The sequence below is a fragment of the Sciurus vulgaris genome, assembly GCF_902686455.1.
Source record: "Sciurus vulgaris genome assembly, chromosome: 16".
Lineage (NCBI taxonomy): Eukaryota > Metazoa > Chordata > Mammalia > Rodentia > Sciuridae > Sciurus > Sciurus vulgaris.
Genome location: NC_136477.1, coordinates 46,973,029 through 47,248,897, shown reverse-complemented (window position 1 = coordinate 47,248,897; position 275,869 = coordinate 46,973,029). Strand labels below are relative to the sequence as shown.

Sequence of the window (275,869 nt, the reverse complement as noted above, 5' to 3'; positions counted from 1 at the left end):
GGAGATACTCTTCAGAGCTGAGTCTACTGACTCTATCCTGGAAACAAGTGCCTCCTTAAATTTTGTGCCCAAGTGTCTCATTTGTTTTACTGTCTGCTCAGTCTGTAAAATGAGGAGATGGGCTTGATTATCATCTTTTCCAATGCTGACACTTTGCGTCCCACTCTTAAAACTTAGGCTAACATAGAACCTGTCAAATTAAGACTCATACAGTTATCAAGTTGTGTTTGGTCAAAGTTGTTATATTGTTCAGAAATGTTATTTCATAACATTTATGAAATGATGGAATATTATGAAATGTTATTTCATCCAGATGGAAAGTACACTCTTTTTCTGCAATAGGAGGGTGGATTTTTCCTTGCTCTGAAGTTCAGGAAAGTTGTAGGGACAATGCTCAGTCACTTCATATCTTAGTTTTATCAACAGTCCAATGGCCACTGGCTCCTGTAATTCTCTTGATTTTTATCTCAGGCTATTCAGATGTTGCCTGTACCATCTCTTGCCCCATGATGTGAAACTTTCTTGTGTGATCCAGAAATTTCCAAAACATGTGTGTCAACAGGGGAGGTGTGAAGGTATGTAAGTAGCTGCGCCCACTAGGAGTGACATTTACTTTATTTTAAATTTCAAAGAATGCAAGGAGGATTTGGATCAGTGGCATGTAGAATTGATTCTTACTGACTGGTGAGAGTTAATTGTTCAACTTTCAAGAATTTGGTGAGTGCCTGTGAAATGCAGTATCATTTAAAGTTCAAGTGATAAAACTACAATAAAATTATATTAAAAACAAGTGTAATAAATACTAAAATTATTCTGTTATTGTCATTTTCTTGAGGTTATTTACGTTTATTGCTTCTTTTTTATGCTATTATGTAATAAGTCTTTTTTTAATTCATATTTATTGTAAACAAATGGGATACATCTTGTTTCTCTGTTTGTACATGAGGTAGAGGCATACCGTTTTAGTAATCATACATTTACCTAGGGTAATAGTTTTTGATTCATTCTGTTATTTTTTTCTTCCCCCCACCCCTCCCACCCCTCTTATCCCTCTGTACAGTCCCTCCTTCCCCCATTCTTGCCCCCCTCCCATCCCCCATTATGTGTCATCATCCACTTATCAGTGAGATCATTTGTTGTTTATTGCTTCTAATAAGGATTTTGGTTTTTGTAGTACTGGGATCAGTAGTACTCCATGCTAGGCAAGCACTGTCACTGAGCCACATCCCTAGCCTAGTTTATTGTGTTGTATGATAGAAACTCTTTATAGTGATATGCTACCCACTTCCCTTTCCAACTCTGTATTCAGTGACGTGGCAATGTGAGTATTCACACTATGGACATGGTCAGGTTCTATGGTGCTTTTTCACTTAGTAATCCAATTGCTAAACATTTATCAGCTTATCTGTTGCTTGGATTAACAGAAAAGTTGGAAAATACGGTATTTGGGATTTTGTCCTTTTCCTTTATGAAGCAGTTCAGGCAGTGGAGAGAGCTCTGCCTTGACTAGTTCTAATAATTTGAGAAGATTTTCTCTGTCCTTCAATTTCCCCCATCTCTGAAGCAGGCAAAAACATAATATATTCCCCAGTTATTCTATAAGATTATTGTGAAAATATTTCATTTTTAGCTCTTAAAAATAGTTCTGTTCTTTATGAGTTTTGGTTTAATGAAAGGGCTTCAAAAAAGTGAATACTTCATATCAACCCAAGCCATTGTTACAATGAATCACACAGTCTCAAGAGGACAGTTAACAGATATGAAGACATGACGCTAGAAAATAAAAAGCGTAAGTTTTCCACTTTTGCTTTGTTCTTTGCCTCAGTGTCTGACTGGAGGAAAGGAGTGAGGGGATGGTATTCTTGTGCCTGTGTTTGGAACCTGTGACTCACGCGGAATCTTTGATACACTGAAGCAGCTTTTAAGGCGGCATGTTGTGGTTATCCTGGGATACCTGAGTGCCTAAATATACTCCTGGCTAAAGCTAAGGGTTATTAATAACTCAGGATTTTATGTCAAAATTATTCATTTGTAGGCATTTTTTTGCACTCAAAAATGTGTGAACAAAATGTAGAAGTATTAATTTAGCAGCTAATCCTGTGATTTAGTCATTGGAAATAAGTGATAGGGTGGCACTTATCTCCCCCAGGTCTCACACTTTATCTGCAGTTGTGAGCTGTGAGTTTGGGCTAGAGATAGACTATGTCTGTTTCTGAAGCCTGCCCACTTGTGGTCATTAGATACAACTTGGAGTGATCTGAACCCATCTGTGGACTACTGACCCTTGGGGAGGTGTAAACTTACGGCAAGAAGTCTGACCCCTTTTCAACCCCCAAACATCTGTTTGTAGAATAAAGAATAATTATTTAAAAAATTCATCCAGATATCATTATGAATCACATAGAATTCCACTTCAAAGTCTTACTGAATTCATAACATTTGGTGTCATCAGGGCCACCTCATGGCTGCAGAAACAGTGTTCTGGCTAAGGTCATCCAGCTGAGGGGGTTTACACAAGTTCTGAAAAACAGCCCCAACTCCACTCCCTGAGTCTATTTTAAGACTGAATTAGCCTTGAGAGGAAGTTGTACTATTTCTAATTGATCCATCTATAGAGTCCTCTTTACCTCAGTTTCATAAAGACTTGTAAGTAGTCGCTGGGACTCTGTACACATCAGGAATATTCTCAATCAACAGGTATTAACAAATAGCTACCAAAGTGCAGGTGTCCACGTGATTTTTGCTATCAGAAAAAAAAGAGAGATTTATATTTCAGAGTTGGAAAACCCTGGGCAAGATTTACCTGGGTTATTGACCTTTCTAATTCTCTTTTGAATATGTGTGTGTGTGTGTGTGTGTGTGTGTGTGTGTGTCTATATGTTGCTGGAGGGGTACAGAGATAGAATGTGGTTGCAAAACTCCCCACCCAATAGAATCAGAGTAGCTGGATTTTACCAGTTTCCATCTTTCCCAGATTCCACTGAAGGTTCTGCTAATATTAGGATTATTATGAGTCCATCCACAATCTACCAATTGACTTTTACAACAGAGCAAGATACCCCCAAACTTATGCTAAAACAATAAACTTTTACTATTTATCATGTTGTTGTTGTTGTTTTTAGTCAAATGGACTTGCACAAATTGGGGATGGTCTAGAATGACCTCATGTATCTGGTAGTTGGTTAAATGTTAGCTGGGACACTGCGGATCCTTGGACATATATTTTTCATCATCCAGCAGGTTAGCTTGGACTTACTCATGTGGTGATTGCTTCAAGGTTCCCAAGAGCAGCAAGAGAGCAAGCCCTGATGTGCAAGCAGTTTGAAACCTCTCCTTGTATTTTGTTTGCTAATATCCCACTAGAAAAGCAAGTAACAAGTCCAGCCCAGAGTCTGAGAGGGAGGATATGGTCAATGATCATGAATGAAATTGTGACCTTGGTTACAAATTACCATATTCACTGGTTTTAAAGACACTAGGGAACAAAATTCTACTTCTAGTTTCCATTAGGAAAAAAAAAAAACAAAACTGTTTTTCACTTTGCCTAACACTCTTGTTAAGTAATTTAAATTTTTTCTCATAGCTACATTAAAAAAAGTAAAAAGAGGGCTGGGGTTGTAGCTCAGTGGTGGAGCACTTGCCTGGCTTATATGAGGCACTGGGTTTGATCCTCAGCACCAATAAAATAAATAAATAAAATAAAGGTATTGCGTCAACTACAACTAAAAAAAAAGTCTTAAAAATGTAAAAAGAAATAGGTAAAATTAATTTTCTATAATGTTATTTTATTTAACCCAATACATCCAGTGTTATCATTTTAGCATGTAATCAATATAAAGAATTATGAGATATTTTTCTTTTTTTAAAAAAATACTAAGTGTCCCAAACCTGGCCTGTATTTCATATATAGGGCACATCTGGATTTGGATCAGCTACATTTTACATATGCAACAGCCATATGTGGCAAGTGACTCCCACACTGGACAGCTCAACTTGAGAATACAGACTCAACTGCATCCACTCTGAGGCTCAGGTAGGATAAGTAGCTTTCCCAGAGTCCTGTGGATGGTGAGTGGTTGAGACAGGAATAAACCCCAGGTAACTCTTCCCACTACGCCACATTGGCTGCATCAATAGGCATGGCTTTCTGAGTGGCAGGGAGGAAGCACTTGCATGGCACTCCTGCTTTTAAGATATAGACTATTCCCCTTTTCCTTTAGCCAACTGGTTTTATTGCCATGGACAATTGACCTTTTACCCTAATCCTCATTCCCAGTGTTCTCCACTCAAGCCAGTCTCCCTCCCCATCCTGCACACACACTCCCCATCCCCTGGGAAGAAGGGAATGCATTCCCATTCTCCTTGCACTTTGGGACTCCGTTCATCAACTTTCTGATACATATGTGATTTTCTTTCTTTTCAGATGGTGTTTTATCCCCAGGAAGGTTGTGAGGTTATCAGGAGCAAGAGCTATGTCGATGACTTCTTTCTTACTCTCCACACAGTTCTTTCTTGGTAGTGGGAGTTCAGTAAGTCAGTAACTCTTGTGAACTGACATCAGAGGAAGGACTGAGCTGCTCAAAAGGGAATCTAATGTCCCTAGGGACATGGCCTTAAAGGCACTCTCCTCCCCTGGAAGGGAGGAAAGACAGCTGGCTGACCATGTGACTCTGTGACAGGCAAAGGACAGCCTGGGACTTCAGAGGCCCTGAACAGATACTGCAAGGATGGGTACTTGTTAGTTGATTTGATCTCAAATCAAGGAGGATGACAGACTGCCCACCATACCCACAAAATTGATAAGCATAGCATTTTAAAAACATTAAGTAAATCCTGAGTATAAACTCAGTGACAGAATGAAAACCGATATTACTGATTGATGATTAAAAATAGCATTTAAAAGCTGCTCAGTTTCTAATGGATCTTCTCCAACATTATATCTGTTTTTCTATCTGAAAAGAATATATTTTCCAACTTCTGTGTTTCCCTGGTGAAAAAAAATAGCAATTAAAGATGATTTCACTTTAGATTGATCCTTTCCAACATTTTACGTATTTTTCCATTTGAAGAGAGTATATTTTTAAGGTTTCTTTTCCCACTCTGATGATACAATGGAGCAGTTTTGGTTCTTGAAGTTCTAATTTTTTTTCTCTTTCCATGCAATTAAACTGATTAGTATCCCATATGGAATGGAAACAATTGGTTTCACGTATGCTGGTGTACAGTTACCCACAGAACTGTAATTGTTTACATGTTTCTCATTTCCTTGTGGAAATCCTTAGACTTTGTTAGATAAAGATCTGGCAGAGTCCAACTTTGTGAATATTACAACCTTTGGTTATCAGAGACTTGGCTGTATCCTGTTCAGTGGCCTCTGGGATGAAGCTGTGTAGTCTACAATTTTGTGCAGAATGAACTTTGAAGAGCAACCCAGCATCCACTTCCTCTTGCCAGGAAATAGCAAGAGTTCCACCCCATGCAGACCTGAGGTTTAGAGATGTTGGCCCTGCCTCCAGCTGCAGTGCGGGCCTGATTGTCTGTAGGTAATCCTATTCCTTTGCCACAGAGATTAGTTTAGGAATTTAGACCTTAAATAATTAGTGAGTGACATTCCTCAGGCAACACGTTGTTTCAATAGTGAACATATGACTATTCTGGCCAATGAAATAAAATGAAAGTTTTTTTTTTTTTAAATGAGAATTTCATTTATTTCTGTCCAGATCTTATACTTTTTATTTATTTTTCTTCTCTTGCCGCTTTGGCTAGTTTTTTTCAGTACAAAAACAAATAGAGGGCTGGGGAGATAGCTCAGCTGGTAGAGTGCAAGCACAAGGCCCTGAGTTCAATCCCCAGTACAGCCAAAAAAAAAAAAAAAAAAAAAAAAAAAAAACAAACAAACAAACAAACAATTAGATATGTGTATCTATTTTATATATATATATATATTTGTATTCACATAAGGATATTGCTATAACTATCTGTGTATATATAAAACTGTGGATTCTAACCAGTACCCTATACCTCAGTATTCTTTCTAGCTTCTCCGTTTGCTAGTTTTATTTTTATTTTTTAATTTTTTTCATACATGTACATAGGGTTATAATGTCTGTCTCAATCTATCGTCCTTCCCATCCCTCCCCTCACTCCCCTCTGCATAATCCGAAGTTTCTTCATTCTTCCCTACTCACCTGCTCTATGGATCAAGCATCTGCTTATCAGAGAAAACTTTCAGCCTTTGGTTTGGGGGGATTGGCTTATTTTACTTAGCATGATATTCTCTAGTTCCATGCATGATATTCTCTAGTTCCACGTATTTAGCTGCAAATGCCATAATTTTGTTCTTCTTTAAGGCTGAGTAATATTCAAATGGAAGATTTTATAGGAGCTTCATGGTAAGAGAGTTCCTATTCTTAAATGTGATGTCACTAAATGGGAGACTATTAGTGTAGAGGAAAGGGATGGGGGTGGGCAAGGGAAGGTAATGGAGAATGAATTTGATCAAATCAGTTTATTAGCAGACATAAATATGCCACAATGAAACACATCATTCTGTATTTAATATACATCCAAACAAACAGCAAAAGAATATCTAACCTGAAAAAAAAAAATGATGTTACTGGATGAACTGGTCTCTCTACCTGTGGACATTGTAATGGCCAGATTGTGAGAACAGGAGATCAAGAAATGATGGAGAGTTGAAAGTTGATGGAATTGTACCTGGTGGTTACCCAGCATTTGGACATTTTCAGTTAAATGAACCAATAAGTCCCTTTTAGGCTGTGACACAGTTGAAATAGAACTTTCTGTTACTCAGAGCCAAAAGCATCATTACCAACATAGATAATTTTATCAAAGAAATGTGAAACATAAAATGGGAACTCCATTGTATGAAGTAAATAAGCATAAAAGTGTGGGTACATATAGAAAATAAAACACAAAGTCCTCCCTTGTTCTACCTACTCCAAATGAAAAAGTTCAGAGAGTCTGGCAAAGCTTGTAAAAGACAGAGTCAGAATTTCTGCAAGGCTTAAAAAAAAAAAAGCTGTACAAATTCCTCCAGAGAGGCTCTATGGGCAACCTGGTATCAGATCCTACTTCCACTTAATCTTTCTTTTTAAATATATTTTTGAGATGTCAATGGACATTTCTTTATTCATTTATTTTTTTATGTGGTACTGAGAATTGAACCCACTACCTCACACATGCTAGGCAAGTGCTCTACCACTGATTCACAACCCTAGCCCCCTCCACTTAATCTTAACAACTAAACCCAAGGCTGTCTCTTCTGCTATGGTTCCTATGAAATATTTGAATAAAGAAAGTTCTGTGGTGCCTTCTTGCTTTTCTACACAAGTTTCTGTCCTGATAACCTTGCCATTATTCTTTAAGTGGCTCAAGGTTCTTTATGAAGAAATGGTTAAGAAGTTGTCTTCCACTTGCCTGCACATGAATGTGGCACCCTGACCAAATAATGTAGTCAATTCTATCTGACCTCATTCTCTATCCCAGAGCAATTTGTCAAGATATTTTCCTAAATACAGAGTTCTACTGCCAAGAATTTTGGTGGCAGTTGTCAGGCAATCCAACTGCAGTTTCCTGGCTACAAATGAATGAACAAATGGATGGTCTTTCAACGGGTAGGTGACATCATAGTGTATGGATTCATTGCCACTCTCCTGAACAATCTGTTGCAATTCTTGTTTAAAAGCCTCTCAACTTCCTGAGGTTAAATTATTAGAATAGAATATTTTTAAAAACTTTTCTCAATATTCAGCAATGGGTATTTAATCATTGTTTATCATACAAGTATTATTGTGTACATTGTAAAACACTGGTAATATGGCCATAGCAGAGTTACACTTACCTACTTACTTAATTCTAAAGTTTCTTTTAATAAAATAACTCATAATTCTGTAAGGACAATAAACACGTAGGACTTCAGAAGAGAAAACTCTCACTGTAGCCTAGTGTATTTGAGAAGTTTTTAGTGGTGAATCCTTGTGGGTCTTGCAGGATTCAGGTAGGAGGGAGAAAGTAGAGAGGTCTTCTGGTCTAGAGGATGATGTGAATGTTTGTTTGGGGAGGGGAATGTACACAGCTTATTTCAGGGAACACTCAGTTCACAAGTCTGGCTGAGCAGAGGATAATGGGGAATCTTTTTTGAAAAGTAACAGAAAATCTTAAAACCTAAACTAAGACGTCTGTATTTTTTTCTTCTGTAGACATTTGGGAGTCTAGCAGCAAAAGGCAGGAGGGAGGGTTGAACCTGGTGCAGAGTACGTGGTCCCCGGGGACTGGTGCCCATTTCAGATTCTGAAGTTGCAGCCTCCAAATAGGTGGACAACACTACTGGAAAAATCAGGAAATTCAGAGATGGGAGTTGGAATTTGGAGGTGAGAAAAGAGATTTATTCCCAGAGAGACTGAGTTTGAGGTGACAGTAAGAAAATGGGATACCATGCTCAGGAAGTGTTATGGTTTAGATATGAGGTATCCTCCAAAAGCTTATGTGTGAAACAATGCAAGGAGGTTTAGAGGAGAAATGATTGGGTTATGAGGGCCTTAACCTAATGAGTGAATTAAACTCCTGACAGGGATTAACTGAGTGGTAACTGAAGGTGGGTAGGGCGTGGCTGAAGGAGGTAGTTCAGTGAGGGCGTGCCTTTGGGGGGTATGTTTTGAATCTGGCAAGTAGAGTCTTTCTCTACTTCTTGGTGGCAATGTTCTGGCCTGCTTTTCTCTGCCACGCTATTCCGCCCTGACGTTCGGCCTCACCTCTAGCCTAGAAGAATGGAGCTGGCTATCTGTGGATTGAGACTTCTGAAACTGTAAGCCCTAAAATAAACTTTTCCTTCTCTAATTCTTGACAGATCTTTTGGTCACAGCAACGAAAAAGCTGACTAAAACAGGAGACCGCTGGAAAAAAAGAATTGGAGGTGAGAAGAATAGTTAAGGCTGGAAATAAGGATCTTGGAGCTGTTGTCTCTGAAGGGCTCCTGAGAAGGATTTTTCTTCCTAATAAATGAGTCCTCCATGAGAAGGCCTATTTTGCTTTCATTCCCTTCCTTTCTGCTTGTGAGCTTGTCAGGGGACCATGGGCTTTTTTGGGGTGGAAGATAGCCATCTTAAGAGCTGTAGCAGACACACTGGTGATAAAGCATAAAAACTTTAAGAACTGGGATCATTTGTATCCTTGCGGATCTACCAAAAGAAGCTTGGAATTGCCTACCTCCAAACTTACATGTGTTTGTTAAATGCCTTTATGAACTCATTGGTGTTTTATTACTTGGGGCTGAAGATATCTTTACTGTTGTAATTATTAATGCCTGTGAGAATGGATGTGACCTGAGAGGAGTAATAAGATAAAGCCTGGAGATAGATTTAGGAGACAGGAGACTTTTGCTAATTAAACTTTAAGGTTTTTAACCTTAAAAACTACATAGAAAGCTTGTTTAAGTCATGATCTCCCTGCTTTCCCTCGGTATATACACAGGGCAACCTCCCTCCTGAATTACTCCTAGTGCATTTACAGAGAGCTGTGTTTCAAATGAAAGGTCAAAAAGGAGATCGGTTTCAGTTTGAAGCCACAGGAGGGTGGTTATTTCTCTATGTGATTTGTTCCCTGTTGCTAAAACACAGTCTGTTCAAATGAGGTTGTTTGCTAAGTGAGGCATCTCCTTCCTCTTTCTCCCTTGGATGAATTAAAGAGCAAGAAGAATCAGTCTGAGGATCCTTACTGTGACAGACTGAGGAGCTTTATTTATTCCCTGTGGATAGTGGCCTGCCACCAGTGAGACCACAGGCTGAAGTGAGGCAGCTGACTCATAGGGTAGGGAGAAAATGGCCTGGATCTTTGACAGAGGTAAGCAGTGTCTGATTCCTCTGGGGGGGTTGGGAGGTTATGGCAAAGAAAGCCATATCTATTCCACTAAGCAATTAATGCCACTGTTTTTCTTGAAAACACATTTTGTCTTAAGCCATTGAGGATAATTTAACCCCTATCTTGACAGGACATACTAATGACTGCTAATGGATACATTCTTTTAATAAATGAAGAGGCACAAGAAAATTGCCAGATATTAAATAGAGTCCCACATGTCTTATCTGAGTCTATAATGGCCCTATCAAGTGACCTAAGTGAAAGAAATGTGACTCTTCAGAGGTTAAAGGAGTCTATTTTTCCTTAGTGTGATCTAAATTCACTGCTAGGAAGAACAGTAATTCATTGGTCTATCCTAGAAACTGAATGAAGGGGGAGCATAGCTCAAATTAAATGATGCATTTCCTATTGATAGCAAAGAATATGAGACAGATACCTTTGTGCACTGTGAGTTTATGTAAATGGCTCCTTCCTGGGCAATGCAGCCTAAAAGCTCTGTGGAGTTTCTGACCTTTGGAATTTTCAGTCAAGAAAAGAGCCTGTGTAATTTGTCACTATTTTGTCAATTCATTTTTTTCCCAAACTGTCCAGGGTGCGTTTTTTGGCTTGTCTGTTAATTTTAAACACTATTCTAGAAAGTTTTTCTCAAAATTCAAGCAATTCCTAATACTCTACTCTCGGGATACTTCTTAAAATGTATAAAGAATTACAGTAAATCAATAAGAAAAAATAAAACAAGGAAAAGTGGACACAGAAAACAAAACAGAAACTCAAAGAAGAGGAAATAACCAATAATCAAATGTGAAGATGATCTGTATTGTAGTCTTCTCCAACTTGCTGTTTTTAATTCAACACTATCCTTCTAACATGTTTTTACATGTAGCAATGTTCATTTTCACTATTATGTTTCATTGTATGAGTATTCCACAATTTCTTCTCCCTATAATACATGTAACGTGAATCTATATTTGTAAACTCAAAAACAATTCAAAATTATAAAACAGATTTTGTAAAGATATTGACATACTTGATAGAGCTATCTTTAAACAACAAAGTAATGAAAGAAACTGTCCTCAAGTTAATACTTCCTTGAGTTGGGTGGGGTGCTGCACACCTGTAGTCCCAGTGACTCAGGAGGCTGAGGCAGGAGGATCATAAGTTTGAGGCCATTCTCTGCAATTTAGCAGGACCCTGTTTCAAAATAAAAAATAAACAAAAAGGGCTGGGGGTGTAACTCAGTGGTAAAGCACCACTGGGTTCAATCCCTAGAACCTCACCTAAATAATACTTCCTTAGGGGAAGGAGGAATATTGGGGATAGGATGAAAGATGCATCAGTTATTTATTGCTGCATAACAAACCAACCTAAAACTTGGTGGTTTAAAACACAGTCAGTAATTGCTTTAGATTCTCTGGGTCGAGCCTTCAAGCACAGCTCAGGGAGGGGTTGACTTGCCTGTCTTCCACACTGAACCATTTGCCTCTCTCAAGTCTGCATTCAGCTGGGCTGGCTGGAGTTAACCTCGCCCTCAAGCCTGCGTCCTTGGTGTTGTGTGTTGACTGGGGTGCCGCAGACTCTACACATCACTTCTTTCGCCACGTGGTTTCTCATTCTCTAGGTCTTCTTTTTTCCGTCCAACAGGATAGATGGAAGTTCTTTCCAAGGAGAAAGCTTCTATGTAATACTTGTGTAATCAAAACTCCAAGGCAATGAAAATATGTTATCCACCAAAGGTGTACTCTGTGGTCACATACTTTTGGGAAATGCCGCCCATGGCTCCTCTTGGAGATTCCCAGGGCAAAACAAACAAAATAAAACATATCCCACAAACAACAACAAAACCCACACACAAAACAAAAAGCTTAAAGTGTCTGAGAGATTTTGCAAGGAGCAAAGAATTTTTTTTTTGGTGAAAAGAGCTGTAGAAAAAAGGCAGAGATACTATCCCTCCTCTTTCCTCAGGGGTACATGAAGGGAGTATTGGGTTAGAGATGGCTGAAAGGCTTTGCCCTGCAAGAGAACATTCTCATCTGGTTTCTCCCCTTCCTGTCTCTATCAGGGTTATAGCATAACTGGTGGTGGCTCTGACCGCCAAGGCCTCTGGCCACCTGTGGTCTGTAGGTAGGAGCTGAAAGGCCAGTAGGTCAACAGTACCTCTCCTGGAATCAGGTTACTTAGGTTTCTGTCTCTTCTCTATACCCTGCTATTGACCTTGTCTTGAATCAGCTCACTTTCCTGACTCCTGTTTATCATTTGCCTTAACCTTTATGACCCACCCTGACTTCTCTGAACTTATGGACCTTTGGCTTGTCCTTGATGCTTGGTGACCATAAACTCTTTGGATTTTTTTTTTTCTTTCTTTCCTTTAATTTGAAAGTTAATCCATATTGTTTATTACAAACTCAATACCCAAAAGTAAAAGCTTCCCTTTATTCTAGTTTCACAGGCCCACTGTCAACAGTTAAGCAGTGCAGTTTCCTTCCAGATGATTTTCCATGTTTATATAAACACATGTGAGCTTGTATATTTGAAAAAGAATGGGTATCAACGTATCCATATGGTTCTGTAATCCCAGCAGCTTGGGAGGCTGAGGAAGGAGGATCGAGAGTTCAAAGCCAACCTTGGCAACTTAGCAGGATCCTAAGCAACTCAGTGAGATCTTGTCACTAAATAAAATACAAAATAGGGCTGGAGATGTGGCTCAGTGGTCAAGTGCCCCTGGGTTGAAAGAAAGAGAAGGAAGAAAGGAAGGAAGGCAGGCAACTGTGGGAGGTGGCCTCAAAAATGGCTCCCAGGGACCTCCACTACCTTGTGTCTGTGCCTTTCTGTAACCCCTTTCCTTTGGTAAGGATAGGACTCCAAATGTACCCTTCTGTACTCAGCTTTGGGATGCCTGGGCTGGGACCCTGCAAACCGAATTCCTGTGTTGTGGGGGGCTCCCTTGCTAGGCTCTGCTAAGAGTGAGCTTGAGAGGGAAGCTATAAGGCTGAAGGTGGCAGGCACTTGCTCCCAGAATCCTTCCTAGGACAGCTTCTGTTTCTAACTGTTCCTGTAAGCCTCACCCCAACAATACATATTCACAGCAGCAACTGAATTTAGTTTGCAGTTTCTTCAACACTCAAGAGAACAAGACTCATGTTGACCAGGGACACCAGCGCCAGCTGAGCAGCTTGCTCCTCAGAAGTTCTGGGCCCCAGTCATCAATGTCCTCCTCTGAATTTCCAAGTATTAATAATTCCAACGGCTTTCTTTTGTCCCCCAGTCCCAAAAAAGTGGAGGCTGCTTCCTGCAGATGCTACTTCCATGAGTCCTTAAAGGTCTAGTTTGCCCTTTTCAGGTAACCCATTCACAATTAGTTTTCCTAAATCCCCTTTTTAAAAAGCAAAATGCGGTGATCTGTCTCCCTATCATACCGCTCCAACCCAGCCAGACTCAATTCCAGCTTCCCGTGTTAACTATGTAGAGAGCGCTGCCGCCCTGCACCTGCACAGCCTTACAAAGTAAAGGCATCCTCCTGGGAAAGCCAAGCTGTGACATTCATGTCAACCTCCTTGATCAAGTTCACTATGTTTCAGATCCTTTAGGCCTTTGGGGCATCTTTATCATGTCCCTCCACCATGCCAGAGAATGGGGAACCCTCAATCTGACCTCTGTGCAAGCATTCATTCATGCCTGGAATGTTTTCATTCATGCCTGGAATGTTCTCCCCAGATAATCAGCTCAGTCCTTCACCTGATTTAGGTCTATGTGCAAATATCAGCTACCTGTGAACAATGGTCTTCTCTAGTGCCATACGTTACCTTTTTTTTCTCCATAGCTCTTATCATTGACCAGTTATTTACCATTATTTGTTGGCTGATTATATGTCTCTTCCCACCCAAGAGCAAGGACTTTGGTTTTGTTCATAGCCATCTGTACATCATGCCAGTGTTTAGCACACAGCATGAGTTCAATAAAATTTGCTCATTCATTCATTCAGAGTGCCAAGCCTTGTGCCAGACACTGATAGTGCCTTTGGAAAATTCCAAAATAGGACAAGTAGAAAAATAATTCTGCACAATGTGGTGTGTGCAGTTGAGCACTTATCAATTGATGTGAGTAACCTAGGCTTCCAGGGAAAAGCTTCAGAAAGCAGGTGCTAAGGGATTGGCCTTTAAGAAGAAGACCTGGCATGGGTGAACCATAGAGTGGTCTAGGAAGATAGGCAGGTGACGCCAGAGGTCTCTAGGACATCAGGGGTAAGAGGATAATGAAGCAGGGAGGTCAAGCATGCCCTGAGGTCCAGCACTGCCCCTTCTGGAAAACTTCCCTTCAGAACACCAGTTGGCATGAATGTACAAAGATTCATGTACACAGAGGATCATTCCCTTGTTATTTATAAGGCAAAAAATAAGAAGCAACATAAACATTGACCAGGAGGAAAAGAATGAATAAATAAAAGAACTTCCTTAATTTGGAATACTGCCATTGTTAGAAAGAGTTAAATTAGTCTATATATACAGACAGGGAACAAGGCACATGAAAGTCCACACTTGTATTTCTTGCTGTGACTTGCACCATAGTGGCACTAACCTTTTAGAAGTAGTGGTAGCTGTTTGGCACATGAATTGACACACTAAGAAAGCTCAGTTCATTATGTGTTGAGTCTTCTGTTCTAATCCAATTACACTTCATCACAAAGTCAATTTAAGGCTTACATAATGATACCCATAAGTATTATGGCTCTGTAGGGTAATGAGGCATCCATGTGGTAGAAAACTCACCAAAATGACTACAATTAGTATTACTTCTACACAACCAAATCTATTTAACTTTTCTGTTCCTATTCGTTTGTGTCACAAGTATCTCTCAACAGCTTCCACGTTCATAGCTTTCTCTGATGCCACCTACCACTTAATTATCACCCCATGTGCAAATTCTGACACTGACATAAACCAAGTTACAAAGATTCTAGTTAGCACCATGCAATAATTAGATGCCTCGCCTCTGCCTCCTTCTTCCCAGTATTTTCCATTTCTTCCTGCTCCCCACATGAAAATTCCTGAGTGGCAGGAGGCTGTGAGCTGAGTTCCTCAAGGGAAGTACTGATAGAAGGCCTGGTGAGAACAGTTCAAATTTGCTCACATTTCGGAGTGGTCTACTTAAATTATTAAAGCAGGTTGCCCCTAGATCTCCCCTGCCAGTTGTATTTTGCTTGGGGTAATTTTAGTAGGGAATGAAGTCTTTAAACTTTCAATAAAAACAAAAGAGTGTGCAAATGGAAGTAGGAGAACATATTAGTCTTGAATGAGTTTCAGTTATATTGACCTGTTGTCAGATTCTTTCTTGTTTAGATGGGGAATGAGGAAGAACTGGAGCCAGAAAAGGCAGGAAAGAGAAAAGAAGGCATTGGAGGTAGGGGTGGGTTGGGCAGGTGGAGGGAGAAATTGGTGAGCTAGAGACCTGACAAGGTATGGTTGCCAGAGAAAATACAGGAAGGACATCCAGTTAAATTTGAATGGCCATATTTAGTGAATAAAAATATAGGGCTTTCAGTTAAATCTGAATTGCAGATAAACAATGGAAAATGTTTCAATATCAGCGTATCTGATGTAATACATGAGATACACTGAAACTAAACATTATTGTGATTATCCTGCAATTCAAATTTGAGAGCCTTGTATTTTTATTTGCTAAATCTGGCAACCCTACCATAAAGTCAGTCTCTCACTTTTGTCCTATAACTTGTCGTTTATGAAGGTCACACTGCTATGGAGCCAAAGGGGCTTTGTGCCTTTCTGATGGCCATACTTCTGACATTCATTCTGCCCTCCCTTTCTGCCCTTTAACTCCTGTCCCCAAGCCTCGAAGCCCTTGTGCCACCAGCTGTAGAGGCAGCATGTTAAGGGAGAAGATGCTGCACATTCACCTGAGGTCCTGCTGCCCCTGTCTCAACATGTTGTGTCCCCATGGCCTTGGACCCACTCTAGCCTCTGGAGTGCTGACCATACAAGTCTCTAAGCACCCATGATCTGAGTGTGTAAATCCAGCATGATAGACAGTTTTTGAGACTAACAAGGGACTTCAGGTCTGGGTTTAAATGTGTGCAAAATGTTTCTTACTAAGCAGTTCATATTAAAAGGAAATTTAGTTTGATCCTTGTTGAGCAACCTGGGAAGGTAGTTAGAAATCTACCCCTGTACGGCTTCTTCCAAAATTTCTCTTTCAGATTTCACTGTATTATTTTTTTGGTTAACAAAGCAGATGAAAATACAAGAAATCTTCACTTTTTTTTTTATTGCAGAAGGGGAAAATAACTGCTGGCAAGGATGTGGAGAAAAGGGAACCCTTACACACTGTAAGTGGGAATTAGTATGGCCATTATGAAAAATAGTATGGAGATTCCTCAAAAAATTAAGAATAGAACTACCATATGATCCAGTGATCACTCTCCAGGGTATCTATCCAAAGGAAATGGAATCAATATGTCAAAGAGATATCTGCATTCCCATGTTTATTGCTGCACTACTCATAAGAGCTCAGAAACGACCTGAGTGTCCATCAACGGATGAGAGGATAAAGAACATGGGATACAAATACTATTCAGCTGTAAGAAGAATGAAATCCCATCATTTATGACAACATGGAGGGAACCGGAGATGGCTCTGTTCAAGAAGAAAGACAAGTACCACGTGATCCCTACTCAGATGTGGAATCTAAAAAACTTAATCTCATAGAAATTGAGAGTAGTTCAATGGCTCCCAGAGTCTGGGCAATAGGAAGGGGTGGGGAGAGGTTGATTTGTGGGTACTAAATTATGCAGTTGGATAGGAGATAGAGTTTCTGATATGCCCTTTGCATAGTAGGGTGACTATAACAATGACAACGTACTATAATTTCTAACAACTAGAAGAAAGGATTTTGAATGTTTTTGCCATAGAGAAATGATAAGTGTTTGAGGAGATAGATAAGTTTAACCTGACTTAAGTGTTACACAATGTATACATGTATTGAAACATCACATGGTACACCCATTAATCTATGCAATTTTTATCTTTTTATGTATTGGTTAAAAACAAATTTAATTAAAACAAAGGAAAACAAAATTTGAGTCTCCAAGGTTTCTAATAAACCAGGAAAAAACAGGTTCCATTAAATGCTAATCTTCCTCTAATTTGCTCTCCATCCTTCTATCTGATTGCAGTATGGGTGAAGCTGTTGCCTGGAACTGGGAGGAAGCTTTTTTCTTTCTTTCTTTTTTTTTTTTAGTTTTTTGCCAGTTGTCCAAACAATGGAAATTTCCTGGATTCTTTGCTGCATTTTCTCAAAGTTAATGGACATATGCTGACTATTTTTTTTTCAAAGTTATTTGTTACTAGGGGCAAAATGCAGTAAAAGAGAATAATGTTTTACCTTCTGTCTTTCTAATATAGGTTAAAAAAATCTTAAAGAAAGAATGATAACAAAAATGACTATGCTTGTCTTCATAAATTTGAACCCTGGTACTCATATTATAGATTCTAAGTCCCAAGAGGGATATTAAGATGGGGAGGATACAAGGAACAAGAGATAGAACCTGAGCTGGGGTCCGGCATTGTACCAAGTGGTTTCTGCTGCCAGGTTAAGTGCTTCCTCTACTTCCTTCTTCCCTTCTCCGCTCCAGCAGCCTGAGCTGCTCACTGCTCAAGTGGTTTCTTCCCCCTGTACATGTACCCTTCCTGACCATCTATCCCCATTCCATTCCCCTACCACTTCCTATCCTTTAACATTAAATGTGGGAAATCCCTCCTCCAGGAGGCAGTACCACTCCAGCCGTGTCAGGTATCCTGCTAGTGTGTTCCTAATAGTAATCTCTGCTGAGCTCCATCTTTGCATGAAGCAGAGGCTCAATGCCTCTTTTAGTCAGCTGTTTCACTGCTGTGACTAAAAGATCTGACCAGAACAATTTTAAAGGAGGGAACAATTTTATCTGAGGGCTCACAGTTTCAGAGGTCTCAATCCAGAGACAGCTGGCTCCATTCCTCAGGGTTCAAGGTGAGGCAGGGCATCATGACAGAAGAGTGTGGCAGAGGGAAGCAGCTCGCATCATCGGGGACCAGAGAGAGAGTCTCCATTCTCCAGATACAATATATACCCCACAGCTACACCCCAATTCCCACCTCCTCCAGCCACACCCCACCACTTGAATTATCCCATCAGGGATTAATTCACTGATTAAGACTTTTACAACACAATCATTTCTCCTCTTAACCTTCCTGCGTTGTCTCACATGTGAACTTTTGGGGGACATCTCATATCCAAACTATTGCAGTGTCCTCCAAGGTATCTCAACAACTTGAAGCCAGAGGCTGTGTCTAGTTCATCTTTGTCCACCTAGGTCTAATACAGGACCCAGTTCACACTGGGCAGATAGGTGCTCAATTGGTGGCTGGATAGACCATGACTTTGAAATGCTTGTTAATGAAATCTAGTACATTGGCTGGAGGTCTTTGAGTCAACCAAACCCACTAAGAGATCGTGACAATAGAAGCAAGCAGCTGTGCACTATTTTCAAGATATCTAGGTGCCCACCAATGACACACATTTATCCAGGATAAGAGTGCCTCTGACAAAAACGTCCACTCATTGTTTCTGGGCTGAAATTCTACCAACTTTTTCTCATGATCCCATTTTTTTCATGAGGAACAGAGATGTGATTATTTTTATTTTCTGCAGTACTGGGGATTGAACCCTGGGTGCTACGTCTGCATTCCTTTTTTTTTTTTTTTTAAAGCTTTTGAGACGGGGATCTTGCTAAGTTGTCTAGGCTGTCCTCAAACTTGAAATCCTCCTGCCTCAGCCTTTTGAGTTGCTGATATTACAGGCATGTGCTGCTACACTCAGACAGAAGATGTAATTATCTGTTAGAATATACTTGTCCTTTTTTTAAAATGTGCAAATCATCACACAGGTACATAATATGTGTTTTGTTTGTTTAATTTTTAGTTTTGGACGAGGAGGAGTAAGTAGAACTACAAGCTAAGTTGCACAGGATAAAAAACAATTTTTTTTTTTTTTTTGGTGGTAAAAAGGAGGCACCAGTTTTATGTCTTTACTCATTCATTTATTCAAATTTATTGAGCACCTATTACATGCCAGGTGCTTTTAGGAGCTCCAGAAATATCAGTGAAGAAGATGCAGATCCTGTCTTCCTGGAGCTTACCTTCTTTCAGGGAGAAAGTTAATAAACAAACCAATAAATACATACGCCAGTAATAGAAGATACTACTCAGAGAATGAGATTGGAGAGAAGGACTCCAGAGTGACTGGCAAAAGGGGAGGCCTTTTCTAGGACATGATACTTAAGTTGACACCCAAATGACAAAAATATGAGAAAAAGGGCACTTCAGGAAGAGGCAATCATGCAAATGTTCTCCCAGGCAGGAACAAGTGCAGCTTTTGTAATCACTTCTGGGCGTACTTGTGTTTTAAGTCTGTCTGCACTGGGTTAGGAGGGATAATGTCTATTTTATTTCCCAAAATATTCCTAGTGTCCTGCATAGTGCCTGTCTGGCACATGGTATGCGCTCAATATATGTTAATGAATAATGAGTGAACCTTTGCCTGGCGTCCTTCTTGCTTGGGGTCAGGGCAATTCCTGCAGGTGTGGACCCTGGGGCCTCATCTGTGGAGAAGGAGTGAGACCAAAGCTGGTCTCCGCATGAGTCTGACAGTGAGAGAGGATCAGGGACTCAAGGACTGGGTGAGTGAGCAGCATGCCTCAGCCACATTGCTCACACCCACTATATATTTTTTTAAATAGTGAAGATGGAAACCCAGAGCCTTGTGTATTATGTATGCCAGGCAAGCAGACAAGCACCCTTCCACTGGGTTAAATCCTTAGCCCCTCTTAGTCACCCCACCTAAGTCTTCATGTTAAGATTACTTATTTTATGTGCTTATGGGAATCTGAGATTGGATCATTCTTATCACTTAGCTGCACAATGTCTTCTGGGCAAAAGGAAGCTTCTAATTAAGGGTTCAAACCCCCCAGAAGCTATATGTCAAGCTACATATGTGGACCAATCTCAGGCTGCCTCCTGTGATATAAGGTGATAACAGCAAAGTGGCATCTGCTCTGGGACAGTTGGACTTTTTCCTCAAGCAAAACAATCACCACCATAACAACCAAAAAACAAACAAACAAACGAAAAAAAAAAAAAAAAAAAAAAAAACCAGAAAGAAACATGAAAGACTTGTTGTAGCTTTTGGTTCTAGCATATGGTGTTATTTGAAGGTCCATTTTCCATTTTCATCTTCTCTTTTGTGAGGTCCAGAGATACATAAGGTCCTTGAAGACTTTGGACCTACTTCCCTCTATGTTGAATATCTTAAGTTGTACCCACATTCAACATTAGTTATAATGTACTTTGTTCTTGCTCTAAAATATTTGTCTCAGTTAGCTAATGCTGTGTAACAAATCACCACAAAACTTTGCAGCTTAAAATAACAATGGATTATCTTTCTTGGGGTGGGTCTTCTTCTTTAAGCGGTGTTAACTGGGACAGGGGGTGTCTGCAGTAATCTGAAACCTTCACCAGGAGCTCAGCTGAGGTTGATATGTCTGGAATGCCTGAGTTTCTGGAGTCGGATGGATCTTGACTGTGAGTTTGTTAGGGTCTATCAGTTGGAGGCCTTGTTGCTTCTCTACATGGGCCTCTCTATGTGGGCCTCCCCATATGACTGCTTGGACTGCCTTACAACATGGTGGCTGAATTCCAGGGAAGTCTATTCCAAGAGTAGGCATTCTAAGAGGGAAGAAGCAAAAGCTGCCAGGTCAATTGACAGATAGTCCTGGAATTGGCATAGAATCACTTTCTCTACATTTTAGTAGTGAAAGACCAGCAAGCAGTCAGCATGGAAGAAAAGCACACAAGGGCATGACACTGGGAGATGCATTCATCTGGATCATCAAAACAATGGTCTATGACAATTTCAAGATAATTATTATTTTGGTACTTCAGCTAAGCAAAACATAGCATTACCATATGAGTCAGCAATCCCTCTTCTGGGTATATATCCAAAAGAATTGAAAGCAGGGACTTGAACAGATATGTGTACATCTACATTCATAGTAACATTATTTGCAATAGCAAAATGTAGAAACAACCTAAGTGCCCATCAATGGATGAATGTATAAACAAAATACATAGTCTTAGTCCATTGGGCTGGTATAAAAAATTAGCACAAACTGGGTGACTCATAAACAACAGAAATTTATTTCTCACTGTTCTGGAGGCTGGGAAATCCACGATTAAGGAACTGGCCAATTTAGCATCTAGTGAGGGTTCTCTTTGTGGAGAACTGTTTTTCTACTGTGTCTTCATGTGGTGGAAGGAATGAGCAATCTCCAGGAGGTGTCCTTTATAAGGCACTGATTCTTCTCATGGCCCTTATGACCTAATCACCTTCCTCCCTCCTACTGCTGTCACTTGAGTGTTAGAATTTCAACATATAAATTTGTGGGGTATATAAGTGCTCAAACCAGAGCAGTATGTGCATAAAATGAAATATTGCTCAGCCTTAAAAAAGGGCTAAAATTCTGACCTGTACTATAACATGAAAGAACCTTGAAGACATTATGCTAAGTGAAATAAGCCTGACACAAAAGGACAAGTATTGTATGATTCTATTTATGTGACTGTTTTAGTTAGCTGTTGGTTGCTGCGACCAGAGTACCCAATAAGAACAACTTAGAGGAGGAAGAGTTTATTTTGGGCTCACAGTTTTAGAGGTCTCAGTCTATGGTGGGCCAACTCTATTGCTCTGATCCTAAGATGAGACAGAATATCATGGCAGAAGGGCATGGTGGAGGAAAGCTGCTCAACTCACGGCAGCAAGGAAGCAGAGAGAGAGAGAGAGAGAGAGAGAGAGAGAGAGAGAGAGAGACTCTAGAGATTACTTCCTCCAGTCACACCCTACCTACCTAGGTTACTACCCAGTACAGTAGTCCTTTTGAATTATTAATCCATCAAATGGATGGATCAGGTTATGATTATCAAAATCTAATCATTTCACCTCTAACATTGCTGCATTGTGTCATTCATGAGATTTTGGGGGACACTTCATACCCAGACCATAAAAATGAGATACCTGGAATAGCCAAATTCATAAAGGTAAAGTAGAATTGTGGCTACCAGGGGCTGGAGAGAGAAGTGGAATGATAGTTACTGTGTAATGGGTATAGAGTTTTGACTGGGGAGGTGGATAGTGATTGTAATACAAAGCTGCTCTCCCCGCCCTTTCTGGTGCAGCCATTTTCCCCACCTCCCAACTACTGTCAGTCTGTGAACATCCTAGCTAGCTATTGGTTCATTAGTCAGCTTGCAAGTATCCTCCGTTATTGGTCCCCTGTTAGACCAGCGGGATTCTTAAAGATAGCTTCACTGCCATCTTTTCTCTCTTGCTTTTCTCTCCCCCTGACTTGCTTTCTTTCTCCTCCTTGTTTTCCACTCTCTCTAGCACGTGCCCTTTCTCTTTCTTTTCTCTTTTCCTCTCATTTTCTCTTTTACCCTGCAGGGAGACACTCTGTTTGCCTAATAAACTCCCTTATGTGATTTCCCGTGTCCGGCGTGGTTTTCGTGAGATTCCTTACAGTGATCATGGTTAAACAATAATTTGAATGTGCTTGATCCACTGATTTGTACACTTAAAATTGTTAAAATGGTAAATTTTCTTATGTATATTTGCCACAATAAATTTTTTTTGAGTTTTTTAAAAGTATTCCACTGAAGTTACTTTTTTGCAGCATTTGTTATACTGATAAGTATGGAAGAACTGAGTTGGGCTATATTTAACTCTTCATTATTGAAAATCCATGGACCAGAAGCATCAGCACCACTTGGAAGCATATTAGAAAGGTAGGCTTTCTGGCCTAACCCGTATCTACTGAATCAGAATCCATAGTCAAAAAAGTTCCCAGTGTATGCTTATTAATGTTTGAGAAATACCTAATTATTTGATATTATGCTATATTTTGTAGATATTTAATTAAGCACTTATTGATTTTGTGCAATTTTCTGATGTACATTTTGGGATCATTATCCATATATTTTTTAAAACCTTCAACAGTTTTCATAGATTTTTGAGATGCTCCTGGGTTCTAGGTACCACGTCAGGAGTGTTTCAGGGATGTATTTGGTAAATTTTGTACATAGTCACATCCCCTCTTGTCCTAATCCTGAACTCTGCCCTACACAATTAAAGTTCTTCAGATCCTCTCTCTGGTTGTCACAGGAGTTCTTCCCTGAAAGGTGGCTGCTAAGGCAACTCTTGGTTTTCAGAACTATAACCCGTAGCTGGGAGACCCTAGCTCTGAAAGCAAACCCAGGTCTCTCTCTAGGATACCACATTCTAGGTTGGTTCAAGGCCAGAGAGGCAAAATCAACCTTGTTACTCCAATCAGGTCAGCCTTGAAGCCTCCTCCCGGAGAAAGCTTCTCAGCCCCATTAAAAAACAAACAAACCAAAAAAACCAAGCAAACAGAGAACCCCACCGACAAATATTTACTGAAGAAGTTTAACATGCATGCAGAAAAGTGCACATACAAGTTTGCAACTCAATACATTGTCATATACTGACACTCATATAATCAACCCACAGACCAAGGAACAGAATATTACCAGCCACCCGGAAACCCTCTAGTCACTACTGCCCTATCTCCTCCAAGGTTAATGGTACTATTTGGACAAATACTATAGATAAGTTTTTACCAATTTTTGTTCTTTGTGTAAATGGAATGGCACAGTATGTTCTGTTTTGTGTCTAGGTTTTTTTTTTTTAAACTCAACTTCATAAGATTGCATTTATATGTAATTATAATTTGTATTCTTACTGTTGTATAGTGTTTTATCATGTGAATTCATCACAATTAAAGAAATTCATTATATCATTGATGAGCATTTGGGCATTTTCCAGTGTGGGGCTAAGCACATCACAGTACTTTTGTCAGTGGAAAGCACCTGCCACATTTCGGTGGGAATTACTTAGCAATGGAGCTGCTGGGTCATAAGCGAGGCCTATGCTTTGCTTTAGTGATACTGCCAAGCCATTTTCCAAACTGTTAGCCCCATTTTTAATTGAAGAGTGAACACTCCCATCTCCATTCTGTTCCTTCTTAAGAGTTGTGACAATCTCAAGCATGGCATTACTCTTCTGTGCAAGATTTACAAATTTCTACCAAAAGACCAGTGCTAACATTTAAAAATAAATAAATGCCTCCATGAAATCCTCAGCAGTGGCTGACTGATAAAAGCAAAGGATCCGGATGACAGCGATAATACCGAGATGCTAGGATGGTTTTCTTTGTCTCCGAGAGGGCTGGCTGGGGTGCCTTTTGCAAAAGCTGCTGCCAATCAGGCTTGCCTATCTTTGCAGGGCTAATTAACAGCACAAGCGAGGGGGGCAGGCGCCTGCACAGTGATGTGAATTGAGCCATCCCAGGGCTTATGACTAATTATAAATACAAAGCACTTAAAGACTGCAATACCCTCCTGCTCCCCCCACCAAAGAAACCTCTTCAGAATTCTAATACTGGCATGGTTGTGATTGCTAGTTAGGAGCAGGGGTGCCAGCAAAAACCTCCCACTACTGACTAAATCACACAAGCCCCCTACGTCATGCACCACCCTTCCAATCACACACTGAGGAAGGTTTTCTTTGTGTCATGCAGGATTTGGAGGGAGTGTGTCAATTCCATTTCCAGAGGCGCCCTGGGCCCTAGCATGATAAACCTGTTTTTCCCCTGCTCTCTCTAAGCATGGAGGAGCAGATTGGGGTAATCCAGGGCGCTGAAGGGGTGGGTGGGGTGGAGTTGTATATGCAAGCTTTGATCCCCACTAGCTACAAACCACAAACGCTACATAAGGTATGCAAATTAGGCCCCAGTTAATAGCCCTTATTAACATCTCCTGGAACCTTGCAATGAGAGATGCTCTGAATGTTTGCCAGAGAGGAAAGCAACCCTTGTGAACCTCATTGCAAAAGCATGTCTGGTCAGGCGAAAAACCCTGAGCTTGCTGGAAGGGAAGAATGAAGGTGAAACTGAAAGGCTGCTTTAGTGCCCTCAGGTCATCTGGAAAAGTGTCCACACAGTTCAGGTTTGAGGAGTGACTGGATGTGAGATGAGCAATCAGATAAGAACAAATTTCCTGCTTCCCCTTTCCTTGAGGCACTGCCTGATTTAGGCTCTCATGAGTTCTGAACGTACAGTCTCGGGACCTCCCAGTAGCCTCTGAGGGGAGACCAGGGCAACCGGAGCCCCTGAAAAACTGGAAGAAGGGGGCTAAGCTAAGGGGCTGAGAGAAAGGGAGAAGCAAAAAGCAAATTATTACTTAATAGAATAAAACCTTAAATGTATAAAATACAGAATTACATTGAAAGGCAACTATCAAACTATTTAAAATATAACATGGTATGAAATATCAAAATTCAATAGCTTCAAACATGTCAAAGTAATAATGACCACAGGCAATATGTTAAGACACCTGTAATAACTGTAATGTCATATTAAAAAATACTGGAATTTCCCTTAGTGAGTCACAGGTGCTGCTAACTTTGCGGCAGGATTAAACTACATTCATAATGGAAGGAAATGCAAAATTAATCTTAGCTACTGGTGAAAATAAAGATGTAACTTTTTCCCATTCAAGTTTACACATTTGCTCCCTTCTCAGTACAGACTCCCAGTTAAGAACCTATGAAGCAGTTTCCCTAATAATCTATCCTAAAGGAACTCACCGCTGTATGAAGATAGCAGAGATTATCACTATGCTAACCATCAGAAATAGAAGTCCAAACATATAGGCCCACTGATTTTGAGCTGTGTTTATCAATTGCCTTATAGGGAGCAGATTTATTACTTAGAAATGGGTAGTAAGGGACAAAAAGAAGCCTAGGATCCATTGTGAACTGGTGGCCAGTGGCTCAAGAAAGCTGCTCCAGGTCAATGGAGTCTTGACTGCATGTGTTTTTTTTTGTTTTTGGTTTTTTTTGCACAGCAGATGAGGGACCCTTCCACCACCCCGAGAAGGCAACCTTCCCTGGGTGTTATATCTCAGGGGTGATGTGACTTACTGGGAAATGCTTCAAAGGACATCTTGCTTCCAGGGGAGAGAGGAATAAAGTCTGGGCTGTTTCAGTCTGTTCCTCCTTATCTCAGGATATTACATTTCCAGTGCATTCTACAGTTATTCTGATAACTATAGGCAAGAAGTAGATGGGAAATATGGGGGTTGGGATCACAGACTGGGTTGGCCAAGCGTATCCTTTCTTTCATGGATCACATCTTCAGTGTTGCATCTAAAAAATCACCACCATATATATATAAGTCTATTTAGATTTTCTCCTACATTATTTTCCTAGGATTTTTATAATCTTTTGTTTACCTTATTGGCTCTTCTCCCAGGGGCCAGGAATTTGAACCCAGGTCCATGCACACACTGGGCAAGTGCTCTACAGGATGAGCTATTCGCCCACTAATTTTTTGCTTACCTTAAATCTATGATTCATTTCAAGTTAATTTTCATGAAGGGTGTAAGGTTCTCTTTCTCTTTCTTTTTTCATGTGGAAGTCTAGTTGTTCCTGTACTATTGATTGATTGTTTCCTCTCCATTGAATTGCCTTTGTTATTTTGTCAAAGATCAGTTGATTATATCTATGAGGGTCTATTCCTAGGCTCTATATTATATACCATTGATCCATTAATCTACTCTTTCATCAAACCCACATCATCTTATGTACTGTAGCTTTAAAATAAGTCATAAAGTTGGATAGTGTCAATCTTCTGGTTTTACAATCTTCAGTATTATATTGGCTATTCTATATTCGTATAACATTTAGAATAATTTTGTCTGTGACTATAAAATAGCTTGCTGGAGTTTTGATTGAGACTGCCTTGAATCGATAGATCGATTTGGGAAGGATCACTGTCTTAACAAACATTGATTCTTCCGATCCATGAACATGGAATTTCTCTCAATGTGTTTAGTTTTTCTTTGATTTATTTTATTAGAATTTTGTAATTTTCTTCATAAAGATCTTGCACATACTTTGTTGGGTTCGTACCTAAAGTTTTCATTTTGGGTGGTGCTCATGTAAATGTTATTGTGTTTCAAATTATGTTTCATGTGAGCTTGAGAAGAATGTATATTCTGATGTTGGAAAAAGTCCTCTATAGATGTTCATTATATCTAATTGATTGACTAGTGTTGTTGAGTTCAAATATTTCCTTACTGATTTTTCCTGTTGGACCTGTCCTTTGTAGTCTCCAACTGTAATAGTGAATTTATCTATTTTTCCTTGCACTTCAATCATTTTTGCCTTATGTTTTTTAATGCTTTGTTTTTAGGAAGATTTGTATCTTCTTGGAAAACTGAGTGTGTAATCATTGTGGGATGCCCCCTCTTTATTACTGATAACTTTCTTTGCTCTGACAAGTGTTCTGTCTGAAATATAGGTACTCCTGCTTTCTTTTGATTAATATCAGTAGAGTATATTTTTCTCCATCTATATGCTCTTATACTTAAACTTGGTTTCTTGTAAGAAACATATAGTTAGATCTTGTTTTTGATCTATTGTAATAATCTCTTTTAATCAGTGTAGTTATTATTATTTTTATTATTATTTTGTGGTGGTGGGGATTGAATCTAGGATCTTACACGTGCTAGGTAAGTGCTCTACCACTGAGCTATATCCCCTGTCCCTGGTGTAATTACCTTAACTAATACATGGGCTTAAGAATACTCTACTCATGATGAATGTTATAGCAGATAATGCAGGTCGGCTCAATGAACTCCATTCTAACTCTTTCGTAGTGAACAAGTTAATCTGTAGAAATCCAATGATATTTCCTTATTTCTAAGACATCCATGTTTTAGCTGAAGTTTCACAGGAGACTCAGGTTTTGCCAAGCAGATGTACTTGTGTGAAATTTGGGAAGTGGAAATGAGCATAGTGAGGTGGAGGTCATGTTCTTTTTACTTCTACTTTTTCTTCTGGCAAGTAGTAGAAAACCAATGTAAGTGGTTTAAACTAGGAGGAGTTTATTTTTCTCACACAGCAAGAAGTTTGGATGTAGGCAATTGCTGGGTTGGTTCAGGAGATTACCAATATCAGTATCAATCAGGAACAGTATCTGTGCAATTCTTTTGGACTTTCTTTAATGGTTACAAGATCATTCTGGCAGGTATAGCCATTAAATCTCTATTCAAGGCAAAAAGAAAAAAAATGAACAAAAAACAAAACAAAACAAAACAAAACAAAAAAACAAACCGAAAGTAGAAAAGGGGAAAGAGCAATACCAGCTAAGCCTACATCTTACCAGGAAGGTGAAAGCTTTCCTAGAAACCTTCACAATGAATTTACCTGTAGATTTCACTATCCAAAATTGGGTACATGGCCAACCTGAACAAAATTAGGATTCTATTGACAAGGAAAAAATGGGAAAAGGAGGGCTTACTGTATTGCATAGAATTCACAACCTCTGCCCTTAGGAGCTAATGATGGTTTGTAGAGAAAAAGTGTATTCATGAACCCTCAAATAATAATAATAATAATAATAATAATACATAAAAATAAAATAGAGTTAATAAAAGACAAGGCATTGACTTGAGACAGAGAGCAGAAATTTTAGAGGACATGAGGACTTTGGGGTTCAAATGTGGTCAATCCTCGTTTTAAGGAGAGCTGATGTGAAGAGCTGTGTGTTTCATTTGGACTCCATGAACAGACTCTTTCTTGCTTCCCTGTGTTTAGTTGATGTCACCTACTAGGGCAGAAGTGTGTCCTGAGTCAATGTCCAGATAACACCCCTTCTGCAGGATTGATGGGCAGGGAGTAGTGAACTCAACCTGGACCCAGAGTTATGAAAAATAACTGTGCAGCCACAGGTCTTTCATGCTTCCTTAGCCCCAAGGGAGACAAGATGAGAATGTTGTAAAGAGCCAAATTCAAGATACATATGTCTTCTTTTGGTAGAAGCCCAAACAGTTGTTTAAACTTTTGGTTCATTGTTCTTAAACCCTGTGACTTGACCTATTTATATTTGTTTTCTTTCTTTGGTATGCACTTGGGATTACTGACTATAATAGTTTTCTAGGGTTGTCTTAAAAAAGTACCATAAACTGGGTGCCTTAAACAATAGAAAATTATTATCTAAGATCAAGGCATCAGCAGGACTGATTCCTTCTGTGGGTTGTAAGGGAATCTGTTCGTTGCGTCTCTCCTAGCATCTGGTGGTTTGTTGGCAGTTTTTGGTGTTCCCTGGTTTGCAAATGCATGACCTAGCTCTCTGTCATCATGTTTTCATGGTGTTTCACCCTGTGTGTGTGTCCAAATTCCCCTTTTATGTAAAGCCACCAGTCATCTTAGATTATGGGCCCATCCTACTCTGGTATGATCTGGTCATAACTAATTAACAACTGCAAAGACCCTATTTATAAATACATTCACACTCAAAAGTTCTGGAGGTTAGGACTTCAGCCTATGAATTTTGCAAAGGATACAATTGAACCCATAACAGTGGTCCAGGGAGAAGGTACAGTAAGATGGTTCAGAGCTGAGACCAAGTAAAATTGCCTTGGTTTAAATTTGGACTGTACCCCTTACTTGCTCAGTGACTTTGAGCATCCTGTTTAACCCTTCCAAATTTTAGTTTCCTCTTCTATAACAGTCACCTCAGAGATTTATTGAGAGAATTAAATTTATTGAAGACTATAAATATAAAGCAAGTGAGAATAAATAATGATTCTTATTACTGTTCAGAGCTCTTTGGGACTCCCCCCCTTTGGCAGACTCTGAGTAGCTCTTTGGACTGGAATCCTCTCCCCATCATCAATGAAACTTGGAAATAGCTGTGTTTCTTGCCCTTGGTCTTCCCAGAATTGCCAGAGTGCTTCCATTCTCACAGTGAATTGACCACAGTGATGTACCTCATTTGCTGTAAGAGCCTCCTCAGGGAAAACCAGTGCATACCCAAAGATGGTCTTTCTGAATCAGGAAAACTCTCCCAATATCTAAGCTTCTGAATTTTCTCTGATACATGTTTGCTGGAAAAAATAAGCCAGTTCTCAAATTTTGGTGCTGCTTTTTGGTTAACTTTCACCTCAAGAGATTACAAATGTTCATTGTTTCTTTAGCATCTAACATTAACACAAACAAATGCTGTTTTCACACTGCCTTTCACTTTGTGACACACAAATACCAATTGCTTGCACAGCAAGTAGCTGGCTGCCTAAATACTTGGACAAAATTGATGATTAGGAGACTTAAAGGATTTACGAGAGAGACCGTCCCTTGAAGAATAGGAGTCAAAAAGGAGATCTGTAGGCACCAAGATGAAATATAGAGGGAGAGGATTTTAGGGAAAAGAAGGAAGTACACATTTATCAAATATCTACTTTGAGTTACCTGGCTTTTTATTTTTATTTTTTTAATTAGTTTTGACTGCCTATCTTCTCCCTTGTCTCAGAGGGCCCAGGTTTCATGCCAGCAGGGGGAGACATTCACATCTTTGTGAGGAGCATAGAAAGCCCAGTTCTGAGGGGGGAATCCCCCTTCTTTTCTGGAATTTTTGCAGGTCACTTTCCATCATCCATGATGATCCACTCTTCCTCAGGTCTGTGTTTTCCCTGCTTGGGCCTCCACTTTTCTTTCCTGTCCAGCTTCTGATAAAGGGGCCCTCACACCACCACACACTTTGACGAACCGTTTTGAACTTAGTTCTTTGGCTTCACTGGCCTCTCCCCTGCTGCAAACTCGGTCTCATGTGCAGTGATCAGTCCTCCACCCTGTTTCTGCTTTAAAAATGGAGTGGCTAGAAGCCCCATCAGGGAAGACCAGTCAGACATAGCTTTACAAACACTGTGTGTAGTCCTCAGAGATTTGGGCAATGCGCTCTAGAGAGGAGTTAATCATTGTCCAGATGGGAAGATGTTCTGGGATTTGGGGTCTTTGAACAAAGGTTATGATGTTTGCCTGAGCTGTTGTTGAGTTGGCATGTAATTCTGTGTGATGAGGTCATGTTGGGCTACGTCCATTGGTTTCATCTCTAGATGTACTTCAGCTAGATCCCACCAGGTGAGGGAAGAGGCTGAGTCAGACAACAAACCACTTTTTTGGACTCACTCCTATGCCATGAGTTCTTCTTGAAAGGGTTGGATCCTCTGCTTCTCTTGTAGCAGTAGTGCTGTGGGGGGAGGGGCTCATACATATACCGTTGAGTTATTACCACAATAATGCTATATAAAAAGCACCCCAAAATTCAGTGGCTTAAAAAATAATCTATATAGTCAAAGAAAAAGACACAAAACAAATTAAAAAATATTTTTGGTTGAATGAAAATGAAACAAAACAGAAACTTTTGTGAGGGGATGATAATAACCAAATTTTTAAATTGAAATTATAAACCCAGAACTGTTTTAGAGGTTGGCAATATATTAGTAAAAAAGCACAAGATTGGGCTGGGGAGATAGCTTAGTTGGTAGAGTGCTTGCCTCGAAAAAAAAAAAAAAAGCAAAAGATCTTTGTCTTACTGGAGTTAATATTCCAGTGGAGGTCATAAACAATAAATGTATTAAAAAATCTATATATTCTATATAAGCTAATAATCTATATAACCTATAAATTCATGGTTATATGGGTCAGCTACAACTTAACTGACCTAGCATTCTGTTCCAGTCTCTAGAATGCAGATTAAATTCAGGTCAGTTCCATGTTTTATTCTGGACTCCTGCTCCAGGGCAGCAGCTACTTGGAATATATTCTTCTCATGGTGGGTATTCAGAACACAAAATCACAGTCCAACCATACAAGAATATTTCAAACCTCTGTTCATGTCACATTGTCCAAACTAAAATTAGGAACTGAATGTACTCCATGGATGGATATGTCTATTATACGAGAATGACAGATTTGGACTAATAATTGAAAGTAACATGCACCTTGTGATAATGTTGGCATGAATCTCTTCAAATAATTTTTTTGTTTCTACTTGAGTTTTCCTAAGTAATCAAAGTAAGTGTCTAAGTCATTGGGAATTGAGGAATGAGGAGCAGGTATGGGAAGGGAAGTTAGAGTAGCACATTCAGTTTTTCAGGATTTGGGGTATCCACACCTCTGTGCAGACATTTTGCTCTGTGGGTTTATGCATTTGACAAAGAAATACAAAGAAGAACATGCCAGTTGCAAAACTGCTTCAGAGTTTATTCATTAACTTCTAAAAGTCCCTCAAATTCTGAAAGACAAATGCTTAAAGCATATAAAAGGAGTACATGGCATGTAATAGTTCTTTTCAATTTTTTTGGTTAGTGGTGTTTTGAAGGGAAAAGTTGGTATCATTAGCTAAGATGCTGCAAAACTATTAACTAGCAATTTTACTTACAGCTGGTAAGTTAATTTGACTAATTAACAAAGGTGGGTGGGGAAGAAATTGCTGGTTGTACCAATATTTGTTGGTACCATTGACTTCCTCTTTGTAGCCACTCGATAACAAAATTAGCACTATTCAAGGGTAGAGAAAGGGAGGGATGGGGCGAGTTTGTCTAACAGGTACAAAGACAGCTCAATAAGAGGAATATGCTGTGGTGTGTTACTTTTAAATATTTTGATTGGATCAGTATATACTATATATATGTATTAAAATATCACACTGTACCCCATAAATAATGTACAATTAGTATCTCAATTAAAAATTCATTCATTAGTTAAAAAACCTCTATGATCTATGACTTGTCTCTATTATAGGGAGGGGGTAGGGAGAACGCGTGAGTGTCAGAGACAACTAGAAAAAGATGTCCCTGTTTGTTTGTTTTGTTTTGTTTAATGGCGACTACATGTGGCCAGGGCTCCGAATACTCCTCTCCTGTCAGCACGCCAACTGCATCAGACCCTCCTTCTGCTTATCACACTAACAGCTCTGACGCTGCAGTTCACATGAGTAGCAGCATCGTCTAGAACCCTCAGCTCCTTAACCTTCCTCATCTATTGTCCAGGCCAAGGTAAATCACACACACTTCAGAACAGATCCTTAACCATAAATACTTAGTGATTTTCATTGTGCTAGCATACTTAACCTTACTCGGAGGTGCTGAGAATGCATCTCCAATCTTCTTTTATGACATAGATTCTTTTTTTTTTTTTTTAATGCTGACCATATCCTTTATTATTCATCCTTAATACAAGGTTAAGTTGTTTTTTATAATAGCTTTATTGAGATATAATTTACATAACTATAAAATTCACCCTTTTAAAGTATACCAGTGGGTGGCTTTTAGTATATTTGGAGTTGGGCAACCACTGTTACTATCTAATTTTAGAACATCTTCAACTTTCCCCAAAGAAATCTCATATCTATGAGCAGTAACTGTCCATTCCACCTCCTTCACCCTACCTGGCTATATAGATGCCCCTGACAACCACTAATCTACTTTTTACTTTTAAGAACTCTGAATAGTTCATTTAAATGGAATCCTATAATATGTGACCTTTTCTGATTGACTTCTTTCACTTAGCATAAGTTTTCAAGATTCAGCCATGTTGTAACTTGTATCAACATTTTATTCCTTTTTTATTAATTGCTAAATGACCTTCAACTGTATGGATAAAACACATTTTGTTTATCTATTCATCAGTTGACGGACATTTGGGTCCATGTTATGAACTTGCATGTACAAGTTTTTGTGCGAACATATGATTCCAATTCTCTTGATTATGTACCTAGGAATGGAATTTTTGGGTCATATAATAATGCTATGTTTAGATGTTAAGGAACTGCAAAACTTTTTGGAATGCATCAATTTGCATTCCACTAGCAATATATGAAGGTAAATTTTTTTCTAACATTTAATAAAATTTTATAGAAAACATTTTGTATCATTTACAACATGTAACATTTGAAACATAGAAAATTTTTCTTGCCAACACTTGTTATTGTCTGTCTTTAATTTTAAAAATCTTAATAGATATGAAATAGTATCTCATTGTGGGTTTACTTTGCATTTTCCTAATGACTAATGATGCGGTGTATCTTTTTATGTCCTTATGAGTGACTTGAATATCATTTTGGAGAAGGATCTATTGAAATCATCTACCCACTTTAAAATCCATTTTGAGTTAATTTTTATAAATGGTGTGAGGTAGGAATCCAAGTTCATTTTTTTTTTTTTGCATATCCAGTTGTTCCATCATCATTTGTTGTAAAAATAATTCTTTCCTCTCTGAGTTGTGTTGGCACCTTTGTAAAAGATCAATTAACATAATATGAGGATTTATTCTGGACTTTTAGTTCTCTTTCATTGATCTACATGTTCATCATTATGCCAGAACCACACTTTTAGGATTATTACTTTTTTTTTTTGAGACAGGGGCTCACTGTGTTGCCCAGGCTGGCCTTAAACAATCCTCCTGCCTTGGCCTTCCAGGTAGCTGAGACCACAGGTTCCCACCATAATAAGTTTTGAAATTGGGAAAATTGAGTCCTCTAACTCTGAGAAGGGAGCTTTTTCCAGGGAATTGTCAGATCAAATAGTGACAGTTCTCTAGGAATGGGGCTTTTGGGGAAACCCAAACTTGTTCCAACCCCTCTAGTGTCTACTAGGGTGCTGGTTTTCACAGCAATTATGGTTACAAGGCTGTTAGTTTTCAAAGTAGTTGGGGAGCTGGGGAGATGGGAATGGGACTAGATCAAGTTAAAATGCCACAGATCTCATGATTCTTGTCAAGATTCAGCCATTATTTTTTCTTGAATAATTGCTCCTTGGATTGTTAAAAGTTTTGGTTCATTTCCAGAGTTCTTAAAAAAGTCTATTTTGACACTTTTTGCCAGTGTTCTTGTTGCATTATGGAAGAACCCAACAGCGGTCCTTACTTTGCCATTTTAAAAGTGCTTGTCTTTTGTTATTTTTAAATAAATAAATATGGTAGATAAGAGCGAAGGACCAGGAAACTATAGGATACCTCCAGATCTAAATTATCATATCATCAGTGTTATGTATAACAGATAAACCTGTTGACCCAGAGTGTGCCTGATGTCAGAATCTACCTAGGTTTACATTTACTTAGTTGTAAGACATAAGCCAAAGCCAATCAAACAATCATTTCTGGAGCAGGTACTCTGATGAACCAACCGGTATACCATAAGGAATAACAAAGATGAGTGAAATTGTATTATTTAAGAGTCTCACTGTAGAAGTAAACACTAACCCAACTTGAACTTGTGTAGGCAAAAGGGGAACTTTCATAGGAAGGATCCTGGGGGGGTCTTATGTAATCAAAGTGGAGACTGGACAACCCATCTTTGGGTAGAATGGCTATAAAGCTGTGCGATAGTGTCAGAGTTCTTGGGGCTGAGGCTCAGAAACCCCCACAACCCTCTCTCTGTTTTCCTCTCATCTGTGTTCTCCCTCTGAAGCTTCGTTCCCTCTTACCACGGAGCAACCTTCTCCACCAGGCAGGACTGATAGCAGCAGCAGCAGCAGATTTCATCGTCAATCCTGAATCTTTAGTCTTCTATGATCTGCATGTTCTGCCATGTGACTTTGCTACTCCTCTCACCAACGTCTCATATGACTGAGAGCGTAGTCATGTGGCTTGATTTGGCCAATATGACAGAGCTCTGATTAAAAAGGGTGAAGGTTATAAGACTCTCCCCTACTTGTACGCTATTCAGTTAGCCTGCCCCTGTTTCATGGATGCAGATAGAAGACATGCCATTACTGTGTCAGGGACAAAGGACTTAATTACTCATGACCCAACAAACAGCACGAACTTCCTGTTTGTCTCAGTCCCTTTTGCTCACTCTCAGGTTCCATTGAGATGATTCAGAGGGACTCAGGTAGCTGCCACACATGCAGTAGGTATGTCAAGCTGAAGGACTTCAAGTTTAGGGAACTCAGATATTTTATAATGGAGAGGAAGCCTGCTTGACCTTTGTCCCAGAGGGAGACAATATTATCACTATGCTAACAGTAAACTTGCTTATTTATTTATTTTTGGTACTGGGGATTGAACTCAGGGGTACTTGGCCACTGAGCCACAGTCCCCAGTCCTATTTTGTATTTTATTTAGAGTCGGGGTCTTACTGAATTGCTTAGTGCCTTACTTTTGCTGAGGCTGGCTTTGAACTCTCCATCCTCTTGCCTCAGCCTCCTGAATCACTGGGATTATAGGTATGCATCACTGTGCCTGGTTTTGCTTATCTTTTGATATAGAGGGAGACATTATCTTTATTCTTTGAAGATGTAAGCAAATTTGACCTTTTATCTAGAGAATGATAATATTTCTAGTTATAGGGCTGGTTTTTTTTGTGGTGCTGGGGAATCGAACCCAGGGCCTTGTGATTGCAAGGCAAGCACTCTACCAACTGAGCTATCTCCCCAGCCCTGATTTTTTTTTTTTTTTTTTTTTTTTGTGATGCTGGGGATTAGAACCTAGGACCTTGTGCATGCAAGGCAAGCACTTTAGCAACTGAGCTATAGCCCCAGCCCCTAGGGCTGTTTGTTATATGAAGTTTGGAACATGTTTAGTCAATGGTTTGCTAGCAAGACATAAAGGAATGTAAAACCTTTGAAGAATCATCTAACAAGTTCTAAGCCTAGCTCTCAAGAGGTCTGCTTGCCTTCTTTTTCTTCTACCTTCCTGTAAAAGAGGAACATTCCATGGCCAGCACACTTATCCCAGAAGGAGGATAACAGACATATGCAAAACAATTTCCCAACTTTTAGCCTAGCCAAGAGCAATTGATTGATTCTCAAATGACTCCAAGTAGCATGAACTACATAAACAATTGCTCTTATATTCCTCTGAGACCTTGTGGTTGTTATGCAGTAATAGCTAACAATACAATGGCTTTCGATGGCAACTCAATTTTCCATCTTATGTTCTCACCACCCAAGAGGGGCTGGTACAAGCTGTGTGTGATTATGGCAAAGGGCTCTCATTGGTCCATCCATAATTATAAGTTAACAAGTTAGCCTGCCTCAGTTTCATGGCAGTAGGCCAATAAAGTGTGACCTCAAAGTCACAACAAAACGTAGACATTACTACCATCATCACGTAAGTGAATGAGGGACAATTCCTGGAGAAGGAAGGGATGGGGGCACATAGCACAGACATTCATGGACTGGGAAGGACAATGAGGCCCTACTTAAATACAGTGTAGCTATGTTCTAAGTATGTTTTACTTACGCCAGTTCAAGCATCCCTCTCTGTGTGTGTGTGAGTTTGCATGCGTGTGTGTGTGTGTGTGCGCGTGTGTCTGTGGCTATTGGAGGTCAGAATCTGCTATTAACTCAGTCAGCCTAAATTGCAAGTCACCTTCCAAAGATGAAGTCATTTGCCGCACTGAATATGATTCTAGTAATTTTTGAACAACTATTTCATACTATGCATATATTATATATTTATTTGTGCTTCTTTCTGTATAGGATATTATCATATTACCATATATACTGTACTTGGTGGGAAATTTAAGGAATTTTTAAGTGTAATTGGCTTGTCATTTTCTGTCCCTTCTTCATTAAGTTCCTTCTCCAAAAATAAATATGTCTCAGGTGGGAAAGAGGACCTGAGTGGGTAAACATTGTTTTTATCATCTGGTAGAATGGAAGTTATTAAAGTAGAAATTAAGTACAGTTTTGGAAAAATAAAGTGTTTTTAAAAATGCAGCTGAATTTGTGGATTACACTTAACACCTGTGAGTTTAGTCTTCTTTGTTAGTCTTTTATTACAGAAATAAAATGCAGTGGAGTGGTGGTACAAAGAAATTCTAAATAGTAGTGACAAAGAATAAACTACTGCTACATTGAATGACATGGATGAACCTTAGAAATATACTGTTGAATGAGAGAAAAAAAATTGTTGTAGAATTATTTACTATATGATTGCAATTTCATTAGATTTAATACCAGGAAAAATTAATCCAAAGTGTTAGAAATCAGGAGTTAGATAAGAAACAAATAGAGTTTAGGTTCCAGTTGGACACCTGAGATGGAATCTCATGTGCTGGATTTTTCTGCACCAGGTTGAGGCCCCACAGGAGACAATGATGGATCCATCAAATCAGACAGAGGAGAGTCTGTGTGCCACATTCCTGGAGACAGTCCAGAAATTCAGGGACGACGCGGGGATTTTTTTTCTTTCACACAGCAGAAGAAACTTGAGTAGATGTGTGTGATACATTGCCACTAAGCCTTCTGCACCGTTTAAAGTTGGGCAGGAGCAGAAAAAATATTCTGGCTCAAGTAGGAGAAGCCTAGATGCAGCAGAGAGGGCTGGTGGTCTTGAAGTGTGCTCTTTGTTTGCACAAGGATGGCCAGCACCGCCCTGCTCAGAGCAATAATGAAGGCTGTGTGGAAGTGGGGATGTCAGGGCAATGCCAGTACAGAACACAGGACCTAGGGAGGAATTCTGCCCCTCCCACTTCCCCCCTGATGCCTTGGCATCTACAGAACCTAGGGGGCTTCTGGAGCTCTGGGAAGGGGGAGATTATGCTTTCACACTTGAAAGCTATGGGAAAAAAAAAAAAAAAAAACCAGTAAAACAAAGAAGTACTCGTATCTGGGACCTGAGAATTGTTCCTACATTTTCCAATGTCTCGAATTTGATTTGGTGATGTATTTCATAAAACAGATGTGTCTTAATTTATTTTGTTTCTTAATGTAGGACAATGTCTCGTTTTCAATTTATTATTATTATAAACAGTGCCATGATAAGTATCTCTTATACAAGACTGTCTCTTATGCTTCTGTGACACTATTATTAGTATTATTATAATGTTAGTGTTATTATATACTATTATTCACCATATCCTTCTTATTCTCATTTTATCTTTGTCCCAATTGAGAATTCAGTGCTAGGAATTGAACCCAGGGTCTTGCACATGCTAGACAAGTGCTTATACCACTGAGCTCCCTCTCTATCCCCTGCATTATATAATTTTGAAAAGAGATGTGTATTTTTAGAGCAGTTTTAGGTTCACAGCAACATTGGACAGTAGCTACAGTTGTTTCCCATATACTCCCTGCCCCACATATGTATGGCTTCCCCCATGGTCGACATCCCCCACCAGAGTGGTACATTAATTAGGATTGATGAACCTACCTTGGTGCTTCCTTGTCACAGAATTCATAGTTGACATTAGGGTTCACTCTTGGTGAACAATCTATGGGTTTTGACGAATGAATGATGAGATGTACCCACCATGGCAATACAGAGTAATTCAATTCTTTCTCTTGTGGATCATGCCTTTCGTGTTCTACCTAAAAAGTCATTGCTATACCCAAGGTCATCTAAGTTTTCCCTTATGTTATCTATAAGGAGTTTTATAGTTTCAGGTTTTACATTTCAGTCTATGATCCATTTTGAGTCACCTTTTGTCAAGGGTATGAGGTCTGTATGAAGATTATTATTATTACTTTTGTATGTAAATGTCCAGTTGACCCGGCACTATTTGTTGAAAAGACTATCTTTTCTCTGTTGTATTGTCTTTGCTCCTTTTTCAAAGACCAGTTGACTCTATTTATGCAGGCATCATATACATTTTTAAAGAGGTGCTTCTCAAGATTTTCCTAAAACAATATAAAACACAAATACATATGTAAATAAACCACATTTATGAAACAACATTCAGAATGCTTAGTGAGTGTGACAGATGAGTTCACAAGTTAGGAAACTACCCAGACATTCTAAGGACCCATGAGGTACAGAAACCAAATCATGGGAAGTTTGAACATTCAGTGCCACCCATTTCTAAAACAGGGATAACAACACCTTCTTTATAGGATTGTTGGGAGGATTAAATGAACAGATTCAGGTGCAGCACTTTGTGCAATATTTGGCTTTTTGTAAATGCTCCATAAGTGTTGTTATCATTACTGTCATTGACAACAGATAAAAGAAAAAAAAAATCACTTCAGTGGCAAACAAGAATGTGGCAGACTAGTTAACAGAGAAGAGGGCACTGCTAGCCACCATGGAATTTTGTGGAGAAGCCAGTTCTTTATTTTATCCTTTCTTCAGAACTTTAAAAGTCTTAAAGAAATGATACAATTTTAGATACAGTAGTATATTTGGGATCAGGATCTCAATGAAAACATGAACTTGAAAATTTTTTATTTCTTCCATGGCTTGCCTCTGTGGTCTTCTCCTTCCTCTCCAGTAATGACAGGTTTTGTATCCTCCTTAGTCAGCCTAGAGGAACATGCCATCAACCATGGTTTTATATATGACAAGTTCAAATGCCTGGAGAGTGACCCAGCCCTTTTCCAAAGCCTAAAGTCAAAATTGCCTGGGGGATAAGATTGATTAGCCTAAATTGGATGGTGCCTTACTTGGAATTGATAGCTTGTAAGTAGACGAACAGAATAATGTAAAACTAGTAGTTCCTGTGAAATCCATGTAGCTTGGTCCTTCGAAAATGGGAAGGCAAGATCCAGAAAAGTAGAGACAGTGGTAGGACAGATGGCTGGTCCTCCCTGCCATGTTCGTAGAAAAAGATGGAGCAGGTTTCCCTGAACACACATCCAGGGAAGTATTTTTTTTTTTTTTTTCCGGTGGTGTTGGGGATTGAACCCAGGGTCTTGTGCTTGTGAGGCCAGCACCATACCAACTAAGCTATATCCCCAGCCCCACATCCAGGGATGTGAGAATTGATTACAACCTTGGCCTTTACTTCCTTTAGCTTATGGACACGCCTTCCTCTAAGCTCTTTTTTTCTCTTTACCTGATGGCAGTCTCCAGCCTAGACAAAATAAGTTTACTTAAAACTTCCAAGTGAAAGGTGCAGTCCCATTTTACAGAACCCTTAGGACCATCCTTTGGAATAGTTTGGTTCTTTGCAATTCTGAGAACAAGCACATGGAGGTGTCTTGAGTGAGGAACCAGCTCACAGAGATGATGAAGTGTATTTTAGAACCCAAGCTGCTGTCAAGGAACATATGGATTTTGTTATTTCTAGTTTTGCAGCTTACTCTCCATGGGTTTTGTCACATGAATCTCTGAGGGAGGGAGTGTTTTCCTGATTGACATCTCAGAAATACTTCTTTGTGACAAAGTTACAAATATTTCCAGATCTTACTGGGCATGGAGTTGGCTGAGCTGCTGGAGACAATCTGTTGGTGTCACTTGACACAGTGTGTGAGGTCAGGCAGGGGTGAACACCGTTGGCTGGACACAAAGGCGGAGCATTATGTGCTCTGTGGGGAGCCCATCAAGCCCAGCCAGCCCAGGACGGAGACTGACACATATGGGTCATTGCACGGAGCCTTTTCTCCCTCACAGAGCAAAGCAGGCCTGACATTTCCGGAAGAAAATGACACAGCAAGCATTTAGACAAAGGATGGGAAGCATTACCAAGGCTTTCTGGAAAGCCCTTTCTTCGTGGACTCATACCAATCATTATTTTACTCACCTTAGCTAATCTATGTCAACATTTTTTTTTGTTGTTGTTCCTTCAAAAAGTTGACGGTCATTTATTGAATTTTTACTGTGTGATAGGACCAGTAGGTGCCAAGATGGCCTGGACCAGCTTGTGAGAGTCGATTGTTCAACTTCCAGGAATTCTGCAAGACAGCTGTTAAACATGGTTATTATTAAAAACTTAAATTTTATTAACATGATTAAATTATGGAAAAGCAAAGGTAATAAAAACTCAAAACTCATTACATTCTAATTATTTGACTACATTTTACTGTTAATTATGCTCTCAAAGTTATTTGTATCTTCTGCATCTGTATGTTGGAAACACTATAAAATAAAACTTGTAACTGTTCATCTCTTTGACATATCAGTGGCATGAAATTGGCCATGGTGGAAGTATATACACCACAGAAATCAGCAGATGCTGCAAATGCAGGCCTGATTTGTTGTTCTGTTGATTGTTTAGACTTAAGACAATGAGGGAGAAAAGGTTAATAATGAGAATTAAACTTAAAAATGTTTCATGTCTGTAGCTGATATATTATGAATAGCACAAAAATTTGAGAAAATATTCTTTCCAGTATTTGAAACTATTTCTTGATTTCAGCAAAGAAGTGGTAGTTGTTCATACCATCGACCATTGAGTGAGGTTCTGACATATATTTTCATCTCATTTTTATCTTATTAATATAAGCAAAAATATCAAGGAACATCCATGTCATAGTGATACTCGTTTTGTCATTTGTAACCGTAAGTAGGCTGTGGACACAGGAGTTCAGCAAAATCAATGAAAGCATTTTGTGAGAATTAATTGGCTAAACAGAATTCAAGATAATGAGTATTACATGTCTCATTACTATTTGTCAATTGTGTGTTACACATCCTTTCTGTTACCAATTTCTGACCCCTAACTAGGTCCTATTTCCCTGTCAGAATCATGGAATAAATAAATGAGGCTTAGTCTGTATCAACAGCAAAGGAGACTGATTTTTTTTTTTTTTTTTTTTTTGGTACTGGGTATTGAACCCAGGGGTACTTTATCACTGAGCTATATTCCCAGCCCTATTTTGTATTTAACTTAGAGACAGGGTCTCACTGAGTTGCTTAGTGCCTTTCCATTGCTGGGGCTGACTTTGAACTCTCCATCCTCCTGCCTCAGCCTCCTGAGCTGCTGGGATCACAGGCCTGCGCCACCGTGTCTGGCAAGAATTTATTTTTGACTAAGAATGGGAGAAGTGGGAGGCAAACTCTGAAATTGAATTTTCTCAGAACAAAGGCTGAGAATTCTTTTATTTTTAAACATCTCTTTAAAAAAAATTTTAGTTTTAGATGGACACAATACCTTTATCTTATTTATTGATTATTTTCTGTGGTGCTGAGGATCGAACCTAGTGCCTTACACATACTAGGTAAGCTCTCTACCACTGAGCCACAACCACAGTCCAGGCTGAGAATTATTTTAAGGGTAAGGGGAGAATGGGACAATTTTAGATAATGAGTGGAATTATTAATCATGACTTTTCTGGGTAAGGGGTGGGCCCATCTCCCAGACTGGGAAACACCTTCCTTTAATCCTTCCATGGGCTTTTTCTAGTCCAGGTGGGAAGCACGATGGTTGACAGAATTTTACTAGGGCAATATATTTCAATGGGATGATAATAAGTCTTGGGATGAATGGTAGATCAACATGGCACCTTTTGTGGTTAAAACTGGTATTGTCCGATTCCATCTTGCATCCTGTCCAGGGCCCTGGGATGTCTGTGTGGCTGGTCAGGCAGGTATCTGGTCTGACACAGGATGCTGGTTGGCAAAAAGACTGTTTCTCTCAGGGGTTAATAGTGCATTTGTCTGGTGTCATTTTTATCAGTAAAATTTACATAAACCTATTATGTCTACTTACACATTTTGGGGACAGAGCCAGTTTTGATTATTAGCTATTGTTTCCTCTGCTATGAGTTTCATATCCTTCAAGACCCAATTCAGAGTTGAATCTGTCCCTTCCTTGGGGTCCTGTGTCACATAGTGCATTAGGTTTTGTGTAGTTGCCTATACTTCCTAGAACAAAGAGAATTGAAGGGCAGAAACCTTGAATAATTAAGATCTGAATATTTAGACCTGAGCTCAGTACTTGGGTACAGGAAAGGTATCCAAAAGGTACTGGTTGAAAGAAAAAGCAAGAGACTTGGGGATAGAGGGGAGAGAAAGACAAAGGTCAATGTCACATATATATAAAAAGGACAGTGGGGCATACTATAGATCACCTTTTACCATTCACATTTCCTTGGGGTTCCTAAAGGTCTTTATAAACTGCAGCAAGTTTTGATTGATCAAAATATAGACAATAAGAACCCTTGAAGTGGATTGCTTGGGAGTGATCAAGTGTTTAGAGGAAAAAGAAGTCATCAGCTAATCATATCCAGGTATTTGACTCATCTTGGGTGAATTCAGCTCAGTGGCTAAATCCTTCCAGACAGTGGTTTTTGCTTTTGTTTTTGTTTAAAATTAACTTTCTTTGAACGCTTCCTTGGATGTGGTAGGTACTGGATTTTTTTCCATGCATTGTGTGTAAGGGAAGTGACAATGGGACATCAAAAGTCCAGGAGAACTTACTCTCCTTGTCCTGCTGCATATCCTGGCTGCAGGCTCCTCCGCACACCCCTTTGGAGGGATCTGTATGCCAGCTCTCTTAGTAGAGAAGTATTTTCAGTCTTTAAATTCCCACCATTTTTGACTGACTGGCTGAGTTTCCTGTTCTGAGAATGCATAATCATCCATCTCCTCCAAGCCAGGGCAGGTTACCCCTGGCTAACCAGTCATTCCTTCAAAATGAGCAGTTGCCAACAAGCTTGGAAAGAAACAAATGGCCTTTTCCCTCACTACCTCCATCACATTACTCATGACCCCTGGGGAGGGTCAGCCTGAAACTGTCCAGATTCTAGCCATGGCCCAGTGCAGAGCAGACATGTCAAAGAGAACAGGAAAACTCATTTACATCCTCCTCCAACCTTTCCTCAAGTCTTAATCGTCATTTACTCAAAGATCCTACAATAGGCATACTAAATAGGGTGTGGATCATCATCTCTTCCCCGATCATACAGTGAACATTCTACTTTTGCCCTTGCCCCCTGCAAGTCTACTCTCAATTTGGAGGCCCAGAGGGGTCTTATAAAAGGCACATCAGAATAGGCCACTCCTTTGCAAAGGCTGCCCCTCCCGTCAGAGGGAAAGCCAAAGCCTTACAAAGGTTAAAGTTTCTGTGTGGATCGACCTGTATCCACCTTATGCATCTGATTTCCTACTAGTAATTTCTCACCCCACAATAACCTTGGTGTTCCTTGAGCTCACCAGACACCTCCCACCTCAAGATCTCATTACCTTCCTTGTTCTATGTGGCTGAGATGCTGTTCCCCCAGATGTCCACATGGCTCACTTCTCCTTCAAGTCTTGAGGCCAGCCTCACAGTCTCCATGAAGTTTATCTTAACATGTGACGCTATCTAGTACTGCAAATTGTCTCCTTTCTCTCTATTATTGTTCCTCCTCATCCTGCTCTATTATTCTCATAGAGTTTGTCATCTCCTAGCATAGCATATAATATACATATTTAATATGTTTATGTTTTATCCTCCCTTAGAAAGACTTCCAAGAGGACATAGAATTGTCTTTTTTGCCTATTTTGTTTGTGGATGTATCTCAAATGTCCAAAACATGCCACATAATAGGAGTTCAAGAAGTATTTTTGAATGACATGTGCCCCCTAAGATGCCTCTCAAATTTATAAGCACTGAGGCACCTGGGAGTGGAAATCAGTTTCCTCCATGCAGGAACCCACACCCATCAAGGAATCCTCATTTACTTTTCATCAACAGGGGGGTCTTAGGGGGAACTTCCATGGAGCTGAGTAGACAAATTCCCTTGGAATTTTCTTCATTTATTTTTTTCATCAAGGTCAAGACTGCCATGTGAAGCCTCTAAAATGTGTGTGTGTGTTTTTTTTTTTTTTTCAGATAAATACCTTTTCTTGAAAATGTCCTTAGATTTGAATGATTTTATGTTCACACATCCAATACTTGCAGAACAAATCTCAAGCAAGGAATTTTTTGTTGGTGGTAGCGGTTGTGGAGGTGGGGAGAGGGAGGGGTGGTTGAGGAGGAGGAATATAGAAACATTAGCTTAATCATGTGAGCTGCTCTATTAATACAGCCTGTGCCTCCTTTATGACAGGGAGCTCTGGGAAACCAAATAGAAACTTGCTTTGCTTTAAAGAGACAGACTTACTGAGTCATCACCTTTGAATCCCCTGTCACTTCTTACTTGACTGCAGATGATGTTATTTCTTAACTATCTAAAGGGGGTTATCACCAAGATTAGTCTCCTTTATCTTTATCACTAAATATCGAGGTAACCTGTTGTTATCTACTGCTCTGTAATGAATTACCCCCAAACTTAGTGTGTTAAAACAGCAACCATTTGCTTTACCCAAGGTTCAGCTGGGTGGTCTTCCTGTTCCACTGAGGTGGTTCATTTGGCTACATTCTGCTGGTGGCTAGGCTCTGCTGGAAGTTTGGTTTCACTCGTCTCTGGTGTCTTTCCCCTCCTCCCAAAGTCTCTTTCTCCAGAGACTTGGGCTTTCTTAAAGCACGGTGGTCTTAAGGCTCAGCATTGGAAGTTGCACAGCCGGACATTTCTACCATATTCTGTTGGTCAAACAGGACGCGGAGCTACCTTGTGCTCAAGGAGAGGGGATTCTCTCATTGGGAGGAGTGGCAAAGAATTTGTGACTACTTAATCCATTACATAACCAAATACAGGTCATCGGTCCCCACTTTTAGTTGTGCTTTTTCTCACCTCTCTGCTTAACAAAAGATATGAATAAAAGATATAAAAAAGATGTATTCAAGGAGCCTTGAGCATCCAAACTATGCATCTCCATTATTTATTAATACTCTCACCTTGGTCAAACAATCACTTTAGGAGTTTCTCTGCCTCCAACTCTCCCTGAACTGGAAGCTATTTCTGCTTGGAACAAATCTTGTCACAGAAGTTGCTCCCCAAATCTCAGGTCTCTATTACTGTGAATCCCTCACAGCCAAACTACCCCTGTTCGCATTGCATATGCTTCTCTTGGGGTCTTAGAGACTTGGAAGAGCTTTTTATTTATTTTCTTAAATATTTTTATAAGATGTAGGACATTTTTGAAAATGCTATAAATCATTGTGAACCCGAGAAGAAGAAAATCTGGTCCCCTTTTACTAACTTCCACTGACTGGATTTTGATGTTGGAATTGTTTTCCATAGTGATCCACTGTTGGATCTGCAAAGTCATACATTTGGGTAAACCAAGCAGCAATTCATTGTAAGATGGAAGTTGCACATCTGAGACTGATGTACAAAACTAGAGGGCATGTGCAGACGGAAGGAGATGGAAGTTGCACATCTGGGACAAGACTAGAGGGCATGCGCACCCACCACAGTTGTACCAGCACCCCTCCCTCAGTTCAAATCTGAGGCCACAGGTTGGAGCCTGTGAGACCAGTCAGACGAAAGGAAAAGAAACTTAACTTGTTTTATATTTGGATTGGCTCAGTATGCAAATACATTTGGAGGGTCAGTATCAGAACCCCCACTCAGAAACACTCTCCTGCTTCTTTCTTACCCTCTTCCAGTCCTTCTCCTTTTTGCTTATCTCATTGAAGATGAAAATTGCTTTAATGTCATTTCTTTTGCCTTCTCAAGTTTGGTTGAAACTATACATCTCTGTAGCTAGCCAGTCCTCTAAGATTGGCTTCTGATATTTAAACCCTAGTTTCTTTAATTCAGAGCAAACTAACTTCCTTCCTTCCCGTTTTTCCTTCTCCACTTCCTCCTCCTTGTTTTCTACCTTTGACTTCTTCTAAAGTCTCAAATAAGAGATTGCAATAAGAAATCACTTTGCTGTGAGTTAAAAATTCCATTTAGCAATCCAGTTGACTGACTTACACCAGGTTGTATCAAAATATTTTCCCAAATCAAAACATATATCACATTTTGTTCCCTGTAGAGAATTTATCCTCTGTTTTAGGCCTATGAAACATTTACTATGAGTGATCAACTATTAGTCCACAAGAAAAATTTTAATACATTCCAAAGACAAGAATCAGGCAGGCCATAATCTTGGACCAAAATACAGAGAAATTGAACATTAATGCCAAAACTTAAAAGAAGAAAAAAATCTCAACACACTCCTACACAGTTTTTCCATCCAAGAGAACTCAAAATGGCAATTGCATATTATTTAAAAACAACAATAATGGGAATATTACAGAAGTGAGAAGGCCAAGGTTGTGCACAAAAACAACTAGGGGTTTAAAAGTCTTTTATAATTCAATAAGAAAAAAAAGTGTAAATAAACTGTTCAATTAGAAGTTAAAAAGAGAGCCAAGAGAATATGAAAAGAAAAATAGGAGAAATTGATAATGATAAAGCAGAAAGTAGTGTTAGAAAAGAGTAAATCAATAAATTTGATAAACGAAAGGTTCTTTAAAACACTCTATAAAAATAAAATTTTTGGCAAAGCTAGTCAAGAAAAATAAAAGGAAAAAGAAGCAATTGGAATGAGGACAGGAATATAACCACAAGTAAAAAAGAGATTTATGGGTTTTATTATGCACGTTACTATGTTGAACTCTGTGAAATCTGGGGAAAATGAATGATTTTCTAATAAGACATAAAAGATCAAGATATATTAAAGAAAAAATAAATACATTCATAACCATAAAAGAAATTTTAAAAGTTGTTAATGCTCTCTCAAAGATAGATTTTACAAGCTAATTCCATTAGAACTTCATGGAGCACATAATTGCCATGTAATTTAGACTATTTTAGAGCACAGAAATAGATGGAGAATGTTTTGCTTAATTTTATCCAGCTATTATAATCTTGATATCTAAACCCACAGCAGAAATCTTTTACAATCTCAGATATAAACATAATTCTCAGAATTCTAAATAAAAGACTGAAAAATCAAATTCACTAGCACAACAAAAGAGCAATGTAATATAAGTGAAGTTCTCCTGAGAATGCAGGCAGAGTTTAATAATGAAAAAATTTCAAACGTGGGGGGAAATAAATCGGTACAGCTATTTGGGAGGATAATTTGGTGGAATCTATCAAATTTAGAAACACATCAAATTTTTGACTAAATTCCCTTTAGAATTATCTGAATGCTATTCTTTTTTATTTTTTGAGAGAGGGTCTCACTTTGTTGCCCAGGCTGGCCTCACATTCTCAATCCTTCCACCTCAGTAGCTATAGTTATCTATATTTAAAAAAAATAATATATATATATATATATATGCACAAGATGTTTGTACAAGAACGGTTATTGTATTAAACATTGTGTGTGTGTGTGTGTGTGTGTGTGTGTGAGAGAGAGAGAGAGAGAGAGAAAGAGAGAGAGAAACCTAAATATTCATCAGTAAGAAAATGACTAAATCACAGTGTTATATTAAAGAATACAAGGTGGTAGTTTAAAAAGAATGTGTTACTCTCAAAAACGGCATGGTATTGGCACCAAAATAGGTAGACCAATGGTACAGAATAGAAGACATAGAGACAAACCCACATAAGTACAGTTAATCTCATACTAGACAAAGGTGCCAAAAACTTACAATGGAGAAAAGATAGCCTCTTCAACAAACGGTGCTGGCAAAACTGGAAATCCATATGCAGCAAAATGAAACGAAACCCCTATCTCTCACCCTGCACAAAACTCAACTCAAAATGGATCAAGGACCTAGGAATTAGACCTGAGACCCTGCACCTAATAGAAGGAAAACTAGGTCCAAATCTCCATCATGTAGGCTTAGGATCAGATTTCCTTAACAAGACTCCCAGAGCACAAGAAATAAAAGCAAGAATCAATAAATGGGATAGTTTCAAACTAATAAGCTTTTTCTCAGCAAAGGAAACAATCAATAATGTGAAAAGAGAGCCTACAGAGTGGAAGAAAATCTTTTCCACATGCACTTCAGATAGAGCACTAATCTCCAAAATTTATAAAGAACTTAAAAAACCTTACACCAAAAGTACAAAGAATCCAATCAATAAATGGACCAAGGAACTGGAAAGACACTTCACAGAAGAAGATATACAGGTGATATATAGGAAAATGTGCTCATTATCTCTAGTAATTAGTGAGATGCAAATCAAAACTACCCTAAGATTTCATCTAACTCCAATTAGAATGACTATTATCAAGTGTTGGCGTGTATGTGGGGGAAAAGGCACACTCATATGTTGCTGGTGCAAATTGGTGCAGCCACTCTGGAAAGCAGTATGGAGATTCCTCAGTAAACTTGGAATGGGCCCACCATTTGACCCAGTTATCCCACTCCTTGCTTTATACACAGAGAACTTAAAATCAGCATACTAAAGTGATGCGGTCACATCAATGTTCATAGCTTCTCAATTCACAATAGTGAGATTGTGGAACCAACCTAGATGCCCTTCAATTGATGAATGGATAAAGAAACTGTGGTATATATACACAATGGAATATTACTCAGTCATAAAGAAGAATAAAATTCTGGCATTTGCAGGTAAATGGATGGAGTTGGAGAATATCATGCTAAGTGAAATAAGTCAAGCCCCCAAAAATCAATGTTTTCTCTGATAAGTGGATGATGATACATAACAGGGGGGTGGGGTGGTGGGGGGGCAAGAGAAGAATGGAGGAATTTTGGATGCTATAGAGGAAAATGGGGCAGGAAGGAAAGGTAGTAGACTGAAACAGACAGTGTTACCCTGTGTATATGTATGATTACACGAATGGTGTGAATCTACATCATGTACAACCATAGAAATGAAAAGTTGTGCCCCATTTGTGTACAATGAATCAAAATGCAGCCTGTAAAAAGAAAAAAGAAAAAGAATGTGTCACTCCTGTGTATGGAACAAAAATCTCTAATAAAGCAAAATAAAAACTCCATGTTGTAGAGTAAATTATATTATAGAATGATTCCATTAATTTTTTTAAAAAAATGATGTACAGGTGCTCTGTCTACAGAAGGTAATTAAGTAAACAAAGTAAAATAAAAACTCCATATTGTAGAGTAAATTATATTATATAATGATCCCATTAATGTCTAAAACAATAGATCTTTATATGTAAGTGGATGTACAGATGCTCTGTCTATAGAAGGTAACTGGAGAGGTGAGGACAGGGTCAATGGAGGTAATGTAGTGAGCACCAAAGAGATGGTACTGTTACCTTTTTTGTACAGTTCTGTATCACTTCACATTTTTACAATGAGGCTATACTCAATGCTGCTTTTACAACTAAATTAGAGAAGGATCAAATGAAGTATTTTATAATAATTCATCCCATCAAGAGACAAAAGAGAAAAAAAAAAACTTACTCTTGATGGTTTCCAGTAAAGCTTCTACCTTTTACTTATTCCTTTAAAAAAATATCTTAAGGAAGAGAAAAGAAACTGTTTAAGTAAATAGGATCAAGAATATCAAGAGGAAGATAATAATCAAACTTAACAGTGAAAGTTTAAAGCAATAAAGTCAGGTAGGAGACTTGGGAAGTCAATAATAGGATCATTATTTAACACTCTGAAAATTTCTGGCCAATTCAATTCAATAGGAACAGAAAAAGAACCCGGTATCTGAGAAAGAGTGAGAGAAGGAGAGGGGGGCATTGTTGAGAAGGAAAAGAAAATGATTGCCTTTTACAGGTGTGATACTCTCCATGGAAAACCCAAGGTGATCAACATTAAAAAATTACTTACATAGGTGTTCTGCCTGCCAGGCCTCTGCTAAGTGCTTCATAGGCATGATCTCATTCAATCCTCAAGTACCCTATGTAGGATATTTATCCTTGTTTCTATTTAACGGATAAGGAAAGTAAGTTCCTGAAAGGCTTAATAGGCAATGAGCGGTGAGGCGGTGGAGCCAGGATCCCAAGCCTTCTGGTTCTGGAGCCTGCTTGATATTCTCCAGCCCTGCTTCACAGGGTTTAAAAGCCAAAGGATATCTTTCCATAAGATGTCAACATATAATGAAGATATATATATATATATATATATATATTTTTTTTTTAAAGTATCTGATCCTTTCTTTTTATTTGAAGATGTATTTTTTTAAAGCAGTAGTGTTTATACATAGTATCAACAGCCAATTTGGAAATATCAGGGGAAAAAAATTCCATTCCATTCACTAGGGCAACTAGAATTACATATTATCATACTTTAAAAAATGGCCAGCACGACTCAGGCGTGTAAACCAGCTGGAGCGGCGGCGGCAGCCACAGGACCGCCGTGGCGCCCAGAACAGCAACCCGGAGGGAGGGCGAGGCGACGCTGAACCCGGTGACAGCGTGAGAGGTACTCAATTTTGACAAGTTTGCATCATGCGTGAATATAAGCTAGTCGTTCTTGGCTCAGGAGGGGTTGGAAAGTCTGCTCTGACTGTACAATTTGTTCAAGGAATTTTTGTTGAAAAATATGATCCTACAATAGAAGATTCTTATAGAAAGCAAGTTGAAGTAGATGCACAACAGTGTATGCTTGAAATCTTGGATACTGCAGGAACGGAACAATTTACAGCAATGAGGGATTTGAATATGAAAAATGGACAAGGCTTTGCTTTAGTTTATTCCATCACAGCACAGTCCACCTTTAATGATTTACAAGATCTGAGAGAACAAATTCTTCGAGTTAAAGACACTGATGATGTTCCCATGATTCTGGTTGGTAATAAGTGTGACTTGGAAGATGAAAGAGTTGTAGGAAAGGAACAAGGTCAAAATCTAGCAAGACAGTGGAACAACTGTGCATTCTTAGAATCTTCTGCAAAATCAAAAATAAATGTTAATGAGATCTTTTATGACCTAGTGAGGCAAATTAACAGAAAAACTCCAGTGCCTGGGAAGGCCCGCAAAAAGTCATCATGTCAGCTGCTTTAATATACTAAATGCATTGTAGCTCTGAGCCAGGTCTGAAGAACTGTTGCCCAATTCAACAGTGCCAGCATTCCAACTTTGTTAAACCTACCAACATCTTAAATGAACTTTCCTGTGGTGGTACCCTTTAAGAGGCGGATGAAAGCTACTATATCAGTTTGCACATTCTAATCACTTTTCAGTATCACAAGAGAGATTTTTACTTATATAATAGTCCTAGAGTATGCAGCTGGTAAAACCAGAGGTTACATCCAGTATTACTGCTAAGAGACATTCTTCATCCACCAATGTTGTATGAAAATGGTGTACTGTATACTTTAACACGCCCCATACTTTGTATTGGAGAGTACAATAATGTAAATCCTGAAAGCACCACTATTTTAGCATAATAAAAGAAAGTCCAAAGAGCTCCTATATAGACTACTCCAGATAACTTTGCTTCTTTGATACTTGTAGCTTATTGTAATTTTTTTTAAAATCCAAGGTCATTATCATTGTATTGTACAAATAAGCGCTTTGATTAACACAGCTATACAGTTTTTTAAATTTTTCAAAAACCTGTGGAGACAGTGATCTTGTCTTTAAAATATAGTCCTTTCAGTATGATGTCTTAGATTTAAAGACGTTGCCTTTAATATCTGTTGGGAAGGAAATGTACAGACTTTTCAAATCTCCTTATTATGTGTTTCCTTTTTTTGTTTACATAGGGAACAATGTTTGTAGTTGTGTGTACAGTGGGGGTCTACAACAAGAAGTGTATATTTTCAAACAATTTTTTAATGATTTAACAATTTTTGTAAATCATTTTCAGGCTTCTGCAGCTGTAGATTCTCACTGTGAATCCCTTGCTTGCTCATGCATAAGTGTATTTGCAATACCAAATATACAGGTTTAGTATTTTTGCCTGTTAGTGATTGTTTCACATGTGTAACGTTTTGGTTGAGATGTTAAATGGTGGACAAGTACTGTGGATGTGAATGTGGGAAGTAATTTTAATCATGTATAATTGGTCACAAGGCCTAATTTGCAGTAACTATTGCTGTTTTATTTAACAATGCCTTGTTGCTTTGTATGCATTAACGTTTGGTTGTAAAGATTGTGTGTCTATCCAACAGGGAGCCACAGTATTTAAATTGACCAACCTAATGTTACAACTACTTTGAGGTGGCCAAATGTAAACTAAAAGCCTTAATTAAAGTGGTGCAATTTTGTATAACTTAGCATCAGTAGTTCAATAAATTTGGATTGCCTGCAAAAAAAAAAAAAAGGCCAGTACAAGGAAAACTTCAAAACTTTATTGAGAGACAAACAAAAACTTGAATACATGGAGAGGCAAACTCATTCTAGCTTAGAAGTCAACATAGAAGTGATTTCAGTTATTCTCAAAACAATCCACGAAGATAATGGAAATTCCAAGCAAATTAGCATTTTGGTCAAAATTTGACCAAATTATTCTCTTAAGAAAAGTATCTAATTTCAAAAATTCATTATATTAAATGAATCAGAAGAGTGTCAATGTAAAACATTTCCCTTAAAACTAAACACCATTGTCACACACACACACACATACACAACCCTCGTCTTTGAGCATAAGAACAAGTGGCAGGTTGGCACATATTGGGTGATGAAAGCATACTACTAAATTTTTAGGAATTTTGCAATCTGGTTGATGAACACAGCCATTATTAAAAATCAAGTTATATTAAGTAATACTTAAGGTCATTTAAAAACTATAAGTAATACATTCTTAAAGCTCACCCTTTCCTAATTATTTTATTATATTTTGCTAATTGTGTGTGTTTTTAAGGTCATTCACATCTAATGTACCTGGAGGATGGAGGTGTTATACAAAGAGGTGCTGCTGGGTATCATCTCTTCCCAACTCTGAGATCAATGACGTCAGGTTAGTAGCTTGCAGTTGACCATGGTGGGAATATTTACAACATGGAAGCTGGCTGTTTGTCAGCTTTCTATTATTATAACAAATACCCGAGATAATCAACTTGTAAACAAAAGATTTATTTTGGTTCACAGTTTTGGAGTTTCAGCTCATGATCGGTTGGCCCCATTGTTTGGGCTTGTGGTGGCACATGATGGAAGGAACCTGTGGGAGAGCAAAATTCCTTACCTATGCATAGCTGGGAAGCAAAAGAGAAAGAGGAGGAGATCAGATCCCACAACCCCGCTTGACGTACCTCCAATGGTCTTCAGGTTCCTGCATCTTAAAGTTTCCACCAGCATGATGACACATAATGGGGGGTGGGAGGGGGGCAAGAATGGAGGAAGGAGGGACTGTATAGAGGGAAAAGAGAGGTGGGAGGGTGGGGGAAGGAAAAAATAACGGAATGAATCAAACAACATTACCCTATGTAAATGTATGATTACACAAATGGTATGCTGTTACGCCATGTACAAACAGAAACAACATGTATCCCATTTGTTTACAATAAAAATAAATACATTTAAAAAAATGATAAAAAAAAAGTTCCCACCAGCTTCTAGAAGCTGAAGGACCAAGCCTTTAACACATGGATCTTTGGGGGATATTCTAGATCCAAACTACAGCATTACAAATCAAGGTCTTTTCTTCTTTTCAGAGAGCTGGTTGTTAAACACTGAATGGTACATGACTGGTTAAAAACATGCCAGCCGGAATCGTATGAGTTTGTGTGTGCACACACACACCTGTGTGTACTTCTCAACAAAAGGGGGAGAAAATCAAATTACAGCTCTCTACTCAGAAGTAAGAATAAACAGGGATGAGGAGTACAATCTGTCTCACAATCAGCACTAGATGAAGCAAAAAGGATTTCCTTCTGGCAAAGCACTTAAAAGAGTTATCACACTTAAACATGTCATGAATTTTTCTTTTATAAATAGACAACATTTCAAATTTGCTGACCTTTTCCGTGATGGAAATGGTGTCAGTAAAATGCATCTAAAATATTTGGAAAAAGCAAACATGCTTGTCTTTTCAAGGCAAAGGTTATGTTGCAAAAAAGTGTGAGAGAGTAATGACCTTTCAAAATAAGCTTATGCTTTGGAGACAGTATGCTGAAAATGGGTAGCGGCAGTGTATTCAGAGTTCTGTGATTTTTGAGGCTAAAAATGACATAAGTGGACCACCTATTAGAACTATTAGATCTGCTTCCTTTAAAAATTTGGAAACAGAATATTCTAAACTTATAAAGATCTTCTAGAATAAACGACTGTGTTTACAATGTGAAAAGATGAAACTTTCCAATTATTTTACAGGCACAACTAATTGACATCCAAAATAATGGAAGTTGTTGGCTGAATCTCAACAAAGACCTCTGCATACTGGTGAAAGAGACTGAAAATGAATGTCACTATTTATTAGGCAGAGTCCACAGAGCACTTCTTACATGTGGTACTGGTGCATGTAAAGAGGCTCCCTTTTCAGTTATTTCAGAACCAATTACTAGAATAATCCAAATTTAGAACTCGAACTGCAAATGGCTATGAATGTCACAAAATGTTAAAGCAAGATTGTAAGAACAAACATATTTACCTTTGCTAAAGCACATTTTTCAGTGTGAGCAAAAAATATGATGTATTTTAATAATTAACATGATCATGCTTTTTGGGCTGGAGTTGTGGCTCAGTGGTAGAGCACTTGCCTAGCATGTGTGAAACACTGGGTTTGATCCTCAGTGCTGCATATAAATAAATAAATAAAATAAAGGTATTGTGTCCATCTACAACTAAAAAATATATAAAATGATCATATTTTATGTGTGTGTGTATATATATATATACACACAAATACAAATTTGTATATACACAAATACATATTCTTTTCCCCCCCCAATTCACAAGTGTGGAATTTTGGACTTGCAGTATCAGCATCTGCTGGGAGCTTGTTAGGGATGCAGACTCTCACTATGCACCACAGCCCTTGCCTCATTGCTTCAAGTTATATGGAGGAATCACCTGTATGGACCAACTTTAGCATAAGCATCATCAGGGGATGACAAAGCTACTTTGCTCTTCAGTGGGTGGGTAGGTGACAGGGTGGGGAGTCTTCAGGTTGAAGATTTGGAAGAAGAGAATAATACCTGACATTTTGAAGCATATTTCTGTTAAAACAGATTTGTCCAGGAGAAGATGGAGCCCTTCCTTCATGTAATTCCCAACCGTACCTTTATAATATCACTAAATAGCTATTTATAATAAGACTATTTATAATAAGACTATGCTATGGTTTGATATGGTTTAAGTGTGTCCCCCAAAGTTTCATATGATAAGAGTTTGGTCCTCAGGGTAGTGCTTTTGGGAGGTAGGACTTGTAAGAAATGGGGCACAGGGAGAGGACCTTAGATCATTGGGGTGCTGCTCTTGAGAGGGATGAAGGTACTTCTTTGGGGACACAGGTTAGATTTCATAAGGGAGCTGTTATAAAAACCTGATCCCCCCCACCCCCCAACCTGGCTTCCTGTTTTGAGATGTGATCTCTTCCAAAGCTGCCCTGGCTATTGCACTCTGCCATGAGTCTCCATGCTGTATGGACTTTCGGCCTCCGAAACTGAGTAAAAAACCCTCTTTATAAAGTTAACCTGTATTTTTTAATAATAATGACACATGAACCATTATAGTAGCTAACATACAACACCATGTGCCATGTATTATCCTAAATTCTCCTCATGGATTAATTCATTTAATCTTCCTGCAATGGTATGCAGTGGGCTTGCTATTATTCTCAGTTTACAGACAAGGGAGCTGAGGCACAGAGAAGTTATTTGCTCAAGATTACACTGCTAATAAGTAGCAAAACCAGGATTTGGACCCAGTCAGTCCAGAGCCCATGATTATGATTAGTCTACACTGCCTGTATAGAATATGTATAAATAAATGAATACCTACATATTAAGCACACATGTGCCAACATTTTTATTGCTGGGAACATGATCACAGAATTTGAGGGTGTCAGCTTAGGGGATAAGCTCAAATACTACTGTGACATTAAGAAGTTTTCCATTATCAAATACAACCAATTCTTCTGACCCTGTCTCTTGCTCTCCCCCTAGAAACCTGTGTTCTGAGTCCCACCATCTTGATCTAGCACCCTGGCAGCTCCCTGCATTCCTAACGCCTCCTCCATCCCTAACCCCTACCTGTCCATCCAAACTCACCTCAGGTGCTGCCTCCCCTCTTTCCTCTCACAAGAACATCCCAGGTATCCTGGGTCCATGCATTTTCTCTGGCACTTGTCACACAATTTTATAAGCATATGTTCATGTGTTTATCTACCACCCTTGAGGGCAGCGCTCTGTCTTCATTATTTTGAATATTCTAGTGCAGAGCCAGGCATAAAGCAGGGGTTTGCATGAATGAGTGATTAACAATGAACGAGAAAGCAACCGTTGCCCTAATTGTTCTATGATCTGTTATTTGTGTAACAGCCACCAGAGGGAGGAAGACGAACAGGGTCCACAGAACAGCATCCATCTAGAACTCTGGGTTGTGGATTTAAAAAATTATTTTAGGGCTGGAAGGAAAATTCAGTGGTCACACAGGCCACTGTTTTAGAAAATAATACATACTTCCAGGTAAGCACAGTGACATTTAAGGTTTAAAATTTTAAATATATTTTTTGATCCTTGACAGATTTCAAATCAGAAAACATGGATTCTGGATCCACCTCTAACTTTATTTAGCTTGTCTGATCTCAGACAAGACCTTTGGATTTTTGGAAGCTTACTTTCTAAGTCTGACAATTGGGTGATATGATTCATTCTGTCTACTACCACATTTTACCTACCAGGAGTGTTCTAAGACCCACAGGTCTCAAACATCCCCAAAAGGCATGCAAATGTCCAAAAAATGATGCAGCAACAAATAAAATAATGTTAAAATCAAGGGAAAAATAAAATAACTCCAATTTCCTTTGTTCAAAATCAGTTTTCTAAAATGTGCTTTGAAAGCCAAGGTATCCTTCTAGGTCAATGAGCATGGACTTGTTTGGAGAACATGGATGAGTTGAGATTTCAAGCTGAGGATTGTTCCATCTCATTCATTTGCTTCCTATTTGACCATTTTAGCTCTATTGCCAGGGGCCAGTTGATGTATCTGCATCTAACATCATCTATGCCCAGATGGTTCACATATAACACCACACATGTAGTATCTTTTCTTGTCAAAGGGCATATACACTGTCACAGCAAGTAAAACACAAATTCATATAAAAACTTTGAGTTTTTAGTCACATCACAATGTATTTTTTAAATCAACAAATATTGAAAAATACATTTAGGATAGAGTTGCATTATATGAGTCTATGCAAATTTGACTCTACAGGCTTGGCAAAAAACACAAAACAAAACAAAATTAAAAAAAAAACTCTCATGATTAATAAAACAAACATTAAACCCACAGTCATTTAACAGCATTAGCAATTTCATTCAATGAAGGCCTGCCCAGGCTATTCCTGGATTGATAAATATGACTGCTTTTCCTTTGTGGGTGTCAGATCCTACAAAGGTCTCTCAAAATATAGTGTATTTCCACATTTGTGAGTAATTTAAGGGATTTTAAAGGGAGATTTTTATATGGGCAATAGTTTCGTCTTATATTTTATCTTAGAACTCAACTCATCATGGAAGATGCTGCTTCAGGTATGGAAGGACTGTGAAACTTTTTGATACAAAATAGGCTCTAGTGGAAACCACTGAACTAGCCCAGAAAATGCTGAAACTCCTGGTGGCACCCCAGAGATTGAAGAGGAACCCACGCCTCTCACTTCAAGATAAGTGTTCTTTCAACCCACGACTGTGCAAGTTAACATTTCATGCTGAAGTATGTCCTTGACCCAGGACTTGGGGCAATCTGTGAGCTCCAAAACTGTGTGTATGCCTGGAGATACTCTTCCATTTTTTGGTACCCATGCCTGCCCAGCTTTGACCCATAAGTCTTTGTTTTCAGGGTCCTCCCTTGTTGTCATTTCCATTCTCTCTTGTTTTGCCTTTATATTGGAATTAGGATGTGAGCTGGCAGAGATTTCCAGACCAGTTTTGTATCTCCGACTGGGTAATCAGAGGCATGTGGGAAAATGTCCCAGAGGCTGGGCAGCCTTCAGAAAGCCACCAGCATTTGATTTCCTTCCTCCCTCTCTTCCTTGAAACGTCGAGGCCAGATGCTTCCTATTCCCCAGTGGTATCTCACCTTCTGACCTAGCTTTTGAGCTTCCTTTTCCTCTTGGGCGAGGCATGCTTTCTTGGCACTTCTGGCCTCTATTCTGTGAAGGCCCGAAGACACTCGTGTGGAGCGGGAGGGTCAATGCCTTGAGCAGGGTGCTGATGGGGGAGCATCTACAGCAGCTGGCAGGCCTGTGTGGGCACCAGAACTGACTACTCACTCACCCACTCACCTACTATACTGGCAGGGATTAAAGTGCTGCTCCAAGCTGGCTTCTCTCCCCCCTGGAGGGGAAAGAGATCTCTTTAGAGAGGGGGAGGCTCAGCATTGGGCTTCTACAACATTAGACTTCATATCCCAAAGGAGACTGGAAATTGGAAGATCAGGACTCCAAAGGCTTACCGAAAAAGAAATTCAGTTGAAAAACCAAAGAAGGTTGTATTAAAGATGGTAGAAGTTCCCTCTGGGCCCACAGCTGGGGATCTGAGCTGTGATGGGCATAATTATTTAAATCCCAAGGAGAACTTCCCAACAGTGACACTAGAACATGCTGTGAAGGAAGGCAGTGGGATCTACTCAGGAGGTCTTTAAAAAGAGGATGACTCCTCTCCACTCTGAAATTGTCTGGAGTGACATCTGAAGAAGAAGAAGAAGAAGAAGAAGGAGGAGGAGGAGGAGGAGGAGGAGGAGGAGGAGGAGGAGGAGGAGGAGAAGAAGAAGAAGAAGAAGAAGAAGAAGAAGAAAAGCTGAAAACATGACAACCACAAAGCTCTTTATTTACACTAACCCTTGATTTTAAGCTGTTTTAGATTTGTTGCCAGTCCCTGCATTCTTCAATTGCCTGCCCAGTGTCAAACACATATTGAAGAGGCTTTGCAACCTACTGGAAGGACTTTAATATTTGGCAGGGAATCCCAGGGAGATAAATTGCATAGAAAATTATGCCCACAACACCAATGGAGATTCCGTACTCACCCACAGGAGTTTTCCTACATTAAATAACCTCCATATATCTGTGTGAGGGGGTTTGTAACCTCTGTACCCTTTCCCCAGGCTCCTTCCTCACTTCCTCAGTTCCTTCTTCATCTAGTTCCTAAGACTTCCAGAAGACTGTCTTGGTGGGTCTTTAATCCCTTAGTATTGCTTTAATTTGGAAACCTGGAGGCAGGAAAGTGGGGTGGGAGAGGCAGCCTGGGAGGCAGCCAGGGAAGCCCTAACCTTGAGACCCCTCCTCGTCCCTCTCCCTTCTCCCAGTCACACCCTTAGACCCTTGTCCTCCACACTTGGCTATGTTTTCTGAACCAAAGAAAGGATGTGGGATCTGACAAGGGTGAGTGTACTTGTGGGCAAAACAGGATGCAGGATACTTGAGACTGGTTCTGTCCTAGGGAACTGGGAATCCTAATTATGAATCATACACTAAATCCCTGCCTTAGAAATCAAGTACACTCCAGTTGACTCTCTAGGCCTGGTCAGTGTGGCAAACGTTTTATACACAGATGAATTCATGGATAGGTGAGTCCATGCCAGGGATGACTTAGGGACAGCATTTTAAGAGCCACTGTAAGATGTTCGGCAGCCCCATTTGTCAGTGTGCCCACTATCCCAAACATATTAAAAGATTCTACCATCTCCTTGGGAAGTATATAAAGGTTGCAGAGGAGATATTATGTTCAAAGAACATTGCACTACAATATTGGTTGAATTATATTTATTCTATTTGAAAGATATGATTTTTTCAGACCTAAAACATTTCTTAAGGCATTCAGAAGCTTTTGACCTCAGACATTCTGCCTACAGGATCCAGTGGTTAAAGTGTCCTGGGCATCTGGAGTTAGGAAGTGGGTCCTAGTTGGAGGAAGTAGATAACTGGGGGGGAATGCATTTGAAGGGTTTAATTTGTTCCTGGTCCTGCCTCCTGTGTTTTTTCTGTCTGCTGCCTGTTCACCATGAGGTGAGCAACTTTGCTCTACCAACCGCTCCCCATCATGATGTTCTGCCTCACCTCAGGCCTAAGGCAATGGAGATGCCAGAATAGGGGCTGAAACTTCTCAAACTGAGCCAAAATAAATCTTCCCTCCTTAAAGTTGTTTTCCTCTCGTATTTTGTCACAGTGACAAAAGTTGATTAACATAAGGAACAAATGTCTTTATTGAGGGAATAAAGACATTTATTTTGTTTAGTTTTTAAGGAACTCTTATATTTATCAATGCTTCCCCATTGGTGGCTTTGTGATTTGGGCCCACTTTGGTCATTGGTGTTACAGTTCCCTAGTCACAAAGTCTCCCACCATGAAGGTTTCTAGGGTGCCACTATGGGGATGAGACTCTCAGTTTGTGAAGAATGGAGGGAAATGCTCAATTGAACTTTGATGATGGAGGTTAATTATGAGAATGTACAAGGAAAGTGGGAAGGTACAGAAAATAACCTCAGCAAATGCATCGTTATCTACTTCACAAACATTTATTGAGCACTGACTGTGTGCCAGACTGTGTTCTTGCATCTGTGGATTCTAGTGGTGACCAAGACAGACAAGGTCCCTGCTCACATGGAGCTTCCACACAAGTGAGGGTTGACAGAGAGTAAACAAAGGGCATCAATGAACAAGGAAATTTCAGATGTCTGGAAGTGCTATGAAGAAAATATCCAGTGGTGTGTTAAAGAGAAATAAGGAAGAAGGTATGAGGTTACCTTACAGGGCACAGTTCAGGAAGAGTTCTAAGGAGGTAGTATTGAAACCAAGTCTTGAGATCTGAAGGAGACAGCTGGGAGAAGGTAGAATCTTCCAGACACAGGGAACAGCTGGTATAATGTCCCTTCAGTGAAAACCTAGGCAAATTTCAGGAACACACACACACACACACACAAAAAAAAAAAACCAATGGGGCAGGAACAGAGGCAGCCAAGGTGAGGGCTGGGAGATGAAGTCAGACTCAGAAAACTGCAATAGACCAACAGTTGCTGTGGTACCCTAGACACTTTGTCCTCCCAGAATTTGGAGTCCATTTCTTCCCGTTCCTTTGACTCAGTCACCTTCAGGACTCAGTTGCTTTTTGCCTGAGCATCACTGTTGGCTTTATCATCTTTATTAGCATCTTTCTGCCTTTCCATCCCTCTCTCAGTTCATTTTGTATCAAAAATTCCTAAGAGTGAGGATCTGTGTGTTGGTTAACCAGTCTCAATAAGAAGTGGTCAATCAGGCAGAGTTTCACACTATACCTCCTCAGGGGCTGCTGGTCCCCCCTGGTCCAGCTTTTGCCTGGACTCTTGGTACAGCTGTGGTCTGGGTCTCATGACCTAGAACTTTGCAGTTTCTTTTGAAGGAAACCATAATGATTGCTTTCCTCAGGATCAGGTTGTGTGCTAGGCCAAAATTAAAGAGGCTGACAGAAATTTTACAGAAAGGAATTTGTGACCACTTACAGACAACAAGCCCAGTGGGCCTTTTGACAAACAGTTTAGTTCTTAGCTACTCACTGAACCGTCCCCAGGGACCACTGAGAAGTATCATCCAGACTCAAGCACTTATATGTTGGCCAATGCAGCCCCCATGACTGGCTTTGTTCTTTCTGTCATAGATGGTCACAATTATATCTCTCACCCCACATACTCTTATGCAATGTGTTCTTTCTATTTTTTCTCTGCTTTGAATCTGGACTGACTGTGTGAGTAGTTTTAACATATAGGATGTAGAAGAAGTACTTCATGTAAGAGAATAGTACTTCCGCCTTCACCTGTAGGAATAGCTCTTTTAGAACCCAACTCCCATGCTGTGAGGAAGCTCAATTAGCTTCCTAATGTGAGAGGCCCAAGTAGAGGAGAACCGAGACCTTCAGCCATAGCTGCAGCTGAGCTCCCAGGTGACAACCGGCAGCCACTGCCAGCCACATGAGCAAAGCCAGTTGGCACTTTCCAACCATCTCCATAAGCCCAGTCACATCAAGGATGCACTGGAACGCATAGTTAACCCATAGAATTATGTGAAATAGAAACCATTTTGTTCTAAGTTCCTATATTTTAGGGTGAGTTTATACAATAACAGTTAACCTTGTGAGGGGACAGTGCACAGATCATACCTAGTGAGTTACATTTGACCTTACAGAGCTTCAGAATCAGATGCAGATAGTTAAGGTTGTAGACCTACAAAAAAATGTAAAAAAACTTACTTGATAATCACTTCTCTTTGGAGAATCAAGAACCCCTTTACATGCTTGTGGCCAGCAGCTGAAGCCACTCTTGACCCTGTTTTGGTGGAGATTTAGGGGGAGACTACACAGACAGCAAGGAAAAAAAGAGCAAGGGCAGGAGTAGCTTCAAGTGCAGATGGAGAATACTAAGCCTTGACATTTTAATCTGAGGATTCAGAATTTGACACTTTCTTATAGGAGAAGGGAAGTTCATACAGAAGTTATTTTATTATTTAGGTGCTAATTCTTTGAATGGTGAAATGAGAAAATTCCTGTCCTCTCCCTCCTCTTCTTTCTCTTTTCTCTTTCACTTTCAGCTTCTCTTTCCTTAGTTCACACTGTTTCCTTATTTTAAAAAGAAGAAACAATAAAGATATCCTAACCCGTTATTGAACTCCAGCCTGAAATTTGTATTTGGTCTTTACCCAAAGTCAATATTTTGGGAGAAGTTTGAACTAAGTCATTCATGTGAACTTGGATTTCATGTATGAAAAATCCCCACAGTTTTTCACTTAAAAAGAAATAAAAAGCCTGAAAACTATGTATTGAAAAGCTATCAAATGTAGGAGGCTGTCACCAAAGGAGGATAAAATAACCACCAAAGGAGGAAATTCAAGTCAAAGGTGAACAAAGTAGCCAACACTTGTTAATGTGTTAAAGGCACATAGACCAGAGCTGGTGCAGGGTGTCTGAGGGTAAAAACTTACACCATGACAGCCCAGTCACTGAGCAGGGGCCTCTAATTATATGGCCCTCGTGTCTAGATGGATCCGGTCCCCACTGGCTGGTGACCTCATAACTGGTCCCCCTAATTTGAGTCTATACATTTTTAAATCACAAATCCCTTCAGGGCATCTTCCTGTTTATAAACTTTCCATGTCTTCCCATTATCTTGGGATAATGGACACTTCTCAACAGGTCTTAAGAGTTGACAGGCATGACCTGGCACCCATTCTCTCTCTGGCTCTATCTCTGGCCACACCCGAGCTCACACCCATTACCCCAGTCACAAAGGACTCCTTGGTGTCGCAAGAACTTTTGTTGCTCTCCAGACCAAGTCCTTGTACATGCTGTTCTTTCCTCTGGAACTGCACCTCACTCCCATCTCTTGTTTATCCACCAGCATCACCTCAGAGGTCACCTCTTCCAGGAAGGACAAGGGGTACATCCTCTGAATGCCCACAACATTTGGAGATTTTTCACGCTGTGTAATAGTCATCGGTTTACAAGTACACTTCCCTCACTAAACTGTGAGCTCCCTAAGGGCAGTTATCATTCTGTTTTTAATTTTTAATCCCTAAAACCAAACACACAGTGTCTGACTTATAATAGATGCTCAGTAAATCATTATATAAAAAAATTTAAAAATACTTCTACATTTCATCTATATTTTGTATCATGGAAAGAAGCCAGAAAAATGCAGGGTGGCAGGGTTTTCAGGATGAGGGCCCACAGAGCTGAGACCCTCAGACTCATAGAAAATTTGTAAGTCTATATTGGTCCTTTTTTTTGGTACTCGGGACTTAACCATTGAACCACATCCCCAGGCCTTTTTATTTTTTATTTCTGAGACAGGGTCTTACTAAGTTGCTTAGGGCCTTGTTAAGTTGCTAAGGCGGGCTTTAAACTTCTCCCTGCCTCAGCCTCCCAAGCTGCTGTGATTGCAGGCGAGCGCCACCATGCCTGACCCATGTCATAGTTTTGCCTGGGGTTAATCCATCCCTGTAATAGGTTCCCATGAGAACCTAAATCCACAGCAACTCAACATGACAGTGTTCTTGTTTGTAGAAGCCACCACAGTCTCTGTCACAGAGGTTTCAAATTTACTTATTTAATTAACAAAGATATTTTGAGCTCCAACTTTCCTCCAGGAGCTTAGAGTCGGGTGGGGAAGTGACAATGGGATTTGGTTTTGATTTGATGCTATTGTTGATGTTATAGGGTTTCTGGAAGTAAATGTTTCTTTTGGGGGAAGGCTGCCCCACTTATAGGGAACTCGGCCAAACAGTGTTCCCAAAAATGTTTTAGATTTTTTTCTGTGAAGAAAAACAATGCATAAAGCTCACCCAAGAGAGTAAATATGGATGACACCTCCCACTATGGGAACAAAACTTTAGTAAAAAAAAATTGACATGCTATCAAATAAGAAGATATAGGTTACAGACAGTTAAAACAGGAAATTCAAACTGCAGGCTTCCGACATACCTCAGTCAGGAAGTGGACTTTTCTCCCTACAGGCAGAGTCTGTCCCTAAAATCCTTGAGAATCATGGTCCAAATTCTTTGTATGAGAATAAAATGTCCTTGGGTGAGAGGTCTGGTTAGGGAATGGGCGATGGTAGGGACCCAGAATGGGCCCTGGCTTCTCTAGGTAAGCCTTCAAGTACACCAGCTCATGTTCAAGGCATGGGATTGATGCTGGGAAGGTTGCCAATATATAGGTGACACCAGTCAGTGAACCTCTGTCAGTGGACCACAGGAGTTTAGGATAACTATTACACAACAGAATTTGACTTAGAGGCATTAGGAGAGCAGATAAACTTCCCAAGAACTATCTCCTGAATGCCATTCACTTAGTCAATAGCCCAAATCTGAACTCTCCTCACTTCTTCATTTCTTCTGAAAGTTAAAATTCTAGAAATGCATTTAAAAGAGAAACTAGGGCTGGGGATATAGCCCAGTTGGTAGAGTGCTTGCCTTGCAAGCACAAGGCCCTGGGTTCAATCCCCAGCACTGAAAAAAAAAAAAAAAAAGGGGAAAAAAAAAAGAAACTAAAGGCAGCTCTTTTGTTTTTTTGTTTGTTTGTTTTTTTGAGCCACATCCGCAGTCCTATTTTGTATTTTTTATTTAGAGACAGGGCCTCACTGAGTTGCTTAGCACCTCAATTTTGCAGAGGCTGGCTTTAAACTTTTGATCCTCCTGTCTCAGCCTCCCGAACTGCTGGGATTATAGGCGTGCACCACTGCTCCTGGCGCTATTTGGTTTTTAATAATAATATTATTATAAATTGTGAGTTCCAATTCTTTCCCCTCTGTCCGCACCCTCTGCCATCTATATTTTCGGCATTTGTTTGTTCCTCCCAGACAAATCTTGTGCTTTGGCCAATGGAATATAGTAGAAATGATGGTATAGCAGACACGAGCCTAAGACTTGAGGGACAAGACCTGATTTTTCTTGCTGGTCTTATACCTCTGCCAATACCATGAAAAGAGCTTGTCCTAGGTTGTTACTGTTTCATAGCAACAGTGAACATACATGCAGCAGACATGAACTCCAAATCAACAAGGGACCAAGCCCAGCTGAATCTGCAGTGTGAAACAAAGCCACCTGGTTGGTGCCAGCCTAGATTAGCAAACTCAAAGCCAACCCTAAGATACACAAACAAGAATTAATAATTGTTGTTTAAGCCACTGAATTTCAGGTTGCTTTGTTACACAGCAACAACTGACTGGTAGGAGCCACCTTGTCAATACAAGGCAGCTGCTGGGTCCATATCTCTTGGACTCCTTCCTGTCTTCCTCATTTGGCTTCTTTGATTCATGACCATCTGTGTAGCTCTGTGATGAAGGTCCCAGTTTATAGGTCACACATGTGGTTGAGATCGAGAGACAGATTTGGGTTGCTGTTGGTCTTCATGTATTTCCGTTTGTCTTCCTGGATTCCTCTTTGTTGTTACAGTTTATAGTTTTTCTCACTATTTCCCACTTCATGTCCAGGTTTCCTTCCAAATTGTCAGGCCCGATGACCTAGAGCAAATTCAGGATTAACCCCCACCAAAGCAGAAGTGCCAGTCTTGCCCAGACAGCTTCGCCAGCTCTGCCAGCTCCCACCCACCATTACTCAAGGTCTAATTCCTGTAGCAAAACTGTGTTTTTCTCTATCTCTTTTCACCCATGCTTCTGTGATGGAACCCTGACTAATACAGTCTCTCCTTCATCACTTGTGAATTGGGAGATGAGGCTGGCACCATTGTTCAGTGTTCTTTAAAGTTTTATATTTACCATAATGCTAAGCATTTTGGCTCTCAACCACCCCCCTCCTTTCCCCACCATCTTCCCAGAACTTCTCTGTGGGGGACACTTTGAGCAACAAGGGAGAGAGTATTGACTGCTGAAATCATCACAGAAAAAATATCCAATTCCTGGTTTCAGAGCACCACTGGGTGGGGTTAGCCCTAGATTTGTCATCAGATTTTAAATTCAAAGCAGTAGGATTTCCCTAAAAATAAAAGGGGGAAAAATAATTCTATTTACTTCGATTGCTATTTTCATAATTTTTCCGGAACGAGTTGTTCAGGAGTGAAACGAATGCTACGAGGATGGATCCAAATGGAATACAGAATCATAATAAGAGAATGTGGTAACTCAGAAGAAAGGCAAGCCAGCACACTTGGAGATGGTATTGCAGCAGCAATGAAAACAAGCTCCATGTCCATGTCAGATAAACAATCGTAGTCACAGTTCTGGAAGCTTAGGAAATGACTCATCTTCAGGAATGAGCACTGAGTGAAGGCAATCGTTTACCTCAGCCCCTTGGTGCTTGACACAAACATTCTTTTTTTTGTTTTCCCCTGGTGACTTGGCCACTGGAAGAAGCTGTCGTAGCCATGTGCGCGGGCATTCCAGCTTCTCTTGCGTGGACATTCATCTTTCCTGACCTGTCATGCCTTGTCTTCTCTGCCCTCAGCTTCCTACTATCCTCAGGGATGGTCCTTCTCTGAAATCAATGGGTTTCCTCATACGTGGAAAGAAAATACTCCAGGCAGCCTCCCTGTGCAAGAAGGGCCTGTTGTTAGGGACTTTCGATCTCAGATGCCATGGCTGAACCCAGGAACAACAAAGAATAGACCAGCTCCAAACTCAGCCAACCAGCAAAAGAAGAAAGGAACTGAAAAAGAGTTCAGAGACCCTGACTGAAAGCAGGGGTAGAACCACAATTAGTGGGAGGATCCTGCAGACAGGAAGCCATAGCTGGGGTCAAGGTCACAGCAGGGCCAGGGTTGGAGGAGAAACTTGGATTGTAGATGAGGCAGTTCTGGAAGCGTGTCACCAGCAGGGCTCTGGCTGATGACACTATTGTCCTTTCTCCTCCACCTGAGGGTGTTTCATTAGAGGACCACCAGGAAGAAGTGTGGCAATGGAGGTGTGTCATCCAGAGAAATGCGTGTCCTTTTGTACCAGGATGTAGGGACAACAGTGCTTACAGTCGCATTATTCATAACAGTTCCAAACACAAAGTAACTGAAGTACCACAACCACAGAACACATCAGGGAATGGTGACGTATTTACAAGCCGGTTTGGATAGTGGAACACCGTACTTGTTTCCTGGGGCCAGAAATGGTGTGGCTTAAATGAACAGAAATTCATTCTTTCACAATTCAGAAGGCTAGAAGTATAAAGGCTAGGCACAGGCAGGGTCAAATCCTTGTGGTGCCTCTGAGAAGAATTTGTTCCATGCTTCCCTCCTCTCTGGGTGGCTTCCCGCTGCCCTTGGCAATCCTCCTCTCTAGCTGTTATCACTACGGTCTCTGCCCCCAACTTCACGTGGCCTTCTCTCCCTGTTCCTCTGTGTTTACGTGGCTTTCTTATCAGGACATTGGTCTTCAGATTTAGGGCTCACCCCGATCCAGCATGACCTCATCCCAACTTAACTGAATGCATGTGCAAACCTCCTGTTTCTAAACATTCAGAGGTTCTGGGTGTGAACTTTCTGGGGGTCAGGGGGACACTATCCAACCTGGTACAGTACCATATGACAGTGAAAATGAACGAACATCAGCTCCGTGCAACATCTTGGATGAAACTCACAAGCACAATGACTAGTGAAAGAAGGTAGGAGCACAAAAGTATGTAGTACGATATTACATTTTGAAGTTCAAAGGAAAAATGAAACATGGTGCTTAGAGACACATGCTGTGGTAATGATATTATCATGAACAGCAAGTAAATGATTTCTATAAAGTCAGGATAGTGGTTGCTTTCTGGAGGGAGACAGGGAAAGAGCATGAGAGGGGGTTTCTGGGATGCTGGAATGTTCTATTTCTTGAAATGGCTGGTGATGGCAAGAGTGCCATTTTTGATATTCCATTAAGCTATTTTATTTTATTTTTGTTTATTTGTTTTCACAATAGAACAAAGGGGTTTTAGGCAACCTGTAGATTCTGCCACCAGTTGTTAGGACTTGAGTGAGTTGTCTCTCTGGACCTGTTTTCTCATCTCTAAAATGAGGAGTTTGGACACGAGGATCTCCAGGTCCCTCCCAGGTTTACCAATCTGGGTGTATAACTCGTTTGATTCTGTGTGGTGGGGTGGTCCCCCAGCATGATGTTGACAAAGAAAGAAACCATTGAGGGAGGATCTACAGCATCATATATGGTCAGACTCTGAAAACAGAAGGACCTGGATTTGAGTCTCAACTCTGTTCTTTGAAGGATCACGGACAGATTCTTTTTGCATTCTAGGCTGTGGTTTCCTTAATGTACAAAATGGGTATAATAAAGAAGTTTCTGTACAGAATTGACGAGAAGATAAAAAGGGATGATGTATACAGAATGCCTAGAATCCAGTAAGCCACTGGTAAAGGGTATCTAGCTAACCTGGCAAAAGCCAAACACATCAGATGAATTCAACAAGTTGCTCTCCAATACCTCCTGTGTAGTCAAGAGTTTTCATGGAATACGATCTTTTTTAATCTTTGCTTCAACTCTGAAGTCACTTATCCTTCTGAGTTTCTTTTTGTGGATGAAAATACTGGGGCTAAGAGGGAGGGAATAAGTAATATGGTCAAAGTAGTTATTTAGGAAGATTCCTCTGGCAGTTTTGGGGGCAAATTAGAGAGGAAAGATTGAAGGGCCTGTGGTGGGGAAAAGTGTCAACCAAGGATGGTGATACTCCAGGCAAAACATGGGGAGAAGCAGGGCCTAAACTAGGGCAGAAGCCAGGGTGCAGCGGCACAAGGCAGGGTCACGCTGGTCTTGCTCACTAGTGTTGTTAAGTTTCCCTAAATGTCTGTGAAGTAATCGGATGATTGAATGCTGCCTTTGACAGAGACACTATGGATGGAAGATACGAAGTTTGGGGGAAAAGCCATTGATGATGAAGGGGTTCCCAGGTCAGTCTGTCATGGCGGGAAACAATTCAAGAGGCGAGGTGGATTCAGGGTTAGGTGTAGCCTGGTAGACAAGCTCACTGTGAACACTTTGTTGAATGGGAGATGTTAGTGGGGGCACTGTGTGCAGAGTCTGGCACTGTGTGGAGAGCGCTGGACTCAGGCCAGGTCTAGATGAAACACAGAGAACTTAAAGTCCAGTCATTGTCTTCGTGTCCCCTGGTGGGTTCCACTTCATTCCTCGCTGGAATCTTTATTGGTAGTGGGGGTGACTTTGAAATACAGTCAACCCTTTCTACACCTTCTTTCTATCTGGACTTGCACTTTTATCAGTGGGTCATTGCTAATGCTTGGTAAATGATGCATCTGGTTTATGACTACCCTGGAACTAACTTTATGAATAGGTCATCTAAATGGCACAACCCCGGATGCCTCAGTAACTAAAATCCAGCCACAAGTAATTGCAGCCTTGAGATCCAGCTTTTCTCCCTCTGTGCCTTTTAAGAAATGTAAATGTCCCAGAGAGGATAAAGAGCTTCATTGTCCAATCCTCTGGTAGTATTAACATCTTAGCTGTTTTCTTCTGTGGCAGGAGGGTGGAATACAGGGACAACCGAGCAGTAGAAGGTCATGAAGGGGACCAATTAACTGTTCAAAAAGGGCAGGGTAGGGTCACAAGGGATACATTTCATACACTTTAACATCTTGAATATTTTATTTCTCTCTCTCTCTCTCTTTTTCAGTATTGAGGATTCAATCCAAGGGCATTCTATCACTGGCTACATCTGCAGTTCTTTTTATTTTTTATTTTGAGACATGGTCTCACTAAATTGCCCTGTCTGTCCTCCAACTGGCAATCCTACTGCTTCAGACTCCCACATTGCTGGGATTACAGGTGTGTGCCATGGCACCTGGCTAACATCCTGGAAGTTTTCTTATTCAACATTCATCTTTCACCACTTCTCACATACTTGATTGACTGGAGGAAAAGCTTTATGATGTGCCAAGCATGGAGATGCTGTTTATAGTTATTAATTTGTGCAAGTATTGGAACAATCCATTTTATAGATGAGGAAACTGTGTCTCTGAGGGACCCATTGACCATGCAACTGGTGCGGAGCAGCAGAGCATGATGGAAAAACTTTCAGCTGTGGTGGGTTCAATTCCTTGCTTACCAGTTAGGTGACTGTAGGAGAGTTACTCAGCCTCTTGTGGCTTTTCTCATCCTCTTAGGGGTGGGTTGAAATTTAAATGGGAAGATGCATATGAATGGATCAGTGCTCTGTAAATCTCAGCTCTGATCATTAATCATGGCAGGCAGAGGAAGGCCCTGAGTATACAAAGACAACAAGATATCCCTTCCAACACACACACACACACACACACACACACACACACACACACACACACACACACACACAGGGGGAGAGAGAGAGAGAGAGAGAGAGAGAGAGAGAACAGGTTGTCCCTGATGAGCCCAAACCGGGAGTCTGGCTATTTGTGGAACTGGAGTTGAGACTTTGAGATGTCTATCCTTGAGTGAATATGCACAGGAATTTTCGATCTTTGGCTAAAGAAGGAAGGGGTGGGGGGAGGGGCTTGGAGATAGACTGGAGAAAGGCAGGGGTGATAGAAGTTGCAGAACCTGGACTAGCGCTAGGCCTTTTTACCCATTGCCTTGGAGGAGAAAGGCGCTGGTTAGGAGTATCTTACTCCTACCCTTCTCCCTACTGCTGGTCCAGCATCCCCGAAACAGCAAGAGCAATGTCCAGAGCCAAGATGCTTCCTTCCAGATGGCTGCCTGACCCTCCCAGCCCCCAGCTCCACCCTGGTGTGAAAGGACATGCTAGTTGGCACAATCAATAGCTCGTTCTTCGGAGGCAAAACAACCACCCCATTGATCAAGGAGGCTGATTTTCTGCCAAGCACTTGGAATGCTTCAAGGCACATTCTGGTCAATCCCAGCTAGATTTTGGGCCAATAGACCTGACTTGGTTCTTCCCTCCCAATTTATTTGGTTCTATAAATGTGAAGGGGATCAATTCCAAATCTGCGTACCCACATCTGGATGGGTTATCAGGTTGGACCAGCTGAAGGAATCCCACTTAAAGAGTTTCCTTTATGGCTAAAAGGAATTTGAATTAAGAAGTTGAGACAGAGCTCACGTGGCTGGCCAGCCCCAGTGCAGCCTCCATATTTCCCAAACATGTCACTTCTTACTTTATGCCCAGAATTTGTAAAGCTGGCTTTTGTGTTCAGACATTTTGGGGGAACTGCTTTTGTGTGTGTTCACCTCAGGGGACGGCTGTGGGGGGTGCTGACATTCCTCCTGATGAAAAGGCCCCTTGCTCCTGTCCCTGGAGACAGCACCTTTGTCCAGCTCTGGAAGGGGTGTGTTTGCCATCCTCCTTGGTGTGAAGTGCTGGGGTTACTTTTGTGTCACTTTATAGACATTGATAAGGAAGATTAATGGAAAAACTCTCCTACCAACCACCAGGAAATTATTTTTCCCTTTTTAGTTTGAAACCAAAGAGGAGCGTGTGCTGAGTGGCCTGAAGAGGAGAGGAGGTTCCTGTTCTCTGTGTTAGCTCAGATCCCCATGCTGTCCTTTTCCTAGGTAGGACTTTTTTTTTTTTTTTTAATCTCTAAGGGACTCTCATTTGACGACCTAAAATAGATCAAACCTGTCAGCAACTGACCTCTGTCCAGTGCCTATTCTGTGCAAGCCCTGGGTCAGTTGCTCTCTCGACCTAGCCCATCTGATTCATAGGACAACCCTGAAACAAAGATTCAACCTACCCCACTGAACAGAGAAGGCAGTGGAGGCCCAGGACACACAGTAGCTAACCAGTGTAGCCGAAATTTAGATCCAGGCCTATCTGCTGTGGGTTCTTTCTACCGTGCCACATGATACCACTCCTGATAGAGTGCTCAGGAGGCCATAATGCTTAGCCTGCATGAGAGAGTGAAGGAAGGAAGGAGCCAGTGAATGAAGCTGCCTCAGGTTCAGGTGAGTTGGTTATATCTTTACCACTCTTCCTTCTCCTGACGCCCTTTCCACACAGTGCCTCAGTTTCCTCACTGGCAGAACAAACATGAATATGCTGGCTCTTGCCTGTGACCTCAGTTGATGGGTCATGAGGAGCAAAGAGTGGGAATCAGCTAGGACAGTGAAACCACTCAGCTGTGACTTTGTGAACAATATCGACATCTCTGAACCTATACAAAGGCCAGAGCAAACCCTTTAAATGGGCATTTTTGTAATGATTAAATGATGTGTATTTTCTGAAGTCCCTAGTACTGAGAGGTATTTATTAACTGTTTTAGTTTTGGCTTATTTTAAAGTCTTTTATTCGGGGGGAAGAAGTAGAGGGGGAAGAAACCAGAGTATGGACATTTTGCTTGACTGAGCATTTATCTAGAAATTGGTCCACAACATTCGTGTGATTCTTAAAAAGGGTTCATGACCCCAAAACATTTAAGAACCACTATAGTTGAATTCAATTTTTGACCCATGGTTAAAAACCACTGAGCTAAGAATACATTAAGTGCCCACATGTTCCTGGAATCATGCCAGGGGCTATTCAAACAAACAGACTATGGGGAATCTGCCTTTTACAAGTTAAATTTTAAATATGGTCCAATTTGTAAGAGGTTGCCCTGGCAGAATTAGGTCATGTGACATGAGATGATTCAATGGCTGAGTTAGGTATATTTGTGGATAAATGATGCGGAAGGGACAAACTATTAAAGATTCACTAACATTGTTAAAGCAATAGATATTCACTTTTAAATTTTATTTCAACCTTTTCTCTCAAGAGAAATAGCTCATAGTCAACTATTACTGGGAACTCACTCTGTACCAGGTGGAGGTTGTTTGTTGATCCTATTTAATACTTTTGACACACTATGGGGAAGATATAGGTATTATCTCTATTTGACTTATAAAGAAGCTCTGATTCAGAGAAGTTAGATGACTTGCTTAAGGTCACACAGCTAGTAAATGGCAATCTTCAAAATCATGAGTTGTCCTGGGATTGATCTTGGAAAGTGTCCTTATTGCTTTGGCATCTTCTTCAACCAGAAGAATCAGAGTATCGGTTAAGATGTTTCTGGCTATACGTGACAGCAATGTCTTACCTGAGCTGCATCTTTACAACAAGGAAGATTATTTTGTCATATTAGAGATATCAAAGGTGTAAATGAATCAAAGGTGTAATGAAACTGTGCTCCATTTCTCTGTGATTCTCTTGGTCCTGTACAACCCTTGGGCTGGCATTAATTCAGGGTTGGGCAGAGTTTTCAGGCAGTTTCTCTTGGTTAGATCCAGATTTAGTGATGTCTGGAGGAAGAGTTGGGAATGGGTCCTTTTTGGGTCTTTTTCTCAGGAATAAGGAGATACTTCCAAGAGACTCAGGAAAATTCCCTTCCTCCTGTCCTAAAGGCAAGGACGTGGACATGACCATGCCTACACCAATAACTGCTAAGGGTCATGCCCTGTGGTTTGAAAGCATCCGTCCTGAACGCATGTGGTGGAAACTTAATCCTCAATGCTACTGCCTTGGGAGGTGGAGCTTCATGAGAGGTGATTAGGCCACAAGGGTGGAGCGAATCGATTGATATTGTTATCACAAGAGTAGGTTCACTACAGTGGGAGTGAGTTAATCGTAACAGGAGGAATTCAGTACCCTTTTACTCTCTCTTTCTGCTTCCACCCCACGATGCCTTCCGCCATGTTTCGACGCAGAAGAAATCCCTTGCCAGATGCTGATTCCTGAATCTTGGACTTCCCAGACTTCAGAATGGTAAGAAATAAACTTCTATTCATTATAAATGACCCAGTCGGTGGTATTCTGTTGCAACAGCACAAAAGAGATGAAGACAGGCTTGGAATTACTCTGATAATTTCCAAGTCAGGGTGGAAAGGATGTTGAAGGATCTTTGAAACGAGATTTTGGTGAGGGCCATGCTAGCTCCTTGACTTTTCCTGAATTGTGCCTCAGTTCTTTCATTTGTATGACAACTATAGTAGCGTCTGCCTCAAGGCTGTCCTGAGGATTGGATGAGATGATATTTGTCTAGATGATATTCATTGTTCTTTTGGAAAAATGTTACCTCGAGAAACCTGGATAGTTTGGCAAAATGGTTGAAGGAGATCTCGTCCAGTCCTCTTCTTGTGCAAAGATGGGCATGTGACCCAGGATAAGCCAGTTAGATCCTTTTTATGGAAATTTGGATTTTCAGTGGGGAGGAGGAATCCTCAAACAAACCAACAACCCAACAACGCATGAAAAGGGCTGACTGAAAACCACACCTTGGTCTCTTCTCTGAGCACTCCCAGGGCTGCCAGTGGGTTCTCCCAGTTCTGTGGGCTTCCCACTGTCCTTTTGACATAGATTGGACTCTCTAGAAACAGAGCCTGAGGTGGGGATTCTTGGCACATGGCTTATTGATGCCTTCCTAAGGAAGTGAGAGAAGCTGGACAGGGCAGGGGAATAGTTGAGGAAAGGTGTTGTCTCAGCTGGAGTCTGGCCTCAGCCTAGAAGGCTATGGGGTCTGAACTGCATCCCAGAGTAAGTTCTGCCTTCAGGCAAGGGGGTTGGCCTTTTTTTTTTTTGACTCCCTTATCAGTCCAATGGGAGGCAGAGGGTAATCTCCCAAGGGAGGAGCTCCCTTTGGCAGAGGGAGAAGGGGAGAGGTAGGTAGTGGATGAATGTGCCAATGGCGAAGTGGATCTGTGTGGAACAATGATAGCATCAATTATAATTCCCTACATCTCCCTTTCTACTTAATGAATCAGTGTTTTAGTCAGCTCTTTGGTTGCTGTCACTTAAAGGTCTGACCAGAACAATTGTAAGGGAGGGAAAGTTTATTAGAGGGCTCTCAGTTTCAGAGATCTCAGTTGGTAGACAGAAGGCTCTATTCCTCGGGTCTCAAGGTGAGGTAGAACATCATGGCAGAAGAGTGTGGCAGAGGGAAGCAGCTCACATGGTGGTCAGGAAGCAGAGAGAGAGACTCCATTCTCCAGATACAAAACATATACCCCATAGCCACACCCCCAATGAATCACTTCCTCCAGTCACACCCCATCTGCCTCCAGTTACCACTCAGTTGATCCCATCAGGGATTAATTCACCGATTGGGTTAAGGCTATAACCCAATCATTTCTCCTTTAAACCTTTTTGGTCTCACATGCGAACTTTTGGGGGACACTACATCTAAACCATAACTGCCAGAGTTGCTTCCTGTTGCTAGTTCCCTAGCTAATGTGTTTTGTAAAGTACTGGCAGTTATTACTATCATTACTGATACTATTACTGATATTATCTTTAGCCACTACTCTTAAAATCTGCTCAGAAGGTACATGACTTCTAAAGAGTGAGGGATGAAGAACCTGCTATAAATCTTAGATCATCAGTTCAGTATCAGGCCACTTTATTATTATCATCATCATTATTATTTGCAGTTCTGAGAGTTGAACCCAGGGCTTTGAACATACTAAGAAAGCACTCCACACTGAGTTACATCTTCAGCCCTTTTTATTTTTAATTTTGAGATAGGGTCTCACTAAGTTGTCCAGACTGGCCTAGAACTTGTCATCCTCCTGTTTTGGCCTCCCAAGTAGCTGGGATTATAGGTGTGTGCTACTGCATCCTGTGAGATCAAATTTTGAAAGAGAAAAATTACAGAGGAAGTATAAAACCCTTAGCGTTTCTCAAAATTCAAATGATTTTTAATAAGAAAGGAAAATGGGAGTGAGAAAGGAAGCTGAGGAATCTTGGGCTCTGAAACAATCATTCTCAGGCCCCCACCCATAAATAATTTAATTAAATGATAAAATCTACTCTTTTAAGTGGAGTGTTGATCTGTTTGAATTCTCATAGATATCCACCATGTTTCAGAAAGGACTGATTTATAAATATTCTTTTATTTGATGCATCAAGCCCATCATCTTTTTTGCAATTCCCAGAGTTTCCCTTACCAGCTATTGCTATTATTTCCTGTCTGTGTAAAGGCACTATCCTTTTTCATTAAAGAATACACTAGATGCCAGTCTCTCTGCTAAGCAAACCAAAGATACCCAGTTGAATCACTGTGTAAGTTTTGACAAACTTACAGAATAGAAAAGGAAATGTGAACATAAATATGCGTATATCGAAGAAGAACACAGCACACGTACTACCTAAAAGGGGGGCACACCCAAAGCCTAGGACTGGGGACATAGCTCTGTGGCAGAGAGATTGCCTGGCATGTGCAAGGTCCGCTGGGTTCAATCCCCAGTACTGCAAAAACCAACCAACAAACAAACCCAAAGCCTACAGGGATCAGTGGAGGTTTAGAGGGTGTTATGGTTTGGATGTGAGGTGTCCCCCAAAAGTTCACATGTGAGACAGTGCAAGAAGATTCAGAGGAGAAATGATAGGGTTGTAAGAATCTTAACCCAATCAGTGATTTAATTCCCTGATAGGGATTAGCTGAGTGGTAACTGAAGTGGTAGGGTATGGCTGGAGGAGGTGGGAACTGGGAAGTAGCTTTGAGTATATGTTGGTATCTGGCAAGTGCAGCCGCTCTCTGCTTCCTGATCACCATGTGAGCTGCTTCCCTCCTCTACACTCTTCTGCCAAGATGTGTAGCTTCACCTCAAGTCCCGAGGAATGGAGCCTGCTCTCTATGAACTGAGACCTCTGAAACTGTGAGCCCTTAAATAAACCTTTCCTCCTCTGCAGTTGTTCTATTCAGGTCTTTTAGTCACAGCAGTGAAATCGTTGACGAAAACAGAGGACTTCCTGAGAGGAGCTCGGTGAAGTCATGAAGCAATGGTTGCATGGCACTGTGCTTTGACAATGGATGGAGTTTAGACTTTCAGAGATGAGTCATTCGTGGTGGAGAGCACAGTGCGAGCTAAGCTATCAAAGCAGGGGATTGTGAATGTGTTTGGGAAACATCAAGTGGCTCGGCTCAGGAAGTAGCTTCTGAATGTAGATTGACAATCCTGAGATACCTAAAAGAGCGAAGTGCTCCTCTATTGTTGGTCCAGCTGAGTCGCCTTGTCTCTGTGATGGAGGCAACAGCAGAGGACACAAGGGTATGAAACCTCAGAGCAGTGGGAAGGTGGACGAGTCTTTAGGGTCTTTCCTAATGTGGTAATGAATTTGGTCTGTGGTGCAGGGGCAAAGTTGGGGTGCTTTTAACAGGAAGTCATATGATGACAAAACTGAGAGCTAGGGAAGGAAGGAATTGGAAACTAGTAAGCACAATCTGGTCCTGACAGACTCTCCCCTGGGCCATCTATGGGGTATCATAGCCCCAGCATCAAGGTCTAGGACAGAAGAGTAGCTACAGAATTTGAACCCATTAAGACTAATGAGAACTCTGTGGTATTGAGAACCACCTGAGATATTCCTTTCTCAACTACCCCAGTGAACCCAATCTTACCTGGATGGAGTATCCTGAGCTCTTTCTGTTTTCATTTGCTCCAACAGCAAACTTCACTATCAGAGAACTTGAGCAAGCTCTATCTATAGCCTCTCTGTATCTCAGTCTCTCACCTGTAACAGGACTTATAATACGTTTACCTCATAGACCATTTTTGAGGCTGAAATGTGCTAATACATAGAAGATGCTTAGCATAGCACAAGCCAATCTACCTATTTCTCGATCAGCTTCAAACTCAAGTGGGGGCAACTGCAAGCCAGATTGTCAAGAGCAGGGAGTCAGGGGGATGAGACCCATCTCCCAGGATGGAGTATCCTGGGGGTCATTGCAAACTGCAAGAACCACAGGCGAGCTTGACACCTGGTGCTGGAGAGCAGTGTCCTTTTCCCCAACAGAGGTCTGAGGTCACACTATTGACATCACATAGAAACTTCCATTTTGGATCCACAGATGCAATTAATACGTGCACAGGGAAGGGCAAAAATGTAAGTGTCTTGTCACTTCATAGGATTCTCAGGATCATCACATCCAAAGAGCTCTTATCTCAGCAGCATCAACCCTTCAACCATGTGAGAAAATGGGGCTGTTTTTCTTGAAACACTTTTTGAGAAAGAGAGAGAGAAAGAGAGAGAGAGAGAGAGAGAGAGAGAGAGAGAGAGAGAGAAAGAGAGAGAGAGAGAACTCCTTAGAGGAGAGATGATAAAACAATAAATGTGGAAGCATCTGAAGCAGAAAGGCTTTGGGCAGTAAAGGATCCAGGTTTCCACACAGTGTCCCTGGGGCTGCTGGGACCAGCAGAGAGGATATGAATGCGCTGTCAAAGGAGGTTTGTCTGAGCGACTACAGAGAGGAAAGTGCTGACATCACTAATGGAAAGTGAGAGAAAGCAAAAAGGGCACGCCCAGTCATGCTTTAAGATGACTGTCTTATTGACTGTGGCTGAAAGGATTGCTTGCAGCCCTGGAGCCTGGAATCACAGGACTTCAGAAATGCATGAACTTTGTTTTCCTGGGGGCTGGACTCTGACCTACTTCTTATGGTCCATTCTCCTCCTGAGATGTTTGCCTGCTTTTGAGCTGACATATTCCTTTCCAGAGCCCTCCAGGTAATGGTGCATACAGCACAAATGCTCACTAAATAAAAAGCATCTTCACTCTGCACATCTTCATTCAGGAATTGGTATTTGAACTTGATATCTCTCTTCTCTGGTACCACTCCATCTTCTCAAAGGAAAGGGCTTTAAGGAGGTCATACCTTTAGGTATGCTAATATATTTTGGATATGAGGTGTCCCTCCAAAGCTCCTGTGTTAATGCAGGAATATTCAGAGATGCAATGATTAGATTAGTAGAGCTGTAACCAAATTTGCCCATCTTAATTTGAATTGACTAACTGGGGGTAATTGTAGGTAGGTGGTACAGAGCTGAAGGAGGTGGGCCACTGGGAGCATGCTCTGGAAGGGTGCATCTTCTCTGTGGCCTCTCCCCTCTGCTTCCTGGTTGCCACGAGTGGCTGCCATAAACTCCTGCGCCACATCCTTCCACCACAATGTTTCTCCTCATCTTGGGCCCAAAGCAGTGGAGTTTGCTGACCATGGACTGAACCTCTGAAACTGTGAGCCCAAAATAAACTTTTCCTCCTCTAAGTTGTTCTTCTTGGGTATTTTGGTTTCAGCAATGCAAAGCTGACAAGTACATCTACAAAGTCTTGCTTTAAGCCAGTTGTCTTTGGCATAGTTGTCCCCTTTTCTCACTCTAACGGGTGTCCTTAGTTTGGGTTCTCTCTGAAGGAGACACAGAGATAAGGATTCAAGTACAAGCTGTTTATTTGGGAAGTGCAGGGAACACACTGCTAGAAGACCAGAGGAGTAAGATGAGGAGAAGAACACAGTTAATAAAGAGTATTGCTATTCAGCCACCCATAGAGTGGACAGCTGGAGCTAATTTAGGAGGATACTCTGGGAAATGATACAAAATGTGTGTCTCCAAATGCTCTCATAGAGGGCAGGACAAGGGAACTGGAGTGTTTGTACACCAACTCATGAATCAAAGAGCTATTCTTAAGGGCTATTAATTCCCTACTACTTCTAGTCCACTCCATAGGCAAAACAGCTTTTTGTGGTTCTGAGAGGGAAAAAACAAAATCCCTCAGGCACAGAAAATCAGATTCCACACTGGAAAGTCAACTCTGGTAAGTCTGAAGAATGCGAGTGGGTGCTGATGGCATCTGTGGCATTGCCACACCCATTACTACCCTTCCCTCCATTATTTAGTAGGCATTATGACATCTCCAAGCTCACCAGTAACTTCCTGTTCCTCAAATTCAATAAATGTTCTCTTCAAATTTCTCTGTGGCTTCTGTCTTTATTTTCTGTTGCTATAATAGAATACCTGTGGCTATATTCTTTGTGAAGAAAAGAGATTCATTTTGGATCATAGATCTAAAGGTCAGTCCCCCAAGAGTGAGAATGCACTCGTGAGAAAGGCATAAATCCATTCATGAGGGCTTCTCCTTCATGACACAAGCACCCCCACTGGGCTTCATCTCCACCATGATTGCAATCAAATTTCAACATGATCTTCAGAGGGGATAAACCATATTCAAACCATAGCAGCTTTCCTGGTTCTTTTAATTGCTGTTCAACCTCTCCCTCTTAACTCTGCTTTCCTGATACTGTTTTGTTTTTCCTTAATTCCTCAATGTACCTATTGTCTTTGACTAATTGTGTACAGTTTTCAAAGACTCCCTTCTCTTTAGAAGGTAACTTCAACAGTTACCTCCATTTAGATGACTCCGAATTAATAATATTCTCTCAAATTCACAAATGATTTTGATCTATACAAAGGGCCTTTCTCACTGGAGCTTTTTACCCTGGGTCTGGTGCTCTTTCTGCTACAGTTTGCCAGTCATGGTTTCTCTCTGGGAACCTGCTTCCACATTCTGATTGCCTGCTCAGTCAGTATCTCTTGATATATTCTTCCATGGTCTCAATGTGCTCAAAGCTTTTGTTGAGTTTTACTTTGAGGTTGAGCTATGCCAAATCCTCAGTTCGAGAAGTTTCTTTACCACAGAGAAGTCCTGTGCCTCCCACCTCCTGTGTAGGCTTGTTCAGTAGTGTCAGCCTGAGCAGCTTGCCCTCCCCTCTCTACCTAGTCTTACTGTTGCCACTGCATTTGCAAGTGACATGAGCCCCAGTTGACCACTGTTAGAGAAAATGATCAAATCAATGCAAAACTTGCAGGGAAGGCAGAGTCTACTGGGCTTCCAGGACTACTGGGACCAAGTTCTCCAAGGTCATCCGCATCCTTGCTTTTTCTCTAATCTCTGCTGCCTTTTCTCAGCCTGGTCTGCTCTTAGAGAAGGACCCATGACCATCTGCAGCTTCTCCCCATGTCTCATGAAGTAGGACTGGATCCTTTCTCTTAGTTCCAGTTTTTTAAAAACTAAATTCTACTTGTTTAGAATTGGATCCTATCCTCACTCCAGTGGCTGAGGCCTACAGGTCACTTAACATTTGCAGTCTCATCTAGAAATGAATCTCAAATGCTTAAAATGGGGAGGGGACAATTTCCCAAAGGAAGTGGGATATGTTTCCAGAAGAATAAGTGAGGAGTTCTGGTGATTCAAATAATTGCCATGCTTTTTACCTCCTTTGGAGATCCCAGTTCCTGTACGCAGCCTTTTCTGGTAGTCTAGCCCCTTATGTTCTTTTCTCCCTCTCGATGATCAAATTTTTCAAATGTGCTGCTTACCTGTCGTTTAGTCTCATGCTGCCTTACCGTGTCTGTTCTGTTATTTAAAGTAATTGCTACCATAATATTTTATTTAACTATTCACCTATTTAGATTATTCTCTCCTTAGCTTGGCCGTTCTTGGAATGTAGGGCTGTCTTCGATTACTTTTTTATCATGTGAGACACCCAAACATGAGATGTTGCCCAGACCAGGCTCAAAAACAGTTTGTCTGTTTGATTTGGTTCCCGCTGGTCTGTCCTCTGTGTTGAACACATCAACCTGGGAGGTCCTTGTGGAGAAAACATTGTGTTCTGAGAGTCAGGGGACCTGGCTTCTGATTCTCACATGAGCTGTAAGATGCTGGCCAAATAACAACTCTGTTTCATAGATTTTCCATCTGTGAAATGATGTCAATAAAATGTGCCCTAACTCTTAGGGTTGTTGTGAGCACACACTGGGAACCTTAAAAAACGTGCTGTATTAATATAAGTTACGTTTGTTTACACTGATATTTCAAAGCAAGAACTCAGATGTTGCTAATAAGGTATATTTTTCAGGTACAATTCTTGCTACCGAGTTTGCATTTACACAATCGTTTCCTTCCCTAGGTAAACCATTCAATTTGCTAGAAACATGAACCAGTGATTAAGTCAGCCATTTAATTAACTTATAAAAGCTTTGTGTAACTTTAAAGACAATCTAATAGTAAACTTTGGTTTCCAAATTTTCTATTAGGAAAACTCATTTCTTTGGTCCCATTTGGCATCAAAGTGCCAAACTGGCAAATTAAGACTTTCCTATGAGTGTGTGTGTGTGTGTGTGCGTGTGTGTGTGTGTGTGTCTTATTTTATACTTTGATAACTGTTTAAATAACTTTTTGTAATGATATAAATCATTCTCTTTAAACATCAATCTTTCTTTCCCTTATAGTTGAAGAATCCAGACTGTAGTTCTTTTCTCTTAAACTAGTTGCAGACAATTCAAATTTATTCATTATTTTGTGGATACCAGATAGACATAAAAGTTACTGGGTTGATGGAGTCAACAGAAATCAAGCAGGTCAAAGGGGTCTTAAGGAGTACCCAGTCAGATGGTAAACAACCCTTTATAATTATCCACAATTCTTCTTATAGCAATTCTTTTTTTTTTTTTTTTTTTTTTTTTTGACAGTGCTGGGGATCAAACCCAGGCCTTTGTGCTTGCAAGGCAAGTACTCTACCGACTGAGCTATCTCCCCAGCCCCTTCTTATAGCAATTCTTAAACAGTGAACTTCTCAGACAAAATAGTGTATGAATTGGGGTGGGCTAAATGCCATAACAAACAGCCCCAATTTTTTTTTTTTTTTTTTGCGGTATTGGGGATTGAACTCAGGGCCTTGTGCTTGCGAGGCAAGCACTCTACCAGCTGAGCTATCTCCCCAGCCCCACCCCCAATTTTTTAAAGATATTTTTATTAGTTGTTGATGAACCTTTATTTATTTATATGTGGTGCTGAGGATGGAACCCAGAGCCTCACACACGCTAGGCAAGTGCTCTGCCACTGAGCCACAACCCCAGCCCCCCCAAATTCTAATATCTTAACATAGTAAAAATTTATTTCTCACTTTCATGAAGTGTAATGTGTATGTGTGGCTGTCTTCCAAGTGGTGACACAAAGACCCAGGTTCATTCAATCCTATGATGTCACCATCTTTGACTCATGGCCTCCAAGGTCACCAGGAAAGGAAATGTTAGCGCAGACAAGGCACACTGGATTACCACCTGAACCTGGTAATGGTTCACAAATGACCTCTGCTCATTTCCTTTGGTCACATTGGTCCATCTAGTCACATGGACCAGCTTAGATGCTTGGAGGCTGCTTCCCAGCCTCAAGTATACTGGTCAAAAGGGATGCATATCTTAGGTAGACTACTAGCTGGCTCTGCCCCAAGTTGTACTATTTTTTACAGGTGACAAAATTGAGGGAGTTCAGGAACTTCCCTAAGGTCCCATAGTCAATGTGTCCAGAAACCAGATTTAAACCCTTTTGTTTGATCCATAGCTCACACCCTCACCACTCTGTAACCTAACTTCCTTGCCATGACCATGTGGCAGGCTCCGGGTCAGGGTTGGCCTTAAGTACATGATCTGCCCATTAAATGCCTTTTTCTTGCTTCTATCAGTCTGGAAAGCTGGTCCTGCTGCTGCCTTAACTTCCTAGGCCTGATTTTCTTCACAGCTCTTGGCTGCGACTTGAGGTCTTGCTAGTTTGCCACATCTCTCTCCTTCTCCAGATGCATTCATAGCACTGGATAAAGTTTCCATTTTTGTGGCATGGAAAATAAAGAAGTGGGATCAGAGTTTTCACAACTGCTATTTGAAGAGGATGGCAGGAATTTGCATATATAACTTCAGGCATCTTTGGCTATAAATAGTTATATTATTTTCATTTCCCTCAGATTAGTAAATGGTCAGTGTAAAAAGACAGACAGGGCTGTAAGCATTTTTGACTCCATGAGACTATTTGGGGTTGGATCGTGGAATCAATTCATTTCGTGAGCACAAATATGTGCATGACACTCCTCAGAAGCAACAGGACAAATATATATTAGACTTTTTACCTTGGAGTTTTGGATGAACCAAAGCAGAGAGTTGTGCTTGCATTTGCTCTGCCTGATGCAGATATATGGAACATCAGTGCCATCAACAAAACCCAGATTACATCAAGTTGTAGTCACTATGGCTGTATCACAAAAGACCTCTAAATTAAGTAACTAAAATAGCCATATGTTATGCCCCAGATCAATGGACCAGGAATTCAGATTGGGCACAGCAGGGGATAGTTTTTGTTTGTTTCCCAGTTTCTGGGGCCTCATTAGAAGCCTCAGTAGTGGAGGGGTGGGATCATCTGAATGTTTATTCGTTCACAAGTCTGGTGGTTTGTGATGGCTATTGATTGGGAGGCCTCAGTTTCTCCACATAGACCTCTCTGTGTCATCTTTTTTATGGGATAGTTGGGTCTTCTTACAAGTATGATGGCCCGCTATTATATATAATTACAATGTACCAATAAAAGAATATAATCTTGACTTCAGCTCTGCAAAGTAGGTCACGTTTTCTCCTTTATAGATGAGGAAACTGAGGCCTGGAGAAGTTAACTGAATTATTAAAAGATACAGAGCTAGCAAATGGTAAAGTCTAATTGCAAGACCAAGCCTGGCTGACTTCAAATCCCATACGCTTTCCCACAGATCCTATATGATTCCCGATAGGGATGACTCATTCCTTTAATGAAAGGAAAGCTTGGCAGAAGAAGACTGGAATGGTGGAGACGGGGTAAAGGGAAGTTCAGACACTTTGAATTAATGGTAATTTCCATGAAGGTGCTTGTTCTAATAATTTCCACCTTCCAGAATCCACACATCCTTGGAGCCCATCAAGTCAAGCGGATGTAATTTAAAACTTTCTCTGGTTTCCAAACAGCTGTAATACATTTACTTTGATTCTCCAGCATGTATAAAATATTACTCAAAGACCACAGGATTGCATAATGTTAAGGGACAATGAAATCCACCCTCCTTCAAGAGGGCCCAAGGAGAAACTCTGGCAAGACTTCACTAGAATGACCGAAGAGTTCATTGTCAAAATCAAGACTTTTTGATAGTGAAAAAAGGTGCTATTGATAATTATGCTGGAGGAGGGGTATACAGGGACTGTTCCATGTCTGGAGCTGGAGGATTGTTATATGGGTGTGGACCCATGCAAAAATCATTATGTTGTAATTTTAAAAGGTAGATACTTTACTGATGAATGTTATCCCTCAATTACAATCAACCTGAACACAAAATAATGGTAATTATGCCAGGACAACAGGCATAAACAAGTTCTATCTCAGGCAAATTGGTACATACAGTCACTCTGGTCATGACCAGTTTCCAAGCTGACTTCTGGGCAAGAGGGTGCTTCTGCTCAGAAATGATTGGTTTTCAAAATCAGGATTCCATAAATAAAAATTGCATCTTTGGGCCCTCTTCTATAGTACTCACACTCACATGATGCACCTAGAATCATGGTCACCCTCACGAACTTCCATCTACACACTCACATTCACACTATCTAAATTCACACACACACACACATACACACGTGTTTTCACACACTCAATTTACATCGACAAACTCACATTCACACAGTATACCCCCACATGCACATTGAAATTTCCACTCACTCATAATCACACTCACAAACACACATCCACGCACACAATGCATATTTACACACTCATATTCTCAATCACACACCTCCATTCACACTCACATGATGTACTCCTACACTCACAGGCATACTTACACTCGAGTCCACCTATATTTGCACTCAATGAACACATACACACTCCCATTTACATCTGTGCTCACTCTCACACATATTCACACAGCCACTGTACACACAAACACATTCAGGCAGACACACTCATACACACTCTTTCTTTAGTTCTCTTGGGAAGACTCAGAACCACAATGGGACCTATGAGAACTTTGTTCTCAGTCTTTCTGCATGGCTAGCTGTGTAGGGATCCTGTCTTGTTGCATTATTTTCTCTTATGCTGTGTGTGTGTGTGTGTGTGTGTGTGTGTGTGTGTGTGTTTATTCAACAGAACCTCAGGGCTTTTTGTCCCAAAATAAAAATGTTCAAATCATAGCACATATATTTATATTGCACATCAAATCTGCATAAACAACAATAGATATTTTTGCTAAGTCTCATAACACTGAAAACAAACAAAAATATAAACCTATAACCAATCCACAACTATGGGGTTCATAATTGTATACTTTGTGTTTTAAATAGGGCTCTGAAGTTGGTGGATTTTGTGTGTTGGGGGGTGAGGGGGTAGTGTTGGGGTTTGAACCCAGGGGTGCTCTACCCCTGAGTTATAGCCCCATTCCCTTCTTATTTTTTGTTTTGGGACAGGATTTTGCTAAGTCGCCCAGACTGCCCTCACACTTGTGATCCTCCTGCCGTAGTCTCCTCAGTTGCTGGGATTACAGGCATGTGCAACTGCACCCAGCTTCATTGGTAGTTTTGATATTGACTGTTTTACAATCCTCAAGCTCCAGGAAGCTGGGCCTTAGAGACATGGGTGTGTTTGGACCTTTTGTGTCACTGATGGTGTCACAGTGGCAACTGCCCTGCTGGAGGAAGGGGCAGCAGGGGTTGTGCATTGGGAGTGGAGGTGATGGGAGGGGCCTGGGGGAGGTGAAGTTCTGACCATGGTCGGCCTGATGGTGTGGCAGAAGTGGTACCAGTGGTGGTGATGGTGGACGCTGATGTTGGCTGAAGGTTATGGAAAACAACAACCCCCACGGAGAAAAGGAGGACAATGGGTCCCAGAGAGAGAAGGAAAAAAATGGGCTCTGGACTTTCCCAATTTCCCCATTCTACAACTGTTTCCCTCACTGCCCAACTGACACATTCTGCTGTGATGAAGTCTCACCCAACCCTAGAAAACTCAGACCCTTACTGTAACCAGTTGCCATTTTCTCTTGAAAACATGCCCCTCTGCTGCTTAATAAAACATCGCCGATTCGTTGAGGTCTGACTCTGTTTCTTTTACTTTCTCTTTCATGTGCTTTCTTTGGCCATGGTTGTTGGGGGTGGTGAGGTCCAATCAATTTTATTTCCCTCCTAGGAGATCCCTGGGATTCTTGTATAAATTGTGCACATTTTCCTTGGACTTTTACAAACCACAAAAGGAGCAGTCTCCCTGACTAAATAAAAAGTACAACCCAGCTTATATTCTCACAGCGAGGAGAGGCCCTAAACAGTGACTTGACAACTTCTTTTGCTAAGGAAGAGGGAGGGGTGGAAATCCTGGTGGGCTACCCTACTACCCAGTTTTTAATTAACCACAATAAATTGTGTATAGTTTCAATTATAAGTTTGAACATCACTTGTCAAAGCTGTACTTGTCCTAATGAAGTCCCTAGTAAGTAAATCTCCCCAGGTATTACAGAAAAGAATGGACCTGATGGGTAACTATGTAGTAAGGAGTCTGGTGCCTGGGTGGCAAGAAGTCTTTCTTCCAATCTCCTCTTGTACCCCCAGATTAACCCTAAATACGGGCCACCGTTCCTATAGCTTGGCTCTGACTCCATTTATTGATCGCTTACTATGAGCCAGGCATCATGCTAGGTGCTTCACATAAATTATCTCAATGTAATTTTTAACAATAATGGTGAGAGGAAGGCAGTATTATCTCCATTGCAAAGTCTCTTAGACTGAAGCTTCAGAGAGAGACAGTAACTTGCCTAAGATCACACAGCTTATAAGTGGGAAAGGCTGAATGCAAAGTACTGTACCTCATCTCATTGGTACAGTTCTCTTGTTCTCAGCAAGAAACACTGAACAAGGACATTTTTGGCCTAGCAATGGTAGATTTTATCTGTCCCAAAGCCCAGCATACCAGCAGGGGCTCCCTGTAAAAGACAAAAGACAGAAAGACAAGAAGCTACCACAGTTAATGTGAGTTATTAATGTCTTGTTAATGCCAACACTGAATTTCTGATCAGAAGAATATTTCTGTGACAGAAATCAAGCCATTTAGCAATCGCTCCCAGTAAAAAGATCTTTTTTTCCTTTTGATCCAGAAGTGTCCCTTCAGAATAATACTGGGAGAGGACTGGTTAAGAAGGGTCTATGTTTTTCTATGCATTTCTATTTTAAGACAATAAAAGAGCTTTCCATTTGCAACATGTTTTGTTAGAAGAACTCCCTTCTCAGAAGGAAGCCACAGGTCCTCCTCAGGGGGCTGTGAAAAGCAGGCGTCTGTCAAGCCTGATGGTTTGAAGCAAGGTCATGGGGGTGGAGCAGGTTGAGACAGATGATGGGACAGTTTTAGAAAGCTAGGACTCCGGGGGCTTTCCCCCACTTGTCCCACTTCAAGAGAGGGGAACAGGAAAGGCCATGGCACCTTTGAAGTGTCTAGTGTTAGGCTGACTCCAAAGTAAACCTGAGGACATTTGCAAATGAGGATGGGAACTGTGGGTGGGGGAAGCCGCAAAAGGAAATGGCTCTTGCAGATGCAGTGACGGGATCTGAGGGCCATGCTGAAAGGAACGATCATGCAGCAGACCAAGGAGTTGCCTCCAAACGCCACCACGTGCCTTTTGGTCCCACGAGCAAGTGGTAGTTATGACTCCCCTCCAGGCAAATGCCGGAGGCTGTAACAGTCCTGGCAGGGCTAGACAAACGCCTGCTCCCAGCCTGCCCTGGCAGCAGCGGTAGCGGATGGTGTATGAGGGGGAACACGGAGAGGAGAGGCACAGGGAGGGATTGGCTCTGGACCCCAGAGCCTCTGAGAGCAGATGGGCCACGAGGGACCGGGAGCTCCAAGGCCTGCTGCTGGGCTTCCTTGAGTCTCTCTGGCCAGTGAGCACTTGGCACCTCTTTGTCCCTCCCCAAGGAGAGGGAAGATGGTCAGGACAGAGTTCCAGGGGCCTGCTCAAGAAAGCCCTGTGGGCCCTAGGAGAACTGGGAAGGATTCAGGGAGCCAGAGAGGAGGAAGGGGCTGTTTCCTTAGTAACTCTTCTGTTGTGGCAACAGTAGACCGGCTCCCTGCCTTTAGGGTTCCCTGTGGAGCTGTGGTAAGCCTTTCCCAGTGTGCCAGCGGAAAGCTATGCTAATGATTTCTCTTTGCCAGAAATTTCCCCACGGGTCTCTCTTGAGCAGGCTAGGAAAGGGCAAGTTGGGCCCAAACTGATAATAGACAGCATGGGCACCAGAATGCAGGTGAACAAAAATACGGGAGAAGACTTGGAGTGATTTCAAAACACACGTGTGCGCGTGAACACACACACACACACACACACACACACACACGCATGCACACACACCCTTTTAATACTTTACTACACTTTATGGCAAAAAAATACTCAACCCTGCTGGATTTCATCCATACATCAGTCCTAGAATTATTCTGTCAATTATGGATTCATTCAGTAATTATTGATGGGGTACTTCCTACGTGCTGAGAACTTGCTTGATGCTAGGGATAGTATTAATCATAAAACCAATATTTATTGGGTACATTGTTATTCTCATTTCACAGACAGGGAAACTGAGGAACAGAGAGGTGTTATGACAATGAATGTGGTAGATCTGGTCCCTGTTCTGGTAAGGGAGATGCACATGAGGCAAACGATTCCACACTCCTCCCTTGCCTCCTTCTTACAACACTGAGAATTGAACCCAGGGCATCGCATGTGCTGGACAAGCACTGTACCACTGAGCTGCACCCCCAACCCTGTTCGCACAATTCTTTAATTATAATCGTGATGCATATTATAAAGGAGATGGGAGTGAGTTTGCCATAGTCTGGGGAAAAGATGTGAAAAGAGGCTGGGATTGGTAAGAGCAACCCCAAGCAATACTTTTAATGATTTCTGCTTTGAAGAACCTAAGACAAAGCTAGGACTGCATGAGGCAAGAGAGGCCCCAAAGGCTTGAAGTTTAGGGACCCCTCATGGATACCCTAGGTGCTTTTCTTCCTCTTGTCCTGGTCTTGCCCAAAGGAGATAGGATGCTACATGTCCACTTGGCTGTATTGAAGAGTAGCAGAGCATATGTTGGCAGTGTAGTAGGCTCTCCAAGCCCTCTTAAGACGTCTCCCACTTGAGACTTGAGATTGGCAGAACTGCATGTGGGAGGAAGGATCACATCTCAAAATAGGAACCCAGAAAGAGAGCAGGAGTTTCCCACTTCGACTTTCCTGTTCTGCCTGAGCTCCCAGCCTGCCCAGATTCAGGAAGTTTTCCCCACTGTTTTTCTCACATGCCAATCTTCTCAGGAAATGCCCTCACACCCAGAAGTGTATTTTACTAAATTCTCTAGGTATTCCTCGATTTAGTCAAGTTGGCACCCTAAATTAACCATCATAGGGGGATGGTGAGTAAGAAAAGAGAGGCTTCTGGTCTAATGGTCTTCATGAAGAAGAGGTTTGTTGGGTTGGAATGGGTGTCCAAGGACATGAGCAAGAGGTTTCTGAGGCAGTGATTTTATAGTGACAAAGGAGCATGACAGCAGGAGAGGGTGACCAGGGCACATTAGAGGACAAGAGAAATGAAATCAATGAGCAGAGGCACTAAGTATTGGACAAGTTATTTGCAAGAAGGATTACAAAGCCAGGGTGCAGGGAAAGATACAGGGTCAGGTGCGAGAAACTGCTTTGATTTAAGGGATCACTTAGAGGTTGTTAGGTAACAGGGAGCAGAGAGGGGCTGGAGTGGTCAAATTCAGAGGCATGAACTTCAAAGCAGCTGGAGGTTTGAAGGATGAAAAATGACTTGGAAGTGGTAATGGGGAGCAGGGTGTCCAACTGGGAGACAGCAGAAGAGTAGGCTGAGGGGTGGTGCTGCTTCAGGGAAGACCGAGGGTCCAGAGTTAGGACGAGAGGGTGAGCAAAAGCTCAGAGAAGATATCAGGGTTCCAGAAACTGTTGGTGAGGGCAGAATGTGAGCTCTCTGGGGCCTGGTGGGATGGATTGAAGACATAGAGGGGAGAAGTTTAGTTGGTGCAGGCACAGAGCAGAACAGGGAGGGTGGTCTAAGGGTGATAGTTGACCTGAGAGACTAATTCTTCTGATGGTCTGTGAAATGGAAGCAAAAATGTTCTGAGGGGTAAGGTTGGGGAAAAGTGTTAATAGCACAGCCAGTGATAATTGAATTTTTGAAATGATTTCTACTTATAATCCTTTGATTACAGATGCTGTTAGAAAATGGTGTCTCAAACTCACCCTGAGTTATAGCTTTCTTTCCTTCCTTCCTTCCTTCCTCCCTCCCTCCCTCCCCCCTCCCTCCTTCCTTCCTTCCTCCCTCCCTCCCTCCTTCCTTCCTTCCTCCCTCCCTCCCTCCCCCCTCCTTCCCTCCCTCCCTCCTTCCTTCCTATTCCTTCTTTCCTCTTCTTTCTTTCTTTCTATACTGGGGGTTGAACCCAGGGGCACTTAACCACTGAACCACATCCCCAGCCCTTTTTTATATTTTATTTAGAGACAGTGTCTCACTGAGTTGCTTAGGGCCTTCCTAAGTTGCTGAGACTGGCTTTGAACTCATGATCCTCCTGCCTCAGCCTCCTGAACTTCTGGGATTACAGGTGTGTGTCATCACGCCCAGTTTATAGCATTCTTGAAACTATTCAACTGTGCCCTTTTTGTGGACTTCGCCCAAATGTCATTTGGTGCCTTGGCCTTTTCCCCTCTGATGTCTCACCATCAGGATAAGTAGAATGAGCACCAAGTGCTAGATTTGCAGCTCTGTGCTGCTGCCTCATCCGGAGCACGATTGCCATTGCCCCTCCACATCCGCTAGAGACTTCAGTCTGGGTCTTCAGGTTGTGTTACTAATCAGAAGTAGAGTTGGAGATCCCAAGGAAGAGCTGGTGGAAATTCATCTGGTCAGAGGGGTCACAGCCAAGTTCCTCCACCATTCCCCCCACCCACATTCATTTTTCAAAACATTTTTCCTTAACAAAAAGAAGAGAAAACCTGGGAGGAATTTTACATTCTGGATCCCAAGCAAAATTTTATTAATTTTGTCTTTTGTTTCTAGACTTGGTACATTTATCTTGGAGGTAGGGAGTTTAAGGTAGCAGTAAAAGGATCTGTGTTGCAAGTCTGATGGGAAGAGACCAAAGTGAGATTTTCTAGGGCAGCTAATGTATGCTAAGACAGACAGCTGTGTGTGGGGCTAGGAATCCTTTCCAGCTTACTAACACAAGATAATGCATTGGGAGCTGCACATGTAGCTCAGTGGTAGAGTGCTTGCTTAGTTTGATCCCCAGTACTGAAAAAATTGCATTGGGAGGAAAACAGGCAATTCATAAAACCCTAGGTAACGATAAATATGCAAGAACCCAACAAACTAGACCCAGAAGGACCCAGACCCAGAGGCTCTACCAACAATTATTTATAAAGTGTCCTTAGGAAGGAGAATGCAGAGATGAATGCATGTTCCTTGTCCCTTCAGTCTTGAAGGGACACAGTTCCAGAATCCATCAGTTGTTAAAATGCCATCAGTCAGTGACCCCAGTGAATAGTTACACCTAGCATTTAGGACCTGTGTGTACGTGCTAGAGGCGAAGCTGGCCAAATTTATGACTCAGGTAGCCCGAGCCCTTGGTTTAATCATGCTTGATTTTCAGGGTGAAAATGTAAATTTATTTGCTAGAATAAGATCAAATGTTTCCAGGTCTGATATTCTGCAATTTCCACAACAAACTTTAAGTTTATGTGTGTGCAGGAGAGAAGATATGAGTGGAGGGAAACTCGTTCTAATAATTTCTTAATTTTCTATAGCAACTTGCTAGTTACAATGGTCTTTCATCCAGCTTATCCATTGGATTCTCACTGCAGTCCTAAGAAGTGATTTCATATCCTCTTTATGAATGAGAAGCTGAGATGCTGGGAGTAAATCTCTGCGGATTCAGGGCAAGGCCCGAGGTCTTCACTGACTTCCTCCCTATTAATAAAATGAAAAGTCAAGTAGAATGAATTCTTTAAAGACAGAAACCAAACCAAGTGTCTGGGGAAGCTCCACAAAAGGGTGTTATACAAACCAGTGAAGTTTAACCTCAGTTGTTTTATACAAGTGCCATTGCCAGTTGTTGGAGATTCTCACGTGTTGCTAGGAAGCAGGTAAACAACAGACTGTGGATCTGAGCTGAATGTTTACTGGATCCAAGAATATCCTTCATTTTCCAGATCGTTCTAAGGAGGGGTTAATTGCTAAATGCCCTATAGAACCAACTGACATCGGCTGAAATGGCTATTAAATCACTTGGCTGTTTTGCCAACTGTGTCCGGATCGCCTCTTCAGATGAACCGTGCAACTCTCTGCAGAGAGTCCTCAGGATTGTCTGCGATTCTCAGGATGAGAATGTAACCTGTCAGCACCTTCCTGCAGCATGCCCATTGCCAAGGGCATATCTCTGAGTGCTCTCAGCTGTCTGTTTGGCTTCCTCAGACAGTTCAACTGCTTGGCTACATAGTCCTTGCCATGGGCCATCCTGGGAACTGACCCATAGTGAACAAAGGTAAGTCTTGCTAGGGGTTGGAAGTAATTTAAATTAAAAGCTGCCCTGTGGGAAAACCCTATGCTTCCTCCCTGAAAGAAAGGCATCTTTTCAATTTGTGACCTCATTCTCAGGAATGACCTTACTCTTATCTTGATTCTCTTTGTTCCTCAGAGCCTGAGGGATTGGTGCAGCACCATATCTTCCTTCCAGGGATAGGAAGCAGGGGAGCACTATGCAGATGGCCCAGACAGATGGGTGGGGCTCGGAGGAGCTGGAGATTAGGACCTGAGGCTGGGGCTTATGGCGGGGCCTCATGGATGGAGGAAGGTCGGCAGAGGCAAGGGTGGTACTCAGATGCTGGGCTCACATCAATACTAGGCAGGGAGAGATAGGACTCTGCTGCAGTTCACTTGGCAGTCCTCACACTCACTGCTGACACTCTAGTTCCCATGGTGTTAAGATGGGTGGGCCTTGGCTGCAGAGGAGAGCTGACCTGAATTCCAGTAGCTTAGGGGAATCTCCATCTCCATCTCTATCTGGGTAAAGGCAGGGGCTGAGAAATTGAGAAGGCTAAAAGAGCTACCTTATTTCTCCAGGCATGCACAACATCATTGGAACAGCAGGATCTGCCCAGCCCAACTTTCCCAAAGACTGCAAGGGTGAAGTTGTCCCAGTGGGGACAATATAGGACAATGATGCAGGAGCAGGGAGGGAGGTCCCTTTGGTTATGCACATGGGGTGGAGAATTGAGGTTAGACAGGAACAACAAGTGCCAGTTATACCCACTGGCAGTCATCAACTCTAGGGCAAGAAAAATGTAACATAGAGCTGCATAAATAGAGTGCCCAGAGGGGGCAGATAGCATGAAGTCTCCTGGGATACATGGAGGAATGTGGTAACTGAATTTCCATGTCAATCTGTTCAACATGGGAAGGGTTTCAGAAGGTCAACATCCAGGTTCTAGCCACATTGGGCCACCTAGAAGCTTCTTTTCTCATCAGCAGCTCACAGCTCTCTGCTCTCCCTCTCCACTCTGATCAGGCTGGTTGGTGACCACACAGCACCTTGAACTTCCACCTGCAGACCTGCTTCTACCTCCACCTGCTGCAGCCTCCCTTTTCCTTACTCCATGTCCATGTCCATCTCCAGTGTGTCCCATTCTACAAGGCTCAGCTCAAGCCCCCATCTCCTCTTAGAATCTTTCTTTCTTGGTTTCATATCTGTAACTTATGGGTAAAAGTTCTTATGTATGTTATAGTGTTCTTGGGAGGGAAAATTGTATGAAAATGCTCATTACACACTAAAGGGTTTTAAAAATATGGGAAATTCATTATAATCACAACTAGAATATGTTCTGGTTTATATTATAGTAAAGAGTCCATATCACATATTATTTTATAACAGTGTTTCACTTACACTAGCATTATCTTCTCAATCAGATGGCAAACTCACTGAGGGCAGGACTCTATTCTGTTAGTAAGTGGTGTTGCTTCTATAGTTATCTTACAGAGTACAAGGTAAGTGAGATTTGTTGATGGACTGAATTCTCTCCTCTTTCAGAATAGCCCACTCCTGGATTGCCTCAAACCTGCTCTCTGTAAATAAATTTGGCCTTCAAAACTGCAATATCACTGAGTCTGCCATATATATACCACACCACATGTTCCTGGTTTCACAAGGTCTTTGCAAGTGACCTCTGGTCTTACATGTATAATGGAGAGAAGGGTGTATGCTTGTGTGTCCATGTGTACTTATTGTTCCTAAAATTTTGGCACCAGATAATTGCCTCCACTGAGAACCTATATTGCAGTGAACAGTTTGTAACATAACAAAGTATCTTTTTCTTCAAAATTATTTAAATGTCTTAAAAATTTTTTTTTGAGATGGGGTCTTGGCTGGTCTTGAACTTCTAGGCTTAAGACATCCCTCCTGCTTCAGTTTCCTGATAGCTGGAACCACAGGTGCACATCACCACACCTGGCTTAAGTGTCTTTTACACATTATTGAAATCATTGGTAGCCTTAAAGTGTTTAGTAACTTGCCTTAAGCTTAGAAGATAGAAAAAAAAAGATTGATACTATTTTTCAGGGATGAGAAAGAGAGATGTAGGTAAAACTAGGCCATAGTTGTTAGAAAATCTTTGGATTGTGAATAGTTATATTCTTCAGTAGTTTTTTGTTTCGATTTGTTTTTGTGGTGCTGGGGATGAACTCAAGGTTCACGTGCGTGCTAGGCAAACGCTCTACCATTGACACATACAAGCCCAAACTCCATATAATTATTTTTGATATTTCAATTATGAAACATCATACTTACATGACAAAAAATTTAACCAATTTTAGTGAAAAAAAATTTCCCTATATCAAAGTTGATTTGACTAAAACATGTAGAGGAATCAAAGTTTCAAAAGTATGATTTATCTACCGAAGTAGAAATATTCGTTAGTTCTCACAAAAGAGGTGAAAGACCTCTACAATGAGAACTACAGAACACTAAAGAAAGAAATTAAAGAAAACCTTAGAAGATGGAAAGATCTCCCATGTTCTTGGATAGGCCGAATTAATATTGTCAAAATGGCCATACTACCGAAAGTGCTATACAGATTCAATGCAATTCCAATTAAAATCCCAATGATGTACCTTACAGAAATAGAGCAAGCAATCATGAAATTCATCTGGAAGAATAAGAAACCCAGAATAGCTAAAGCAATCCTTAGCAGAAAGAGCAAAGCAGGGGGTATTGCAATACCAGATCTTCAAATATACTACAAAGCAATAGTAACAAAACCAGCATGGTATTGGTACCAAAATAGACAGGTAGATCAATGGTACAGAATAGAGGACACAGACACAAACCCAAATAAATACAACTTTCTAATACTAGACAAAGGTGCCAAAAATATGCAATGGAGAAAAGATAGCCTCTTCAACAAATGGTGCTGGGAGAATTGGAAATCTATATGCAACAGAATGAAACTAAACCCATATCTCTCACCCTGCACAAAACTCAACTCAAAATGGATTAAGGACCTTGGAATCAGACCAGAGACTCTGCAGATTATAGAAGAAAAAGTAGGTCCCGATCTTCAACATGTCGGCCTAGGATCAGACTTCCTCAACAGGACTCCCCTAGCACAAGAAATAAAAGCTAGAATCAATAACTGGGATAGATTCAAACTAAAAAGCTTTCTCTCAGCAAAGGAAACTATCAGCAATGCGAAGAAAGAGCCTACAGAGTGGGAGAATATCTTTGCCAATCATACTTCAGATAGAGCACTAATCTCCAGAATCTATAAAGAACTAAAAAAACTCTACACCAAGAAGGCAAATAATCCAGTTGACAAATGGGCTAAGGAAATGAACAGACACTTCACAGAAGAAGACGTACAAGCAATCAACAAACATGAAAAAATGTTCAACATCTCTAGTAATAAGAGAAATGCAAATCAAAACCACCCTAAGATTCCATCTCACCCCAATTAGAATTGCGATTATCAAAAATACAAGCAACAGGTGTTGGCTAGGATGTGGGGAGAAAGGTACACTCATCCATTGCTGGTGGGGCTGCAAATTAGTGCAGCCACTCTGGAAAGCAGTGTGGAGATTCCTTAGAAAACTTGGAATGGAACCACCATTTGACCCAGCTATCCCACTCCTTGGTCTATACCCAAAGGACTTAAAATCAGCATACTACAGAGATACAGCCACATCAATGTTCATAGCTGCTCAATTCACAATAGCCAGATTGTGGAACCAACCTAGATGTCCTTCAATTGATGAGTGGATAAAGAAACTGTGGTATATATACACAATGGAATATTACTCTGCCATAAAGAACGATAAAATTATGGCATTTGTAGGCAAATGGATGAAATTGGAGACCATTATGCTAAGTGAGATAAGCCAATCTCAAAAAACTAAAGACGAATGATCTCGTTGATAAGTGGATGATGACACGTAAGGGGGAGGGTGGGGGGGAGTTAGTGTTAGGGTTAGGGTTAGAGTTAGGGAGGGGGACAAGAATGGAGGAAGAAAGGACTGTTTAGAGGGAAAAGAAGGGTGGGAGGGGTGGGGGGAAGGGAAAAAAATAATAGAATGAATCAAACAACATTACCATATGTAAATTTATGATTATACAAATGGTATGCCTTTAACTCATGTACAAACAAACAACATGTATCCCATTTGTTTACAATAAAAAATAAAGAAATATTCGTTAGTGAATTGGTTGAGTTTTGAAGCCTCTAACTTCTCAAAATATGTTCTTTAAAGAATTTCATAATTAGTTGCAATTCGTGGCAACTTAAATTGCACATGAGAAGCAGCTATAAAGATTTCACAGTTTCACATTATGGATTCCTATGGCGACATGAAGAATAGGTTAAATATTGTTAACCTATTCTTAAATATGTTAAATAGGCCTGGTAAAACGTAAGGTGGAAAAGATGATCTAAAAATTTGGGGTTTTAGTTAGAAATGTTTGTGTCAGAATATAAGGCGTGTTTGTAAAGATGTTGATAATAACTGCTTTGAGTACATGATCAGTAGTGGAAAACACAGCTTTACATATTTAGTTGCAAGGGATCAAACACATCCTAAACCTGGAAATCCTCCTGTGCTCTTACACCTGGTCCTCATCTAATGCCACTGTAACTCAGCTTGACAGAGAATATGTTTGTCCAGATGGTCATGAAAAGTTCAAGAGCATTTACTTGTTGGCACATGAAATGATAGTGGCTATGGAGGGAAGCTGGTGACTTTGGCAAGGGGTGGTCCAGGGTGTCTTAGGGGAGAACTGGAGTTTCCTAGATGGTGATGGGGCACTGAGGGGGTGGGGTTAGTGACAACTCGTCAATTAATATAGAAGTATCTCAATATTTTACCAGTTGCTTCAGTTATATTGTTGTGAATAACAGCTCTGTCTGAAAGTGCTGTGTGCACCAGACCAGGTCAGGAGTTGTAGATTTTCTTGTTCACCATGTGGAAATTCTAAGATCATCCTGGAAGCTTCGACAAACAACTTAGGTTCAGTTAGTAAGATGCATCCACAGTCAAACCGAGAGATGTAAAAAGCAAAGATTCTGGAGAATTGATCTGGACGGCAACAGCAAGACCTGCCCGTTTCCCCAAGCACAGTGGTGGCATCTAGTAGCAGAGGTGGCAGCTGTGTTGAGTATCCAGCTTAAAGATGAAGGAACTAAGGTCCAGAGAGGTTAAACCACATGCCAAAGCTCCCATGACATAGTGGTAGAGATGGACTATCTCACTCTGCCATGACATTAAGTGGACTTTCTGGAAGCACCCAGTCTCCAAGTTCCAGTCTCCTTTAGAGAACTGGAGATGTATAATTCACATAGAGGCCAAAGGATGCTATTGAAGCCAAATTTTATTAATAACAAGATGCAGTCTTAGCACAGTGAGTTTCAGATTGTGGTTGGAGTCAGGTAAGACTGTATTGCATCTAAAAAGAAAGGTCATACAAGGTACATGAAGATCAGACCTGGGGACCATAAATTCAAGCCTGTCTATAGAAGATGCTACTTAATTTGTCTGGATTTGGATTAGATGTGGGCAGCCAAACATCTGGAGAGATTTAGGGCTCAGGGCCAAGAGTTCAATCTCCGCTCGACTATAAGCAGCTCATTGCTCTGCCGTCTCTGCTTCATGGGCTGGATGTCTGTCCTCTTGGAACTGTGTGGGAGGAGTTGGACTGTGAGTTGGCTTCTGGCTTCTCATTAAACCATTTAGGGGAATGAACTGCAGGACAGATCACCAAACTTCTGAAGCACAGCTTAACTACCATCCAGTGTCTGGGTTGAGTAGGAGGCATCTCGGCTGGGGTGTCCTGGGACAGTGTTGGCTGATGACCTAGCCATAGGCATGCCCTTCTCACATCCCAGGCATGTGAGCAAAGTTGCTTCCTGTCTGAGAGGTAGAGAATTCATGGGCAAGCTGAGATGAAAATGTCTGCAACCTTAGACCCTGCCTCTGTCTGTGGGTAAATTTACAGACAAGATAAGTCACCAGGGATTGGGACATTCAGGGGATCTCTTCTCAAAGAACTCAAGGCTCAAACACTCAAGCAGTGTTTGTAAAATGTTAAGTTTTGTTCTAGACGACAGGGAGAAGATTGACAATTTGAAGGTTACCTACTTAACTTTCTGCCGAGAAAAAAATTCATCTACTTTGAAGATGGCCAGGATTGGGATAGAGGCAAAGAAGAGCTTCAGGCCTTGATTTCCGTCACTGTGAAGGATTCCCTTACAGAAGGGACTTAGGACACTGACTATTCCCCAGGCTGAAAACCCACCCGGACTGCTTACAACCAAAAGAGGAAACTTTAGATGAAAGCAAATTTTCTCATTCTCCTAGGAATGCTGCTGTCCTTAACAGTCACCTCTTTCTAGGCTCATGTTAAACTTTTTAAATGAAATTTTCATGTACTTATTTTTTTTTTTAATTGAAGCAAAGCACACACAGAAGAGTGCACATATCCTAAGTTTACAACTTGGTAAAATTTCACAAACTAAATGCACCCACCTATTGGGCCCCAGACTAAGAAACAGAATATGGTCAGCATCTCAGAAGCCCCACTTGGTCCTCCTCTTGCTCACTGCTGTTCTGACATCTACCACTATAGGATAACTTAACCTATTTTTAAAATTTTTTTCATTATAATAAATTATGATTTTATTATTTTATTTCCATTTTTATGGCATTATTAAAGTTTCTTTTACAAAGGAAATAAATGTCATCATATGGTGTTGTAATTTTTTTATTTTTACAGGCTGCATTTTGATTCATTGTTTACAAATGGGGTACGACTTTTCATTTCTATGGTTGTACACAATGTATTTTTCACACCATTCATGAAATCATGCATGTACATAGGGTAATGACGTTTGTCTCAGTCCACTATCTTTCCTTCCCCCACTCTCCCAACCCCCTTTTCCCCTTACACAATCCAAAGTTCCTCCATTCTTCTCTTACACTGCCCCCCCCCCCCCCGCCACCCACCCCATCAAGTATCATCATCTACTTATCAGTCGACCTTTCATTTTTGGGATTGACTTATTTCACTTAGCATGATATTCTCCAACTCCATCCATTTACATGCAAATGACATAAATTTATTTTTCTTTATGACTGAATAATATTCCATTGAATGTTTCTTTATCCATTCATCAATTGAAGTGCATCTTGGTTGGTTCCACAATCTAGCTATTGTGAATTGAGCAGCTATAAACATTGACGTGACTGCATCACTGTAGTATGCTGATTTTAAGGCCAAGAAGTGAGATAACTGGGTCAAATGATGGGTCTATTCCAAGTTTTCTGAGGAATCTCCATACTACTTTCCAGAGTGGCTGCAGTGATTTGCAACTCCACCAGTAATGTATGAATGTACCTTTTCCCCACAACCATGCCAACCTTGATAATAGCCATTCTAATAGGAGTTAGATGAAATCTTAGGGTAGTTTTGATTTACATTTCACTAATTACTAGATGATGAGCACATTTTCATATATTTGTTGATCATCTGTATATCTTCTTTTGTGAAGTGTCTGCCAAGATCCTTGGCCCATTTATTGATTGATTTTTTGTATTTTTGGTGTAAAGTTTTTTAAGTTCTTTATAAATTTTGGAGATTAGTGCTCTATCTGAAGTGCATGTGGAAAAGATTTTCTTTCACTCTGTAGGCTCTCTTTTCACATTATTGTTTCCTTTGCTGAGAAAAAGCTTTTCAGTTTGAATCCATCCTACTTATTGATTCTTGCTTTCATTTCTTGTACTCTGGGAGTCTTGTTAAGGAAGTCTGATACTAAGCCAATGTGATGAAGATTTGGACCTATTTTTTCTTCTATTTGGTGCAGGGTCTCAGGTCTAATTCCTAGGTCCTTGATCCATTTTGAGGTGAGTTTTGTACAGGGTGAGAGATAAGAGTTTAATTTTATTTTGCTGCATATGTATTTCCAGTTTTGCCAGCACCATTTGTTGAAGAGGCTATCTTTTCTCCATCATATATATTTGGACCTTTGTCTAGTATGAGATAACTGTACTTATGTGGGTATGTCTCTGCGTCTTCTATTCTGTACCATTGGTCTACCTGTCTATTTTGGTGCCAATACCATGCTGTTTTTGTTACTATTGCTCTACAGTAGAACTTAAGGTCTGGTATTATGATACCTCTTGCTTTGCTCTTCCTGCTCAGAATTTCTTTGACTATTCTGGGCCTTTTATTCTTCCAGATGAATTTCATGATTGCTTTCTTTATTTATATGAGGAATGTCATTGGGATTTTAATTGGAATTGAATTAAATCTGTATAACACCGTCGGAAGTATGGCCATTTTGACAATATTCTACCTATTCAAGAACATGGGACATCTTTCCATCTTCTAAAGTTTTTTAAAATTCCTTTCTTTAGAGTTCTGTAGTTTTCATTGTAGAGGTCTTTCACCTCTTTTGTTAGATTGATTCCCAAGTATTTTATTTTTTTGAGGCTATTGTGAATGAGGTCGTTTTCCTGATTTCTCTTTCAGAGGATTCATCACTTAGGAATAGAAATGCATTAGATTTATGAGTGTTGATTTTATATCCTTCTACTTTTCTGAATTCATTTATGAGTTCTAGAAGTTTTATGGTGGAATTTTTTTGATCCTCTAAATATAGAATCATGTCGTTTACAAATAGTGATAGCTTGAGTTCTTCTTATCCTATTAATATCCCTTTAATTTCTTTGGTCTGTATAATTGTTCTGGCTAGTGTTTCAAGGACTACGTTGAATAGAAGTGGTGAAAGAGGGCATCCCTGTCTTGTTCCAGTTTTTAAAGGAAATGCTTTCAATTTTTCTCCACTTAGAATGATGTTGGCCTTGGGCTTTACAATGTTGAGGTATGTTCCTACAATCCCTATTTTTCTAGTGATTTTAGCATGAAGGGGTGCTGTATTTTATCAAATGCTTTTTCTGCATCTATTGAAATAATCATACAATTCTTAACCTTAAGTCTGTTGATGTGATGAATTACATTTATTGATTTTTTGATGTTGAACCAACCTTGCATCGCTGGGATGAACCCCATTTGATCATGGGCCACTATCTTTTTAATATGTTTTTGTATGCGATTTGCCAGAATTTTAAGGATTTTTGCATCTATGTTCATCAGGGATTTTGGTCTAAAGTTTTCTTTCCTTGATACATCTTTGTCTGGTTTTGGTATCAGGGTGATACTGGCTTCTTTAATGAGTTTGGAAGGGTTCCCTCCTGTTTCATGGAATAGTTTGATGTTGTAGAACTTAGTTGAGAATCCATCAGGTCCCAGACTTTTCTTGGTTGGTAGGCTTTTGATGGCTTCTTCTATTTCATTGCTTGAAATTGATCTGTTTAAATTGTGTGTGTCCTCCTGATTCAGTTTGGGAGGATCATATATCTCTAGAAATTTGTCGATGTCTTTAAGTTTTTCTATTTTGTTGGAGTATAGGTTTTCAAAGTAGCTTTTAATTATGTTATGTATTTCAATGGTGTCTGTCGTGATATTTTATTTTTCATCACGAATTTTAGTAATTTGAGTTTTCTTTTACCTTCTCTTCATTGGTGTGGCTAAGGGTTTATCTATTTTGTTTACTTTTTCAAAGAATCAACTTTTTGTTAATGTTTTGAATTGCTTCTTTTGTTTCAATTTCATTGATTTCAGCTCTGATTTTAATTATTTCTTGTCTACTACTTCTGGTGTTGATCTGTTCTTCTTTTTCTAGGGCTTTGAGATGTAATGTTGTCATTTAATTGTTGACTTTTTATTCTTTTCTGGAATGCGCTCCATGCAATGAATTTTCCTCTTAGTTCTGCTTTCATAGTGTCCCAGAGATTTTGATATGTTGTATTGTTGTTCTCCTTTACCTCTAAGAATTTTTTATCTCCTCCCTGATGTCTTCTTTTATTCATGCTTCATTCAGTAGCATATTATTTAGTCTCCAGGTATTGGAATAGTTTCTGTTTTTTGTTTTATCATTGATTTCTAATTTCATTCTGTTATGATCTGATAGAATACAAGGTAGTATCTACTTTTTTTTTTTTTTTGTATTTACTAAGGGCTGCTTTGTGGCATAACATATGGTCTATTTTAGAGAAGGATTCATGTGCTGCTGAGAAAAAAGTGTATCTGCTCATTGATGGATGGAATATTCTATATATGTCTGTTATGCCTAAGTTAATGATCGTATTATTGAGTTCTCTGGTTTCTTTGTTTAGTTTTTGTTTGGAAGATCTATCCAGTGGTGTGAGCAGTGTGTTGAAGTCACTCATAATTATTGTGTTGTGGTCTGTTTGGTTCCTGGAATTGAGAAGGATTTGTTTGATATACATGGATGCATCATTGTTTGAGGCACAAATATTTACTATCATTGTGTCTTGCAGATATATGCTTCCCTTACACAGTATGAAATGTCCTTCTTTATCCCTTCTGACTAACTTTGACTTGAAGTCCACTTTATCTGATATGAGGATGGAAACCCCTGCTTTTTTACTGAGTCTATGTGTGTGGTATATTTTTTTCCCATCTGTTCACCTTTAGTCTGTGGATGTCTTTTTCTGAGATGACTCTCTTGAAGCTGCATATTATTGGATTTTTCTTTTTAATCCAATCTGCCAGTCTATAACTTTTGATTAGTGAGTTGAGGCCATTAACATTCAAGGTTATTATTGAGATATGACTTATATTCCTGGTCATTTTGGCTTATTTTAGGTTTTTAACTTGGCTTGGTTTCTGCTTCGATAGGGTTTTCTTTTAGGATAATTCCTCCCTTTGCTGACTGACATTGTTGCTTTTCATTTCCTCCTCATGGAAAATTTTGCTGAGAATGTTCTGTAGTGCAGGCTTTCTATTTGTAAATTCTTCTAACTTTTGTTTATCATGGAAGGATTTTATTTCATCATCAATTCTGAAGAGTAATTTTGCTGGGTATAAGATTCTTGGTTGGCAACTGTGTTCTTTCACACCTTGACATATGTTGTTCCAGGCCCTCCTAGTTTTTTAGGGTCTGGGCCAAGAAATCTGCTGATATCTGTATTGGTTTCCCCCTATATGTAATCTGATGCTTTTCTCTAATAGCCTTTAAAATTCTATCTTTATTTTGTATGTTAAGTATTTTTATTATAATGTGCCTTGATATGAATCTGTTGTAATTTTGTACATTTGGTCTTCTGTAAGCCTCTTGTATTTAATTTTCCATTTCATTCTTTAGGTATGGGAAATTTTCTGATATTATTTCATTGAATAGGTTGTTTATTCCTTTGGTTTGTATCTCTGTGCCTTCCTCAATCCCAATAATTCTTAAGTTTGGTCTTTTCATGATATCCCATAGTTCTTGGAGGTTCATGATTTCTTCCTTCTTTGTTTGGTCAACTTTATTCTAAAGATTAAGTATTTTTAAATACTTAATATTTAAATTATTAAATATTTTGTCTTCATTGTCAGAGGTTTTGTCTTCCATGTGATCTAGTCTGTTGGTGATGCTTTATATTGAGTTTTTATTTGGTTTATTATTTCCTTCATTTTGATAATTTCTATTTTTTCTTTCAGAATCTCTGTCTCTTTATTGAAATGATAATTTGATTCCTGCATTTGCTCTTTTTTTTATTGTAAACAATTGGGATACATGTTGTTTCTCTGTTTGTACATGGAGTAAAGGCATACCATTTGTGTAATCATAAATTTACATAGGGTAATGTTGTTTGATTCATTCTGTTATTTTTTCCTTTCCCCCTCACTGCTCCCACCCCTATTTTCCCTCTATACAGTCCTTCCTTCCTCCATTCTTACCCCCCTCCCACCCCCCCATTATGTGTCATCATCCACTTATCTGTGAGATCATTTGTCCTTTGGCTTTTTGAGATTGGCTTATCTCACTTAGCATGATATTCTCCAATTTCAACCATTTGCCTGCAAATGCCATACTTTTATCATTCTTTATTGCTGAGTAATATTCCATACACCATAGTTTCTTTATCTATTCATCAATTGAAGGACATCTAGGTTGGTTACACAATCTGGCTATTGTGAATTGAGCAGCTGTGAACATTGATGTGACTCTATCTCTGTAGTATGCTGATTCTAAGTCCTTTGGGTACAGGCCGAGGAGTGAGATACCTGGGTCAAATGGTGGTTCCATTCCAAGCTTTCTGAGGAATCTCCATACTGCTTTCCAGACTGGCTGCACTAATTTGCAATCCCACCAGCAATGTATGATGTACCTTTTCCCCCACATCCCTGCCAACAACTATTGTTGCTTGTGTTCTTGATGATCGCCATTCTAATTGGGGTGAGATAGAATCTTAGGGTAGTTTTGATTTGCATTTATCTTATTACTAGAGATGTTGAACATTTTTTCATATATCCGTTGATTGATTGTAGATCTTCTGTGAAGTGTCTGTTCATATCCTTAGCCCATTTGTTGATTGGATTATTTGTATTCTTGGTGTAGAGTTTTTTGAGTTCTTTATATATTCTGGAAATTAGTGCTCTATCTGAAGTATGAGTGGCAAAGATTTTCTCCCACTCTGTAGGCTCTCTCTTCGCATTGCTGATAGTTTCCTTTGCTGAGAGAATGCTTTTTAGTTTTAATCTATCCCAGTTATTGATTCTTGCTTTTATTTCTTGTGCTATGGGAGTCCTGTTAAGAAAGTCTGATCCTAAGCTGACATGTTGAAGATTTGGCCCTACTTTTCCTTCTATTAGATGCAGGGTCTCTGGTCTGATTCCAAGGTCCTTGATCCACTTCGAGTTGAGTTTTGTGCAGGGTGAGAGATAGGGGTTTAATTTCATTCTGTTGCATATGGATTTCCAGTTTTCCCAGCACCATTTGTTGAAGAGTCTATCTTTTCTCCATTGTATATTTTTGGCCCCTTTGTCTAGTATGAGAAAATTGTATTTATTTGGGTTTGTGTCCATGTCCTCTATTCTGTATCATTGATCTACCTGTCTATTTTGGTACCAATACCATGCTGGTTTTGTTACTATTGCTTTGTAGTATATTTGAAGATCTGGTATTGCAATACCCCCTGCTTTGCTCTTTCTGCTAAGGATTGCTTTAGCTATTCTGGGTTTCTTATTCTTCCAGATGAATTTCATGATTGCTTGCTCTATTTCTGTAAGGTACATCATTGGGATTTTAATTGGAATTGCATTGAATCTATATAGCACTTTTGGTAGTACGGCCATTTTGACAATATTAATTCGGCCTATCCAAGAACATGGGAGATCTTTCCATCTTCTAAGGTGTTCTTTAATTTCTTTCTTTAGTGTTCTGTAGTTCTCATTGTAGAGGTCTTTCACCTCTTTTGTGAGATTGATTCCCAAGTATTTTATTTTTCTCAAGGCTATTGTGAATGGGGTAGTTTTCCTAACTTCTCTTTCTGAAGATTCATCACTTATATATAAAAATGCACCGGATTTATGAGCATTGATCTTGTAACCTGCTACTTTACTGAATTCACTTATGAGTTCTAGAAGTTTTCTGGAGGAATTTCTGGGTTCCTCTAAATATATAATCATGTCATCAGCGAACAGGGATAGTTTGAGTTCTTCTTTTCCTATTTGTATCCCTTTAATTTCTTTGGTTTGTCTAATTGCTCTGGCTAGAGTTTCAAGGACAATGTTGAATAGAAGTGGTGAAAGAGGGCATCCCTGCCTTGTTCCAGTTTTTAGGGGGAATGCTTTCAGTTTTTTCACCATTTAGAATGATATTGGCCATGGGCTTAGCATAGATGGCCTTTACAATGTTAAGGAATGTTCCCACTATCCCTATTTTTTCTAGTGTTTTGAGCATGAAGGGATGCTGTATTTTATCAAATGCTTTTTCTGCATCTATGGAAATAATCATGTGATTCTTAACTTTAAGTCTGTTGATATGGTGAATGACATTTATTGATTTCCAGATGTTGAACCAACCTTGCATCCCTGGGATAAAACCCACTTGATCGTGGTGCACTATCTTTTCAATGTATTTTTGTATGTGATTTGCTAAAATTTTGTTGAGAATTTTTGCATCGATGTTCATTAAGGATATTGGTCTGAAATTTTCTTTCCGCGACGTGTCTCTGTCTGGTTTAGGTATCAGGGTGATATTGGCTTCATAGAATGAGTTTGGGGGATTCCCTCCTCTTCTATTTCATGGAGTACTTTGAGAAGTATTGGAATGAGCTCTTCTTTAAAGGTTTTGTAGAACTCGGCTGAGAACCCATCTGGTCCCGGACTTTTCTTTATTGGTAGGCTTTTGATGACTTCTTCTATTTCGTTGCTTGAAATTGATTTATTTAAGTTGTGTATGTCCTCCTGGTTCAGATTAGGTAATTCATATGTCTCTAGAAACTTGTTGATGTTTTTGAGGTTTTCTGTTTTGTTGGAGTAGAGATTTTCAAAATAGCTTCTAATTATGTTTTGTATTTCACTCGTGTCTGTAGTGATATTTCCTTGTTCATTCTGAATTTTAGTAATTTGAGTTTTCTCTCTCTTTCTCTTTGTTAGTGTGGCTAAGGGTTTATCAATTTTGTTTATTTTTTCAAAGAACCAACTCTTTATTTTTTTATTTTTTTATTTTTATTTTTTCAATTGTTTCTTTTGTTTCAATTTCGTTGATTTCAGGTCTGATTTTAACTATTTCCTGTCTTCTACTACTTTTGGTGTTGGTCTGCGCTTCTTTTTCTAAGGCTTTGAGCTGTAGTGTTAACTTGTTTATTTGTTGATTTTTTTCTTCTTTTGTTGAATGTGCCCCATAAAATAAATCTTCCTCTAAGTACTGCTTTCATAGTGTCCCAGAGATTTTGATATGATGTGTCTTTGTTCTCGTTTACTTCTAAGAATTTTTTAATTTCCCTCCTGATGTCTTTTGTTATCCATTCTTCATATGATAGTGTATTATTTAATCTCCAGGTGTTGGAGAAGTTTCTGTTTTTTATTCTGTCATTTATTTCTAATTTCAATCCATTATGATCTGATAGAATACAAGTTAGTATCTCCATCTTCTTGTATTTGCTAACAGTAGTTTTGTGGCATAAAATATGGTCTATATTAGAGAAGGATCCATGTGCTGCTGAGAAGAAAGTGTATTCGCTTTTTGTTGGATGGTATATTCTATATATGTCCATTAAGTCTAAATTATTGATTGTGTTATTGAGATATATGGTTTCTTTATTCAATTTTTGTTTGGAAGATCTATCCAGTGGTGAGAGAGGTGTATTAAAATCACCTAGTATTATTGTGTTGTGGTCTATTTGATTTCTGGAATTGAGAAGGATTTGTTTGATGTACATGGATGAGCCAAAGTTCAGGGCATAGCTATTTATGATTGTTATGTCTTGCTGATTTATGCTTCCATTAAGCAGTATGTATTGTCCTTCTTTATCCCTTCTGACTAGTTTTGGAATGAAGTCCACATTATCTGAAATGAGGTTGGATAATCCAGCTTTTTTGCTGTGTCCGAGTGCATGGTATGTTTTTCCCCATCCTTTCACCTTTAGTCTGTGGGTATCTCTTTCTAAGAGATGAGTCTCTTGCAGGCAGCAAATTGTTGGGTTTTTCTTTTTAATCCAATCTTCCAGTCTATGTCTTTTGATTGATGAGTTTAGGCCATTAACATTCAGGGTAATTATTGTGATGTGATTTGTATTCCCCGTCATTTGACTCATTTTTGTTTTTTGACATGATTTCGTTTCTCCTTTATTTGGCTATTCCTTTAGGCTAGTTCCTCCCGTTGCTGATTTGCATAGTTGTTTTTCATCTCTTCCTCATGGAATATTTTGCTGAGAATGTTCTGTAATGCCGGCTTTCTTTTTGTAAATTCTTTTAGCTTTTGTTTATCATGGAAGGATTTTATTTCGTCATCAAATCTGAAAGTAAGTTTTGCTAGGTATAAGATTCTTGGTTAGCATCCGTTTTCTTTCAGGGCTTGGTAAATGTTGTTCCAGGCCCTTCTAGCTTTTAGGGTCTGGATTGAAAAATCTGCTGATATTCTTATTGGTTTCCCCCTGAATGTAATTTGGTTCTTTTCTCTCACAGCCTTTAAAATTCTGTCTATATTTTGTATGTTAGGTATTTTCATAATAATGTGCCTTGGTGTGGGTCTGTTGAAATTTTGTATATTTGGAGTCCTATAAGCCTCTTGTACCTGGTTTTCCATTTCATTCTTCAGATTTGGGAAATTTTCTGATATTATTTCATTGATTAGATTGTTCATTCCTTTGGTTTGTTTCTCTAAGCCTTCCTCAATCCCAATAATTCTTAAATTTGGCCTTTTCATGATATCCCATAATTCTTGTAGATTCTGTTCATGATTTCTTACCATCTTCTCTGTTTGGTCAATTTTGTTTTCAAGATTAAATATTTATCTTCAATGTCTGAGGTTCTGTGTTCCAGGTATTCTATTCTATTGGTTATGCTTTCTATGGAGTTTTCAACTTGGTTTATTGTTTCCTTTATTTCAAGGATTTCTGTTTGTTTGTTTTCAGTATCTCTAACTCTTTATTAAAACAATCTTTTGCTTCCTGTATTTGCTCTTTTAACTGTTGATTGGTGTGATCATTTAATGCCTGCATTTGCTCTTTCATCTCATCCTTCAATGACTGCATTTGCTCTTTAATCTCCTCGTTTGCTTCCCTGATTGTTTTTTTTTTTCCCTGATTTTTTTAATTATGTCCGTTCTGAACTCCCTTTCTGACATTTGTTTGCTGTGCTGTCATTGGGTTTTATTGATATAGTATCTAGATTTGTTTGGGACATTTTCTTCCCTTGTTTCTCATATTGGTCAGATATCAGTGGAACTCTGAGATATTGCAGATTTCCTCTATTGGCTTATAGTGTCCCTGTAGATTTTCAGTATATCACCTCTCAGCCTTCAGTAGCCTGAAGTCTTGGAGGAACTTGATAATGCAGTGCTTCCGAAGAAAGCTGCCCCTAGCCTGCTACTGGGTCCAGGACTGGGGGCTAGTTCTGCATGAAAATCCTCTCACTGGGCGGGCCTGCTCCTAGAAGCTGGCTGTGGATTGCTCCTGCTGCAGAGGGAGCAGGGCTGCTTGGGGAATACTCTTGCTGCCCTGCTCCGAGAAGCTGCCCACTGTCTGGGCCTGCTGCCCGGGCCAAGCTTCACCTGGTGGGAGAGACTCACCCCGTGGCTCTATGTTGGTCTGAGTCTCTCAGTACCTCCCCTTCTTGAATCCTGAGTTCTGGAGCGTGGGAGATGCAGTCACCCTCTAGTCCACCATCTTGGATCTCCCTGCATTTGCTCTTTTAACTGTTTATTGGAGTGGTCATCCATTGCCTGCATTTGCTCTCTTATCTCATCATCCTTTGCTTTGTAGATCATTTTAATTATGTACATTCTGAACTCCTTTTCTGACATTTCTCCTATCATGCTGTCATTGGAGTCTATTAATATAGCACATTGGTTTGTTTGGAACACTTTCTTCCCTTGTTTTTTCATGTTGTTCATGTACCTTCCCTTTTAGCAGTGTGGATCTGAGGTATTGCAGTTTTCCCCCTATAGGCTTATAGTGACCCTGCATGTTTCCAATACCTCACCTTTAAGGGGGAGATCAATATTAGCAGCACTCAGTACAGACAATATGCAGTCATGTACCAAATAGCCCCTTTGAAGATGTTAACAGTATTGTCATAATAAACAGAGAGGATGAGTTCAATTATTATCTACAGTATAACCAATAGTTTTTCAATGAAGTCAACAATTTCTAATGTTGGACAAAGAGGATGGGGAGGGGTATAGGGTGTAACTGTTAGTGGGATAAGAAAAGCATATATAGAGGTACTAGTTCGTAGGAAGAATGAAAGTGGAATTGAAAGAAGTTGGTTGTTAGCACAAGAAAAGGGAGAAAGAGACTCTGCAGAAACAGATAAACAAAAGGAAACAGTGAGAAAAATAAAGAAATAAAAACTTAAAAATTTAAAAAGAAGAAAAGAAATCTACACTATAACAGACATATACTATTCAAACCTCCCAGTGTTCAGTAACCTGATAAATGAGAGGTACCTGACAATGAGCTTCTAGTCTCTGGTAGGCCTCTCAGGATGGGAGTTGCCCCACCTAAAGATGGTGGCTTCTGCTTCTGAGATAATCCAAGATGGCTGCATCAGCTTCCAAAAATGTTGGCAAAAGGAGAGCTGCAGCATAGGCATCAAGGGGCACAGGTGCCAAATCTGCATGGGAGGGTCTGGCTGGGGGTCCTGAAGGCCTGGTGTTGTCAACTTCACCTATTTTTACACTGAATTCTTTCATTTGATATTTTATTTGTGAGATTCATCCATGTTATTGTATATAGCAGTAATTTACTCATTCTCAGTGCTGTAAAGGATTCCAGTGTGTGAATAGGCTGTAATTTACTTGCCTACACCAGTATTGATGGGCATTTGGGTTGCTTCCAATTTGGCATTATTGTAAATAATACTTCAGTGAAGACCCAGTGTCTCTTTGAACGCACACACACACACACACACACACACACACACACACACACACACACATATACACACACATGCATATACACAGAATATATCAGGAGTAGGATTATTGAGTCATATGATAAATGTAAGTTTAAATGTACTGTTTTATAAAAAACTGCCCAACTGTTTTGAAAAGTAAATGTACTGTTTTATACTGTTACCAGCAGGGGATGTGATTGCTACTTGATTCCTATGCTCACTAACACAATTGTCTGTTTCATTTTAACAATTCTTTTATGTATATAATGCAATTTAGGCTCATTTTACTCTGCCTGTCCTGTACTTTTCATTCTGTGTCTGTTTTTCTATAAACCATCTTTCTTAGTATATATCATTAGTCCAGCTCAGACCAACTCAGTTGAAAATAGAAATCTTTTAGCATCCATTCCAAAATAAGGGAAAGGAAATACAACCCATGTGGATCATGTTGTAGATTGAATTTTGCTCTCTCAATTCCCAAACTAATATCCTAATTCCCAAGGTGACTATATTTGGGAATAGGGCCTTTAGATATTGGTGTCCTTATAAGAAGAGGAAGAGACACCCGAGAACTCTCTCCACATGCACAGAGGAAAGGCCACATGAGCCACGGTAACAAGAAGTCTGTCTACAAACCAGGAAGGGAAGACTCAGGAGACACCAACCCTGCCAGCACCATGATGTTGGACTTCTCATCTTCAGAACTGTGAGAGAATGCATTTCTGTTGTGTAAATTGCACATCCTGTGATACTTTGTTGTGTCCAAATAGATTCCTACCTCACCCTTGCAAGTCTCCCTCAACTTTCTGGGACAGGGTGGGAAGTTCTTACCATCTACTATAGGTACCCACAAAACATCAAAGTTCCTCATATGCTTTAAGGAGATTTGGAGCTTTAGGATCTCTTTCTCTGTGTCACCTCCTAGCCCTAGCCTGCAGTTCCTGTGGTAGAATCACACAATGTTAGAGATTGGCATTGACTAGAGTAAGTGCTGGATTGGAGAGGGTCATGGAACTTTGACTCAGAATGTACAAAGAATGAAAAAGGGCTATATTGACTTTAGTTACAAAAGAGGAACTTCCTAATATATTAGGAAGGACATCTTTCCCCATTAGTTCCCAGAGAAGGAATGTGGAAGACCCTGGACATCTGTGCACTGGGCAGAGCTTCCAAACCAGTCACTCACCCTCTCAGAGTACTCTCCAGGATCTGTGGTGAAGCAGCAGACATGAGGGCGACCACAGAGCTATGCTGGTCAGAACTATAACCCCTCTCCAAGATCTCAGGTTTCTGCTGGAAATCATAAGATGACTAAGTGGTAGGCTTCCTTCTTTCCCTGCTCTTGCCAGCTTCTCCATCCACCCCGAACCATAACCTGGTAGATACACAACATCCTCGGATTTTATTCCTAGAATGTTCTACTTCCCAAATTTAACTCATCTATCTTCTCTGCAGAATTGTCAATGAGTCCTGAAAAATAGGGTCAGAAGAAAAAATTGTGAAGCTATAATAAATTGCTTCCAAAATTTGGAGACCAATTTAGATAAAGAGAAGACTGGGACTGGAACTAGTACAAATTAACAGACGTGGAGGACAATGGCCTGTTCAGATGGATGGAGGATGTAGCCTCACCAATTCACAAGACTTCTAGAATAGTCCAGTCAACAAATGGGCTAAGGAAATGAATAGACACTTCACAGAAGAAGATCTACAAGCAATCAACAAACATATGGAAAAATGTTCAACATCTCTAGTAATAAGAGAAATGCAAATCAAAACCACCCTAAGATTCCATCTCACCCCAATTAGAATGGCGATTATCAAGAATACGAGCAACAACAGGTGTTGGCGAGGATGTGGGGAGAAAGGTACACTCATACACTGCTGGCGGGGCTGCAAATTAGTGCAGCCACTATGGAAAGCAGTGTGGAGATTCCTTAGAAAACTTGGAATGGAACCACCATTTGACCCAGCTATCCCACTCCTTGGCCTATACCCAAAGGACTTAAAATCTGCATACTACAGAAATACAGCCACATCAATGTTCATAGCTGCTCAATTCACAATAGCCAGACTGTGGAACCAACCTAGATGCCCTTCAATTGATGAGTGGATAAAGAAACTGTGGTATATATATACAATGGAATATTACTCAGCCATAAAGAATGATAAAATTATGACATTTGCAGGCAAATGGATGAAATTGGAGAATATCATGCTAAGTGAGATAGGTCGATCTCAAAAAGCCAAAGGACGAATGATATCGCTGATAAGTGGAGGATGACACATAATGGGGGGGAGGGAAGGGTTAGAGTTAGGGTTAGGGAGGGGGGCAAGTATGGAGGAAGGAACTACTGTATAGAGGGTAAAGAGGGGTGGGAGGGGTGGGGGGAAGGGAAAAATAACAGAATGAATCAAATAACATTGCTCTATGTAAATTTATGATTACACAAATGGTATGCCTTTACGCCATGTACAAACAGAGAAACAACATGTATCCCATTTGTTTACAATTAAAAAAAAAAAAAAAAAAAGACTTCTAGAGTTGGAAGGAAGCAAGTATGTGAAAGTACCTAATAGTGTTTAGCATATCATAGGTATTTGATAAATTCTACCATTCTTTTAGTTTCTTGTGGAAGTCCAAATGTATCTGAGGTATAAATAATATTTGCATCTCTCTGATAGACTCTTCTTATAACAAACATAAACATACTTTTCTCTGATTTTATCTATTATAACTCTTATTATATCTATTCTGGAGGCAGTGACAGAATAAACCTTATCTCCTTTTACCATGACATATTCTGGAGCATTTACAGGCAAATAATTTGTTTCCCAAATATTCCCTTCAAGATAAAAGTCCCCAAGGTCTTCACCTATTCTGTCTACATCTTGCCTGTGAGGCCTTCATCATCCTGTTCATGCTCTCTGAACATGCTTACCTTTTTCTCTGTCCCTCCTGAATTGATTACAATAATGTGTGGGAGGGTTAAACAATATAGATAAAACAGGATTTATCTGCCACATTTTCTCATTGCAGTTTGTGCAAGTTGGCATCAAGTTTGCTTCTCTGTATTTTTTTCAGAAGCCATGTCACTATAATAACTCATACTATGTTATGGTTCATGAAAATCTCCACAGATTTTTTTAAACATTTTTTTTTTACCATCTGCTTTGATTTTAATATGTCACCTCAAAAACATGTGTTGAAAAGTTAATCCCCAATGCAACAGTGTTGAGAGCTGAGGCCTCTGCCCTCCAGAATGAATTTTTGCTGATTAGAAAAGGACTTGAGGCTGTGAGTTCATTCTCTTGCTATCTCTTGTCCTTCTGCCTCCTGTCATGGGACGACACAGCAAGTAGGCCCTCACCACATGTGGACCCCTTGATCTTGAATTTTCCAGCTTCCAGCTTATAAAAAAAAAATCTACATTCTTTGTAAAACTCAATCTCAGCTGTTCTTTTATAGCAGCACAAAATGGACTAAGATGCCACCTGTAAGAGAAGATTGCTAACTGTTCACCAAAAACTGTTTTCCCCTTCTCCCTTAGTAGTTGGATTCATGGTTGCTCAACTAGAGATTATATTTCTCAGACTCCCTTGCAGCTGGGTATAATCACGTGACTATATTCTTGCCAGTTGAATGGAAGTGGGAACCATGCCTGCGACTTCCAAGTTTTGAATTTTAAATATTGTCTGTGTGCTTCTCCATGTGTTTTTCCATTTCCAAAGGCTGGAACCTCAACAGGCCTGTGACCAGGCTCCCAAAACACAGATGAAGACAATATTCAAAGGGTTAGTATAATTACAAGATGAAGGAGATTGAGGTCCCAAGTAATCAGTAGAGCAGCACATTAATCAACCAGGACCTTTCACATTGAGATCTGTATTAGTCCAGCTTTGGCATGATAATGTTATATAAAAAACAGCCTCAAAATATCAATGATGTACAACAAAAATTTATTCTCGTGTTCATGGGTCTGCAGATCAACTGACTGGCTAATCTAGATTGGGTTCAAAAACCTGGGGGGTCTCTTTTGCTGTGCTCCACTTGTCTTATCTACTTTGGGCCAGCAAAGTCTTCTTTTGAAAAATCATTGGAGTAAAGGAGGAGGAACAGAACTATGATATTTCTAGTGAATAGTTTATATATTTTATTTTAGTTTTTGAAGCCCTCTAGCACCTCATTATTTACTACTATTTCTTAAAAAACTATCACCTGTGGCTTGGCAGGTGTCCTCACCATCCTCTCAGGGGTCTGGGACATATTTCAGAAGACACAACTTATTTTAGAGTATACTCTAACATATACAAATATGTAAAAAATAGAAATCTTCTATAATTTCTCAACCAACTGAGATCTTAGTCTCTCAACATTCCAACTCCAAAGTCACAGGAGAGAACCTGATTGGATCAACTGAGTAAATGGATTGATTTTTGCTAGGTCAGGTGTCCAGTCTGGTTCAAACATCTGTGGCCGAGGAGACAGTGTTTTGAAATAAAAACACTATAATCTAAACTCATCTTTTCAGCTGTATCTCAGGACAAAAGCCAATTTCAAAGCAAAGGGTAAGGCACCCTTAATCACATTGAGTTTCAGAGGACCATATCCTAGGTCGTGCATCCTTACCTAAGTACTGACAACTGAGGAAACTCAGTCTGCTCTCTTGTGGTAAATTGTTATATCATTGGCCACCTATGACCCATACCTCCTGGTATGTATACCCTTATGCACTTACTTCCAACCCTAACTTTGGACTTCCATGGGGCTTGCTTTGGTCAATTTCACAGTAGCAAATTGGTGCTATAGAGGGTTGAAAAGTGATTGTACATTGGGTCTTGTTCTCTTGAAATGTTCCTTCTTAGAAACAAACTGCCATGCCATAAGGAAGCTTGTGTTAAACTACAGAATGGCGAGAGATCCTGAAGGATGAGATGCCCTCTTGGATGTCTCAGGCTCAGTCAAACTTCCAGATGGATAGAACTCATGAGTGACCTCAGTTATGCCAGGTAGAAGAGAACTCAGCTGATACCAGTCAAGTCACATAAGAATGAAAAAGAAGGGTTGTTAAAGTTTTGGGAGTGGTTTATAAAGCTAAGAGATAATTGAAATGCTTCCTTTCCCTAAAATCTGCTTGGCTTCAAAATCTATCTGGAAATCCGGATGTCTGGCCCAGAACGCTTGGGGAAATTTTTTGACAGTGATAATGTACTTGAAATGGAATCTGGAGATGTTTTATTTCTCTCCTATTCTTGAAATTAAGACTGTTTTACCAAAAAGTGTTGAAAAGAAAAAAATCCTTTAACCAGGAATCATAAGAATGTTCTACTAGCTAACTAGATAAGATCAGACCCTCACACTCCTTTCCTCCACACCTTGTTTCCTTCTAATAAATGTCAACAATAAGAGAAAGCCATAGGTATTTCTGATCCTCTCTAAACACCAAGAGAGAAAACTCATTTTGAACATCTCTTCTATTTCTCAATTTCCTATGAGGTGGCCCAATGCATAATGGGTTGTAAGTCCTTAAAGACTGAAGGGAGTACTTTTCTGGTGAATGTCAGAGAAGGTGACCTTGAGAGGTAAAGATCACCATCTTCTGAGGTCATTCAAATAGTCCTGGCTATGACATCTCAGGAATATGTAGATTTGTCCCTGGATGAAGGGAATAAGACACTCTTGTATCACAGTTGCTCACTGCTTCTATGACACTAATTCTGGTTGCTTTGCTCCAAGTATTATCTAAATGTGCCAAGGAATTTATATTCCGAAGCACCAAGACCAACGCTTTTTCTCTTTGAACATATATCACTGAGAAAGTCCTCAACCTTGCCAAGAAGCGAACATTTTATTGGGTGGCTACCATGTCTAAGCATCCAGCAGGCATACAGTGGCCTAGTGGATAAACCTTGTTTGAGGCAGGGGGACTACCTAGCAGGCAGTCCCCTCCTTTTGAAGAACAAACCAAGCAATTTTTTGGTTTTTAGAGTGTGTAAGATGACTTCTTTTTTGGGGGGATTAGTCTGATGAGGCTTCTCTCCGCTTAACCAAGAATATTTACCATGATCAAAACCAGGGCAATTAAATGTTCTCACTCTGGAATTTAAATCAAAACAGATTAATAAAGAGACTGAAAACAAGTTGGTATTTGGGGAGCCTTGTGCCCAGTCAGGCTGTTTTTAACTAGAAAATTTCCTGTCATTTTATCTTCCTAGTTTTTAGGGCTGTCTTGTTCCTGCTTGTTTCCAAGCACTATTCTCTGGCCTGACTATAAACTCCAGATGTCCTTTCAACAAACTCATTTTTGCTTAGATTAGCCAAATGGATTTCTGTTGCTTGTATCCAAAACACCCTGAATTATACAAGTGATGAATAAAACAGACATGATCCCAGCTTTCAGAGCCTGACAATGTGGTTGGGAAGACAGACATTAAACAAACCAAAAATGTATGTAATTAAAAACTGTTGAAAATAAATGAACAAGGTATTCTGAGAGAGAACAATAGGATGCTCTAGTTGAGATTATGGGGTCTTTGTAAGCCTCAACTGAGATCTAAAGAATGAGTAGGCATAAACCAAACAAATAGTTGAGGGAAAGCCTTTTCTGTAGAGAGCAGAGAGTAGGCAAAGGCCCTGAGGCCAGAAGGAGTTTGTCGCATTCCTGGAAGTAATAGACATGCTTGTCTTTGGGAGGAGTGGTATGAGCTGAGGTTGGACAGATGGGATTGGGTTTGATCATGCATAGTTCCATAATTTGGGGAGAGAATTTAAATTTGATTTAGTGACAATAGGAAGAAGCCCTCAGAAAGTGTTAAGTCTGTGAATGTCATAACCTAACTAGATTTTAAAACACTCCCTTTCTGTGCCTTATAATGAATTAACTTGGGGAGCAAGAAATGGGAAGTTATTTAGTTGCCTCCATAGCTTAGATTAGAAGGGTAACAAAGAAAATACAGAGGAGCAGACAAGTCTTGTGTGATTTGGAGACTTAGTATGCAGACCCATTGTTCCAAAGCATGTCTGCCTATGGGCTAGGTTGTAGCCCTGTTCATTTCTACAGCCCATGCAGTTCCTCAAGAGTTTGTGCTTCTGCAGAATTTCACAACTTACTAAATGCTTCTGTGTCCAAATCTCATTTGATTCTTGCAGCAACTCAGAAGGGTTGCTGAAAACAAAGTAGCTAAGGCTGAAGTTCACTGCCATGGCACATGGTGGGTAAGCCAGCCTCCAATTCTGTTCCTCGCCATAGCTTGCTGTTCCAGTTCAGTATTCATTCACCTTATAAGCTATAGTACCTCCAGAAATGCCTGCAGAGCTGAAGATGAACTGAGATTTTCTCCACTGACCCCTTGTCCCATTGAACCTGGGCTCTGAAATATAGTCTTACAAACTCATTTTGCACCCATTTCTAGAATTCGTCCCATGGCTTATATAACCACGGTCAGACTTTGTCCAGCATTTGCTGAGCACTTTGGATAAATCATACATTCCTATCACCTTTTATCTCACTCTTCCTGGAACTCCTTCAACATTATTTGAATCATTTCTATTGCCTTCCCTAAAATATCTACTTCCCTTTGCCTGGATTAGTGTCTAGACTGGCAGCATTGGCATCACTTGGCAGCTGGTTAGAAAAGTGAAGTCTCAGGCCCCACCCCAGACCTATTGCTTGAGAAACGATGGAGGTGGCCCTGCCATATGTGTTTTAATGAGCCTGCCAGGTGATTTCAATGCATGCCAAAGTTTGAGAACCACTAGCCTAAATCTTTCCAGGAACATCCCCTTAAGCTGTGGACAACTGAGCTCACTTAAAGATGTGTTTTATATAAACCCATATCAGGGACTGAAGTCATGGATGGATCTTACCCAAGCACTTGGGTTCACATTGCTGAAAGGTGGTGACAGCTCACAGCTGAAGAATTTGATGGAACTGTGCAGGGTCTTTGCATGACTAGTCTCTGTTGATCTTAAACTCCTGCATCTGGGGACTGAACCAGATCTTCAAAGAGGAAGCTGAGAAGATGGTACAGGGGGAAGTTGTTTAGCCCTTCTTGCCTTTGCCCTCATGCCTCCCTAGTCCATCAAACAATAACTGATTAGAGCCAGGCAGGCTCAGGTTAACTGATCTCTTCTTAAAGATAGGGATCAGTCAGGTAGAACATGATTATAGGTAGCAGCCCCAAGTATCTTTGTGGGGGTGTCGTATTCATTTGCGGGGTTGTCATTGCAAAATGGCACAGGCTAGGTGACTTAAACAACTGAAACTTATTGTTTCATAGTTCTGGAGGCTAAAAGTCCAAAATCAAGGTGTTGTCATGGTTGGTTTCTCCAGAAGTCTCTCTCAAGAGTCTTGCAGATAGCCAGCCTCTAACTGTGTCTGTCTTCTTCACATGATCTTTTCACAATTCATGTACAGCTCTGATGTCTCCTTTTGCATCTTAATATCTTCTTATAAGGACACTAGTTATACTGGATAAAGACAAACTCCTAGGATCCTATTTAATTTTAATCACCTTTTTAAAGATCCCATGTCCAAATATAGTCACATTCTAAGGTACTCAGGGTTAAGGCTTCAATATGTGAATTTGGGGAAAATGCAATTCAGCCCAAAACAGGATATGACCAGAATTCTCCTGAGCAGAGTAGGGAGCAACTGTCTGAGGTGACCAGAGAGAATTTCTTAGAGAGGTATTATTTAAGTATAACCTAATATATGTTTCTGAATGGAAAGGGAGTTGGGAGATAGTTCTGGGCATAGAAACTGGCATGGTGGAAAAACAGTGAAGTGGAACTATCCTGGTGAGGGTGGAGATAGGAAATAACTCCAAGACAGAGTGTGTGTTACATGATGTTTTATCTTGCTGCCCAGATCAGGGGAGGACAGGAGCCCAGCTGAGAGTGCCCATTAACTGATGCATTAGTTGGGTTGTTTGACTACAGACAGCAGAAACTGACTCAAGTTAGCTAAAGTCAAATGGAATTCATAGGAAGGATATTTGAGAGTTCAGAGACTTGCTGGGAAGGCAGAAGAACCAAACACAGAAATGATGCTCCCGGAGACCAGGCATTGGGAACCACCTAGCTATCATGGCAGGAATCCTCATTGTGATAGAGTTCCGACTGTACTCTGTGTCCTTGAGATGCTCCACCCAGAATTCAAGATGCCATTGAAAAGATGAATGATTCCAAGTGTTGACAAAGACGTGGAACAACTAGAAGCAACTTATAATGCTGATGAGGATGTGAATTGGCACCAAAACTTTGGAAAGCTGTTTGGTAGTATCTACTTAGCAAAGCATGTATCTATGCCCCTTGGCTCAGCAGATCCACACTGGGAAGAATTTTTGGTGGTATTTGAAGGAATTAGATTGTAAGATTAGATTATAATTACTTCTCTATTTACTTGCTTTCCCTTTAACATCATCTCCTGTCAGTACTTTTTCAATGAATCAGGAGGCATGCCAGTAAATACACATGGTTTATGTCTGATTTTGTGAACCACTTTTTCTCTCACAGTGAGATGTACCCTGAGGTCCAGCCTATTATACAAGTCACTCAACTCTGCCATCTCATACTCTTCACTGCAACTGTGGGTATGTTCCTTGTAAAAGTATAAATAATTATAAATTGTGTACATGGATAAAAATTTGGCAGTATCACCTGAGAGAACATCATTGTGCTGCTGGCACTTGTCGAAGATTACAAAGTTAGTCCTTGAATCTAGCAGGGGTTTAAGGACATCTAATAAAATGATTTCCGTTGAACTGAATTGATGGCCATTCCATTTGCCTGAGGACAGCTCTGTATGACTTCCTTTATTGGTCTGGTTCCAGGCTATATAGCCAACCATTCTTTTGATGGCTGTTCTGACTACACGTCACTCAATTGAAAAGTAATGTTCAGTTTGCCTCTTCTGACTACTTTTCAACTTTTCTTGCCCCTACCATTTACAGGATGTCCCCATGATGGTCACTTTTGTAGTGACTGGACAGAGCAGCAAGTCTACCACTGGTTCAGACAAGAATACAGATGATTCTCCTTATTCTTATTAGCTATATTCTATAAAGTCACCCTGAACATTGCTCCTTGTATAAATTATATGTAGACACATATAGACATACATAGACATATAATATTATAATCAATATGAGTTTATAATCTATGTAGGACATGTATATATGCCTACATGCATATACATATGAACACACATACACACATACACATATATAACACATGTACTATAATCTCACATCCTAAAATTGACTCATTCTAATAGATTAGATATTCTTTATTTTACAAAAGAGAAATGTGGTTCGGACATATTAATTGATTCTCCTGAGGCCACCCCACTAACAGGTGCTGGGGTTGCGATTCAAACCCTTTCCTGTTGGCCCACAGCTGAGCTTCTTGCTCTACATTATGCTGCCCCTGTGTTTCCACCCTCTGGTCATCCCCATCTCCGTTCCTACAGTCATCTCTGTATGAACGCTTAGCTGGGAAGGTAGAACTCTGCCTTTTGTAAATTCAGCTGGAAATGTGGGTGCTGAAAGACTCAAATATCTCACTATCTTGTGTGCATCCATGAGTGACCACAAAAGTGCTGCAAATATTGACTTGGGAGTTATAAATAAATGTCGTGAAGTAGGTGAATTTGCAAATATGGAATCTGTGAATAATTAATATCAACTGTGTGTTGCTCCTATTCTCCAGGAAAGTTTGACCTCCTCTTCTTTCCAACCCTGTACCCAACCCCATATGATATGTTCTCAGGGCTCCAACTTTTTTCAGAGTCATTAATCAAGCAACCTCTCTAAAATGTCATAAAATATACACTTATGTAAGCTAATGATAGCACTAAAAATACAGATGGATATGTGGTGGACATATAGAACCACATTTGATCTTTTTTTCATTTTTCATTTGTTCTTTTTAGTTATACATGACAGTAGAATGTATTTTGATATACATACATGGAGCATAACTTCCCATTCTTGTGGTTGTACATGATATAGAGTTACACTGGTCATGTATTCATATATGAACATAGGAAAGTTATGTCCAATTCATTGTGTTCCCATTCCCTCTCCCTTTGATCCATTCCCCTCTGTCCAGTCTGGTGAACAGCCACTCCCCACCCCGACCCATGGGCTCAGACAGCACCATTCCTGCTGGCTTTGTGTGGACCTTGAAGATGAGGCCGACCACAGGAATTTCACTGGCCCATATTTTGTAAGGATCCAGAATAAATAGGAGAAATGAAGTACCTATTATGGCAAGGAAATTAGGCTGCATGGAAAATGAATAAGGGTTATCTTCCCCAAATGGATAGTATATTCTGCTAATGCAGAATAATTATTGTGGAATGTGGCTAAACAAAAGAAGGTACAAGAACTTATATCTTGATATTTTACTGTAATTCTCATACTATTATCCTCTCCTGCCCCTTCTGTTCCTGCTCTTTTTTAACAATGCAAAATTAATTTTTCCAGTCTTATGGGAATTAAAAATGTCTTTTTTGACCTAGCCTCAGACCATCATTTCATCAATATCATTGAACCTAACCAGTGGGGGAACATGAAAACCAGAAAGCAAGAATCAGTGGGGGCCATCTTAGAGCCTGGCTACCGCAACTGCTATATTGCTCAATAATTGTCAAGAGTTCCTTACTGCCTGGCTCTAGGGTACCACTTCAGAACCCAACTAATCTCTATTCCTCAACCTCAGTTCTCTAAACTCACCTTAGAAGCTCCAGGCTTTATATCATTTTCAGTCAGCTGCTCCCCACACAGTCTGTTCTTCCCCCAACTTTGACTATGCCATTCCCCCAACTCAAAGCATTCTTCCTCTTCATCTCCACCAAACCAAGATGAATTTCATCCGGATAGCATTCTGAACAGAAGTAGGAACACATGGAAGCATTCTGAGATGTAACTTATCCAAGTGGAAGAGGAAGCCAGGCCCCAAGATATGTTGCAATGATGCATCTGAGGGCTCTAAGGAGAAGAACAACTCAGAGAACCATCAGAGAAGTGGGGCAGGGGGAAGGAGGCTGCTGTCACTCAGATTTTGTCCTCAGTCAAGTTCTTTGTGGGTTCATATCTGAGAACTGGAAGAGACTGAGAAGTTGGGAGGAAGGAAACATTCTAAGAGCTGCTCTCCTCCTTATACCATGTGCCACAAGGATAAAAGCCACATGGAGTTAGTCCCTATGCAACAGAATGTGAGAAAACAGGGAGGAGGCATGGTAGGGATTCTTAGGGTATAGGAATCACCATCAAAGAAAGCCCAGCCCATAGTGAACACCCTGGAAATACCTTCACAAGCATCATGGACTTCCCGAAGGGAATCAGAGTAGAAATGAGGAACATGGCTGCCACAGGGTGACCAAGAGGACTTTCCTAAGAGCACATGTGAGACACCCTCTGTGCACTCCCAGAAGAGACATCTTACAGGAGGTTGGAGTCCTGTGGGAGTAAGCCTGGGTGAGAGCTAGGAAATGTTGTTTCCAATCCTAATGTGACTCCACTTGTACTCCCCAGAGCAGCCCATGCTCCTGACTTCTGCTGAGGTTGAGAGTGCCAGCTCTTGCCCTTGGTAGAGTTTCTGAAGTCTTGAGAAAAACGAATGAGTTGTGAATTAAGTCCTTGTCCACTTAATATCAATAAACAGAGGAGTATGTCCTGTTACCCCCTCTAACAAAACCCCTCGGGGTGAGTCCCTGTGTTAATGGCTGGGAAGAAGCAATGTTTGCAACTCTATAATCGGAGGCTGGAAACCGGAAGTGTGGCATTTCCTTGTATCACTGAGGATAGAATCTGTACCTTCATTTATCATCACCCTCATAGCCATTGATTGAGCTGGGGTCACAAAGAGCCCTTTTCCCCTAAAAGATGTTAATCTGGGAGGGGTAATTCTCAAAACGGAATTTGCTGAGTGAGAGCCAAAGTGGGGTGGGATCAGAAAGGAAATGGGAAGGCATCAGGTGATAAAGATGGTGGAGTTGCTAAGAGGGAGATGTCCATGGGACCTCATGGGTGGGTCACAGGGGTTGGGTCTTGGGAGCAGGTTTGGCAAGTGAGGCTTAAAGTAGGGGACAGGGAAGGGAAAGACATTCTGAACTGCATGAGAAAAGTTCGGAAGTTCCCCTAGTCTTTGCTGGTGACTGAGAGATGTTTAGTCAATATCTTACTTTGGCAGTGAAGGTACAAATATGGGTCCAACCTGGCGTGAAAAGAGTTGTGTGTCTCCTGCACCCCATCTCCACCCTCTGTGTTTCCATTAACTCATCTGCACGCCAATCAATGGTAATTGTGCTTTCAGGCTACTCTGATATTTTAACCATCAGACAGTAATGGCAAATACAATACATCTCCACAGTGGCAACTAAAGATGGATCTTCTTCTGCAGAAATCTTCAAACTTTGAGTCATGAGGCTGAGGGTATGAGGAGGTTTGCATGGACTGATCTGCTTGTTCAAGCCAGGAGCGTGTGGGAAACTATCCTAGAAAGAATGTGCTTTTCAGATGTGATAGAGAAGTGCGGTGGCCATAGAGAAACACCAGCCTGGGTTGGTGGAAAGCAGGGATGGAATGGATGGCATTGCAGGGGCAGATTTGGGAGGACAGCAAGGACAGGCACTGGGAAATGATGTCACCTTTATTTGCCCCTGGTTTTCCAATGGCATTTCCAGGCCTAGGGTACATCACTGCCCCTGGTACATCAGCCCAAGGAACTTGAATTTTACCTTCTATGGTTTCCACATACAATTTGAAAATAGAACCTTTGTTTCTCCCCGTATTAATAATAATAAGGAAAAGACAAGTAGGTTCTTGAAAGACTAGACTCACTGTGGGAAGCTGCCTTCTATTATTAGTAAAAAAAAATCCCTGAGCCTCTGTCTCCACTGCTCAGAGGGCAAGTCAGCTTCACCTTTCCCTTTTTGAGGTCAAAGGCTAGCATTCAAATCAACCATTTGACCCACCACACGCTTTTCTCCAACTCTGACTGAAGAATCATAACTAACCAGGTCAAGGTAAAGAGAAGGAAGAGTGTGTCCAGGCTGAGTAGTGATAGGTAGCACCTGCCTTGTACTCTGGGAGAGCTGAATCCTTGCCACCAAAGGACACATGACTCAGAGGTGTGTTTTATTACCCCAACTCTGTTGAAAAATTTATAAAGTGTGAATTATGAGAGGGAAGTCCTTATCATGTCCTACAGGGCCCTGCTATCTGGCCACGATCACTTCTTCATGCCCAGTGTCTTTATACACATTATCCCTCAGCTTAGAATGTTCTTTCTCATTTAGTCATGCTGATGCTTATCCTCCAGGCCTCAAGGAAATGTTGTTTCTTTGGCAAGTCCTATCAGACTCATCAATTGGGAATATGTTTGACTGAAAATGAGAGAAAACTCAACTTCTCAAGCCAAAGCAAATAGGAGTTTATTTTTCTAGCTTAAGAGGTCACAGATGTGTCATCAAAGGCTGAAACAGCAGCTTGACAATGCTGTTGGGAAATAGGATCTTTTTCTCTTTCCATCCCTTTATCCTAAAGGCATGCTGCCTCATGGTTGCAAGATGGTTGTCATACCTCCAGGCATTGCCTTCATATTTCAGTCTGGAAGAAAAGGGAAGAGCAAAAACAAAGGCCAGTACAATTGGGTGTATTTTTTTTTTAATCAAGAAAGAATTTTCTCAACATCTTTAGTAATAAGAGAAATGCAAACCAAACCACACTAAGATTCCATCTCACCCCAATTAGAATGGCGATTATCAAGAACACAAGCAACAATAGGTGTTGGAGAGGATGTGGGGAAAAAGGTATACTTATACATTGCTGGTGGGACTGCAAATTAGTGCAGCCATTCTGGAAAGCAGTGTGGAGATTCCTTAGAAAACTTGGAATGGACCTACCATTTGACCCAGCTATCCCACTCCTCGGCCTATACCCAAAGGACTTACAATCAGCACACTGCAGAGATACAGCCACATCAATGTTCATAGCTGCTCAATTCACAATAGCCAGACTATGGAACCAACCTAGATGCCCTTCAATTGATGAATGGATAAAGAAACTGTGGTATATATATACAATGGAATATTACTCAGCTATAAAGAATAATAAAATTATGGCATTTGCAGGCAAATGGATGAAATTGGAGAATATCATGCTAAGTGAGATAAGCCAATCTCAAAAATCCAAAAGAGGAATGATCTCACTGATAAGCGGATGATGACACTTAATGGGGGGTGGGAGGGGGACAAGAATGGCGGAAGGAGGGACTGTATAGAGGGAAAAGAGAGGTGGGAGGGGTGGGGAGGAAGGAAAAAAATAACGGAATGAATCAAACATCATTACTCTATGTAAATATATGAATATGCAAATGGTATGCTGTTACTCCATGTACAAACTGAAACAACATGTATCCCATTTGTTTACAATAAAAATAAATTAAAAAAAAAAAGAAAGAATTTTCTAGGAAAGCTAGTCAGCTTTCTTTTACTATAACAAAATACCTGAGATAATCAATTTTTAAAGGAGAAAAGGTTTATTTTGGCTCAAGATTCTGGAGGTTTTTTAGTCCATGACCAATCAGTGCTGTTGCTTTGGGTCTGTGGTGAGATAGTGAATCATGGTAGGGAGCATATGGTAGAAACAACTGCTTGAATGGGAAAAGAGAGGAAGAGACCAAGGTCCCACAGTTTCCTTCTAGGTCATGTGTCTGATGACCTAAAACTTCTCACCAGACCCCAATTTTTAAAGGTTCTACCACCTCCAATAGTGCCATCGGCTGGGGTGGAGGGAACTAAGCCATTAATACGTGGGCTTATCTAAACCATAGCAAAGGCTTAATCAACAGATTGTGGCTTTCATTTTATTGTCCTGAAATTAATTCTATGATCTCTTCACAACCAATCATTGACCAAGGAAAACAAGAGTTCAATGTCTGCTCAGAACAACTTCAAGTCATCCCTGGGCTAGATAAAGGCCTCTTCACTCTAAGATAAAAAGATTTCCAAGAACCCCAAATAATCAGGGTTATGTTAGCAACAAATGTCCATAATACCCTCCCTGGATATCCAGTGTAAAATTGGCCCTTGTTACACTCTCAAAGCACTTTGCCATAATATGTTTGTTTAAGTATTTACTTATATAATGAAGAATAAGACCACTAGACTTAAAGTTCCAGGAGGAAAGATGCTAATGCCAGCATTGCTCAGCACTCATAGCACCTGGCACAGGGTAGACATTACAGCTTTATTTATTGAATGAATGAAACATCCTTGCTAAAGAGGTCATCTAGTCAGCATAGAAATAGTCCCTGTGAGGGGAAGCTCCTCCTCTCCTTTGGCAGTGCCTGATAGTTTTGGTCAGAAAATTCTCCTGAATGTTGATCTGACTTCTTAAGTCTTCCACCCCTATTGTGAGCTGAACTGTGCCCCCTCAAAACTCCTATTTTGAGTCTTAACTCTGAATATGACTGTATTTGGAGATAGGTTCTTTAAAGAGGTAATTAGGTTTAGAGGTGATTGTAGAGGTGATTATGCCTGCCTGTGTTCTATTCTCTTCTTTTAAAGACACCAGCCAAATTTATAAGAAGAGACTAGAACACAGACAGGCATAATCGGAAAATCACGTAAGACACATGGAGAAGATGGACATTACAAGTCAAGGAGAGTGACCTCAGAAGAAACCAAACCTGTCAACACCTTAATATCAGACTCCCAATCTCCAGAACAGTGAGAAAATAAATTTTCGTTGTCCATCTTCTTCATAGCCCTGGCTGATAATCATGTGACTGACCTTAGTTTCCAGCCCCTACAGACGTCAGGTGGATATCATGTGGCCCAAGGCCCCCACCATAAATCATATTGTTAGCATAAGCCATGTGGAATGGCCTAGGGCCCCCAGGTAAACATGAGGCAGGATATGCTGAAGATTTGGAGATTAACTTCTAGGAGCCAGAAGTCAACCAAGGGCCCAAACTTTCTTTGGGACATGCAGGGTTTGGACCACCCGGGCTTGGTGACTTAGTCCTTTACTGCATATATAACTTTTCTCTCATTCTATTGGCCAAAGCAAGTCCCATGGCTGACCCCAGAGTCAGAGCAGGAGGGCACTATGCTTACACAGCAAAGGGCAAGGATCCAGGGAATGATGAAGAACTGGGGCCAATGATGCAATCCACCATGGGGGGGCTCTGCCTGGGGCAAGGCCTGGGTTAGCATATGGGCAGCCACAGTGACCATAGTGGTCTTAATATTCCTAAGACACAACACATATGCTCTAACCTCTGCGCTTTCTGTGTACTGTTCTCTACCTTCCCACGGCCCTTAACCTTTCCAGAAAGTTCCAAATCAGGTTTCAAAATTTTCTTCCCCCATGAAGCCCTCCCTGGATGTACCCAACAAGAGCAATGGCCCCCTCTTGTTCTGTCTCATCTGATGCTCTGAGATGGGGTGACAGCTCCATTACCGCTCTCTTTCTGATTCTTTGTCTCCATCTCCTGATTGACCCCAAACTCAGTTTCATGCTGGACAATGATTTGCCCAGCCCCAGGAGTGCTTCAGAAACTCCTAGGCCTAATGGTCTGGTTATATTCCTGACCAAGTCCTGTTCTCTGCCAGGAGTGAAAAGTGCAGATCCATTCTTCTGAATGTTGTTTCTCATTTCCAATTGTCACATTACCTTCTTGGTTCTTCTCCTCCTACATGCCAAAGCTATTTCCACTGCTGCACTGAATTAGACAGAACCCTTTACAATTCACGCCCCATTGCCCAGGCCTGTAAAACACTTTATGAACAAATATATTGCCTTCTTGCTGGCACCCGTGGCGTGGAGGTGGGGTTGCAGTTCTTGTGGCCTGAATCAGAGCTGCTCCTGGGCCCATCCTGAAGATGTTGACTGTCTCTTCTCTCCCAAATGTCACCTTATCCATGAATTTGTCTTAATACTCTAGTGAGAAGGATTGCTACATGCTGAAAACTCAGGTGTATGTCTAAACATATTCTTTCTGGTATTACTTCCTTTTCCAGAAGTGCTCCTCTTTCCCTTCCATGTTGAAGGTAATATGAGGCCAGGAACCACATCCATCCCCCTGCATGGGACTCAAGGCTTAGAGAGTCCATGTCAACATTTATTTAGTAACTGTTCAATGATAGCTGGTAGATGGTTGCAAACAGACTCATTGCCTAAAAATCAGGTCTAAACTGGGAAAAGGAGGACCCTGGCCTACCTGTGGCCCACCCAGGAGCTTCTTCAGGACTTCATTGCCTGTCCCCTGCGTGAACTCTGTGCTGCGGCTCCCCATCTACCAATGTGTTCGGAAGCCAGTGCAGCCATTTTGGAGTATCCTCCAAGGGGAAGCCGCCATCTTTAGGTGAGGCAACTCCCATCCTGAGATGCCTGCTGGAGACTAGAAACTCATTGTCAGGTACCTCTCGTGCATCAGGCTACAGAAGACTAGGAGGTTCGAATAGTATATGACTGTTATAGTGTAGACTTTTTTCTTTTTAAATTTAAATTTCAATTTTTTTATTTCTCTCACTCTACTTTCCTTTTATTTACCTGTTTCCTCAGAGTCTCTTTCTCTCTTTTCTCATGCTTATTTTGATTCTGCTTTCACTCTTCCTATAATTTAGTACCTCTGTATACTCTCATCTTGTCCCATTAACAGATATATCCTACACCCCTCCCCATCCTCTTTGTCCTCCATCAGAAATTGTAGAGCTCATTGCAAAACTGTTGGTTATACTGTAGATAATAACTGAACTCATCCTCTCTGTTTATTATGACAATACTGTTAACACCTTCATAGGGGCTATTTGGTTTATGGCTGCATATTGTTTGTATGGGGCGCTGCTAATATTGATCTCCCTTAAAGGTGAGGTATTGGAAACATGCAGGGTCACTATGAGCCTGTAGGGGGAAAACTGCAATACCTGAGATCTACACTGCTAGAGGGGAAGACACCTGAACAATATGAAAAAAGAAGGGAAGAAAGTGTCCCAAATGAACTAAGATGCTATATTAATAGACTCCGATGACGGCATGATAGAAGAAATGTCAGAAAAGGACTTCAGAATGTACATAATTGAAATGATCTGCAAAGGAAAGGTTGAGATAAGAGAGCAAACGAAGGCAATGGATGATCACTCCAATAAACAGTTCAAAGAGCAAATGCAGGAAGCAAAAGATCATTTTGATAGAGATAGAGATTCTGAAAAAAAAAAATCAAACAGAAATCCTTGAAATGAAGGAAACAATAAACCAAATTAAACTGGGAAAAGAAAGAAGAGGTCAGCTGAGTATTCTGTCCAGCCCATCCCTGCAGATCCAGAGCCAAGGATTGGGAGGGAATAAGAGGACACCCCCGCAAAGATGCCAAGGCTGAAGTGGGGAAGTCACCATGCCAGGTGAATGCCAGATCTCCAAGAGTGATGATTTGTTTTAGTCACTTTTATGTCCTTAGGATTTAGTAAAATGCTGCCCACTCAGAAATTTCAAGACCAAACCAAGCTATGAATAAGGAGTAGGAAACAAGTTAGAAGCCAGAAGAGATAGGACTGAAGCTGTAAGGCCCCCAAAAAGGAAACCCCAACTCTGTCCCATGGATCGACGGCAACCCCAATCAACCGCAGGAGGCGTCACTTGATGCAAACCGCAAGAGGTGTTTATTCCAGCGCGCTGGGACCCGACTCGTGACTCACGCAGGAGTCCAGGAGTCGAGTCCCTAGCAGAAAATCTTGTAGGTTTATAAAGGCAGAAACCACACATCGGGAGGGGTCGCACATGAAAGGGGGAAAAGGGGGGGGGGGAAGGAAAAATGGGGAACAAAGCTGCCAGAAATTTCAAAGGGGGTCTGGGTTTGCTGATAACATAAACATGTTTCACAATGTTTTACAACAGGTGTAGATTCTGGTCAATAGTTTCTGGTAATCCTGCTGTTTGAGCACTATCTGGCTATCAGGCTCAATTTACTCTTTTACTCTCTGTTTGGGGCTGTTTCCTGGAACAGCTTTAAGGGCTTTGTTCCCATTACTGGGAGGGAGACCTTAGGGAGTTGAGATAAAACAGACAGCTTAAAAAAATGTCCATTCTTTCAAAGCCAGCAGGTTCTTAAAAAGGCCTTACTAGGTTGACTTGGGGGTGGGAGAGTGGGCCAAGTGAAGCTGGTAGGTCACACTTTTCTTCTGTTCCCTCCAGGGTTGGGGATGTGACCTGGATGATGCAACACTGCCAACATCACCTCCAGACCGTACCTGTGGTAATGACTTAGGCGGTGTTTGGGAAGGAAGCTCCAGCTCAGTCCTAGATATCCAAGAGCCAATTTACCTGTGCTGGTGCCATATTTACAGCCACGATGACCAGGGTGTCTTGGGAAGACAAGTTCATTATAATCCATTAGAGGTCAGAGAAGCCCCCAGGTCTACAGACTTTAATGTTCATGGGAGTCACCTGCCGGTTTTGTTTGAATGTAGATTCATCTTTGGTAGGTTGGAGTGGGGTATGGGTGTCCATTTCTCACAAGGTCCTGCACGGTGAGGATGTGCTGATGCTTCTGGTCTGAGGTTTGAATACTGGGTGCCAGATTAGCAGTAGTTCTCAATGTTGGTGCAACACTTTGTGAAGCTTTAAAAACTACCAATTCCTATTGCCAATGGAGTGTTTCTCCAAGTGTGGTCTTCAGAACCTGCAGCATCAGCATCATCTCTACCTTGAAAGAAATGCAGGTCTTCAGGCTTCATCTTAAACCTCTCAAATCAGAAACTGCAAGTGTAGGGCCCAGCAACCTGGGTTCTCAAAAGCCCTCCACCTACACACTGAAGTTTGCTAAATTGTGTGTGTGCCACCTGATCTGATGCAATAGGAGGTAGGTGACATCCACAAAATCACCTATGTGGGCTGGGTGTGGTGGCCCATACCCATAATCCCAGCAGCTTGGAAGGCTGAGGCAGGAGGATTGCAAGTTCAAAGTCAGCCTCAGCAACTAAGTGAGGCCTTAAGCAACTTCTCAAGACCCTGTCTCAAAATATAAAAAAGGGGCTGGGGATGTGGTTCTGTAAGGCCCCCCAAAAAGGAAACCCCAACTCTGTCCCATGGATGGACGGCAACCCCAATCAACCGCAGGAGGCGTCACTTGATGCAAACCGCAAGAGGTGTTTATTCCAGCGCGCTGGGACCCAACTCCAGGAGTCGAGTCCCTAGCAGAAAATCTTGTAGGTTTATAAAGGCAGAAACCACACATCGGGAGGGGTCACACATGAAAGGGAAAAGGGGGAAAAAGCTGCCAGGAAATTTCAAAGGGGGTCTGGGTTTGCTGACAAAATGTTTCACAATGTTTTACAACAGGCTGTAGATTCTGGTCAATAGTTTCTGGTAATCCTACTGTTTGAGCACTATCTGGCTATCAGGCTCAATTTACTCTTTTACTCTCTGTTTGGGAACAGAGAACAGCTTTAAGGGCTTTGTTCCCATTACTGGGAGGGAAACCTTAGGGAGTTGAGATAAAACAGATAGCTTAAAAAAATGTCCATTCTTTCATTTCCCCATTTTCTTTTCTGGTAAGTTCTAATCATGGAACTTCTGTCTCTATATACTCTTCTCCAAAGCTATTTCCTTGGCAGAGGGACTGGTATTGTTGCCTGAGCATTAGTACCTGTACAGCACTTACTCTTTCCCTGATGAAGGTGACTAGGTGATTTCAGGCAGGCAAGAGCCCAGGGGGCGGGCCACCAATTAGCAGCCCCTTGTTTGCAGTCCTTGATAAACAGTCCTTGATAAAGGCAGGTAAATGTGGTAATCAATGGGCTCCGGAGATCCTTGACATTCCATTCTTCCAGGGGCAGTCTCCAACTTCCAGAGGCAGATGATTTTATGGCCATTTCCTCGATTTGACCTGATCCCCCATTTCTACACTAACTACCTGTTCCCAATTCTGGCTTCATTCCCCCCTCTAATCTCAGGAACTCCATGCTGCTGGGGAAGGAGGTCGATGACCGCTCTAGCTTCTTCGAGCTGGAAGTGGGTGGCGTGGGGCAAGCAGCTTGGAGTTCCTTTTCTAAAAATCGGGTCAATCAAGGGGTCCCAGGAAGAAGCCTGGTTGGGGAAGAGCAGGTTGTAAAGTCATCTGGGGGCGGCTGCTTCTATGATAGAAGAACAAAAAGACATGAGTACTGAAATGAGATTAGCACAAAGTAAATGTTGCAGCATCTGAAACATGCCACTGAGTATCATGAAAATGGCAGAAGTTAATCTCTCACCAGGATGTGGAAGAACTGAGAAATTGTTCCCATAACTAGGCCTAGCAAAGGCTGGAGAGAACAAGGCCTTTATTTGGGGACTTTAACATTGTCATAGATGTCCCCAGAATATATAGTTAAGCTACTTAATGTCATCTGATTTTGTAAAATATCCCTTTATTGGTATAACCTGTGTTTACTAGAGATCTCTATACTTCTGTTACTTAGGAATAGATAATCATACTAGCAAACATAGATTAAGTCTACCTGTGTAGCTTAGGAAGGTCTTAAACTGACTAAAAACTTCTGACTCTGGCAGTTTCTCTTGATAGTTATCAGGCACATTTGCTGAAGAATCTTTCTTTCATTTGTAGCTTCCAGCCTTTATTCTAGTGGGCTAATACAAGTGTACATCTTAAGTTACATTTAATTATTATTTCCTTTAAATGCCCAAGAATGGCTATATTTTGGTTTTAACTGTTTTGCTGGGTATCTAAGATCAAGCTGGTCAAATTGACCTGGTTCCTGTCTTGTTAAAGAGTCAGCTGAGTTCCCACAGGGGTCACTCGTACAGAACTTAAGAGCGGCTCCTTAGCACCACCAGTGACTTTGATTAGGCAGGGTCTCTTGATGAGGTGACTTCCTTTAGAAGCATCAAGGGATGTTTCCCCTTTTCCATGAACCTCCTCTGCAGCAGATGCACTGGATAATTTTTCATCCTCTAGTCTCAACAATCTCCTTGATCAGGAGGTTGTGTGACCCAGAGTTGCAACGCTCCTTAGAGAAGTTCTCTTACTCCCTGGGTTCAGGCTAACGTTGAGGGCAAGACCCAAATATGGACTTTTCTTGACCTCTGTATTTGACTCCAATTTCTAAGTTGGATCTTAATTATCCAGCAAGCCAGTCTCACCAGTCATAAATTAAGAGTAATGGGCTTTAACTTTAATGTCCATAACTTTACAGTTATTTACCCTTTTATCTAACTGGAGTCTGCATTAGTACTGGAAGTTACCACTATCTATTCTATAGGTGATGGCTTATTATCACAAGTTACCTAGGTTGTTTGTTCTTGGAGCAGCTACTTCTGCAAAACATTAACAGGTAACAGTTTTACAAAATGAAATTAGCAAGAGTAAAAATATATTCAGCTTGTATAATAGCTATCTTGAATTTTGATTGAGAACTACATTCTATCCCCTATTTGAGATCACAGTACTTTTACAACAAGAACCAATCTTTTGACTATAACTTTAAATAAGCTGAAGTCTGGCTTATTTTGGAGCTATTCTACACACAGTGAGGTGGGAGGCAGAGCCTTATCTCAGGTAAGGCGTGGCTCTTTACAGATCTTAAGTGTTCTAATTCTGATGTTGATCTTTGCTTCTTTTCCTTAAATACCATTAAGTAGTTTACATATACTGTTTCCTGAGTCTATATAAACTTTATAATTAACACAATTTAACATAGTATCTAAAACGTGAATCAAAGAAAGGCTGAGAGAGCTTTTAACTTTCCTTTTGTCATAAAGAGGCAAAATGTTTTCATGTTTCTTTCATATTTCACAATATTAACCTTTAAACAAATCAGACTCTAATGTTTAGAAATACATTTACACTTGAAATTCTTTATCTCAGTGTAAAAAGTAACAAATTTTACACATACCCTATTGATAGCAGGTCCTATAATAGAACATTAAATGATAGAAATAAATCCCCAATAAAATTTACCCTTTATAAGTTTAAGATTACCATTACAGACAAGTTTAATCTGGAGGATAGCAGAGCTTAATAAATTCCTTGCTTTAAAAACTTGTGGTCCTGAAAAATATGAACACATTTAATATACAACTAGTGACCATTTCACAAATACCTTGACACTTTTATCTTACCAAATTGAGTTTTTAAAGAGAAATGTAGACTCTGTAACAAAGTACAATACTCTATAATAGTTGTTTAACCATAATTGTATACACCCCAATTTTTAAGACTAATTGTTCTAAAGAATAAACTTAATAGACACAAAGTTAAGAGTAAATTAGTGTTTCAAATCCTTGTCATTTTACCATGTCATTTTACCATATAGATTAAACTTTGGTTTATATCAGAACGTTAGTATTTCACCTTAGGAAAAACCTTCAATAGTTTTAGCTGTCTCACATACATATAACCAACTTAGTTACACACAAACTTGTTGAAACTTGCCCTTTACTTACACAGACTTTCTTAGCTCTTAGACCCTCATGTATTTCATCACACAAGCACTTTCTTACCCAGAAACATTTCCTTTTTCCTTTTACTAAATATATTTCCATACCCAGAACCTTTTATTTTCTCTTTCCTATTCGTTGTCCCCTTTTTGTTCACATTCTGAAACAACTCTTATGAAATTTCTGAATTTAGATAAATTACTCTATTTTAATAAGATTAAATATTCTGTTATTTATAGTACTCTAATTGAAACACAGTTGAAACTTTTGGGACCCTTTGTATATAGAAGTGCACTTGTTAGGACATAACTCTTAGTAACCTTGTTTTTAGTTTAGTGATGACACAAAACAAGTTTAAACCCTTTTATTTACCAACCTATGAAAACACCAATAATGTTTAAGTATGATACCCCATGGAATTTAAGGAGTTAAAAGTACTCGATGTTATTTAACAATTAGCATTTTAACTTTGTAAATTAATCAGATATCTCTACAAACACATTAGAGTAATCCCATACATGTTAACTCTAATTCACTTATTCTGTAAAAACCAAGATATCAGACAAGTGTTCTGTACAGTATTTGCTGTCTCTTTCCTGTTGAAGAAAAGTCCTAGAAACAATTGATATTAGACATTTTATTAACATCAATATTTTATTAGCTTGACCACCTAGAGACTTGCAAGTTATTTTCAAAGACATTTTACTCTTATTAGTTTACCCAATTTGAACCTCTTTTAAATCACGTGAATTAAAAGTATTTGGATCCATTTTTAAATTTTAATTTTAGGAGCGCTCAGTTCTGATACAGACAAAACATGACATCAGACAGCACAACATACAAATAACACAAAATCAAGCCCTTGTAACTTTATAGGTGAATCTCCCTTGCAATGTAACAGATGTTCAAAAACTCTAGTTGAATAAAAAATAGAACTGATCAAAAAATCATGAGCTCAAAAAAACATATAATTAAAAATATAGCATTTACTTTGCTGGAGTTTTAAAGAGTCTTTTTACCTTTTCTTTCCCTGGGTTTGAGACCGGTCTCCTACTGAGCCTTTAGGCTTCTTTTATTTATATTTCAGTGTAAGCCTGGGCTGAGATCTGGAAGGATCTAACAGGTTTTAACAGAAACTCTGTGTCTAAGGCATTTTAGCCACCTCATCAGGACAGGTTGGATGTTAAAATTATGAGACCTTATTTTTCATTACTTTTGAGACTGAAGCTACTTTGCTAAGTTACCCTTCAGGGCTGTCGGGAGGGGGAGTCCAGAGAAGGAACCTTTGGGGTCCACCCGAGAGTAGCCCGGGCCGAGAACCCCCCAGTTGTTCCAACCCTTCCTCCACCTTGTCCGCCACAAACACACAACAGAACCAGATACAGACGGGCACCAATCTCTGATCCACCAATTGAACCCCATCAGCGCCCTTACCGACGGAGACTACCAGGCGTCCCTGGCTCTCCTTCCACCCTTAGGGCGTCCCCAGGGCTGCAACCTGTGGCCCCCCAGGCACGTCTGCCGGCCACTGTTCGGCCACTCTCACGAGTCACCGAACGGCTGCCACCGAAACCGAAAGCGCGCTCACAGAACCAGACCAACTAACAAAACACAAGACAAAGACAGACAACTTCGGGGTACCCCTTCTTACCTCCAAGGTCGACTCCGCGGATGAGGGGGGGCCATCTTATCCCGGACGAGCCCCCAAATGTAAGGCCCCCCAAAAAGGAAACCCCAACTCTGTCCCATGGATGGACGGCAACCCCAATCAACCGCAGGAGGCGTCACTTGATGCAAACCGCAGGAGGTGTTTATTCCAGCGCGCTGGGACCCAACTCCAGGAGTCGAGTCCCTAGCAGAAAATCTTGTAGGTTTATAAAGGCAGAAACCACACATCGGGAGGGGTCACACATGAAAGGGAAAAGGGGGACAAAGCTGCCAGGAAATTTCAAAGGGGGTCTGGGTTTGCTGACAAAATGTTTCACAATGTTTTACAACAGGCTGTAGATTCTGGTCAATAGTTTCTGGTAATCCTACTGTTTGAGCACTATCTGGCTATCAGGCTCAATTTACTCTTTTACTCTCTGTTTGAGAACAGAGAACAGCTTTAAGGGCTTTGTTCCCATTACTGGGAGGGAAACCTTAGGGAGTTGAGATAAAACAGATAGTTTAAAAAAATGTCCATTCTTTCAGTTCAGTGGTTAAGTGTTCCTGGGTTCAATTTCTTGTAAAAAAAAAAAAAATCACCTATGTGTGATTCTTTTGAAAAATATTTGACCAAAAATAATCATGAGGAAATAGTGATTTCTTTCGGTTTTGATGATGCTGTGTGGCTGGGTAGGATATCTTTATTTTTTTATGGAACATGTGCTAAAATATTTCAATATCTGCAGCCTACTTTTGAATGGTTTGGCTAAAGGAAAGTGGTGTGTGTGTGTGTGTGTGTGTGTGTGTGTGTGTGTTTGTGTGTGTGTGTGTGTGAGAGAGAGAGAGAGAGAGGAGAGAGAGAGAAGAGAGAGAGAGAGAGAGAGAGAGAGAGAGAGAGAGAGAGAGGGAGGGAGGGAGAGAGAGGGAGGGAGAGAGAGGGAGGGAGAGAGAGAGAGAGAGAGAGAGGGAGAGGGAGTGAATATGGCACAATATTATCAATAGTAAACTAGGTTAGAGGTTTACAGGAGTCCAGTAAACTCTTCCAAATTTTATATAAACTGGGGATTTTTAAAAACAAACAGGTTATGGGGCTGAGGTTGTGGCTCAGTGGTAGAGCACTTGCCTCACATATATGGATTACTGGGTTCGATTCTCAGCACCACATATAAATAAATGAATAAAATAAAGGTACCTCAACAACTAAAAAGATTTTAAAAATTACACATTAAAAAAAAAAAAAAACAAAGCAGGGGCTGGGGTCGTGGTTCAGTGGTAAGGGCGCTCACCTGGCATACATGAGGCCCTGGGTTCAATCCTCAACACCACATAAAAAATAAACAAATAAAGGTATTGTGTCCACCTACAACTAAAACAAAATAAAATTAAAAAAAAAAAAACAAAAAAAACAAATGAGTTAGTAACCTTGGTAGGCTCTACCTTTAGTGTTTTCTGATGTGATTAGTTTGCAGTAAAAGCTGAGTATCAGTACATTTTATAATTTTACCCTGGTGATTCAAATGTGTACCCCATACTGAGGGCCTTGTGTAAGGGTAGCTTTTCTTAAATATTGATCATAAAACCATCTGCATCAGAACCATCTGGGTCACTGGTTTAAAACACAAATCCTGAGTCTCAATTGTGCACAAAAATCGGGACGTCCAGATAGAGCCTTAACAAACACCACAGAGGGTCATGATGGTAATATTTCGAGAATCATTCCTTGAAATTCTTGGTTGAAGAATATTAGGTCACTAGTGCAGATTGCTATAGGGTCCAAGAAGTAAAATGCACAAGTGAAGCTGGATGAGATAACAGGGAGTGGTGGGGACTGAAGCAAATTTGACAATGTATGCCCAGTTTAAAGCTCTAGTTTCTCACTGACTATGACAAGAATGTCTTGCGGTATTGCCCAGTATTACCAGATCTTTCTTTTTTTCTCTAGACACTTCAGGACTCTCATGCTTTTCATGTGAAGTATCCCAATTTTAAAATGTCAATGACTCACTCAAAAACAATTCAAACACCACTCAAGCTAAACAAAACATCTCTGGGAGGTAGTATTCAGCCAATTGACTACTCATTTGCAACCTCTGACAGAAGACTTAGCAAAACAACCAGTGAGCTATGAGGGCTATGGTTCAAGGGCATTTGAGCTCACCAGGGAGAAAAATTCTACAGTGTATACTTTGACAGTGTAGCCATGTTCCTGAACAATGGCTTCCTCTGCAGAAGTCCTCCCAAATATCCAGTGCAAAGTTCCTCTATTGTTCTTTAATGTTGTGATATGTCCACAATTTCCTTTCTGGGGAGCTGAGTGAGAAAGTAAACTCAGCTTAGGGAAGTTGAATATCCGGCTAGAGCTGAATACCAAGAGTCTCTCACCAGATGCCCAGGATCCACCAGCGTTGCAGGACTATTATAGAACAAACTGCTGGAAAGTTGTTGCTGAGCCCAACCTGGGGTTGGGAAAGCAGGCAAACTTATGTGGACAACCCTTTCATTTTAAAGAGGTTTTCTTTGATTGGGCACTTTCTATGGCTCCCAATCCAACAACTCTCAATGGTCCGCAGATCCAGGATATTAAGGCTCTGGTCCCATAAATGGTAACCTGTTGTGAGAATTTAAGTCACACCCTTGTTATATACTACCAGTTCTTCCCCCTAAGGAAGAAGATTATTGTCAGTGATTTTTCATTGTCAAAGCTAGTTTTTTTTTTTTTTTTAATTCTAATGAAATTTTACAACAATCCTCCCTCACCACTAAATAAAACAAACGTAATAGAGGGTTTCCTTGGGCAGTTCAATTCTATAAGATTAACTGGGACATGTCAAAGCTTGCCAGTTCTCTCATGTAGCCATGAGGTTCCAGGGAACAAAGTTTGAAAATGATGGGGTTTGCTTATTTTCAAGGTCTTTTCCCAATTTGATGTCATGTCTAAGATGTTTATGAGCAATTTCCTTTAGATCTCCTGTTAGTTATTATTTTAACTACAGTAGCAAAAAAGGCTACTTCTTCAAAGCATTTGTTGAAAACTCCTGGCTACACAGTACTGTACTAAATGCTATGAAGGGAAATAGCTATGGTTTCCAGTTTCCAGAGTTAGGCTTAGGGTTAACCTGAGGGGTCAAAGAGGAAAAGACCGTATATAATGGTATATTCTAGCCTATGGTTTCCTCCTGATAAACACAGTGAAAGAATGAACATTTTTTTTAAGCTGTTTTAAAGAGTGAACATTTCTAAGCTGTAAGCTGTTCTAAAGAATGAACATTTTTTATCTTAACTCCCTAAGGTCTCCTGCCCATTGTCTTAACTCTCTGATGTCACCCTCCTGGTTATCTTAACTCCCTGAGGTCACTCTCCCAGTTATCTTAACTCCCTGAGGTCACCCTCCCAGTGATGGGAGCAAAAGCCCCTAAAAGCTGTTCCAGGAAATAGCCCCAAACAGAGGGTAAAAGAGTAAATTGGGCTAGATGACTAAATAGTGCTCAAACAGTAGGATTACCAGAAACTATTGACCAGAATCTTACGCCCTGTTGTAAAACATTGTAAAACATGTTGTATGTTATCAGACAACTTAGACCCCCTTTGGAATTTCCCGGCAGCTTTGTTCCCCCATTTTTTTCTTTTCTTTTCCCTTTTCTCCCTTTCATGTGCGACCCCTCCCGATGTGTGGTTTTCTGCCTTTATAAGCTTGTAAGATTTTCTGCTAGGGACTCGACCCTTGCACTCCTGCGTGAGTCACGAGTCGGGTCCCAGCGCGCTGGAATAAACACCTCTTGCGGTTTGCATCAAGTGACGCCTCCTGTGGTTGATTGGGGTTGCCGTCGGTCCGAGGGATAGAGTCGGGGTCTCCTTTTTGGAGGTCCTTCATTTGGGGGCTCGTCCGGGATAAGACGGCCCCCCCTCATCCGCGGAGTCGACCTTGGAGGTAAGAAGGGGTACCCCGAAGTTGTCTGTCGTTGTCTTGTGTTTTGTTTTGTTAGTTGGTCTGGTTCTGCGAGCGCGCTTTCGGTTTCGGTGGCAGCCGTTCGGTGACCCGTGAGGGTGGCCGGACAGTGGCCGGTAGACGTGCCTAGGGGGCCACAGGTTGCAGCCCTGGGGGACGCCCTAAGGGTGGAAGGAGAGCCAGGGACGCCTGGTAGTCTCCGTCGGTAAGGGTGCTGATCGGGTTCAACTGGTGGATCAGAGATTGGCACCCGTCTGGTTCTGGTTCTGTTGTATGTTTGTGGCGGACAAGGTGGAGTAGGTGGGTCCTCGTGTTTGTAGCATTTTTGTTGTTGTTATTTTTGTTGTTTGTGTTTCTAACGACGGACGAACTGACGATGGGACAGACTGTGACAACCCCTCTTAGTCTGACATTAGACCATTGGGCTGAAATTAGGGGAAGAGGTCGCGACCTATCAGTTGAGATCAAGAAAGGCCCATGGCGAACCTTCTGCTCCTCAGAATGGCCTGCTTTTAATGTAGGATGGCCAGCAGAAGGGACCTTTAATCTATCTGTCATTCTTGCTGTTAAAGAGATTGTTTTTCAGAAGGAACCTGGAGACCATCCGAATCAGCAGCCTTATATCGTGGTCTGGCAGGATCTGGTGCAAAATCCACCTCCCTGGATTCGACCTTGGGTGGCAAAACCCAAGCCCCGGCTAGCCGCACAGATCCTAGCCGCCCAATCTCCCAGTTCTGGGGGAAAATCCAGTCACTTAGAACCCCCCAAGAAGATCTATCCCGAAATCCAGGCTGACCACCTTCTCCTTGACTCACCTCCCCCATACCCTCCCGCCTCGGTTCCTGTAGGGGGTCAGGAAGAGCCAGAAGAACCGCTGGCCCCTGCAGTCGCCCCCTCTGCTCCCCTTAACGAGTCTCTGCCGGGGCCCACTCAGGACGCCACAGGACCTGCACGGGGCACCAGGAGCCGCCGCGGAGTAGTTCCCGACACTACCGTTGCCCTTCCCTTAAGGGCTTATGGGCCCCCGCCGGTGGCAACGGATGGTGGACCGGCTCCTCTTCAGCCCCTCCAGTATTGGCCTTTTTCCTCCGCAGATTTGTATAACTGGAAAACTAACCATCCTCCCTTTTCAGAGGACCCCCAGCGCTTAACCGGGCTGGTGGAGTCTTTAATGTTCTCTCATCAGCCCACATGGGATGATTGCCAGCAGCTACTGCAGACCCTTTTCACTACTGAGGAGAGGGAGAGGATTTTATTGGAGGCAAGGAAGAATGTACCAGGAGCAGATGGACGACCCACCCAGCTCCCCAACATCATTGAGACTGCCTTCCCCCTCTCCAGGCCTGACTGGGATTTCAACACGGCAGAAGGTAGGGAGCGACTGACAGTCTATCGCCAGACTCTAGTGGCTGGCCTCCGTGGGGCAGCGAGACGCCCCACTAATTTGGCTAAGGTAAGAGAGGTTATCCAGGGGGCCACGGAACCCCCGTCAGTATTTCTCGAGCGCCTAATGGAAGCTTTCAGGCGCTACACCCCATTTGACCCTACCTCTGAGGGGCAAAGGGCTTCCGTGGCCATGGCTTTTATAGGGCAGTCAGCAATAGATATTAAGAGAAAGTTGCAGAGAATAGAAGGGTTACAAGATTATACCCTACAGGATTTAGTTAAGGAGGCAGAGAAAGTGTATCATAAGAGGGAAACTGAGGAAGAGAAGGAGCAAAGGAAGGAAAAGGAGAGAGAGGAAAGAAAAAACCAAAGGGATCGTAAGCAGGAGAAGAACCTAACACGGATTTTGGCCGCAGTAGTAGGTGAGAGAGGCCAGGAACAAACACAAGGCAGGGCTAAAAAAGGGTCAGGTAACCTGGGCAACCGCACTCCATTAGACAAGGATCAGTGTGCCTACTGCAAGGAGAGAGGTCACTGGGCTAGAGAGTGTCCTAAGAAGATGACCGGGCCCTCCAAGAAAGTATTAGCCCTAGAAGAAGAAGATTAGCGGGGACGGGGCTCGGAACCCCTCCCCGAGCCTAGGGTAACACTAGAAGTGGAGGGGAAGCCAGTTGAGTTCTTAGTGGATACTGGGGCTCAACACTCGGTCCTGCTCGAACCGTCTGGACCCATCTCCCACAAGAAATCGTGGGTCATGGGAGCTACAGGGCACCGGCAGTACTCATGGACTACCCGAAGAACAGTAGACTTAGGAATGGGACGGGTAACCCACTCGTTTCTAGTCATCCCCGAGTGCCCTGCACCTCTACTTGGGAGAGACCTCCTAACCAAAATGGGAGCTCAGATTACCTTCACCCCTGATGGCCCAGAAGTGACCCGGAGCAAGAGAATAACTACTGCCCTGACTATGCGCCTGGATGATGAACATAGACTTTTTGAGAGACAGGGAGCAAAAATATCTCACATAAATAACTGGCTGAACAGGTATCCAGGGGCGTGGGCCGAAACGGCTGGAACAGGACTAGCCACAGAAAGACCACCCATAGTTATAGAGCTTAAGGCCACAGCTACTCCTGTGGCTGTACGTCAATACCCTATGACTAAAGAGGCCCGGGAAGGAATTAGGCCCCATATCCAGCGCCTCCTTCAGCAAGGTATCCTAGTGAAGTGTCAGTCACCATGGAACACTCCCTTGTTACCTGTTAAAAAGCCTGGCACAGGAGACTATCGCCCGGTACAGGACTTAAGAGAAGTAAACAAGCGAGTACAGGACATCCACCCCACTGTACCTAACCCTTACAGCTTGCTGAGCTCTCTTCCCCCGGATCATATTTGGTACACTGTCTTGGACTTAAAGGACGCTTTCTTCTGCCTGCAACTACACCCTTCCAGCCAAAACATCTTCGCATTTGAGTGGAGGGACCCTGACTCTGGGACAACAGGACAATTGACTTGGACCCGACTACCCCAGGGGTTCAAGAATTCCCCAACCCTCTTCGATGAAGCTCTCCACCAAGATTTAGCCCACTTCCGTGCCAGCCATCCCCAGGTAACACTTCTGCAGTATGTAGATGACTTATTACTGGCCGGGGCCACAGAGGAGGAATGCCAACGGGGCACGGGACTGCTGCTAGAAGAACTTGCCCGCTTAGGATATCGAGCCTCCGCCAAGAAGGCCCAGATCTGCCAAAAGGAGGTAACGTACCTGGGGTACGCCCTCAGAGGGGGACAGAGATGGCTGACGGAGGCCAGAAAACAAACTGTGACTCAGATACCCGTTCCTCGCTCGCCCCGCCAGGTGCGAGAATTTTTAGGGACTGCGGGGTTCTGCCGCCTGTGGATCCCCGGGTTTGCTACCCTGGCAGCCCCCCTCTATCCTCTGACTAGAGAAGGTGCCTCATTTGAGTGGGGTAACGACCAACAACAGGCCTTTGATGACATCAAGAAGGCACTACTTTCTGCCCCCGCCCTGGCTTTGCCAGACGTAGCAAAGCCCTTTGTTCTATTTGTGGATGAGAGGAAGGGGGTAGCCCGAGGGGTGCTAACCCAGCCTCTAGGGCCATGGAAGAGGCCGGTAGCCTACCTCTCCAAGAAGCTAGACCCTGTTGCTAGTGGCTGGCCTTCCTGTCTGAGGTCCGTGGCGGCAGTGGCAGTATTAGTAAAAGATGCTGACAAACTAACTATGGGACAAAAGCTAACGGTCATTGCCCCTCACTCCCTGGAAAGCATCATCAGACAGCCCCCTGACCGGTGGCTGTCTAACGCCCGCATGACGCATTACCAGAGTCTCCTACTGAATGGAGACAGGATCCAGTTTGGGCCGCCTGCCATCCTTAACCCAGCCACCCTACTACCTGACACGTCCACTCAGGAGAGTGTGCTGCATACCTGCCAAGAGATACTAGCAGAAGAAACGGGGACCCGAAGGGACCTCCAAGACCAGCCCTTACCAGACGCTCAGCTGACCTGGTTCACTGATGGAAGCAGCTACATAATAGAAGGTAAAAGGGTAGCCGGGGCGGCGGTAGTGGATGATGAACAAACTATCTGGGCAAGCAGCCTACCCGAGGGGACGTCGGCTCAGAAGGCTGAGTTACTAGCTCTGACTCAGGCTCTGCGGTTGGCAGAAGGGAGAAAAATTAACATCTACACTGACAGCAGGTACGCCTTCGCTACTGCCCATGTCCACGGGGCCATCTACCGGCAGCGGGGGCTGCTAACCTCGGCAGGGAAAGAAATCAAAAATAAAGAAGAAATTCTAAGCCTGTTAGAGGCCATTCACCTTCCTAAGAAAGTAGCGATTATCCACTGCCCCGGACACCAAAAAGTGGGGTCAAAAGTTGCCAGAGGGAACCAAAGGGCTGACAGGGAAGCCAAGCGGGCGGCTCAAGGACTTAACATCCTATCCTTGTCGGGGGAAAAACTGATGTCTCACCCTAAGGAGGCGGTATACCCCTCCATTAGGAACTTTGAATATTCAGAACTAGACCTTGAGGAAATGGACAGATTAGGATTTCGCCTAGAGACTCCAGAGGGGATCCGGGAAACTTCAGAAGGAAAGAGAATTCTCCCTGAAAAACAGGCGATCATATTTCTCAGACACCTTCACAAGTTAACTCATCTGGGCCCAAAACATTTAAAAACTCTTGTCCAGTCTTCACCGTATTACATCATGAAGCTCGGGGAGCTTGCAGATACAACTGTAAAAGAATGCAAGTCTTGCCAGATGGTGAATGCCCAGCCCAGCAAGCTACCTCACGGCAAACGGCTCCGAGGAGACCGTCCTGGGAGTTACTGGGAAGTGGACTTTACTGAGGTAAAACCAGCCAGGTATGGATACAGATACTTATTAGTATTCATAGATACATTTTCAGGATGGGTTGAAGCCTTTCCTACCAAGAAGGAGACTGCTCAGGTTGTGGCCAAAACAATACTAGAAGACATCTTCCCGAGGTTTGGGGTGCCCAAGGTAATCGGGTCAGACAACGGCCCCGCGTTTGTTGCCCAGGTAAGTCAGGGACTGGCCAAAATCCTGGGGCTTAATTGGAAATTACATTGTGCTTATAGGCCCCAAAGCTCAGGGCAGGTAGAAAGAATGAATAGAACTTTAAAAGAGGTCATGACTAAATTATCCTTAGAGACTGGCATAACAGACTGGACAGTCCTCCTTCCATTTGCTTTGTTTCGGGTGCGCAATACCCCTGGCTCCCTCAAGCTAACTCCTTTTGAAATCCTTTATGGAACTCACCCCCCACTCATTACCATACAACACCTTCCGTCCCCAGAATCTTACTCCTCTCAATCTCTGTACACCAGATTAAAAGCCCTTGAGACTGTGCAGAGGGAGGTGTGGAATCGGTTGGCTGAGGCTTACAAGCCTGGAGACCTTCAGGTACCTCATCAGTTCCAGGTCGGAGACTCAGTGTACATCCGGCGTCACCGTGTGGCCAGTCTGGAACCAAGGTGGAAAGGACCATACATAGTGCTGCTTACAACTCCAACTGCAGTAAAGGTTGATGGCATCGCCGCCTGGATTCACGCTTCGCATGTCAAGCCTGCACCACCACCAGACCCAACGTGGAAAGTGGAAAAATTGGACAACCCCCTCAAGCTCCGCATCCACCGTGTTCCTGCTCCTGTTGATGCACCTCCCGCCGATAAGTAGCCCTAACCCTCATGCCCCCCAACGACTAACATGGCAAGTCCTCTCCCAGACTGGAGATATAATATGGAGCACCACCGGGGAGAAACCCCTTTGGGCTTGGTGGCCATCCCTAACCCCAGACATTTGCGCCTTAGTAGCTGGGTTAGATAATTGGGACATCCCTACCCTGACTTCTGAGGAGGCCCGTAGACATTGGCCAATATCACGCAGGCCTCTCGGGGGATCAGAATACCGCCTAGTTGAAGGGTACGACCCAGGATGTAGCTACCCACGCTCCCGTGACAATCTAAAACAGACCCCTTTCTATGTCTGCCCCCGGGATGGGAGGTCACGGAATAAGGCAAGGAAGTGCGGAGGCATAGACCATTATTATTGTGCTGCATGGGGGTGTGAGACTACTGGCAACACTTATTGGCACCCTACCTCCTCCTGGGATTTAATAACCGTACAGCAAAATCTCACGGCAGCCAAATGTTACAACCAAGGGTGGTGTAACCCTCTGAACATCTCCTTCACGGAAAAAGGAAGGCTATCACGTGAATGGATAAAAGGGAGAACTTGGGGATTCCGTTTCTATATGTCAGGGAGGGACAAAGGATTTACCTTCTCTATCAGGCTTAAGATTGAAACATTAACTACCGTCCAGGTAGGACCTAACCTAGTATTATCTGAACAGCGGTCATCACCCGCCCATATCAGGCCGCCTGTTTTCCGAGCCCCAACAAATAAGCCAGTTACAACCCCCTTGGCCCCCAACCCAGCAAATACACCCAAGGTACTGAACACAGGGCAGAGACTCCTTAATTTGATACAGGGAGCTTTCAGCGCCCTCAACGCTTCCAACCCTAATCTGACTGAGTCTTGCTGGCTATGTCTGGTGTCAAGTCCTCCGTATTATGAAGGCATCGCCTTCTCAGGGACCTTTAACAACACCACCTCCCATGACTCCTGTAGCTGGGAGTCAAACAGAAAGCTCACTCTTACAGAAGTCTCTGGGCAAGGTACTTGCTTAGGTACAGTTCCTGCAGACCATAAACACCTGTGCAACCGGATAATAGAAAGCCCTCAAACAACTACCAACTATTATCTGATCCCCCCCGTAGGCGGATGGTGGGCCTGCAGTACAGGACTGACCCCATGTGTAGCCTCATCAGTGTTCAACACCACCAAAGACTACTGTGTCCTCATACAACTGATACCTAGAGTTATCTACCATGAGGCAGGCTCTTTTGAGGCTGAGTTCGACCTTCAGCCCCGTAGACAGAAGAGGGAACCGGTCTCACTCACTTTAGCTGTCCTGCTGGGCCTAGGAGTAGCGGCCGGAGTAGGGACAGGGACCGCTGCGCTTGTTCAGACTCCCCAGTACATTGAAGAATTACAGGCAGCTGTAGATGAGGATCTGAAGGCTATAGCGCAATCAATCACAAAACTAGAGGAGTCACTGACCTCTCTATCTGAGGTAGTACTACAGAATAGGCGAGGCTTAGATCTCTTATTCCTTAAGGATGGTGGATTATGTGCTTCACTAAAAGAAGAATGTTGTTTTTACATAGATCACTCTGGTGTAATAAAGGATTCCATGTCCAAACTTAGAGAAAGACTGGAAACAAGACAACGAGATCGAGAAGCACATCAAGGGTGGTTTGAAAGCTGGTACAACCGGTCCCCCTGGTTCACCACCCTCATGTCCACCCTGATGGGTCCCCTTGTTATACTGCTTTTACTCCTCACTTTTGGGCCCTGCATCCTAAATCGCCTAGTTACCTTCATCAGGGAAAGAGTAAGTGCTGTACAGGTGCTAATGCTCAGGCAACAATATCAGTCCCTCCGCCAAGGAAACAATTTGGGGGAAGAATATGTAGAGACAGAAGTTCCATGATTAGAACTTTCCGAAAAGAAAATGGGGAAATGAAAGAATGAACATTTTTTTTAAGCTGTTTTAAAGAGTGAACATTTCTAAGCTGTAAGCTGTTCTAAAGAATGAACATTTTTTATCTTAACTCCCTAAGGTCTCCTGCCCATTGTCTTAACTCTCTGATGTCACCCTCCTGGTTATCTTAACTCCCTGAGGTCACTCTCCCAGTTATCTTAACTCCCTGAGGTCACCCTCCCAGTGATGGGAGCAAAAGCCCCTAAAAGCTGTTCCAGGAAATAGCCCCAAACAGAGGGTAAAAGAGTAAATTGGGCTAGATGACTAAATAGTGCTCAAACAGTAGGATTACCAGAAACTATTGACCAGAATCTTACGCCCTGTTGTAAAACATTGTAAAACATGTTGTATGTTATCAGACAACTTAGACCCCCTTTGGAATTTCCCGGCAGCTTTGTTCCCCCCATTTTTTTCTTTTCTTTTCCCTTTTCTCCCTTTCATGTGCGACCCCTCCCGATGTGTGGTTTTCTGCCTTTATAAGCTTGTAAGATTTTCTGCTAGGGACTCGACCCTTGCACTCCTGCGTGAGTCACGAGTCGGGTCCCAGCGCGCTGGAATAAACACCTCTTGCGGTTTGCATCAAGTGACGCCTCCTGTGGTTGATTGGGGTTGCCGTCGGTCCGAGGGATAGAGTCGGGGTCTCCTTTTTGGAGGTCCTTCAACAGAAATATCACAGTCTGGGAGCTTTTTATGGAATCCCCATCCTTTGCTTTGAGAAAGCTTTTATGCAGTTTTTCCTTATGTAATTTATATTATGAAAACAATCAGTATTGTCTTTAATGTTCCAAATAAAAATTATAGAATAATAGTGCATCATTGGCCTTGCTTGTTCTAAAATACATGTTGCGCCAAAGAATGTGATATACTATCTCTTCCCCTTCCTCAACCCAAACTTTACCCCCAACCAGAGGGAATACCTGACTCAATTAATTCTCCCTCATTTATACCTGACCCTTGTTTTCCTCAATTTTAAATCCTGAGGGGGAGGGAGGACAGGAGATTCATGAGGATATTAGAGGAAACAAGATTGACCTTGAGTTGATCATTGTTGAAACTGGGCGACAGGCATATAGGGATTCTTTAATTGTTCTCGCTACTTTAGCATGTTTTGAAATCTTCTATAATAAAAAGTTAAAATGAAGGTAATGTTACCTATTTGTGCATTAGTACTCAGTATTTTACCCAGCTGCAAACCTCAAAGCACTTTGAACAGCACCTTTATTGGAACTTGGTATTAGAACCTGCTGCACCCATTTTATTATAGTAGAATCTCACATTGCGCCCCCTGAGGACAGAGGATGAATTGCAGAAATCCAAATTCAGGGTGGAAGGAAGCTTCTACACTAAGTACTTATTCCTTCACCCACCTCCTGCAAGAGCAGGTGGAACTAGTCCAGGCCACTGAAAGTCCACTCTAGTCCCAGACACGAAGGGTTAACACTCTGTCCCTGAAATGACTGGTCAGTGCTGCCATTTCAGATTCATGCCTGCGTGATGAGTCGTGATGAGTCTTGGTGTAGGTTAATGTGACCATGAACCTGTAGTTCCTGAATACATGGTCATCAACTCTGACAGCAAGCACGCTTGAGTGCTGGTTATCCTTGGTTTCTTCATCATGCTGAAATAATTCACATGAATCCTGAGTGGTGAAGAAAATCTTCAATAACACCGTATGAATCAGAGGATCGGCAGAGTAACCTCCAGGGGGATCAAACCAGAGATTGGCATGAACTAAAGAATTAGTGGGGCTTCAACATGGGGAGGCGGGAGCAGGGCACCAAAAGGTCTGACATCCAAATAATCCATCTGTGACAAAATGGCTTCCAACTAATTAAACAGAGAAAAATCCCTTTTAGGAAAGATAATCCTATTGGATCAACTTGTAAGATTTTTCCAGCCAGCTTCTGCCTCTTGGAGCTTCAATTAAAAGCTGTTTAGCAGATGGCAAATTCTGAGTCACAAAGTTAGACTTTTTGGCAACCATATGTACTTTTGGTTTCCTGGGGATCCTGGCCACATATGGTCCTGAAAGAGATGCAAAAGCTCTTTTTTGGCTCACAGTGGAGAACTCCTTGCCCACCTGAGCACACAGATGACAGGCCCTTCAACATGACCGTCAGGGTGATTGGCAGGAGGGGCTTCCAGTTAATTCAGAGATTTGGGAGCCTTAGAAGTCATAATAGGTCAGGGATGGAAGGGAGCTTGAATATCATCTAATGAAACTCCTTCTTTTTACAGAATGGGGAAACTGACTCAGGAGAGATTGTGTAATCTGTCTAAAGATGCCTAGTGAGAGAGAAGCAGAGTCGGTAACAAGGATGATAGAGGCACTTCTCTGTTTACTTTGGGGACTTAACTCATTGCTTATCCCTTTCCTTATACTTGTTGAGTTCCTTAAGGATATCTTATGGAAGACCTAACAAATCGGCAGAAGACCTGGAAGGGTCACGTGTCCAACTCCTACTTCATTCAAGACCCTCCAAAGTGGAACTTCATCATTCTCCTCTTCAAAACTTTCTACTAATATTAAGTCACAGCTTCCCTTGGGTGCCATCAAAGAGAAACAAAGCTAGGCCGTAGTTACCTTCAGTGAAACAGGTTTTATTCAGTACTACTATAGTAGGAAAGAGACCTGAAGGTAGTCTCTACTGAAATAAAGGGTTGAAGGGGTAGGCTAAAGGAAAATGCTGGAGCTTAAGGAAAAGTACTGATATTAAGGGGGATGGCTGATGTGATTGGGTCAATTGTGTTCTTCAACTGGAGCTTCCTGCAGTTGGGCTCCTAATTTTTTCCACAGAGACTGGGAGATAGGAGCGTGTCAAAACTCTCAAGGTCCTTGAGAAAGACATTTCTGGGTTATAGAAGGTATATCACAAAGGGACACAGAAAGAACTTACAATGACAAGATTTTTTTTAAGTAAATGCTTCTAAGAAAAAGGAGGTCAGGGGCCTATAGTCAAATTTTGTAGCAAACAGTAAATTCTTTTGGCAATATTGAGCTCTCTCAGGCAGGAACGTAAGAAGCCTGGGGTTGTCATCCCAGGGATGTGGTCTTGAGCTATTAAAAACCATCCTGGTATTGACTCAAGTCTCTTAGTGGAGTGGGTAGGTGTGTAGTTGGTATTAAGAGGCTGCATTCCTCATAGGCCAACGTTGAGGCCTTGTTGAGAAGAGGGCTCAGAGGAGCCAGGCTCAAGATTGGTCAGAGACAGTCTTTGTCAGTTCTGATGAGACTCCCACTGCCTGGACAGGAAGTCGATCCAAGTATTTTCCCACCACAGTTTCAGTCTCTTTTTTTACCCATTCTTAACTGTGGCTTACAGTTGGTTCATGTTCTGCTGTCATGCCTTTTCATGTACTTGCCATCTACCTTCCCCTAACTGGATTTTAAATTGCTTACAGGCAGGGCCCATGCATTGCATCTTTTTAAAAATCCTTCCATTGTATCTCGTAAGTAGCTGACTTGACAATCACCTATTGACCAAAACTCCAGATTACATTCCCTTTTCAATGGTGCCACCAAGCATTCCTCAGTACATTCCTGTTTCTACAACCACTTCTGTAATTTTTTTCCCCCTGAATCCTCTTCCAATATGGGAGGCCCAAATAAGACTCCCTACTTACCTCTGTACATTTCATGAACATGCTGTCTTCTACTAAGGTTCCCCAAGAATTCAATTCATCAAAACTTTGGCTGAGCACCAGCTAAAGGTCTTGGGTGCTGGGGAGGAAGATAGCAATAGGTCAGGGTTCCTGCTCTTGAGTAAACTAGTAAGAAAGACTGACAAGTAAATCAGCAATTCTGATACTTAGAAGCTCTGTGACAGAGGTGCATGCACAAGAGAGGAGCTCTAATTTAGTTTGGTTAGGAAAAGTCCAGAAAAATCTTCCCAAAAGGGACAATTTGGCTTGGGTTCCCTAGAAGAAGAGATGAGAGAGGAAACTTTGTATAAATGGTTTATAGAGGAAGAAGTCTTAGAAGAAACCTATAAATAAAGGAGGGAAGCAAGATGGAGCAGGAGGAGAAGCCAGGCAAAGTTGTGGTTTCTGCTGAAGTCTAACTTCAGTCCTCTTCCAAGGGGAGATGTGAAGTGTGAATTACACTGTGAAGTTATCCCACCTTGAATCAAGGAGACCGGACCCTTGTACTCCCTATCAGTCAGTCCTTGGCTACACAAGTTGCTCGTTGGTGAGGGTGCCTTACGTCCTACGTATTTCTGGGAGAGGAGACTCCAGTGGACAGAGGGTGGGTCTCTGGAGAGCGACATAGCTCGGAGCCTTCAGAAGCCAACACTCACAGCAGACGGGGAATAACTGTTCCTTCCCAGGAAGCAGGGATGTGGGTGGGGCTCCAGCAACCTTTCTACAATCCTGAACTCACTCTCGGAAGAGGAGGGCAGTCAAAGTTAATTATGTAGGGTACACTGGAGGGAGAATGGTTGGGTATTGTAGGGTGAGGCTACAAGAGAGAGAGAACAGGATGTTCTTGGAAAGGGCAATTAGCTTGATATGGGTGGCATAGAAAGAATACTGAAGTTTTTGTTTGTTTGTTTTTTGTTTTTTTGAAGGCTATGTGTGTATGGCAGCAGTTATCAGTGGGTGAGGACCCTTCTCCATCTTGAGTAAGTGATGTCTACCCTTTTCCACTATGCAGGGAACTTGAGTCATAGTCACTACGGGCTGGGGATGTAGCTCAGTGGCAGAGTGCTTACCATGTGCCAAGCCCTGGGTTCAGTCCCCAGCACAGGGGAAAAACAAAAACCTGAACTACAGGAGATAACTGGCTGAGGCTATGTGACATTGGAGTTGTTCTGATTCATAAGGTTGTATTCATTTCACCCTCAGTAGTAGGAGATTCTTATCAAATCTTCTCAGGCCCTTGCTTAGAAGAGGCCCTTGATTTTTTCACCTGCAGCCAAACATCAGAAAAGCCCAAGCAGAGCCCTGCATCATCTGAAATTGTTGACATAACCTGGCACTCCCTCGGAAGCCATTAGCTGGTCCTGGTCCCAAATCCATCCTCTTCCAGCCAAACTGGTTGCTGAGGACCTTGGGTTCTGCCCGGAGATCTCAGGTTGATAAATTGGTATTTTGTTCTGTTTTTCTCTTTTCTTGAGAAGTTATTTCCTTTTAAAAAGATGGACACTGTGTTAGCTTTTACTCCCTCAGGGACCTCAGTCTTCCACATGTTCTCAAAAATAATAGCTACATGTTTTGAAATAATACTTGTCACCTCCTTAAATCTCCCACTTTGCTGGCTTAAATATACCTATCTTCCAACAATTTTCCTCTGTGGAGCTTAATCTGACACACACTGTCTCACCCATGGGAAGTGATCCTGGTTTGGGTATGTGATTGTAGTTATAGCTTTTATAAATATAAAAATAAAGCTGCACAAACCAAGAATTTACTCTGAACCGAACTTCTAAAGGTGCCAAAAGATTATAAAGGACTTCTGTTGCAATCATGCTTTAGTCATTGGATGTGACCAAATGAAACATGATTAAAAACAGGTATAAAGTGGATAAATGTAAAACAAAATACGAAATGGTACCAATCTCCACAGATGTCTTGTATAATAAGTAGCATGTCCTTTCTCATTTTTCTAATAATCAAATAATTTTTTCATGTCCTCAGGAACTGTTCTGATTTTTGTTTTCAATTTGGAGGTGTTCCCAGGTACTTTTCAAGCCATAGTATACATTTTTATTCATTCATTCACTCCATAAATATATTTTAAAGCTCTTCTTATGTAGCAACCATGTTCAGATGCTGGAAATATCATGGACAAGGTGTTCGGGTCCCAGATCTCAGGGAGCTTGCAATCTCAAAAGAAACAGACATTGAGGAAAAATTTTAAATAATATTTATATAATCACAGTTGGGACAGTTTTAAGAAACGAAAATATAGTACAGTCAGCACTTGTATTTGCAGGTTCCACAGATGTGCATTCAACCAAATAAGAAATGAATATGTTAAATAAAAAAACTATATCTGTATTGGACATGCGCAGACTTTTTTTTCCTTGTCATTATTCTCTAAACATTACAGCATAACAACTATTTACACCAAGGGATAACTAATTCTGATTATCTATTGCTCTATAATAAATGATCCCAACACTTAGTCCTAAGATGGTGCCAATTAGACTGTATAACATTGATAACCACTCAACAGGGACAGCTCATCCCTACAGTAGTTGATATTGACTGGAGGACATAAAATCTGGGCACAGGAATCATTTGAAGGAAAATGGGTCGGCAATTAATAATGGCTGTCTGTGAGGATCGCTGCTGGAACCTCTCCAGGTAGTCTGAGCTTCCTTACATTATGGTGACTGAGTTCCCAGGATGTCTGTCTTTAGAAGGAATGAGGTAGAAGTCATATCCCTTTATGATCTAGCCTCAAAGTCACACATTTGTCACTTTTGTCACTTTCTATCAAACAGTTCAGTCACAAAGTCCCACACAATTTTAAAGGAAGGAGAAATAGTTTCCATTTCTTGATAAGGATATGGCAAAATTTTGGAAGAACATGTAGGATCAAAAGTATGACTGGAAAATTTTTAGAAAATAGGATCTCTCACAAGTAACTGTGAGAAAGCTTATTATAAGGAACGAAGAAGTGATTTTTCAACTGGGTCCTGGAGGATGGCTAAGAGTTAGCCAGATGAAGAGGGAAGGAATGATAGGAGAAGTGACATTCTAGACAGTGGATCTGGGCTCAGAAGTAGCTTGGCTATAGGAAGAACTGAAAGGAAATCAGGGTAGTGGTAACACAGTGGGCAAAGTTTCATAATAAAAAAAAAAAAACTTGCAACAACTTAAAAGTGCTCAGTGGGAGCCCTCAGGGTGTCATTAGGTAACATCATTTTTAACCAACTTATGCTTAGTCTCTTGGCTACCCATTTTTTTTTTTTAAATTAGGAGTCATGCTAATCTTCTTGATATCCTTCCAATATTAGTCCATGTGCTTCCAAAGCAAGCACTCTTGGTTATTTATTGCAAAACAAACCATCTTAAACTTCCTGGCGACAAGAGCAGTATCATCTATGGTTCTAGGTTTGACTGGGCTTAGCTGAGTAGCTCTCACTTGGGATCTCTTGTGTGGCTATAGTCAGATGGTGGCTGGGGCTACAGTCACCGTGAAGCCTTCCTCACTCATCTATTTGGTACCTGGACCGGTAAGTCGCCGATCACTGGGTCAAGAACAGCTGTGGCACCTCATGCTTCTCTGGTTCTCTCTTCCTGGTCTCTCTATGAGAACCTTCATCCAGTAGCTCCTGGGTGTTCAGACTTGTCATAGGGTGTGTGATCATTCCCAGAGTGAGTATCCTAAGACAGACCAAGAGAAGCTACATGACCTTTTCTAACCTAGACCTAGAAATCAGGCAATGTCACTGCTGTCACTTGATGTTGATGCAAGTGTCACAAAGCCCACCCATTTTTTTTTTTTATTTTTTATTTATTTATTTTTTTTATTTATTTATTTTTTTTTATTGTAAACAAATGGGATACATGTTGTTTCTCTGTTTGTACATGACGTAAAGGCATACCATTTGTATAATCATAAATTTACATAGAGCAATGTTGTTTGATTCATTCTGTTATTTTTTCCCTTCCCCCCACCCCTCCCACCCCTCTTTACCCTCTATACAGTGGTTCCTTCCTCCATACTTGCCCCCCTCCCTAACCCTAACTCTAACCCTTCCCTCCCCCCCATTATGTGTCAACCTCCACTTATTAGCGATATCATTCGTCCTTTGGCTTTTTGAGATTGGCTTATCTCACTTAGCATGATATTCTCCAATTTCATCCATTTGCCTGCAAATGTCATAATTTTATCATTCTTTATGGCTGAGTAATATTCCATAGTATATATATACCACAGTTTCTTTATCCACTCATCAATTGAAGGGCATCTAGGTTGGTTCCACAGTCTGGCTATTGTGAATTGAGCAGCTATGAACATTGATGTGGCTGTATTTCTGTAGTATGCAGATTTTAAGTCCTTTGGGTATAGGCCAAGGAGTGGGATAGCTGGGTCAAATGGTGGTTCCATTCCAAGTTTTCTAAGGAATCTCCACACTGCTTTCCATAGTGGCTGCACTAATTTGCAGCCCCACCAGCAGTGTATGAGTGTACCTTTCTCCCCACATCCTCGCCAACACCTGTTGTTGCTTGTATTCTTGATAATCGCCATTCTAATTGGGGTGAGATGGAATCTTAGGGTGGTTTTGATTTGCATTTCTCTTATTACTAGAGATGTTGAACATTTTTCCATATGTTTGTTGATTGCTTGTAGATCTTCTTCTGTGAAGTGTCTATTCATTTCCTTAGCCCATTTGTTGACTGGATTATTTGAATTCTTGGAGTAGAGTTTTTTGAGTTCTTTATAGATTCTGGAGATTAGTGCTCTATCTGAAGTATGATTGGCAAAGATATTCTCCCACTCTGTAGGCTCTTTCTTCGCATTGCTGATAGTTTCCTTTGCTGAGAGAAAGCTTTTTAGTTTGAATCTATCCCAGTGGTTGATTCTAGCTTTTATTTCTTGTGCTATGGGAGTCCTGTTAAGGAAGTCTGGTCCTAGACCAACAAGGTGAAGATTTGGACCTACTTTTTCTTCTATAATCTGCAGGGTCTCTGGTCTGATTCCAAGGTCCTTAATCCATTTTGAGTTTAGTTTCGTGCATGGTGAGAGATATGGGTTTAGTTTCATTCTGTTGCATATGGATTTCCAATTCTCCCAGCACCATTTGTTGAAGAGGCTATCTTTTCTCCATTGCATATTTTTGGCCCCTTTATCTAGTATGAGAAAATTGTATTTATTTGGGTTTGTGTCCGTGTCCTCTATTCTGTACCATTGATCTACCTTTCTATTTTGGTACCAATACCATGCCGTTTTTGTTACTATTGCTTTGTAGTAGAGTTGAAGATCTGGTATTGCAATACCCCCTGTTTCACTCTTCCTGCTAAGGATTGCTTTAGCTATTCTGGGTTTCTTATTCTTCCAGATGAATTTCATGATTGCTTGCTCTATTTCTGTGAGGTACGTCATTGGGATTTTAATTGGAATTGCATTGAATCTATATAGCACTTTTGGTAGTACGGCCATTTTGACAATATTAATTCGGCCTATCCAAGAACATGGGAGATCTTTCCATCTTCTAAGGTGTTCTTTAATTTCTTTCTTTAGTGTTGTATAATTCTCATTGTAGAGGTCTTTCACCTCTTTTGTGAGATTGATTCCCAAGTATTTTATTTTTTTCGAGGCTATTGTGAATGGGGTAGTTTTCCTAATTTCTCTTTCTGAAGATTCATCACTTATGTATAAAAATGCGTTGGATTTATGGGCATTGATCTTGTAACCTGCTACTTTACTGAATTCACTTATGAGTTCTAAGAGTTTTCTGGTGGAATTTCCAGGTTCCTCTAAATATATAATCATGTCATCAGCGAACAGGGATAGTTTGAGTTCTTCTTTTCCAATTCGTATCCCTTTAATTTCTTTGGTTTGTCTAATTGCTCTGGCCAGAGTCTCAAGAACGATGTTGAATAGAAGTGGTGAAAGAGGGCATCCCTGCCTTGTTCCAGTTTTTAGGGGGAATGCTTTCAGTTTTTCACCATTTAGAATGATATTAGCCGTGGGCTTAGCATAAATGGCCTTTACAATATTAAGGAATGTTCCCACTATTCCTATTTTTTCTAGTGTTTTGAGCATGAAGGGGTGCTGTATTTTATCAAATGCTTTTTCTGCATCTATTGAAATAATCATGTGATTCTTGACTTTAAGTCTATTAATATGGTGAATTACGTTTATTGATTTCCTGATGTTGAACCAACCTTGCATCCCTGGGATGAAACCCACTTGATCATGGTGCACTATCTTTTTAATATGTTTTTGTATGCGATTTGCTAAAATTTTGTTGAGAATTTTTGCGTCGATGTTCATTAAGGATATTGGTCTGAAATTTTCTTTCCTTGATGAGTCTCTGTCTGGTTTAGGTATCAGTGTAATATTGGCTTCATAGAATGAGTTTGGGAGGGTTCCCTCCTCTTCTATTTTATGGAATACTTTGAGAAGTATTGGAATGAGCTCTTCCTTAAAGGTTTTGTAGAACTCGGCTGAGAACCCATCTGGTCCCGGACTTTTCTTTGTTGGTAGGCTTTTGATGACTTCTTCTATTTCAGTACTTGAAATTGGTCTATTTAAATTGTTTATGTCCTCCTCATTCAGTTTAGGCAATTCATATGTTTCTAGAAACCTGTTGATGTCTTCGAAATTTTCTATTTTGTTGGAGTATAGATTTTCAAAATAGCTTCTAATTATGTTTTGTATTTCCATCCTGTCTGTTGTGATATTTCCTTGTTCATTCCGAATTTTAGTGATTTTGGTTTTCTCTCGTCTTCTCTTTGTTAGTGTGGCTAAAGGTTTATCAATTTTGTTTATTTTTTCGAAGAACCAACTATTTATTTTGTCAATTTTTTGTATTGTTTCTTTTGTTTCAATTTCATTGATTTCAGCTCTGAGTTTAACTATTTCCTGTCTTCTACTACTTTTGGTGCTGTTCTGTTCTTCTTTTTCTAAGGCTTTGAGCTGTAGTGTTAGGTTGTTTATTTGTTGAGTTTTACTTCTTTTATTAAATGCGCTCCATGAAATAAATTTCCCTCTAAGTACTGCTTTCATAGTGTCCCAGAGATTTTGATATGATGTTTCTTTGTTCTCATTTACCTCTAAGAATTTTTTAATTTCCTTCCTAATATCTTCTGTTATCCATTCATCATATAATAGCATATTGTTTAATCTCCAGATGTTGGAATAGTTTCTGTGTTTTACTCTTTCATTTATTTCTAACTTCAATCCATTATGATCTGATAGAATACATGCTAGTGTCTCTATCTTCTTGTATTTGCTAACATTAGCTTTGTGGCATAATATATGGTCTATTTTAGAGAAGGATCCATGTGCTGCTGAGAAGAAAGTGTATTCACTCTTGGTTGGATGGAATATTCTATAAATGTCCGTTAAGTCTAAATTATTGATTGTATTGTTGAGATCTATGGTTTCTTTGTTCAATTTTTGTCTGGAAGATCTGTCCAGTGGTGAGAGCGGCGTGTTAAAATCACCTAGTATTATTGTGTTGTGGTCTATTTGGTTTCTGAAATTGAGAAGGATTTGTTTGACATACATAGATGAGCCAGTGTTTGGGGCATAGATGTTTATGATTGTTATATCTTGCTGATTTATGCTTCCCTTAAGCAGTATGAAATGACCTTCTTTATCCCTTCTGACTAACTTTGGCTTGAAGTCCACATTATCGGAAATGAGGATGGATACTCCAGCTTTTTTTGCTGAGTCCATGTGCATGGTATGTTTTTCCCCATCCTTTCACCTTTAATCTATGGGTATCTTTTTCTATGAGGTGAGTCTCTTGCAGGCAACATATTGTTGGATCTTTCTTTTTAATCCAGTCTGCCAGTCTATGTCTTTTGATTGATGAATTCAGGCCATTAACATTCAGGGTTATTATAGAGAAATGATTTGGTTTCCCGGTCATTTGGTTCATTTTTAAAATTTTGTTTATTTATTTGTTTGACACAACTTGTTTCCTCCTTTATTTGACAATTCCTTTAGGATAATTCCTCCCTTTGCTGATTTGCTTCTTTGTTTTTCATCTCTTCCTCATGGAATATTTTGTTGAGAATGTTCTGTAATGCTGGCTTTCTTTTTGTAAATTGTTTTAGCTTTTGTTTATCATGGAAGGATTTTATTTCATCGTCAAATTTGAAGGTAAGTTTTGCTGGGTATAAGATTCTTGGTTGGCATCCATTTTCTTTCAGGGCTTGAAAAATGTTGTTCCAGGACCTTCTAGCTTTTAGGGTCTGGATTGAAAAATCTGCTGATATGCGTATTGGTTTCCCCCTGAATGTAATTTGGTTCTTTTCTCTCACAGCCTTTAAAATTCTGTCTTTATTTTGTATGTTAGGTATTTTCATTATAATGTGCCTTGGTGTGGGTCTGTTGTAATTTTGTGTATTTGGAGTCCTGTAAGCCTCTTGAACTTGATTTTCCATTTCATTCTTCAGATTCGGGAAATTTTCTGATATTATTTCATTGAATAAATTGTTCATTCCTTTGGCTTGTTTCTCTAGGCCTTCCTCAATCCCAATAATTCTTAAATTTGGCCTTTTCATGATATCCCATAGTTCTTGTAGATTCTGTTCATGATTTCTTACCATCTTCTCTGTTTGTTCAGCTTTGTTTTCAGGGTTAAATATTTTGTCTTCAATGTCTGAGGTTCTGTCTTCCAGGTGTTCTATCCTATTGGATATGCTTTCTATGGAGTTCTTATTTTGGTTTATTGTTTCCTTCATGTCAAGGATTTCTGTTTGGTTTTTTTTCAATATCTCTAACTCTTTATTGAAATGATCTTTTGCTTCCTGTATTTGCTCTTTTAACTGTCGATTGGTGCGATCAATCAATGCTTGCATTTGCTCTTTCATCTCATCATTCAATGCTTGCATTTGCTCTTTCATCTCCTCGTTTGCTTCTCTGATCATTTTAATTATGTACATTCTGAACTCCTTTTCTGTCATTTCTTCTGCCATGCTGTCATTGGGTTTTATTGATGTAACATCTAGATTTGTTTGCAGCATTTTCTTTCCTTGTTTTCTCATGTTGTTCAGATATCAGTGGACCGCTGAGATATTGCAGATTTCCTCTGTTGATTTACAATGTCCCTGAAGATTTCTATATATATCCCCCCTTAGCCTTCAGTAGGCTGAAGTCTTGGAGGAAGTTGATAATGCAGTGCTCCACAAGGAAGCTGCCTCTCTAGCAGTGGTGGCCTTCAGGTGGGGTATATTCCCTGCTAGTGGGCCGAGGTGCCTCCACTTGTTGACCAATGGTCATCCAAAGGGGACCTAGGCTGTGGGCTGAGGCAAGGCCTGTTTGGGCCTGTGTCTCTGATTTTACCGTCCTTGTGGGGAAACCTCACCAGGCAGGGAAGACTCACCCAGTGGGGAGGTCTCGCTGGTCAGTTTCCTCCTAGAGGTTCCCCTCAATTTACAGCTACTGCCTGGGCTGGGCTGCCTTCCTCTGCAAAGTTTCCAGGGGCCCGGCCCTACCTCCTGGGCCTGGGAGCCTCACCCTTCGCAGATGAATCTCCTTAGGCTGCCCCTCCTCAGAGAATTTGCCCATAGGCCTGGAACCTTCGCTCCGCCCTAAGCCTGTCTCTGTGCGGCTCTTCCACCCAGAAGCCTCCTAGATCCTGGGACCCTGTTCTGCACCTAATCGCCTGGCTGCGTGGCCCCTCCTCTGAGCAGCCACCTGTGGCCCCGAACAATCGCTCTGAGTCCCAGAGACCCGCCACACGCCTCTTCCTCCAGACAGCCGCCCAGTATGCCGGTGCGGTCACTAGGAGTCCAAGAAACTCACTTCGTGCCTCCTCCTCCCACCAACCACCCGTAGCCCTGGGCAATCAATCACTCCGAGTCGAAGTGACCCTCCCCGTTCCTCCTCCTTCTCCAGATAACCCCCCGGGTGTTCAGGAGCAGTCCCTCTGAGTGGCTCTGAATCCACGTGACCCGCTGCACGGGCCCTCTGGGCACCGCCCGGAGCTCTGGTGCGGCCCCTCAAGACCAAGCGTCCCACCACGCTTCTCCTCCAGGCAGCCCCCCTGTGTTCAGGAGCTGTCACTTTAAGACCAAACAACTCACCACTCGCCTTCTCCTCTGAGCAGCCGCCTGGAGCGCTAATGCAGTCACTGCGAGTCCAAAGGACCCGCCGCGCTCCTTCTCCTCCTTCTCCTACTCCTCCGGGCAGGCCCCGGGGTTCAGAAGTGGTCAGAGTCCAAACAGCTCGCCACGCAGCCCCTTCTCTGGCAACCGCCTGTAGCTCCCGCGTAGTCACCCGAATCCAAGCGGCCGCTCCTCTTCCTCCTCGTCCTCAGGGCAGGCCCTGATGTTCAGAAGCGTCGTTCTGATTCCAAACAGCTCGCCGCGCGGCTTCTCCTCTGGCAACCGCCTGCAGCTCTGGCGCAGTCTCTCCGAATCCAAGTGGCCACGCTCCTCTCCTCCTCCTCAGGGCAGGCCCCGGTGTCCTGAGTCCACACAGTTCTCCCCGCCACTCCTCCCCCGGGCCGCCGCCGGAGCCCCAGTGGCTGCTCCGAGTCCCAGCGCTGTGCCGAGCGGCCTCCTCTACGGCGCTCCAGCGGGGGGAGGGGCGTCTCGCCGGCAGTTCTACTTCACAAAGTTTCCTGCGTTCCGGGACCCCCGTCCCATCCGGGATGCCCCCCCAGGGGGTGAGAGTCACCCGGCTACTTTGAGTTGGTCCCAAGCGTCTCAATATCTCCTCTCTTGAATCCTGAGTTCTGGAGCAACACGTAATGCAGCCACCCTCTAGGCCGCCATCTTGAAAAGCCTAGCCCACCCATTTTTAAGGGGAAGAGTCAGAAACTTCTTGGTGCTAGGAGTCTCAAAGGATTTGCAGACACATTTTAAGACCACCACCCCTAGGGTGACCACAGAAAGACAGTTTTGAGAGTCAAGGTGGGTACTTCTCAGGGATGAACTAGGACTGTGATTAGTAAACCAAGACATAGGGTTGTCCTTCAGCGATGTCCACACAATTAAGAGCATTAAGCTCTCTTAAGTTCTTTTGTCTTTCTGACATCCATTGTGTTATTTTTAAATTTAGTCTTTACAGGATTTTTTTTGTATTCTTTTCTTAAATGTAATTTTTATTTTTACAGACTGCATTTTGATTCGTTGTACACAAATGGGGTACAACTTTTCATTTCTATGGTTGTGCACAATGTAGATTCACACCATTCATGTAATCATACATATACACAGGGTAATACTGTCTGTCTCGGTTTACTGCCCCCTCTGCCTCATTTTCCTCTACACCATCCACAGTTACTCCATTCTTCTCTAGCCACCCCTGCCACCCGCTTCTGATTATGTATCATCATCCACTTATCAGAGAAAACATTCGACCTTTGGTTTTTTGGGCTTGACCTATTTCACTTAGCATGATAGTCTCCAACTCCATCCATTTACCAGCAAGTGCCATAATTTTATTGCCTTTACTGTTTTTTTTTTTCAGTTTCTTCATCTGTATTTTATATCTCTTACCACATTTTATGTAGTAGGAAAGGATATTAATTATTATAATGATCATAAAGCACTCAGCATAGGTATCTGTTTGATATATTCAATGAACACCTTTGAAATGTAAGACCTGTGCTTCTGATATACCTAGGGACACCTGTATAGTACAGCTGAGGTGTAAGAGCAAGTCCCTGAGAGGCAGTAAAAATCTCTCAAGATGTCTCTACTGACTCAAAGAAAGTGGATTCTAATCCATTTCTGCACAATCTGTCGCTTCACCTTTACTCTTTGAAATTTGTGCCTTGAACTTTATTTTCTGTTCCTCAATAATTTCTTCCTTGTAAAGCATAAATATTATGTTGAAGTTGCTTTTACTAATGAACGTGGAACTTGAGAGCTATGAATCTTGTCCCACATAATCTTTAATGCAGACTAGGACAGCTGCTGGCACCACGAATATGTGTGCTTAGGATACCTTCTCCCTCTGATGAGAGAAAGCCAAGCAATGGAAGAATTTGCTTCAAGAAATGCTTTTTAAAACCTCACTCTTTGGCTAAGTGATAAAAAAAACACAGTGATGACTCATCAGTTGAAATCAAATTCTTCATCCCCAAAAAAGTGTTTTTATATGAAAAAAGTGGGTGTTTTTTTTCCTTCCCCCAAAAGCAGGCTGCATAATATTTGGTGCTCCTTTTTTCTGAGTAATATATTCCATTCCAGTGGAAAGTGACAGCTTCAGACTTGAGCCAATAATATTTTATTTTCAGAGCTGTGCATACTACCTTCTTATCCAAGGCTCTGCTTTTGCCTACAACCCTAACAGGAGTTCAGCCATTAGACCATTCCAACACAATCCCCCTTTTCCTCCCTTTTCTTTGGTCAGCCATCGACTTGTTTTTCTAAAGACCCGGAACAGAATGAATGCCTAGAGAGCGCAACTGGAAATAGCATCTGCGTATAAATAAGCATGATAGGTTTATTGTCCTTTAGGAGTCCAAAAACAGTCGATCCGTGTCTCCTGATTCCTGTTCTCCGTTCAAAGAGTCTCATTCCTTTCACAGGTCTTCACTACAAAACACTTTCTTTCTGTTATTTCTTTCCTAAGACCCTACAATAATGAAAGATAGCAGTGTGATTTCAGTTCCCATCCATGAAAACAAACATCCCATTCTGTTCCCCATTTGCCTCTTTGGAAGGTTCCACAAAAATCCCCTTGCTAGAAGACAAAAATGCAAAACCTACACTTATTTCTATTCCAGATGGAGACACCTGGGAAAAACTCATATGAGACCTGGGTTTCATGAAGTCCAGGCTTTGTGAATTTGAGAGAACATGGAAGAGAGATGCATCAAGAGAGTTAAGACTGTGAAAAGAGTTAAAAGAATTAGAAGGGATGGAAACCACAGCTTTCAACAACTGCTCAGGAGAAGAGCAGCATTGGACTTGGGGTGAGCAGCACTGGGACTTGGGAAGAGCAGCATTGGACATTTGGAGATGGACTTTGGGAGATATGTAGGTTTAGATGAGACCATAAGGGTGAGTCCCTAGTGATGGTATTAGTGATCTTGTATGAAAAAATACCAGAACTGTTTGCTCTTCTCTAGTGCTTGCTCTTTCTCCCTCTCTCCTTCTACCCCCCACCTCTTTCCTTCTATCCCCCACCGCTGCCTGTTAGGACACAGTAATAAGGCAGTTGTTTACAAGCCAGGAAGAAAGTCTTGCAAGAATGCACTCAACTGGCACCATGATCTTGGGCTTCATGAACTATGAGAAAAAAAGATTTCTGTTGTTCAAGCCACTCAGTCCATGCATGGTATTTTGTTATGGCAGCCTGAGCTGACTCATGGTCCCAGTTTTTCTGGGGCTTAGGAGGCTCCTGGGATGTGAAACTTCCAAGTTTTTAATTCAGAAAATTCCAAGATCTTCAGGACAAGTTGGCCATCCTCATTGGAGTTCTCTACTGGTGTTGCTTTATCCCAAAGAGCCAGGTTCTGTTCTGGACAGGAAGGAAGAGGAAAGATAAATCCAGGCCAGGCCTGGAGGGGAAGAACAAAGCCAGAAGGACTGGCAGTCATTTAGACTTCTTGGGCCAGGGGTGCTAATGGACAATTGGGACACAACGGTGGGAATGGTTTTAAGGTGGACAGTATTATTAATGGGACAAAAATATGGAGGTTGAAACCCACTCTACAATAAAAGGAATCACTTAACTTTGTAAGATGAATGGATTCCACCTGAACTTTTAAGATCCCTTCAGATCCTTCCAAATGAGAGTCCTTGAGAGTGGTTTAGGCTTCTAGACAAATTCCAGGGCTTCATTCCTGTTCTTTTCTCAGGCTCTGTGTCCCCCTTCTCCATGCATTCCCAGTGATAGGGCATTAATTCTTTGAACTTCCTTTTTGTCCTCACTGACCCACCATAGCCCACATTACTTCAGACCCAGAGGACAGGCTTGCTATGCTGCATTGCACTGAAGTATCAGGGTGGGGGCATGGGTGGGAGTAGGAAGTTAATATCAGCATGGAGTCTCCTCTCCAGGTCTTTTCTGTCTACCAAAAAAAAAAAAAATCTAGAAGTTGGGAAAAAGATGCATGAATTTCATTGTCAAACTCGTCTAAGGGTCATTTGACTGTCTAGGAATATTACTGTTTACTTGACTTGATGTTTTACAACATTCTAAGATTAGCTGTTAATTTGTTGAAAACCATTAAGATACAAAATATTTTTATCCAGTAGTAGCACAAATAATTTTTTGTTCTACATAGAGAAAAGCAACTTCTGTTTGGTGGAGAAGATAACCCTAAAGGGTACAGTTTTATTGCCCTGAAAAAAAAAAAAAAAACAAAAAACAACAACAACAACAAAAAAAAACAGTATTATATCTAACTTAAAGATTTTAATTCATTTTTTCCTTTACTAACCATAGGTACACACATTTCTCTTACATGCTTTGTTTCAACATTAATGAGTTAAAAAAAACTTTGACAAGTACCCATTATGTATTTGTCTAAGAATTATGCTTTATTAATGTTTTTGAAAATTATACTCTTGGCACTTCCCTCATCTCAGCCCCTTTTGGTTTCCTTCGGACCCTTAAATATGCAGTTTTAAGTCACGAGTCCTCTTCTTTCTGTCCCTCAAATGCAGAGAAAGACTGGCCCTTCCTCAGGACTGTGGGAATTGGCACCTTTGGGTTCTTTTGAAAGAAGAATTATTCAATGACAGAGTTATGGATAATTGTAAAATCTGGATACCAAGTGGTCCAGCAATAAAAAGCAGAAAATTATGGTGTACCAGTATTTAATATTCCACAGCTACAAGAATAATACTTATTGACTGTTTTAGCAAAATGGGAAATGCTTGAGCCAATAGATTGTGAAAGAGCAGTGTGCACAATATGAACTGGAAAGTGAGGCAGACTTGAATGTATCTGGGAGGAGGGGCTCTTTGGAAGCTTTCTTGTTCTTCTAAATTACATCTAAAATGGTGTTCTGTCAATGAAAAAAAATAGTAAAAAAAAAAAAAAAAAAAAAAAAAAAGAAAGAAAGAAAGAAAAAGAAAGTTTAAAACCAGAGGAAGCAGAACACTAATATAAAGTGATATTGATATTACATGGAGCTTTACGACCAGCCTATGGTTGGGAGTAACTGTCCTTGAACTCTCTTCATTCTGTCATCCTTCACCTCTGAAAACTTAGGAGCTCTGAGATCACTTTCAACTCTATCACGCTGTATGACTAGCAAGGAAAGGCTGAATACTCTGACATTAGATGGAATTTGTTGGGATATTCCTTGCGGGTGGTGAATGAGCTTCTCAAAGCCTATGAGTTCACAGGAGACCCCAACTCTCAGATCCAGGTCTGGAATATTAGCAGCTCTGCCCAGGAACACCTGGCAGCCTCTCAGCTCCCCTTGGGGGCACTGTCAACCTCATGACATTGTCCTTGGTGCCAAACATTCTACCCAACTTACCTAAATCCACCTTTGGGTTGGAGTGCTAACTATACAGCCACCGGAGCCCAAAGTAGGTCCCCAGACCCCACATCCCTTCACCCATCCTGCCTTCCCTGCACCAGTCATCCGTGCCTGGCTGTGGAGAGCCCCTCGGGTCACGGACTCGGCGCCTAGCTGTCCTTTTGAGGACAGACCTTTTCCTCCCCGCCCTCTTGGAGGAAACCACAAAAACAAAGCCGGAGCCAGCTTTGTTCCGAGGGGAATGTTTTCACCCTGCTTCCACTCTGGAAGCTCTCTGGCCCAGAACACAGGCAATGAAACATTTATGAGGCTTCCCGGAGGTGCCCACGCAGTAGGCCATACCTGCCAGCTCCGACCTCACTTGGGGTTGCTTTTGTGTCTCTGGCAGCTGATATTTTAAAGCAGGCTAGTCTTCTAAGCATGAATATTTACAAACAGATTTTACTGATGCTCCTTAAAAAACTCCTTCTTTCTGAGTCCCCACTCAGCCTCTGCTCAGTGAATCAGTTCTATTTTGTTTTATATGTTGGTGTCTTCCTAATTGTTTTCCAAGCACCAGAACCAGGCATACACTCATGATGGGTAGGGATGTATTTTACGTTTATTTACAGCCCAGCAGCTAACATGGTTCCCTGCACAGAATAAAGATCTTTTGGCAAACTGGAAAAAACCCAAATGTTCATCAATAGCAGAATGGATAAACAAGTCTTGGTTTATTTGTACAACAAAATACTACTCAGGAATAAAAAGGAATGAACCACTTACATATGCAACAACATAGTTGAATCTCAAAAATATGCTGAGCAAAAGAAGCCACACACAAAAAAATGCATACTGCATGATTCCATTTATATGAAGCTCTAGAACCAGCAATACTAATCTATGTGTTAGAGGTCTGTGCTGGACCAGGTATTTATGTACCCTGACCTAAATTCATTTGTTAAAGCCCCAGCCCCTAATGAAGCCCAAACCCCCAGTATTTGGAGACAGGGAAAGTAATGAAGGTTAAATGAGGTCATAAGGGTGGGACCCCGACCTGATAGTATTTGTGTCCTTATGAGAAGAGAATACCCACGGACTGCACTGAGGAAAGGCCATGTGAAGAAAAAGAGAGAAGGTGGCCATCTGCAAGTCAGGAAGAGAGCCCTCACAAGAAACAAGTTGACCAGAACCTTGATCTTGGACCTTTAGCCTCTAGAACTATGGCGTTTTGTTCTGAGAGTATGAATAAACTAAGACAAGGTTAGAACAGCAGCATCTTAGCTAGGCTGTAATAACAAAAATACCACAGACTGGGGCTTATACAGTGTCTGGTGTGGGCTTTCCTTCTAGCTGTAAATGGCTGTTTTCTGTTGTGTCCTGAGAGAGAGAGAGAGAGAGAGAGAGAGAGAGAGAGAGAGAGAGAAATAAATAGTGCTCAATGAACTCTGGTCCCTAGCACCTCTTATGAGATCATGAATCTTATCATGTAGACTCTACTCTCATGATCTTCTAAACCTCCTTACCACCCAAAGGCTCCTCCTCCAAATGCCAACACACTGAGGCTTAGAACTTCAATACATGAATCTTGGAGGGACACCAACAGCCCATAGCAAGTGGTTATGTAAGGGAGGTGTTACTAACGGGACAGTGTACATTCTAGGATAAGGAAAATGTTCCACATGTTGATAGGTGGATGATCTCATGGATTTTTATAAACATTCAAAAAAATTGAGTTGCACATTGAAAATGTGTACATTTTACTATGTAAATTATACCTCAATAAAGAACTGAACAAAAAAGTCTTTTGGAAAGAATGATTGTTTTCCTTCCTATGACTCATACAGTTCTCTAACTGAACAATTTGGGAAGATTTATAAAGCACCCACTGTGTGCAGATCCTTGCAGCACAGGTTTAGCAAGGTAGGGGAGGGGAGGTGGCTAGCAACCCTGGTTCCTAGGTCTTAGGGTACATTTTTCAGCTCCCAAAGCAATATCTGGAAGTCCTCAAGTCACAGCCACAGAGCCAGGTTGTACCAAATGCTAACAGCTCATTAAGAGACTTTTTGACACTTGGGAAGCCACATTAACTCCTTCGTATTTCCACAGAGCAGCTGTTGCCTGGTTCCTTTGAGAACCAGCCAGACCCCAGATCTGCTCAGCTGTTGGCCAATGCCACCACGAAAAACACAAAGGAAATGGAAAGCCAGTGCACAAAGTCTTAATGAGATTTTAAACTGTGCAACTCTGACTTTAAAGGCTCCCTACACTGGAGCAAAAGGAGCTGAGAAACTATTTACTACCACATTTCGGCAGCTGCCTTTTCCATGTTGTGGAGTATTAATGGAGTATGTTAGCACCTTGGGACAAAAATGAGGAATTTTCCCCAGGTGATTTCTGCTCTTTTCTTTCCAGTACTTTGGAGAGGCTAACAAGATGCAGTCAGACACCACCTCAGAAGTTTTGTAAGCTGGGGGCAAGAGCTACAGGTTCCTTCTCAGAGAGAAATGTGCCATTCTCTCTGGTACTAGTAGGATGGTGGCAATAAAAACATAAAAGGCCATTTTCATAAGCATTCTAGAAAAGGTAATATGTGGCATGCATGCTGCTTATCTTCCCTCCTGTGTCCTCAGCAGACATTGTTAATTGATCACAGCAGTGTTCATCACCAAACCCAGTTCCAGTCAGTGTACATCACTGTGCTGAGCTGGCTGGTGGTAGCTTATAAGAGCCAAGTATTAATTTTTAATTTTTAATTTTTTGCTAACCTGTTGTTAAACATTCCCTTTATTAAAAATTAAATTATATGAGATTATACTTAAGTGAATTATATTAAAAGCAAAGATAATGAATGTTTAAAATTTATCACTCCCTTATTATTTTACAATTACCATTATCTACATGGTATCTGGAAAAACTTTGAAGTACATCTCTTCCCAACTCTGTATTCATTGACATAGCACTGGTGCCTTCAAACGGGTCACAATGATAGAATGAGAATATTTACATCACAGAAATTGGCAAATGCTGCGACTCATCCCCTTCCTCTGTACAGAGAGTCGGTTGTTAAACATGTACCAGCATACTCCTGTATCAGAGGATGAGATCCAAGAAGAGCCAAAGCCTGCCAGCCAAATTCCCGCTGACCATGATAGGTCAGGGAGGGTTGGTTACCGTGCCTTCCCACACAAGACTTGACATGGAAAGATGCACCTATGAGCACTCGATCTAGTCATGCCCGAAGCTAGAACTGCTCTACTTTTTACTAATGGGAGACTTGCTGAGGGGCATCATTTTCTAATTTTCACAGACACGACGTGGACTAGTGCCTGGTCCTGGAGTGCACAGGTAATTATTTTCTCTGGAGTCTACTGGAGGGTGCCTGAAGGAGCTAGTCAAAGACAACCATTCAAAGTCAATCCAAATCAGAAGCAAATATGAAATGTTGCAAGAAAAGAAAGAACTGAACAGAAAGTTTGCACTGGGGAGGCTGTTAGACTTGAGAAGAGTGCGGGAAGACTCCTTTCAGTGAGACTCCAAAACTGCTCTAGGCTTTTCCTAGGCAGCGAGCATGACCTGGCTGCTTAGGACGGCAAAGGCCTAATGACATTAAGTCCCAAATTTTCAATTCTTCAAATATTTCAATGAAAATGACATACATGCATTAAATTGTTTGGAAATCACAATCTAGAGTTGTCCCCCAAAATCTCCTGGGTTGATGAAGGATTATTCTGAGGTGCAATAATTAGATTATGGTAGCTATAACCCAATCACTTCATCCTAGTTTAAATGGACAGACTAGGTGGTAATCATAGGCAGGTGCCACCTGCCTAGAGGAGGTGGGTCACTGGGGGTTGCCCTAGAAAAGTTCTTCTTCCCTGTGGCTTCCTCCCCTTTCCCTCTCTGCTTCCTGGATGCCATTATCTGAAAAGCTTTCCTCTCCTGGGTCCTTCCAGAAAAAATTGGGGCTAAGGAAATCATGGCTATTGAAGAGATTACTGAAAAGAAGTCACTAAAGGGAAGCTCAGTACTTTGCACAGAGACAATAGGAAAAATGTCTTGAGGACATCTCAGGAATCAGCAAGACCACACCCATCACAGGATCAAGGTGTAAAAATGAAACTCATTTAAGACACCATGGGAGAATCCTGCTTACACAGGGGTGTTCCCCAGGATTCATTTACTGTTCTCAACCACCCAGGCACTCAGAGACTACTGTAGTCATGGTCCAAGGCAGGCTGTCTATTTCTCAGGTGGGCAGCAGAACTTGGCATTGCCCACAAGTTCTGGTTCTGCAGGAATGCAGGATGCTGAGTTAAGGGCTCATGGAGACTTCCACAGAGATTCCACAGGAAGGCCTGGGAGGTCAGCAAAGTATAGCAAGATTGGGATCCCTGTGGGTAGCCCCTGAGAGGGTGATGCGTCAAACTGTGAAGGTGAAACCAAAGCTTGAATGGAGACCCCCAGAATTAAGAGATGCCAGGAACATGGACCTTCTACTGAGGAAAGCTGCAGGAAGTGAGCAGTACCAGGCCACGAGAGAGGCCATGTGTGCTACAGCTGGCAAGGCCATAGGAGCAGAGATGCTCAAGTACTTTGGAGATCACATCTCAACACTGTGTTGAAGGGGGAGCTATAGGACTTGTTTGCCAAGCTGGGTTTAGATCTTGGTTTTGTTCAATACTTCTTTCTATACGCCTGTTCCTTCCCTTTTGGAATTAGAATGTTTGTGCCATTGTATATAGATGTATATAAATTGATTTTGATTTTTACAGGGGCTCAAAACCAAGAGTTTGCTTTGAATCTCAAATGAGACTTTGGACTTGAACATTGGGCAATACTGAAACAGTTGAGACTATGGGGACTCTTGAACTAAATGCATTTTGCATTGCGAGATTGACATGAGATTTTGGGGGTCAGGGATAAAATTTTGTTGTTCGGATACCAGGTGTCCCCCAAAAGCTTGTGTGTGAGGCAATGTAGAGATATTTGGACGTGAAATGATTAGATTATGAGAGCTGTAACTTCATTGGTGGATTAACCCATTTGATGGATTAATAATTCAAATGGACTACTGTGTGGTAACTTTAGGCAGGTGGAGTGCGGCTGGAGGAAGTAGGTCACTGGGGGTATGCCCTTGGGTATTATATTCTCCCTCTCTCTCTCTCTCTCTCTCTCCCCCACCCCTCTCCTGCCATACCTTTCCACCATGATGTTCTGCCTCACCTCAGGCCCAGAGCAATGGAATCAGCTGGCCATGAATGGAAACCTGTGAAACCAAGAGCCCAAAGTAAACTTTTCCTCCTCTACATTGTTCTTGTCAGGTAGTTTGTCTGCAGCAACAAAAAGCTGTCTAACACAACCTTAGAACCAATCCTGAGTATCTCAGGCTTAATTCTTCCTCTTTGATTAAGCCACTCTTTTCTACTCTCCATTCCTTCCTTGAGAAGAAGCAGAACTAGTCCCATTTGCTGGGACTTTCCCTGCCATGAAATCCCCGTGATATGGTAAGCTTGGCAAATCAAGATGGCTTGTAACTCTATGAGCTGGTCATAGCAAATGTCCATGGGAGGACCCATTCTGAAAAGGCTCCAGTCATCCTCTAAGGCTCCGGGATCCTCTAAGATTCATTGGCCAAGAGTCACCCATCCAATGAAGAAGGTCAACTCCTTCACCAACCACAGGTTCATTTTCCCCAATGTTCTCCAAGATATAACATCACTCCAAATCATGTACAAAGGCACCTACTAACTACAGCTGTGGCTGGTGATTGTTAACAGTTGCTTTGGGTTTTTTTTTTTACCTGAAAACCCCACGTATGCCCTGGGTAGTGGTTCTTCTTTCTGATAGCACATTAGAATCCCCTGGGAGTCATCTTTGGTGTTGTTCAAAACATCTGGATCATTCTGAATGATGGTTGATACCCATCATTCTAGGGCCTAGAACACCAGGCACTTAATTAGCCCCTTCCTCCAAAAACAACATTCTGAGGAAAACATGACCCTACCCATGGTGTCCTGCAGCCCAACTTCCTACAAGTACAGGGTGACCCCATATACAGGCATAAGTCCCAGTTTAGACAACTTTAAAAAGAAAATAAGAACATTAGTCCCATAGTCCATTTTCATGATAGTCACAGCATTTGGCACTGCCCTTGCTGATGATGTACTTGTTTTCTCTCCAGTTTCTTGCCATTTAAAGACAAAAACTCTGAAAGCTCCAGGTTTCATGGGCAATGGCCAGGAGGATCTATTGACTGACCAGTTGGGGTGTTCGTGTTCTAGAAATACTGGGAATCTGATGACTAATCATGTGCCTTTCTTTGCATTGGCTGCTAGGAAGCTCTGAGCCAATCTGTAGTAAACTTAGCAATTGTGCAGGCTTTTCAATATGCACATGGTGTGCTGTTTTGATTTGGTTGTCATATGTCCCTCAAAAGCTCATGTGTGAGATAATGCAAGAAGGTTTAGAGGAGAAAAGATGGGGTTATGGGAGCCTTAACCAGATCAGTGAATTAATCCCTTGATGGGATTATCTGAGTGATAACTAAAGGCAAGTAGGGTGTGGCTGGAGGAGGTGGGCCATTGCGGGCATGTTTTTCATTTTGTACTTGGTGAGTGAGTCTCTTTCTCTGCTTCCTGATCATCACCAGAGCCACTTCCCTCTGCCACACTTTTCTGCCATGACCTTCTGCCTCACCTCAAGCCCCAAGGAATGGAGCCAGCTCTCTATGGACTGAGATCTCTGAAACTGCAAGTCCCCAATTAAACTTTTCCTCTAAAATTGTTCTTGTCAGTTCTTTAAGTCACAGCAGTAAAAAAGCAGACTGAAATATGTTCCAACTTTACTTTTAGTTTCCTTTTACTTTCTAAGCCTACCTTTTCCTTCCACCCGGTATCCTTAGCTACCTGTCCTCGTGAATTGAATGTATGAACAAACTGCCACATATCCTCTCAGAAATGAAGAAGGGCATGATATGTGAGCAAATATAATGCAAGTGGCAATTGCTATTAGGAAGAGGCAGAGAACAAAAAGAACTGGGCATATTCTACAAAGGAGATCATGCTGAATCTCAGGACAGGAGGTTTCTGATCTTTGAGGCAAAGCTGACTCCCCAGGATCAATGGTTTTCTCCCTGATTCATGCAGAAAAAGCACGATTGCTGGGTAGTGCCTTTCAGCCTTCTCACTGAAGACATCTCTAAAGAGCTTTCAACAGCATGTTATCCTTCCCAATCAAGGATGCAATTATCTTGATTGGTTTGCAAGCGCAACTCCATGCCCCAGGACAGTGATGTCACTGCTAGGCTGCAGAGCATTCACAGTTGCTCTAATCTATCTGATTTATTTGCAGGGTTATGGAAGGGCTTTTTGAAATCAATATGCAAATGTAATTTAAAATTTAAATCAATGTTTTGAGCCAAGAGCATGAGCACTTTTAATGTAGTCTTAAACACCTGAAGTTGTGGCTTGCGGTGGCTGATGGCTTGGTTCTCTATGGGGTTATATTTGCAGATGACAGGAAACTGGTTATTCCAAGAATGCTCCTATTCAGAAAACAGGGAGGTTGCTTAGGATGTTCCCGATCTCTTCACTTTGCTCCTGCGTGACTATTCAGAGGTTCTGTATAAATTGCTCAGGCAAAATATCCACATTATAAGCAACCTTTATATCTCAGTTCATGAATTGAGTGAGATATGGCGTCTTTTTCTGCCATAGGATCTTAGTGCTGACAGTGATCTAGAGGAACATCTAATCCAGCCCTTTCCTGTTGTGAATGGAAAAGGTTAAGGGACTTGTCCAGAATCATAGAGAATGAGTGGTAGAATCTGAGCTGGGATACAGTTCCCACGACAACTCAGACCAAGCCAGAATCAGGTGCAGAAACTTTAATTCTAGCCCTCAGGTCAACTTCTCAAAGATTTCCTCCAATCTAGCACTATTTCCTACCTACTCAACATATTTATCGTACCCTCATGTTGCCACCTGTGCTCTAGACCATCCGGACATACAGGCTTCGGAAACACTGGAACATGAGCCTAATTGAAAGTTCCCATGGCGATGAGAGTTCTGGGTATGGGAAGCCAGGCCTGTCTCCTCTCCAAAGTCAGGGAAGATCTGTATTCTTGCATGCCTTTCCTTGCTGATTAGCAAGCCACTGTTCTCAAGAGTCATCTCCAGGTTTGTACACTATTTCTCTCAGGGATCATCTCATCTTTTCAAGGAGAGGGCACAAGATCTTCTAAAGCCTCCTGTGGAGACTGCAAATGAAGACACAGTACAAATAACATCCAGGAAGCAAAGCCCACTCACTCCATCCATCCTGGGGATGCTTGTCCTTCTATGTGCACATGTGTTTAGGGTTGTGCATTGATGACATCAGATGATTAGATGCCAAGCTAAAGGTATTTTCTAGTCTTTCCAAGAGGACTAAGATTTGAGTGCTGACAAATCCACCTCTTCCCTGGCTGCTAGGATTTTATGCTGTAAATGGTCCCAGGTTGGCTCTTTGCAATGCCTCCCCATCTCAAAGGGCAGCTGAAAGTGGAAGAGCTCAGGCCCTGCCAAGCTGCCAAGAAGTCACAAGCTGTAGGCGTGTGACCCATTGTTTGGGTGTTTGAGATTCTAGTAATGCTGGCTGGAATTCATTTCACACATCCACCCTGCTGTCTCCTGCTCTGATCCAGCCTGCAGAAGGGAGGCAGAAGCTTTTCAAAATGATAGTAAACAATGAGGTCACAGCACAGAGCCTCCCAGCCCTCCTGAACCCAGTCAAGAGAAAACAATCTCAGTGGTCACAGAAACCCTACGGTCACTTTGAGTCAAGGAATCAAGGCTGGTAGGACCAACCAGGCTGGAACTCACAAATTGAGAGATCCACTTAACCATTAAGTCACAGGTTTTCAATTGAGTTAATGTTTCAGTGAAACCGACACAGGTGCAAAGTTACCATAAGTGGTATAGTTACATTTTTATAGGTGTTCCTTACCTGGGAATGATGGGACAAAACAGGTTAAGAGCAGTGGCTTACGACTGAAGAATCTCACACCAACCCCAGATTGTCTTCTACCCTAGCCTTTAATCTCGATCACCTAATGCAGTGCTTGGCACATAGTAGGTGATCAATAAACTCGACTGCCTTCTCCCCTCGACTGTGATTCCAGAACCCAACACAACACTTGGAACACAATATTGGTTGAATGGTTGCATTAATAAACTAATAACTGAATGAACAGATGCATGGAAGGTTAAATGGGTGGATATTAAACCTCTGCTTTAAACCAGCAAGTCAAAAACCTTGACTCTGTTCCTCACAAGGCGATTCCTCCAGTTGCTGAATGTTTACTCTAAATCTTCACCAAGTTCTCCCACTGAGGGAGCCAAAATCGACCACGCTGTGACTTGCCCTTACAGTACCAGTTTTCCCCTCTAGTCTTCCTGCTCTTTCTAGAGGAACCTTCCAAAGGCAAGGCAGACCTTGCCTCTGTATTCTCTCTTCATTAACATTGGAAGTCACAAGAAACACCATACTTTCTAGCTGCAGAATCACAAGACGGGCAGGTTTTAAAAAATCAACAGGCATTTATTTCATCCTTAAGGAGTACACCTGCTCTGTTTCACCTCACATCTTCAGAATAGTTTCTTTGAAAAGTCCTAGGTTGGGCGTCCCTGTTCCCTCTACCATAAACAGGCCTCTTTTTTGGGGAGTGGGGGGTGGGGAGGTACTGCCATTTGAACTCAGGGGCACTTGACCACTGAGCCACATCCCCAACCCTATTTTGTATTTTACTTAGAGACAGGGGCTCACTGAGTTGCTTAGCATCTCACTTTTGCTGAGGTTGGCTTTGAACTTGCAATCCTCCTGTCTCAGCCTCCCGAGCTGCTGGGATTATAGGCATGCACCACTGTGTCCAGCAGGCAAGCCTCTTGATACAGATGTGGCAGCTGCAGAGCACCAAAGCCCTGACACCTGTGTGACTTTGTGTCCATTAACAAGGCTGATTTTCCTAAACTCTTTCTTAAATGTTTGCAGTTAGGGGGGTGTACTTTGTTTTCCCCAGTTTGCATGTTTGAAAGGATTTCTAGGACTCCACAGAGAATACTCATGTAAGACCTTTATCTTAAGGCAAAAGATTCAGTGAAGGGAAAAAAAAATAACACAAGGAAACAGCAGAAGACAAGAGACATCTTGCAGCACAAGGGCCCAGCCTTTGTGCACATAGGCCACATCGAATCTCTGGCTTGAACTGCCAAGATTTGTGCTAGGAATCCTGGCATCAGACTATGTACTGCAAAGAGTTAGGTCGCTTGTCAAACAGTGACACAGATGCAAACCACCAGTAAAGAAGATAACATTGGGGTTGGCCGGGAGAGTTTTGGACTTTAAACTGCATATCCCACTGCTCTTGTCTTGGTCAGGAGTCAAAAACCAACCATCCCTAGAGATAAATGCAGAGCTTTGCCAGTATCTCTTCTGAGTCCTAAGACAGATTCTCAGGAGAATCTCAAGGCAGAGGGACACAACAGCCCTTCTGTGACTCTCATGTGCATCTGATCTCCTGACTCTTCTTATTGGTAGGAAGATGGTGTGGGGTTCGACCTTTTCTTGAATCCACCTTTGGAATCTCATCTCCTATCTTGGGTCCAAGTATCTGTGTTTAGCTCCATGACGAAGGGCCTTGGCTTCTCCAGGATGCCTACATTAGCTGTGTCAGAGATAACAGAAATTGACATGGGTTTTAGTCCAGCCCCATGGGGCTCCATCTTGTGCTTATGGGTTCTAGCTTGCTCTTGTTCCCCCCATATGTATTTAGATATGTATGTATATGCATATATATTTATACATACACACATACAGTCATGCATGATATAAAGACATTTTAGTCAACCTTAGATGACATATACAGTAGTGTTCCCATAAGACTGTATCACTTTGTGACATTGTCACAGACTTAGTTTATGTAACATTGTTCTATGATGTTTATACAAACATGAAAGCATCTAATGACATGTCTCTCAGAATGTATCCTTTTTGATGTTAAGTGCATGCACGAATATATATATATATGTATATATATGAAAATATATGTATATACACACACATATATACGTATGTTATATATATATATGTTTGTGTATCTGTCTATCAATCTGTCTCCCAGTGATTCTGCTTCTCGGGTTGACTCCTAACCCCTGACTCTGCCACCTTCTGGGAGCCTTGTCATTGGAGTCTTCTTCCCAGTGTGTTGTAGAAAATACCAGATGGTGGCCAATTCCCTAGAGTCTGCTTCTGCAAACACTGCCACTTGTCTTGCGAACTCCTTCTGATGATCTCTGTTCTACGTGCAGGTGGAAGGCTGGGCAGGCAGCCCTATTCTCAGCTATGGAAGTGGGCTAGCTGACTGTGCAAACTAGCAGATGCCAGATGGACAGCCCAATAGGCTCAGCTAATTTCTCACAAGAGGGAAAACACCAAAACAGTAATAAGAAATCACTGGAGAACTCCATTAGCCACAAAGAATGGAGATCCTTGGACATTTCATAATCCTTGAGGCAGGAGAGTGAGGAAAGATCACTAGACAGACAGAGGTGCCCTATCATATGGATTTCAGGGCCAACATCTGGGGATCTACTGGCATCTGCAGAATGCCTTCATGTGCACATAAGAAAAAGACACATTTTTTCTGGGCTGGTACCCAACAGGTGGGGTTTTGCTCATCTCCTATCAGAGAAGTTGCAAATTGGCAGCCCATGGGCTGAAGTTGGGCTGCCAATATGTTTTGTTTGGCCTCAATGGTGTTTTTAAAAATTTTTTAATTTGTCGCCAACTTTTACAAATTGGGTATTTCACATTTTTAAAAAAATCTAAATTTTCCACTTTTTTTTTTTTTTTTTTTTTAATTCAGAATATTTGGCAAGTGTAGGCCTTTTCCCTGCATGGCAAAAGTTGGCTGCAGCTGAGTAACAGCTGTTCCCATTAGCCAGATAGGAGCTCGCCAGTTCACGCAGCCACACCCCGCCTGCTTTCCTCACTTTTGTTACCTGCCTGGCTTCCCATATGTAGCCAATGCCATCTGGAATCCTGCTCACATCTTTTCCCATTGTAGTAGAAACCCAGACTGGCCTTCACACTACCATCATCTACGCGTCTTTGCCTAAAAACTTTCCTTGGCAGTCAATCTCTGTCTGCTTTCCAGTAGGTTGAGCATTCCCCTTCCAGGTAGTCCTCAGCTGATGAGAACTGGTTTGAAAAAACTCTAGCTTCCACCCCCTTGGCTGGAATAGCTCCCAGGCCCATGTTGTACCCTGAGTCCCAGAGTGCCCCAGTGATATTGGACTCTAGTTACCCACAGTGATAGCTGACTTGAATAAGGGCCCTTTAAAGGTCACCTGGCCTTCTCCTTCTCTCTTCTCCCTTCCTCTACCAGTGTTTTTTTCACCACTGAATAAATTACTTATACAGTTTATTGTACAATAGCAAGAATTTTGGTAGTTACGCTCTATAAAATTGCATGGACACTGAATTAGTACATACTGTCCCTAGGGGGCATGGAGGGTTAGGTTCCTGTGAGCTTCTGGTGATAACATCTTTGTCAACTAATCAATACATCATCTTGTTGTATGTATGCTTGTTTTTAAGATACCTAATTTAATGTATATTGTTGAGCAATTTCAGTTCAATACATTTTAAATCCAATTCTCATTAATGAACTCTACATGGCCAGTAGCACTATAACTTATGCCTGAATGAAACTCATTTAACCCACGTTTTCTCTATAAAGCACATCACAGTCTTCTTGTCCTGAGGAATGCTTGACAGCACTTGAGTACTATACTTGAGGTTCTTTTAAACAGCAAATCATCAACAAAAAAAAATGCAAGAATGCAAAAAGTATGTCACTACATAGAACATGAAGAGGACACTCTTCCCAACACGAGGGCTGAAACAAGAAGGCTGAAGCATCACTATCTGACCTCAGCTGGGAACCGGTGCATCAGGTACCTCAAATATTTTGCTCCTCTGCACATGTCCATACGAGTCTGTGAAAATGCCATGAATATTGATTTTGGGGGCTATGAGTACATTTTAGTGAGTGGGCAAATTCACAAATATGAAATCCGTGAATGATGAGGATCAGCTCTATCCCAAGGTCCACTTCTAGGGGGCCCCAGATGAAGACAACATCATTAGAAGTGCTTTCCTCTTCAAGTCATTCAGGGGCAACTAAAAAACTGGGAAGGAATAGAATGTAATGGTTTTCAGGCATTTACCAGCAAGAAGCAGGAGGAGAGGGGAAACAGATGAAGTGAGTCCTATGATTTCCTCTGTGTATTGCTAAAGAGAGTAACCAGGCTGCAGTGCAGGAAGGAGGGAGGGACCCAGGTGGAACCTCGTGGTCCCCTGAGTTAAGGAGACGGATTTGGAAGTCTAGGGAGGCCTAGGTGGTTAGCATTTGCAGGGCAGAGTACTGGAGAACAGAGGGCTGTACACAGAGAGAGTTACAGAGATTTGCAGAGTTTTCATGTGAATTATGATCAGATATGCATGTAAGGAAACAGCCCATTGTATACACTGGGAAAAGACTCATTTGAAAGAAGCAGAGGGAACAATCCCCAGCATACACAGAGTGTTTCCACAGCCAGAGTGAGAAACCCTGTAATTCACAGGGCAGCAAACTATTCAGAAAGGTCTTGTCTCAGTAGCAAAGGAAAAAACTGGCTTACATTAAGACTGCTAAAAAAAAAAAAAAAAAAAAAAAAAAAAAAATCCAGCTGTATCCAAGTAAGTTAACTATATTCTAGAACAAATCTCAACAATCTTGATAGGAAAACAAAAATCTCTAATACTCAACAAGGTAAAATTTACAATGCCTGGCATCAATTTAAAAATCATCAGACATACAAAGAAGCAAGAAAAATGTGACATATAACAAAGAGAAGAATTCATAGAGACCAATATGACATAAAGAATAGAATTGGTAAACAAAGACATAGAAATTATTTTTATAACCCCATTCCATATGTTTGGAAAAATGGGAAAAGACTGTTAAGTAAAAACATGGGATATATTTTTTTAAAAAATTCAAATGGGATTTCTAGAGAAAAAATAAGAAAGACCGAGATGAAAACTACACTGGATAGAATTAATATCAGATTATATGTTACAGAAGAAAAGATGAGTTGAAATGAAGACCACAATAGAAACTATCCAAAATAAAATTCAGAAAGGAAAATGTAAAATAAGTCAGCATGGCTTCGGGAGATAGGCCATTCCAGTGTGTGCCTGGAGTCTTATTGGAATACAGGTGCTTGTTGCTCTTGGGAAGTTCCAGAGGCGAAGTTGGATTAGGGACCTAGTTGCCTAGATACAGTGTCAAAATGGCTTCCAACTCTCTCTGACTTTCTTCTTTCAGGTCTTAGACATTCAGTGCATTAATACTTTTACGAAAAACATTTTAAAAAATTAATTTACAAATGAATGTGTATATATTCAGGGTTGCAGTGTATGATTTGAAGTACTTCTGCATTGTGTAATAAGCACCCCAAATTAACACAAGCATTACCACCCACAGTGTGTGGTGGTAGAGTAAGGACTCTTGAAATATGTTCTGTCATACGATTTCAAGTAAACAAGGCAGTATTATTAACCATAGCCACAATGCTATACATTAGAACTTATTCATCTTATAACAGAAAGTTTGCTCCCTTTGACCAACATCTCCTCCCCATTTTCCTGACCCTCAGTCCTAGCAACCATCCATCTATTCTCTGCTTTTATGAGTTCAAGTATTTTAGGGTTTATGTACTTTTAAGGAAATTTCTTCCCTGGAAGTAAGAAGAAATGGCTATGGGGTTTCCTGTTTTCCAAGTTTTTCCTCCCATGTTTACCCTCTGTAAACACAGACACTTTTGGTTTTAAGTCTTGGCACTGTGTGTGTGTGTGTGTGTGTGTGTGTGTGTGTGTGTGTATGTGAGAGAGACAGACAGACAGACAGACAGACAGACAGACAGACACTGGGGATTTGACCCAGGAGGGACCCAGGGAGAGTTGGAAGCCATTTTGACACTGTTACCATTGAACTAAATTCATCCCCATCCTCTTTAAATTTTATTTTGAGACAATGTCTCCCTGAGGCTGGCCTTGAACTTGCAATCTTCTTGCCTCAGCCTCCAGAGTCACTGGGATTGCAGGCACACTTTACCATGCCAGGCAAGAGTTGGCACTCTTAAAATAGAATAATAACATGAAGAAGAAGAAAAAAAAAATAGTCCAAATATCACATTTAAAATTTTTCATAGCTCTTATTTCTACTGGATAGTAAAGTATAAAAAAAAAAATAGGCTTCCCTTTCTCAACAGACTTCTCTGAACTCCTGTATTAGTCAGTTTTTTTGGTGCTATAACAGAATAACACAGACTGAGTAATTTATAATGAACATAAATTTATTAGCTTACAGTTCTGGAAGCTGGGAAGTCCAAGGTCAAGGTTCTGGTATCTGGCAGGGCCTTCCTGCTATGTCAAAACATGACAAAGTGATCTCTTGGAAAACTATTCACTTACTGACCATCTCTCAATATCTATATGAAATATAGATATTAATTTTAAAAAACATGGCATATGACATCACATTAGGGAAGAACAGAGAAATAGGGGAAGCCTATTCCCACATAATGACCCCACTCCATCAATACAAACCCACCCCCACAGTAATGGCCTTAGCCCATTCATGAGGCAGAATCTTTATGGTCTAAACACCTCTTAAAGGTTCCACCTCCCAGTACAATCACAATAGCACTTAAATTTAAACATGAGGTTTGGAGGAGATAAACATTCAAACCATAGCAGACTCTTCTCAGATAATACTAAATATACCCTGAATAAATGCTGGGGTCCTGTGGAAAACCTCAATAATTAAATAAAATCTCTTTAAATTATGAAATATCTCAAAATTACTGAAAATAATAGACACCCATGCATTTACATTCCAAATTTTTAAAAGTTGATTTTTTTTCATATTTGCATTAATCTTTTGTTTTAATATTTTGAACTTGCAGATATAGTTAAAGCCACTGTCCTCGTTCTAATCCCTTCTTTTCCTCCATTAACAGAAATGATAATTTCCTGAGGGAGTTTGTTTTTATGTATTACCACATACTCTTAATATGGAGTAACATTTTGATTATTTTAAAATATTATGTTTTAAAAATTTATTTGTATTCATGTAGGTTAATTTCATTCATTCTAGTTGTATAGAATATGTTACACGATGTCATGTGGACTGTTAGGTTATTTCCCATTTTTTGCCGTGAAAGTGCTTTGGTTAACATCTTTGTACGGTCTGCTTGGGAACGTGTAGGAAAGTTTTCCTGGAAGCGGAAAGGCTGGGTTGTAGAGCATATGCATCTTCCACATTGCTGCACCCTGCCAAAAGGGTCACCAAGGGCACCATTTTGCACTCCAACCAACTGGGCAAGTGAACAATCCCTTTCCCTTACGTCTTCAATTTGGTATTATCAGACTTTTAACTTTTAAAATCAGTCTGTACCTAGATCCTTTATTCTTTTCCATCAATTTGTTTCTCACGCATGTGCCAATACAACAGTTTCACAGTTTTATGAATCCAGGTGATGCTATAGTTCAGATCTTAAATGTCCCCAAATGACCCAAATATCGAAGACTTGATTCCCAACTTGGCACTTTGGGAGGCAGTGGAAACTTTAAAAGGTTAGACCTGGTGGAACGTCTTGAGTCACTGAGGGTGTGCCCTTGAAGGGAACAACAAGTCCCCAGCCCTTTCCTCTTTCTTTTGTTCATGCCCAGGTGAACAAGATGGATGTTCTTGTGGATGGATGGATTTTTCTACCACTTGTTTCCTGCCATGATAGGCTACTTCACTATAGGCCCTGAAGCAGCTGTGCAATTGATCATAGACTGAGACTTCTAAACCAAGAGCCAAAATAAACCATAAGTTCATTATCTCAGGAATTCATTGTAGAGGCAGCTAACACACTAGGTATCTGGTAAAAGGGATTTCCCTACTTTTCCTTCATAACTCTCATCTCCATACTTGGCCATTTACCTTTCTGTAAGAATTGCAGGATAGCTTGCCAAGATTCATGGAGAGCTGAATTAGGATTTTAAATATAACAACAGTGAATGACTAGATGAACTTGAGGAGAATTGACATCTTTGGGATATTGAGTCTTTCTATTCAGGACAATGCTAATTCTCTCCAAGTTTACTTTTATTCCTTCAATAAAATGTATAGTGTTCCCCATAAACTTGGTGAGATTTATTACTGGGTATCTGAAAGTTTTTGTTGCTGAGATTTCATTTTTCACTTACCAGACAGGCAGAGATCAAAAAGGTTAATAACACTCTCTACTGGTAAGATTATGGGGAAACAGGCATGCTCATATTTTATTAGTACAAGTGTAAATTAATACAACCTCTTTGGAGCACCATTTGCAGCAGCTCTAAATTTTCTAATGTGCATCTTATTTGACCCAGAAATGCTACTTTCAGAAATTATTCACAAATATATGCACATACATGTGCAATTTTGTGTATATAAGGATATTTAAGAAAATATTAATATACAAACATAAAATTGGCAACAACCAAAATGTGTATCAGTAGAAGACTGGTAAATTAATCATTGGCTAATTAATCCATTCAAAGAAATATTATGCAGTCATTAAATAACGTGAAACTGCTTTATAAATACTTACCTATAAGTATTTTTTCTGTTTATTTGCCTTAGCTTTAGTTTTTATTTCCCCCTGTTCCCTGTCTTGAAGTAGTAAGTTAGGTCATTGATTAAAAATCCTTCTTTTTTTTTTTTTTTCAAAAAAAAATTTTTTAATGAGAAATAAATAAAGAAGAGAGAGGATATTTCTCTATCTTCTTTTTTTAAAACTATAGGCATTTATAGCTATAAATTTTCCTCTAATTACCCATAAGTTTTGGCATGTTGTGTCTTTGTTTTCATTTATTTCAAAGTATTTTCTAAGTTCCAATAGGATTTCTTCTTTGAGTCATTTGTTTTTTAGGTGTATGCTGCTCAATTCCAACTGTGTTAGTCAGCTTTTCATCGCTGTGACCAAAATACCTGACAAGAACAACTTAGAGGAGGTAAAGATTTATTTTGGCTCATGGTTTCAGAAGATTCAGTTCATGGTTGGCTGGCTTCAAGGCAGAAACATCATGGCGGAAGGGTGTGGTAGAGGAAAGCTACTCAGGTCATGGCAGCTGGGAAGCAGAAAGAGAGAGAAGAAGGGGCCAGGGACAAGATAAACCCTTCCAGAGCACACTCCCAGTGACCTACTTACTCTAACTAGGTTCCATCTCCCAATAGTCCATTTGGGTATCAATGGATTAATCCATTTGAAGAGTCCTCCGATGTAGTCAGAACCCTCATGATCCAATCATTGCCTGAAAGCCCCACATCTCAACCTTGCTGCACCAGGGACCAATCTATCAAAACATGGGCTTTTTGGGGGACATTCCATAACCATAACACAACACACATACACACACACACACACACACACACACACAATTATCCATATGTATATGAATTTCTCAAATTCTTCCTGTCATTAACTTCTATTTTATTCCATTTTGGTCAGAGAACATGAAATAGATTCACTACTTTTAAATCTATTGAGGCTTATTGTAAGGTTTGGCATATGGTCTATCCTGGAGAATGTTCCATGTGTACTTGAGAAAAATGTGTGTTCTGCAGTCTGTGGGTGGAAAACAGTGACATCTCTTAAAATTTCTTCCTCTCTTAAACTATTATCCCTACAGTTACTTCAGAGTATCTCACCCTCCAAATTTGAAATCTTTCTTTCATGCCCAATCCATAAGGCATTTTTTTTCTTTTCTCCTTCTTCCTTCCTCCTTCTTCTTCTTCTTATCTCTCTATAATGTAGACTAACCTAGCCCCTCTTACTGGGGCTTCTCCTTTTCCGTTTCTTCTTTCTCCTCTGCCTCCCCTTTATTCTCTGCTTTACTCATCACTCAAATTTCCCCCAAAACAAACTAGAACCTGAGAACTGACCCAAACACAATAATTCACCTGCCTCCCCATGCCTCTTTAGTTCAGTCTCTCTTTACTCTTTTTCCTGAACCTGCATTACAAAAAGCTACCATACAATTGATAAGGAGAACTTTCTAAATGATCAGAACACTAGGGTTAAAAAAGAGCTGGGGAAAACAAAATTCTTCCTGCTAGACCTACCTTCATGGATCACAGCCCCAGTGGGAGATCCTTGTAAACCAGACTTCCTCAACCATGGTAGGATTATCCTCCTTCCGTAAAGTCACTGTAAATTCCTTTTCAACCCTAATCTATGTCTAAGAGAACTGAGTATAAAGCTTTGATAGTGGCAGCCTCAAAGTGGGAATCAATTTGGCTTTAATTCATTATTAACACATTACCAAAGAACCCTTTTGAAGTCTCAACAACAGCAGATGCCAAGGACACAAGATCCTTCATAGCTTTCTAAGATCTTACAGCCTAGGTAGGAGTGGAAAGGTAAATGACTTCTGTGGTTCATCTCCAGGCTTAGAGAAATGTCAGATCTTTACATTTTAATTTTAAAATTTTCCAAGTATTGGTTTGTACACATCTCCAAGATTGCTCTCAGCATACTACATGGCTGTAAATACTTGAGGACCACGCTGGTCCCATCTTGGTTTTCTTTTTGCTTCCCAGGTCAAGCACCATACCTGTGCATGGTGGATAGTGAATATTGTTTGCACCATGAGTGGAGACAACCCAATAATAAACATAGCCAGCAGGACTTCACAGTGTGTTTCCAGAAGAATAATTTTGGTTACTGCAAAGCTAATATATTGGTAACAAACATGACTCAGAATCTACTCTGACCCTGTGTTACTTTCTTCCCAGGTACAGTCTCAAAAATCCAGCAGCATCTCCAATCCCTTCAGCTCTACTGGTAGTCAGCGTAATTATTTGTGATCTGTTTCAAATATGTGCCACCAATGGGCACGTGGATGGACACACACAAATTGTACATCTTCAAGTTTTAGTACAAAGGACAGTGCACCCCTTCTGCCTTCTGCATTTATTCACCAGTAGTGGACTTTTATTCTGAGAATTAGAGAGAAAATGAAGGGCAGAGATGCATGATTCTCCTAGACCTCTCAGACCTTCAAAGACACCTGGAACCCAAATTGTGGGATATTTTCCAGGTGATGATACGTTTTGTTCTCATAATTTTTTCCCCTATGCCCTATCCCTTTCCCCATCTGACAACTGGATGCAGATAGTTTATTTGGGAAGAGAACCCAAGAAACAAAAGTGAGGGGGTAAGAGTAAGGCAGAGGAGAAAGATGGTGAATGAGGGATGTATTGAAAGGCATATTATTATGGTTACCTTGTGGACAATAGGGTTCAGTCCTATGAAGAACTCTTTAAAGAATTTTGTAGATCATATCTTCAAAATTCTTTCAACCAAGCCTATTAAGTATTATCTGCTGAGATATTTATCACAAATTTCCTTTTCTTAATGACTGAAATTGCCCCTGGAGTTAAACCCCTAGCACTTCTGTCCTGCTCTGCAGGAAAGGTGACTCAGCATGCTGGGAGCTAAGAAGCCCTCAGGTAGAGAGTTGCAGCCACCTGCGATGGTAAGTCATCTATGAGCAAGGTAACAGTCCACCTGCGGCTGCAGGTGACTCAGAGTTAGGCTAAGGGGATATAGAGCTGCCAGAATCTCTTTGAGAATTAAAAGAACAAAAGTTAAATATAGTTTTTAAATCCCCTAAGCCAGGAGAGGAATGGTTGAAGGGAAAGCAAAGAGGCCTTTGATTCTGGTGGGTCACAGAGTTCTCTGTGCCCCCAAGAAGAGTGGCAGGAGTATGTCATAGAAAGCCCGTGAGCTGAGAAGAATACCTTGTGTTTGAGGAAGCAGGTCGATGTTGCAGAACCTCTGCAGAGAAGTGTCTGGGGGCCAGACACGAGCAGGACCCTTCCAGAGGATTCAGACACAGATAGATGACAGTGCTGAAGGCATCCTTGATGCTGCATCCCAGTGCCTGGGACCCTGTCCTGGGGAGAAGTGGAGAGAGAAACCCTGAACCTTCTGAGATTGGTTCCACCACTGGCAAAAAGATGGGTTCACAAGCTCACTGATAGAAAAGCCAAAAAATATCCATCTGGTCTTGACCATCTGAGTTTGCAGCCTGAAGTTTATACACCCAAAACACTCCCTTTCTTCCCTCTCACGTCCAAGCAGAACATGAGCTGAGGACTAGAGAGAAGAACTTGAGCTTGAATCCCTTCCTTTAATCTACAAGGACCCATTTCCTCTGAAGGTCTTAATCACGGGTCCTAGGGTGGGAAAGACAACTCATCTCCTCATAGGAACAAAGGTGAGACAGGGAGCAGGGGAGGGCAGGCTCTGAGCCTCACACGCCTGGCAATGGAGGGAAAGGGGTGCATCCCTTTCCCAGTTCTGCACCTAGATCCTGCTTTTCCGCAGAGCCCAGGTAGTGAAGACCCTGAGGGAAACAGCAGGGAATTCTCTCAGGGTTGTCCCATTTCTGAGGGCAGGAGGATTAAGGTGGAGACGAAAACGACTTGTGCTGTGTCTTGGCGATCCATGGTTTGCTTGGTTTTGTTTCTGGGAGGACAAAGAGAAGAGAATTCCAGCTAGAGGAGGAGAGAAGCTAAGCGATAGTGTTGCAGACGGAGGATGCTTTGCTGACATCCGGGTGGCAGAGGGAGGATGGGGCCAAGAGAAGTCCCTGGAGAGCCAGGAGTTGGGAGGGAGCAGAGCATACGTGGTGGTGGTGGGGTGCCCTGGGGCTTGCAATTAGGAAAGTCATCTGCCTCCTCCAGTCCAAGGTGACTCTGAGAAGCCTGCAGACTTGGGGGAGTCTGAATCCTATGCCAGGGGACTTCTTCCCTTAACACTGTGTAATGAAGCCTTGGTGGGTCCCTCAGGGGCCCATTAGAGTGAACTTCTCCAGGAGTCTGATGGGTCTCCAGCCCAGGGCAGCAGGTGAGGCCCTCTGGCAATCATGCCAAGGCAGCCTATTCCAACCCTGAGCCACTCCAGCAGGCATGGAGCAGTTCAAACATTTTTTAGGTGACTGTCCATTTAGGAGTACCTGGGCATTTTATTTGCTTCAGGGTACCTTTAAAATGTCATCCCATGATTAGGGGCTGCGTGGAAACTTTGTAGAGTTGGTCTAAATCCCAGAGTCTCAGAAAACACCCAGATTTCATCTGACGCAACAGCATTCAGTTGTCTTTATATTCATTCAACAAATACTGATTGAGTGGTTATGCCAGACACAGGTTGAGCTCTGGGGAAATGGCCGTGGACAGACAGAATCCCTGCGCCTGCAGAGCTTGCATTGTATGCTGGCGGAATGAAAAAATCTGATGATTGATCCTTGAGTATTTCAACTTGCCAGATGTTGAGAAGAGCCACGAATTCTCCCCCAAAACAGGGGACATGGATAGAGAATTCCACATGTAGATGGAGGGGTTTTTAACATAGAAGAGGAAGGGGTGATCAGAGGACATTGTAGTAAACATAAAAGTGAAGAAACGAGCCATGTGGGTGGATTTCTGGGGAAAGAGAGACCAAGTTGCCATATGGACAGGGTGAAGGTCCTGGAGTGGGATATTCTGATGAGTTTGAAGCCAGTACCACTAGAGAAGAGTGGATGAAGGTTCTGTCCCTGAGGATGGTGACAATGTCCCCTGAAACTTCTGAAAGCCTCTTTGTCATTTCTAAAAAAAAAAAAAAAAAAGGGGGTGGGGGCGACTGTAAAATATCATATTCCTGAATGGTTCCCCAAAACCTAGCCAAGTTAAAGGAACAAGGAGAGCAAGCCTGGGCCAGAAATCCAGATGCATATTATCTTGAAGGACACTGTCTTCCTGTTATGCACCCTGGGAACTAGGGCAGGTTAGCATTATCTGTGGAAAGCTACTTTCTTGCATGTACACCAGGACAGTCACTCCTTGGGGTGCTGGCCACGTAAGCAAACTGAGCGAGTCAATGCTGATGTCGCTGCTTCTGCAGCCCGACATATAAACCCCGCTCTGAGGGGACAATGCAGAACTGAGGGCACTATGGAAAGAATACCCATCAGTCTCATCCAGCTGCTCACCACTGGGCAAAATGCCGTGAGGGAGAACAGGCATTGCTTGGCGAAGTACCTCAAGGGATGGAGGGGCTATCTGTTCAGCCCACTGCCCTCGAATTCTCCTTGGAGCTGTCACTGATCTCTTGTGAGCTTCCCCCCAGAAAGTCATACGTTTCTCTTGCCATTTCCAGGCACTTCCTTTTGCCTGTCTGCAACCTACCCCATAGCCCCGGCACAACTGGGCTGCGGATATGACACCTAACCTTGAATTCTCTTTAGTTATCATCTCATTAACCTCAAAATGTCCCAGAAATTCTGAACTGTTCCAGGGTGCCTGCCTCTTGAAATTGAAAGTCACACAACCTCCGTCCCCTGTTCCAAAGTACTCTGATTTGGGATTTAAAAGATAGGATCTGACCATGAATCCCTAAGTGCTGTGCACTGGGCACTGTGATGGGCTATTGAGAGAATAACATACAACCCATGAGTTCACCTCTGACTTTATGAGTGACTGTAGGGAAAACATACATGCGTACATGGGTGCGTAGCTGCACATATGTATACTTGAGCATGCTACACATACACTGGAAGAAGCAACAGAGTCAAAAGGAAAAACTGTGTTTTTTTCAAGACATTTTTGAGCTCACATTCTACTGTGAAAATCAAAACAGAAAGCTGAGGGGGATAAAGAACCTGTGGTATATATATGTAGTGGAATATTACTCAGTCATAAAGAAGAACAAAATTATGGCATTTGCAGGTAAATGGATGGAATTGGAAAATATGCTAAGTGAAATAAGCCAATCCCAAAAGCCAAAGACCGAAAATTTTCTCTGATAAGTAGTTGATGATACATAACCAGGGAGGAGGGGCAGGGAGCAGTAAGAGAAGAATAATTTTGGATTGTGTAGAGGGAAATGAGGAGGGCAGGCAGGGGGCAGGAGAAGGAAAGAGAGTGGAATGAGACAAACATCATTACCCTATGTACATGTATGATTATGCGAATGGTGTGACTCTACATCCTGTACAACCATAGAAATGAAAAGTAGTACCCCATTGGTGGACAACGAATCAAAATGCAGTCTGTAAAAATAAAATTATAAAAAAAATTGAAATAGAAAACAATGAGCAAGTTAAGAATTCCTCAGTGGCAGTTTTACCTGCTTCGCTCCCACAATCATCAGAAGAAATACAGCTCATAGTGACGGTCAGCTACGCTTCCTGCTGGAGTCAGAAGCCTGAGAACCCCGAGTATGCTGGATTCCCTTCTGTCTCCCGTCTTATCAGGCCCTCAGTGAACTCAGGCCTCAGAACTTCAAGTACCGCCTGTGTGCTGCTGAAGCCAGAGCAGATCAGACCTGTCCCCAAACGTCAGCTGCCACATAACCCCCAGCCTGCCCTTTATTCCTCTTGGCTGTCTATAAGACATCTCCTCTGTCAAGTGTTCCTACAGAACCTCTGGTTTCACCCCTTCCAGCTGCTCCTCCATCTTGATTGATGGCAAGTCTATTCTTCCAACTCCTCTGACCTCAAGCTTGGACCTTCCCTTGCCTCCTCTTTCTCTCACGCCAGGCATCAATTCATCAGCAAATCCTATAGGTTCTTGCTTAAAATATACCTGCAAGCTGCCTACTTCTCATCACCTCTGCTGCTGCCACTTTGGTCAGAGCCAATAATGTCTTGACAGAGCTTGGGAGCAGTTGGTCTCCCTGCTTCTGTCCTTTGCTCCCCCACTGGCCAATTCTCAACCCACCAGACAGAGCCATCCAGTGAAAGCCCAAGTCAGATTGAGTCTCTCCTCTGCTCCAATTCTGCAAGGGCTCCCATTTCACTCGGAGGGGAAGCCAAGATGCCTTCGGTGCTCGGGAAGTCCTGCAAGACTCCCCGCCCTCACCTCTCTCACCCCATCTCCCAACATGCTCCGCCCTGCCTGCTCTTCCAGCCCTTGGCTGTTCCTCATGCCGGGCACACTCTCCCCTCAGAACCTTCACATTTGTTATTCTGTGCCCAACACGCTAGTCCCCAGATAGCTGTGTAACCCCCTCCCCCGCACACAGGCTCAGTCTCCCGTGAATCCTTCCCTTACCGTTCAAGGTCGTTTTCAAGCCCGCTCTGAGCTACCCCACCCCCATCTCTGCTTCATTTTCTCTCCTTAGCCTTTGTCACCATCTGACTCACTGTATGTTTTAATTAATCATCTGTCTGTCTCCATCATTAGCATGTAAGCTCCATGAGGTACCCACGGTTTTAATCGCGTTAATCGTGGCTGTCTTCCCAAGTCCCAGAACAGTTTGGCACATAGTAGGTGCTGGGGGTGGGTTGAATGGAGGGTGCCATGCCCCACCTGCTCCAGGGTGCCCCTCCCCAGTTGCTGTGTTCTTGTTGGAGCGAGAGGGGCTTACATGCTGCCCTCCTCTCGTTTTCAGAAGGGCAGGGGCAGTGGTCCCCGACAAGGAAAGGAGAGTCCAGTCTAGCCTGGTGGATCACCTGTGGGAGGCTGAGGGCGCCAATATCCAGCCAGCTCCTCCCATCGACGGCACCAGGGCAGACTTTCTGCATCAGGAGGGAATACTCTTTCCTGCTCCTTTGGGTGGGGAAAGAATGCTTCCTATGAACGAGATTCAAATCTGAACTCCTGGGACATTCCTGTTTTGATTTGGTTCTAGCAGTGACGCCTTCGGGGTGTGCAAAGCCTGGGAACATTGAGGGCATTAGGACCAGGAGCGAGACGCTCGCTTGGCTCTAGGCTGTGTCTGGCAGAGGGCTCTCCGCTGAGCAGAGCTATGTGTGAAAGGAAATCAGGCACTGCCTGCCGGCTTTACATCTGTTGATCTGACCTGACTTGAAGCGTCCAAAGAGGGACGGCTGTCAGCTCTGCTTCGCTGAGAACCCACCAGCTCACCCCAGACATCTCACAGCAGCCTGGCCATTCATGCAAAGGGGGAAAGAAACACATGGGACTAAACACCTGAGCAGAATGGACTCATTTTTTTTCCCCCATGGAGAAAAACTGGGTAAAGGGGAGCAAGCAATTCAATTTAAAGTCCTTGTGAATGGGCTCTCGGAAAGCTATTAAAGAAAGCCACTCAGAGGACCTGGGGTGGAACTGGGGTCCTGTGGACTTTCCAATTATAAGTGGAAGCAGGTTTTACACATGCTGTTGGCAAATGTCAGATGGGGAAAAAGGAGCAGGTTAAGTGACCGGCAAAAGAAACTTCCAGGTGGAATGAGCAACCAGGTCCTGCTGCAAGCTTGAAGGAACCTGGAGCCGGATGAGAAAGCAAACTTGAACATGACCTGTTGCGTCTGGCAAGTTGCAGCAACATGCTCCTAAAGAAGCGGTACAGGCATGGACCGTGCAGACTTCAGTTCCTCCTGCTCTTCCTGATGCTGGGATGCGTCCTCATGATGGTGGCCATGTTGCATCCTCCCCTGCACACCGGGCACCAGGCTGTCACAGCCCAGGCCAACAAGCACACCCCTGAAAGCGGGTACCGCCTGGACTTTGGGGAATCTCAGGAATGGGTCCTGGAGGCTGAGGATGAGGGCGAGGAGTACGGCCTCCTGGAGGGCCTGCCGCCCTTTATCTCGCTGCGGGAAGATCAGCTGCTAGTGGCTGTGGCCTCACCCAGGGCCAGAAGGAATCAGAGCCAGGGCAGGAGAGGTGGCAGCTACCGGCTCATCAAGCATCTGAGCAAGAGGCAGGATGAGGAAGCTCCAGAGAGGGACTGGGGGGCCGAGGAGGAGGACGGGGAGGTATCAGAAGAAAAGGAGCTGACCCCACTCAGCCTGGATTCGCGTGGCCTCAACGAGGCGCTCAGTGCCCGCCTCCCGCTTCACAGGGCCCTGCCTGAGGTGCGGCACCCGCTGTAAGTAAGGCCCTCGCTTTCCCTTCCCTAGTGTGGCGGGATCAGGTGGCGGCAGAGTGGGGGAGGCATGCTTGGAGTGCTCAGCCTCCTCTGTTTTAGGGCAGGGCTTCTCAAGGTATGGTCCCCCCCACTTGTTAGAAATGCTCATTCTCAGACCCCATCTCAGACCCCCTGGGTGGGGTCCAGTGATTTGTATGTAACAAGGCCTCCGGGTGAGAGCCACTGTCCTGAGAACAGAAAGTGAGGAGTTCTTGCTTGTTTGTTCTCTTCCCTGCCCTGAGCTCTTGTCCTGTCTCTAGATCATCAGGTCACACAGCATTTTCTGTGTAACACACAAAGCAGGTTGGAGCAGATGTTCTCCATGCACCTTCCAGTTCCAATGCTCCAGTACATTTTTGTATCAGGCTTATTGTTAGTGTTTGCTTTTAACATCGATGTGGCTCTTGCCCTGTGCCTGGTTTTCATTTAAGAGCTTTCCACATACTAACCCATAAAGTCCTGTAAAGTCTGTACCACTCTGGAGGATGGGTGCTAGTATTAGCATCCTGCTCTTTTTATAGGAATGAAAATAAGGCATGGAGAGACCAAGCGACTTGCCCACAGTCACAGCTAGTACATGCCAAAGCAGGAATTTGAATTCCGGCATTTAAGCTCCAGACTGCCTAAACCACCACTCTATGCCACCCTCCTAATGTGCTAGACCAAGGGACTACTTCCAGTGCCCAGGAGCTAGAATACGGTGCTGACTGCAGCTTGGGCTGGCAGGGTGCCCCAACCTCAGGAGGTAAGCTGGGAAGTGTGCCCAGGGAGATGGTAGGCTCATCCTTTACACCCTGGCCCTCCCTTACCATGGCTGGCCAGGGGGAAGGGGGAGGCGCTTTGCTTACCAGCCTCCAGGAGCGATGCAGCTGGTTAGTTTGGGTGATCAAAGGCCCTTCCCTAGAAGTCATGGCTCTTCCCAGAGCTCAGAGGGTTTCCTGGAAAGCAGACATATCCTCTACCCCTTGAAGCAAGAGGATATGTGTATAGCAGCCGCTGGGAGCAGTGCATATGCTTCTCTGATCCCTGATTGGTCCCTCTCAGCCTGGCTGCTCCGTCACTCAGGCTCAGGGCCATGCAAATGCGGGGTCAGCACCTGTGTGTGAGCACCTCCTTAAATTTTGCACTCTGGTGCCTCATCACCTCACCCTGGGCTTTGCACCCCTGCTGCTCTGACCACAGGCCTTGGCTTAGAAAGCTCTTTTCAGGAGACTCCCACCCTATTCCAGTTTTGTGCTCCCTCTGCACCCTGGAGTTAGAACTCATAGCACTTTAGCACAACTGAAGCTAAGTGGTCATTGATGTATTTATTTGTTCAATGCCTGCTTCCCCTGCCATGCTGTGAGCCCCAGAGAAGGTTAGCACTGAATTTGTATTGTATATCCCAGCACGTGGTAAAGAAATGATTGCTGAATAAAGGAACAGTTTTGAGTTTTTTGGATGCATTTTTCCCGTTGACTACAGCAGGAAGAATATCCTTATTTTGCAAATAAGAAACATTACCTCTAACAAGAGTCTTTGGCTACCAAACGAGTGTGCATGTACACTATGCATATGTGTGTTTGTGTATGTATGGGTTGTGTATGTACTGTGTATGGTGTGTACACTGTGCTGTGTGTATAGTAAATAGATATGCATGTATGTTGTGTGTAGTACATGTAAATAGTGTATTGTGTGGTGCCTGTGTGTATGTTGTGTTTGTCATGTGATGTGTGCTTATTAGAGCAGTATGGTGTGTTGTCATGTGTACATGCATGTTGTGGATATATGTTTGTGTCCATAGCACATGCATGTATTGAAATGTTGTGCATTGCGGTAATGTGTACATGCATTGTGCCTATGTGTCCGTGTGTGTTTTGATGTGGTGCTTGTCTTGCCTATGGTCTATGAATGCATGTGCATTGTGTTGTGACCGTGTTGAATGTGTATGATATGCTTGTGTGTGTGTTGGGTAAGTGTGTGTATTGCATGGGTTGCTTGTGTTGTAAATGCATTGTGTGAATGGCACGTGTACATTTGTGCAAGATCTTGTGTATTTGTGCAAGATCGTGTGTGTTATGCATGCGTCATGAAGTAGTATGTATTTGTGCAAGTTTGTTGTGTGTATTATGCATGTGTCATGAAGCATATATATGTATTATATGTATGTGGTACAAAGTAGGTGAATTTTGTGGTATGTGTTTCATGCATAGGTGTGCACGTACTGTGTGTTGTACATGGGTGTAAAATGTGTGTATGTTATGTGTGTCATGCATTTGGTGTAATGAGCACGTGTATTGTGCCTGTGTGCATATGCATATACTGTGATGTAGTGTTTTGTATGTGCATGTGGTACATGTGTGCAAATGTTATTTGTTTTGACCATATTGCATGTATTGTGTGTGTTGCACATGTGTTATAAAAGTGCTGTGCAAAGTGCTACTTGTAAATATATGCAACCATGCTGCATGTTATGCATGTGTTGTGATGTGCATGAGTGCGTGCTGAGTAGGTGTGTAGGTATGTGATTACAAGCAGGTACATTTTGTGCCAGGTGTGTTTGTTGTGTATATATGTGTGCATATGTGTGTGCACTGCTTATTCCAAACAGGGTAACTACTGGGCTTAGTTTGACTGGGACTGTCCCCTTATTAGCACTGGAAGTCCCTGGTAGTGGGAAAACCCAACTCCAGGCTAAGCAAAACAGTTGGTCTCTCCACCCACAGCTTGCCAGGCATCCCACAGCCACAGCTCCTTGCGGAGGTGTGCAGCGCCCTCTGCTGGCCTCCACCACTAAGTGCAGCCTGTGCAGACAGGTCTCGCCCCTACTCCTCTTCCATTTCGCAGACACTAGTTCCGCAGACACTAGATCAGACCCTAGTTCCCCCTTCCCGTGGTCACTCCTCGATACAGTACGGTTCCTGGGAAGCCAAGCAACAACGCCCACCCTCCCTCCAACGAGACAGCGCTCTCCTCCTCCCATGCCGTTAAAACCAAACCGGGTCGAAATACAAGAAACGAAAGAAATAGCCATGTATTAAGCATTTACTGTATGAGGGCCCTACACCACTGCTTGACCAGCTTTCCCACCAGGGCTGGGAGAACTGAGCAGATCCTGGGCGGCGGCCTCCTGTGTAGTGTACCCGGTGACTGCCCCTGAGCTTCTTGCAAGCCCATCCGGACTCCTTATCTAGACAAGCATCTCTGCTTTCTTTTAAAAGAACCCCCAGGCCAGCCCTGGCCTTTGGCCAGCCCCCTGCCTGGTCCCCAGACCTTCTCTGAGTACCCCCGGAGTTCAGACTGAATAGGGGACTTTCAAAGAAAGTTAACAATGCAAGATCAAAAAAGAAAAAGATCAATATAAAAACTATCCAAAGATTGCCTCAGACAAGAGAGAGAAAATTAGAGTGAACGTTTATAGAGCACGTACCATGTCCTAGAGATTCTGCCAAGAGGTTTTCATTTATTTAATCTGCATAACAAACCCATAAAATAGGTTTCATTTAATGAATGAAAAAACTGAGGCACTGAAAGGTGGAGGGACCTAGTTATCTCACCAGGCGTGTCTGATACCAAAGTCGAACTCAGCCACCATGCTAGTCTGCCACTTCTCAGGCCAGGGTTTGGGCAAGTCACATGGGCTGGAAGCATTTCAAATTTTTTTTTTTTTATGTTGAAGTGGAAGAAACTCAAATGGGTCCCTGAGGAGATGTATAGGAGGAGTCTAGAGCAGCATCCTTGGTGATCCTGAGGAGTTGAGGCCACCTGGTGTCTCACCACAGGGCTCTGGAGGAACTGGGTGCACTCCATGAAATAATCAACCTCAGTTCAAAGCAGCAGATTCAGCTCACAATGAAGGGAGACCTTGAAAATCCTCTGCAAGAGAAAGAAATGAGACTTAGAGTGATATCCATAAGTGATGTAAGTCCACTCTGATGGATCCCTTCTTTACCAGACAATCCAGACTCACAGGGATGCTTGTGCTGTGGGGAGGGCATACAACTGATTTAGAATACACAGATGAAATCAAGAGAAGGGCCCAGGATGGAGCCGCAGTCCGAGGCATAGGATTATCTTAGCCCTGCAAAGCTGCTGCCAACGAGGGGGCTGGGAGGACCAAGTCTGGCCACTTAGCCTTTCGAGCACTGGCTGCTTTCAAAGCTGTTCCAGGTCACCGCTGTCCTTTGATCACCCTGGCATCCAGCATAGGGCAATGGATTCCTAGGATCAAACAGGCTCCGAGGGAGCAAGTGCTTCACATCTCACCATCCAGGGAAGCTGCTCTCCAACTTGAGTGTGCATCCAAGCCCTCAGAGGACTGATTCCTGGCCTCCACCCCGCCTGCTTCCGATTCAGTAGGTCCAGGTTGGAGCAAGCATTTGCATCTCTTTTTGTTGTTGTTGTTGTTGTTGTTGTTCTGGGGATTGAACCCAGAGGCCCTTAACCACTGAGTCACATCCCCAGTCCTTTTTTATATTTTATATGGAGAGAGGGTATCACTGAGTTGCTTAGGGTCTCACTAAGTTTCCGAGGCTGGCTTGAACTGGAAATCCTCCTGCCTCAGCCTCTCAAGTTGCTGGGATTACAGGTGTGTGCCACCACGCCTGGCCTAGTGTTTCATTTCTCCAAGCTCCCAGATGCTGCTTCTGCTGACCTGAAGCCACCTTGAAAATCACTGCTCTGAGGCACAGAGCAGAGCTCCTCAAACTCCAGCAGGTCTGCCAATCACCTGGGCAGCTTGTTACAAAGCAGAGTGTGATTTAGTAAGTCAGGGCAGCAGCCCAAGGGGCTAAGCTCTCACCGACGCCACTATTCAACAGCAATGAGCGACACTACTGATTTCCAAAACATGTACTGATTCTCCTGGATGCATGTTAAAAACGGAGCCTTCAGACCCCCTCACTGGAGACTTTCCATAGTTCTGAGTCCAAAACAAGCAATTTGAATTTTTAAAGACAGATGCTAGACAGTTCAGGGAACTACCGGTATAGAAAGTGAGTGGAGAGGTAATTAAGTTTGGGAAGGTTCCTCCACAGAGGTGGTACTGGAATCAGGAAATAGAGAAGAGAGGCAGAGAGAAACACAGTGTTCCTCCTGATCCTGGGAGATTTGTGTGAAATGTAAATATCGGCTTAGTTGCAGTCAGTTTTATTCTGTTTGTACCAACTTATAATTTGCATTACACATGGGCCTAGGTCCATGTTTTCTGTACCCACAAGTGTGACTAATTCATACTCTCATAGAATAGTGACCCTGGAGTTGACTCCTGTTCCTGCCTCTTACTGTTTGACCTTGCGCTAGCCACTGAGCCTCAGTCTCTTCAACTGTAAAACAGAGTGATAATGATGGCCTTACATGGGATTGCAGAGAAAACGGTAAAACATGTGATGATCCCCTCCCCCCAGCATTAAAGTCCAAGCAGAAGTTCCCCTTTTATTCTTCAAAATGCTGGGGAAGTAATTTGGAGAGACAGAGAAAAGGTAGAACTGGGGACTCGTATCACCATCCTTTCTCTACCAGTTGTCTGTCCCTGGGGATTGCTACATCTTCACGAACTTGGAGGCACACTGGAATTATCTGGAGAAACTTAAAAAGTCCTGATGCTCAGATTCCACTCTAGGGATTCTTATCTAGATAGTCTGGAATGAAACCTGGGCATGGAGAATTTAAATCTCCCAGGTGGTTCTGCTGTGCAACCTGGGCTGAGATTCAGGGCCACAAGGCACCAGGTGGTGGACATTTTGTAGCTGCAGAGAGCTGGCAAGGGGTCTCCTCCCTCTTTTCTCCCTCCTGCCTGAGAGGCCATGCTGGGGCAGGACAGGGGTCAGAGAATCACTCGGCCGCAGCTTTGTTGTCTAGCAGTAAGCAATGCTGCAAATCACCAGGTCCATTCAGTTTTCTGCAAAGCCTCTGTCCCTCCAGGTCCTGAGTCATCGAGGGTGAGTCCTTGCCCCTCTGTTGGCTCTGTTAGTCTGACCTGCAAATGAGAGAGGAGGCAACGGACAGGACATCAGTCAACCTTAGAGACAGTGAGGGAATATCAAGAAGAGGAATGGGCTGGGCTGGCACCAGGGCTGGACCTCAGCTCAGCCATCCCCGCCTGCCACCCCCAACTCCTGCTAAAAAAAGGGAAAACACCCAACATGGTCAAGCTGTGCTTCTTGGGGCTGGCTGTCCACACCATGAAGGGAACCCACCAGCTCCAAGTTTTTAGCCCTTTAGGCCAGTGTGGCCATGATGGGGCACCCCTTCTCTGGATCCATCATCCCTCAAAACGGTTGTGGTCAACTCAGGGCTAAGTAATTCCCCTTGGGTCAAGGCACTCAGGTAGCCAGCGTGAGAGGGTTTCGTCATGTGCTTCTGGACAAACCCAGCTGGCCTTGGGGATCACATTAGAGGAGGCCAACCTGCACCTTGCCTTTTGTTAATTCCTAGAGGAGACAGTTGGTTTTATTTACGACAGTGCCTCTCCACGTGTGGTCCTCAGACCTGCAGCACCGGAAATGCAGGCACTCAGGCCCCTGTCAGACCTCCTGGGTGAAAATGTCTATTTTAACACGATCCGTAGGTGATTTATATTCATGTTAAAGTTTGAGAAGCTCTGATGAGGCTGATAGTTCATGGCGTGGTGGCACTTTAGGATCAACTAGAGAGTTTTACAAATCATCTTGCCAGGCTCCAACTCTGACCAGTTAAATAGGGGACTCTAAGGGCAGCTGGGCCTGAGAACCACTGATCAAGGCCCTGAGAGGTGAAAAGGAGCTGAGAGGCTCAAGTTACTGAAGATGATGGGGTTATGCAGGTGGACACTGTAGGGGGAAATGAGGGTCAGGACACAAAGATCTAGAAGCAACACTTTATTGGTGGCACCATAACCCAGAGGAATAATTTTCAAAGTCTGAGCCCTAAGCACAACAGGGCTTTTACTGTTTTATATATAAGCAAGTTTTGGGTTCATCAAGGCAAGGGAGTTGGTACAATTCTATTGAAGGGTGCATTCTATGTTCCTTTCACGGGTACAAGCTTGTCAACAGCCTGGGGACTCTTAGCTCATACACTTTAGAGACTTTTACTGCACTAAGCTAAAGGGGGATTGTTCTGTCCCTGTTGCTTTGTTTTCTACTTCTGCTACTGTGGTTATTTTTTACAGGGACCTGTTAGCCACTGCAGGCCTCTGTGGTTAAATGTCAGTAAGCAGAGCTACCGTGTGTCAGCATGCAAAACCACAACCTGTCAGATCCTAAACTGCTGAAGTCCCCATTCTGTCCTACCACAACATGGGGAGTAAGGAAGGGACAAGGAACTGTCCAGGCCAGACCAGAGGAAGGCGACAGGTGAGAGACTCACAGACCTCTGAGGGCCTTGTCCCTCCTGACATCCTTCATCAGGAGGTGGCAGGACCCTGCTCCAGCACCCTGGTCTATGTCAACTTACCTACTACTGTTTTACCACTGAGCACCACTGCCTTTGACTCAAGCAGTGGAACAGGGGCCAACTGCATCTGCCTCAGCTGAGAACTTACTAGAAGTGCAGACCTGCAGGCCCACCCAACCTGGCCCACTGTGAATCTGCACTTGACCATCTCCAGGGCCATTCAGGTACACATTAATATTGAGAGGCATGGCTGCCATCTGCCTTCTGCCTTCTGCAGCCTCACCTTTGTCTTACCATCTGCTATCCCTCTCTGTGCATCGGAAATGCAAACTCTTGAGGTAGAGGACCTGGAGGCTATGGCCATAATCCGGAAGAGGCTGTCTCTACCAGATGGAGTCATTGCTCCAGGACACAGCTCAGGCCTCGAGCCAGTGTTCAGACTGGTGGCTCTCAGTGGGTGCCCATCTTTGACCCAGGGCTTGGGGACCAGGATCAGAACAAGCCATGCATTCCCAGGAGCTCCTCAGAAAGGGGGGTCTTCAGATAACCCCCACAAAGAGGAGGGACCTGCATATACCTTCTGAGGCCTGTGTCTGCTAATGGAGCACAGCAGGCTGGCAGCCTTAGCCTCAGATGCAGACACAGACTCCATCCACCCTTTTCCATACTTCTCTCCAGGCTGTGTCCCAGTCCTAGTCTCCCCAGGGAAGGCCAGGAAGTTGGTATTCCCAAGAGGAGTCCCAGAAATTACCAGACAAGCTGGACTCAATGCCTGGAGTTTCTCTTCATGTTGGAACTTATTTCTACAGTATTGCTCCTGATAATTTTGATGACAGCTTATGTATGTACCCCTTGAGAATAAGAACAATGTCTTCCTTCCTTCACTGAACCAAAAAAAAAAAAAAAAAAAAAATTGACAACTGTACAAGTTGTTCAAGACTTAGCCCAACTCTAAAGAGCAGACAGGCAATCAGGCTGTTATCAGGGCTTGAAATATGGAAGCCCAGCTGAGTGGGCAGCCCCTGCTGATTTGGTGGGATCTGGGAGTCAGTAACCCCAAAACAGCTTGAGAAACCCCAGGAGAAATCTTCCTACACTGGCCCCAGTGAGTGGGGTTTGTGGAGAGCCTTAGAGTTCCAGCCAGGCCATCTGGCACAATGCTGTGACTCATTCTTTTCAGAATCATCATCCAAGTGCATTTTCCAAGGGAATCCCAGAGCAGCCCTGAGACATCACGTGCATCTGTGTCTAAGCACAGGACCTGGGACTCCTCTGATCTGGCTTATGAAGATATAAAGCTGATATGCATTGAAACACTCTCTGGGACCAGGATTATCCCTTTGAATCCAAGGCCCCACCCCTGGGTGGGAGAAAGGTATCGGTCCCCTGTGTTGGCTAACCAAGGATGTAAACAGCTGAGCCAGGATTCAAACCTGGTTTGATTTGATTCCAAAGCCCTAGCTGCCATTCAAAAAATGAATGAATGAGGTCAGGGCTGGGTTTTTGGAAACTTATGTAACACATATAAACCAAGATAGTAAAATATTCACCTGATTTCTAGTTGAAACACAACCAAAATAGCCTCATGATTTGATACTAAAGACATACATTTCTTTCTGGATCCTCTGCAGAAGAACCTAATTGCTTTGGGGCCTTGCTTATAAAATCCAAAAGCCATTGGGTACAGTGTTGTGCGCCTATAATCCCAGTGGCTCTGGAGGCTGAGACAAGAGGATTGCAAAAAGTCAGCCTCAGCAACTTAGTGAGACCCTAAGCAACCTAGTGAGACCCTGTCTCTAAATAAAAAGGGCTGGGGATGTGGCTCAGTGGTTAAGCACCTGTGGGTTCAATCCCTGGTATCTAAAATAAAAAACAATCCAAAGCCTTTGCCACCCACTACCTCATTGACTGGTGTGGTAATGCTGTGGCACACTCTGTGTGGCTCACGCAAGAGTCCCGTACATTTCTCTCAACTTAAAAAATCAGAGGAACCAAGGGGACTTCCTTGCTTGAGTTCCCTTGCCCGGATCACTTGCTTCTTGGTCCCTTTTTCAGTTACCTACCTTCTTTGTTCCTTCAAAGAATTTGAAGTGGCTAAGATCATAAAATAGAAAATTGCTATTACAGTGATTTTTAGACAAGATAAGAGGAAATATATTTTAGAATGTCTTTCCTTCAGTTCCTGGTACATGCTGAGCCCCTTCCTGCCCTGGGCCTTGACCAGGGCTGTGACCCCCCCCACCAAGAAGGCCATGACCCACCTGAACCCTCCTGTGCTACCCATCCTTCGGGGCTCAGCGTTGATCTCACACCCCTGCCTCCCGCGCGTCTCCTTCCAGCACCCACTACCACTGTTGACCAGTGATTTGGTTATGGGTTTAATGGGATATAAGCTCCATGATTTCAGGGACTATCTTAGTTTGGGTACCAGATTTGGTACCCCCAGAATAGACCTGAGATAGAATTTGTTTTGCAGGGATCCTAGGAACACAGGGAAGACCTCCTGGGAACACAGAGCAGAGTGTTTCCAAGGCAGGGGCCTCAGTGGGCTGCTGGAGGTCAGGCCTGCCTGGAAACTCTGGGAGACCACGTGGAACATGCTCCTGAGCATCACCCAGCCTCTGCCCAGGGGTAGAGAGTACTGGGTATTAATACCAACTCTCAGAGGGGAAAGAAGGCCAAAGGGCAAAATGTTTCCCATGATACAAGAGCATTTGTGGGTAACTCTGATGTTACAGAATGGTGGCCACAGATCATATCCTGTCACAGACATATCTGTTTGGCCATACTTTTTTGTTTGTATTTTTTTAAACATTGGATTAGTGATAAACATTTAAATATCAGGGAATTTTACATAAACAACCCAGGTTTCTCACTTTTCCTGAAAACCAGGAAGACCTGGCAAAACTGGGTTGAATTTCCTTCTGGTGACATAGGCTGATCCTTTTAGGTGGGTCTCTGGCTCTCAGGGTTTCCCTGACTGCCCACCAGTCCTTGTAGACCTTGAGTTGGCGTTCTCTCTCCGTTCCTGGACACAGGGGTTAGCGAACTGATGAGGGGTTGCCTAGATAAACTTTTAAGGCCCTTTAGAAGATTCTCGTGGTTGCATCTTGAAGGATTTTTTAAGGCTTCCAGTGAGTTCACTGAATCACTGCTCAGATTCTCCCTAGCTCTGGTCTGCCCACCCTCATCCTCAGCATCCAAAGCTCTAAGGGATTGGGTGGGAGGAAGCAGGAAGAGCAGGTCTATTACAAAGCAGGGGACAGGTTTCAGCACTCTCTTTCCCCATTCCCCACCTCCTTCTTCATACCCTCTTGCTTCAGGATCCTAATGGTGACATCAGGGGTCTAGGATTGCTGGACATAGGTGAATAGAGACTCACTGCCTAGATCTTTTCTTACCATTCTCCCAAGTGGTGCACACTCACTTCAGCTATGGGGTGAGTGGATGCTCACTCTCACAGACCTCACCTCCTCAAGGGAAATTGCCCTCCATTTTAACAAAATTAAATGGGGACCACCAAAACCACCTGGGTAAGCAAGGAGTTTGGAGGCTTTTGCTCCCAGTGGCTGTGTGAAGGGGAAGGAGCATTTCACTGTCAGGCAAGGGCTTTACGGGGATTACTGCAGGTCCAGCAGGGAACAGGCGCTTCAATCACTCTGGTGGCCTCCATTGCCTGTGATCTTGTGTAAGGGACTGTACTGCTCAACTCCAAGAGGCACCATCCCAAGGTGATCTCAGTGTGGCACCTGCTGGGGATCAAGCAATGCAACAGATCCAATGGCGGGGATGTGATTAAGTGGGATAATGCCTGGGGAAATTCTATCGTTATTCCCAAAGCACCTGACCAGGTCCTTCATCATCCCCAAACTGCAGAGAGGTACTGACAGACAACCTCAGAGGCAAGTTTAGACAGTGCCTGACGTCAGCCAGCACACAGCGATAGTAACAGCTTTCGGTTATGGAAAGCTTGCTGTGGACAAAGCACACAACCTAACTCTTTGCTTATCTAATCTTTACATAGCCCTCTAAAGTAACTCAACTTCTTATCCTCATTTATAGATGAATAACTCCATGTTTTATAACGCCATCTTTTCTGTCACTATGAAAACACACTTAGCATCTGCTCATGAAACCCAAAATAATTCAGGACCAAGAGGAGTCTATGAAGTTCTCTTTGGAGTGCCTACTTCCCTGATTTTCCATCTACTGGAAAGGGACCCCAAAGAATCAAAAACAATGCATCTCGAGGCTGGAAGAACCTTATAGTAATGGTGTGTCTGTTAATCATGGCAGCAAACATGCCGTGCTTTCCCTAATGTTTTATGAAGGTCATTTGGTCTTCACAGAGACCCTAGCAGGTGAGTGCTATTGTTCCTGTTCTGAGGAAACGAAGGCACCCAGAGCCAAGTGACTTCCCCAGGGCATTTGCACAAGTGGTAAGTTGCAAAACTCCGGTGACATAATCTGAATTGTCAGGAGAGACTGTGGTTACCCAGAGAATGTTCTGGAAGGCCAAAGAGAAGTCAGGTACCCTGGTCACCAGCTACTCAGCAGAATAGGAGACTCTTATCTTCTGACTTTGGGGAATTTGGAAGAAATGTGATCTTAAAGAATTAGAATTTAAATGAGAATTTGTTTCATTGAGGGGATTCGTGCCACACTTCTGGTGCTGGGTACATTGTCAGACTTACTCTTCACCAAAACTTCAAAATGGCCACAGTTGGCATTCCCATTGTGCAGGTGTGCAAAACCAGATGTGAAAATAGATCAGGAGGCCATGGAGTTGCTGAAAGATAGCAACAGCTCATGGAGATGATCATAAAAACAGTATTTGTGCTAAATACATCCTATCTTTCCCCCAGATGGCAACAAAATAGTCACTGAGTTCTATTATTATTCTTCAATTCTCACAATAGGCACAACTGGCAAATATTATTATCCTTTTTCAAATGAGGAAATGGATGCTTACAAATATTGAGGATATTACCCAAGGAAACTTAGGAAGCAGCACAGTGATGATTCAACTCGAAATATGTCTAATTCCAAAGTCTGAGATCTTTCGACCACCTTACTACAGGGACACACACATCTCCTTTCCAAGTCTCACATTCTGTGGGTTAGGTTGGAGAAAGGGGCCAGACCTGCGGGCAGGCAGGGCAGCCTTGTATTATATGCCCCCACAGGAATTCCAAATCCAAGCATCTCTGTCCTCAAATTCCCTTCCTATCTTAGAACATGGCTAACTTCCTGGCGATATGCCTGAATAATACTGTAGGTTTTTTGTTTTTGTTTTTGTTTTTTTCAATCCCACTGAATTCACTGAAGAAATCTGTCCTTTCCCAGCCACCAGCCCTGGGACCCCTAGATTTGCCTATACCCACAGCCAAAGAAATGGACCTCTCCATTTTGGACACAAAGGATACTCTGAACCTGCTTGTGAGCAGGCTGGAGAGCTTTGAGGATAGAGTAGAAATTCTGGAAGTCAGAGGATTGAAGGAGAAAAGCTCAGCAGCGGAGAATAGGGAGGAGAGAGAATGGGAGAGGGGGATGGAGGGGTGAGAGAACTCTGCAAAGGCTGCCACGTGCTCCGGGGTTCTCCTAAAACCTTACAGGGAAGCCATATCCATGTTGGACAAGTTGTTTTAACAGCCCTGAACTCAGACCATAAAAGTTCTTATAAATATGTTCATTGTTTTATTTGTTTTAAGGATGATTCTAAAGACATCATCATCCATGTAGGGTACTCTTTCTACAGTCCACAGGAATTTCTTTAATGAATGAAATTGACCAATTTATGCCATGTATATATATGACTATACCACTGTGAATTTCACCTTTAAGAAAAATGGGATGGGGGAGGGAAAGGGAAGTACTGGGGACTGAAATGGAGCAAATTACATTCCATGCATGTATGAATATGTCAAAATGAACCCCAGTATTAGGAATAACTATAATGCTCTAATAAAAACATTTTTAAAAGTTGGTATAATCTAAATACTCCATAGCTGAGTTAATATGGAACAATTAAATAGTTGGTCAACTGAATGGTTATGGAAGACATCATTTGGAGATGCTGGTTGTAGAGAACACGAGAACTCTGCACCATTCTTGCAACTTCTGTGAGTCATAAGCTATTTCAAAATCAGATGTTCTAAACTGGAAGAAAAAAATTACTAGAAAGAGCGTTGCTTTCCCTAAAACACCTGGAACATGAGTTTTCTGAGTGATGATTCTGTTTTGGCATGCAGTGTCCCATTTCACTTTGGCTACAAAAAACTCAGAAGCAAATTTCAAATTCGTTCTAGAAATACCTTAGCCCTTAAGAGGCTTCAATTCTTTTATGGAAAGAAACGGCATTTAAATTCTTAAACCAACAAAAACACGTAGCAAGCGTGTGAGATGTCTGTGTGTTTTTAAATCATCTAGGAATTCCGTATTCTGTTACCTGAATGCACTTACCTAGAACCAATTGACCCCTCTCTGCAGGCAGGACTTTGTCTGGAGAGTCACCGCAGGTTTCCTGTGTATCAAGGGTTTTCAGCCCTATGGAGGTTATTGGAGGTTTAGGGTCTTGAGATAATCCCTATTCCAGTGTCCCTCTGAGGAGGGACATAATTTTAAAGAAAAAAGAAAGCACTTCAGAAACACATTTTAGGAAGGCGCCTTTTGTGAATAAATGTGAGTTCCACATAGTAGGTTGTTATTACAACTCATTCCACGTTGGGCCCGCTCAGACTCTCCACCGACCCAAAGCAAGTGGCAAGCAGCCCACTCATCTGGACAGAAGGGAGGGAAGCTCAGACAGCTCCTGAGTGGGCAGCGTACCCTGGGTGTCCACCACTGCTCGGCAAAGCAGTAAGTGCACGAGAGCTCCAAAGGTAGACTAATCCTTGCCAGTGGTATGACCTTGGGAACTCTTGTCCCCTCTCTGAGCCTCAACTGTAAAATGAGGGTGAGATTGCACAACCCACTGGCTTATTTTGAAAGTACAGTAATATGTGCAAAAGGACAAACACAGTGTCTGGCTTGTGGTCTACAACGCAAATGTTAATAACAATGAACTAACGTTTATTGTGTGCCAGCCATTGAGCTAGGTTGTGGGGATAAAAAAGAAGAAGAAAATAGTGTCTCTGTCCTTGAATGGATGACAATTAGTGTTCATAGGAGACACATCATCCTACCTAAGCCTTGTGGCAGCTCTCTGAGGTTGGTAATGTCATTCACTCCTGTGGTACAGATGGGGACAGTCATCTGCCGAGAATGGTGCCAACACCCCACAAGTACAACAAAAAGGACGTGGGTTAAATAAAGGAGCTCTTGGGATCTAGTAGATGGCGCCACTCTAAGGTGCTGGGGTCTCTTTACATGGAAATTTTAAGAAAATCTAAGGACAGCCTGGATTGGGTGAGGCCATGTGACGGGGGTAGGCCCAGCCAGGCCTGCTGAGTGAGCTCAAAGATGAGGGCCGCCTCCTCCTGACATCTCCCCGGCTCTTTCTTGCAGGTGTCTGCAGCAGCATCCTGAGGAAAGCCTGCCCACGGCCAGTGTCATCCTCTGCTTCCATGACGAGGCCTGGTCCACCCTCCTGAGGACTCTGCACAGCATTCTTGACACAGCGCCCAGGACCTTCCTGAAAGAGATCATTCTCGTGGATGACCTCAGCCAACAAGGTAGCTATGGGTTTCCTCCAGGCTCGCTGGGGTGGGGGTCCCATGCAAAAGAGGGGTGTTTGGGGACCATTTTAGGCAAGGTTCCCCAGATACAGAGCTCTGGGTGAGAATTCATGTGCAAGGAACTTTTTAATAAAGAGCCCCTAGGAGAAACCAGTAAGGCAGCAGGGGAAGCCAGACAGAAAAAGGGAAGAAGCCAAGCAAGTGGAAAATTCTGGAAGGGTCCTGGGGAGGGTCTCTGCAGTCTAGTCCCTCTAGGGTCTCTCTCTCAGGCCCCAGTCTCAACACAGTCCATAAAATGCTGAAGAGTCACAAGAGGGTGACCATTTTTTGAGGGCTCACTGCATTCTAGAACTTGGGTAAAGAACTTTACAATTCGCCCTATTTTGACCAACTTAACCACTGTCTAGATGGGGAGATGGGGGCCAGAGGAGAAACTGATCAAAGCTGAGTCCTGCTGAGTGGGCAGAATCAAGGCTCAGAGCCCAGACTGCAAAATCTGCTCAAATGCTTTCCAGAAGTGACAAGAAATACTATTGGGGACAGCCTGAATAGAAGGTGGACACAGAGAAGCCCACACCTGACCTAGGCTGGGTGGGAATTTCCTGGCAGGCCTGTGAAAACAGGGCCAGAGTTTCTGGATCTGAGGTTGGGCCTAGGAACTCCTATTTCTAGTCAGGTGATACTGATGCTGTTGGTCCATGGCCTACTCTTTGAAAACTGCTACTCTGGTTTTTGCTTCCTACCTTTCTGACTTAACTAAATGACCTCCACAGGCCCTTTCTCGCTTTGTAGGAAGACGAGGCTACTTGGAGGGAAGCTGAACATTTTCTGAGGTTTGAAAAACATGGTTGTTTTGTTTTATCTGGTGGAACAAACTCAGGACCTTGTACATGCCAGGCAGAAATTCTACCACTAAGCCACATTCCCAGCCCTGAAAAGCATGCTTCTAAAGGAAGTGATGGAGGACAGGAAAGAGTAACCATGGCCTCTTTTCTCTAAGGTCTTCGTGACAGGATTTTTTCCAACCTGACCACGGCAGAAAGTCAGACTAGCCAGAGGCTCTGGGAGTGTGTGAGTTCCTGAGCTGCATCTGGCTGGCTTTTGGGCAGGACTGATAAGCAGGCACTGGACGGGGCTGGGTCAGCTGGTCAAGGTACCCAGAGGCTCTTTCAATGCTTGTCTGGGGTTGGGTCCTGCAGGAGGGTGGGAAGTAGAGGAGCTGGTGTTTGGGGAAGTGGCTGCCTCCAACATCTGCAGCGCTGAGCAATCCCCCGCAGAAGGCATCTGGATCCCATGCCCAGAAATTAATGTTTTCCACCTCCTTACCAGCTCTCCCTCTGCCCCTCACCACTAGGCTGGCTCTCTGTCCATGAGAGGCCTGTGTTTCCTGTCCACACTGAGGTGCAAGGCCTTTCCTGCAACTAGGGGTGGCACTGGCTCCCTTCAGCCCCAAGCCACTCCCCTATGACCTGTGTGCCTGCTGAGACCCAAAGTTCAGACCACAGCCACCACGCGCACAGTCCTCATCTAATCTTACAGCCACCTGAGGTTACCAACCCTGCTTTACACCTAAGGACAACCGGGACACAAAGCTGCTGCAGGCTCCCTGGAATCACCCCACGTGACAGTCACAGGAGCTTAGTAGAGCCAGCTAGACAAGCTTCAGGTTATTCATCCAGGGTAATAATTTCCACATTGAATCATTAAACCAGAAAATGCATGGGATGCCCAACCCATGACAGACCCCCTGCAGATGGACTTCCCTGTTATTCTCTGGGAGGAACAGGTCAAGGGCTACCAGCTCCCTCTGAGCACTCTACCCCCCATGATCTTCTCACCTGCCTAAAAAAAACTCTGAGAATTTCAAACTGCCACTGTGGTCTTCCTCAATCTATTCTGGAGCTCTCACTAGATTCTATCCTAAATAACATTAAGAAGGGAAGTTTTGGGTACATCAAGGCAAGGGCATCGGTGCAATTCTATTGGAGGCTGCATTCTACATTCCTTATATGATACAAGTTTGTCAACAGTCAAGGGACTCTTAGCATATATGGCTTAGGAAATTTTACTGCACTAAGCCTAAAAGTGGGATTGTTCTGTCCCGGATGCTTTGTTTTCTGCTTCTGCTACGGCAGTTATCTGTAAGGCACCTGTTAGCTGCTGCAAGCCTCTGTGGTTAAATGTCAGTAAGCAGAGCTGCTGTGTGTCACCCTGCAAAGCCACGGTTTGTCAGATCCTAAACTGCTAACGTTCCTATTCTTTCCTACCTCAGTATCACTATAGTAAGACCACTTCAGCAAACACCCCAGTGACCTCTCAGATGCTGATTAAACAAGTACTCTGTCTTTACCTGCCTTGACCACTGTCTCAGATTGGGTCCCTGGGAGCAAAGCTGGAGACAGGATTCATGAACATGTGATTGTCTGAGTGGATGTTTTAGGGGATGAGAGAACATTAGCATGTTCTCTCCTCTCCTGGTTCTGCACACCACCCCTCCTGGCTCTTGGTGTAGAGAATTGTGACCCCTTCCAAACTAAGGGAGCATCTTATATCTTAGCAACAACCACCCTGTAATAATGCATTTGAATTTTGGGACTCTTGTGCTCACCATGACTTCTAAGAGATAGTTGGCGTCAGTGACCCTGGCAATGGTCATCACAATCCCATTGGCTATGGCATCTGTGACCCCATTGACCAGAACCCTGTCGATTCCAGAACAACTCAAGTCTGCTCTCAGTGAATATGTGGCCAAGCTGGAAGGTGTGAAGTTGCTCAGAAGCAATAAGAGGCTGGGTGCCATCAGGGCCCGGATGCTGGGAGCCACCAGGGCCACCGGGGATGTGCTGGTCTTCATGGATGCCCACTGCGAGTGCCACCCGGGCTGGCTGGAGCCCCTGCTTAGCAGAATAGCTGGTGACAGGTAATGCCCTCTGGGGTCTGCAGAGTGAGAGGTGGGTTTGAGAGAAATAGCCTACAGACTCAGTCACTCTTCCATGTAGAAGACTATCTCAAAATCACAGTGATTGTGTGTCCCTGGAGGCAGACTCAGATGTTGTACCACTTCCTAATTCCTAATTCCCATCCTGGTCTCACAGACCTATCAGAGGCTATCAGAGGGACCTTGGAGACCATCTTGTCCTATTTCATGATCCCATTGTTGAAAACACCTGAGTTGCAGGGATGGTGACCACACCCCCAGGGTCACAGGCACTAGCGACCAAGCTTTCTCCTGGGCTTCCTTTATGAACCTTGGGAACCCAGAGGTGAACACTAAGTCTTAGGTGTGTCTAGCCCTAGCACTCTTCATTCCTATGTATGTTTATTTTCACAATCTTCCCACAGTAACCCCCTAAGTGCTGGCTCAGGCAGACATGTTTGCTTCTGTGTCCTGCAGGGGAGAAGTGACAGGATGTGCAAAGGTGTCCAGAGGACAGGCAGCTGTGCCAGCTTTCCTGCTCTGGGTCCAGTGTTCTTCTCACTGTGTCTGATTTCTTTTTATCATTTTACATTTTTTGAGGAGGGGTACTGAGGATTGAATCCAGGGGTGTTTACCACTGAGTCACACCCCCAGCCCTTTATTTTGAGTCAGGGTCTCACTAAGTCAAACCTGTGATCCTCCTGCCTCTGCCTCCTGAGTTGCTGGGTTTCCAGGTGTATGATTTCTTTTTAAGAATTGGAGAAGCTGGCTGGGGAGAAGTACGGGTCATCTCCACCCTCTGTCCCAGCTGTGGGACACACATTAAGCATGGATGTTGACTCCCTTGTGTTTGCTGGTCACACTGGTGCCGTTTCTCGAATGCAGAGCTTCCTCGCTCTAGGCTGAGGGAGCAAGACAAGGCCATACTTCATTTCCTCAGCTGGAAATAAGTGCAGTCTCTGGGGAACCTTCCAGGACCCAGAACAGACCTACTTCCTGAACTCTTTTGTCCCTTTAACAAACTTTTCTCCCCATTCCCCTCCCCCCCCACACACACAGAGCCTCTGAGCCTGCTGCATTCCTACCTTGCCTTCTCCCTCAGATCCTCCCTCTTCTATGTGATATGTCTATTTTCTCACCCACTCTACACCTCTTTCATGGCTTCCCATCCACGCTGCTTCCCAGGGTCCAGCTTGTAAGCCTCAGGTGTGAGGACCTCAAAGAGAAGCAACCTGCCTGGAATCTGAGCTTTCATTTATGTCCACTGGGCACAGCAGTGACCCCTTTGTGGCTTGCGTTTCTCCCACACAACCCTCGTGGGTTTCCCAAGGCAGTTCACCTCATGGAAAGCAAAGCCACAGAGGCCACTAGATGCAACTGCTTAGAGTCAGAAAAGGGGACTTAGATGCATCTGAGGCTCATGCCAAGAGACTTTCTGTCCCCAGATGAGGAGGACCTAGTGTCTAAAAGAGAGGAAAAGTCTTTAAGAGTGAGCAGTGTGACAAGCCACAAACCAGTTACTTCAGAGTCGCAACTCCCTCCACACCCTGGTGTCCAGTCTTGATTCCCTACCCTGTCCCTGGAGCAGGTCCACCACTAGCAACTTTGAATTATTTCTTTGAATTTTTTGTTCCTCCTCACCCTTTACTACCATTCCTCAGAAAATTTGTCATAATTTACTGATTTTGTTAGAATAGGACATTAAAATGCCAACTTCCAGAAAATTGTCAAATAAATATGCAAATTTATAGTATATATAATATTGGAGGTGTTCTCTAGGGTTGAGCAGTGCACAACCCCCATAACTATACATAGCAACTCTACACAAAGTCTCTCTGTGAGCAGTTGGTTTTAGGGCAGTCCTGGGAGGTGCCAACGGATGGTCAATTTCTATATAAAGTAAGAATGATGAAAATCAAGAACATTTGTATTTTTATAGCTCCCAACTGCCTTATGCTGACTGCCTGTTCCAGTGGCCCAAGTCAAGGAGTAGAAGTCACATAGTTAGAAAAATGAAGGTTTCTAAAGAGAAGGAGTCTTCAGTAGGGACCAAATGACAATGTCATTTCAAGACATTGGCCAAGTTGTCTCCCATTTAAAGATTGGATTGGACCCTAAGAGACATCAAGTCCTTAAATCACCTAGCACTTGGCAAGGCTGATCCTACTTGGTGGGGAGAAACGAGGTGGGGCTGGAACAGAGCTGCTCCTACCTCTCTGCCCTTCAAGGGGTTAAAGGATGAAGCACAATTTGGAATCCCCTTTGTGTGTCTGTGCCTGAGTGTGAGAGCGAACGTCTATGTGCCTCCAAAGGAGCAGAAGGGCATCAAGATAACCCCCAGTTCCTCGGGGGAGCAGCCTCCTGTGGGTCCAGTGCCCCAAAGAAACTCTCCAGCCCCCAACTCTATTCACACTCCTTGGCACAACAAATTCTCTGATCTCTCCCTGAAGTGCTGGGGTCACCAGTTCTGGGGTCACCCCTGAGCAGCAAGAACTCTGGGAAGAGAATTTGGAGGCTACCTCATCTCTGTATAGAGACCTTCCCACATAAAAAAACAAGAATATGTGTGAACTTTCAAAATGGCGGACCTGGAGGGACTTCCAGGTCCAGGAAAAGTGAAGAGAGATGAGGTAAACGAGGGCTATCCTTCACTGTCATGAAAGCATTGACTGGGAATGTTAAAATGTGGTTAGCTTTGGAATCTCTGGGCAGCAGGGTACTATTAGTTACCCTCATACACTTCAGTAAACTTGTTTTTGTTGACTGCCTCTGTTTATCTTTAGAAACCCAAACACTTGTCCTCCTGGAACTTAGAAAGGCTTCCCAGAGGCTTTGCCTTATGCCTGCCTGGGATTAAGAGGGACTTCTAGGGACTGGGAAGAGTGCTGGGTTGGGGACAGGAAAGGGGATGGAGAGTAGAAGGGTTATCAGACGTGATTAATGAATGGCATATACATGTATGGGAAGATCACAGTGAATTCCATCCATTTTTACAATTAACACATGCTAATATATAATAATTTAAAAATTCACAGTGGGAAATGATGGATGAGCAGACACTGGTAGGTTCCTCCAAGTCAAAAGGGGTTGCTTTTCTAGTTTACATTCAATGAATTCCAAGAACACCAGACACCACTGTGGGTACAAAAACAAAGTTAATATAAGACTGTGGGGTGTTTTTGTTTCAAATTAATCACCCTTTTTGAGTCACTAGTCTTATGAATTAGTTACTAATTGAGTCCTGATTGAGGCAGCATTGTGATCCATGGGAATAAAAACAGAAAGCATCTCTCCCTTCACTCCTTGACATTCTGTTCTTCATCTCTAATCTACCTGTACTCAGGGAGGCTCATGATTCATCTCCATGTCCCCACTCAAACTCCAGGAGAAAAGGGGAGTTCAGAAAGAAAGGTATTGGGAATCAGGGCTAACATAGTTTTTGGAAGTGAGATTTGCCTATGACTCTGAGCTTCCAGAAGTGCAAAGCAAAAAGAGAAATATGATGAGTTGCTGAGTTCTCATTTACTGATAAAAAGTCATACCTGCTGCGGAGGGATGTGGGCAAAATTATATTGTTATATTGTGTGCTTGTATGAATATATAACAACAAATCCCACCATTATGTACAACTATAATGCACCAATAAAAAAATGTGGAGCAAAAAAAGTCATGCCCACTTTTGTCGAGTACACAACCTGAAGCATAAAGTGACTGTGTGAACACCCTTTCCTTTCTTGTCCTATTAGGATGGATAAAGGTGGTACAAATTTGATGCAATTCTTCAGAATTCAGCTACAAGTCTTCCCTGGTTCTTGATTCTGAAATTCCACAAAACGCTTTGCAAATAGCCAAATTCATCCCCTCTATCCAATTTGTCCCCATAGTAGGTGAAGACTGGAGAAGAAGTCTGTACCCTCTTTCCTTTCTCTTTCATTCTTGATTCACAATTCTCTTAGATCGATGCAGGGTACCCCAAAATAGTGATAACCTGGAAGGATTGAATTCCCCTTGCTTTTCAGTGGAACAATGTGAAAAAGGGAAGAAAAACCTATCTAGATCTTTTCTCTAAACATAGATACTACAATGCCCCACACCAGCGTCAATCACTTAAGGCCACAGAGTAAAGCAGATAATTGGATTCTGGGATTGGATCCAAATAACTGGTCCTGTCTGTATTGTGTGAGCTTGCTCCCGCCCTGGCTGTCTTCAAGATGGACAAAACAGAGATGGAAATCGATGGGTAAATGCTCGTGGCTGGCATATCTCCTTCCAGAAAGCTTGCTTTTCCTGAACTGTGTCTTCAGCTACTCCTGAGTTCAGGCTGGATTCATTCCACAGCACAAATATTAAACATAATTGTTGTGAGGGGCCAGAATAAAAACATCATTGAGATATTGAGCAGGTAGAGAGCAGTTGCTGGTGCACCTGGGTGATTGCCTGTTTAGTGAAAAAGTGAAATTTCAACCTGTGCCAATTTTCTATATCGCTCTCTCTGTGATCTTATCTCCAGAGTGTGCACAAAAATACAGCCTCCAACAGCAGCAGGAAATGAACAAATAAACCTAGACTCAGGACTTTGCTTTGCTTATAGTTACCATGTGCTCCTATATACAAACGTTAACTCTAGGGACACCTCCCGGGCTTGGTGATCCTGATTCCTCAAGCCAAGGAAGCTTTAGGATACAGGAAGAAACAAGAACTAGATTGAGTCCATGAGTCCTCTGACATTGTGTGCAATCATTTGTATATAAGCGATTTTCTCAGGAGGGCGTCTATACTTTTTCTTGATTCTCAAAGAAGAACCACGATCTTGGAATATTATGCTGAGAAAGATTTTTGTGGGAGGTAGCTCAACCTCTCACTTTACAAGTGAGGAAACTAAGGCCAGAGGGGTGTAATAGCTATTTTAAGATCACACAACACAGCTCATTAGTGACAGAGCTGAGTCTAGGACACATTTCCTCTGTCTCCTGATGCTGTTAAAAATGATTTTAAAAGAAAAGCTGGGGCAGGTATACTCTTTAACAAATTGGGCCCCAACTTATTATGGAAAAACATGGTTTTCAGAACGATGCTATGCAACAGAAGTATAATGTGAGCCATATGTGTAATTTTGAAAAACTAATAGTCATGCTACAAAGTAAAAATCAGCAGATGAAATTAATTTTAAGAATACATTTTAGTAACCCCAATATATCCAAAATATTATTTCAACATGTAATCAGTATAAAATTTATTGAGGTTTTCTTACATCCTTTTTTCATACTAAATTTGAAATCAGAGTGTGTATTTTATATTTATACCGTATTTTAAGTGCCCAATAGGCACTAGTGGCTGGTGGCTGCCATATTGGATAGCCCATGTATAGATTTGGTTTCCATACCCTGGCAAGTAAATGGTTTGCATCCTTTATTTGATTCCTTTATTCTTTCCAGGAGCCGTGTGGTGTCCCCAGTCATAGATGTGATTGACTGGAAGACTTTCCAATATTACCCCTCCAAGGAGCTTCAGCGTGGGGTGTTGGATTGGAAGCTGGATTTCCACTGGGAATCTTTGCCAGAGCATGAGAGCAAGGCCCTCCAATCCCCCATCAGTCCTATCAGGTGAGTCCCCATGGCACAGTCTGCCCTTTCCTGGATTCCACACTTTCCTTACAAGGTAATCTGTGCCTCAGTTTCCTTATTAGCAAATAGAGAATAATAATAGTAGTACTTTATAGAATTCTTGTGAAAGCCAAATGAGTTAATATGTAAAAGGCATTTAGAAAGCTCCAGGCACTCAGAAGTAAGCGTTATTATCATTGTTGTATTGATAGAGTCCAGTGAAGCTCTTCCAGAGAGCTTTGGTGGATGTCCCAATTGGAAAAGTGGAAGAGGCAGAGCGTGACCCAGTTCTCTCACCAGGTAGCATTGGAAATGCCTTCACGTCAAGTTTTTGTTTGGTATAAAGGAAGAATTTAGCAGGATGAATATTAAAACATCATAAGTCTCAAAATACATCCAGTTTCATGAGTCATTCAATATTTGGGTTTTGGACAACTATTCTGTTAAAAAAAGATGTTCTAGATATCTTCTCTGTTTAACAAAACACCTCAAACTTAGTGGTGTAAGACAACAGCCATTTAATTAAGCTCCTAGATTCTGATCATGAGTTCTGAAAGGGCATGGAGGGGTAGGTGGGTGGTTGTCTCTGCAAAGAATATGGTGTATATGCAGATTAAATAAATTGCTCAATGTCATAAAACTAGTAAGAGGTACGTCCAAAGTTAAAACCTGAACAGCCAGGCGCTTGAGACCACCTACCTGCTTCACTACTATTCTGTGCTGTGTTGTAAGTACAAGTCCACTATTTGAAACTGCAGAACCCAGAGAGTTCTGAAAACCAAGCATATTTTCCTAATTCACAAGGCAGAGGAAACTACCCTGACTGATGTGGGTGGCGTCACAGCCTGATTTATCCCACTTACTGTGAATATTTGAATGTTTCACTAAAGAAATGTTGGTATGTTTGACTAAAGAGTCAAACCAGAGCTTATATGTAGTATATGACTTTTTAAAAATATTTTTAGTTGTCAATGGACATTTCTTTATTTATTCATTCATATGCAGTGCTGAGAATTGAACCCAGTGCCTCACACATGCTAGGCAAGTGCTTGACCACTTAACCACAACCCCAGACCACAGTATATGACTTTTTTTTTTTAAAGTGGTGTTCTTTTTTTTTTTTTTTTCAGTTGTAGATGGACACAATAACTTTATTTTATTTATTTACTTTTTTTACATGGTGCTAAGGTCACACCCAGTGCCTCACATATGCTAGGCAAGTGCTCTACCACTGACACACAATCTCAGCCCCAGTATATGACTTTTTAAAGTCCAAAAAATTCTGAATTAAAAACACACTGACCCATGGGTGTCAGAGAAGGAAGAGGGGCTCTCTGACACCAAAATTTAGTGAACATTTAAAATATGATCTCCACAGTGCTTTGCAGTCGACATCACTTATTTTGTCAAATTTCCACGAAGCCCAATTATGAAACACTATTTTATCCCAGTTAGAGGTGAGGAAACTGAGCTCAGAGAAGTTCCATCCCTCACCCAAGAAGGGCAAATAGTGAGTAACAGAGTTGGAAATCATTTCAAGTAATCATTACAATACTGCTTTTCAGTATTCGGACAATTTTTGTTTCCTTTTTACAAAATGTTTGGATTTCTGACATTGTTGTTTTTGCCCCATTCTTGAAATTAAAAGCACTGAGGTTCATTTGAACCCAGAGTCAGCCCACTGGAGCTCCCTGCCCTGTGGGCCCCAGCTTCACCTGCTGTGCTCCGGGTTCTGAATTGTCCTCTCTTGCCCATCTTCTCCACAGGAGCCCTGTGGTACCTGGAGAGGTGGTGGCTGTGGACAGACATTACTTCCAAAACACTGGAGCCTATGATCCTCTCATGTCACTGCGGGGTGGTGAAAACCTTGAAATGTCCTTCAAGGTACGTCCTGGATCAAGGGAGGACATGGTGGGGGGTGGGGTGGGGGGCGTCTCTGGAGCCGTGTGTGTGGTTACATCTTGGAGGCAGACATCAGAAATTCCTTGGGTCAGGGATGAGGCTGTGGCCGAAGTATGAATTCATGACAATGAGGTGTGTCAGACCTCCCATTCTCACCCTTCACCTTCTCTTTTGGGCCCTGCTTTGAACTTGACTTTCAAAACATGTTGTCAGGAAAGGACATACTATCAATCATTCACATCTTAGGGCAAAGATCACAGAGATTCTTGTGTATTCTCTGTTCATAACACACTTGGCATCTCAATTTTTTTTTTCAGTACTTCCAGTCTAAACAAATACCAACCCTACCAACCCATTCTGTGTATTGAGTAGTTTGGTCCACACGACTTAGTGTTTGTCCTAACAACTTAGTCCCTGCAGGGTACTGCTTAACTTCTCAGACCTTGGAATCTGGACACCCATCATTTTTTGCCCCATATTGACTTCACCATGATAATTTTTTTTTTGTTTTAAATCACGGAAGCCTCCAAAAACCCAACCCAACAAGGACATTCATCATCAAAAGCACAGAGATATGATGTTGAGTATGATCACCTCGAGCTTTTGTTCACACAGTGTCCAACGGACATTTTGTCTCTATTTCTCTCAGAAAATTAAAAATATCCCAGGTGCTCTTAGAGATCTCTGAGGCACCCTGGCACACATGGTTTGGTAACCCCTCCCGGGTGTGTTTCAGTTCATATGCTACCTATCCTACCACTGTTTTCATTTTAACTTTTATCCTTAAGAATGGCACGGAAGGCTTCCCGTCAAATGAACTTCAGGCATTTTGAAGTGGGAGGGAGCATTGAGGAGCAGGGAGAAACTTCTGGAAGTAGTGAAGACTGTTTAAGGAAGGCTCACTTTCACATCTAGCACATACAGTCCAGTGCATTTGCAATAGAAGCCTGCAAATGCTTTCAGAAACTCTCTGACAACTAGAGGCATCTTTTTCCTGGGGAAGCATCCTTTGGGGAGCAGGGTGCTAATACACCTGGGTGCCTCTCTTCAAGTGCTGAATCTGGCATCTGTTTCCATGGTGGCATGCTCAGGTAGCTGTGTGGGTGTGGCCTCTCACTTCTGCATTCCATTCTGGGAAAACTGTCCCCATTCTTCCCACCTTGTCACTCCCCTGCCCAGATTCCCAGATTTAGAAACTCCACCTTGAGTACTCTCATGATCTTGACCATTTTGTGCTCATGATTTCTGTGCATCTCACCAGACCCTGACCAACAGAGTCCCTTCCTTCCCACCATTCTTGGAAGTGGAGGGTAGGGTCATTTACTTTCTCCCTTCATGACAGGCCTGGCTCTGTGGTGGCTCCATTGAAATCCTTCCCTGCTCTCGGGTGGGGCACGTCTACCGAAATCAGGATACCCACTCCTCCCTTGAACAGGAGGCCATCCTCTGGAACAAGGTCCGTCTTGCTGAGATCTGGCTGGGGTCATTCAAAGAAACCTTCTACAGGAACAGCCCAGAGGCCTTTGTCTTAAGCAAGGTAAGAAGAGAGTCAAGCAGCAGGGGGTTCTGTGTCCAGTATAGGGCCACCTACTGGAGGCTGGGTCAGGAGGACCCCTCCCTCCTGCCTGGAGGGAAAAATGGAAACTTTTGGCTTGAGTTTCCCTGAGTTGCCCCCTCTCAAGTGGAGGGCCTGTCCTCTGTCTCTCCAAGCATCTCCAGGGGACATTACAGCTGATCTTGGCATAAAGCTCTCTGATGTCTATGAGATGACCTCTGAGGGATGTAACTCTTTACCACAGGGCCAGAGGATAGATTGGATACAGATAAATGATGAGATATGTCTCCAAGGGCCTTTCATCCTGAGCGAAGTGCTCAAGGCTATGGAATTATCCAATACAGGAAACAAATGCAAGTATAAAAATAGAGTCCAAAAAAGCCCAAAAATTGAAAATTGAAACATTTAATTAATAATCCACCTAGTACATTTTAAATTGGTCAATTTTATGGAGTGACACATAAATGCTCTTTAATGTGAGCTGTGGGCTTTCATTAATATTTGCCATACTGAGGTGGGGGCTCCAAGGGTGAGATACCCAGGACTCATAATGGACCTGGAACAGCTGCCACAAGCCCCTCACCAGCCAGCAGTGCTGAGTGTGAGCTGAACGTGAGGATCTCATGCTGTAGATGAAGGCAGGGACCCTTAAGTGCAGAGACATCCTGTAGCCAATAACTAGGCCTTTCCCTGAGTGCAGGGGATAGTCTGACAGGGATGCCCCATGGAGGAGCCCTGTGCCTGCCCTTCCTCCCTGGTCCTCTGGGTTCTGCCCCTGCTTATCCTAGATCCACTTGCTTCCCCATAGGAGAACAGCTCCAAGGCTTGGGCTGTTGGTGCTCTTTGAACCTCAAGGTTGTTTGTTTCTTTTACTGGGAAGTGCCGGGCTGGGGACGTGACTCAGTGGTAAGGTACTTGCCTGTCATGAGGCCCTGGGTATGGGGACGTGCTAATGATACACAAAGTCTCAGTTCAGTCCCAAGATCTAGACAGGTTACAGCCCCCTCTCATCCCCATAAGTGAGTGACATTTTTTGCACAGAGTGGCACACAGTGATGCTACAATTGACAGTCTCCTTATTTACTCCAAGAAGGGACCTGAAATGCAGGAAAAATTCTCACAAGGACACCACACATTTCTTCGCTAGCATCTTTTTCTTCTTCCATTCCCTCCTTCTCTGTCTGTGGGAAATGTTCAACTCCAAACCCTTCTAGAAGTCTACTAGTTATGCCTAGGCACTGTGAGCACATGATGGTTTAGGTTTAAATATTGATTTTTTTAGTTGTACGATCCTGAAAGTTACTTAATCACTTCGTGTTTCTGCTTCCTGACTTGCTAAGTCTTCCTTATGTTGTTGGGATAAGTTAATCAATGAATATATCCAAAGTCCTTAGAAGAGTGCATGGCACCAGGGAAATCCTGCCTGTGTATTTACTATCATCCTCATTGTCATGGCTACTAATCATCAACAAGAGTCAAGTGAGCACCTGCCCGCTGTTCTATGGGTCCTGCAGGGGACACTGAACCATGCCCAACACTGTCAGATTCCTGGTGGGGGCAGGAGCTCCCATAGTGGGACAGTGTCCATTAAGATAAGATTGACACATCCTAGACAAGCCCATGAGGGACACCTTAGGGAAGGTGATGTTTGAACTGTATCTGAACGGTTTCATCTCAGATGTCCACAGGACATCCAGAGGAGTGATTCCGGCCCTTAAGGGTGAGGGTGAGGCTAAGGGTTTAGGTTCTATCCAGTTGGCAATGGGGAGCAGGTGGTATTCCAAGAGAGTTCTATAGAAGTTCGCAGAGCTGCTCTGGTTTTTAATCTCTTACTTTCGTTTAGTCAAAGCATTTCTTTAATTATTTCCTGGGATGTTAGTATTTGCCCTTTGCTTTCAGAGGACAATTAATGTTGATACAGATTTCCTTTATAGAGAATTCTTTAAAAAGTGTTCAATATAGCACGGTTTCTAGGGTACTAGATGAACCTCCGCCAGGCAGGCATGCTAGGACATGGTATGATGGCTGCAGCCAGTCCAATGCAGCAGCATGGAAATTATTTACAGACCTTCAACCTTCTTCCCATGATTGTTGGTGCAATTAAAAGTTCTTGTAAATATGCACTTGGCTCCAGGCAATTACAGAAATTGGGAATTGACGTGATGCTAGCTTTTTAAAAGCCTGGCTGAGCTGCTTTCAAGAAAACTCAATCTAGTTGGTGATTGTTTTTTTTTTTTTTTTTTTTTTTTTTTTTTTAAAGAACTTGTTTGTGTTTAGCCAACCTCTTAATTCTACAAAATAGAAATCTGAGGTCCCTTGGGAAAGTAAATTGCTAAAGAAAAATAGGGAGAGATGCAAAACCAGAGTTAGAAGTATAACAGAACTAGAACTTGTTCTACCTTATAGCAGTTTCTTTTCCACCTCTTAGCTCCCTAACATCTGGAAACCCTAATCCTCAAACATAGGCACCACCTACTTCTGGGAACAGCTGGAATCCCATAAAGCATCTCTCCTCTGTGGTTTTGTCTGAATTTGTGGAGAGGTAGCAATGTGTTTGGTATATAGAAGATGCTCAATAAATGTTCACAGACTCACACACTCAGCAAAGGTCAGGACAGCATTTATCCTGCTTTACTGCTGAAATCTCCAATATTTGGTTCAATCCCAAGTGCACAGTAGGTGCTCCATAAATGTTTACAGATGGAGAGAATGGGTGGTAAAAAAAAATGCTAAATTGAAGCCAAGCTTTGGCACTCACCTTGAAGCTAACAATCCTGGAAAAGTCACAAGAACTGCTGTAAAGATAAAATGAAATGTGCTTTGGAGAAAGTAAAGTATCATCTAAATGCCAGGCTTACTTTCATAAAATCTACGTATGAGTTACTCTTTTGTTTGTCCACTTGGACATTCATTTTCTGACATTAAGATTTTCTTTTTGTGGGACTGGAGATTGAACCCAGGGCCTCATATATGCCAGGCAACTACTTTATCACTAAGCTACAAACTCAGACCCTGAGTGTTCCTTTTCTGATCCACAAACTCCCTCTTTGTTCATTTGATGACTTTTACAAGGAGAATATGGAGCTCCTACTGGTCAGTGAGAAGAGCTTTGGCAGGGGATCTCTCTTTGTCTCTCTCAATTCATGTTTTGGAAAGGTCCTACCACTTAGTTGGATGTCAAGATTTCAGGGACAGGCCTGCCTGACGGTGTTTGATAGCATTCACTTGCTTTAAATTTAAATATTTAAAAAATAATTTTGCTCTAAAGATTTCCAGCCCTCCCAAACCCTCACATGCATTTCAAGATACAGAAATTTGGGCACTCAAAAGACAGCCTGGGCCTCACTGCTGGGGGAAGCCCCCGCCTTCTCCTCTCTCAGGCGTAGTTATGCAGGAGGGAAAGCTTTGTGTGCCCTGCACACAAGGGTTGGGCAGATTTGCCAATTTGTCTCTCACCAAGAAAACTGAAGGTAAAACTTGCATGAAGGAATGTTTCTACTTTGATGACAAAGTCCAATTGTGGGAAGGACTGGGGAGATCTCAAACACCAAGAATGCCAATAAACTATCTAAAAAAGAAACCTAACTTCCTTAAAGAAAAAAGTAAAAGATCCCGTTGGTTTAATGATGGGTAAATATGCTGAATAAACAAAAGATCCCAGACCTAGAGAAGTTGTTTTCAAACTGTGGAGATGACGGCCAGGAGAAACGTCTAAAACACAGATTTCAGGGTCCCTATCTCAACCAACTGAATCACAGTCTGAGGCAGGGCCTAACAGTCTACCTTTTTTCTTTTGTCTATGAAAGATCCACTTTTCAACTTTAAAATGGAGAATTTTATGATTCACCAATTATGTCTGAATAAAAAAAAAAGATATAAATGCCCAATTAATTAATTCAAGAAAATTAAGGCATATCACATTGCAATTTAACTTTATAAATATTTTAAATATTTGTTACTTATTTTATATTATCAATATCATGTTTTTATTGATCCATTATAATTGTATGTACCAGTGGGATTCATTGTGACATATTCAAACATGTTCATAAATTGATCAATTTCATTCCCCAGTAGTTCTCTTTCCCTCCCCTCTCCCCTCCCCCTGATCCCCTTCCTCTACTGATCTCCCTTCTATTCTTTTTTACTGGTGCATTATAATTATACATAAAAGTGGGATTCATTGTGATCTATTTGTACATGTACAGTGAATTATCTGCCCCATTTCATTCCCCAGAACCTCTCCTTTCCTTCCCCACCTTCTTCCCCTTCAATCCCCTTCCTCCACTCTACCTTTCTCCCTTCTATTTTGATAAGACTCCTTTTTATTTCTCTGTCTCTCTCTATGTATAGCTTCTGCATATAAAAGAAAACAGTTGACTTTTGATTGTCTAAGTCTGGCTTATTTCACTTACAGTTTTATCTATTTGCCAGCCGATGACATAATTTTATTCTTCTTTATGACTGAGTAAACCTCCATGATGTATATATACCACATTTTCTCTATCCATTCATCTGTTGATGGACACCTAGCCTCATTCCATAACTTGTGAACTGCACTGTGATTATACTATTGTGAATTGCACTGCTATAACTCTTCAATACACTGATTTTAATACCAAGGAGTGGAAAAGTTGGATCATATTGATGTCGGTGATGAGAATCAATCAGGACCAAGGTCCATTTCCCCAGATGTTGAAGATCAAACACCCAAGAAACCCCATGGCAAGCATAGAAAACACGTTTTACTTAAAGGATAGAACAGAGATAGACTTCTCTGCAGAGAGGCAGGCCCAGAGCTGGGTGTCCACAAAAGTGGGGGTGTCCTGCCCCTTTTATATAGTTTAGAGTTCCTTTGTTCTCATGCCCTCCTCCTCCCCTTATCTTAGTGACCAAAATGTGGGACAGAAACCTTCCAGGGGTGCCTATCTGTGTCTGCCCAAACAGGCAGGAAAGGAGCTGTCCAGGATGTGCTTCATTAACAACTCCTACAACTCCCTGCAGGGAGGAACAATTCCCTGGAAGCAGGTAGCCTTGGCAACAGGCTGGGGAGGAGGGGGAATTATCCTAGAGATACTAGCATTTCATTTCCTCCTTTGGAACCAACTCCCATCTCTCTGACCCAATCATTTATTACCTACCCTGACTGTCTTTTTGTTCCCTGGCCTCAATGTGGTAGGAATCTACATTTTTTAACAAGCTCCTGGGAATGCAGGTGCTCAGAGCATCACACTTTGAGAAATGCCAAAAGGATGTCAGTATGGCAGACTCTTACTCTTCCCAATATTTCTATCTGAGAACTACCACAGGAAAAAGCAGAATCAAGCCAAATTCACTTCACACAACCTGCTGGTCCCATGTCTTATTGTCAGATGAGAGGCCATCGAGGTAGAACTGGGACAAGGACAATGCTCTTCTTCTCATCCTGAAAGGAAGAATGATGATGTCTGTCTGTCCCTGTCTCTGTCTCTCTCTTTGGTCTTCGGCTATTGCAACCCCTCCTTAGAGTCTCCCTTTGATATAAAAATATCCAGGACTTAGCTCTAAACTCCTGGGTGGTGTCCTTTGGGTCTTATCAACATAACCCAAAACATTAATTTATGCTAGTGTGAAGGATTTGACCAGATATATCTGTCCTAATACAATTGTATTCTAAAGGAGGATCTCAAGGAGTGGGTATAGTGTAGCCCTAACAAATGATTCATTAAGGGAGGAAATTGGGGACCAACAAGGAAAGAAAGATAAACTTGCCTCATCTCATCCCTCACCCTGCAGTTTCCCAACTGATGTTATCTCAGCTATCTCTAGGCCACTTCCTGCCTCCAGCAGGCCACCACACCAACCCAGGTGCAAAACCCCACTATTTCACCTGTTTCCACAGAAAAGTCACAGATATTATGGTCTTTGTAGACTAAAGATTTGGGAGGTTTTGGGAAGGGGGTCATATCAAAATCATGCTGGTTCCACATCTCTGTCTAGGGAAGATCCATCCAATTCTGTCCCTTCCAAACCCTCTACTGACACATGACTCCCCACCTTGGCCCAGCAGCCCTAGGAACTGTGATCATGGGTCCCTCACTATTGTCCCAGTCCTTCAGCCTCTTCCCAGCCACCTCTGTCCCTCCCCTACCATGTGAACTATCCTCATCTTCCTACTGGTCCTTCTCCTCCCACAGGCCGAGAAGCCAGACTGCACAGAACGCATGCAGCTGCAGAGGAGACTGGGATGTCGGACATTCCACTGGTTTCTGGCCAACATCTATCCTGAGCTGTACCCATCTGAACGCAGGCCCAGGTTCTCTGGAAAGGCAAGGCATGACCCAGGGGAGCTGTGGAGGAAAGAAGGGAGAGGGAAGATTCTCAAGACAAGAACTGCATGTTCAAATGCTCTTCCGTTGCCCTGGAAGAAGTCACAAGCTCAGCAGGGCCTCAGAAATCTTCAGTGCCTCCCTGGCCTCTATGCCAGCCTGAATAAGGTGGCTAGGTTACCCTAGAACCTGCCCCAGATCCCCTCACCAGAACAATGTGGCCTGCCTCCTCCAGAAGGTTTGTCCCTTAGGATCAGTGGCTTCAAATTGGCCCCACACAGTGTGGCCTTAGCACTGTGCCCTAAGCTTCTGCCCAGAGAATGAAGGAGAGGAGCCAGGCCTGGCCAGGGTGTCTCTGCCATGGAGATTATAGACGCTGGGATTCACTTCTGTGTGCATGTCCGCTTTCAGCTCCACAACACTGGATTTGGCTTCTGTGCAGACTGCCAGGCAGAAGGGGACATCCTGGGCTGTCCCATGAGGCTGGCCCCTTGCAGTGACAGCCAGCAGCAGCAGGTGGGTGATCAAACTTCTCAGGAGGGACAGCAGCCCAAAGAAGACTTGCAAGTGGGTGCCATTTTTCTAAGGTGCCCTTCACTTACCTCTGAAGTAGCCCTTTTCCGTGGTCCCATGTCCCCCACTGTGAAGACTCAGAACAGCCCTGTCCACCTCACCCCAAGCTATAATAACAGACATGGGCCAGAATCTAAGAATGCACTATCTTAGTTAGAGGGAAATATGGAGGTTATTCAGCCTACTCTCTCACTTGGCTGATGAGAAAGCTAAGGCATAGAATCACTAGCTCAGGGATTGCAGACTCACATGCCTCCAGGGTTGAGGCAGGTCCAAGTGTCTAAGGAGAGAAGAAGGTAATTGAGTCAGGGGAAGAATCTAGATGCAGCAAGATCACTCCAGCATCCAAGTAGGACTCTTGGTCATTTGGAAGGTCTCAGGGTATTTCTTAATCTCTTTAAGACTTCTATTGTGGAATAATGCTAAGGGAATAGAAAGCCCCCTTTGATACAGAGGGTTGATGGGTCCGCTTCTTTTTACAAATTGGATGATAACCTAGCAAGTGTAACCCGTCCCCGAGTGTGTTAGTCAGCTTTGTATCACTATGACCAAACTACCCAACAAGAAAAACTTAGAGGAGGGAAAGTTTATTTTGGCTCATGGTTTCAGAGATTTAGTTCATGGTGGGTCAAGGTGAGGCAGGACATCATGGCAGAAAGGGGTGGAGGACAGAGGCTGCTCAGGACATGGCAATCAGGAAGTAGAAAGAGTAGAAAAGCCGCCACAGGGAAGATGTACCCTTCTAGGACACACCCTCAGTGACCCACCTCCTTCAGCCACACCCCACCTGCCTATAGTTACCACCCAGCCAGTCCATTCAAACTAGAATGGACTGATTAAGTTACAGCTCTCTTAATCTGATCATCTCACCTCTGGAGAGTCCTGCATCAACACCTCATATCCAAACCATACAGTCAAGTCTCTCTGCTTTCAGACTGTGATAGGAGTTAAGCTATCATACCCCCAAATTCCCTAGAAAATAAGCAACAAAGTACAGTTTCTGGAGGTATTCATTGGACTAGTCAAGTGAGGCCCCTGAGCCTGGGGTGAAGGAGGGGATGTGTGGAAGTTCTGGAGCGGGCTTTGCAGAGCAGACCCTGGACCTGGAGGGACATAAGGAAGGAGAAGTTCAGGATCCACCTGGCTTCTTCTGGCTCTTCCCTTTACCAGGCTTCCAGAACATACTGTTAGGCATTCACACCAGACACAAGGGATGAGGACATAAATATAAAGTGCTAAGCGAGGAAGCTGAGTGAGGATGACAACTGTTCAGACATAGCTGAGTTTGAATCCAAGTGCACCCATTTGTGAGTTGTGTGTTCTTAGCAGGCATCTTACCCTCTCTCAGTCTTGGTTTCTTCATCTGGAAGTGGGGTATCTTAACCTCTCTATCTGGAAGTGGTGCAAACAGAAGATTAGTTCTTTTCTGTGCTTTTATTTTTTATTTTATTTATTTATTTATTTATTTTGGCGGTACTGGGGATTGAACTCAGGGCCTTGTGCTTGCAAGGCAAGCACTCTGCCAGCTGAGCTATCTCCCCAGCCCCTGTGCTTTTATTTTGAGGAGTCTAGTGAGGACTTCTGGAACCAGCAATATTGTAAACTAGATAAGCTGAAATTCCCTCTCTTAAATACTTAGATAGGATATGCTGGATTAAAAATATATGTGAAAAGTCCTTTTTTCATGAAGAAGTAATTAATTTTACAAGAAAGATAGGAAAATCTCCAGGGACAAAATCAACAGGCGACTGAACACGGAGTCATAGGGCTTGGGCTAAGCCACCTACCAGGTGGGAGGGCATGGTTTCCAACCTTAGGAATCCAGGGGCATCAGCTCCCTCAGGCAGGAGTAAGCACCAAGAGCCCTCCTGCAGTCCAGAGGAGATGAGAAGGTGGAAATGAGACTCCCATATAAAGCCAGCTTTAACCTTCACAGAGGAACTCATTCTTGGAAAGTTCTAGAAATATCCACCTCCTGCTACAGGGAAATGGCAAGGAAAAATGTCACCACAGGGGATTTAAGTAGGAAAAAATTACTCTCCCTTAAGAATTGCCCACAAGCTTGCCTCTAACATGTGTTCAGTGTTCAAATTTATGCTAATTGTGTGGTCTGGAAATCCTCAAGCGGGACAAGCTACTTAATTCGCAGGTCTCAGTGCAAAATGAAAGTGTGGTATCTCTAATTTGACAATTAAGAATTTCAAGACAGTGACAGCAGAGCAGAGTATATTAAACCAAGATCATTAAACCCTTCTAAGCAAGGCCCCATGTGATTGCACGGGTTGCATGCCCATGAAGCCAATCCTGTCACTAGATCACAAAATTAACATAAAAAATCAGTTCGGGCTGCATTCAGCAGGAACAAACAGAAAAGGTTTTGTCAGGTTATGCCTTTCAATTAGCCTACACAGGCTTAGTGGACACAGTTAGAGCCCCTCTACAGAGGTACGCACAATCCAATACTACAAAACACTGAGGGTAGTCCTGACCAGAGCAAATCGGCAGATACCATCAACAGCAGGGAAGTGAGTCTCAGGAGCAGGTAAGTCCTCTTCAGAAAGACATCAACTTGGGCATCAGAGAGGTTCCTCATCAGCCCTTCCAACAGTACAGTCACAAAACACATGGCATTCTTTATAGCTTTACCTATGATATAGTGAATAAATAAAATAATGGAGGACCATGCCAATATGGAAGTATGAACATGACAGCAGCCTGAATGTGGGGACTTCAGAGGTCAGGACCGAGCCTGCAGCATGTTTGTGGACTTACCATGACATACAGTCCTGCAGACCCCAGTAGAATCTGAGGATGGGCCCTATGCGCCAGCTCTATTGTGAGTTCTTTTAGCCTCATCTCCATCTCTGGGAGGGTCTCTTGCTAGCAGTGCTGACAACCATTCCCTCTGTCCCAGCAGCTGGAGCACACCAGCAGGAAGGAGATCCGCCTTGGCAGCCCACAGCACCTGTGCTTCGATGTCAGGCGAGAGCAGGTGATTCTTCAGAAATGCACGGAGGATGGTCCTGCCATCCACCAGCAGCACTGGGACTTCCAGGAGGTGAGCAACACATTTGGGAAGGTTCAGCAGTGTTGCTGGTGGGAAAGAACCCCCAGTCAGCACATCCCGGGTTCTTCCAAGAGGTCAAGTGTTCCATAAGGCCTCGTGGAGGAGGGGGTGGGTAGGTAAAGGCAACCCATCAGAGAAATGTACCATTGAAATGTACAACCAGCATCATGAAATGTACTCTTTGCCCCACCTCTGCATATCTCTGACCTTGATTAAGAGGGAAAGAGGGATCAGCCCCATTTTAAAGTTTATTAGCTCAGGTCACAAGTAGAATGGTAGAGAATGTTATAGAAATTGTCAGCCACCTTGGAGGTGTGGTGTGGGAATAAAGCAAAGTCCCTCTCTCACTAAAAAAAAAAAAAAAAATAGTATGGCCATAGATGTATAAATATCCCTTTCTTCCTTTTAATGCACATTCCATTATGAGCTTTTCATCCTTTTGGCAAAATTTTGACTCCTATGATCTCAGGTGAGAGAAATTCTAGATCCTTCAAGAGGCATGAAGTTCCAGACCCATCAAGATGTCATGAAGTTCCAGACCCATCAAGAGGTTATGAAGTTCTAGATTCCCGAGATTATGAAGTTCTAGATCCATGAAGAGGTTATTCACCAATAGATAGGAAATAGGGAAAGGAAGTACTTAACAGAGAATGAGCAAGTCCCAGACACAGGATTGAGAGAGAAAGTGACAGTATCCACAATACGGGTCTGCATGCAGCTTTTTCTCCAGTTCAAATCTTTTTCGAATTGAGTTAGCATATTAACATATTAATGCAACAAATATGCATTTTTTTTAACATTTCTTTTCTTTAACTCTGCTTGGGAGTAAAGAGGATAAAATAACTAAACAACTGTATGTGCTAGTACTATCAAAGCAGACTGTGAAAAGAAGAAATGTGCCTAATGGAAAATTTAAGCTGAACTCAATAAATAGTTGAGAACAAAGCTCTTGGGGCTTTGGTGACAAGTGAACCCAGGACTCAGGGGCCCACACATGTGTGGAGAAGTCATAGAAATCAAGTTAAGGTATATTATGGATGATCATAAAGGATCATTCTAAGCAAAACCTGTGAATAAGAAATATTTTAGAAACAGCATTCTTAAGTAAGTAAAATATTAGCAAGACATGCCAAGCATATTTTAAGCATTAAGAAATAAGACCTTAAAAAGGTTTTATCATTCAGTTTGTAAAAGGAATGTGTCACTATTTATAATAGCCACAAATTGGAAGTAACCCACATGTCCATCCAAGGAAGAATAGATAAAGTGTGAATACACATTTATTGTTACAGATTAGTGATTTTCGTGGCTATGAGGCAGGGGAAAATGGGGAGTAATTGTTCATGGGTAATAGATTTCTATGTGCAGTGTTGAAAACATTTTGGAATTAGGGCGATGATTGCACAACTTTGTGAATGTGCTAAATACCACTAAAATATCTCTTAAATAAATAAAGAGGCATTTGTACATAATGATGGGATTTGTTGATACACATTCATACGTGAAATCTGGTGGATTCTGAGTAGGGAGCAGTCTTCTGAGCATGACTAGTTTAGACTTTCAGTATATCCTTGAAGTCTTTCTATGGTAACCTGGGGGCTGAAGTCCTGAATTTTAGCATTAACAGGGTAGAATTAATTCAACCATTTTCTTTTTTTAAATTTTTTTAGTTGTAGATGGACACAATACCTTTATTTTATTTATTTATTTTTATGTGGTGCTGAGGATAGAACCCAGTGCCTAACACATGCTAGGCAAACACTCTACCACTGAGCCACAAACCCAACCCCTTGGTTCAATCCTTTTGAAAGCAGAAATGTATAGGTAAAATGATAATGAATGTCTCAAATACAAGTGTAAATACTGAACATACTCTAGTACCTCGAATTATCATAACTAAATCTTTCTAAGAAACTGTACAATTGTACAACAATAATAAAGATAATTGGATTAATGATCCCCCAAGTCTTTGAATGACATCAAAATTCTACGACAACCTAAATTAGATTTTATAGGAACCAAAAATGCTACTGTTCCTTTCCAGGCCAGTTCACACCACCTCTATTATTCTCTTAATGATCAGCACAAAACTTAAAAATATCTTTCTTTGTTGACTTTTGTGGGGAACTGGGTTTTCTTCTTTCTTTTCTCTTTTCAGAATGGAATGATTGTCCACATTCTTTCTGGAAAATGCATGGAAGCCGTGGTTCAGCAAGACAATAAAGATTTGTACTTGCGTCAGTGTGATGGGAAAGTCAGCCAGCTGTGGCGATTTGACCGAGTCCACCCTGTGGGTGAACGATGAATGGCAGTGGCAGAAGGAAAAAACGTGGGCAGTCACGGTTCTGCCCCAAGGGAACTAAAGGAGTATGTTTATTCCACAAAGCAGATTCTTTTGTGCTTGTGCTCCTGGTGCAGGAGAGAAGAAAGCTTTGTGAATCAATATCAGAAGCCCCTCCTTCTCACCCCTTATTTCACTGACTGCTGGCTGTTGAAAAAAGAAAGAGTGAATTCATTGTCTTCATCACTGGAGATGATCATCATATATCACAGAAGATTCTTTTTTTTTTTTTTTTTTTTTTTTTTTTTTTTTTTACTGAGCACATAACACTTGCTTTTATCCCTGAGAGACCTGGGCATGTCTGGCAGCATTGGGTACATCAATCCCATGGGTCAATTTCTTGATCTTCAAGTAGTCTTAACTTGGATTATCTGTGTGGCCAAACATGAGAAGTGAAAGAGCAAGAGGGTATAGTGTTCTGATAGTCCAAAAACTTTGATTAGGTTTATGGGCACCAATTTCATGTTCATTGGTGGAGCCATAGCTCAGAACGAAGGAAAGACACAGGGAGAAGCAGGGTAGGGTTGAAGAGAGGATGGAAAAGAGCTTTGGCTTGACTCTCCAGCTCAACTTAACCAGCTGAAAAGAGTCTGTAGACCTGGGATAAGACATTTTCATCTTAATGGGAATTTCCTTGAAACTTTCTACCTCCATTCTCCTGCACTAACTCTTCTCTCGCTTAATCCACCGTTGCAATAGTCATTGCTGTTAGAAGGAGCAGCACAGCCTGAGCATTCTCATAATAAATGTGTTTATACTTGATAAATTTCCTTGATGCCCTTTTAGGGGATTTGCATTGACTTGAAAAGAAATAATAAACTTTGCAAAAGTGCAAAACTCCTTGGAAGGGAAATGTGAGAGCCTGAGTCAAAATTCTTACCAGAGTAAACAGTGCTGGGTGTTAATGTCTGTGAGACCTGACAGGGTCATGTCTGAGACCATAGTATTTGTCTGGGACCCTTAAATATGTCTGTTGAATTCTCAAAACTTTGGGGACAATAAAATCACAGCAGAGATAAGGCTAACAAAAGAGAATGGTTCTCCTGGCTGTGACCTCGTTTGGCTATAAGAGTTGCTGAGTGGGGTTAGTTCTGCTGTTGAGAAAACACCATTTATGCCCACTTCTCTCCCAGATGGAGCTAGCTCTCTACATGGTAAGCTTAGAAACCTTTCCTTAAAGATCCTTCGGGATGTGTCAAATAAAAATAAATAGGTAGGAAATGTTTCCAGATCATACATATCGTAACTATGTATTCATCCTCTGTCTGCAAAGTCAATGGCCCACTGCATATCTCCATCCTTAGAACGCATCTTAGACCTGTGCTAATATGGTAGCCACTAGTTAAATATGGTGCATTTAATGGAAATCCACTAAAATTAGACAATAGTAAAAATAGTTCCTCAATTCTACTGGCCACATTTCAAGAGCTCGATAATCACATGTGGGGCTATTGGAAATCACAGATATGGAACATTTCATCAGCACAAACACTACTACTGGATCGCCCTTCTAGAGAGGAGATTTTGGCCACTGTCTTCTTGCTTCAGACCTGTCTCTATTTAAAACAAATTCCCCTGACATCCTAAGGCTGAGATGGAACTAAAAATTCTCAGATGGCAACCTTGTAAAGGGTATTAATGATTTAAGAATAAAAATTAAATAAGACATCTATTTTTTTAAAGAACCTTATTGTTGTCATTGTGGGTATTTGAAGTTGCCGGGATAAATTAATATAATTAAATAAAAGGCTGAATTCAATTGTGTAAGTTGTATTTGGTAGTAATTAACAAAAGGACCCAGATGGCTTATTGCTTAATTGGTTGAACAAAGCAAGAATGTGGTGTTTCTTGCTTCCTTAACCATCCCCATGATTTATGACTTTATTACAGAAATGGCTGTCAACTCAGTCCCTGGCTGGTACTTACAGACCCTTAATTTAAACAAAACAGATGACTCTATTTAGTTCTAAAAGACCCTCTCCTTATACTGTAACTAGAATTCAAATTCCTTTCTTTTCTGTGGACTCAGTATTCATTTTATACACAGTGATCAATTTAAAAGCAGAGAAACTTGGCAGTTGAGAGATCTGATTCCTGATCTTAATTTTATTTGTTTACCTGAATTTTATGATTGGATTTTTTTTTGCAGGGGGAGGGTACTGGGGACTGAATCCAGAGGCATTTTACCACTGAGCTACATCCCCAGTCCTTTTTACTTTTTATTTTGAGACGGGTTCTCACCAAGTTGTTGAGGGTCTCACTAAGTTGCTGAGGCTGGTCTCAAACTTGTCATCCTCCTGCCTCAGGCTCCTGAGTTGCTAGGATTACAGGCATGCACAACTGCTCCTAGTGACTGGAAGACTGAATTTTGTCATTACTCCCACCAAGCTCACCATCATTCTTAAGTATCCCATATTCTTTATGCTATTTCACAACAGTAAAAAAAAAAAAGTAGATGTCATCCCTGAAAATACCTTGATTAATTTCCTATTTTGCCTCAATGCCATAGATCCCACTGACAAACTTGGAATTCCAACCCCATAGATACCAGTTTCCCAGGCCCATGACAATGATGCTGCCACTGCAACAAAACTTGACATTTTAGGGCTGGGGTTGTGGCTCAGTGGTAGAGCACTTACCTAGCCAGTGTGAATCACTGCATTTGATTCTCAGCGCCACATATAAATAAATGAATAAAATAAATGTCTGTCAACATCTAAAAAAAAAAAAACCTTGACATTTTAGAGGTCATGTTATCATGTCCACCTTCAGGGGTTTCATTTTCTACTAACAGGCCTTGAAAGAGCCAGTTAGACAACAAGTGACCTGGGACCAGTCACCAAATCTGGACATACAAAATGTAAACAAGTCTCATTTTTTAAAGCACTCTGAAACAATATATGTAAAGTTGTGAAAACATTGAATAAAATATTGAGGTAGGCTGCCTTGCCGGACACAGCTCTGCTTACTCTACTATTAGTGCTTGTTCTTTTTGTTTAAAACCTTTATTTTATTCATTCATTTTTTTAAAAAATTTTATTGTAAACAAATGGGATACATGTTGCCTCTCTGTTTGTACATGGCGCAAAGGCATACCATTTGTGTAATCATAAATCCACATACAATAATGTTGTTTGATTCATTCTGTTATTTTTTCCCCTTCCCCCCACCCCTCCCATCCCTCTTTACCCTCTATACAGTACTTTCTTCCTCCATACTTGCCCCCCTCCCTAACCCTAACTCTAACCCTAACACTAACCCTTCCCTCCCCCCCATTATGTGTCATCCTCCACTTATTAGCGATATCATTCGTCCCTTGTCTTTTTGAGATTGGCTTATCTCACTTAGCATGATATTCTCCAATTTCATCCATTTGCCTGCAAATGCCATAATTTTGTCATTCTTTATGGCTGAGTAATATTCCATTGTGTATATATACCACAGTTTCTTTATCCACTCGTCAATTGAAGGGCATCTAGGTTGGTTCCATAGTCTGGCTATTGTGAATTGAGCAGCTATGAACATTGATGTGGCTGTATCTCTGTAGTATGCTGATTTTAGATCCTTTGGGTATAGGCCAAGGAGTGGGATAGCTGGGTCAAATGGAGGGTCCATTCCAAGTTTTCTAAGGAATCTCCACACTGCTTTCCAGAGTGGCTGCACTAATTTGCAGCCCCACCAGCAATGTATGAGTGTACCTTTCTCCCCACATCCTCGCCAACACCTGTTGCTTGTATTTTTGATAATCGCCATTCTAATTGGGGTGAGATGGAATCTTAGGGTGGTTTTGATTTGCATTTCTCTTATTACTAGAGATGTTGAACATTTTTTCATATGTTTATTGATTGCTTGCACATCTTCTTCTGTGAAGTGTCTGTTCATTTCCTTAGCCCATTTGTCGATTGGATTATTTGTATTCTTGGTGTAGAGTTTTTTGAGTTCTTTATAGATTCTGGAGATTAGTGCTCTATCTGAAGTATGATTGGCAAAGATATTCTCCCACTCTGTAGGCTCTTTCTTCACATTACTGATAGTTTCCTTTGCTGAGAGAAAGCTTTTTAGTTTGAATCTATCCCAGTTATTGATTCTTGCTTTTATTTCTTGTGCTATGGGAGTCCTATTGAGGAAGTCTGGTCCTAGGCCGACATGTTGAAGATCGGGGCCTACTTTTTCTTCTATAATCTGCAGAGTCTCTGGTCTGATTCCAAGGTCCTTAATCCATTTTGAGTTGAGTTTTGTGCAGGGTGAGAGATATGGGTTTAGTTTCATTCTGTTGCATATGGATTTCCAATTCTCCCAGCACCATTTGTTGAAGAGGCTATCTTTTCTCCATTGCATATTTTTGGCCCCTTTGTCTAGTATGAGAAAATTGTATTTATTTGGGTTTGTGTCCGTGTCCTCTATTCTGTACCATTGATCTACCTGTCTATTTTGGTACCAGTACCATGCCGTCTTTGTTACTATTGCTTTGTAATAAAGTTGAAGTTCGGGTATTGCGATACCCCCTGCTTCATTTTTCCTGCGAAGGATTGCTTTAGCTATTCTGGGTTTCTTATTCTTCCAGATGAATTTCATGATTGCTTGCTCTATTTCTGTAAGGTACGTCATTGGGATTTTAATTGGGATTGCATTGAATCTGTATAGCACTTTTGGTAGTATGGCCATTTTGACAATATTAATTCGGCCTATCCAAGAACATGGGAGATCTTTCCATCTTCTAAGGTTTTCTTCGATTTCTTTCTTTAGTGTTCTGTAGTTCTCATTGTAGAGGTCTTTTACCTCTTTTGTGAGATTGATTCCCAAGTATTTTATTTTTTTCGATGCTATGGTGAATGGGGTGGTTTTCATAATTTCTCTTTCTGAGGATTCCTCACTTATGTATGAAAATGCATTGGATTTATGAGCATTGATCTTGTAACCTGCCACTTTACTGAATTCACTTATGAGTTCTAACAGTTTTCTGGTGGAATTTCCTGGTTCCTCTAAGTATATAATCATATCATCCGCAAATAGGGATAGTTTGAGTTCTTCTTTTCCTATTCGTATTCCTTTAATTTCCTTGGTCTGTCTAATTGCTCTGGCTAGAGTCTCAAGAACGATATTGAATAGAAGTGGTGAAAGAGGGCATCCCTGTCTTGTTCCAGTTTTTAGGGGGAATGCTTTCAGTTTTTCACCGTTTAGAATGATATTAGCCATGGGCTTAGCACAGATGGCCTTTACAATGTTAAGGAATGTTCCCACTATCCCTATTTTTTCTAGTGTTTTGAGCATGAAGGGGTGTTGTATTTTATCAAATGCTTTTTCTGCATCTATTGAAATAATCATGTGGTTCTTGACTTTAAGTCTATTGATATGGTGAATTACATTTATTGATTTCCGGATGTTGAACCAACCTTGCATCCCTGTGATAAAACCCACTTGATCGTGGTGCACTATCTTTTTAATATATTTTTGTATGCGATTTGCTAAAATTTTATTGAGAATTTTTGCGTCAATGTTCATTAATGATATCGGTCTGAAATTTTCTTTCCTCGATTTATCTCTGTCTGGCTTGGGTATCAGGGTAATATTGGTTTCATAGAATGAGTTTGGGAGGGTACCCTCCTCTTCTATTTCATGGAATACTTTGAGAAGTATTGGAATGAGCTCTTCTTTAAAGATTTTGTAGAACTCGGCTGAGAACCCGTCTGGTCCTGGACTTTTCTTTGTTGGTAGGCTTTTGATGACCTCTTCTACTTCATTACTTGAAATTGATCGATTTAAATTTTGTATGTCCTCCTCGTTCAATTTAGGCAATTCATATGTCTCTAGAAACCTGTTGATGTCTTCGAAATTTTCTATTTGGTTAGAATATAGATTTTCAAAATAGCTTCTAATTATGTTTTGTATTTCAATCGTGTCTGTTGTGATATTTCCTTGTTCATTCCGAATTTTGGTAATTTGGGTTTTCTCTCGTCTTCTCTTTGTTAGAGTGGCTAAGGGTTTATCAATTTTGTTTATTTTTTCAAAGAACCAACTATTTATTTTGTCAATTTTTTGTATAGTTTTTTTCAATTTCGTTGATTTCAGCTCTGAGTTTAACTATTTCCTGTCTTCTACTACTTTTGGTGTTGGTCTGTTCTTCTTTTTCTAGGGCTTTGAGCTGAAGTGTTAAGTTGTTTATTTGTTGATTTTTACCTCTTTTATTGAATGCGCTCCATGAAATAAATTTTCCTCTAAGTACTGCTTTCATAGTGTCCCAAAGATTTTGATATGATGTTTCTTTGTTCTCATTTACCTCTAGGAATTTTTTAATTTCCTTCCTAATATCTTCTGTTATCCATTCATCATGTAATAGCATATTGTTTAATCTCCAGGTGTTGGAGTAGCTTCTGTTTTTTACTCTTTCATTTATTTCTAACTTCATTATGATCTGATAGAATACAAGGTAGTGTCTCTATCTTCTTGTATTTGCTTACATTAGCTTTGTGGCATAATATATGGTCTATTTTAGAGAAGGATCCATGTGCTGCTGAGAAGAAAGTGTATTCGCTCTTAGTTGGATGGTATATTCTATAAATGTCCGTTAAGTCTAAATTATTGATTGTGTTATTGAGATCTATGGTTTCTTTGTTCAATTTTTGTTTGGAAGATCTGTCCAGTGGTGAGAGAGGCGTGTTAAAATCATCTAGTATTATTGTGTTATGGTCTATTTGGTTTCTGAAATTGAGAAGGATTTGTTTGACATACATGGATGAGCCACTGTTTGGGGCATAGATGTTTATGATTGTTATGTCTTGCTGATTTATGGTTCCCTTAAGCAGTATGTAATGTCCTTCTTTATCCCTTTTGACTAGTTTTGATTTGAAGTCCACCTTATCTGTAATGAGGATGGATACCCCAGCTTTTTTGCTGAGTCCATGTGCATGATATGTTTTCCCCCATCCTTTCACCTTTAGTCTATGTGTATCTCTTTCTACGAGGTGAGTCTCTTGCAGGGAACATATTGTTGGATCTTTCTTTTTGATCCAATCTGCCAGTCTATGTCTTTTGATTGATGAGTTCAGGCCATTAAAATTCAGGGTTATTATTGAGATATGATTAGTATTCCCGGTCATTTGGTTCATTTTATTTATTTATTTATTTATTTATTTATTTATTTATTTATTTATTTATTTATTTTGAGACGACTTGGTTCTTCCTTTATTTGACAATTCCTTTAGGATGGTTCCTCCCATTGCTGATTTGTTTCTTTGTTTTTCATCTCTTCCTCATGGAATATTTTGCTGAGAATGTTCTGTAATGCTGGCTTTCTTTTTGTAAATTCTTTTAGCTTTTGTTTATCATGGAAGGATTTTATTTCATCATCAAATTTGAAGGTAAGTTTTGCTGGGTATAAGATTCTTGGTTGGCATCCATTTTCTTTCGGGCTTGAAAAATGTTGTTCCAGGCCCTTCTAGCTTTTAGGGTCTGGATTGAAAAATCTGCTGATATCCGTATTGGTTTCCCCCTGAATGTAATTTGATTCCTCTCTCTTGCGGCCTTTAAAATTCTGTCTTTATTTTGTATGTTGGGCATTTTCATTATAATGTGCCTTGGTGTGGATCTGTTGTAATTTTGTATATTTGGAGTCCTATAAGCCTCTTGTACTTGATCTTCCATTTCATTCTTCAGATTTGGGAAATTTTCTGATAGTATTTCATTGAATAGATTGTTCATTCCTTTGGTCTGTTTCTCTAAGCCTTCCTCAATTCCAATAATTCTCAAATTTGGCCTCTTCATGATATCCCATAGTTCTTGGAGATTCTGTTCATGATTTCTTACCATCTTCTCTGTTTGTTCAACTTTGTTTTCAAGGTTAAATATTTTATCTTCAATGTCTGATGTTCTGTCTTCCAGGTGTTCTATTCTATTGGTTATGCTTTCTATGGAGTTCTTAATTTGGTTTATTGTTTCCTTCATGTCAAGGATTTCTGTTTGGTTTTTTTTCAATATCTCTAACTCTTTATTGAAGTGATCTTTTGCTTCCTGTATTTGCTCTTTTAACTGTCGATTGGTGCGATCATTCAGTGCCTGCATTTGCTCTTGCATCTCGTCATTTGCTTCCCTGAGCATTTTAATTATGTACATTCTGAACTCCCTTTCTGTCATTTCTTCTGCCATGCTGTCGTTGGGTTTCATTGATGTAACATCTAGATTTGTTTGCAGCATTTTCTTTCCTTGTTTTCTCATATTGTTCAGGTATCAGTTGACCGCTGTGATATTGCAGATTTCCTCTATTGTCTTATAATATCCCTGAAGATTTCTATTATATCCCCTCTTAGTCTTCAGTAGCCTGAAATCTTGGAGGAAGTTGATAATGCAGTGCTCCACAAGGGAGCTGACTCCCTAGGGGTGGTGGCCTTCTGGTGGGGTATATTCCCTGCTAGTGGGCAGAGGTACCTTCACTTGCTGATGAATGGTCATCCAGAAGGGAAGTAGGTTGTGGGCTGATGCAAGACCAGTTTGGGCCTGTGTCTCTGATTTTACGGTCCTTTTGGGAGAACCTCACCCAACAGGGAGGAGTCACCCAGTGGGGAGGTCTCGCTGGTCGGTTTTCCTCCCAGAGGTTCCGTTCAATTCACAACTACCGCCTGGGCTGGGCAGCCTTCTTCTGCAATGATCCCAGGGACCCGGACCTACCTCCTGGGCCTGGAAGCCTCACCCTTCACAAACGAATCTCCTTCGGCTGCCTCTCCTCAGAGAAACTGCCTGCAGTCCTGGAGCCTTCGCTCCGCCCCTCAGTTTGTCTGTGGGGCCCTTCCACCAAGAAGCCGTCTAGGACCCTGCTCTGCACTTTTCGCCTGGCTATGCGGCCCCTCCTCTGAGCAGCCACCTGGAGCCCCTTACAATCGCTCCGAGTCCCAGTGACCCGCCACACGCCTTTTCCTCTGGCAGCCACCTGTTGTTCCGTGCGGTCGCTCTAAGACCAAGTGACCCACCACGCACCACTTTCACCACCAGGCAGTTACCCAGAGATCTGGTGCATCACGAGTCCCAAGAACTCACTGTGCACCTTCTTGTCCCGACTGCCTCCCGTAGCCCTGGTGCAGTCACTTCGAGCCCAAGCACCCCGCCGCGCTCCTCCTCCTTCTCCAGACAACCCCCCTATGTTCAGGAGCGGATGCTCTGGGACCAAACCACTCACCACGCTGTTCCACCGGATAGCCGCCCAGAGCCCTGGCGCAGCTGTTCCAATTCCAAGCGACGTGCCGAGCCCGTATTTCTCCTTCTCCTCTGGGCAGCCCCCTGTGTTCAGGGGTGGTCACGTTCAGTCCAAACAGCTCACCAAGCACCTTCTCCTTTGGGCAGCCTCCCAGAGCGCGGGTGGGTTGCGCGGAGTCCAAGCGCTGTGGTGAACAGCCACCTCTCCAATGCTCCCAGCTGTCTGCGATCACTGCTCCGGCGGGGGGAGGGGCGCCTCGCCGGCAGTTCTACTTTGCAAAGATCCCTGCTTTCGGGGCTACCGCCCTGTCCGGGGGCTACCACCCCGTCCACCTGCCCAGTGGGAAACACTCACCCAGCTGCTTTGAGTTGGTCCCAAGTCTCTCAATATCTCCTTTTCTTGAGTCCTGAGTCCACGCTGCTCCTCCGGATAGCCGCCCTGAGCCCTGGCGCAGCTGATCCAATTCCAAGCGACGTGCCGAGCCCGTATTTCTCCTTCTCCTCTGGGCAGCCCCCTCTTCAATGCTCCCAGCTGTCTGCGATCACTGCTCCGGCGGGGGGAGGGGCGCCTCGCCGGCAGTTCTACTTTGCAAAGATCCCTGCTTTTGGGGCTACCGCCCCGTCCAGGACTCCTGCCCCGTCCGGGGCGCCTGCCCAGTGGGAGATTCTCGCCCGGCTGCTTTGAGTTGGTCCCAAGGCTCTCTATATCTCCTCTTCTTGAGTCCTGAGTCCTGGAGCAACACGGAACGCAGCCACCCTCTAGTCTGCCATCTTGAATCCCCCCTTATTCATTCATTTTTATGTGGTGCTGAGAATCGAACCCAGTGCCTTACACATGCCAGGCAAGTGCTCTACCATTGAGCCACATCCCCAGTCCCCATTTATGCTTGTCCTTTAAAAGCTTTTTTAAAAGTACAACTTGTCAAATGCTTTTAGCCAAAGCCCAAAGCACCAATGGGTCTTGCCCTGATCATTCAAACATCTCAGTTAGGGCAGCACAATACCCAAGGAGGAGCTATTTCCAGGATTCTAGAACCCTCTGGTATTTCTATATTAATAATAGTCCCTCCAATCTTCAACCTTCTTTCTAGTTTCAACTCCTTCTTCCATGAAATGCACTCTAGGATATGGAAGTGTGTCCTTTACATTATTTTATTACTATAAGGATCTTTGTTGGATCGGTAGTTCTTTCCACACAGGTGAAATGCTCATATTTTCTCAATGCCAACATCTTTGCCTGACTCTTGGCTTTAAGGAACAGACTCATCATCGTCAACTCACCGCTAGAAGGATGATTTGCAGATTCAGCCCAGACAGGATTCATGTTTGAAAATTGAAGCTTTCTCAGTTGTGAGCTGTGGACCCAGTGCCTGCCACTTGAGCCACGACAGGGTGACAAGTGTCGAGGCCCAGGAGTCCGGAGCTGGCCGAGTCCTAGTGCTGAGGAGCGGGGCAGTTGTCCTGCCCAGCCGCACACGGCCGCTCTGCGCTGCCTCGGGTGGCCTCCACCCTGGGGTCATGGCAAAGCACGAGCAGATCCTGGCCCTCGACCCACCCAGAGACCTCAAATTCAAAGGGTCTTGCTAAGTTGCCCAGGTTGACCTTGAATTTGGGATCCTCCTGCCTCAGCCTCCCCAGCAAATGGAATTAAAGGCCTGCACTATACTAACTCTTTAATAGAATTTGTTTATAGGCCCCTTCACAGATGTAGTCACTACAAACCTTAAACTGCGAAACTGTTTCAAAGTGAAGACTTCCGCGCCTTGGTGGTCCTGTGTGTGGCCAGACAGTGGGATCATTGACCCAGGGTCCGCCGTGACCGTCTCAGTGATGCTGCAGGCCTTTGACTATGACCCCAATGAAAAGAGTGCTACACACATGTGAGGCACTGGGTTTGATCCTCAGCACCACATAAAACAAAATAAATGTTAAAAAAAAATTGTAAAAAAGACTTCAGGGAGAGATGATGAAGCTTTCAGAAGAAAATCGACACCTGAGGGATGAAGGCTTAAGGCTCAGGAAGGTAGCACACTCGGATAAACCGGATCCTTCTCCACTGAATCCTTCAGAGATAACGTCACCTGTCCTCTCCCTTCACTTCTTATTGTGACTACGGTCATTTTCATTGGATTCTTGCTAAGGAAATTCATCTTGTAGAGCGAAGGATGCGGAGTGCTGTTTCTTTTCTTTTCTTTGCTTCTTCTATTTCTTCTTCTTTTTTTTTTTTCTCTTGACCAGAAAAAGATTTGTTTACCTACCATTTCATTGGTACTATGGCCCACGGTGACCATTATTTTTGTGAGTGTACGGCATCATATACGTTTTGCCTTTAATGATCTCTTATGGTTAGAAAACACAATAAAAACAAACTGTTCTGCTCCTGGACAAATTGTACATTACCAGATCATTGCTAGCAGATGTCAGTTGCACATTCAGTCCTTTATGAAATTCTTAAATAAATAATTGTTCTTTCTTTGTGGTTTTAATAAAGAGCTCAGGAATTGTTCTGTCTTATAAATGTTATTTTAATAATCCCTTTAAATTTTATCTGCTGCTGTTGCCTCTTGAAACATGATTTGTTTAGATTGCTAATCCCACTCATTCAGGAAGCACCAAGAGGTGTTCTGTGGGAAGTCCTGCTTCTTAGTGGAAATTTCCATCTACTTTTGCTAATATCATGGCAGAACTTTTCTTAGCCCTCCTGAGGCAGTTGTTGACTGAGTTTTCCATCCTTACAATCCTGTCCCATGGTATTTAATATAAAAAATAAAACTGTTAACAGATTCTTGAAAAAAAGAAAAGTGAAGCTTTCCAACAACTCCCAAACTGACAGTTGACTGACATCCCAGGACCCATGACAGATGCTAAAATGGTAGTCTTCTCTCTCAGAAAGAGATGGGGGCCAACTTTACCACATCTTAGGCTTATAAAAGGCTCTTAACTTTTCAGTGAAGTACATACTTCACTTTTTTCAGAGACCACCATAAAGGCACTGCTGATCACTCCTCAGGCACAGGCCAAAGGGGAGCCCTACTTAATGTCTTATCTAAATAAGATCCAGGAGAGCCTGGGCAGCTGTCCTGCAAGCACTGACTTCCCCCAGATGCATCAATGCTGACTTGTTCCGAAGGGGTAGAAGGTGGCAGCTAATGGGATCACCCACCCTCCAACTCCAGCCATGGAGCAATAGTGGGAGCTGCTTTGTTCTCCAGCAGGATCTCCTGCCTTTCTCCCTGCTAATTGGCTCCAGGGAGAACACCTGACCCAACTGGGCCAATCAGCATATTCCTCAACAATTTCATCACTCAGACTAAGAAATTAGCTTCTCTATAAATTACCTAAGAGATAATGTGCTGGGCATGGTGGCACACCTGTAATCCCAGTGACTTGGGAGGCTGAGGCAGGAGGATCATGAGTTCAAAGCCAGCCTCAGCAAATGTGAAGTGCTAAGCAACTCAATGAGATCCTGTCTCTAAATAAAATACAAAAGAGGACTTGAATATGACTCAGTGGCCAAGTGTCCCTGAGTTCAATCCCTGCTACCAAAATGAGAGAGAGAGAGAGAGAGAGAGAGAGAGAGAGAGAGAGAGAGAGAGAGAGAGAGAGAGAGAGAGAGAGTGTGAAAACGTATGAGATTTTGGCACCTTTTTTTCCCCATATGAACCTCGTAAGCAGATAAATGCAGTCTAAAGAGAGAATTAAAGGGGGAGGAAGAGTTTGGGAAGGAAATATAGAAACAGGAGCATCATGATTGTATTCTGGTTGCTGGTTCCCAATTGTTCCCCACCCTGTGACTTGCTAGATCCTTGTCCCTGAAGACCCCCCAAACATTTTGGTTTAATCCAGTGCTCCTCAAATTTTACTGTGTCCACAAATCACCTGGGGATTGTGTTAAAATGCAGATTCTGGTTCAGTAGGCCTGTGTTGGGACCTGATATCTCACATTCTGGCCAGCTCCTGGGTAATGCTGACACCACTGCTCTGCCACCCACTGTCTGAGTGACAAACATTTAAACTATTTCAGTAGCTTTTTTTTTTTTTTTTCATTGTTATTTGGAGCTTGGAGAGTCCTCACTGTACAAGTTCTTTGATTATTCTTCTTTGCTTCTCACAAATCTCTTTTTGAATTCATGGGATAGGATGGTTTGAGCCTATATTTTATAGGACAATGCATCTAACAAAAGTAATAACCACCATTGTGAATTAATTTTCCTCTCTTCACTTAGTGCTCTTCCTCTTTCTCTTCTACTAGTTTTGTTCTTTTGACCACCGAAATTCTTTTTGTTGTTTTAGCTATTCATCTGTGGTTTTAATTGTACCTCCTTCATTTTCCTTGCCTTGCCCTCTACCTCTCTCTTCTCATCTTTGATCAAAAACTGTTTTTCTAGGACCATGTTCTTATGACAACTTTTATCTTACACTCACTTTTCCCTTCTGAACTTCTGTGCCCTTTCGTCACCAATTCCAACTGACTTATCTTGATGGGGTGGGTGGTATCAGTTTGTCCAAAGAATTTTTTGAAGCACTGAGCAAATTCATAGCTCAGATTGTAAGCTCTTTCCAGTCACAGTTCCTCTCCTGAGGGACTCTACCAGGATGAAGCACAATAATGCTATTTAATATGAATTTGGAGGTGCTTCTGGGAACAGAGGGCAGGAATATGGCACTCATCTTGAGGAGGCAGATGGGGCCTTATGCAGAGGATCTCTGTAGAAGCAGTTGTCAGGGACCCCCTGTAGATAGAGAGGCCAGGATCTGTGACCTCTAAAAGTAGCTACAACTAATAGCCAAATATGAAATTAAATGAAAACAAATCCCGCCAAAGTTCAAATTTTGATTTTCTCAGTCCTCAAGTCCTGCAGTAAAGTTAAAACACACATAACTAAGAAGGAAAACCACATTCATCCTCCAACACAAAGTCTACAGGAGTGACATAGTCCCACCCCCATCCTTCTAGTCTTACGCCAACTTGCTCATAAAGAACTTTCAACTGTAATACAGTATCTGTATTTCTTTGCCTAGGTTGTTTTCCCCACCAAAATCAAAGAAAGCTGCTTTATGATATGGGATAGGCCCTAGGTCACTTGGAAGTCACATCACCCTGGAGTGCTTCTCAATCAATGGCTGACAAGAGTTGGTACATAAATACCTAGGCTACCTCCCCTCTCACATAGGATAACTCTGAGGTGCATGTTCTACACTGTTTCCCAGAGATTACTATTGGGATTAAGCGCTAGTCACCCACGGTCATGGTTGCCTTAATAATGTACCTTTAATTGTTGACATTCCCTTTCCCACTCCCATAATTATGCTTCCTAGACTTATCCTCCAAGTAAAAAAACCACTTGCACTCAAATTCTTGACTCAGTGTCTCCAAAGACACATGGCCAGTCTCAGTGAAAGCTGCTGTCTACAAGGCATTTTGCTTATCGAATCCCATTCTGCCTATTGATCAGTAGTCCACCCCATGCTCCAGATACTCTCTTAGTTGAACACATCGCCGCAAATTTCAAGACCAGAGTAGTGGTTTCCAGGCAACTCCGTCCAGAAGAAAGAGACTAAAGAGGCAACATGCTTAGTCCTTATGCCAAGCTTATCAGTAACATTGGACATCCCTCCTCTTGGGGAAAAGTGAATAAGGGGTGAAGAGAGGCCATTAGTGTTCCACTAATTGATGTCCCTTCTCAAAGAAATCTGATGCCTGGAGAAACAAGGTTCCTATGCATCACATGCATACATATGTGCGCACACACACACACACACACACACACACACACAATTTCCCTCTCAAATTTATCTGTGTTACAGGATATTCAGTTACACCACAGAAGTTAGGAGCAGAGCACATGATGGCTTCCCATGATAAAGTAAGGAAGATTCAGATACGACTTGGGTACTGAGGAAGAGATTAAGGGTCCAATGATATGGTAAACACCTGAGGTTTCATAATGAAGGCCAAACAGGGTTAGGTGTATAGTCTTCAATATAAAGTTGTTTGCCTTATTGCTATTTGCAAAATTTTTAATCAAGACTTCCTGATTTGTGTGGTATGTTGGGGATGAGAATCAAGGTACAAGGCTGAGTTCCTCCCTAGCATAGGGAGGGAAATGAGTAGTCATGCAGGTTGAATGGATACCAAAGAGATTGAGTATTTGTGGAAGTAGGAACAGGGAGGCCAAGAGGATGGTGATATAAGAAGAATTAATCCAAATTCTTGACACACAGCAACAAACAGGGCCAACCAGGACAAATTCACTTAGTTAAGATAAAATTTTAAGATTATATTAAACTGTGAACAAGGGTGGTTTTGCAAACTTTTTCTGAAAAGAACCAACAAAGGGTTAAAATTTTTGGTTTCATGAGCCCTATAGTCTCTGTCGTAACAATTCAGTTCTGCCATCGTTGCACAAATAGGACCATGGACAATAATAAACAAATGAGTGTGGTTGTGTTTCAATAAAACTTTATTTATAAAAACAGGTGGTGGTCAGACTTGTCTGACAGCTGCTACCCCTGGACTAGGGTAGTTGGCACAGCTACAAAAGGAGATGGATTATAAGTTCTTTTGGGGGGGTGATTTTGGAGATTGAACCCATAGGTACTTAACCACTGAGCCACATCTCCAGCTCTTTTATAATATTTTATTTAGGTGAAGTAGAGCTGCTGGCGAGACGCTCCTCCCCCCGCTGGAGCAGTGAATTCGGACAACTGGGAGCGCCGTAAAGGAGGCCGCTGGGCACAGCGCTGGGACTCGGAGCAACCACTGGGGCTACGGCGGCTGCCCAGGGGAGGAGTGGCAAGGAGAGCTGTGTGGACTCAGAACACCCAGGCCTCCCCTGAGGAGGAGGAGGAGGAGCGCGGCCGCTTGGATTCGGAGTGACTGCACCAGAGCTACAGGCGGTTGCCAGAGGAGAAGCTCCGCGGCGAGCTGTTTGGACTCAGACCACTTCTGAACACCGGGGCCTGCCCGGAGGAGTAGGAGTAGGAGGAGGAGGAGCGCGGCGGGTCGTTTGGACTCGCAGTGACTGCATTAGCGCTCCAGGCGGCTGCTCAGAGGAGAAGGCGAGTGGTGAGTTGTTTGGACTTAAAGTGACAGCTTCTGAACACAGGGGGGCTGCCTGGAGGGGAAGCTTGGTGGGTCGCTTGGTCTTGAGTGGCCGCACCAGAGCTCCAGGCGGTTGCCCAGAGGACCCGTGCAGCGGGTCACGTGGATTCAGAGCCACTCAGAGCGACCGCTCCTGAACACCCGGGGGGTTATCTGGAGAAGGAGGAGGAACGGGGAGGGTCACTTCGACTTGGAGTGATTGATTGCCCAGGGCTACGGGTGGTTGGTGGGAGGTGGAGGCACGCAGTGACTTTCTTGGACTCCTAGTGACTGCACCGGAATACTGGGCGGCTGTCTGGAGGAAGAGGCATGTGGCGGGTCTCTGGGACTCAGAGCGATTGTTTGGGGCCCCAGGTGGCTGCTCAGAGGAGGGGCCACATAGCCAGGCGATTAGGTGCAGAGCAGGGTCCCAGGATCTAGGAGGCTTCTTGGTGGAAGAGCCTCACAGAGACACGCTTAGGGTGGAGCGAAGGTTCCAGGCCTGCGGGCAGATTCTCTGAGGAGGGGCAGCCTAAGGAGATTCATCTGCGAAGAGTGAGGCTCCCAGGCCCAGGAGGTAGGGCCAGGCCCCAGGGAACTTTGCAGAGGAAGGCAGCCCAGCCCAGGCGGTAGTTGTAAATTGAGGGGAACCTCTAGGAGGGAACTGACCAGCAAGACCTCCCCACCGGGTGAGTCTTCCCTGCCAGTTGAGGTTTCCCCACAAGGACGGTAAAACCAGAGACTCAGGCCCAAACAGGCCTTGCCTCAGCCCGCAGCCTAGGTCCCCTTTGGATGACCATTGGTCAACAAGTGGAGGCACCTCTGCCCACTAGCAGGGAATATACCCCACCTGAAGGCCACCACTCCCAGAGAGGCAGCTTCCTTGTGGAGCAAGCACCACATTATCAACTTCTTCCAAGACTTCAGCCTACTGAAGGCTAAGGGGGGATATATATAGAAATCTTCAGGGACATTGTAAGTCAATAGAGGAAATCTGCAATATCTCAGCGGTCCTCTGATACCTGAACAATATGAGAAAACAAGGAAAGAAAATGCTGCAAACAAATCTAGATGTTACATCAATAAACCCAATGACAGCATGGCAGAAGAAATGACAGAAAAGGAGTTCAGAATGTACATAATTAAAATGATCAGAAGCAAACGATGAGATGAAAGAGCAAATGCACACGCACTGAATGATGAGATGAAAGAGCAAATGCAGGCATTGAATGATCGCACCAATCGACAATTAAAAGAGCAAATACAGGAAGCAAAAGATCATTTCAATAAAGAGTTAGAGATATTGAAAAAAAACCAAACAGAAATCCTTGACATGAAGGAAACAATAAACCAAATTAAGAACTCCATAGAAAGCATATCCAATAGGATAGAACACCTGGAAGACAGAACCTCAGACATTGAAGACAAAATATTTAACCTTGAAAACAAAGTTGAACAAACAGAGAAGATGGTAAGAAATCATGAACAGAATCTACAAGAACTATGGGATATCATGAAAAGGCCAAATTTAAGATTTATTGGGATTGAGGAAGGCCTAGAGAAACAAGCTAAAGGAATGAACAATTTATTCAATTAAATAATATCAGAAAATTTCCCAAATCTGAAGAATGAAATGGAAAATCAAGTTCAAGAGGCTTATAGGACTCCAAATACACAAAATTACAACAGACCCACACCAAGGCACATTATAATGAAAATTCCTAACATACAAAATAAAGACAGAATTTTAAAGGCTGTGAGAGAAAAGAACCAAATTACATTCAGGGGGAAACCAACACGGATATCAGCAGATTTTTCAATCCAGACCCTAAAAGCTAGAAGGGCCTGGAACAACATTTTTCAAGCCCTGAAAGAAAATGGATGCCAACCAAGAATCTTATACCCAGCAAAACTTACCTTCAAATTTGATGATGAAATAAAATCCTTCCATGATAAACAAAAGCTAAAAGAATTTACAAAAAGAAAGCCAGCATTACAGAACATTCTCAGCAAAATATTCCATGAGGAAGAGATGAAAAACAAAGAAGCAAATCAGCAAAGGGAGGAAATATCCTAAAGGAATTGTCAAATAAAGGAGGAAACAAGTTGTGTCAAACAAATAAATAAATAAAATTTAAAAAATGAACCAAATGACCGGGAAACCTAATCATATCTCTATAATAACCCTGAATGTTAATGGCATGAATTCATCAATCAAAAGACATAGACTGGCAGATTGGATTAAAAAGAAAGATCCAACAATATGTTGCCTGCAAGAGACTCACCTCATAGAAAAAGATACCCATAGACTAAAGGTGAAAGGATGGGGAAAAACATACCATGCACATGGACTCAGCAAAAAAGCTGGAGTATCCATCCTCATTTCCGATAGTGTGGACTTCAAGCCAAAGTTAGTCAGAAGGGATAAAGAAGGTCATTTCATACTGCTTAACGGAAGCATAAATCAGCAAGATATAACAATCATAAACATCTATGCCCCAAACACTGGCTCATCCATGTATGTCAAACAAATCCTTCTCAATTTCAGAAACCAAATAGACCATAACACAATAATACTAGGTGATTTTAACACGCCTCTCTCACTACTGGACAGATCTTCCAGACAAAAATTGAACAAAGAAACCATAGATCTCAATAACACAATCAATAATTTAGACTTAACGGATATTTATAGAATATACCATCCAACTAAGAGCGAATACACTTTCTTCTCAGCAGCACATGGATCCTTCTCTAAAATAGACCATATATTATGCCACAAAGCTAATGTTAGCAAATACAAGAAGATAGAGACACTAGCATGTATTCTATCAGATCATAATGGATTGAAGTTAGAAATAAATGAAAGAGTAAAACACAGAAACTATTCCAACATTTGGAGATTAAACAATATGCTATTATATGATGAATGGATAACAGAAGATATTAGGAAGGAAATTAAAAAATTCTTAGAGGTAAATGAGAACAAAGAAACATCATATCAAAATCTCTGGGACACTATGAAAGCAGTACTTAGAGGGAAATTTATTTCATGGAGCGCATTTAATGAAAGAAGTAAAACTCAACAAATAAACGACCTAACACTACAGCTCAAAGCCCTAGAAAAAGAAGAATAGAACAGCACCAAAAGTAGTAGAAGACAGGAAATAGTTAAACTCAGAGCTGAAATCAATGAAATTGAAACAAAAGAAACAATACAAAAAATTGACAAAATAAATAGTTGGTTCTTCGAAAAAATAACAAAATTGATAAACCTTTAGCCACACTAACAAAGAGAAGACGAGAGAAAACCCAAATCACTAAAATTCGGAATGAACAAGGAAATATCACAACAGACAGGATTGAAATACAAAACATAATTAGAAGCTATTTTGAAAATCTATACTCCAACAAAATAGAAAATTTCGAAGACATCAACAGGTTTCTAGAGACATATGAATTGCCTAAACTGAACGAGGAGGACATAAACAATTTAAATAGACCAATTTCAAGTACTGAAATAGAAGAAGTCATCAAAAGTACCGACAAAGAAAAGTCTGGGACCAGATGGGTTCTCAGCCAAGTTCTACAAAACCTTTAAAGAAGAGCTCATTCCAATACTTCTCAAAGTATTCCATAAAATAGAAGAGGAGGGAACCCTCCCAAACTCATTCTATGAAGCCAATATCACACTGATACCTAAACCAGACAGAGACTCATCAAGGAAAGAAAATTTCAGACCAATATCCTTAATGAACATCGACGCAAAAATTCTCAACAAAATTTTAGCAAATCACATACAAAAACATATTAAAAAGATAGTGCACCATGATCAAGTGGGTTTCATCCCAGGGATGCGAGGTTGGTTCAACATCAGGAAATCAATAAACGTAATTCACCATATTAATAGACTTAAAGTCAAGAACCACATGATTATTTCAATAGATGCAGAAAAAGCATTTGATAAAATACAGCACCCCTTCATGCTCAAAATACTACAAAAAATAGGGATAGTGGGAACATTTCTTAACATTGTAAAGGCCATTTATGCTAAGCCCACGGCTAATATCATTCTAAATGGTGAAAAACTGAAAGTATTCCCCCTAAAAACTGGAACAAGGCAGGGATGCCCTCTTTCACCACTTCTATTCAACATTGTTCTTGAGACTCTGGCCAGAGCTATTAGAAAAACCAAAGAAATTAAAGGGATACGAATTGGAAAAGAAGAACTCAAACTATCCCTGTTCACTGATGACATGATTATATATTTAGAGGAACCTGGAAATTCCACCAGAAAACTCTTAGAACTCATAAGTGAATTCAGTAAAGTAGCAGGTTACAAGATCAATGCCCATAAATCCAACGCATTTTTATACATAAGTGATGAATCTTCAGAAAGAGAAATTAGGAAAACTACCCCATTCACAATAGCCTCGAAAAAAATAAAATACTTGGGAATCAATCTCACAGAAGAGGTGAAAGACCTCTACCATGAGAACTATACAACACTAAAGAAAGAAATTAAAGAACACCTTAGAAGATGGAAAGATCTTCCATGTTCTTGGATAGGAAGAATTAATATTGTCAAAATGGCCATACTACCAAAAGTGCTATACAGATTCAATGCAATCCCAATTAAAATCCCAATGACGTACCTTACAGAAATAGAGCAAGCAATCATGAAATTCATCTGGAAGAATAAGAAACCCAGAATGGCTAAAGCAATCCTTAGCAGGAAGAGTGAAACAGGGGGTATTGCAATACCAGATCTTCAAGTCTACTACAAAGCAATAGTAACAAAGACGGCATGGTATTGATACCAAAATAGAAAGGTAGATCAATGGTACAGAATAGAGGACACGGACACAAACCCAAATAAATACAATTTTCTCATACTAGACAAAGGTGCCAAAAATATGCAATGGAGAAAAGATAGCCTCTTCAACAAATGGTGCTGGGAGAATTGGAAATCCATATGCAACAGAATGAAACTAAACCCATATCTCTCACCATGCACGAAACTAAACTCAAAATGGATTAAGGACCTCGGAATCAGACCAGAGACCCTGCAGATTATAGAAGAAAAAGTAGGTCCAAATCTTCACCTTGTTGGTCTAGGATCAGACTTCCTTAACAGGACTCCCATAGCACAAGAAATAAAAGCTAGAATCAACCACTGGGATAGATTCAAACTAAAAATCTTTCTCTCAGCAAAGGAAACTATCAGCAATGCGAAGAAAGAGCCTACAGAGTGGGAGAATATCTTTGCCAATCATACTTCAGATAGAGCACTAATCTCCAGAATCTATAAAGAACTCAAAAAACTCTACTCCAAGAATTCAAATAATCCAGTCGACAAATGGGCTAAGGAAATGAATAGACACTTCACAGAAGAAGATCTACAAGCAATCAACAAACATATGGAAAAATGTTCAACATCTCTAGTAATAAGAGAAATGCAAATCAAAACCACCCTAAGATTCCATCTCACCCCAATTAGAATGGCGATTATCAAAAATACAAGCAACAGGTGTTGGCGAGGATGTGGGGAGAAAGGTACACTCATACATTGCTGGTGGGGCTGCAAATTAGTGCAGCCACTCTGGAAAGCAGTGTGGAGATTCCTTAGAAAACTCGGAATGGACCCTCCATTTGACCCAGCTATCCCACTCCTTGGCCTATACCCAAAGGACTTAAAATCAGCATACTACAGAGATACAGCCACATCAATGTTCATAGCTGCTCAATTCACAATAGCCAGACTGTGGAACCAACCTAGATGCCCTTCAATTGATGAGTGGATAAAGAAACTGTGGTATATATATACAATGGAATATTACTCAGCCATAAAGAATGATAAAATTATGGCATTTGCAGGCAAATGGATGAAATTGGAGAATATCATGCTAAGTGAGATAAGCCAATCTCAAAAAGCCAAAGGACGAATGATATCGCTAATAAGTGGAGGATGACACATAATGGGGGGGAGGGAAGGGTTAGTGTTAGGGTTAGAGTTAGGGTTAGGGAGGGGGGCAAGTATGAAGGAAGGAAGTACTGTATAGAGGGTAAAGAGGGGTGGGAGGGGTGGGGGGAAGGGAAAAAATAACAGAATGAATCAAACAACATTACTCTATGTAAATTTATGATTACACAAATGGTATGCCTTTACGCCATGTACAAACAGAGAAACAACATGTATCCCATTTGTTTACAATAAAAAAATAAAAATTAAAAAAAAAATAAAAAAAATGGGAAAAAAAATTTTATTTAGAGACAGTGTCTCTAAGTTCTTAGAACCTCACTAAGTTAGTGAGGCGGGATTTGAATTTGCAATCTTTCTGCCTCAGCCTCCTGAGCTGCTGGGATTACAGATGTGTGCCCCTGCGCCCAGAGAATTATGGATTCTTTAAAACACACACACACACACACACACACACACACACACACATAAATTTCCAAAGAAATCATGAATGAAAATCACAGGATTATAAATTTTAAATGGGTACATTGTGTGATACGTGAATTTTATCTCAATAAATCTGTTTAAAAAAAGAAATTGTGAATGAACTTGAAAAAGATAAAACTAAAATTTTATAAATAAAAGCAAAAACAGGAAAAAAAAGGAGGGAAATAATGTATATAACACAGGTTCTCATGAGAAGTAGACTCCAGTTCACTTTAGAAAGAGGTAGGAATAAGCAAACCTATTTTTATTAGACAAGAAAATCCTCTTCTAAAATCAAAATAATACAACTCTGACATGGTAGCCCCTGCCTCTTTCTTAGCAGGACATACAGATTCCAGGTTCTGTTAATAGAGGTTAATAAAGCAGAACATGCTTTCCTAACAAGACCACAGGCAGCATGAAGAACAACGTGGAAGTGAAAAAGAGAAGTAACTCGGAATTTTAGCCAAGCCAAAGGGATTAAATGACACAAACAGATACAACTTGATATTCTATTTTTTATCCTATGACACAGAAGACACAAAGAGCAGTGTGTGCGCACACACACACACACACACACACACACACACAATTCCCTTGCATTTAGGATGGAAGGCAATCAGACACAAGCTCTTGTGTGAGGCAAGAGCAACAACTTTTACAGATTTATGCAAATCTCTGGTTTCCAATTTCACCAGACTTCAAAACACTTACAGTAGGAAAAGGACTTCCAATATTGAAGTTTTAGGCAAATGCTACATGAAGCCAATAAACCTTTCTCCTTGTGCTCAGAAAACATCACTGGCCCATAAAACATTTAGCAACCAAAACCAATAGTGCCTGATGCCTGTTACTCTATGTTTGAGGTTGTCAGATTCATCATGTCCTTTCAGGAATTAGTATCAGTATATCCAAGGCTGATTTTGGAGAAAATGAAGAGCCCCAGGCACCTACCTCTCCCCCAAATCATGGAGAGTTCCAAAGAGATCCAACCGCTAGCTCTACTGCTGATCTCAGTTGTCATTGTCCAGTGAGCCTTGGCCATACATTCACCAGGCACAGGGGGCATTAGCGATCTGGGCAGACAGGGGGAAACCATAACTCAGGTCTATTTACTTTTATCTTGGAGAATCTCCCCCTGACCCAACATCAGTCAGATGCCTGAAGCAACAGAAGGATGAGAAACCCCTATTCTGACTGTTCATTGGGGAGGTTCTTTTCCTCTCCAGTGAACTCTTTGAGACTGGCCTCTCCAGGGAGGCCCATGGAGGCTCTCAGTGGTGGGTTAGTTTGCCTAGTGGTGGAGCCATCACTGTCCCCTTGAGGTTCCAGCTCTGTACCCTTGACAATGACATTCCCTCAAGATCCCATCTGGTCAGGTCTCTAGCAGGCTTCTCCAATCCATCTGCCTCCCTCCCCAGGTGGCTCTAGCCTAGCAGGTGGGATCCAGGTGGAGATGTGATACATGTTGCCTGAAGGTGGTTCTTGTCCTACACTGTTATTCAATATGGCTCATGGTAGACTTATTGTCCAGACTAAGCAGCAGGCTTCTTTTAGCAAAGAGCCATGGTCCACACTTCCTTAGTTTAATCTTAGCACTTCCCTTAGGACTGGATGCTTGATTTCATGGCTTCTACCATGGAAGAACAAGGGAGATACAGAAGCAAGGCATTTCAATAGTTTAGAGAAAATTCAAGTAGAAAACAAAATCATGAACATTGATTGGGCAATAGACAGTAAGACCTCTGTGACCAAACATATGCACCCATCATTAGAAATACTAGTAATAACCACAACCCTAACTACAACCTAAGCATCTTTCTAAAAGAAACATAAAGGCGAGTGATCATGGCTTATAAAAATCAGTAAAGAAAATGAAACCACGTGCTCGCTTCGGCAGCACGTATACTAAGCTAGATCTTTTACCCACCTTATTTCTTTTTATAATCATAATAGGTCAAGGAAATAGGGACCTTTATAATCCCTACTCTAACTTAGCTCATTTTATAGTTCAGGAGTAAGGCTTCCATTTGTAAATTTTCTCAAGGGCTAGAAGAAATTTCCAAATTTTTTAGAAGGGCCTAGAGCTGGATCATCTGGTTCCAAGACTCCCACTTTTAACCTCCATGTTTGATTATTTCCTAGTATCTGTGAGTAAAGAAAATGAAGCCAAATAGTGACCATTCAAATAGGAATGGGTAAAAATATGGGCCACGTTGTTTCTGAGTCTGCCAAAATTAGGTGCATCAGTTGGGATGAGGTCAGGTGCATGTAACAGAAGAACCAACCCCCCAGGGGATTAAAAATAATGTCCTTCTGTTATCTCACATGCCTAATTGAGGATTGAGGATAGACATTTCCATTCTTGGTAAAATGACTGGCAGGCATCTGTGGTCTGGGTTTTTTCCCTGAACCTTCCATTCACCATTCCTGTTGGTTTTTGTTCCTGCTATCTTTGTTTTTGTTGACCAACATGGATACCACAATTCAAACATTGCACCTTTGCTCCAGTAACCCAAACAGAATGGAAAAAAGCAGCAGAAGTTCTCTAACAACCATTAAAACAATAAAATTTTTCCAGAAGTTCTCCAGAAGACTTTTCTTCCTGCCCCATTGGCCAGAACTGTGCCATATGGTCACACTAAGCAGCAAGGGAGGCTGGGAAAGTAACTAAGAAAGTACCCCAGCAACAGGGCACACGGACACCTAGAATCTACCCAGGTTCTGGGAGCTGAGAAAATGGGAGGTTGGTTGATAGGTGGCCTGTAACAGCCTCTGCATTGGGAGGATGCTTCCTCTCTCTCAGGCAAGACTGGGTTCTGCTTCTGCCTTTTATCATTATGAGGTAAAACTGTACCACACAGAGACCGAAACCTATAAAATTCTGTGCTCATACTTCTTGGATATTATTCACTTAGCTTCTGCCTTTTTTTTTTTTTTTTTTTTTAATATATACTAGGGATTGAACCCAGGGGTGCTTAGCCACTAAGCCATAGCCACAACCCTTTTATTTTTTAATTTTGAGACAGGGTCTTGCTAAGTTTCTTAGGGCCTCACTAAGTTCTGAGGCAACTCATGATCCTCCTACCTCAACCTCCCACTTCAACCTCCCAAGCCACTGAGATTACAGGTGTGTGTCAATCTGCCAGGCTCTAGATTCTGCCTTCCGACCAAGGTAGGAATCTTCAGCTGCCTCAGAACCAGCTCAGTGTCCTCAGTTTAGGGTACGTGGAGGGCAAGAAGGGCACTTGCCATCTGGCTCTGAACCTCTGCCTCTAGAGTTAGTGAAACATTATAAGAAGCAAAGGTGTTTTGATCTCTTTTATTCCACATCTTCCAGCATGACAACCAATAAAATCCTACTTGTTTCTGACTATGAGAAATAGGTTCTTACTTGATTTCTAAAAGAAACATGAAGGCGAGTGATCATGGCTTATAAAAATCAGTAAAGAAAATGAAACCACGTGCTTGCTTCGGCAGCACGTATACTAAAATTGGGACGATACAGAGAAGACTAGCATGGCCCCTGTGCAAGGATGACATGCAAATCTGTGAAGGGCTCCATATTTTTAAAAGCACTGGAGGTACCCTCTGGGTGGACATTCATTTACCTGGAAAAGTCAACCCTGGGTCCCCAGAAAACAGATTACTATTTATATAGGAGCCCTGTCCAGATTCACTCCTTCAGGTCCTTTCCAGACACAGTCCTTCCTGAGATGAGAATCTCTTGTTCAGGTTTCTGCAAATTATCCACTACTATCCGTTTTTCAGGCCCAGGCATCCACATTTAGGGTAGTTTGACTCAGTTATGTTTCAGAGACAGCGTGGAGGGTGACTCTGATTTGGATTTGGGGCTGACGACAATGGTGCTCTATTGTGGGGCAAATTCCAGAGATGAACTCGAGACCTGTGCTGTCCAATAAAGTAGCCACAAGCCAAAAAAGAAAAAGAAAAGAAAATGAAACCAAGCAGTGATCATCTGAATAGAAATGGGGATTCACATGGGTTTATAATGATTTCTTCCTTTTTTGTATGTCATGTGAAAACCTATGCCATAGGAAGCTGGCTGGAAATCTTGCTTATAACAACAGCGACAGTCTTTTAATCCCATTTGCTTTCCTTCAGTGGCAAAGGGGATTACATGATAGTGTCAAGGGGTCTCTTATGTCCAGAAAACTTTCCTATAATGCAGGTGCTTAAGACAAAATCCTCCAACCCTTGACTTCCAATCCTCCTCTTCTTAATCCATTCAGTAACCACAGAAGGAGCAGCATCTGGCCAATACTCAGCTGGGCTGGGCATTGTGCTGCAGCTAATTTCAATGACTATGCTTTAGGTTGCCTGCAAAGCACAAATTGTCTGTGTGACATGTTTACAATCAACACTCCAGATGATAATGTTTTTTCCAGAGTTAACTCAAGTTAGTTATCTCATAGGATCACTTTCCAGATTAAAAACAATAAATATTTATTCAATGCCTATTACATGCCAGGGACACTTCTAGGTCCTTAGCTCATGAATTTTCTGAACCACTGACTCTGGACAACTTGATGAGTCATCTATGAATCAGAGAATTACAAAATATAATCTTCGCTGTATTTTATGTCAGCCCAGATTCAGAGTTGAGTCTGTACTCTCTGGTTTCTGGGAAGGCAGAGATACTTCAAAAACAATTCTAGGAAAGTAAATGAATGTGCCTTTTGATGCATTTGCCAAGTGGGACACAGAATAGACCTAGATTTGTAAATATCTATTATTTTTTCCAACTTTGCCATGAGGACATGTTCAGCATACAGTGACCCTGAAAGTACAACTGTGTGTAGTAACAATCAACCTATATCCTGATAGCTCCCAGGGACGTCTCCAGCCTCGACCCCCGCCAACCCTTGAACCTCAGATTCACTCACTTAAGCACCTTCAACCTACACTAGAGCCCAAGCAATCCATCTAAAGGGTTGCCCTGCTGAAATCCCTCTCTGGCGCCCCCTCGCATTCAGAGGAACACATTCAGCCTCCCCAGCACAGCCTGTCTGTATGCTTCACACCCTCTGGACTCACCTTCTGCCACCTATTGCTTCATCTTTGAACACCAAACTATTTGTCATTCCCAAGACGATACTCTTTTCTTTTCCCTGTTTTTGCCATGCTTTCTGCCCCGAGTGCCCTACACTCCTATCACCAGCCTGCTCTTATTCAGCAGGCAAGACCCAGTTCCTGCACCATCTCTCCAGACTCTTCCCCACACCCCCAGGCTGAGTTAAGTGCCCATTTCTGGAACACTGTGTAGGTAGCTTTGGTTTCACATAGACCACTTAGTATCACAGGAATCACACACATTTCTTCCACAAGACATTAAACATTTTTGCTTATCTTTTTTTTCCCAGAGTACCTAACATGGTATCTGACTTTGGATAGGCACATAATATATCCTTATTGAACTTGAACTGAAATGATTGTTATTGGGCACAACTTAAGAACAGACCAATCACCACTGAGAAGTCCAAATTTGAGTCTTTAAATAGCTGGCCGGCTGACTGTCTTACACAATGCCCCAAAAATGGTTATTGGGAGAACTGCCCTGACCATAGGGTTGCAGGGGTTCTTATACCATAAGTCAGTACATCAATCATAAGAGTCTTTTGCTATGATTCAAAAAGACAAACTAACATCTGAAATCATTAGCAGAAGAGGAAGTGGGTCAAAATGACCTTACTTGGGTACAAACTAAAGAATGGTTACTAACATTGAAACAATCACTGTTGACATCACTGTTAACATGGTACATTGTTTAGGAAACTAGGAATCAAAAAGAGAACAATTTCTCATTATACAGAATTGACATTTTGTCATTTTGTATTGCCAGGCTCAGACTCAGCAACTGTTGATGGGTACAGAGGTGGCACATTCCCATGGGAGAAGCATTTCCTACATGAAATGGAGTCTCAAGGTAAAATGGAGTCTGTTTAGTCCTTGCCCATATAGCCTGGCCCATAACATTTCCATGGAGTCAAATATGTCAACCTGTCACAATGATAAGATCTTTCTTTTGGACCCAGAATGAAGACGAAAAGTGAAAGTTACAGAATTCAGCTTAGACACCTGAGAGCTCTTATCTGAGTGCGAATTTAAAAACTCTTTATCCTGATCTCTTTCCAGATGGAGTTAAGTTCTTCCCTTGTGCCTACGACAATTCCATAACCCACATCCACCCACTACACTGCTCCAGTTACCTATTGCTGTAGAACAAGCTACACCTAAACTTAGCAGCTTAAAACAGCTGCTTCATTATTATAATTCACAATTTTGTGGGTCTGGAGTGAGGCGTGGCTCAACTAGGCAGTTCCTCTGCCTAATGTGATACCAAGTGATATCACTCAGTGGCACTCAGTTAGGTTGGTCTAATCTATAGGATCCAAAAGAGTTTACCTCTCATGGCAGGGGTGTCCGGCAGGCTGGGCTCAGAGTCCCTTTCCTCTCCATGTCATCTTGGGACTTCAACTCCCATGTCTTCTGCAGGAGTAGTCACGGGTCTTATACCATAACTCATGTACCTAGTTATCAATGTGGGCACCAGCCCTCTTAAAGGCCAACCTGGAATTGAAATAGCATCTCTTCAACTATACTCCTCTCCTCCAAATAATCCCAGACCAGCTCCAACTCAAGCAGGAGGGGAAACGATCTCACCTATAAAAGGGAGGAGTGGCAAAAGATGTGTCGCCATCTTTAAACCACCTCACCAATAGGCCCAGTGTCCAAGACGGAGTCTATGTCCTAGAAGCCCCAGCAAAAGTTCTGAGGTTCACTCTGACTAAACAGATGCTGCCTGCCCTGAGCCAATTTCTGTGATGAGGAGCTTTGGAAATACTGGTTGGAGCTGGAGGTGGAAATAATTCCAGTCAAGATTGTGGTTAAGAAATCCTGTAGGAAGGAGAGAGTGGTGGAGGTGACTGGGGAGGCATCTTATTTTGGGGGTCATATAGAAGTAGAACCCAAACAGGGCCTTGGATGCTGGTGGTTTATTTGGGAGGTGACCCCAGGAAGCAAGAGCAAGGGAGCATAGACAGAGAGACAGGGAAGGAAGAAAAACCAATGAATGGTGTTATGAACAATGGAGTTCGATGTTTCCAAATTTGAGATGCTGGCAGAACCAAATGCTCCAGAGCTGTCCCACTAACAGGCAGCAGGCTAGGACATTTTTCAACAAGCTCTCATCCCTTATTGGTTAAAGTTTATAACCAGGACCAACAGACCTTGCAGGCTGCACTCGCAAGAGCAGAACAGGCTCTGAAGTTTCTGAAGCTCCAAGGCAGAAAATCGGAGAGGCCTGAACCTGACCTGGATGTTGTGCAAGATGCATCTGAGCCTATGTGGAAGTGTCCATCAGCTGAGGCTGAAATCCCATGGAGGGCCAGGGATGTGACATGGGACACCAAAAACTTCAGCAGGAGGAACCTACTAACAAGGGTTCCCTGAGGGTCAAAGGCCAAACTGGACCCAGAGGGAGCACTTCTGGATCTGGGTGAACACCCAGAGAACATCTCCTTCCATTTTTAGTGGATCAACACTAGCCATCTTCCCTTGGGCCTGTCTATGTTCACCAGGAAAACACCTCTGGTCAAAGTTGGGTGTATTGGCACTCACTGCAACAGGAAAGACAACACGCCACTGGGATTCATGAGTGTTTCACAGGAGGGTGTTCAGGGGGGCTTCTTAGGATATCAGAGTTTGGGTTAGGTGACCTGGGGAAGGTTTAGGAAGCCTATTGCTCTGGATTGGATGCTGTCAGAAAGAGGGACAATTTTACGATTGGGCATCTTAATAACTGGTAGGTAGGAGTTGTGAGAGGAAACAGAAGGGCTAGAGCTGTAATTAATTGGCAAATGCCACTCTTGTTTGCTAGGAGAGGAGCCATTTGGTTATATTTGTAGTTTTCCCGTGTTCTTTCTGTCTTTTCTCAGACTGGATGATAGTTTGGTGTTGCTATTGTCTCACTCCATCCCCGTCCCAGATCCACCTGTCTGATGTTGGTGTTCTATGAAACTGTGTGCATTGGGCAGGGTGGAGACTGGGGATCCAGGCCTAGTGGTTGGTGCCTTTTTGTTTCTCAGGTGTCAGGTTTTATATGACATAGGCTCTGTGCCCTCAGAAGAATGGCAGGTGCCCACATTAGCCCAGCTTCCTGACTCTAAGCAACAATCAACTCCAGAAGCACCCAGGGCACAAGAAATAAGTGCAGATCGAGAGAACTCTTCTGGCTCCTGAAAAGCTTTTTCAAAATCTGGCTGAGACATTTGAGTGGCTTCTCTCTACCTCCTCAGTGACTCACAGCGGGAACATTCATGGAGGAAACTTGGAGTGATGCCACCAACAAGGAAGCTGACGGGCTCATGGATCCATCTCCTGTCATTCATTTAAAGGTGACACAGGATGATGGTGACAATTCAGATAACATACCTGGCCAAAAATCCTTAAATGAATTCTGGTTGCCAGGGAGGAGAGTGACAGGCGTTCCACGTGTTACTGACTCTGCTGCTGGCTTCAGCCTACACAGGAGAACTTTAAATGGAACTTGGAGCCTGTGGAGAGGTTCCTGTGACAGGATTTATGTACAACCACTATATATTGAGCAATGCTGATAGATGGCCCCAACTGGAGGACAGCACCAGGTATCCTAACACCATTAGGCAAATCAAAAGTTTAGGGAAATCAGCAGTTGGGGCACACAGTAAAGAAAACTACATGTTCCAATGGAGGTACAGGCTCCTTGAGCCCCACCTTGGCTGCACCATTGGCATTTAGACCATGCAAAGCCAAAAGAAGATCTCACTGCAACTTCTGGAAGCTCTGCTCTTTTTCTTTAGAACCATGCTTAAGAATAGAGTCTTGCACAGAGGCTAGCATTCTGGATCTGAGTTAGAGACCACCTCACCTAGGCCAGGGGCAGGCTGCCCAACCTGGGGCTATGTCACTTATAATATAACTGCAAAGTTCAGTAGGGTCCTGTGGGGCACCTCTGACACCTGCTTCTGTTGAGCATCCACAGCTGCTAAACAGCTCTGTACTGGCTCAGATTCCCTTGGCCCTGTGCTAAGGGCTCCATGTTCTGCCTGTGTCTTGTTCTGAAGGCAGAGCTTGTCACACAGCCAGGGAGCAAGCTCACTTGCTGATACAGTTAACACTCCCAGGGCAACTCTCAACCAGTGAGGGGACAGGAACCAAAGGACAGATGCCCCAGCCTCTGGCTCTCATGTAGATGATTCTAGGAAGCATTCTGTATGATTTTGGGGTGCGTTCGGCAGGACCAGTCAACAACTTTGATGACGTGGTGATGTTGACATTTTCTTCCATCCCATCTCACTTCCCCATCCCATAGGTTCACCCCCTAAACCTCTCTTTGGGTTCTACTTTTAGGGGAACCAAGCCAAACCAGGCCCAAATACAGTCTTTCCTTATGACTCAGGTTCCCCAGACCCGTATACTTTTCAAGTGACTAACTCGAGAGCCTAAGTCAGTATCCACAGTATGATACATGGTTAATAGATATTTATTGGGTGTATGAATGAGTTAATATGAATAACAGACAGAAAAGGAAGTAAAAGAGAGGAGGTGGGATGGGGAAGGAAGTTCGGGGTGGGACTGAGGATGAAGTTATCTAGCCTCCAGCTTCCGAGAGACCCTGTTCTTCCCAGAGGTCATGACTGGAAATATGATCCCATCATCCATCATTCCTCAGCTCAGAAGGCTGCTGTGGCTCCCTTTGCCTAGGGACAGACACTGGCCTCCTTAATGTTATGTGCAATGCTATTCCTCCCAAACTTGACCATACACCCTCCTTGCAGGGAACACTGATCCACAAGACTCCGGTAATTCTGAGAAAGCTGTACCAAGACAGGGTCATTTGGTACAACTCTGAGAAAAAAAAAATAGACATTTAGAAAGAGATTTTAAATTAGTTTTGTGGAGGCAACATAGTACCTTGCCCATGGAACACTCCATAGCAGAACCCAGTAGGGAATAATAGATTCTGCATGTGTAGTAATACCCTTATAACTTTGGAGGCAAAAGCATAATATCATATAGCTAGAAAGAAATGTATCTCCATCAGTGAATATTGGAAATGGAAGGACTACCGTAGTAAAACATTTTAAATAAAAATGGGGGAGGGAGGAGCAGAGCTGAGCATGATGGCACACACCCATAATCTCAATAACTCAGGAGGCTGAGGCATGAGGATCAAAGGTTGGAGGCCAGGCTCAGCAACTAAGCAAGGCCCTATCTCAAAATATAAAATAAAAAGGGTTGGGATGTAGCTCAAATGTATAGTGCCCCTGAGTTCAATCCCTAGCAATATTCCCCCGACCATTTGTTAGGGGGAACAAATGAAATTCTATCTCGAGTTATTTGGTTCGTGGTTTTTAATTTCTCAGAAAGCTAAAGAAGCAGTATAAAAAGAGTGACTTCCCAGTGTTTTGTTGTTATTGTTGCTACATACCCTACTGTTACCTTACCTCCTTAGAATGTGGCTTTTCATGCATAAATGCAAGAATAAATTTCAGATGAATTGGATCTGGGGTGTGGAAGAGGTCTTTTATTCCAGCAAGTACAGTAGTGTGTGTGTGTGTGTATGTGTGTGTGTGTGTGTGTGTGTGTGTGTGTGTGTGTGTGTGAATAGGTCACCTGTTATATTGTAGAATGCTTAAGGACAAAGGCCTTGTCAGTCATGATAAAGAAATATGGATCAATAATTGTATAGAATGGATGAATGAGGAGAGGTGCTGCAATTATTAATCATTGACTGAATGCCCCACACTGTGCTAGGTGCTTAGCACAGTTCATCGCATTTAATCCTCACGCCCACCCTACAAGGTGATTTTCAACATTCACAAAAAGGGAAACTATGTCTCTCTCAAGGTCACAAAGCTAACAAAGGATTCAAATCCAGGGACAGCGGATCTCAGCGCTGCGTCCTCCGCATTGGCCAGCGGCCTCCCTGAAAAGCAAGCTTGCGCCCTCTGGTGGCAGAACTGTAATAGGCACCAAGTCAGAGAAAAGGAATATTAAAACAAGCTATGTGCCTCGGAGGGTTTGTGAAACCTAGAAAAACAAACAGGCATGCCTGAGTCTTATTCTCACCCACAGCCCTACAACCGAACAGAGACAATGCAAAGCTAGAATCAGATAACCCTGAAGGGGGTTCTCTAGAAGAAGCATAGTTTCCTATTGAAATACAATTTTTTTTTTTTTCCAATACTGAAACAAAGAAAACCCTCACCACCCCACAGCCCCTTCCAAATTTCGAGGGCTTTCCTTTACCTCAATCTGCTGCCCCCACCCAGACCCAGCATCAGTAACACAGAAGATCTAACCTTGTGACCCAGGTCTCCAGTTTCTCTGGGTAGCCAGGTTATTCTGGTGATTGCAACTCCCCAGGACAATATTAGTGACCTGCCACCCACCAATCCACTCCCCTCCCAGGTACAGTCCCACCTGCTCTATTTTCCTAGGTTTTGAGGAAGGCTGGTGTTCTGTTTCATGCAGTCTGTTGACAACATTACTGAGAAGTTTTTGTTCAAGTTGCTGTTCCCTGCCTGCTGTCCTCCTCCAAACACATGACGACTAATTTTGCCCTAGGAAACATCATAGGCACCTTAGGCAGCAGACAGGTAAACAGCCTCCTAGCTTCCCCCCAAGGGGTTGGGTGTCATTCCCACCATCTCTCCTTCCCGAAACCTCTTTTCTCTCTCCTTCCTCCCTGTAGGCTCTGCCTCCCTCTTTCATAAATACAATGAGCTAATGTAAGAACGTGTATAAAACTCTATCTAAGGATACTGGAATACAAACACAAAGTGAGTACAAAGGTGTGCATAGAGTGAACTCTGCAGAAAGGCTGGGTTTGTGTGGGGGGAGGACACCTGGGCCACAGATGACACATCCTTCTCTAAATCACATCTAGATTGGACGCAGTGAAGAACACTGACCATTGAGATCAAAGGTGTCTTCGGCTCCCTGATGAAAAAAAGATAGGGCTACAAATAACTGTGACAGCAACAGAGATGGAAAGGAATCATCTCTGTGTTTTTACTTGAAATAGGGTTGTATTTTTAAATGCATGACTTTGCTCAGGCCAGGGGTGAAGTCTAAGGTACGCGCATGGCCTACGTGTTCTACCTCCATGTTCACAGGTAAGCATCACTGAGTGCTCTCTGACAGCTGAATTTGTTTCCTCCAAGAAACTGACTGCAGCATAATTTTCCCAATATGTAGCAGGCCCCATCCTTGAAATCAGTCCTCCCCACAACTTTGGAATTAGGTGATGGAGGCAAAGGAGATCCAACTGGGCCCCAACAGAAATGTGGCTGTGTGTGTGTGTATGTGTGTGTGTGTGTGTGTGTGCGTGTGTGTGTAAGGGGCAACAGCAGGGCATGGAGGAACTTCCTGTCCACCTTGGAGTGTGTGGAAAGTAGATTGATTAATAAGTTAGTATTTCTCTAGCTCCGGGCACATAGTAGGTGCTTAACAAATCTAAAATCAATAGTAGTGGCAACACTTACTAAGCACTTTCCACTGGCCCAGCACTGTTCTAAGTTAAGCTAACTCACTTTATCCTTCAACAACCCCATGAGACGAGGGATACTATTCTCCCTACTTTACAAATGGGAAGACTGGGCAGAGAGAAGCTAGAGTTCTCCAGATCAAACCAGAGACAAAACAAAGATGAGACTATGAAGTGGATTCTGTGCTACATGTTTGTTGTCATTTCATTTGATTCTCATAGCAACACTGTGAAAGAATGATGTCCCCATTTTACAGGAGAAGAAACTAAAGTGCAGAGATGGGAAAACATTTCCTAGAGTCACACAGCTAATGAGTGACAGCTGCAGGATTTGAACAAGGATGAGTCTTACTATGATGGAGACAGAGGGACTTATTCTCCTTGCTCCTTCCTGTCAGCTCATGTGAGTTGTTAGGTTGTCAGGAAGCAGCCTGGCAGTGTCCAGTGTTGTATAAACGTCAGCTGACCCTGACCACAGGCCATAACCACTAGCCCCCAGGATTGGTTGAAGATTTGGGGACTGCAGAGGGGTGCAAAGGTCTCTCCAGCCCCTCTCATTCTCAGGGTGTCCTCATATTCGCAAGGACAAATGGGATTGGGGGTGAGAGGCCTGCAGAGGGGACAGTGCTTCCAAAAGGAGGCAGCTCTGGAGTCTCCCTAATCCTGGGGCCTAGAGATGAGAAGGGGCACTCAGGTGGAGGTGGCAGGGTAGAGTGGACACTGGAGAGGGTGGAAGTGGGATCCAGTCCACTTTTATCCTACATGTGCTGGACCTCAGGGGCATGTTGGATTGGGAAGGCAGAACACTGGTTGCAAAGGGAACCGGGTCTAGGACCACCAGACAGCCTCAGCAGCCCAAAGATTCACTCTTTCACAAATTTGCAAGACTCTTTTTTTCTTCTGCTTTTTAAATGCCTATTATTACTGTTTATAATAATAAATTATTGGAATAATCCAATTTATAATAAGAGAATTCCTGGAGGAAGTCCAAGAATTACTGAATTGTTCATATAAACTGTGGTAAATTAAAGGCAAACACGTATAGAATTCCACTTTTGTAGAAAAAAGGCAAATGCATGCCTGAATGGGTGTGAACACACACATGTATGCATGTGCAAGAGTATGAGAGAGAGAGAGAGAGAGAGAATTGGAAGATATACAGCAAGATATTGCCAGGTACTGAGTTACATTGAGTTATTGAGGCCAGAGGGGCAAAAGGACAATCAGTGTAGGTGATGAATGATTGAGTCAGGAAGATGTTGCTGATTCAAGAGGAAATAAAATGCAAATACCTCCAGAGCACTTTCCTCTCCTCTGCCTGTTGCCAAGGCACCTGCCTCCAGGGAATTGTTCCTCCCTGCAGGGAATTGGAGGTGATATTAATGAATGCCCCCTGGGCCACTCCCTTCCTGCTTGTACCCTGGAAGGCTTCCTCCCCAACTTTTGGCCCACCTTTTGGCCCACCTTTTGGTCACATAGGCAGGATGGGGGAGAAGAGCATGAGAACAAAGGAAATCTAAACTATATAAAAGGGGCAGGGCAGCCCCACTTCCTCAGACACCCAGCTCTGGGGCCCCCTCTCTTCAGAGAAGTCTATCACTGCTCTATCCTTTAAAGAAAGCTTGTTTTCTACACTTGCTTTGGTGTTCCTTGGGTGTTCTATCTTCACATCAGGGAAATAGGACTTGACCTGATTCTCATCACTGGTATCATTGTCAGGGAAGCTGGGATTAAAATACTCTTGTTCTTTATTTTCTTTGTGTTTTCTCCTTTCGTTTTTCTGTAGTGAGGATGTGGTATTTATAGAACGACACGAAACACTGAAAAATTGCCAGGCACAGTGGTGCATGCCTGTAATCCTAGTGACTTGGAGGCTAAGGCAGGAGGATCACAAATTCTTAGGGCCTCAGTAACTCAGCGAGGCCCTAAGAAAGAGAAACCCTGTCTCTAAATAAAATATTAAAAAGGGCTGGGGATGTTTCTCAGTGGTTAAGCATCCCAGAATTCAATTCCTGGTATAAAAATAAATAAATAAGTAAATAATTTTATTGCAGTTTGTACCAATCGATCTCCTATTTGTCCACACGTATGTCTTTGCATCTTGTAATTACAAACAATATGGAATCAAGAATATTGTCAGAAAATGAATTAGCTATAAACCAGAATATAGTGGAACGTTGTGCAAGTTGAGCAAAAGTGTATAAATAAAAAGCAGTTATCAAATGTTCTATGGTGTAATAAAATTGCTAATATTTCAAAGGATATAACTAGAATTTTTTTCTTTTTGGTTTTGAACAAATTCTTGTTTGGAATTGTCACCTGATTTGCTTTTGGGGGTCAGTTGGGGGCCCCTGGCTTTGGCAGAGGAGATGATTCCTGCCTTGTTGGTCTCATGTCTCACAAACATTAGGCACCCTTCTGCCCTGCACTCAGTCCCCAAGTGGCCTGTAATTACATGTCTGTCTGCAAGAAGGGACCCAGGCTTCCAGAATTTGCTACCTGCTTCCATTATTGAACAGTTTGGCTTGGGGTTCCTTTCCACCTTCTTGAAGGAAACTTTTTTTTTTCTTTTTGAAGTTAGGTGATTTCAAATCTCATGTAAGGCAAAGCCCTATAGCATTTACAACATGGGCTTTTAAGAGAAGTAACATTTTGGGGTGTAAGGCCCCATACCTGCAAGACAATTTCTGAATCATCTAAAGTTTCTCTCCCTGTTGGGTTTTGTCATTGATGGGCCTCTGCAAACCTTAGCAGCTGCTCTCTTCCCACTGTGTCTTAAGGGCTGGCCTCTGGGGAATGAAAATGGATTGGGCATCCAGCCTTCCCTCTCCTCTGGAGGGATGCTTTCCTTGATACTCCATCCCACATAGAAGTAGCACAAGAATCCTTTGGTCCTTTGGGGGAACTAAAACAACCCCACCAACAAAAAGCTCCTTTTGTAACATTGAAAAAGAGAGCAAAGACGCTGCTTGTGATTGGGTAAGCATTAACAGACTTAAGAGTAAGGTGCGACAAAGTGACTAAAAGGTCTGGATAGAATTTCACAGAAATTTATTCAGTGAAGTAGAATAAAGAACAATGAAAACTTTTATCTCCTTGAGCAACAAATGGATGGGCCTCGTGATTGTTTTCTGTGTGCCTCCAGTGGCTGCTGAGTTAACTTATGAAGTATGTTTCTCATTCCAGGGGCCAGAAGGAACAAAGCTGTGAATTATAAAATCAAAAAGTCAAGAGGACTCCCCACGGGAGTGTTTCCCTCCTCAAAGGAAATGTTATCATTTTATCTGTACCATGTCTTCTGAAAAACCTTTGATATTATTCTGAAAAACCATCTTTTTTTTTTTTTTTAACAAAAATTTACTGGCAATTCCCCTCTCTTTCCTCTGTCATTGCTTGTCATTGGCAGGGATTTATGCAATAAAGAGCTTACCAAAAATTTCATGTTTATTATCCCATTTGATTTTCACAATCCTGAGAGATAAGTTTATTATTCTCATATTATTGATGCATAAACAAGCCCTAAGCAACTCTTCTAAACGTGGTGTGAAGAGCTGAGTCTCAGACCCAGGTCTTTCATATCAAATGTTTCATCTTTTTCACCCTCTAAGAATTTGTTGTCAGGACACTGTAACACAAGTGAAAAAAGAAAGGCAATGGAAGAGCAACAGGAAGTCAGGAGAGGCTTTGGTTTCTTCAGTATGTGAGTACCATGTCACATTCTGGAAGAGAGCTGTCCAGTAGAACTTTCTGTGATGATAGAAATGTTCTATACTTGAATCATCCACTATGGCAGCCACAAGCCCTGGTCACATGTAAACGTTTATACTTGAAATATGGTGGTGTAACTATCCAGGAACTGCCTTCTTAAAGTCAATTTTAATCAATTTAATTTAATGTTTAAAAAGCCACATAGAGCTAGTGGCTGCCATGTTGGATAGACCAGGTGCAGAACACAAAAGCCCTGGTGGCTGCTTTTCAAGAAGTCACTGAGGCTAGGCTGTGTTTACCTCAGCTCTCTGGGGTGAAGTCCTGCAAATATCAGTTTCCCTGGGCATTCACATTAAGCAGGCTGTCCTTTGGGAAAGAGAACACCTGGTCCAGAGAGTTTTTGACTGTACCTTGCCCTGCTGCAAGCTGGTCTGGGCTTGGGCTGCCAAAAACTGGAGTCCAGTGGGGCTCTGGTTCCCCCTACAGGTATATTCTAGTATTGCTGCCAG

At 42.1% G+C, this 275,869-nt stretch overlaps 3 protein-coding genes and 1 long non-coding RNA gene across 17 annotated transcripts; 3 read left to right on the top strand and 1 right to left on the bottom strand.

Annotated features, from left to right (window-relative positions):
- The first annotated feature begins 51,638 nt into the window (after positions 1-51,638).
- Positions 51,639-53,498, top strand: LOC306646544 (ras-related protein Rap-1b-like). The gene has a single exon (XM_079115169.1). It carries the CDS (start codon positions 51,703-51,705, stop codon positions 52,255-52,257), a length of 555 nt encoding a protein of 184 aa, XP_078971295.1. The 5' UTR covers positions 51,639-51,702; the 3' UTR covers positions 52,258-53,498.
- Positions 53,499-73,407: 19,909 nt separating this feature from the next.
- LOC306647287 (uncharacterized protein) lies at positions 73,408-193,752 on the top strand. Of its 9 annotated transcripts, none has more exons than XR_013760067.1 (6): positions 73,408-73,713; positions 75,451-75,508; positions 155,550-155,603; positions 188,102-188,183; positions 189,772-190,709; positions 191,318-193,752. XR_013760067.1 is itself a non-coding variant. In XM_079116518.1 (6 exons), exons 2-5 carry the CDS (start codon positions 75,468-75,470, stop codon positions 189,916-189,918), a joined length of 324 nt encoding a protein of 107 aa, XP_078972644.1. In that variant the 5' UTR covers positions 73,408-73,713; positions 75,451-75,467; the 3' UTR covers positions 189,919-189,966; positions 191,318-193,752. The 9 variants fall into 9 exon arrangements, 1 of the variants encoding a protein (XP_078972644.1); XR_013760070.1 differs by lacking the exons at positions 188,102-188,183; positions 189,772-190,709; positions 191,318-193,752 and adding exons at positions 94,604-94,935; positions 122,918-122,994; positions 167,355-167,545; XM_079116518.1 differs by having other exon boundaries at positions 189,772-189,966.
- LOC306647292 lies at positions 127,312-204,034 on the bottom strand. Of its 3 annotated transcripts, XR_013760076.1 has the most exons (6): positions 197,941-204,034; positions 158,158-158,316; positions 156,536-156,807; positions 155,891-156,108; positions 154,606-154,702; positions 127,312-128,016 (listed from the first exon to the last, which is right to left on the bottom strand). It is a non-coding gene; the product is annotated as an uncharacterized lncRNA (long non-coding RNA). The 3 variants fall into 3 exon arrangements; XR_013760077.1 differs by lacking the exon at positions 127,312-128,016 and having other exon boundaries at positions 152,026-154,702; XR_013760078.1 differs by lacking the exons at positions 127,312-128,016; positions 158,158-158,316 and having other exon boundaries at positions 152,026-154,702.
- GALNT15 (polypeptide N-acetylgalactosaminyltransferase 15) lies at positions 195,350-236,550 on the top strand. Of its 4 annotated transcripts, none has more exons than XM_079116459.1 (10): positions 195,350-197,053; positions 211,952-212,118; positions 214,837-215,041; positions 220,474-220,641; positions 222,408-222,525; positions 223,886-224,080; positions 230,275-230,406; positions 230,818-230,922; positions 233,894-234,037; positions 236,205-236,550. In XM_079116459.1, exons 1-10 carry the CDS (start codon positions 196,509-196,511, stop codon positions 236,349-236,351), a joined length of 1,926 nt encoding a protein of 641 aa, XP_078972585.1. In that variant the 5' UTR covers positions 195,350-196,508; the 3' UTR covers positions 236,352-236,550. The 4 variants fall into 4 exon arrangements, with proteins under 4 accessions (XP_078972585.1, XP_078972586.1, XP_078972588.1 ...); XM_079116460.1 differs by having other exon boundaries at positions 195,356-197,053; positions 233,897-234,037; XM_079116462.1 differs by lacking the exon at positions 195,350-197,053 and adding an exon at positions 197,695-197,837.
- The last annotated feature ends 39,319 nt before the right edge of the window (positions 236,551-275,869 follow it).

What these genes read in the sequence shown, in the direction of transcription:
- GALNT15 (XM_079116459.1), top strand. Translation starts at nt 196,509, where the DNA reads ATGCTCCTAAAGAAGCGGTACAGGCATGGACCGTGCAGACTTCAGTTC. An exon ending in GGCCCAGGTTCTCTGGAAAG is followed by an intron (nt 230,407 to 230,817) that starts GCAAGGCATGAC and finishes GTCCGCTTTCAG; the next exon opens with CTCCACAACACTGGATTTGG. An exon ending in AGCACTGGGACTTCCAGGAG is followed by an intron (nt 234,038 to 236,204) that starts GTGAGCAACACA and finishes TTCTCTTTTCAG; the next exon opens with AATGGAATGATTGTCCACAT.
- LOC306646544 (XM_079115169.1), top strand. Translation starts at nt 51,703, where the DNA reads ATGCGTGAATATAAGCTAGTCGTTCTTGGCTCAGGAGGGGTTGGAAAG.
- LOC306647287 (XM_079116518.1), top strand. Translation starts at nt 75,468, where the DNA reads ATGCTGATTCCTGAATCTTGGACTTCCCAGACTTCAGAATG. An exon ending in ACTTCCCAGACTTCAGAATG is followed by an intron (nt 75,509 to 155,549) that starts GTAAGAAATAAA and finishes GTTTTTTTGAAG; the next exon opens with GCTATGTGTGTATGGCAGCA. An exon ending in AGGACCCTTCTCCATCTTGA is followed by an intron (nt 155,604 to 188,101) that starts GTAAGTGATGTC and finishes TTTGTTTTTTAG; the next exon opens with GTGTATGCTGCTCAATTCCA.